We start from the raw sequence: 288,358 nt of genomic DNA, 5'->3' as shown, positions 1-288,358 counted from the left end.
TTAAATAATTAAAAAGGATAATTTATAATTAAGTAATGAAACATAATTACAAAATAAAGAATAAAAAAGATTAAATAACTAAAATAATAAAGAAAAAAATTGGTAAATAAGGAAAATAATAAAGTTGACGTCACGTGGTTTAAGCGACCATTGCCACAAACGTAAAAAATAGTGTCGTTGCCACAAAAAATAAAAAACTTTGAAAAGATCGTTGCCACAGAATCAAAACGAAACTCATTATGATTACGTCATTCCATCACGTGATACCATCACGTGGCGCTGGTGTCTTCACTTCCGGAGAAATTCAAAATGGAGGAGGCCACTCCCCTTTTCTGTGACGTCATTTCCGTAGCACGAGTACCTGCGGTTACTACTGATATGCTCTGGTGTAGGTCGAAAAGATTGACTCAAATTGGTGATACTGTACGAATACAAGTCCCTGATGTCGACCGCGGTCGTACAGATAAACCGAAATGTGTTAGCGGTTGTTGTTGGAATAGAGGACTCCGACTTCTATAAACATTCAGACGAAAATGGTACCCTCAAGCAGCTTTACACACGTAATCAATTCATAATTTGTAAAAGAAAGTTACTTTCCATAAATGAGATTTATTTTTAAGAAATGTCGCTGAGAGAAGCAGCTGCAGCTAATTCGAGAAACGGTGGGCAAGGCAATACACGTTGTCATTGCAAAAGGAAGTGTTCCACAAACAAATACAGTTGTAAAAATCAATCGCCTCTTGTGCAATTCAAAGTGCCATAAAAGTTTAAGTTGTTGCAATAAATAAGATTTGAATCACATAATTCAGTAATTTTTTATTACTATTATTTTATTTTCTCATTTAGAACGTACTGTATAATTAAGTAAGTTTTTAAACTTCTATTATTTTCCTTTCTCATTTTGAATGTACTGTGTGTTTTAAGTTCTTAAGTTCTTATTTTAAATCTCAAGTGCGTTTTTTCGCGACTGAATTACGAAGAAGAAAATATAATATTCTTATGTGTTCAACATTCACCATTAGTACATGGTGAATGTCGACATTTACCGGTGTAAGTCAGAAATAAGAGTATTTGGAAAATATTTTGGACATACACCAAGCGACAATATGAATGTTGACATTCACCGGTAAAAGTCCACATTCTCCAGATTTCGGTGTTTCACCGTAACATATATAATTTGTTTAGATGTTAAATGCACAGGGAATTTTTAGATGACTAAGTTGCACTTTGTTTCGATGTTAAAAAATATGTAAATGGCTTGATTTTTGGAATTTAAGATACAATTTTTTGTCTTACTGTATTTTAGGTGGTCTACAAAGGAAGAGAGAGGCCTTAGCGGATCAATTTAGGGCTTCACGATGGGCATTACGATGTCATCAAATCTGTCAAAGGGTTTTTCGACGGTAATCATTACTGCATGACCTGTGAAAAGAACACTCGGAACTATGAACACTCGGAAGAACATCGATGTGCCAATGCCTGTCACATATGTTTGAGGATCAACTGCTTTCCAGGCCAGCCCCAACGATGCCAGGATTGCGACCGTTTGTGCCGATCGGATGCCTATTATGCAGCACACAAAGCCATCACTGGAAACCAAGAGTTTTCCCTTTGCGATAGGGTAAGTGTTTTTTGAAAATTTATCTTAATGAACAAAGTTATTTATCATGTAATTTTCTTGAAATTGTTGTGTTTAAAAAAATTTTAATTTTTATTACAGGTATATCAGTGCAAGTCATTGAACGCAGTAAGTGCCCTAAAGAGTTGCATAGATGTGGCACCACCAAATGCCCTTCTTGTGGCCAGTTTGTCGTGACTGCTGAGCACCGTTGCTATTTGCGACGTGTTTCCCCGAAGAAGTCTGATGACAAGTTCATCTTCTTTGATTTCGAAACGGACCAGTCTTCGGGTGAAGCACCTCGTAAATTTCGCGGTGGCTCACTATGCCGACGGCACAGAGCAGGTATTTCCGGGATGCACGGCATGTCAAGATTTCTGTGCCTGGCTGTTCACCACACAGCACAAAGGCTACGCCGCCGTGGCACACAATATGAAAGGGTAAGACAAATTCCCATAGTTTGCATGATTCTTTTAAGTACGACTATTTTTCCAATGTTATTCATAATATGTTTTGCTTACGGGTTCGACGGTCAGTTCGTGATGGCCTGGCTCCTGGAGCAAGGTACAGCGCCGGAGGTGATCCCTAACGGATCCATGATCATGAGTGTAAGACATCCTAATCTGAACATTCGGGTCATAGATTCGATAAATTTTCTACCGATGGCGTTGTCCAAGCTGACGGGATGCTTCGGTCTCAGCGAGTTGAAGAAAGGATACTTCCCCCATCTCTTTAACTCGCGGGAAAATCAAAATTATGTCGGACCGCTACCGGAGAGCCATTATTACAGTCGGGATAGTATGAACACTTCAATTCGAAAAACGTTTCGGTCCTGGCATCAAGAACATAAGGAGGATGTGTTTAACTTCCAAGAAGAGATGCTGGCCTATTGCAGGTATAGTTTTTCCCTGCTTCTTGCTTTAATTTTATATTTTATGTTTCGTATTTTTTAATATTTCCTTGTATGTATTAATAGATCGGATGTGGATATTCTTCGCCACTGTTGCCTGGAGTTTCGAGCCCAGTTTTTGGATGTGGCGGGTGTGGATCCATTCCAGTAAGTCATTTTCCTAATTCTTTTATACAATAATAATAATGCTTACAGTTATGTTCTTATGGAATAATTATGTTTCGTTTCTAATGAAGTTGTTCTTTTTTCTTTTCAGATACGTGACCAATGCGTCAGCCTGTATGACAACGTGCAAGTGGCCACATTCAAGCTGTCACAATAGCCATAGTGCCCACATACGGATACGTCAACTCCATCAATTACAGCCCTGATTCGATCTGGTGGTTGGACTTTGTTGCTGATTCAGAAGGTCTACAGATTTAACGTGCTCTGAATGGCTCCGGAGAGCACAGAATCGCCAGAATCTCTGTAGACGGTTTCTGCCAAGTAACACAAACCGTCTATCAGTTTCAGGTAAGAAAATACAGGGTGTTTATAAAGTCCCGAACCAATTTTGATGTTTAATAACTCATAAAATAATGAAGATATAAACAAACTTATGGCATTTATTGATGGAATAACTTATATGTTTTTCTTTTCAGGTTTGAATATATTTACTTTTGTAAATATCGTCTGCGTGTGTGGTTAATTTCAGAAAATTTCATTCTCTGCTTATTAATTGTATTTTTCTCTCTTTTGTTTTTGGCAACTATTGCAATGTTATGTTTACTTTTGATGTGTTTGTTCCAGTATTTTGGTATGTGATGTTTTATTCGACCGGATATTAAGGGGAATGCATACACCACAAGAGAAAGCACAGATTTTATGGTGGTTCATAGAAATGAAATCCATAATGCAAACACAGAAAAATTGCAGAAGAATTTACCAAAAAGATCCTCCATCCAAAAGCTACATCTTGCGATGGAAAAAGAATTTTCTAGAAACTGGAAGTATCGCAAATAAGAAACGCTCCGGACGTCCCTGCACAAGCAATTTTGATATTGAGCGTGTCAGAGAGACATTTTTACACAATTCTAAAGGATCTGTGAGATCAGCGGCAAGAGAATTGGATATGCCAATTTCGACGGTGTACAAGGTTATTAAAAAAATTAAGACTGCATGCATACAAAGTTCAAATTGTTCAAGTTTTGGAATCGGACAATAGGCCTAGGAGGATGGCCTTTGCAACAGATATGCTAAGGTATATCTGTTGCAAAGGTTGTATCTCCTAAAGTATAGAAGATGATGCTGAATTTCTGAAGCGCATAATGTTCTCCGACGAAGCATCCTTTCAGCTTTCTGGCATTGTTAATCGCCATAATGTGCGCATATGGGGATCTGAAAACCGTCATGAATACCGTGAAGCACAAAGGGATTCCAGAAAGGTTAATGTGTGGTGCGGACTAATGCACGACTGAGTCATTGGGCCTTTCTTTTTTACAGAAAAGACGTCTCATCAGTCGTATACTTAGACATGTTGGAAAACTTCCTATTTCCACAACTAGAAGAGCTTCAGCCACATGTCGTTTTGCAACAAGAAGGCGCACCACCTCATTGGGGTACCATCGTTCGTAGTTCTTTGAATGACCATTTTACAGGAAGATGGATTGGGTGAGGAGGTCCAATTCCTTGGCCACCCAGATCACCTGATATAACGCCGCTGGACTTTTTCCTTTGGGGATATGTAAAGGACAACGTTTACAGGAGGAGAGTGTCGAACATTGATGACTTAAAAGCCATAATTACAACCGCAATAGCCTCTGTGGATGACGACATGTTTGCCGGTACCTGGCATGAAATTGAATATCGAATTGATATTCTCCGTGCGACGAAGGGGCACACGTGGAAGTTCATTAACAAGAGTCATGAAACGTTTTGAGTCTATCTAACCACTTATGTTATTACTTTTAATCTATCTTTATTATTTTATGAGTTATTAAACATCAAAATGGGTTCGGGACTTTATAAACACCCTGTATAACCATTCTTTTTCTAAGAGATTATTTCATTAGTTAAGTGCTGAATAATATTAATATATTTGTGTTTTTAGGGCTGTTTCTTTCATGGATGTAGTTCCTATTATAACGGTGATATCATTCATCCTTTGAAAGGGGTTTCCATGGCAACGTTGAGAGAGAAAACGGAAGAAACCACAAGAAAACTTCCCAGGGTTTGACAGTCATTGAAATGTGGGAGCACGAGTCTCAACGGCAGAATGAGGAAAATCTAGATCTCCAAGCTTTCCTGGATCAACACGATCTGAGGGACCGGCTCAATTATCGCGAATCATTTTTCGGAGGACGGACCAATGCCCTCAAATTGTTCTACGAGGCAGACGCAAAATATGTGGATTTTACGTCACTCTATCCATGGGTTCATACTTTTTTATTATTATTTCAAAAATGCTTGATTAAACGTTTCTGTATTTTATCTATGTTTTTTATGATGCGTTTTTTCTGACTTTTTGTTTTCATTCACAGGTGAACAAGTATTGCGTCTACCCTGTAGGACATCCGGAAATCATCACGGAAGGCTTCGGAGATATAGAAAACTACTTTGGACTCATTCAATGCCGTGTAATTCCTCTAAGTACACTGTATCTTCCTTTACTTCCATACCGATGCCGATGAAGCCGATGTTCCCACTATGCCGGACCTGTGCCTTTCTTCAACTGCAGACTCCGTGTACCCACACAGACGACGATTGAGCTCTTGTCGGGAACGGTCGGGTATCGGAGGAAGTCAAGCTGGCGAAAAAGAAAGGATACTGCGTCACACATGTAAGTACGCTCTTTAAAAATTTTTTAAATCTTCTGTCATAACCCAAATTTATTATTATTTAAAATCTTTTCTCATAACTAAAAATTTATTATTATTTAAAATCTTTTATTATAACTAAAAATTTATTATTATTTAAAAACTTTTGTCATAACTAAAATTTTATTATTATTTAAAATCTTTTGTCATAACTAAAATTTTATTTTTACTCTTTTTTCTAGATTTACGAAGTGTATCATTTCTCGGTATGTTCTACTTCCCTGTTTCGATCATACATTGATCCTTTTCCCAAGATTAAGCAGGAAAGTAGTACATGGCCTGCAAATTGTGCGACGTCGGAAGACAGATGAGTACATTCACCAGTATGAAGAAAAACAGGGCATCAGGTTGGACGCCGAAAAAATATCGAAAAACCCTGGGCGTCGACAAGTTGTCCCTGAACAGTTTCTATGGCAGGTAAGATGATTTCTTTTGTACTTAAATTTTTTTGTAAACTCTTTTAGCACGTTTTTTAATTCCTAGTGATTTATGTTGGATTTTGTTTTTTCCTCTGATGGGGTATAAACGTAAACAAAGCTCAATTGACCTATGGCCACATGGTGCCAGACTTCAATAAGATGTCGGCGGATCCTACTAAAAAAGTAAGTTTTCTTATCGATTTTATCAATCTATAAACTCAATGTATTTTGAACTGTTACTCGTGTATTTTGAGCTGTTAACTCATGACTCTTCTATTTTCAGATCAAAGATGTCTTTCTTCCCACGTCTGAGGTGATTGCTATTTGCTGGGAATCTGCGAAGGAGTTCGTGCTGCATGATGCCTCGACCAATATTTTCCTAGCGACCTTTACGACAGCTTGGGCTCGTCTCAAGCTGTTTAGTAAAATGGAGAAATTGGATCGAGACGTCCTGTATCACGATACAGATTCGATTACCTATGCCTCGAATGGTTGCAATGATCCCCCCTTGGGCAACTTTCTGGGTGAATTTACGGATGAACTGGAGGGTGATGTGATTACAACTTTCGTCTCTGGTAAGAATTTTTCTTGAATATTCAATATGTATAAAAAATATTTAATGTTTTTTCTGTTATCTTTTTCGCATGATTTCGATTGCTTCTTTCAGGAGGGCCCATGAAATATGTGTACCAGAGAGCATCTGGGAAAACTTGTTGCAAAGTTCATGGGTTTTCATTAAACTTCAGAAATTCCCAGTTGCTGAATTTGGAAACCATCTGAAGTCTGGTCTGCAGTCTTGACCAATATGAAATATCCCTCTTCACAATCCATGAAAAATCACCCGGGAAGCCAAAAGGAGAAAGGTGCTGAATAAACCTGAGACGAAAATGTACAAAATTTTGCTCGACAAACGGGTGATCCAGAAAGATTTCACTGCATTACCATTTGGTTTTTAAAAAGGACTTTGAAAAATGTATGGTATGGACAAAACATTATTATATGTAAAACGATATGTGCATCCAGAATTTGTAAATTAAAATAAATAGAAATTTGAATGATAAAAATTATGGTGTTTTTCTCTCTTTGGAAAAGATGCCATGTAAGGTAAGTTTTTCCTCTTATCATTTATAGAAAATAATTGTTATGATTATGTATATGTTAGTATAATCAAAAACATTATTTTATATGTTAACTTTATCAAAGAAAAACATAATACAAATAATCAGCCATTAACTTTTTATTATGAACATTTCATTACACTTTCAGCCATAGTTTCGAAGAGGATTTTCTTTTAGGTCATACATAGTTTTTACATGGATCAAATGCTTGTTTTTCACAAAGTCTTGAGGAAAGTTGTTAATATTGAGTACATTTTTAAACTGTTCAAAGGCAGTACGTTTTTCAGTTCTATTTTTCAACAGAAAGTTTATCAGTTGAACATGTTGGACCCAGAAACCCCATGACCTTCCACAATCAGTTCTTTTTTGTGTGTCCAGGAAATCTGCTGCTCTTTTAGGAAATCCATTATTTTCTGTGCCGTTCTTTTCTGTTTCACAGGTACTATTTCCATAATTTCCTTTTCTACATCTATCTCAGAAAGTTGTTCAGGCGCTTGCTTTTCAGACGCATTTACATGAGGAAACGTAACATACTTTTCCAGAACGTGGATGTACAATTTGGACTTTTCTTCATCGCCCATTTTCTCTTTTAAAATATTTTGTATTTGTATATCTAAATTACTCTAATGTACATCTTCAAACTGATGCATACGGTCTAGGGGTACCAGGGCGAATTTCTTGCTGTGTTCCATGGATAAGAGAGAATAAGACACTGAATGCTGCAGGAATCAGGAAAGATAAGAAACCGTCAGCTTTTTTAACCAAAAGACGCCTTTTCTAAAAAAGAGGTATTTTTTTGTCCTCTAATTTCCTTAAAGTTCTTTTAAAAGGGACGAGTCGATTCTTGACGCGTTTTGTGATGGGTACGTTTCCTTTCAGAAGATTTAAAACACATTCACAAACAGATTTGATGTGGTGATTTGGGCACTTTTTCAGTACAGCTGCTTTTGTTCGACTTTTTCCTAGAAGTTTTAGATAATCCACATCCTTCAGATGAGACATTCTGATGACAAATGAGCTCTTCTTCTTACGCACTTTCTTTTATATCGGTAGCAAATGCAGCCGCTTTGGTTAAAGCACAGCAATTAAATCGTTTTGCATGAATCGAACATGTTAAAGAACTTTTCTTTTTAAAATTTTATATCTTACGACAGTCCACATTTATTATGTCTCTATATAATAAATTTTCTAAAAATAATTTCTTTTCTAATCCTTTCACGTATATGGCAGAGTGAATAGATAACACATATTGTAAAATAATACGAAGATGAGTATAAGGTAAAACACCCTAATTCCAATTCATATGATGACGATTTCTTGTTTCCCAAGCAAAACGCTTTTGCTGAGACTGTGATAATGTTTTCCAAGGTTGTCAATTTTCTAGGATTTTTGCATGTCCTAGCGTAGCACCCAGACTGACTTTTACTTTTCTTACAAAGGAGCTTGTTCGAGTAAAACTTTAAATTCACCTTCGCCCAATAAACAAAATTCAGGTTTGCTGCGTATGAGTTTAATGTTCATATCCACCATATTCAAAAAAAGTCTTTTCTGATGAAACATATCTAAGTGAAATCGGCCAATCATATCGACCGAGGCACTCAGTTTAGACATTTCTGCTCGTTGGTTGAATCCTTCCTTCGGCTGAGTGGGGTAAAAATGACCAGTAACTGTGGTATCCTTCATGCACGGAGTAAAAAGCTATTTCTTTAATAATGTAACAATGAGTCATCCATTGAAAGCCTTCGAAATCAATCACGATGGGAGATGACATGTTAGTCATTCGACGTCTCAAACTGAAATGAACTATCGGAGCTGGTAGACATAGTATTTATCTCCAGGAAAGATGCCTGTGCAAAGGCGAAGGGTTTCACTTGTTTCAGGTCGTAAATCAATCAAAAAGTAGCTAAAAGGAGTTGAAGTAGCATCCTGAAAAATTTCTTGAAAGGCCTTTACTCTTCCAGGGAACATTTGTCTAGCTAAATGCATAACTTGACTTTTATCTTTAGGATTTTTGTATAGGACAAGGTAATGAGAATTTAAATGAATATGTCTCATCTCCTTGCCTTGGTGAAAAAGATTTTGAGCTATAAAAATGACTGAAAGGTTTCGGTGATGACTTCCCTTTGTAAAAAGTTTGTTTAAGCTAGTATCACTTGCTAATTCAGACATCAAATCGTCTATGATAATTAAAACATTTTGGAGAGTTTGCAGGTTAGATGGTAAACCTTCTTCAAAATTTACATTTTTCATGGAATTAAAAAGAGATTGATAACTTCAGGAGCAATAAATAATATTGGTCGGCATTGGATGGAACATTTTATGACCTATCAATTTCTTCACAAAAACCGTTTTACCTGAACCGGTAGGTCCGCTCAGAAAACAAGTAGAAGGATGTACGAATATGGGCAGTTCCATCTTCTGAAATGACAGAATGTTAAGAAAACACGACTTTTATACTTTACGGAAAATCTCTAAACAACCTTTTAAGTGTATTGGAAACAAAAAGAAATTATGAATTTAGTTTAAATAGGTGGAGAAAAAGTACAAAGAAATACAAGAGACAATTTTTTTAAAAATTTTAATAACTTTATTTTTTACAAATCATGTTTACACCATATCTTTTTTTTTTTTATTTTTTTTTATTTTGACAAATTGAAATATTTGGAAATCATGATTCTTTCCAGCTAAGGGTGATACAATGAGTTCCATACAGAATCCTTGACATCGTTTAATAATAAAATAAATACAATAATGTTTACGTACATTAGAAATTAAGCTCTGAAATGAAATCTTGTTCCAGCAAACACGACGATATTTCTTAACAAAGGAAGTGGTATCTTTTCAATATACTTCAGGCGGAAGTGCATAAGAGTAAAACAATTCCAGAGTCTGTTTATCTGTAATGTAGACAGCTAGCCAATGAGTTCCTTTTTCATCATGTTTATTAGTATTGAGCACCAGTGCACAGAGAAAACTTTGAATCGCAGGTATTTTGTCACAAGGGAAAACACCCACATAATATCTCAAAGAAATAGGATCTCGAGATAAGATTTGATGAATCTGTGATGAATTCATCAGTTTCCAAAGTCAAACAGAATATTTCGAGCTTTATTGATTTCTATCAAATTTTCAAATTCAGCGTACTAATAACGAAACAGTTTGTTGTAAGGAAGTCCCAAATTTTATTTCTAATCTTAAGTTGCTACGTTGAACCAGATTTAAATGAGAGCCATCACAAAGGTCACGTTAGAGGTCGAAACAAATAAGGAATATCCTTTTGAAAATTCTGATCTTGAAAGGTAAAGTCCTCTGTCGTCTGCATTCATAAATAAATTCTGGTAAGCTCGTATGAAATGATTTTTATCAAAATTAGGCTGTAGAGGATTATGAGGTATCGGTTGACCGTCCACATAAACGCCAATAAAGTTCATATTATAATGCTTGAATTCAAAAAGAGACTTTTTATAGTTTCCGTTAAAGGCATCATTATCGACACATGCCACCACAATACGATTAGGCATTTGCATTTGACCTATGAAAATATTGTCTTGAATAAAACTCATATTTCCCGTTGGAATGCAATAGGGTTTGCAGAGCATTCTATTAATGGGATATTTGGCTGTCGATTTTTCTAGGCTTTTTGCATGTCCTAGCGTAGCACCCAGACTGACTTTTACTTTTCTTACAAAGAAGCTTGTTCGAGTAAAACTTTAAATTCACCTTCGCCCAATAAACAAAATTCAGGTTTGCTGCGTATGAGTTTAATGTTCATATCCACCATATTCAAAAAAAGTCTTTTCTGATGAAACATATCTAAGTGAAATCGGCCAATCATATCGACCGAGGCACTCAGTTTAGACATTTCTGCTCGTTGGTTGAATCCTTCCTTCGGCTGAGTGTCTTGAGTATTAAAAACATTCACACGCCCTGCTGTATCTTCGAAAAACAATTCTGATGACAGTTGAGACGTTTTCGTATCAAAACCATGATTCAGTAATTTTTCTATCATGGCTCTGTAGGGATACGTGATATTACTGGTGGAAACGAGCCTTTCATTTAAAATAATATCCACTTGAGAAAACACAGAATGTGAAAAGAGATTGACAGGTCCCACTTTATTTTCAGCCGTGATTGGCTTGCCATCATTTTTTAAAATTTTCACTTTCACATAGAGTTGTGTCTGTGATAAGTCAAGGTAGTCGTCTCCGCTTCCAGAAACATTGAACTCGACAGGACTTCCTTCCGATACATTGGCTAATGGATGAAATTCAACCCACTGACCTTTTTCGATAACTGTTTGTGTGGGTGGTAACGAAAATAAATCCAATTCGGATTTTGCGCATTCTGGAGAATATTTTAACAGAAAAGCCATTACGAGTCAAAAATATCACGTCGTTGCACCTTCCTGGCTTTAGACGAAATGAAGTGTTTGGGGGGTTTTGCGCTTCCTTTTAAACCTTCCGTGACCAATCTAATCTGCTTTCTGAACTGCTTTCCTCGCTAATTTTTTGCCAACTTCTTTAGATCTGGTTTTGAGGGAGACATTAAAATTTTCCCCTGACAATACGTCGTTTGCAATTTGTGTTCCAGTCCGCAAAGCCTCTTTTACAACTGTTTTGGCTCCACTCATCAAAAAAGGCATAGCACTGCGAAACAGCTTTGCAAAAAATCCACCAACACCATAACCTTTCTGTAAAATGCTGCCTTGATAATAAGGAAATCTATTTCCAGTTTTAGCTAAATAATAATCTTCAAATTTTTTCGTGTAAAACGTATAAGGCATCCGCATGTTTGATGCTTCTAATCTTGCATACACAATCCAAATGAAATCAATTTGTAGATGAATGCTTCTTTTATAGAATTTGTCTCAGACGAAAATGCAACACAAAAAATACTTTGCCTCTTTCGAATGGTACTAAATCTCCAGAGTGAAGTCTTATGTCAATATGTATAGTCTGAAAATGCTGACGGATAACTGGCAAGTAAATAGGCCTGAGATAATGAGTGTTTATGATGTCTCCGTCATTTCCTTCTACGGTGACAGTTTTCAACAACGGAGCTTGTACATCTCCCACAATTTGAGGCTCTACGAGATCGCAATGCACACATATATGACAGGAAAAGATACTTTTAAATCGGTTACAAAAGGACTTTGCTCCAATCCTTTGTAAACACCCGGCTCTAACTCTAGAAGCTCAGCTAATCCTTCGTGAAGAATGACTTTGCAGTTTTCGTCTGTTTTAATGGTCACATTTTTCGTGACAGGATGATAACTGAATTTGATCTTATTTTTATGGGAACTTATTATTTTCATGGTTTTAATAAATCTGGTATCGTTTCATAACATCCTGGAGGCACTCTTTGACCTTCCAACTTTCCATCACCCAAATCAAATCCAAATAAATTATTGTCTTTTAGGACGTTATACCATGTGTGAGGGTAAATAAAGTCCACTCCAACTGGCTATCTAAATCAATTGGAGTAGGAAGCTGAATGGTAAATTGTGATATTTTGTTGTCTGGAAAAAAGCGCGTGGAGCTGTCACTGATCAGTGTGATAGAGAAAAGAGAAAGAGAGACATTTTCGTTCAAATGACAAATAAGCATGTACGGGCCTCTTATATCATTCTAACATCCTCCACCCAAGCATTGAAGCTTTCAGGGTACCCCTGAAATTTCAAAAAGTATTCCACATTTCCTCGATGTTTCCCCTTTTTTTAAACTTTTTTCAACGGGATAATAACAAGAGTCCGAAAAATTTTGAAATTCTTGTTTGTAAAAAGTTCCTTGTATAACTTCTCCTGCAACATCTTTCAGTTTATAGACAACAGGAATCCGTCGAATAATTTTATAGATTGTAAAAATTTCTCTTGTCCAATTTTGTTCGTATCCTTTCTCAATGAGCATTTTTCTCGGCTGATGCGTACCGTATCTCCAATCTTTAAATCTCAAGGAACAGCGTTTTCTACTAGTTGCTGACCGTACAACGTTTCCCAGATGCTTTCTTGATTTTGTAACTTAACTGCTACAGGTTCTGTCTTAATACTACGATGCCATGTATGGTTATAACTGGATATCAATTTATCTATAACATCAATATAATTTCGTGTATTCATTTCCGTAAAGTATTTTCACATTTTTGTTTTTAGAGTTCGATTAAATCGTTCTACGACAGAAGCTTAAGTTGTATTATATGTCATGAAAAAGTGAACGTTTCTCTTTTTCAAAAAATGTTGAACTTGTTTATTGGTAAACTCTTTCCCTGCATCTGTTTCTAATGATTCGGGTGTACGTTCCGAAAATATCTTTTCGAAAGTGGATTTGATGGACGCAGATGCTTTATCTTTGAGAGGAATAGCCCAAGCGTATTTGGAAAGGATATCTATACAGGTCAGTAAATATTTGTATCCAATCATTAAAAGAGGCCAGGGATTGCACATCCACTAAATCAGATTGAAATTGCTCGTTTAAACCCCTACGATGACTCTGTTCCTGCCTCAAAGGCTTGCGCAAAGTATAAGAATCCTTGGTTTGCAAACATTTCTGGATGTCTTTTGTTTTTACGCGGCCTTTTAAAGCACGATGCAAAGCAGCAACACCCCCGAAACTTGCAAGAACCTGTGGATCACGATAGGTCTGAGACAGAGCTGCGTTCAATGCAACAGTTGTTATGATCTAAGCGTACACTGATATTCATTTTGTAGGGTTTATATTTATTTTAACTAACATTTATTTTAAGTTTAAGCTATCTTTCCTGTCAAGCCTTTACTTTCCCCTAGAATTGCCAATGCCAGAGTATGTAAATTATAGTAGTACGCGCAGAGTATTTAAATTTTAGCAGAAGTAAATTGAGTTTAAATAGAAGGGAAACGAGATTGTAAGTGTGCTTCTTGAATCACGAGCGTGAAGGTTGCTAGATAGAAATTTAAGAACCGCGCGTTTCGGCCTGTGTGCCTATTTCGGCAGTTCGTTGAATCTTTCAACTTCTTAAATCAGTAAGCTTGCTGAATCTCAGCTGTATCTTAGAATGCGGTTAAGTTAGTTACGATTATAGAGCCTCGTAGGTAGTGATTTCGTTATTTATTCATCCTGTCATTTATTTTTAGTTGTACTTTTCTATTTTGTTAAACCGCCGGGTCGGCGTAGTTTGTGAGCGTCAAGTGAACGCAGCTGTATTTCTAAAGTGGAATAAAAAGGGATTTAAACACTTCTTACTAGTTAGTGTAATTTACAGTTCAAATCAGTCACTACCACTGTTGCTGACAAGCTGGGGCCTCGCAACATTATATTGGCGCCGGAACACCTTACGAACTGAGATGGCCGAAAACTGGATGGAAGCTCCTGTACAACTCCAAAAACAAGAAATGGCGAACCAGTTACAAGGATTTGAATACCTGGTCCAAACGATGAGAGCATCTATCAAGCCCAACGTCAATTTCGACGGAAAACATTCGGTGGCGATATTCTTAGAAGGCATCGAAAATCACTTCCAGTTATACCCTGTGCCTGAAAGACAAAAAGTTGCCATTGCCACGTCTGCACTAAGAGGACAGGCCTCACTATGGTGGAAGAGTACAGGGAAATTTTTATTAGGAGAATTCGGAGGCCAAACATATACCTTTGAAAATTTCAAAATATCATTACTAAAGGCCTTCCTTATAGTGAAAGACTGAGCAAAGCTAGAAGCCGAGCTGTATAGTTTTTATCAACGTAATATAGAAGAGTTGACGGACTTTATTCTGCGAAAAGTTAAGTTGACACACATGCTGTATGGAAAGAAACCTGACACGGAGATAATTGAAATAATCTTACCAAGATTGCTACCTGCTGTCCAAGATTACTTCGAAATCCGAAATCCAAGCACCTTGCAGGAACTCTTCGAGTTCGCGGTCAAGTTCGAAAACCGAAAATAGCGGAAAAATCTAGAGGGGCATAGTATTCTCAAGGTCACCGAAGGCAATCCTCAAATCAACAGACCGAAACACAAATCGCTCTTATGGGGGAAAGAGCTATCAAGCCAACTCATCGAAGCTCGAAGGTCAAGGCACAAAAAGGAAATTTGAAAACAACCGTCTGCGTACCCAGAAGACTGAAGTTGAAAGGAAAGCTTTAAACGAGTAGAGAGGCCTGTAAAAGCGAGGGTCCAGACCCCGGAAGTTTCGAAAAAACCCTCAAGAAGATACCTAAATACGGTCGTGGTAAAGAATTCACAATTACCGATTATACAAGTCCTGGTTGGCGATGTACCAGTAGAAGACCGCATTGATACAGGGGCAGAAGGTAATTTTATGAGTGATACATTTTTCAAGAAGAATTTTAATAGGTTACGATTATTTAAAAATAAAAACACAGAAATTATAGCGGCGCAAGGAAAAACCTGTCAATGTATCCGGAAATTATCATTAAAAATACAGGTAAAAGATGAGAGCCTCAAAGTATTAATTTTTGTGGTGAAAAATTTGCAGAGTCCAGTCATCTTAGGCATGGAGTTTTTAAAGGCCGCGAAAGCCAAACTAAATTTTCAGGAGAATTCGATTATGCTGGAAATGGATCGGAGGGTGGTGGAGCCTATGAAACAACCGCAGGTAGACCTTAGCCATTTCAATGACCATGAAAGCCAAGCCATCCAGCAAGTGGTGAGTACTTTTTCAAACTTGTTTTCAGAACGGCCTCGTAATTGTCAAATTGTAACGCATGATATACAACTAACTGCCGATAAACCCTGTAGGGCTAAACCCTACCGGTATGATAAACAGAACGAGCAAATTATCGAAGAACACATTCAGGAAATGCTGCACAACCAGATAATAACGCCCATAAATAGTGAGTACGCGAGTTCAGTCGTACTATGTAGGAAAAAGAATGATTTCCCTCCTTCGGATAAAAGGGCTTGGAGGTTTGCTATCAATTACAGAAAGCTTAATAGTATTACTAAGTTCCCGGTTTACCCTTTGCCGGTAACAGAGGAAATTATTAGAAAGATTAAGTCTACGAGATACATGACTACGTTGGACTTAACGTCTCCGCTAGTATCAAATAGCTATGAGACCTGAAGATATACATAAAACCGCGTTTATCACAAAATCGGGCACTTATGCATTTTTACGCATGCCCTTTGGGTTGTGTGGGGCCCCGTCAACATTCCAGAGAGCTATGGACATTGTTCTAAAGCCTCTTTAATCGACTTTAATCTATCTAGATGATATAATTATAACGAGTAGTACGTTGGAACAACATATTAAAGATTTAGAAGAGGTTTTTAAATTATTAAAAGAGGCCGGTCTTACAATTAACACATCAAAATGCAAGTTCGCGAATAAAGAACTTAAATATCTGGGTTATAAAATTTCGCAAAAGGGTATAGAAACTCAGGATTCAAAAATAAAAGCCATAAAGAATTTCCCACCTCCAAATACCGCCAAGAAACTTTCTTCTTTCCTTGGGTTGTATTCTTATTATCGGTCGTTCATAAAAGATTTCGCGAACATTGTTGAACCGTTGCTAGTAATTAAAAGAAAAAAAAGTAAGTTTACGTGGACATCAGAAGCAAATACAGCATTTGAAAGGTTAAAAGAAGCACTCATCAATGCCCCTGTTTTGAAATTCCCGGAAGGGGACGAAAACCTGGAAATTGCAGCAGATGCGTCGGACTATGCCGTAGGTGCGGTTCTCATGCAGAATGGCAATCCTTTGGCATTTTTTAGTAAAACTTTAAATTCTACGCAAAGGAATAATACAGCTATAGAGAGAGAAACATTAGCCGTATTAATGACTGTACACAAATTTCGAGTTTATTTCGGCAAAGCACCAGTAACAGTCTTTTCGGATCATGCGGCTGTTGGTAGACTTTACTCGGGGAAAAACCTAACACCCAGGTTAATAAGATGGGCTTTAAAACTTCAAGAATATAATCTAATAATTAAATATAAACCGTGTAAGGAAAACAATGTTGCTGACGCACTATCTCGAATAAAACTGGACGATGGAGGCAATGAAGTCAAATGCGCTGTGTTGACTTCAAAAATTTTAGATTCTAGAGAAACAATTATTGCTGAATTGAAAGCTGATCCTGAATTTGGAAGTATCTATGCGTAATTGAAAGACCCCGAAAGCTTTGAACACACAGATATCGATGCAATAAGAAGTAGAGCAGAAAACTATGAAATAATAGATAATTTATTGTTTTATACGAAAGCAACAAACGAAAATTTCGAATATAGACCAGTCATCCCAGCCTCGCTTCGATTAAGCATTTTGAAGGAATTACACGACGCGAAAACAGCGGGTCATTTAGGGGTCAGAAAAGGGTTCGCGAGGCGGTATATTTCCCTCAATTATATAAAATAGTAACTGCGTATGTCAGGTCCTGCAATCAATGTCAATTAATAAATGATATTAATTACAGCCCGGCTGGGTACTTAAATATCATTCGCGCTACATTTCCGAATGAAATTTTAGGCATAGAACTTCTTGGTCCTTTCCCCCAGAGTGAGTTAAATAAAAATCGTTTACTTTTAGTAATTGGAGATCATTTTTCAAAATGGACAGAAATTGTTCCACTTGAACGCGCGTCAGCCAAAACAATCGCAGATGCATTCTTACATACATACATTTTAAAATACGGTGCACCGATAAAAGTCATTAGTGATAACGGTAAACAATCCGTTAGCCAAATATTTGAAAACATTTGCACTGGACTTGGCATACGCCATATCAAAATTGTTCCGTATAGACCACAGGAAAACATCGCAGAAAGAGTTAATAAAAATACTGTAAAAATAATTCGAAGCTATGTTAGCACACATCACAAGCACTGGGATGGCTACATAAATGAATTAGCTTATGCTTTAAGAACAGCAAATCATGATACTATGGGAAAAACTCCAGCAGAATTATTTTTAGGACGTAAGTTAATTACGCCACTAGATAAATTATTCTTTGTGCAACAAAGAGAAGAAGAATTCAAACAAAAAGATATACAGAAACTTATTGATCAGGCGGTTAAAAGTTCGGATACGGCAAGAAATAGACAGAAACTTTACTATGATCGAAAACGCCGTGAAGCAGATTTTAAAGTAGGTGATAAAGTGTTAAAGCGGAAATTTTCTTTATCAAGTGCCCCAGATAATTTCACTGCAAAATTGGCTCCAAAGTTTGAAAGCCCCTATGTAATACAGGAAATCAAGAGAGTCGTATTGTACCTTAAGAACGAGAGAGGGGAAATCTGTAAAGCAAGTCCCGACCAGGTGAAAAAATATTATAATCAAAATGATTTTGAAATCCTTAAAAGTTTCTTGCAGGACTCAAGCGCAAAAGAAGTGGAAATTCCAGAATTAACGCCACCCGCTCCACCACCCAAAAAGCAGAGAACATAAGAGGAACCTAGCCCTTCTACACGTCATTCTAGGGTCCTGAAAAGAAGGAAGGAAAATGGTCACACACCAGCATTCAAGAAGTGCAGGAAATCAACGCCGCCACGTAAAGAATCTTTGGTAAATAGGAAAAGACCAGATACAACTTTCCATAGTAGAAATTCTGCGTCGAGGAAACCAATTCCAGGGCTAAATAGTCAGGAGCAAACAAGGCCGCCGTTCACGAGAAGAAAAAGACAGAAGGAGGAACGAAAAGATTGGCACCAACAGAAAAAATTCAAGCAAGAATCCAGACCGGAAGCCGCCAAGACCAGCCGTCCAGGGGCAAACGGAAAAGACAAGAACCCGAAGACTACCATCCCAAGAGGCCGGTGTACAGAGGGCGAAAAAAAAAGTCACCATGGAGGAAACTCGAAGAACCCAAAAGCGGAGGTTGACTTCCATGAATTCTACAACTTGGTATCAATTTTGCGAGAAGAGGATGTCGGAGTTCCAAGCATCGAAAAGACAAATATAAGTTAAAATCTCCTATAAAATTTTTTCTTTTGTTCTGAAATGTTATGCGTAAATACGAAGTTCTATGTGTTGACGGAAGTCAATTTGTCTCGGTTGAGACTTAGTTTTGTTTTACTTTATTTAGCTAAGGCAAAAGCATTATTTTGTTTAAGTGTAAAATCTAACAGCAAGTAGTTCCTGTTCGTCGAAAGACTGGTTCTGTTATGTTAAGCCAGAATTTGGGCCGAAAATCAAATAACTTCGTATTCTTGTATTAATGAAAAATTTAGTTTTAGTGCCGCCAGCTTGGCGAAGAAAGCGTGAAGTAAAACTTTATTTTTATCTAATTCATTTTATGGTAAATAGTAAAAATCATATGTATTAGAATTTTGTAAATATAGGTAAATACTTGAAAGTTATGTAAAAGTAGAATTTAGTCTAGAAGCATAAAATTTTAGATGCTAAAAGTAAATGCTCAAAAGAAAGTAATTCAAATTTAAGTATTAAACTGTAGATAAAATCATGCTTTAGAGCGAAAGCCTGCATATGTCTTCTTTACTTAATATGTTTCACAAACTATAATCAATCAACAAATGGATTGTATTCCTTTACTTTTATTTGATTACACTAATTATAAATAAAATGTCAGCGATGCGAAATAATTGATACAAAATAAGCGAGCCATTCTACATGGCTGTCACAAACACAATTCTATCAATCAATTATCTTGTTGCCACACATAAAGTTCAAAACTAAAGGAAGAAAAACAAAAGGAATTTACGCTGTTTGCAACAATAAAATGAAGCAAACGATACTCACATAAACATCCTGGCCCTCGTTGAAATTCCAGGGGATTTCAACAGTTGGAGCATTTTGAAACTTCTCAGTCTGTAATAAAACATAAACATAAGAATAATAATACAAAATATTATATGCGAAGCAGTTCATAGTTTTTAGTCTGATTAGGAAGAGGACACAATTTCACGACTGGTTGTTTTATGACACCATGACCAGTTTTAATACTAGCAACTCTGACTCTTTGATCTGAGCCCGGATGAACAGCAATTATTCTCCCTAACCTTCATTTAAGAGGCGGAAGGTTGTCTTCTTTGATGAGTACTAAGTCATTGACTTCTAAATTGTTTTCACTTTTTTGCCATTTAGGTCTTTGTTGAAGCTTAGACAGGTATTCTCGACTCCATCTTTACCAGAAGTGCTGAAAAATAAACTGTCTCACATGCCATCTGTCAATGTGATTGAAGGAACTATAATTTAGGTCTGGTTCAGGTATGGCAGTTGAAGACGTTCCTATTAGGAAATGACCAGGTGTGTTAATGTAGAACACACATGTAGAAATCATTTGGATCAGCCGATGTTGGACACAATGGCCTAGAGTTGAGACAAGCCTCAATCTCCGCTATCAAGGTCTGAAATTCCGGATAGGTCAGCACAGTATCACCAACAGTCCTTTTTAGATGTAATTTCATTGACTTTACTGCCGATTCCCATAGTCCACCAAAATGGTGAGATGATGGCGGGTTGAATATCCATTTTATTTCCTCTAAAGACAAAAATTTGTGAATTTCTTGATTTTGCTTACATTGCAAAAAACATTTTCTGATTTCTTTGTCTGCACCTTTAAAGTTAGTACCGCAGTCACTATAAATCTGAAATGGTTTCCCTCTTCTTGCAATAAATCGTTTCAATGCACTTAAAAATGCCTTTGTTGACAAATCTTCTGCCACTTCAAGATGTACTGCCTTGATTACAAAACACAGAAATAAGCATACGTAATATTTAAATGATTTTTGTCCACGTCCTGCACGATGTTTAATCATGAACGGTCCAGAAAAATCTATTCCAGTTCGATGAAATGGTCGCGATTGTGTTGCTCTAGATTCCGGTAGATCAGCCATTATTTGACTTGCAGTTTTAGCTCTAAGTTTGCAAAACGTGATACAAGATCTTACTACTTTTCGGATAGCAGATCTAGCAGCTATGATCCAAAATTGCTGTCTAATTAAAGATAGAAGAAGTTCCGGTGCTGCATGCAGATATTTGACATGAAAGTGTCTAATTATGATTTCTGTCAGATTGTGTTTTGAAGTTAAAAAGATTGGATATTTTTCATTTTCTGATAGTTGCGCATTTTTCAGTCTTCTTCCTACACGTAACACTTTGTTGTCATCTAAAATTGGACACAAGCTAAGGAGGTTGCTGTTTGTAGGTAAGTCCTTTCCCAACTCCAAACATTGAATTTCTTTAAAAAAATGAAATCACTGTATTATTCGGACAATACAGAAAGTTGCAGCTCGAATTTCATTACTAGATAAAAAAGACGTATTTCTTTCTAGATATGCTACTTTAGAATTCGATATGAATCTTAATATCCAAGCAAATATGCGTTGCAACTTTGGAAATGAAGATATATTTGATATAATAGCAAGTTCCTGTACAGGTTCAGAAACTAGAAATGAGACTGTTTTACGTGCATCTGGTAATGCCTCTTCATCTATAAGAATATTTTTAGACAAGGCAATCTCACTGCACTTTAATCAAGAAGGACCATTCCACCACAATTGATGAGATAATAGTGCTGCAGGAAATAACCCACGTGAAGCACAATCAGCTGGATTTTCCTTTCCATCAACATGACTCCAGTTCTCAGGTGGTAAGATGGATTGTATTTCAGAAACTCTATTGGATACGAATACTTGCCATTTTTTAGGATCTGACCTTAGCCATGACAACACGATTTGTGAATCACTCCAAGCTTGCACTAAATCAAAATTTATAACTAATGCAGCTTTTACAGACTGAATCAAGCGTGCCAATAACACTGCTGCACATAATTCCAGTCTTGGAATCGTAATAGATTTTAATGGTGCTACACGAGTTTTAGCTGTTACGAGTTTAACAACAATGTCAGAGTTATTGCAAGTTTTGATATAAATAACTGCTGCATAACCTCTTTCAGACGCATCACAAAATCTGTGAAGTTCACATCGAAAATAATCAGGTAGCAGAATTTTCCTAGGTATATTTATAGAATTCAAAAGTTTAACTTCTCTACATAGATTTCTCCAATTTCGATCAATCTCTTCTGTTACAGGATCATCCCATGATAATTGTAATTTCCGCAATTGCTGAAGGATCATTTTAGCGAGAATTACAAACGGAGCTATCCACCCCCAATGGATCGAATAGTTTTGCTACGAATGAAAAAATAATCCTTTTAGTCGGAACACTTTGATACTCTATTACACCGACATTACATTTGAATTCATCATTGTCCGGATGCCATTCCAATCCCAGAACTTTCAATGTTTTGTCTTCTATTACACGATGAATATTGTCACTATCTGTGTTTGTTAAGCCATAGGTTTTTAACAATGACGGTTCACTTGTCGACCGTTTGTGAAGCTCAAAGCCACCACTTTTTAGCAGTTGTTGCAATTCGTCTATCAATGCAATACCTTCCGAACTATCTTTTACACCAGTTAACATATCATCAACATAAAAATCTCTTAAAACTATATTCTTTGCCTTTGGAAAGTTCAATCCTTCATCAATCGCTAACTGACTCAAAACTTTGGTTGCAAGATATGGAGCAGCTGCAGTTCCATATGTAACTGTTTTCAAACGACAAACTTGTATTTGTTTATACGGGCTATCTCTCCATAATATTCTCTGAAAATTTCTATCTTTTTCATGAACCTTTATCTGTCTGTACATCATTTTAATATCAGCGGTTATTGCAATGTTTGAAGTCTAAATCTTAGTAAAATACAAATTAAGTCATATTATATTTTTGGGCCTATCATTAACGTGTCATTTAAAGAAACACCTGTGGTTGTTTTAGCCCTCGCATCGGAAACAACTCTCAATTTTGTTGTTAAGCTAGAGTCTCTCAACACGAAGTGATGTGGGATATAATAGTGTTTATTCTCTAATTCATAATCTGTGTCTGGCACTAATTCTACGTGTTCTAGTGAAAAGTACTCTTTCATAAACTGAATATACTGGTTGTAAATTTCTTTCATAGATAACAGCCTCTTCTCCAAGTATTGAAATCTTCTAAACGCCATTTCACGGGAGTCACCTAGAATATCTCTATTATGTTTGAATGGTAATGCAACTGAATAACGACCTGATGTGTCTCTAAAATGCGAGTTTTTAAAATGTTCTTCACAAAGTTCTTCTTCATTTGTTAAAGGTTGTACATTTGGAAACTTTTCTAACTCCCAGAAAGAATTTACTAACTCATCTGTGTTTGTATTCAAATGATTTACATATACTGGCTCAAAATTTGTAGATTCAAAACTTGTAGTACCCGAAATTATCCATCCCAACCTCGAATTTAGAGCAAATGGTAGATCAGAACCACGTTTGACAATTTCTCCCGTCATTAAATGCAGAAATACATTTACTCCGAATAAAATGTCAACTGGTTGTGACTTGTAAAATAATGGATCAGCTAATTGTAAATCATTGAAGTTATCGAAGATGATTGATGGCAAAGATACATAGGGAATGTTATCTGTCACCTTGTCCAGTACAAACACTGATGTTGATACACGAATATCACTTTTAAAATGAGAAGTGAATACTAAATCGACTTCCCCATTACTTATAGTATTAAATTCTCCTAGACATGATACAGAAATGGAATTATCTTCCACTCGTAATCCTAATTTCTTCACACAATCCCTTGAAATAAATGATCTCTGAGATCCAGTGTCACATAAACATCTACACTTCACAAACTGTTGCTTAGAATTTTGAACTTTTATTAAAGCAGTACACAATAAAATGTGACTGGTTTGATTACCTTTTGCATTCGAATCATAATGAAAGGCACAAATTGTGGCTGAAGCGTCCTTAGGACTCGTTAATTCATCTCTTTTACGGATAGATTACGTAGGCGGAGATATACTGTTTAACCGAGTTTTATTCTTTGAATTATTTACAATGTGCAAAATACTGTGATGCTTCTTAAAGCAATGTTGACATGTATTTAAACTCTTGCATTTTTTGAGCAAGTGCATATTAGATAAACAATTAAAACAGTAACGATTAGATTTTACAAATTCTATCCTTTGCTGAACCGATAAATTTAGAAATTTCGAACATTTGGCTAAACTATGATCTTCTTTACAATAACCACACCCCAAAGTAGCAAACAGAACATTATTCTTATTTTGAAACACAGATTTAGGTACCTTATTACTTGTTGATTTGCTATTTTGAAGTGTTCTTACATAATTTTTCAGGAATTCAATTAAAGTAGTAAGTTTTGGAATCTCATTAGATTTTAACTGACGTTCCCACCATAATTTTGTAGAAGGGTCTAATTTTTGCAAAATTAAATAAGTCATTAAAGTGTCACCAAAATTATCAATGGTTTGATTCAATACTTCTGACTAAACTTATTTTTCTTAAAGGTTATTTTTTATCGACGGACCAGCTTCACTGCTTCGTTTTTAATTATTTTATTTAGAAAAACATCATATACAAATATTTACAGTGAAGCAAAATACAATTTAATTGTGAGCTTCGGTTACAAGTAATTGCTCACGTCAGACCGGTTAGATTTCTTCTTTTAGTCTGTTGCCTCAATCGTAGGAGGCGATAATTTGGCGAGATTCGTTGGCGTAAAATGCGCCAACATCCCGCCCGGCCTTGCTATGTTCACATGCAAGAACTTAACATAAATTTAATTATGAAATACCAGTATTAAAGTTTCAGTTATTCATGTAAACAAGTATAAAATATGTATAGAAAAATATAAAATAAGTGAACAAAACATGAATACAAAATTATTGAGAAAAATAATTTTCAATATAATTACTAACAACTGAGTAACATAATTCACAACTTGCTAAACTTCAATAGGCAATACAGCTATTTTATTAATTGTCCTTTTAAAGTCCCCTGTTTTGGTACGAACCTTTACAACACGGACTTTTCCATCAGAACCGTGGTACAATGATGTTATTCGCCCTAAAAGCCAATTGTTAATTGGAAGAAAATCTTCTTTAATCAAAACAATTTGGCCGATCATCAGATCATTTTTTTCAACCATCCATTTTGATCTAGATTGTAAAGTATTCAAGTAATCAGACTTCCATCTTTTCCAAATAAGTTGTATAGTTTTTGTAGTTTTTTGCCAACGACTTAAGCGGTTTTCCTTTAAATCCGTTAAAAACGGCTCAGAAATTGCTGTTATAGGTCGCCCTATCAAGAAATGACCTGGCGTCAGAACTTCGAAACTTTCTGAATCACTAGAAAGAGGAGTAAGCGGTCGCGAATTTAATATTCCTTCTATCTGAATGACAATCGTTTCGAATTCTTCGTAAGTGAAATGAAATTTGCCAATCGTACGTTTAAGATGGTACTTCACCGATTTTATCCCAGCTTCCCAAAGTCCACCGAAGTGAGACGATTTGGGTGGAATAAAATTCCAATCTATATTTTCTTGCGAAAAATGATTAGCTAATTCTTTGTCTGGGAAATTAATGAGCTTATAAAATTTTTTCAATTTTGAATTCGCTCCAACAAAGTTAGTAGCATTGTCGGTATAAATTTTGAAACATTTGCCACGTCTACTTGTAAAACGTTTAAGTGTTGCAATTAAAGCATCGGAAGTCAAATCTGTTAATGTCTCAAGATGGATGGCTTTTGTTGCGAAACATATAAAAATACAAATATACAATTTATTCAGAATACCTTTACGTTGATTTTTAAATTTCACTAAATAAGGGCCACATAAATCAATACCTGTAATAGAAAATGGAGCTGAAACATTAACTCTTTCACTAGGCAAATTACCCATAATTTGTGAAGAAAGAGTGGGCTTACATTTAAAGCACGTTACACATTGATGTACTGTTTTGCGTGCGAGACTACGGCCACCTAAAGGCCAAAATTTCAAGCGCACTGCATTTAGCAGACCTTGTGGTCCAACATGAAATAATTTCCTGTGTAAACTTTCAAAATAAATTTTACTTAATCTTGAACCCTTAGGTAAAATAGGAGGATGTCTTTGAGAATATGGCACTGAAGCATTCTTCAGCCTTCCTCCTACACGTACTATTCCTTTGTCATCAAAAAACGGAAATAAATTCGAAATATTACTTGGCAGTTTCTTTCCTTCAAGGAGAACTCGTTGTTCATGCTTAATCAACACTTCTTCGGCTTCTCTTACCTCCTCCACTGACAGTGGTCCTGTGTTTTTTGCCTTATTCCTGCAATTGAAAATAAACCTGAAAATATAAGACAAAACATGGTTAATTTTATAACAATTGTTTGAAAGTTCTAAGAGGTCGTCCACAATAAAATGTTGAGAGCTGTCATTTAGCAGGGCTGTCTCTTTACAAGTCTCATCTTCAAAAGGAATTTTCCTTTCTCGCCGCAAAGTTTCTTTTTCGACTTGTTCGATGGTTTCAATCTCAGGAATAAATGGTTGCAAGTTCTTGAAACTGTCAGGCTGCATCAAGAATTCTGGACCTGTCCACCATCTAGAATCTGTCACCAAGGAATCAGCATTCATTCCACGTGAGAGAAGATCGGCAGGATTTTCTTTACCTTCACAGTGATGCCAAGAGTTGGGATCTGTCAAGCTGGTGATTTCGTTCACTCGGTTTGCCACAAATTGCTTCCATCGGGTTTTTGCACCCTTTATCCAAAAAAGTGCAATCTTGGAATCTGTCCAATGGTATTCAACAGAAGATCTTTGCAGATTCACGATTCTCTTTACCTTAGAACTAAGACGAGCTGCAACTAGAACACCCAATAGTTCTAATCTTGGTAAGGTTACACCGTTTAATGGAGCCACACGACTTTTTGAAGTTAGGAGTTTCACCGATATTCCACTGAGTGCCTTCACCTTCAAATATATGGCAGCGCCATATGCCTTTTTACTTGCGTCGCAAAAACTGTGTATTTCAACAGTATCTTCCTTTGATGCAGAATCATTAACCAACCTAGGTATTTTCAAATTTTCTAAGTGATGAAGTTCAGCACACCACTTCTTCCATTCCTTTTCAATTTCCTTTGGTAAAGGTTCATCCCACTGAATTTTTTCATTCCAGAGATCTTGGATGAGGCATTTAACTCGAATGGTGAAAGGCGAAATTAATCCTAAAGGATCAAATATCTTCCCTATTGCTTGAAGTAAGAAGCGTTTCGTATTTTTGTCCATAAAAAGAAATTCCAAAAGATTTTTAGTATCCATAGTTAAATAATCTTCGTGCGTCTTCCAAGAAAGTCCCAAGATTTTAGTTTGGTGTGCGCCCAAGCTGAGAGTAGCGTCTGCAGGATAGGTATCGAATTCTTCATTCTTCCATTGCTCCATTAATTCAGCATTATTGCTAATCCACTTCCTGAGGACCATTCCAGCCTCTTCCATAATTTTCTTGGCATTTTTAGATACTTCAAGTGCTTCTTCAAAATCCTCACTTCCAGAAATGAGATCATCTACATAAAAACACTGGTCTAAAATTTCAACTGTTTCGGGAAAATCTTCCTTGTATTTTTTAATATGATGTCTAATAGTAGCTGCTAACAGGAATGGGCTCGAACTGACCCCGAAATTTACTCGATTGAAACGGTAAATCTGTAAATTGGGCCTTTTATCAACACTTGGATCATCACTACTCCAAAGAAAACGAACTGCATCCTTATGTTCATCAGAGAGGCATATCTGCAGAAAAGCTTGTTTAATATCTGAACAAAATGCAATTTTGTTCAATCTGAAATTAATTAGTAAATCCAAAAGATTTGGATTTAAGTTAACCCCTGGCCACAAGCAGTCATTTAAAGAAAGTTAATTATTTTGATGACTACCCGCATCAAAGACGATCCTAGTTTTCGACGTTAAACTACTTTCTTTACGCACAGCCTGATGAGGCAAATAATATATAGGCTTATTTAAAGCATTTTCTTTTGTATCAGGATTTGCGATGCTGATTATGCCTTCTTTTAAATAATCACAAATAATTTCACGGTATTGTTGATGTAACTCAGGATCATGACCAAATCTTCTCCACAAATTCTGAAAACGCTGCCGCGCCAAGGAATAATTATCAGATAATTCTTCATAATGTTTCCTAAAAGGTAGTTGTACTACATAACGTCCATTTTTAAATTCAACGGTGTCATTAAAAATTTCCATTGCCTGATCCTTTTCATGCAAAACTGGATCATCACGAATACCAAGTCCCTCTAAATCAAAGAAAAGTTTTAAAGTATTTTGAAGAGAGTCATTTTGCACAAGAAAACAATGTCCCTGATAAGAAGGTTGTATTTCGTTAAGCTTCCCGCATGCGATCCATCCGAATTCAGACTCTTTAAACAATAAATCATCATTTATTTTATACGTATTATTTTTCAAAACCTTAAAAAATAAATCAGCACTTAGAAGGGCATGTACCTCTGAAGCTTCATAAAATGATTTATCAGCTAAATTTAAAAATTGTGGAATTTCTACTTTCAAAATATCTAACGTAGTACACGGAGTTAGTCCTGTTATCTTATTTACAATCAAGAATTCAACTGGTTCATTAAAGGTACATTCTTCATTTGAAATAAATGTACATTTAATATTTTGAATTGATCCATTAAGACCTGTAACAGGCATTTTAATTTTCTCTCTTTTTATTCCTAAGCATAGACTTATTTTATCTGTAATAACACATATATTAGATGCGCTGTCTAAAATCGCACGGATTTTTATTCTTCGATTATTGGCGTCACGGACATAAATCTCTGCAGTAGAAAAAAGTACACTTTTTCTTTTTTGTTTATTCTTGTTACTTAAAACACTCAACGCTTTCAATTCTGAGTCACCTTTTCCAGCGGCGGCATCGAGCTCACTTTTGTTTTGTCTAAGTGGCGTCACCGAGCGACAAGGAGTCTTCGAATGACCTTCATTATACATGCATATTAATTTATTGTGTTTTCCCCCGCAAGCGCATTTAAATTTCGAGAGACATTGACTTTTCTTATGATTTTGCTTTAGACATAATTCGCAGAATTTATGTGAACGAATTAATTTTAATATTTCATGAACACTTAACTTTAAGAATGTATCGCAAAGGAAAATAGGATGAAAGCTCCTACACACAACACAGTTTTTATTTTTATTTTCATTTGTCAAAAGAACCTTCGATTTATGGGAAGGAGTGGAATTCTTGTTTATATTAACCTTACTTCCGGGTGTAATATTTCTATTTATAGATAACAAAACTGATTCACGCTGTTCCAAAAATCTAATAAACTCGTCAAATGTTGGAACTACTTTCGATTTGTGAGATAATTCAAAATTTTTTCTAGATTCTTTATCTAGTTTTTGAAGAAGAATATTTATTAGAAAAACATCACATAACTTGTTCTGTTCATATTTTAATACTTTCAAAGCGCGTAAATTCTTTTGTATACAATCAATCATACTTCTGATATCTTTCGCATTTTCGGATTGAATCTTTTCAAAATTTAAAATATTCTGCACATGAATGTCAACAATCAGACGTTCATTATCATAGCGAGATTCTAAAGCATTGTACAAAGATTCAAAATTATCAAAGTTACTACCTAAATGCTTAGCATCATTAGTAAGACAAGATCTTAGATAATACAATTTCTGTGAATGACTCAGCTGAACATTATTTGTAATTAAATCATCAAATTGAGTTTTAAATGAACTAAATTCTTCATATTTTCCTGAAAATTCAGGCAAAACTAACGCTGGGATTTTAGTTTTGATTTGAAAATTTTCATCTACATTACTTTCAGTAACATTTACTGCTTTTGCAGAATTTAACTTATTGTAAGAATTAATGAGAATTTCAATTCTTACCTCCAATTTTTCCAGACGATCATCACATTGGTTTAAGTCGTCATCAATTTTGGTCAGATCATCATCTTTCATTTCACTTTGTGCGTAGCACGCACTTCGTAGTTCATCAACTTTCTTTTGAAGAGCTTGAATGTTCTTTAGTTTAACTTTAAGTTCAACTAAGTCCACATCATTATTTGCAGTTTGCACAAAAGTTTCGAATCTAGATATTTTCCCCTTTAGGGATGCTTTGCTTTTCATTAATATATCCATACCGCTGAAGTAGGCTCCAGGGTCGACGGAGCCAGATGAATACACTTATTTTTCTTAAAGGTTATTTTTTATCGACGGACCAGCTTCACTGCTTCGTTTTTAATTATTTTATTTAGAAAAACATCATATACAAATATTTACAGTGAAGCAAAATACAATTTAATTGTGAGCTTCGGTTACAAGTAATTGCTCACGTCAGACCGGTTAGATTTCTTCTTTTAGTCTGTTGCCTCAATCGTAGGAGGCGATAATTTGGCGAGATTCGTTGGCGTAAAATGCGCCAACAACTTCTAAAGAACCAATTACTTCATTAATATTGTCAACTAAATTTAAAATAGCAAATGCTGATTCATTTTGAATAGTTGGTAAGCTTAGAAAACGTTTAATTAATATGCAAAAATTTGTTCTCTCTTATTTGAATATCTTTCGTCTAACAGATTCCATGCTATTTCAAAATTACAATCCGAAATATGACTGGTTTGAATAATGCGATATGCTTCACCTTTCAACGAAGCCTTCAAATACTGCAATTTTTGAGCATTAGATAAATTTGTATTATTTCTTACACAAGCACTGAAAAGATCTTTAAAAGCTATCCATTCTGTAATATTACCACCAAAAGTCGGTAATGTTAACTTGGGTAATTTTATATTGTCAAGAACCTGTTCTGAAATTACACTATTAGAATTATTTTTACTATTTTGATTTTTTAATATTTTTTCACCTTTAAATTTCCACAAATAAATTTTATCTGTGTACTCCTGAACATTATCTATTTCGTTTTCTAATTCTTTAGTATCTGTAATTAAACTTTCGATTTCAGAATCAAACTTCCTTAACTCAGTTTCCTTTTGTGTCAATAATTCGACACATTCCTCTAGTTCTATTAAATTAATTTCATCTGCAGTTAAAATAATTTCAATTTTCTCTACATAATTAGTAACACTCCTGCGTAAGACCGCTCTTTTTGTTTTAAAAGTTATAAGTTCACTCATAATTGATCAATTCAAAAACAGAAATTGTTCTTAAATCACTTAACACTATTATTAAAATGAAATCGAATTCTATGCTGTATTACAACATTGTTCTTAAAATTGAACAACAAATTAAACGAATTTTTGTTCAAAATCCACTTACCTCACAAAGTGGAGTAATGTTTTACCAACCATATGCATATTTGCGTTGTTAGAATACGCTTAGAACAGTCACTATCTTCACTAGCGCTCCGGCTAGACTTTTGACCAACACTTTATGTTCTTTACTTAATATGTTTCACAAACTATAATCAATCAACAAATGGACTGTATTCCTTTACTTTTATTTCATTACACTAATTATAAATAAAACGTCAGCGATGCTAAATAATTGATACAAAATAAGCGAGCCATTCTACATGGCTGTCACAAACACAATTCTATCAATCAATTATCTTGTTGCCACACATAAAGTTCAAAAGTAAAGGAAGAAAAACAAAAGGAATTTACGCTGTTTGCAACAATAAAATGAAGCAAACGATACTCACATAAACAATGTCTAAAGATGAATGAGGGGGAATTTAGAATGAATATGTTTTGTAGGGTTCTCCACCTACACTTGAATTTTAAGAATGTTAAACATAGCTCATCGAGTTTCAGTATATTGGATTAAGGTGTGTCATATTTGGTCATTTGTATGCTAACAAATCATTGTGGTTAGGGGAAGTGTTGTAATACAAAAACACGAAGGTTCCCATTTCACACCACACATGGTGGAGAACCAGGGTAAAGTTAAATTCATGTTTGAATATTTGAATGAATGTGAATGTAAGCAGTTAAATAAGGAAAAGAAAAGGATCGAAAACGAAAACGTATCGAGTGTTAAGAAAGTGTAGATCATAATGAATTTCGAATATACTGATACTTATTCCTTCCAGATGCTGGAAGGAAGAGAAAAAGATTCAGTGATGAAGACCAAATTCCAGAAAGGATCCTGTAAGAAGATATGGTAATTTAACATCTACAGAATGATTATAATTGTTTTAGGAAACAGTTTGTTTTATGTAAACGGGGATCTTGAGATTTAGGTCAGAATATGGAAACTTTTTCAACAGGTCGTTTCTAGGACCTGCTTCCAAGTTTACCAAATTCTGGCAGCGGCAAATGTATGGTTTATATTTATTTTAACTAACATTTATTTTAAGCCATCTTTCCTGTCAAGCCTTTACTTTCCCCTAGAATTGCCAATGCCAGAGTATGTAAATTATAGTAGTACGCGCAGAGTATTTAAATTTTAGCAGAAGTAAATTGAGTTTAAATAGAAGGGAAACGAGATTGTAAGTGTGCTTCTTGAATCGCGAGCGTGAAGGTTGCTATATAGAAATTTAAGAACCGCGTGTTTCGGCCTGTGTGCCTATTTCGGCAGTTCGTTGAATCTTTCCACTTCTTAATCAGTACGTTTGCTGAATCTCAGCTGTATCTTAGAACGCGGTTAAGTTAGTTACGATTATAGAGCCTCGTAGGTAGTGATTTCGTTATTTATTCATCTTGTCATTTATTTTTAGTTGTACTTTTCTATTTTGTTAAACCGCCGGGTCGGCGTAGTTTGTGAGCGTCAAGTGAACGCAGCTGTATTTCTAAAGTGGAATAAAAAGGGATTTAAACTCTTCTTACGAGTTTGTGTAATTTACAGTTCAAAGCAGTCACTACCACTGTTGCTGACAAGTTGGGGCCTCGCAACATTATAATTTATATACCGGGTGATCAAAAAGTCAGTATAAATTTGAAAACTTAATAAATCACGGAATAATGTAGATAGAGAGGTAAAAATTGACACACATACTTAGAATGGCATGGGGTTTTATTAGAAAAGCAATAATCTGATCAGAAAAGCAATAATTAGCATAACAAATTAAGACAAAGCAAAGATGATGTTCTTTACAGGAAATGCTCAATATGTTCACCATCATTACTCAACAATAGCTGTAGTCGAGGAATAATGTTGTGAACAGCACTGTAAAACATGTCCGGAGTTATGGTGAGGCATTGACTTCGGATTGTGTCTTTCAGCATCCCTAGAGATGTCGGTCGATCACGATACACTTGCGACTTCAGGTAACCTCAAAGCCAATAATCGCACGGACTGAGGTCTGGGGACCTGGGAGGCCAAGCATAACGAAAGTGGCGGCTGAGCACACGATCATCACCAAACGACGCGCGCAAGAGATCTTTCACGCGTCTAGCAATATGGGGTGGAACGCCATCCTGCATAAAAATCGTACGTTTCAGCAGGTTTTTATCAGCCAGGCTGGGGACGATGCGATTCTGTAACATATCGACGTACCTCTCACCCGTCACGGTAGCAGTTACAAAACAAGAATCACGCATTTCCTCGGAAAAAAAAGGCCCGATAACAGTAGATGTGGTAAATCCAAGCCATACTTTTGAACTTTTTTTTTTTTTGGTTCTAATAAAACCCCAATGTCATTCTAAGTATGTGTGTCAATTTTTACCTCTCTATCTACATTATTCCGTGATTTATTAAGTTTTCAAATTTATACTGACTTTTTGACCACCCGGTATATTTAACTAGAACAGGGAAATAATGCCAGAGTTTCTAATAACTTGCCTATATAAAGATTCTAGAAAATAGGTCTAACACATGTACAAGACAGAAAATGGATGCTACTTAACATCTCAAAAGTTACACAAGTAATGACATATATGTTTGAGAACAACAATATGTTTGTACTAAATAGCAATTTTTAAAATTCATGTAAGTGTTAATTACAGATTGATTCTTTTAAATAAGGTCTGAACCTGGAGACAGTCATGATATCGTTGTAAAATAAAATAACATTTTATTGAGCATCATAATTATTTTACAAATATTCATAGTATTCAATACCTAAGACACCATTCCTAGTACAAAATCTAGTACTTCGTCTAGTACATGGTTTAAGCACACAAATTTTAAAAAGTCCTTGGCAATGTAGTGAGCAGGTTTCAGTAACATTAAATAGGATTCTTCACCCCAAATATTTCCGTAAAATTGTCTGGAGATGTGAACAGCACTGACTTTCAGAGCAATGGCATTCACAGTTTTGGTTTTATGTACGTGTTCTTCACAATCTATGAGCTTGGGATGTTTTAGTTCTTCTTGTTGGTTAAGAAGCTCTTCAAGCGACGTCTTTAGAATAATTTAAAGACGTGCTCTTCCCATAGAAATGTCGAAGGTTTGGGGCAGATTTTCCTCCTTAACAGGTTCGTCGGATATGCTTTCGTAGGTCTCACAAAAGCTCATGTTTTGATAAACGAGGTTGGTGACAATGTCGCTGATACGGCTAAAGTTGGTCATCAGTTCTTCCCACTGCATAGTTGTAATGCTGAGGCTACTTTTTTCCTCTTTTTGAGCAGAATGTTGTTTCAGAGTGAAGTGGGAATCCTTACACGTGACCACAAAGTTCTTGGGCAACTCCAAATTGAATGTCAGCAGGTCTTGTTCGTCCACTGTCAAGTTAGTTGCGAGAACATTCAAATACCATGCCTCTAAGTTCACTCCTCGTCTTGTCGGATAGTAAACTATACCATATTTGGCATGCTCTCGGATGTGCAGCCACGTTTCCCTTGTCCTTGCTGGGTGCCACAAAGACATTGTTTCCCATGTGAGTGAGCTCCTCTGGAAAAGCGTCTTCAGTAAAAAAGTTCTTTGCGCTAAAAGAAAAAATTAAGTCAGTTAGTATATTGACTTAATGTTTTCCTTGGTTTCATTGAAAAAATGGGGTCACATACAATATAAACTTTAACATATAAACTTTTCGCAAATACGTACTTTTTTCCTCGAAATGGGTTATTTCTTCTGCTTTTCTTTTGGCACAAGAGTCTGAACTGAATCTCTTGGAACATCATGGGTGCGAACAAGGTCTTCATGGCTCAACACTTTATCGTTCAAAGGCATAGATTCATTCTCAAATAGGTTTTCCATCTGAAAAAGTATAGGCAGATTAAGCACACATTGCAAATTCCAACTATTTTTTAAAAAGATTAAAAATCTAAAAACAGTATATTTTCAAAAAGTTACTTACTTCCGGTGCGTTGTGGTTTCGAGGCTGATCCATTCGAAGCAGTGAGGAATCAAAAATCCTTACGATAGTCGGTGGTCGAAGCAAAAGCAGGTACGTACACTCAAGGCGGCAGCAAGGAAAGAAACGCGGAATGTTTCTCAGGATAGCTTTATATTGGGAACTCTTTATTTCTTCTGAACGGTGATTGGTTAAAAGACGGTGAGGTCATGTTTCAAAGAATCAGATTAGTCCACAGAAAAGCATCCATACACCTGAGCGGAGGAATACAAAGTTGTGATACGGCAGACGCCATTTTGTAAGGCAACATGCCCAAACAAGAAATGGATGACGTCATTCCAAACACGTGGTTCAAGAGCTCCTTGCCATAAACATAAAAATCAATGTCGTTGCCACAAAAATTAAAACTTTGTAAACATTCTCGTTGCCACTAATAATAAAAGCTTTGAAAACATAAACTCGTAGAAAACGAAAATATGCCCGACGTCATTCCGTCTACGTCACTTCCGGTTGTCACGAGATCCACGATGGCGGAGACCACGCCCCTTTCCTGTGACGTCGCTTCCCTCACCCAGTTACCTGCGGGTACTACTAAACAGGGTCAACTTTTCTTCGTATTTGCAAGTTTCCTGTCAGACCATGTTCCATTAGAATGTGATGTAACAGATCACTTTCTCTTTTCAACACTTCTGAACACTGGGTACAATTTCTAAGATGAGAAGCTTCATGATGTTTCAGTTCATAATTCATCATCATCAGTATATCTTTTCGTACAGCTACTACATTTAAAAAACGTTTCATGACATTTTATGCGTCTGTTGGAACAACAAATAGTTTAAAATCCTCCGACAGATGGAGGCACCAGTCAATAACATTTTATTCTCTAAATTAGGCTTGACAATAGCACATGCTAAATTTAAAAATAAGACGTAAATAATGTATAAAAAAGATTTGGGAGTAAAATTAATATTTAAATAAAAGTATATAATTTTAAGATTTAATTCATAATTTTTATAATTTTAATACATTTTATACTTAATTATATGTATTCAGTATAAACTTATTGTGTAAGTAAGCTGTGTGAAGTAATTCTTTTGTCCTCGTTGTTGAGTAAGTAGCACATGGAACTTGAGAATTGATGCTGGTGTGTTTTTACCTTATCATGTATTTGCCAAATTAAGATGGACCTGGAATAAAATAATAAATAAAACCTGGATTAATTGAGTGCTGACTTTACAGTGAGAAAAATACACGCAACCTATGAATGTAACATACTAATAATTAGTGACTTTGGACATATAATCAATATGCCGGACGATACCACAGAAACAGGAAACCTGGTTGAGGCAAGTTCAGTGAGAATCAAAATTCCACCGTTTTGGATTGATAAACCTGAAATGTGGTTTTACCAGGTAGAAGCCCAGTTCCAGATTTGTGGTGTTAAAGCAGAGGATACGAAATTCAATTAGGGCCCACCAGCAGCCGAGCGGTAAAGTCGCTGAACACTGGTAGTTCGGTCCGAGGTTCGAATACCGCGAACGGGCTGGCTGCATGGGTGTTTTCGTGGTTTTCCCCATGTGTAACGTGTACACGAGCCAGTTTCCCTTAGAAAGTCCTCCACGAAGGCATCCCTAGGCAGATAGCCCTCGTGTGCTTTGCCATAATTAAATACACCACGAAATTGAATTACTTGGTCGCACAGTTGGAACCGCGATTCATCGAAAATATATGGGATATCATCAAAGATGGTTCTAAACAGAAATACGCAGCTGCAAAAGAAAGACTTGAATACTTTCAAGGAGAGTGAGAATAAAAGAATAAGTCGTTTAATTACTGGACTGGAATTAGGTGACATGATGCCAAGCCAGTTGTTACGAAAAATGCGTTCACTTGGGTCAAACGACATATCGGACAAAGTGCTGCACACCTTGTGGCTGGACCTTGTGGCTTGTGGCCTTGTGGCCAGAAGCTGTTAAGAACATCCTTATTATAAGTGAAGAATCGCTGGAGAAACTGGCAGAAATGGCAGATGAAATCATGGAAATGACTCCACGATCTTCAGAATAGTCCACTATTCACGCTAAGCCAGCTTGCATGGATGAGTTAATTGCGAAAATTTCTTCAGTTGAATTACAAACAGCAAGTATGAAGTCTGAGCAAAGACAGTCCCGTAGGCGTATTTTTACTTCCTCCCTAGGAAACGCAACCCGCGACTAAATTTGGCAATTTATCAGGTCTTGGCGAAATTATGACACTAAGCGCATGCGCAAAAGAAAATAACGTTGTTTGTTTATGTTTCAAATTTGTGATGGCCGCGAATATCTGAAACGAAGTGGGAAATGAATTTTATAAAATTTTATTTGATGGATATTCCTATGAAGTAGTGTCTTCCATGTGTGTCAACATGCAAGACTAAATAAGAGAGAGGCTAGTTTCAGAAATAAAGAATGTTTAGCTGCTTTGCATGTCGGAATTTAAAAAAATAATAAGTATACAAGATGTCGTGATGAGTATGTAAAAAAGAATCTGTGCATTTTGATTAAAGTTTCATTTCGGCATACACATCGATGTGATGTTGCTGAAGCGTGGAATTGCTTGCGCCCAATTGATTCGGTGAAAGAAGTGTTCATCAACTACTTTCGTGCTGATAAAATAACAATTAATAATATAATATTTTTATTCTGCTATACATCCACAGAATTCACTGTTAGTAAATACCGTCAAAATGGTGACGATAAAGGTGACGACATAGAATTGTTGTGCCTAATGGGCAATATGTTTTATTACTTTTCGTAATATTCAGTACCTCATATTTCGTACAATGAATTTTACTTAAGATATCGGCATATTTTAATTGCCCTAGTTAAGAAGGTTTGAAGGCATTTTTTGCAACAGCTGAAAGCACATTAGATTGCAATCGCTTAGAATTAATATGCTTAAGAATATTAATTCATCCATTACATTATGGAATAATGAATAAATTTATAATTTCTATATGTATATTGAAATGAGAGCTTCAGAATATAAAATTATTCAGACATGATAGAAGGAAAAATCATAATTGATTATTTAATAATAAATTAATTTAATGTTGAAGCAATTAATAACACATAGTAACTTTTGATTTAGTTAAATTCTAAATATAATCACAGACTCCTCTGATAGTAACATCAAAAACGTCTACAAAATCACTGACCAAGAGTGCACTTGGTTATGTCTGTCATTAGTTTAAACCTTGGACTCATTATAGGTGATGATATGAATTTGCCCAGCTGCATCAAACAATGACCAGGAGATAGATCCAAAGATCATCTACCCCGCTTCCGTTCCCATTAACTCTTGAAGACTTATTGTTCCATGCTATATACCAGGGCTTAATTTCTAAAACTAGAAGTGTCGGAGCCCTATGGAAGACTGTGACGAAGATAAGAAAAATTAAATAAATAATTAAAATAGCTAATAATTAGGTAATAAATGTTAATTAATTAATTAAATTAAGAAAAAGATAAAGAGAAATTTAATAAATTATTAAATTAATTTTGAATAGTTAAATAGGAAAAAAGTATCGGACCTCGTCTTATGTGAGGCATTGTCCGGAATTACAATTCCGGAATACACCTAGATGCTAAGAAGCAGCTCAGCTAATCTCCGTCTGAGTTTAAACCCTGATTATACATAAAATGTACTATTCCAAGGGACAAGTATCACTCTTTTTTTGCAGCGCACCAAGGAAAAAAGATAAAACGATCAAAGCTCCACTAAGGAGAATAGTGAAAATTCTAGAAAGAGTATGAGGGTATAGAAAGCAATTTAACTGAAAAGTGTAGCTTTGAAGATAAAGAGGGAAGAGTTCAAGACTACCTGATCGCGATGCCCTGTCGATATATTTCTAGCGCTTGGTTTCTTTCCTGATTACTTTTCCTGAACACAATGTGAGAATAAATATAAAACTTCTCGGTACAAGTGGCAGCAGTGGTCCTCCCGTTTGGTTACATCATTCAGAAAGTCTACAGCTCTGCAGAAGGAAGTCACTAGCATGGAACGTCCACGACCAGGGTGTCACTTTTAGTTCTTTCAGGAATACAAAATTTACCCGCTCTCATAAATTCATTACATAGCCTGGAGAATAAGCCTTTGACGTATAATTGGAGGCTTTTCTTTCCTCGAAATTCTCAATCTCTGTGCAAGGCTTGAGTGCGATGGAAAGACAGGCTTGCATTGAGAAGTTAGAATCGGATTTTTAAGACATGTTTTCTATTAAAATAAAATTTCTGTGTTAAAATTGTGGTTCACTTGCATAAAATAAGTGCCTGAGCCCTTTCATTTAGGGCTCCGGCTGAAATTATAATTTATCTCGAAAACTGAGAAGTATCGACGCAATTTAAGCTCTACTTATACACAAATGCCACAAAGTGAAGTGAAATTTAAATGCCACCAACCTGTACCCCTTTAATTCTGATTCTAAACTTTTCAAAATAAATACAGATTTATCATATGAATACAGTGCATCAAAACAAAAATATATATGGTACTCAATTTTTTTTTGTTTTTTTGTTCATTCTTCAAAAATCTCTTATGTGACCTCAATAATTTGAAAGAAAAAATGAAATTATATCTGAACAATGGCAAGTTCTGTATTTTTAATAGAAAGCCCACTCAATCACTAAATATTAAAAAAATATTTTTAATATTTGGAAATTTATTATTCCCAATTTATATGACTATAATAACTAAATCCTTTATGTCTCTTCTCTTTTAAAAAGGTCTTAAATTTACTCTCAGAAAGAACTTAGGATTGTAACAGAAAGCATGGATTTTCATTTTTCTAGAATGAAAAAGTGAAATTATTATTTAATATTTTTATTTAATGTAATGACTGCAAAAATGTACGCCTTAATTTTAAGAAAGTATACTGATCTAACCCAGTTTTTTCAAAATGCTTTGATCATGTATGAAAACAAATTTTTGGTTATTGAATATATTAATTTTAATATTTTATGCTAACCATAACACAATATAAACCTGAATTGCCAGTGCTGTGAGCAAACAGGCATAGAAATCATAGGAACCGTACACACTCAAGCAATGGTTAAGATAATACTAAATGATCCTCGTTCTTTCTGCAAAAAAAAAAAAAAAAAAAAAAAAAAAAAAAAAAAATTGCATATCTTACTATCAGATCTTTGACAACTTAGGATACTAAACATAATCATTACTCAAACACCTGTAATTATAATGCACTTACTGGCCTTTTAAATGCTAATTAATAATACGAGGGCCATCCAGGAAGTAGATTACGTTTCCGTCTGTGTCCGCTAGGGGCGGGGCTAGCGCGGCCATCTTGGGGTCAGAGCGTTGCGCAGCTCAGTCTGCATCTAGCCGTGCTAGTGAGAGGTTCGTGCTGTGCTCCGTTCAGATACTGTGACGGTTTGAAATGTCTGCGTTAATTGAAAATCCCGCGAGCTGCGAGGTGCGCTCAGTAATAAGGTTTCTGACTGCAAAAAACTGTAAACCGATAGAAATCTATCGGCAGCTTCGTGAAGTGTATGGGGACAACATTATCACTGAAGGTGGAGTGCGTCAGTGGGTCATAAGATTTCAAAATGGCCGAACCAATGTTCACGACGAAGATCGAAGTGGGAGACCCAGCATAGTGACCGCCGAACTTCTCGAAAAAGTCGATGCTAAAGTCCGTGAAAATCGAAATTTCACAATAACGGAACTTTCTTTGAGTTTTCCACAAATTTCGCGAAGTTTATTGCACGAAATCATCAGCGAAAAGCTTGGTTACCACAAGTTTTGTGCAAGATGGATTCCAAAAATCTTGACAGAGGACCACAAAAATCAGCGAATGGCTGCAGCGTTGAACTTTTTGGACGCTTACCATAAGGATGGTGACTCTTTACTCGATCGCATCGTTACTGGTGACGAAACATGGGTGAAACATGTGAACTGTGAAACGAAATTGCAATCAATGCAGTGGGGGCACACAAGTTCTCCCCCAAAACCCAAGAAATGCATGCAAACAATGTCGGCAAGGAAGATGATGGCGACTGTTTTTTGGGACAGAAAAGGTGTAATTTTGGTGGACTTCCTGGAAAGAGGCACTACAATAAACTCTCAAAGGTATTGCCAAACTCTCCAAAAACTCAGAAGAGCAATTCAAAACAAGCGCAGAGGAATGTTGAGCTCTAAGATCTTGTTGATTCACGACAACGCCCGGCCCCACACGGCAAATGTCACTCGTAAAGTTCTTGAATCTTTTAAGTGGGAGTTGTTTCCTCATCCGCCGTACAGTCCCGACCTGGCACCGAGCGACTTCCACCTATTCCCAGCAATGAAGAAGTGGCTGGCTATGCAGCGTTTTGATGACGACGCACAGCTGCAAGAAGAGGTAACGAAGTGGTTGAAGGCGCAGGCGGCCGAATTTTTCGACGAAGGAATTTCCAAGCTCGTACATCGCTACGATAAATGCCTTAATTTGTATGGTGACTATGTAGAAAAGTAGTATTTGAGTGTGGCTTTCATCTGTATATAATAAAATTTGTTTCCTATACTTTGTTTATTTTTTTATTCCAAAACGTAATCTACTTTCTGGATAGCCCTCGTATATATGTTATTATTTAGACTATGTATTTATTACACCATTTTATATTTTAATTTGTTTAAAAATAATTTGAAAGGTTTTTTTTTCTAATCCGAGAACCTTTTTCTATTTTAATTAATGGTAAATAGTCCTTTGATATATACCATTTTGTTTATAAAATGAAAGACTGCTTTCATTATGTATTAAAAAATCTGATTTTAATTAAAATTTGAAAATTGTTCTGTAATTATATCAGCTTGACACTATTAATTAAAATAATTGCCATCATTTTTAAACTTTAAATTTCAAGATAGTTATTTCGGCTAATTTTTGAAATATGGTAACAGGTAGTTTGGCGACATTTTGGTAAGGCGATAAAGGTTACTAGCTAGGACTTTAGCAATAATCTGAGAAGTACACAGTTCGAATCACAGAATATTTTGTCTCAGAAAAATGAGAGATCATGAGACATGTAATGTGACATTTTCCGGAAAATTCCAATCGGGATTTTAGCTAATAAGCACTTGAAACAATTTCGCTGCTAAAGTGCAGAATCGCACACTTATCTGTTTGGCGCTTTATACAAGAGTAAGAGGAATTGGATTTTTGTCAATTTTCTTTGACCTTTTAAGTGAAAATAGGTCGATGTGTGCATGGATATTGTGTATATGCAATTCTTAAAAACGCGGCAAGCAGTGGACGATTCTACACTTTCTCCCAATTTCGCACCTAATCTTCGTCATGATAAAGCACTTTTGTTCCATAAAAGTTCTAGCATAAGCGTAATTCGGCTAGCAGATTGTTGGAAAAAATGTTGAGTTAAAAAAAAAAAATGCCTTTACTTCGTGAAAACAAAATGGCGTCCAAAAAAAAAAAAAAAAAACTAGCAGGTTGCTGTAGCTGTAGTAGGTGCCAAGTTACCATATTCCAAAGATTAGCCGTTATTTCTTGTAAGAGCTTAGTGCATATTACTAGCACATAACCTAAAATATTAACAATATGCCAAACTTATGGTGTATATAATCCTTGCTGTATAATAAGAGGGAAAAAAATATTAAAAACAAGTCTTAAAATATGTTCATGCTTTTAAAATGAGATATAGTTCTTGCAAGAGAAGTAGCACATAAAATTGTCATTTTGACAATGTAATTAATATTTAAACACTACAATTGTCAAATTACTTAGCTGACACATTAGAAATAATTTTCCTTTTGCAGTAAATGCTTCTATGTTGTAAATCCTATGTCGATTAAGAATTCTCTTAACCTGTTCAATATCCATACGATTGCCATTAACTCCAATTTGCTGGCATGATAAATGCTTCTATATATTTTTGAACAATTTTCATAAAAATTAAAATTTGTAAGAAATAATTTCCAACATTTAGGATTGTGCACTGTTATAGTTTAAATGAAAAATCAACTAGGATTTGATAAAATAACATTTCTTAACAGACTTCAGAAACAAGCATGAGACATGCCTAGATATAAAATGGTTAAAAATATTTTTGCATATAATTGTTCCAATCAACAACCGAATACTTGTTCAGTTACTTGTACAAAACTTGATCACATACTTGTACAAAACTTGATCGAACTTGAACTTGTCGAATACTTGTACAAAACTTGATCACATCGTTGCTATCTTCAGCAAGTTATCACATATTTTAACACTGTTTTTTGCAGTGCCCTATAACAGAAAAAGTACCCACATTTCTAATAACAGTTTTTAAATGGAACACTATCGTTATGAGTTATAAAATATAATTTTTATGTCTTATTAGGGCAAGTTATTAAATTATAAATTATAGAATTTTTTAAAGTTTGAAAACTAACAGTCTCTTAATGAAGAAAAAGTTACAGAAATGATAATTACTTATGTCAAAGTAAGAAAAAATGTATTTATAATTTATTTAAATCTGTTATTAAAGGGATAGTAATAATCAATTACTCAAGTATATGTTAAAATCTAAAATAAACCTAACACTTATAAATGTAATAATTACTTAACATGATCTTTCAAAATATATTACCTAACTATGTTACTTCTGATTAACATTTCTTACATGATAAAATATTTCTCAGATTGAATTTTCCTTTAAAACTTAAATATATATTTTGAATATAATGCCACTCACGAATGTCCCCATATACAGTGGCTCCCAAAAGTGTTCGTACACTTGCGATTTTCATTGAAATAAGGCTCTGTCCATTAATTAAAAGTAAACTTTCTGAATGAGATTTTAATAATAAGATCTATAATCTATTCGTAACAAAACTACATGAAATATTTTTTAAATGTAGCGAAAATTTATTTTTAAGTAATTAATATTCAAAAAATGACAAACATATTATTTCACAAAAATTTTCGCACACTTCAAAAAAATCTTGACATAATAGTAAATATTTTAATTTTTCATTAAATTAATATTGAGTAGAATATCCTTTAGCATCCATAACAGCTTTTAAGCGTCTGGGAATAGATTTTACTAGTTTTTTTTTTTTTTTTTTTTTTGTAACTTGTGTATCGATGTTCATTTATTCTTTCATCACGACTGTTTTGAGTCGCTTTTCGTTTTGATGTTGTGTTTCCGTACTCTAACCTCCAGTTCTTTCCAAATTTGTTCTATGTGATTTAAATCTGGCGACTGAGTTGGCGTTTTAAAAAAGCTGTGGACAATTATAGAGACACCACAGGCGAACGTTGAGAGCCATATGCTTAGGATCGTTATCATGATTAAAAATAAAGTTGTTTCCAATACCCAAATTTTGGGCTGATAATTTTAAATTGTCTCTTAAAATATTTAAATAAAGAGAATGATTCATTATGCCATCAAGAAATACCAAATTTCTTAGTCCTGATGCTGCCATGCACTCCCACACAAGAACACCTCCACCACCATGCTTAAATGTTCCAACTAAGTTCTTAAAATGAAGTTCCTCATTTTTTCTTCTCCATAGTTATTTGACCATCGGAACCAAAAATATTAAATTTCCTTTCGTCAGCAAATGGGACATTATTCCAGTACGTTTCGGGTGTATTTATCATTGATTTTTCGAATGAAAGCTTAAGCTTTCTGTTTTTCTCACTAACAAAAAAACTTTTTACGGGCAGAACGCCCATGTAATCCAGCTTCTCTGAGAACTAGTTGAACAGTTTCAGGTGAAATTGAACTTTGCATTAAATTCTGCAGAAACTTTTACAGCATTCAAACGTATAATTTTATAAATTTTTTAATAATAAATCTCTCATCACGTTTAGTTAACTTTCTCGGTCGACATTTTATTACCTTGTTTTCAATCCGATTTTCTTCTTTAAAGCATTTTATCACATACTGCACTGTAGAATGGGATAAATTAACTAATTTAGCGATATTTCGAAGACTCAGGTGTTAGAAACACTTGTCGGCAGGCACCCGGGTTATAAAAACTACATCCTGTGTAGAACTCGTACGAAAAGGGCATATCTTTTTCTATACTAACGTGACAAAGTTCGTAATTGAGATAAAAAAGTCTAAAATAAGTAAAGGTGCAATTTTAGAGTCTTCAGATACATCAGGCGTTGAGCTAGTTCGATAGATGTCCGGCGGTGTAAATGCAGATGCTGCGTGCTAGCGTCAGAATGGCGAGAGCTGAGTTGAAGGCGTTGCCTCTGGAGGTACTTTGGTGAAGTGAGCGGAGCTGCTGGTCGTCTTTACCAATGGTGAATTTGAAAAGGAAGTGCATCTACTTGCAAGACAGGCATTGGCCGGGGGGAGGGGTTAAAGTAATAACATAATGTACAATATTATTGAATGGTGTGAGTTAATTTTGAAGTAGAGAAAAAGGATCATGGAAGGTAATCAGAGTTACTTCTATGGAATTAAATTAAGATAGATATTAAGCTGGATGAGATACAGCATAACTGAGTTAATTTACATAATTGCAAAACTTAAATGGCAGAGCTTTCTATCAGATGGCGACATATATATTTCAGAGTCTAGCAGTAGTTCTGAAATTAAATCCTAGATGGCGACACATGTGTCGCGATATAAAGCAGAGTATAATTAATTGAGAATAAGTCATTATTAGATGATAAATTGAGATTTTAAGATCAGTTACCAAGGGGATAGAGAAAACAATCACAGTTTACGTATTTAGATGTATAAGGACCGCTTTCGGTCGTTTTCTGTTGTCTCTATCCTGGTAGTTATAGTCCAGCTGTGGGATGGAGCTGTTATTCACTTTATGAATATTCCTGAAAAATTATCTTGCAATTTTCGCAAAGCAGACGTTGATTTTATCTACATTGAGTTCACGATGAATTGCATCGTTTCTAATGAACCAGTGACAATTTGCCATCTGTCTCAAAGTCATATTTTGCACTTGTTGAATTCTTTTCATAGTTGTGTCACAAAGGAAACGCCAGACTGGACAGGCATAAATGATGATGGGACGCAAAATGGATTGAAATACAAGAACTTTATTTTGAATAGACAAACTTGAGTTTCAGGCAATTAGGGGGTTGAGTAACGCTTTAACGTCCCGAAACTTGTTTAAAGTATATGTAACGTGTGGGGCCCATGTGAGTCTTTGGTCTAAAATGACACCAAGGTATTTAACTTGCTTGGCCCAGGGAATACTGATACCATACATTTTGAGGGTGATATCCAGATCCAGGTTGGTTTTGTAGGTGAAGTAAACAGCTTCTGATTTCTCCACATTCGTCTTGATTTTCCATTTTATCATCCAGGACTCTATTGCGTGGACGTGTTCTTGTAATGTTTGTACAACTGCGGCCATAGACGCGTTTTGGTGGAGGATCGCGGTATCGTCTGCGTAAAGTGCTAGTGTAGTGAGGGGGTTGTGTGGGATGTCGTTCGTATAAATTGAAAATAAAGTGGGTGAGAGCAAGCTTCCCTGTGGCAAACCCGCAAGTATTGCTTTACGTGTAGAGTGGGTATTGTTATAACGAACGACAAAGTGTCTATCGTAAAGATAGGAATTGATGATGTTTATGATGTAATCTGGGAAACCCAGAGTGATTAGTCTGTAAGTGAGGCCCTGTAACCATACACAATCAAAAGCTTTCGATATATCGAGGAAGAGAGCTCTTCTGAAATCCATCTGCAATCAACTCCGTAACTCTGTATAGTTGATGTGTGGTAGAGTGTTTCCGTCTGAATCCATACTGCTCTTGAATTAAGATGTTATTTTCCTGCAGAAAATCATGAATTCTTGCCAGGATAACAGCTTCCGCAATCTTGCTTAATGTACGATAAGAGACTTATCGGTCTGTAGGAAACAGCGCAGGTTGGATCTTTACTCGGCTTCAAAATCGGTGCTATAATTGCTGTCTTCCAATTTGTCGGGAAATGCTGAATTTTAATCATAATATTGATGATTTTCGTGAACTTGCAGAGCATCTTGGATCCCATTTCTTTTATCATTTTGTTGCTTATTTTATCCAGTCCTGGACTTTTACGATTTTTTCTCTTCTCGATATAACTACTAACTTCTGAAGGCATAATTAAGGGTGTGTTGTTTGTGTGTGTTCTTGATTGGAATTGTGTGTTGAGGGAGGAAACTAAGTGTTCTGTTTGGGGGTGAGAGATGTTGTGTGTGCGAAATTGAGAAGCATAGTTTTCTGCAATAGACTCAGCTTTCTCAAAATCAGTGTATGCGATCCCGTTGGGGCCGTTAATGGGCGGAATATTGGTGTTGCGTCTCTTAAATTTAGAAAGCGCATTCCAGATCGAATTATCATCCGCTGAGAGCGATTCTAAATGTCCGGCCCAGTCAAGTTGTGCATGTTTTTTTTTATTAGAGTCCTGACTTGCTGGTTTAGTAAAATTTTATCAGAAGGACATCTGAATTTCTGCCACTGTTTACGTGCGTGGTTCCGTCTTCTAATCAGTTCTCTGAGGTCACTGTTTTTATATCTCTTATCCTCTCTTGCAATCTTGCTGTTTTTGAGTAATGCATCATGCAGCTCTTCAGTGAAGGCGTCTAACTTATGTCTGGTTTGTACTGTGTGTGTTGGGTACTGAATGTTGTTTAGAGCTTTGGCATAACCTGTCCAGTTTGTAATAAGGGCTCTTTTGTGTGGTGTACTGTAGGTATTGGTATTAACTTCCATTATCACAGGATTGTGATCAGATGAAATTTCAGTCAAGCTTTCTATATAACTCGGCGAGTTAATATTTTTTAAAATGAAAAAGTCAATGACCGATGGTCTACCAATCCCACAGTGTGTTGGTTTCTCTGGAAATGCTAGGTTAATATTGACCGCTTGGGCAAATTGATTAATAATGCGTCCGTGTTGATTAATATCCCAGCAATTCCACTCGCGGTGGTGTGCGTTGAAATCTCCACCTATAATGACTCGATTGTTAATATTTAATAGTGTTTGCAAATCTGCCTTGACAGAATTTGTAGGTGTGTGTATAGGAAAATAGGTGGAGATAACAGTGATTGGTCGTGATGTGTTTGGAGTGAGTGTAATAGCTAGAGCTTCAATTGCTAAAAGCTGTGGTAATGGTGTGACATAATGAGAAATGGAGCGCTTGATTAAAATAAGTAGCCACCTCTTGCATTACCTCTAGGCGCATATCTGCCTACAGTTTATCTGTCCCATCTGTGCGTGACATAATTGCAGGCTCTAAAAAATTCTGAGGGCCAAGCATGTGGTCTTGTAGGAGTAGAATATCAAGGGCAAATTCGTGTAAAACCTCCTTGAGCTCGTAAGCTTTCGGGAGCAATCCATTTGCGTTCCATGTAATTATAGTTAAAGGCATACTTTGATTACACTGATACATTATGAATTTCATTAACTATTTCAAAAAATAAGAACATTTTATCAACAGGATCCGTTAATTCTCTCAGCTTAGGCATGAAAGTTTTAAATACATTATTCATTATCTTTATGTTATGAATTCCAAAAATATTATTAAATTCTGCTACATTCTTAACAAAATTTACAAATTCTGAACATTGATTTTTCTCCTGCGGAGAACTGGAATCATTATTTTCAGAAGAGATTTGCTTAACATTTTTTACATTGGAAACATATAAATTTTTCAGAGCATTACTAATATCAGTAACATTAAATTGCACATTATTCTTAACTGACTGGTTTTGTGCAGCAGTAGCCGAGCTGGGGAATTGCATATTAGATTTATCGTTAAAATTTGGAATTTGATTTTTTGTCATAGCTGCATATGAGATTCCATTTTTTACAGAACTATCTTTTTTTCTGTTGGTTACCCTTATTTTTAGGAAATTTTTCGCATCCACGATACGACGCGACATGATTTTTTTGACAGTTGCTGCATTTTGGCTCTTCAATGCGTCTCTTAGTTGGACAATCAGTTGGACTCTTAGTAGTCTTATGTTCTAATGAACATTTCACACATCTAGGCGTGAAGAAGCAGTTCTCCGAAGAATGGTGCCACTTTTGGCAATTATAGCACTGTGGCACCTGGTTCTCGGATACGTACTCCTCCACAGTCACAGCAAACAGTAGCAGATCAGTAATATGAAAAATTTGGTCAGGCATTTCATTTTTCATCACTTGCACCAGAAATAATGGCATAGGGCACGTGTTCTCCGTCTAGTCAATTGGGTAACTTTGCTTATGGCGAATCCTTTGGCTGCTAGTGCATATGCTATATCATCAGTTTTCGTAGTGTTAGATAATACTCTAAGAACTACTTTAATGGGTCGAGCATAGTTTGCATTTGTAACATAATGTTCGATCTTTTTTTCTTGAAATAATGCACTAAGCATTCTGTGATGCTCAGCTATCCGTGGTAGAATTTTTAGCAGCTCACCATTAACTTTTCCGAGAAAATTTGACTCAGCCATTAAAGCCAAATTTTTTAGAAATTCCTCATGTTTAAATTTGCCTGGGTTTACAAATAGGCGGGACAGTCTAAGACTGGGTATTTGTCGGCTGCTGCTGCATTGCCTGTTGACTGGGGGTATCATTACTAGTAATTTCAGTATTATCATCATTTAACACATTAAATTTATTATTACATTCCACATTCAAAAGTACTTTTTCTAATTTTTGAAGTTTAGCAGTTTTAGTTGGTAATTTGAAACCGTCACCATCAACTTTCTTAGAGTTACTATTAATTTTACGTTTCACCTTAGCATCACTATTTTTTCTCTTGAGAGTAAGAACATTTTGGGGGCCAATGCCTGAATTACAAGGAAGATTACACTTACTTTTTATATCTGCAGCCTGGGCCTGGAGCATATGGAGAACTTTCTGAAGAGGTTCCGTAGTCGTATCTGCATCCGTGACCGGTCGTAACTTCTGGCACTCAGTAATCGTAGTTTTGATCGCAGCGATTTTTTTTTAATTTATTTATTTAAAGAAAAAGAAATCCTCGTGCACCACAAAGTATCACACGAGACTTACAAATCGTAAGTAAAAAAGGCAAAATAGTAAGTAATATCATCAGTTTTCAACAATACAATGAAATCATAACAAGGAAAAAAAACACAAGTAAATACGAAAGTATGAAAAATGTATAAAGAAATCATTAACAGTGTTTAAAATAAAAGTCAACAAAATCATTGAAAGCTCGGTAGGCCGAAGTCGAGGATACAAAATCATAACATTTTGGCGGCCAATGTATTCCAATGAATTTTAATCTACATTTCAAAAGATTTCTTGCTTTATCAAGCAGTGGGCAATCAAAAAGCAGGTGGAAAACACTTTGCTGAACGCTAAGATTGCAATTACACAAATTGGAAGATGTCAGCTTAAATCGTTCAAGATAAACATTAAACTTACCATGTCCAGACAAAAATCGCGTAACTTTAAAATTGAGCAACAAGTCCTTACTTTTCAGTCTTTCAAAAATAGTTGGGAAGAATGTTTTTGTAACAGATCCCTTATCAGAAGAGATATAATCACAGTTCCACCGCTCAATCATTTTAGCTTTGAATGTTTTTTTTAAATAAGATTTTGGAATATTTACATCAACGTTAATATCATTTTTAGTTGCATTCTTAGTAAGCCAATCAGCTCTCTCGTTTCCATAATTACCCGAATGACTACGGACAAATGTGAAAAACACTGAAATACCCCTTTTCTCCAGATCTCCGAGAGAATGCTGTATATTGACAATAATATCATTACATAAAGAGGTATTTTTAAGAGATTCCAGGGAAGAGAGTGAATCCGTACAGATTAAGTAGATGGAACCACGTCCATTCTGGCTAATTATCCACTTGGTTGCAAAATTAATACACAGAAGCTCAGAAATATATACAGTACATTCATTTCTAATGCGAAATTGGTGACACTCAATTTCAATATCATCTTCAAAAATAACATAAGCAAAACCAACTTTATCATCAATCCTACTACCATCCGTATACAACACAAATGAGAATGAATTTACATCAGTGTCCGTACTATCCAGAATCTGTACTGGTTGTCTTACAGAAGGATGTGGTAGAACAGACAAGGACAATATCAACGATCAAAGTGAGAATTGGAGTAATTTGCAAGACTATTCTTGTAATCTATAAAGGTCAGAATAAACAAATCCAGTGGTGGAAATCCGGCAAGAGAGAAAACAGCATTGTAACTAGTAGTTCGGTTACCGCTTATAACTCGCAGCAAAATTCGTCTTTGAACTCAAAGCAGGCGTTTAGAGTTAATTTTCTTTTTTAGAGACAATCCCCAAGCTCTACATCCATATGAAATAAAGGGTACAATGCCTTGTTTATAAATAATTGCGCTAACATTCGATTTAATACCAAAACTATTACATGCAATTCGATTCAGCCCACGCTAAAGTCTCTCACATTTATTAGAAATGTAGGAAATATGCTTTTTCTTGTTAAATTTGCTGTTCAACAAAACACCTAGATATTTAACTTCATTCACCCTCTCAAGGGGATTGTCATTTAAAAGCAATTGATATCCTTCATTTGCAGTATTTTTTCTATCAATAAACATGGTCTTGGATTTTGCATGGTTAAAGTTTAACTTTAACCATGCAAAATCCAAGTTAAAGTTTAACTTTAACCATGTTAAATCTATTGACCAATGATAAATGAAATCTAAAATATCTTGGGCGAGACGAAAAGCTTTTTGCATTTCTTTTTCTTGAATACAAATCAACAAATCATCTACAAAGGCAATGACTTCACAACTGAAGAAATCAGAAAGTTTCTGTAAGAGATCATTCATAATAATAATCTAAAGCTTGGGACCGGAAACAGAACCTTGTGGACATCCTCTTTGAGGTCGACGAACACTTGAGGTGCCACCCAAAAAAAGCTCGACCGTCCTGTCTTTCAGCAAATCAGAAACAACATTAAACACATTATGAGGTATCTTCATTTCTTTTAGTAAATTAAGAATAGCAGCGATCTTGACTTCCAAATCGTTGAGAAGATTAATCCAATAGTCATTATCGTTAGTATCCAAAATATCAGCGTGCGGTAATCCAACACAGCTTTCCCTGATAGAAGGCATCTCCGAAGGGGCGCTAACATCCATCGAGAGATTCACATCGTCGTTCGATTCACTCGTCGTAGTCGGAGCGCTAGAGTCGTAGCTAGGGTTTTCAGCGCCCAGGGACAACTGAAGATTTCGCGCCCCCTACTGCTTGCCAAGGATGGAAAACATTTAATTCTAAAATGTCGTAACATCAGTTTGGCGCCCCTTGGATTCTGCGCCCGGGGACAGATGCCCCTCCTTGCCCCCCTCTAGCTACGCCCCTGTGGAGCGCTCATGATGAGCAACCTACACTCGCGAGGATCAAGGACCGAATACGATATTTCGAATTGATTTACCACTACTATGGTGAAAAATTATCGATTTTCGAATGCTGTTCGTAATTTCTTTACGATTGCGACCCATTTTTCAATAATAAATAGAATATTATGAACAATAAAAAATTAAAGCAAATGATTTTTTAAATGCCACCACAACGCAAAAATTTTTTAAAAGCGGCTAACGATAATTCTAATTTTGATTTTATCTAAAAATATTTCAGTGTACGAAGACTTTTGCGAGATAAAAAGTTTGTCTTTTTTTGATTATTAATTTCTTAAAAATAAAGTTTCGCTATATTAAAAAATATTTCATGTAATTATGTTACGAAGAGATTATAGATCTTATTATTAAAATCTCATTCAGAAAGTTTACGTTTAATCAATGGATAGAGGCCTATTTCAATGAAAATCATAAGTGTACGAACACTTTTGGGAGTCAACAAACTAGACAACGGAAGCAAAGGAAGATGAAATGAGTTAACTAAAAACTGTTAAAATGAATAAATTTTTAATTTTTATACATCCACTTGATATTTTATTAGAAACAATACGTATCTTAACAGAATTATTTAATAGGTAAATATATACAATACACGTTATAGTTACAGAGTTATTAATACTGAACTATATAGGCTAAACTAAGAATAGACATTATTAAATTAGAAATAATTATTATTTTATTGTTCACTTTCAACCAAATATAATCATTGTTAAATATCATGGTTTACTAAATCCCAAATATGTACAGAAAAGATGTAATAACACAGGTGCTGAGACATGGTACGTACAACTCCAGCATTCCATAAGCCGAAAAAAAAAAGCACTTCTACCTACATTGCTATGGTATCACATAAGCTCATGCTCAGCTGATGGAGGGTTCCCCCCCCTATATATTTAATATTTATCTTTAATGCGACCACGTTAACCATACGCAGTGCTAGTAACTGCCAATAGCTCGATACCATAGTCAAGCCATAAAAAAAAGCACCATAAGTACACTCTGTTGAAAAATGAACCGCCATTTTTCTGTATTTAATACCCCCCACTAATCACATATGAAGTTTGCTGCTTCAGCAATTATGTTTGACACATACGCAATTACATGTAAGTCGCCATTACGAAATATCGGCGATCAAGAGTAGCGTCTCGCCCTAGAATTGAAGTTGCTTCACGCATGCGCAATGACAAGCTTCGTTGGCGTTATTGGCTGCTGTCCGTTATACAGGATTGGCGATGCATCATCAGATTGGCAACTAAAGACCTGTTATTCCACTAAATATTGTCACGTTGCAGAAGTTAAGCATGAATAAGAAGCTTGAAGTTAGTTAAGGTATTACTGATTTGTTATATTTAGCGTCATTAGTATGGAAGGTAATTTTGTATGTTTGGGGTGTTCGAAGACGTATTCATTCCGACGAAATCTACAGGCGCTACATCTACAAAGGCAGAATTGCTGAAGCATTTTGAAAACGTCCATGATAAATGTCTTGTAATTCAAGATTAGCAGTTCCCTTCTTTTCAAGAATTTACTGTATGTAAAAAGGGCATTGAAACCGAAACAAAATGCAGTTTTATAGCCGAACGTGGTGCACAAAAAAGAAATTCAGATACTACTTTTTTGTGTGTCATCGTTCTGGTGTTTATACACCAGAAGGCAGTGGTATTAGACATTTAAAACTACAGGGGTTAAAAAAAAAAGGATAAACCAGCAAAGTGACATATACCCTGAGCTTAACCTTGAAGATTTTATTCTTATAATTATGAATGCAGCTCAGTATTACATGTTAGAAAAATTTGGTTAGGACTGTGTTTGTGTTGATGGGACCCATGGTTTATATAACTATGGATTTGAACTTATCACACTGTTGGTCCTCGATAACCTTCGTCAGGGGTTTCCATGTGTTTGCTCCATATGTAGCAGAAACGATCAAACAGTAATTGCCCTGTTTTTTCCGCATATTCAGAAAGCATGTGGAAACATTCAGCTTCATATATTAAGTCAGATATGGCCAATAATTTTCTTAACGGGTGGTGCCAAACCATGCCAGCTCCAAAAAAATGGCTTTTCAATAGCTGGCATGTGGAGCATGACGAACACAATTAAAAAAAGTAACTAGTAAAGAAAAACAACTGGAGGTTTATAAAATAATGCGAACTTTATTATAAGAATGGGATATTTCTGCATTTGAAAATATGTTACAAGCAGCAACCAAAACATTACTAAATGACTCTGATACAAATTCCTTTGGGCAGTATTTCATGAGTCATTATGCAAAAAATGCCACAGCATGGACATATTACAGTGTGGCATCAATACAAGCATGTATCTAGAAAGGATGCACAAGACTATAAAGTATCTCTAACTTAATGGAAAAATAGCTAAACGACTCAACAAGTCTATAACAATACTAATGAATTTTATCACAGATAAACTGATCAACAGACTAATTATTCTGAACTAACCGAATCGTATCCAGTTATTCAGAATAAAAGAGGTAGGGAGTTTATCAAGTGATTGTTCTGAAATCTATCTGGTCGAGCAAAAAGTTAATGACTGTACTAGCCAACTTATTTGTACTGAATCCAATGCATGTATTCACAAATATACTTGTACATGCGTGGATGCAAGTATAAAATGGAATATGTGCAAGCATAACCATTCCGTACGTCAGTACAGAAAAAACAAAAAATGTGATGACCATAATGATTCAGTAGGTGATTTATGTATTGATCATGATGATAACAAACTTACCGAGCAGGATATAATTTCATCATAATTAGGAAAATATGCACCTAGAACTTCCAAAACTCAAAAAGGTTCAGAATATGAATGAAAATATTTTATTTATGACATGTTCGATAAAAACTGATGCTAAGTATCGCACAATAAAAAGATTGGTCGGCACAATGCAACCGACACTGGATGCAGTCCGTGCCCAGAACGACAGCTTTTCTGAACTTGAAACTGTTGGTTCTCCTAACAAAAACATTATACTGCAAGGTGTGACAAAGAAGAAAAAAATTGATGTGCCCCAGAGGCATTTATTTTCTATAAAAAAGGGAGAAAGAAAGAAAAACACACACACACAAAAGCTTGTGTAAACTTACAAAAGAAGAACTCCAAATCACTGCCTTACAGTTACTAAATGTTGAAGAGTCGAATCATAACACAAATACAAGGCCAGTATCACAGCAACACAATCTAGAACACTAAACTTCTTGATACTACGCTATTAATATATTATTTATGCGTACAGGTAATCTATGAATACCCAGTAGATTTCATTATAGATTTATGGCCAAAAATTCCTTGCAGTAATATATAATTCCAATTTTTGTAATAACTCATAATAAATGTTAGAAAAGACCCTGCTAAAAATGCCCCGTAGAAACCCATAAAATTTTTTTACGTGGAATTGGCCTACGGGTACCCATACAGCTCTGCGGGTACCCGTAGGCCAAATCCCCGTAAAAACCCATAGAAAGAAACCCATACGCTTGTACGGGTAACCCGTAGGCCAAATACCCGTAAAAACCCATAAAAAGAAACCCGTACGGTTGTACGGGTACCCATAGGTCAAATACCCGTAAAACCCCATAAAAAGAAACCTGCACGGCTATACGGGTACCTGTAGGCCAAATACCCGTAAAAAACCTGTAAACAGAAATCCGTACGACTGTACGGATACGAGTAGGCCAAATCTCTGTAGACACCTGTAGAACTGTAGGCACTATAAACAAAATCCCAGTAAAAACCCGTAGCCAAAAATCAGAACTTTATATGCATATCCATTGGCCAAATTTCCATTAAAAAATGGATATTCCGTAGGTCTATGCCTTGTAAAAACCAGTAGACAAAAGCATGTATACCTATACAGGCACCCATACGCCAAATCCTGTAAAAACCACTGCACAAAAATCCACAGACCAATAAAGGTACCTCTTGGAAAAATCGCTGCACAAAACAGTAAACAAACACCCATAAACAGAACCAATAGCATTATACCATAGTGGAGTATCCATACATAGAATCGTACATAGAACGGGTATCCATATACAGAATCCCTATAAAAAACAATACACAAAATTAGAACTGAAAATCAAATTTCCATAAAAACATAAACCAGCAGAAGTACACAATTAGCACTGATGAAATGTACAGAACTAAATGGCGGAGAAAGCATGTAAAGTAATTTTAAATAAAATTCAATGCGAATAAATAAAAATTTTAAAATATCTAGAAGCCTACGAGCCCCTGTCCTTCTTAATGCACGTCAATATCTATAAACATATTACAAAATATTTGTATAAATTCTCTTTACAAAATTTTAAACTACCTTTATATAATTTTGAAAATAAAATGAATAGAAAGATAATAACCAAAGTCATGATTCACAACCATCGAATGATATATGTACATATATATATATATATGTAAGAAAAATAAGGAATAAGCAAAAGATTAAATTAGCAGCGTAAAATTAATTTTCCTTCTCTATTCTAAAAACAGTAATCTTTCTGCACTGCATCATTTGGAGATTAATTCATGTCATATGACTCTTACATAATTTGATGTTGTAAAAGGAACTAAAACTCAAATAGTCAATAGTAATTTTACAGCAGTATTAATTATCAAATACGAGTAAAAATGCATCGAGAACCAAAATTAACTCGGTCTGAATTAAGATTTCACCCTTAACATAACGCATTTGCTTTTTACGCTTTGGCCTAGATGGATTGCAGTCTGTCTGCTCCTTGTTTCATACTACACATTTATCAAAAATGTTAATTTTTGGAATAGGCATAAATAATGTGCCAACTTGTTTGTGGCTGCAACATGTTTGCTGAAAGAAAAGTTGAATTAAATCTACCTCGACTGCCAAATTTCTTATTCATTGTGGATTGGAGTTTCAACATCTCTAAGCCATCAAAATTCTTGCTGTTCGTTACGGATTCAGCTGCTTGTATTCGACTACAGAATCTATTATATATATATATATATACATACATATATATATATATATATATATATATATATATATATATATAGATATATAGATATATATACATATATACATATCATTTCATTTGATGGTTGCGAATCATTACTTTGACTGTATATATATATTATTGATTTCATTATAAATATATACATATAGTACTGTATCTCACTGCATATACTTGTATTTCAGTTCTTTAATTGGGAAATTAAACAATTGTATTTAATCACATCAGATTGTTTAACAATTTGATACCTAATGAGAAATGTATTGCCAAAAGATGGTACTTTCTAGCATCTGCTTAAATTTTAAGTTACCTACAATGCACTAAACCAAATTAAAAACAAAACTAGAATAAACCCAAATTTTCAGGAAGAGAAACATTATTAACAAGCAAGCAAAAAGAATATGGGACTTACAAATTAGAAACTTAACACAGAGTTCAAATTTAGCATACCTGCTATCCCCTTAAAGTTCGCTTACCACTGATAGTAACACCCTGCAGCTTATTATGACACGCATACACATAGATGTTTTGCGTGGAAGAAAGGATGAATCCTAGAATATAATGTAGTGAAGAAATAATAATAAACAAACTCTGTGTCGACCCCTTATTACAATACTTTGAATGCTACATGTATCTCTCAAAAGATAAATGAAACATGAAGATAACATATAATAAACTTAATAATACCCAAAAATATATTGTAATATTTATAAAAATATTGTAACAAATTATATTGTAACAATAAATTATATTGTAACAAAACGAATTTTAAAAAATTTACAAGTCTCAACTAATACCAATTCTCAACGCACAGTTCGGGAATTAAGGAAATATCTCATAGCGTATAAAGTTTTATTCCGTATCTCACTTTTAGTGCTATATAATCTTCCACAGACTTTATATAATAAAATCTATAACATAATGGGTATTTATACTATATGTAGTTCTTGATGTAAAAAAGATCAACTTCCGTACTGTCAAAATTCCATCTATGTGAATAAGTATGAATATACTCATATACACATAATTATACTAAATAACTAATTTAATGAAACTAAATTCCTATAAAAAATGGGGAAAGTGTAGAATTGTCCACTGCTTGGCGTGTTTTTAAGAATTGCACATACTCGGCATCCATGTACACATCGACCTATTTTCACTTAAAAGAAAACAACCCAGAATTGCACAAAAATGTCATTGCGCACTCCTTTGACTTTATCCATGTACACATCGACCTATTTTCACTTAAAAAGTTAAAGGAAAATTGACAAAAATCCAATTCTTTTTACTTTAGTAAAAAGTACCAAATAAATAAGTAGGCGATTATGCACTTTACCCGTAAAAATATATAAAAATACCATTTACCTATATATATTAATAATTTATTATTACACAAGGTTTTTCATATATCATCTCAAAGGAACATAAATTTAATTAAAGCGATGCATTATTGGAATAAATTTAGTCAGTGTTTTAGGTGTAAGTTATTTAGATTTCTATTGTAGAAAAAATACTTTAGAAAATGTATAGAAATATTATTTTGAACCATAAAAATTCTAAACAGTAAAATTTAAAGTACTGAAAAGGTAGCTAATGTTTTTGACAGTAGATTAGATAATATAAAAATACCTCATGCTGAGCATTTTCTGAAATTACAATGCCAAATGAAATTTATATAGTGCAGTATTTAGCAATAATAGCTTTTTGTAAACAAATGTAGCTATATTCGCTTAATTGTAATGACAGTAATTTTAACTGTATTTGTATAAGGCTGTACAGAAGATTTATTTATATGAGTTTTCATCCGCAGAGAATAACCGGATTCTCTGTGGAAGTGCTTCCGAAAATAATGTTTAAATATTACTCTAACTATATTTGAAAGCAATGCTATAACAGTGCCCTTATAAGACTCATGATACGAAAAGCTTTGGTTTTAATTGTCTCGTAAAAACTTCAATTACTTCTGCAAAATACATACCCACGTAAAAATTACTACACCGAAGTCAATTGATTATACAGCAAAACGTTCCTGAAACAATCAACTCCACAATTCGAGATAATGCCAGTTTCCTGTAGCCTGACAAAACTATGAGTGATTTTTTAAGTCCTGTTATTTAATTATTGTCCTGACAAATGTGCCATTATCAGAGGTGGTCATTTAAGAAAATAACCACTATATGAGGTTTCAACTTAATGTAATTTTTTTCAAATAAATAATTCACTTTTTATACTCCCAAGACTAGTACATTTAATATTACATAAATCTTATTCACAAATCTATTTCTATTTCAAAAGCAATTTATGAAAAACACATTTGAAATTTTCTTCATCAAACTAATAATAATGAAAATTAAAGTATGCATAAAAATGATTATAGTATGTGTTTTAACAAAATAGCACAAAATATTTAATGTAAAAATGTGGTTCTAGTCTTATACTTGTAAAGAAAAATAGACCAAAAAAAAAAAAAACAATGTAAAATACATACCCACGTAAAAATACTATGATCATCTAAATTTTTACATAATTTTAGCAGTGGAAAAAAAATTCCTTAAGCTTGTATGTCTTGTCTACCCCATTCAATAAGTAATAAACACATTAAATATTTCAATGTTTATTTCATTAATAAAACTTACCTTTTTTGCTCGCCAAATATAATTAGTACATTTTTTAAAACATAAAAAACATTCTATTTGCTCGGCCACATCACATTAGTCGAAAAATTGAAAATTGAATCATGCAAGATCATTTTTAAGTAAGGTATGCTCAAATTTATTAGTACATAATATTCAAATGATAAAGCAGCTACATGAACAAGCTTTAAAAAAGTATTTCTAAACTGTAATCAAAAAAATAAATTTTCCAAAATACAGTTTCAGTAGAATGCAAAAACTACATTTCTGCATCTGATCACATCTGCATCTGCACACTGATCCAAATTATCAAGTCTGAAATTATCACTTTTCAGTCTTTAAGCACATTGTTTTTCAGGATAAAAGTAAAGATGGAAAATCAATTTCACGCACAGAAACTCCATTTCACAACTAGTCAGTTATCAGCAACGTTCTCTCAAACATTAGACACGATTACACGTGCATGACTTTAGTGGTATATTCATAGTCAGTGCTGGTATTTTATTATTTATTACTAATTTCTAAACAGTAAAACATAGTAAAATTTGTAATACAGTAAATCATAGTAAATAATATATTGCATTACTACAACCACGAAGAAAATAACACCACCATCGCACAACAATAACTAGAGTGGCGCCATATTGCTTGTTTGGGAAACTTCTGAGAGTGCGGGAGGGAGCATGGGAGGGAGGGGGAAATTTTTTCCTCACGTCAGCGTTAACAGGGAGAAAAGTTTTGCAATTGTGAATGAACTTGTTCGCGTTAAAGAGATGTTGGTTGATACCGGTGTTTATTTGTAATATCAGAAATGTAAGTGCTTATGTGTGTGTATTCAGAGAACCAACTCGTAGCAAAAACCACCTCCCTAAGACGACCGCCTCTGAAAGAGACCAGTATTTCTGAAAACATAAGTATACTTTGGTATTGAATATTCCCTCTGTAAGGCGACCATTCACAAAGAAAATTCTGCAAGTGTGGCTGGTCGCCTTAGAGAGATTCATTCCGTAGATGCAATCTCCCTAAGACGACCACCTCTAAAAGATAAACGTATCTCTGAGAACGTGAGTATATACTGGTATTGAGCATCACCTCTCTAAGGCGACCACTTGCAAAATGAATTTTTATTTGCGGCTGGTCGCCTTAGAGTGACCTCGTTGTGTGTCGTGTATATGATTACTGTTATTGTTTCCGAAAAAAAATTTTTAATCAAATAAATAAGCATATTTAGTAAAAACCCTCTCTAAAACGACCACCTGCGTTTCCAGGTTACTCGGATGGTCTTAAAGAGATCCTATTTTCATTCTGTTAATTTTATTGTTTACAAGAAGTCTATTAACGTCAGATAAAAAATAGCATAAACCCATATAAACCAACAGAAGATTTATTATTATATTGATACCAGTAAGAAAACCAGTAAATGTCAATGTAAACCTATACAAACCAGTACAAAGTTCTGCCATTGAAAGAAAGAGAAATGTTGGTTGTATGGGTGTCAATTGATACGAGTAAGAAAAAGTCACAGACATCAATAGAAACCAGTAAAAGTCAGTAGAGACCATCAAAAATTCTATAGGTACCAGTAGAAAGTTTTACTGGTTTCTATGGGTCATTTTGAAACCAGTAAGAAAAACCCACAGAGACCAACAGAAGCCAGTAAAAGTCAATAGAAACCCATAAAAAGTTTTACTGGTTTCTATGGGGCATTTTTAGCAGGAGAAATAAAAGTCTATATCAAGACATCTCATCATTGTGTATTATTTTAAATTACTAATTCTTAATACTTTGACTGCTGTGTGCATTTTACGTCGTTTGGCCATGGCACCAAGATGATTTTTTTTATTATGCAATGTATATTGTGTTGAAATACTACCTACAGAAGATAAGGTGAGTTGTATAATCATGTTTCGTGCATTTTTTATTACTTGAGTATCACTGGTGATCCCTAAAGTGCTATAGACCATTATTGCAATTTATAATTTGAACTTTTGCAATTTATTATTCTTGAAATCATTATAGTGACTATGGTATTATTTAAAAATTTATCAGTATCAATATTTACTCTAATTATGTATTTTTACTATTGGTTGGTGGTCCCCAAGGCGCTGTAGCCAAGTTGAGTGCCGGCCACTGGTGACCCCTCCACAGCAATCAACGTTAATCAGCTCTTTAAATACAATACAATGATTTTCTAATTTTATTATAATAATTATTTTTGTTGGTCATAAATGTTAAAAAGAAATTAAAAAAATAAGAATAAACATTGGATTTGCTGTGAAGCTTACTGCAGTGAAATTTTAGATGAATTCTGAAGATAATATATTGCAAAGAATAAAAACATATCTACATTAATAAACTAAGTTGAATTTTCTAACTATGTGTAATTTCTTTACATCTCGTACTTCTAAAAAACTATAACATTACAAACAACCTTTATTAAGTATACAAAAGGTAAACAGAATTAATAAATTTAATACGAGTATAATATGGCAAGATATAATATAGTCATGTAAAGAAAAATATATCCTGACGGCGAAACGACCACAGTGAAATGGTGACGGCTAAAAATCCTAGACACAGAGAAACATATTAGAAAGTTTAAAGAAAGACGTTTTGTAGCGAACTTCCTCCAGTTCAGAAAATTTTTTAAGTTTTTTATCACTAGTACGAGATTTGAATTTTGTTGTACAGTAGAAGTCCAGACATTCGCAATGCTTAAGACCAGATGTTTTGAGGATTTCAGAACAGAAATAGATAAATCATAATATTAGACTATAAGTGTGAAATAAATAAGACATATTAAATACATTTAATTAAATTGTTAAAAACATTATTATAATAACAGCCATATACATTATTACATTAGTTTATTATATGCATTAAATTATTATTATATACAAATACTATATTATTAATTTATATTATTGATTACAGGAATATTTAAAAGCATTAAAGACATATACAACAAAGTCATATAAAAATGAGGGATATTAATAAATCATAATTTTTTTAACGTGTTTAAAACTTTAAGGTGCTCCAGAGTAACTTTTTTATATAAATTATATAGAGTCGGAATCTCCTGCTCTGTGACACAGCTCTGTTCTAAAAATTTTAGGTATTTATCACCATGTTCCAAACCCTCATTAAAAAATGTTTTCTAATCCCTATCAAATTCAGTATTTGTGTTGAAATTGTTTTCTTGCTGTGGCGAGTTCAAAACAGAGGCAATGATTTTATCATCGGTCATCTGATATGCCAGTGTTGGCTCATCTGAACACATGCATTCAACGATATCTTCTTGCAAAGCCTCCTCATTTACTTTCTTTCGAATATAAAAGCAATTCTCTTGCTTTAACCCTTGCTGCACTGACCCTAAAACCAGAAAATTCACTGTCATCAATCTCAGTTTCAATAAGCAAAGAAGATGGCCATACATTGCACCAGGCATTTAATAATGTTGTTTGGGAAACATAATTCCACGATTCAGCTAACAAATAAATACAGTCTTTAATGGTGATTTTTTTTTCTTAATAATGACAAAGTGAAACAGAATGGTCACTTAAAAGAATTTTTTTCAGAAACTCCGACTTATTTTTACCTCGATACAGATTGGAGGGGAAAAAATCTTCTACCGTGATGTCAATAATTTGGTATTTCCGTTATGTATCATTATTATTCAGTAAGTATTTTTTCTTTGATATTTCATTCTCTATGTTGCGCTTTCCGGAACCTATAAACTGAATGTTTACATTTTGAGAGGCAACGCGGATTTCAGGTCAGAGGATTTTAGGTATTTGACTGTATCAGAAATATATCAGTTAAGTATGATGGAAAATATAGAGAAAACATTTAAACTTATATAATAGCTGACTGTAGAAGAACGTCAGTTATATTGTTCTGATGGGTAACGTGCAGAATCGCCCACTTATTTGTTTGGTGCTTTTTACAAGAGTAAGAAGAATTGGATTTTTGTCAATTTTCTTTGACTTTTTAAGTGAAAATAGGTCGATGTGTACATGCATAAAGTCAAGGAAGTGCGCAATGCCATTTTTGTGCAATTCTGGGATGTTTTTTTAAGTGAAAATAGGTCGATGTGTACATGGATACCGAGTATGTGCAATTCTGAAAAACGCGCTAAGCAATGGGTGATTCTGCACTTTCCTCGTTCTTACATTTTTTTAGAATAAACAGCCATTTGAAAAATTAATACTGGTTTATATAATTACATAACTTATTAGTAAATAATTATAGTGGCAACCGTCTATCTAAACGGCACTTCTCAATAAGAAAGTTTCTGTGCACTTTAGAATGATTGGGAAAGAAAACACAGATTGACTGGTGCGTAAATGAAAATTTTAATGACTTCGTTCCCCTCTCGATAAATTACACAGTGAGATTTAAGGATCTGGAAACCGTAGTTTATATCAACACAATGGAAGGTGTGTGCAGTGTAATAAAAATAGATTTTTGAAAGAAATGCCATCAACAGTTCCCCAGTACGGAGAATATTTTTCATTTTTACTTTTGTGAATTTATGTGGCGACAGCAAGTATATAAATTCTAGTTCAGATAATTTTAAGCAGGTTTTGGATGCTGTGAAGGAGAATTCTGTATGCCATGTACCGAAGACACAGAAATTTCTAAATAAGGTAAGCTGATATTTCCTTTTGTATATCATTTCCATGTTTGATTTAAAATGCAGTTTGTTGAAATTATATATATATTATATATATATATATAGTTTTATTATGTTTTGGATGCAGTTTTACTTGGGAAAGCGTTGCACGTAAACAGGAATGGCACCAATTTTCAACAAGGTGGGACCCTGAAATACATTTTTCTCAACTTTCGTTATTCAAGTTGATAATAAATAAGATGATTGCTCTAGAACAGAAATTTTTCCTATTCATTTGTCTATTCTTACCATGAGTTTCATTTTTTATATGCTCAACTATCATAAATTTTCACACATCTGGAATTCAGCATTTCCGGAGCTTTTACTGTATGTTGAAGTTCACTGGCGAACTACTTGGCAATAATTTTTTGTCAAGCTAATGCCGTGAAATACAACAAGTATTTTCAAAATGACAGTGCAGAAAGAAATTCATACAAAAGCAATCAATAAGTAAAATGTTAAAAGAAAGAAACATAAGCTATGGCATAAGATCTCTCATTTGATAATTTAGATCTTGTTTATCATGTATAAAGCATGTAATACAACTGCTTCAAATTACTAGATGTATCACACATGTATCGCTCAAAATTTATAAATATTTCCACATTTGTATGGTTTGAGTCACTATAACTAGAGTTCTATGAATTTGTAGATGTACAGTGTGAAAAAGGTTCTTTACTACTTCCAACTATTGCAAAATTCTTAAAATCTCCAAAGGACTGAAATCTTATTTTGTTTCACAAGAGCACCTTGCAGAGATGATAATGATTGTAGTAAAACGTATTTGGGGTTTGTGCAAAGGCAACTTAAATTATTTAACGAAATTATTTTTATTAAGGAAAGTACAAAAGCAATTGCAACTGATATTACCAGCGAAATTGAAACGTAGAATTTTAGAATACTAGAAAATAATGAATTATTAATCCTACAAAAGTTTACATTTTATGATAGATGTTTTGCTTACATTGAGTTATGAGACAACAGTTTTGGCGGAGCTGATTCTTTTATTTGTATAAACAACAGTAAATTAACATGATCTCAAACTGAAGCTTCAGATTTAAAAAAAAAAAAATGAAAATGTCGCACATTATACAATGAACATGGATCTATTTTTTGAAGAATTAATGATTCCAAAAGCTTTTTGGTCAGCCAATTATAAAATGCATATTTATGGATGCACGTTTTCAGTCATTTCATTGAAAAATACACTTCATTGCTTAGTTCCATTCAAATAATAGAATACATTTTCAAGCATGCCAAACACATCCACACCAGTCCAAAGAGTATCCTCAATAATGAACGTGATATGGTTTGCAGAAAGAGGTAAAAGTAAGCTGCAACATTAATAGTGAACAGAAACTGCAGTGAATTTTTCGATGCCATTAAAATAACAAAGAAATTTTAAAGAAACTCCACACTAGTGAAAAATGCTACTGAATGAGATATGTTGAAACACCAGAAATTTATTTTAACTCATTGCTGTTTTTTGTTAACAACTTCTTTACCTGAAAGTAGTACCTATACTTTTTGGATTACTACTAAGGTAAGATAATGTAATCAATACGAAAAGAAAGGACCACAGTATGTTATTTTGCTGAATGAAAATGTTAAAAGATAAACTTTTATGATAAATGAGGTTAAATTAATTATATTAAACTCTCAAGAATTATTTGCCAAGATCTTTTATGATACCTATAAATATGAAGTAAAAAAAATTGTAAAATGAGGTTAATTTAATTGATTATGTCAAAGGACTGAAGAGTTATTTGCTTAGGATGAGACATGCCTTTAAGGAAAGCATGAATTAAAAGAAAAATTATGATAACGGTAAATATAAGATGGAATATCAAACAAAAATACATTTGGAAATAAATGTAAAATACAGTTAACTGATTATTGCATGTTACAAAAACCTACAACATTAATTTAAGCAACTCAAAAACATCATCAACACGAGCGCAAAAAAGATAACGTCTATTTCCCTATATGCTTTTTAAGTCCTCAGTAAATAAATTCTCATACATTTTAGCACAAAGCTCACCCAATATGGTTTTTTTTAAGTACCTAGCACATAATTGCTCGCATAATTGGGCACAAAGTGACCGAATTTCATACATTCCGCAACACTTCACTTACGAATCGCAGAAAACTGAAATTATCGCCAAGCCAAACATACATAGATGTTCTTCGGCCAAGCGACGAAGGTTATCATACTGAAAATATTTCTATTGCGCTATTGCGCATGCGTGAAGCAACTTCAATGCTAGGGCGAGACACTACTGCGATCAAGTATCACGCTAGAAATTACGACATATCATCACGATAGTTCGTCCATCTCTGCGCATGCGCTAGCCACACAATTTCGCCAAGGCCTAATAAATCGCCAAATTTAGTCGCGAGTTGCGTTTTCTAGGGAGGAAGTAAAAATACGCTTCCGGTCCCAATACTGTGGCTCACAATCAGTGGCGTAGCTAGGGTGGGGCAAGGGGGGACATCTGTCCCCGGGCGCAGCATTCAGGGGGCGCCAAATTGATGTTACGAAATTTTAGAATGAACTATTTTCCGTTCTTGGCACAGAGAAAGGGGCGCAAAAGCTTCAGTTGTCCCCGGGCGCCTAAAACCCTAGCTACGCTTCTGCTCACAATCTGCATCTGAACTGGTTTTTCGTCGAACAAGCTACAAAATTGAGATACCAGTTTCTTGAATTATCTTTTTCTTCCATCGGTTAATGTCTGAGGTCGATCTCCGGTGCCTGTAGTTTTTCATCAACCTACTTCTTCATATCCAACTGCAATGCGGAATCCTTAAAATGTGATTTTGCGCCAGCCGCTATTAAGAAATCCATACCCAAAGTTACGGACGCTTGGAGATTTTTTACGACCAAAAATACGAACATTTGCTATTCACTTTTTACTAGAACATGCAATGCTATTTTGCCTGCGGACGTGAAGCGCTTGCTTTGAACGGCAATAACTTCTGCTCAAGTGCTTGCTGAAACAATTTCCCGACAGAGAACTGCACTGAGCCTCAGTGTCTAACAATACATCCGCAGGTACATTATTCAGCAATACCTGTACTAACGGCAATGTCACAAATTTTTAACAACACTATTTAATTGAATTTCTCTTTCTTGTTTTCAGGCCCACCAGCGGCTGAGCGGTAAAGTCGCTGAATGCTGGTAGTTCTGTCCGAGGTTCGAATCCCGCGAACGGGCTGGCTGCATGGGCGTTTTCGTGGTTTTCCCCATGTGTAACGTATATACGAGCCAGTTCCCCTTAGAAAGTCCTCCACGAAGGCATCCCTCCCCTTAGGCAGATAGCCCTCGAGGCTTTGCCATAATCACACACATCTTTCTTGTTTTCACTTCTTCTCTTCACTTTGACTGGCGCCACTTGCGGTTGAATATTTTTTCTTACTTAAAATCCTTATTCCGCCTAACCTGTGGCCTTCGCTGTGGTGCGAACCTAAAAATTTGCCCATCGGCTGGCCATATCCTGCCATACTTGTCTTTTTTGCACTCTGCCCCCTTGCGAATTTCGCGCTGAGTTCAAACAGATTTTTAATTCAGGAAAATCTTATATTTGAGGGAATAACCTAGGTAAAATGGCCTGTATTATTTCTTCATCAGGCCTTTTGCCGTACAACAAATAAAAATTTTAATTTTTCGCAAGTTTAAGTCAGTCAGTTCTTGGCTGTAAACTTATATTTACTGAAAAGTTCTGCCTCCGGCTTTGCTGTGTCAGTTACAGTGGAAAACGCTTTGACGGGTGCATTCTTAAATACTTCGAATTTGTAAGTGTCACAAAATGGATGGAGACAATACAAATTTTCCAATGCATTTATGACCACCTAAAGCCTGTCTTCTTAAAGCAGCAGTTTCTATTCTGAATTTCTGAGTGTTTGGTACTGGATATAGTACAAAATGCGAATCTAACTGATCGAGAAAAATTGTTACCTAGTTATTTCCATCGAACGCCCCTGAGAGTTTTATGGCTGCCGCACAGTGTCCACAAGGAATCCAGATCACGCTATAGGACTAAATGGTGCCAGTGGGGCTTGCTACGTTGAGGGGCCAGAAGAAACGTAGGATTTTCTTAAGCCATGCTTATTGTAGATAGCAACAATGTAGAGCCTCAGTGTTTTTTGTAGCATACACTAAATGAAGGCTGTACTAGATCTAAGGGAATTATAGCTATATCTAGAACGCAAATAGAAACGTAAGAAGGGTGTAAAAGATCTTTTATTAGGAACGCAAGTAGTTGAACTGAAGGCACACATAATGCTTACGAAACCACCCAGCAATTACGGCATACACCAAAAATTCAAATTTAATTCAAAAAAAATTGTAAGAAATTCAAATTTAAACTAAATATAAGTCCTAAGTAAGACAAGGGCTACGCAGAAATACTTAACGAGCAAGTTTTGGCTCAAACCTACCCCGGTGTGAAAAGCACTGTCGGCAGAAATAATTAACGCCGCATGCAGGAACGCTATTATAAAAATTCAGCTAGCAATGTGGCCTTCAGGCGGAATACGCTCTGCGGTTTAAAAAAAATATATATATTATTTTGCCCATAAAAACGACATTTAAAGAGTAACTATCATATCAAAGGATCTAGGGCTTACAAAGAAATAAGATATAACGTATTCCTTCCGCGTTCCTAGCATGCCTTCGTGGTTCCAAAGTACCTAATGTCTCTAAAATGGCGCCCGAACTAAAAGAGTGTTAGATGATTGTTCACACCCAGGATTTGGCGATTGGGTGCCTTAAAAACCCCAGTCGCCCTTTAAAAGGGGAAGTATATAAGGTATTTCTCCCACCTTCCTAGCGTGCTTTCGTGGTTCTGCACGCAGGGCCGGTATTCCAGAGGTCCGTGGTTCGATTCCCGGCGAAGGCGATTGCACATTTTTTATCTCTCCGGCTTTTCCAAAATACCTAATGTCTCTACAGTGGCGCTCGAGCTAAATGGGTGTTGGATGATGATTCTCCTCACCCAGGATTTGGCAATTGGGTCCCCTAAAAACCCCAGTCGCTCTTAAAAAGGGGAAGTATATAAGGCACTTCTCTCGCCTTCCTAGCGTGCCTTCGGGGTGTAGTGGTTCTGCACGCTGGGCCGGTATTCCAAAGGTCCGCGGCTTGATTCACGGCGAAGGCTTTGCCAATTTTTCAATTCTCCTGCTCCCGAAAAATACCCAATGTCTCTACAAAGACAATATTAGATTTCCATGTCTAAAATATTCTTCTTCAAAAAATAATAATAATAATAAATAAATAAATAAATAAATAAATAAATGAAATAAATGTGTCCTAATAAATGGAGATGCAATTTATGACTGCGATAAATCAGATGAAAAAAAAAAATTTTTTTTGAAGCTTTTGTTTCGAAAACTATTATTTTTTTCTAAACCAAAAATTAAATATAAAATTTATGGAGAATTTTATTATCCCTCTTTCCCTCTTGCATAAAGATTCATTCAAGATCATTGAAACATAAATTTACTTTATTTAATGATGTAAAGTAGCTAATAATAAGTAAATAAAAAAAATAGATTATTCTAAAAGATATAATTTTCAAGTCTCAGACAGCGAAGCTGACGCTTCTGAGTCCCGGAAGAAATTTGATGTCATTAAATAAAAGATCACGCACGCAGTCACTCACTCACTCAAACAATCAATCAATTACTCCCTCACTCACTCGCATGCACACATACACACAAAATTTGATTTGTTTCCTTCCGATAAGGATTTATTTTCAAAACCAAGAAACCCGAGAAAAGTGCAAATAAAATGCAGTATTTGTGGCCGATATCATAAAGAATTTATAAAAGTCATCAATCAAGAAGTTTAAAACAAAAATGCAATTTTAATTGAAAACCAAGAAGTTATGGAAAAAGAATCAGGTTAGAAGTGTAGATTAAAAACATACTGGATTATAAATATATATTGAATTAAGGAAATGAATGATTATATTAGAAAAGAGGTTCTCAACCGGTGGTACGCAAAGAAGCAAAGTATTTTTAACTACTGAATTCAAAAATTAAAACCCTAACATCCTGATTGGAGTTTTTCTCTAACACTCGTAAATTTATGCGATTTGAGCTTTATTTAAGAGTGGTTGTGGTAGTAGTACTTTGTAATGGTGGCACTAAAGGTTTTCAATTTTTCTTTAGATGGTACGCGTTAGTCAAAAGTTTGAGAACCGCTGTATTAGAAGAAGTGAAATTGCTAAAAACAAACAAAAATTACAACAAACAAAAAATTATGATGCAGTAAAATGTTCAGATTTAGATGATATTTATGGTAAGACCGATAATTAAACCTGCTACCTTACGGCAAAAGCAGGGCTTATTGGAACCTTTCAACTTTATAAAACAACCCTACCGTACTCGAACTCTGTTGGAAGATTTGCCGACCTCGCCAGCAAATACCTTTATTTAAATAAAACATATACAAAACAAAAATCAAATCTTTTACAATCATTTGCTTACATATTCAAACAAATATAAAACAGTTACAAACAACAATTCATCTTGAATTTGATAAAATAAGATATTTACAATAAGATAATTTACAAAAGATTATTTGATCATTTTTAATTATATTTAACAATTATAGATTATAAATTACAGTGATTGTTCAAAAATTACATTTTCAAACATGTTCAAACAAATATAAAACAATTACAAACAACAATTCATCTTGAATTTTAAAATAATTTACAAATGATTATTTGCTCATATTTTGATTATGTTTAACAATAAATTATAATTACAGTACTTGTTCAAAAATTACATTTTCAAATTCTGGTATAAATTTCATTATTTCTATAATTCCGTTTTTAAATTTTTCTATGTGAAAAATTTTTACAATATCTTTTTCATCTTTTAAACATGGTAAAAACTTAAGCCATCTATTTCTTAATAATTCACATAAAATAACATGTTCTACATCAGCTCCATATTCTCCACATATACATTTCATAAACTTAATATGAAATCTACTGTAATATTTCGGAACATGTGCATGGTTAGTTAGAAATTGGGCCATAAACCCATTACCAATGCACCTCTTTTTATTGACCTTAAAAAATTTATAAGTATATCTACCCTTTGAATCTCTATTCCAAAAGTCTTGCCATAGATTAATTATGTTCGTCTCTAAAACATTTTTAAAGATATCTATTGAAGTAGGTAAAGATATATCAATTGTATTTTTTAATGTAGCTTTTTTAGCGCAAATGTCAGCAAATTCATTTCCTTCATGCCCTATATGTCCTTTAAGCCAATGAAGATTAATTTTTCTTTCCTTTAAATTTTCAATCAAAAGAAAATGAGTATCATACACCAACTTGGTAACAGATCTACCAGAAACTATGGCCAATAAAGCACTTTGGCTATCCGAATATATATTAACATCATTTTTAATATCTTTATATAATATCCACTCCAAGGATTTAAAAATGGCAAAAACTTCTGCCTGAAAAACAGTAGAATTATCGCTCAATCTAAACTTTTTTAAACATCCAATCTCTCCATTTGAATACGCAACAAAAGAACAACCAACTTTGCCATCAATCTTTGAGCCATCTGTGAATATCTCGTGACCTTCACGAATTGGAATCTTCTTGTCCCAAAAATAATCAGTTAATAAGGCAGGATGAACATCATTAATTAATCCACCAATCTCAATATAAGAAGCATCTGCTTGTAAATCAAAATTTTGACCATAACTTCTGCCATGTTTTAAATGAAATAAAATACTGTCTCTTTGAGCGATCAAAAAGATCGGCTCACATCCACTTAAAATAAATAAACTAGCATTGGAAACTGTCCTAAAACACTTAGTTATACTTAGCATGGCAAGTCTTTGAATTTGAATTAACATATTGTTAATTCTAGTATTATTTCTGTACCATGCGGCACATGAATACAAAATTTTTCTTTCAATTCCTCTCTTATAATAGATTTTCTTTATGTTACTATTGAGACCTTTTATTGCATATAATTTATTCAAAATAATAGAACATTGTGACTTAATCTTTTTCAAATGAGGAATAAATGTAAGTTGGTCATCAATTAAAATACCAAGATATTTTAATTCTCTAACACTCTTTAAAGAAAAACCATCAATATGTCCTCTCGGAAGAGTAATCATTCTTCCTCTTTTAGCTATTCCCATAATAGCACATTTTTTATAATCAAATTTTAATTTAACTTGTTTTGACCAATTACTAATCAGATCCAATGTTTGATCAATATCAGCATCAATAGTGTGCCTTCCACTCGCAGAAACAATAAAAATTATATCGTCCGCATAAGCTTGCACTTTTACATTTTCCTTGAAAGGTAAAACAAGCATTGAATCACATAATATGTTCCACAAAAGTGGACCAGAATTAGAACCTTGAGGACAACCTCTACTATAATATCTCTTAGAACAAATATTACCGTCTTGAAAAGAAACAAAACGATCCTAAAGATAATTTTCAAATAACTTAAATAAATTAAAAGGACATTTAAACTTCTTTAATTGGAACAAAATAAAAGGCCACCAAACACTGTTAAATGCACTCTTAACATCTAATGTGACAAGTGCAGTATGTAATTTCAATCTTTTATTTTATTTTATTTTATCCAATAAATCACAAATAGCCAAAGTAGTACTTTTACCTGCTACAAATCCATATTGAGATTGATTCAGTAATTTATTTTTATTCAAGTAAAAGTAAAGTCTATTCGTCATTAGTTTGTCTAAAATTTTTCCAGATACAGGTAATAAGCATATAGGTCTATATGAGAGGGATCCATTTTTTCTTTTCCCTCTTTATTAAATAAAACCAAAGAAGCATTTTTCCAAATCCTAGGAAATATACCAAATTTCAAACAATTATTATAAATTTTACAAATAAAACAAGGATCAATTTTTATAATTTCTTCAATTATATCCAAACATAGACCATCATAACCTGGAGCTTTTCCTTTATTCATGGAACTTACTACATTCATTATTTCTTCTTCTGTAAATTCTAAATCATTAAATTCATTTTCATAATTTTGAATATTCTGCCTTATTTCTTTATGCCATTCTAAATCATCTTCAATCATATCATCTGGAAAATGGAACTTAACCATATAATCCAATGTATCTTCTATTGAATTTGTTTCCGATCCATCATCCTTTTTTAATCGGCTCAAAGTAAGTGCAGATTTACACTTTCCCATAGTAATTTTATAAGGGATACCATAAGGTTGATCTAAATTAGTTTTCTTACATAGTTCATCCCACGATTGATTCTTAGCAAAATTAATTTCTTTCTTATAAATTCCTCTTATTTTTTTATAATTATCCTCTAAAAATCTTTTATCTTCCAAATTAAAAGCATTATGAAATTTCCTTCTTGCAATTCTGACTTTAGACCTCAAAATATCCAATTTTTTATTCCACCAAACAGAAGATCCTTTTGTTTTAAATTTCTTTTTTATTCTATTCTTTTCACAAATATTTACAACTTCATCAGTAAACCCTTCAACAATTATTTCCAAATTATTTTCATCAATTTTCATTTTATTATAATGCGATAAAAGAATAAAAACGTCTCTTTTAAAATCAATCCAATTCAAATTTTTTAATGTAAATCTCTTTCTCATCAAAGGAGAAAAATCTTGATCACCAAAATCAATTTCTATATAATTATGATCACTACAAGAAATATCTGTAATGACTTTCCAATCGATATTTAAGGAAGAGTGCGCAAGAGTAAGATCAATCCAAGAGGAACCTCTTGCTCCTTCAAAAGTAGGCGGAGAATCAGGATTATTTAAAATACAAATTCCATATGCATTTATAAATTCCAATACTTGTTTTCCTCTAATATCTTCCTCTTGATCTCCCCAGAGATCACTCTTAGCATTAAAATCTGCACCAATAACAAATTCGTTACATAGATCTTTATTCAAAATTCTTGAAATTTCATACAAACAAAGAGTCAGATCCGCTTTAGGAGAACAATAAGAGGAAATCAACAAAAAATCCTGATTTCCAAAATTAATTTTCAAAACAACCAAAATATTGGAAATCAAAATCTCAATCACCGAAACTGTTTTATCAAATATAACTATTCCTGCTAACGGAATATCGTTATCTACAAAATATTGTCTATATTGAGATGAAAAGCCTTTAACCTTATTATTAATATGATAAGGCTCTTGTACAATAGCAAATGAATAATTTTGTTCAAGAGATCTTTGTTGGAGTTGAGACACAGCGGTACGAGCATGGTGAAGATTAATTTGAACTCCTCTAAATTTCAAAAAAGAACTATTAACCATAATTTGTTCTTCTGATTAGTGGATCATATTGCCTTTTCAAACATGAACAATTTTTATCCAAGCTAGAGTGCCGCACGTCTAACCCCATTTTATACTTGTTATTTGCATTGGTACAATTTATACATATTGAATTATTTTTGCAATCCCAATGGTTGTGTCCCTTCTGTGCACAATTAGCACATATTAATTCTTTATTACATTTTTTATGAAAGTGACCAAATTCTTGACATTTGTAACATCTCACTACGTTTAAGTATTCTTTTACATTTATACGGTACCAGTTAAAATTAATTTTTCCTTAATTAAGAACATTTTTAAATTTATTAGGCTGGGTTTCTGCCACCCAATGTGCCTTATTGTTCTTTCCTTTTATTCTAAATAGTGGAATAAAACCACCATCTTCAAATACAGGATTTTGCTTAGTCACTGCTTCCTGTAATTCTTCTTTTCCAACTTCCATATCGATATTGTATAATATGATTTTCGGATTTTTCTTGATAGGAGCTCTAACTTCGACATCCTCCTTTAACAATTCATTTAATTTAATTTCTTCTTCTAATTTATCAATTTCTTTATTATTAAGACACTCAATAACTATTCCTCCATTATTTATTTTCCTAACATTTCTGATCCCTATTTTTAATTTTACGGGATCAATAGCCTCTACTACTTTCATCTTCACTTCTTCTGAAGAAACTCCTTTTACCTTCGGATAAATGAGAGCCACATGTTCTTCTTTTCTTTTAGTTTTGTCTTTCTTAGAAACAACTTTTTTCTCTATCTTCTGTTCCTTTATTATGTCTGCAAATGACTTCTCTATTGGTTTCTGAACTACTTCAAGTCTCCCTTTTAAGTTTTCAATCTCCAATGCTTGCAAAACAATAAAATTAAATAACGCTTCTTGCGCCTTAAAAACTTTTTTCCTTAAAGGAACTGTAACACGAGTTGCTTCTTCCATACTCGTTTCAATATCACTAATCAGTGATCTTGCTTCTTCTATAAGTTCACTTTGGGGAACAGTCACTGTCTGTACAAATTTATCCATTTTTTTAGTCTATTAATTGGGACCCTGGGGTTTCCCCAATTAAATATCTTCGGAGTTTGGATTTCGACCTCCTCCCTTAGGAGGAGGAGCCCTCAGACCACGACAAGGTACCAAACTCCTGGGAAGTTTTCTTATTGGCTTTCTAAAATAACTTTTCACAAATATAAAACTTTTTCAATACTTTTTCCACAATCGAGCACTAAATATAGCCAATAACTCCCCCTGAGGGGATATTTATGGTAGGTGTGCTGATAAGTGCTGGCAGAAGCCACTGGATTTTAAAAAGAATCAGGATGGAAATTAGACGCAATAAAATTTTTAGAATTGGCAATAAATAAATATCATTCTTTAAAAGGATCAATAGAATAACCTAAATAGAATAGAATAGAATAGAATTACCTAAAGAAATAAAAAATAAAAAAGCAATTATAAATTTAAAAAATAATGAAAATTATTTATCTTGTGGTCTATTTTATTTGCAGATCAGGCAGTAAAAAATAATTGTGAAATTTCAAATTATAAAAAATATGAGAATGACTTAAATTTAGAAGAAATTGATTTTCCTGTTTCTTATAAAATAATTTTTAATTTGAAAAATTGAATAATATATTTGCTACTATATATGGTTAAAAAAAAAGAAACTTTAGTATTAGCATATAGTAAAAATAAATTAAACAGACATGTAAGCTTTTTAGATATAAACGATCGTTTTGTCAAATTAAAACGATCGTTTAATGCCTAGATTATTAAGAAATGAAATGTGATGGCAACAAATATATTGGTGTGATAGATGTTTACTAAATTTACTTTAAAGGAAAAAAGTTAAAAGAACAAGAAAAAGACTGCCAAAATCTCTTTAAAATTAAAATGCTTAAAATAGGTGACTTTATTAAATTTACTCATTATAATCGTTCAATGAGAGTTTCATTTGTTAATTATGCAGATTTTGAATGTTTATTAAAAAATATGTACTTGTCAACCAAATCCTAGATTAGCTTATAAATATGAATTAATAAGATTTATAATTTACCAGAGGAAGAAATAAATAACAGATTGTATAAACAAACAAACACACACAAAACACACACACACACACATACACACACACACACACACACATATATATATATATATATATAGAGAGAGAGAGAGAGGGAGGCATAGTGTAGAAATTAACACCTGCTGAGATATTCTGGTTGGCTTTCTGTTTGCCATTTATACGAGAAAAGTGTTAACTGTACGCAAGCAAATACTCCTTGACTTAGGTAAAAGTAAAATTGGAAATTACTCAAAGCAAGTATATTGTAAATACAATCAAATACCGAAAATCCGCCGACCTGAAATCCGCGTTGCCTCTCAGAATATAAACATTCAGTTTATAGGTTCCGGAAACCGCAACATTGAGTACGAAATATCGAAGAAAAAAATACCGAATAATGACGTTATAATTACCGAATAATAATGAGTAAACTCCGTTTTGCCGCTGGCTAGTGGTGCGTCACTACAGGATGAGGTGGTGAAAATCGGCGGGGGGTGAATATAACACGGCTGTTTAGAATAGTATGGCTGTGTTCTTACGTAATTTTTAAAAGACGTTAAACACGCAGCACCATAGGGGGCTCCTAAAATATTATGATTAACGTGGGCCGCAATAATATACGTTTTAAATAATTAAGTTTTTATTTTTATTACTGTTATTTTTACCTAAAATAATAAGCATTAAATCGGTTTTCGTGCTTAAAAATTTGATATATTTTTAATGCATTTTAACAACTACTTTTCAGAGGATGCTAAGTGTTTATATACAATAGATGATTAGAATGTGTTGTGTCGCTTCAGTTCCGTCAAGTTTCTAATTAAATTTAGTTAAATCGGAATGGCAACACATCTTAGTCTCCGCGAAGAACGAAGTAAACAAAAGTTCGGTTTTCTGTCACGCGATTCGACGTGCATGTAAAATGTAAATAAATTTCATGAATAAGAATCTATAACTTCGTAATGAATAAAATATTGGTTCTATTGGAGTCAGAGAAGTGTTATTTTCCTATATTTACATACCAGACACTTCAGTGGTGTATCCCGGCATGATCGAATCCTACAATGGCTGACGAAGAGGAAACCGAAACTAAAGCAACAACTGCGTCTGTCGCCAAGGTAAGCGTTAAAGTTCCTCCTTTTTGGAAGCCAGATCCTAAAATATGGTTTATTCAACTAGAAGCACAATTTAGAAATGCAAAAATAAATGCAGATCAAACAAAATATGATTATGTTATAAGTTCCATTGAACCCGAAATTTTGTCACGGGTATCTGATATTTTGCTAAGTCGACCACAAGATAATAAATATCAGGCAATTAAAAATAGACTTATTTCATTATATTCTGATTCAGAGACTCAAAAAACCCAAAAATTACTGAGTGAATTAGAACTGGGTGACAAAAAGCCATCTCAATTGCTGTGTGAGATGCGTAATTTGGGGGGCGATAAAGTAACAGATACTTTCCTAAAAACATTGTGGCTACAAAGTTTACCCGTTAATATGCGTAGCCTTATATCTGTTAGTGGTGAAGATTTGTCAAAAGTGGCTACAATGTATGATAAGATTTGAGAATTAAACCCTGTTACTCCCCAAATAGCTGCTGCCTCATACATAACAGTGAAAACGGAAGTGATTGAAAGTTTACAAAAACAGATTAGTGAAACAAGAACGCCACAGTCGTCCCTATTGTCGTAACCGATCCAAATCAAGAGATAGGAGTTACAGTGGTAACAGATCTAGTGATATTTGTTACTATCATAAAAAATTCAAAAATTCGGTGATAAGTCATTTAAGTGTAAACAACCCTGCAACTATTCATCAAAATCACAGACAAATAGTCCGGAAAATCAGCTCCCCGTCTCTCATTGACGACGGAGGGACAAGGGGTGCAGCTGAATCGTCTTTTCATCTGCGACAAAGAATCGGTTACCCAATTTTTAATAGATACAGGGGCAGAAATTTCTGTCATTCCTCCTTTACCTGCAGATAAAAAAAAAATCTCAAAATTAGAACTCTTTGCTGCAAATGGACGATCATTCACATGGCCTTTTGTAATTGCGAAGGTAAACAAACCGATAATAGGGATGGATTTTCTTGCAAATTTTAACCTTTGGGTAGATTCTAAAAATCGCAAGTTGATTGATGGAACTCCTTGTTTTTAAAATAACAATAATAATATTCCAATTTTAAATGCCGTAAATGATCCATATAAACGTATCATTAACGATTTTCCGGATTTGTTAAAACTGAATGTAGTTAATAATAAAGTTAAAAATCCTAAAATCGAACATTATATCGAAATCAGAGGTCCGCCAGTTTTCGCTAAAGCCAAGAGACTATCAGCTGAGAAACTCAAAGCGGCTAAAAAGGAGTTTGAATTTATGCTCCAAATGGGTTTATGCAGGCCATCCAAAAGTAACTGGTCGAGCCTACTACACCTCGCTATGAAGAAATCAGATGATTGGAGACCTTGTGGAGACTATCGAACGTTAAACAACATCACGATTCCTGATAGATACCCTCTTCCGTTTTTAACAGATTGCAGTTTCATTTTAGCTGGAAAAAGAGTTTTCTCATCTATAGACCTCATTAGAGCGTACCAACAAATTCCAGTTCGCGAAGAAGATATACCGAAAACGGCCATTCTCACTCCCTTTGGCTTATTCGAGTTCCCATTAATGACGTTCGACCTACGAAATGCGGCCCAAACGTTCCAACATTTCATGAACAGTGTGTTCAATGGACTAGAATTCGTGTTTTGCTATTTGGATGATATTCTAATAGCCTCTCCAGATGAAGAAACTCATCGACAACATATAAGAGCAGTCCTCGAGAGATTAAACGAATATGGCCTGTGTATCAATGCGGCAAAGTGTAAATTTGGTCAAACAAAACTTGCATCCCTGGGATAAGAAGTGTCAGCTTAAGGACTTAAACCTCTTTCAACGAAAGTTGATGCCATTAAAAATTTCCCAGAACCAAAGTCCTTTACTAGTTTAAGACGACTTTTAGGTAGGGAGAATTTTTATCACAGATTCATACCAAATTGTGCGAAACTGCAACAACCTTTAACAACATTGCTCAGTGGTATTAAAAAGAACTGCAGAAAGAGAAATAACCTGGACGGCAGAAACAAGAAACGCCTTCCATATCTTAAAAGATGCACTTATTCATGCCACAAACTTAACTCACCCATCTGAAAAGGCTGAAATATCGCTAACAACTGATGCTTCCGATACTGCCATTGGAGCCGTTTTACATCAGATTGTAAACAATGAAAAACAACCCTTAAGTTTCTTTTCCCGAAATTTGACACCAGCACAACAAAAATATAGTGCCTACGATAGAGAACTCTTAGCCATCTATACAGCAGTGAAACATTTCAAATACATCTTAGAAGGGCGATCTTTTGCAATCTACACAGATCACAAACCACTAACATTTGCTTTCCAACAAAATTTGGAAAAAGCTTCGCCACGACAAGCTAGGCAACTGTCATATATTGGCCAGTTCTCAACCGATACCTGATTCATACAAGGGCATGAAAATACCGTTGCTGTCGCTCTCTCTCGCATAGACACCATTTCTGTACCATCTGCAATAGACTTACAAACTATAGAAGACTGCCAAGAAGATGAAGACTTGGAGATACTTAAAAACAACCCAAACTTAAATATCCTACAGATCCCTATACCGGACAGCAACAAGAAAATTTACTGTGATACTTCTACAAATTATAATTGACCATACATCCCTGCAAAGTTTCGGCAGAAAATAGTTTCTTCAATCCATAATTTATCTCATCCTGAAATAAGATCCACGATAAAATTGATAATACGACGTTTCATGTGGCCCAGTATGAATAAAGACTGCCAACTATGGACTACAGCATGTTTATCTTGCCAAAGATTTAAAGTTCACAGACATACACAGTCATCTTTGGGAGAATTCAAAGTACCTCCACACAGATTCCAGCATTTAAACATAGATCTGGTGGGTCCGCTACCTCCTTGTAAAGGATCCAAATATCTTCTAACCATCATCGATCGTTATACACGATGGATCGAAGCGGTACCGTTAGAAGATCAGTCAGCAAAATCTATTGCTAAAGCTTTGATTTATATTTGGTTTTCATGCTTTGGAATTCCGAATCGCATAACATCTGACCAAGGTCGGCAATTTGATAGCCAACTTTTTCAAGCTTTAGGAAAATATCTTGGTTTTCATACAAACACTACTACTGCGTACCATCCACAGGCAAATGGCCTGACTGAAAGACAACATCGAACTTTAAAAGCAAGTCTCAAATGTCATCTACTCGAATCAAAATCATGGCTAAAAGCATTGCCTTTCGTTCTTTTAGGCATAAGATCTGCCATCAAGGAAGACTTAGGTTGCTCATCCGCAGAACTTGTATACGGAACCCCTTTAGCATTACCTGGTAAATTCTTTTCAACAGTACCTTATATGAAACAATCTGAATTATCTCAAAACCTTCAGAAAATAATAAGAGATATGAAGCCAAGTTCTACCACCACCCATGGAAATAGAACAGTCTTTGTTTCTAAACATCTTTCCAACTGTTCTCACGTATTCCTATACAACAACATTAATAATTCGTCGCTACAGCCTGTCTATCTTGGACCGTATCCTGTAAGAGCAAGAAAGGATAAGTATTTAGATATTGAAATCAAAGGAAAATTTAAAAGAGTTTCAATAGACAGACTAAAGCCATGTTTCCTAGTGCAAGATTCTGATATTCCTTTTCAAAATTCCCATTCCAAGAAAGCGGAACTTGGGGAAACACCTGCACTCAAGAACACTGAAGAAAATCCAGAAACTCATCATGAAACCCACACTACTAGAACCGGCAGACATGTGAAGTTCCACAGTCACTTTAAAGACTATCTTCCATAATCGCTGCCACTAGGAAGGGGATGTGTAGTGTCGCTTCAGTTCCGTCAAGTTTCTAATTAAATTTAGTTTAAGCGGAATGGCAACACCTCTTAGTCTCCGCGAAGAACGAAGTAAACAAAGGTTCGGTTTTCTGAGCAAAATGCCGGACGAGAGTCGTGAATAAAATCCTTACCATTTTTCACCACACCTGAGTTTAGCGGAAGTTGTCCGTGGTGAAACGCTCTATGATATATGTAATTGCAAATTGGATGAGCTTAGGCAAATCATCCAAACTGCTGAAGCCAACGGAATTTCCGATATACCTATTCCTGGCGGATCGACGAAAACAATTTCTTACTTACGTGAACGCTACCAAATATCTGTAACTGAAGTTGAAAATGCGCGGATACAAGCTGAACTGGGACGACTGCTATATAATCTAAAAGCTAACCCTAGCGGTGACCACGAGGTGAAGCAAGTTATTCAATTTTTTCTAGAAAAGGTGAAACGACCGGAATCAAGTTTACATATATCTGAAAATGGACTTGTGATGTTCCCTACTAAACTTACACTCTCTAATGGTGCTAGCTAAGGCTGTGCGCTACTAGTACTCCTCTGCCGTATCTTCAATATTCACGACGACATGGATTATGAAGCCGCCGTACAAGCTATTCCCCTTATTAAGGAAGTTCGTGACTACCTGACTGCTGCAATTCCCCTGATTAAAAAACTCAACCCAGAGTACCTCAAATTAGTGGATTCTGGACTTGTGGAAGCCTTTAATATCCGAAATAAATTCAAAGAGGATATCACCTCGATTACAGGAAAATGCGAGACATATCTAGCAAGCTTAGACCACCCAGAAGCGTGTTTTATTTCGCAAGCGCAAAAAACCATTTCCTGCTTTCTTCTCCCTGCTCTTAAGGAAACCTGCAATGCTACGGATGCTGATAAGAAAAACGAGTTCATCACGCCGAAGAAGTTCGCGCGCCTGCAGAGCCCAGGACCTGTTTCGCAACCGGAGATAAGCAACCAATTTAATGCCCTAGCAAGTGAAGAAAACATGGATACGACTGTCGGCGATAATGCTGAAAAATCGACTCCTGCTAATAGCCTAAACAATGCCCCGCATATAATGATAACTACAAACGATGAGCACCACCAAATTCTTACGAATATTAGTGAAAACACCGAAGCAAAGTTTATCGGCAAATTCCACTTCGAATGTCTTCGTGCCATTCCTGAAACGCTCCATGACTACAACTTAATTGTGAACTTTCTAAATCAACGTTCCATTGGATTCCTTCTGGTGAAACACAAAAGTGATAGACCCATCAAAATTGTGATAAACTGATTACCCGTTAATACTGATGTCAAGCTTGCCTTATCTGTTTTGAACTTTCATGTGCATAAAATTGCACGGCTCAGAAATTTACGAACCAAAGCCCCCCTGCCAATCTTTCAAGTGCAACTGCTTCACACTCTGAATATAGACGAAGTTCAGCGACGATATTCAGCGACTCCTTCAATTTGCCGTCCAGGTAGAGAAATACAAACCGAGGTATTCCGTGTATCAATGCTATAACTGTCAGAAAATAGGACACTCATTCGAGAGCTGCAAACTCCCTCCAAAATGTATGAAATGTGGTAAAAATCACATCTCTGTGGAACTGCGGTGGCGGAAGTGACGTCAGAGGACACGTGACCGGAAGAACCGCCATTTTTAAGTGGAGTCGAGTTGTTTCAAAGTGAAAGTAGAAGTGTTTGTTTTGAAAGTGGAAGTAGAAGTGCATGGAGATTTTTAGGATTTATTTATTTTGGATGGCAACGAGGATTTGGGGGGGAACGTTTCGTTTTGAATTTTTGGCAATGACGATTTTACCTTGAACCACGTGTTTGGGGAAATATCCCTTTTTAATTATTTAAATCGAATATCTAACGATTGAATATTAATTTATTTTTAACGGTTTGATAATATTTTTATTACCGTAATTGCTTAATTATAAAAATATGTTTTATCATTCTTCTATCCGCCGCCATTTTTAATCACACGGTCTTTGTCCGCCATTTTGAATGATTCACTTAGTCTGCCATTTTGTTTTCTCCTCGTATTCCGTATTGTACAGTAACTCATGCTTGATTTTATTTTTAATGGAAGAATTATTTTTCATTTATGTTTAAAGGGGTATTTTTAAAATCTATTTATTTCTTAAAAATATGTTACTACTGGCTCCATCTAGTGTACAAAATGTTTAATAAAAGTTAACATGATCTTGAAAAAATGAAGAGGTAATAATTTTTTTTTTTTTTTTTTTTTTTTTTTTTTCAGATTCGAACTCGCTATCTTAAGGATTCATAAAAAAAGAGACTGAGGGGCACCGCATGAAAATTCCTTAAGCGATACCCCACAATCTCTTGGTTGAAAATGTTGTTAATTATGTCCATAAGGTTTTTACGTGTATCGCCATGATGGTTTTCTGAATCCGCCATTTTGAAAAAAAGCAGTGGAAAAGGAACATGACATTACACTCAAGAATGCAATTTTTAAGTTCTTTGTGACAGAATTCTTTCTTAGGGCTAACAATATATGCTGACCTTTCACATAATTTCGTCAAGGCCGTAAGCGACCAAGTTGAGGCTTGGAGAGATAGTTTTGTCCTTGTTGAAAAATATCGTTTTAAACTAACTGCTGGTGATTGGCAACAATTCCAGTTCATTATTGGATTTTACAGATAACTGAGACCCTGATACCCGAAGTTTACCGAAAATGTGTACTTTTTTCCATGATGCCTTTCGAAATCGCTGTAGCAACTTAAGGTTACCAGAATAAATTTTAGCGTTGGTGGTGTATTTAATTATGGCAAAGAACACTAAGGCTATCTGCCTAAGGGGAGGAATGCCTTCGTGGAGGACTTTCTAAGGGAGACTGGCTCGTATACACGTTACACATGGGGAAAACCACGGAAACACCCATGCAGCCAGTCCGTTCGCGGGATTCGAACCTCGGACCGAACTACCAGTGTTCAGCGACTTTACCGCTCGGCCGCTGGTGGGCAGAATAAATTTTAGAGCCAAGTGCATTGTTCAAAAGCAGCCAAGGTTTTGACAAAGAATCTCTTGTTTTAATCCAGTTGACTAGAATCTGAATTTGTTCCGAGGTGAGGTAGTGGTAGGTGAGTGTAATTCTTTCAAACTCTTAAATGATCATCAGATTTCAGCTGCAAAATGCAGATAAGCTCTGTTATTGAGCATGGAAATTTTACGGCATGCAATTATTATTTTTGGTGGTTCGGCAGATGTAACTGAAAGTTCTAATCCAAATGTTTACTTCTATTCAGTTATAGTAAGTATGTTTCATACAGATGCTCTTGAAGGGACTAATAGTTGTATGAAAGATATTAAAAGTAACCATTTAAAAATTTGTGAGGTTTGTAAGAGATATTATACTTCAAAGCAGTCTTTTTGTAATCATAAGAGTTAATGTAAAGCTTCGTCTGGTTCAGTAGAAATATCGGGTACTAAACAGTCTGATGTTGGAACAATTAATAAATGTGTTAATGATGATAAGGTTGAACTTTCTAGCAGACTTATTGGTAGTTCCCAAGTAAATTATCCGAGAACTTGTGAACTGTGTATGAAATGCTAAATTTCATTTGTAGTAAATGTCCCAAAAATTGTCAGATGTGTTAAGTTTTTCAATCATATAAAAGTTTGTAATGCCGAAAATAATTAAGATAGATATGTTCCATGTATCTTTCCTGATTGTCAGATGTCTTTTAGATTTATTAGTCAATGTAATAAACATTTAATTCATGCCCATGGCATAAATGTAGCTTTACAAGAGCATACTTTTAAACCGTTATCAGTTGTGGTTAGAAAGAGAAAGTGCTAATTCATTCAATTCATTTTAAAAATGTTGTTGGAAAAAAATTGCCATTAAGCCAGTAAAACCTATCATTATTACTGTTGTCAGTTTTACATAACACAGACTAAACCAACAAAACTGTCAAGAAAAAAATATTAAAGGCACTATACCTGTAGATATCAAATGTTCTTCAAGAATTTGAATGGGGAGCTAATCTCATTTACGTTTTTTTCTTTCAAGTCATAATCATGATTAGTGCTATTATCAGGACTTGTGCTCCTCTTTACTTGCCTTGGAAACATGAACTGTCCTGACTCGGAACAGGGAGTTTACTCAAGCTATGTTCAATAAATTGTGAAGTAGACAATACACATAGGAAGGGTATACGAAACCCTTTATTTTTCTATCTTTACAGAGATTTCCGGAACTTCGGAATACAGAGACCAACCACTTGTGGTCTGAACGTAAGAATATAAAACTACTAACTAAAACTCTAACTAAAACTAACTTTGGATTAACATACAAGTGCCAAACTTTAAGATTGGCCGTTATTTAACAAAATCCGTATGTAGTACAGAAAGCTGCTAAAACTACGATACGTTTGAAATTATCAAGAGGACTAAACCTCTGGCCTTGAAGGCAACCAGAAACCGAATAAAACTACTATGGCAAGCGGCCTGCTTCTAATAACTCTTTCCTCTCTCTTGCTTTGCCAAAAGCCACAACTTAAGTACTTGGCGTTAGCAAGACAAATTTGCATAAATAAGTTAAAGCTTTTAATTCTGGCCGGAAGTAGAAAATAAGAAGTGATAGTAAAGATTTAAAATAAAATAAACGTTAGTAAAACTTAGGATCCTTACATACTTCCCGCCAGAGTTAATTAGTTTGAAACTGAGGTCTAAAACGACCTTGTTGAAAACTTTTAGCTCTAGAATCTAATGCGAGGCCAATCTTTTACAAACATTTCTCTCTAGAAACTAGAAATTAAAAAGTCGTTTTTACATTATCAACTCCATGGACAAGTAATTTTCATCTGTACTGCATCTATAAACAGGAGTTTCTTAGTTGAAATCTGGTTCCTCCTAGAGATCTGGAAGGAAAACTAGTTTAATGAAATGTTACACAATCAAATGAATATTTATATTTCTCTTTTAAAATTCTAATTTCATTCATGACGTTATTTAATTATCTCCCGGTGCTCTCTGACATGTGTTGTAAAGAAAAACACCAAACACGAGCGTGTCTATGTACAAGTGTTCAACACTACCGCCTGCAATCAAAACACTAACGTGTTAAAATTCAACATAACAAGACCTCAGAACACACCTTATATTCATCTCTAAAGCCTGAGGTACTATTCTGAAAAGTGGCTAACGCTGAAGTGTAGCGTCAGAGAGCCTAACTACATTCATTCAACCTTTAACACATTATTCACAATAATTTGCTCTTTTTACAGTCACACCAATAAGTTAAAATTTTTGGCATTACTCTAATATTTTCACTTTTAACATATCACAGTATTTCTTAACTTTCAAGATAACAGTTCACATTGTATATAAGGACATATTAACATGCCGTTAATTTTACGCATTTTAAAACATACATTAGTAGTACATTGTTAACTTCTATTCTTTTGCAAGCAAGTGCCAATTCTTCTACATTGAAATACTACATTCCAAAAGTCTTTTCGATTAAAACTTCTTTCTTGCCAGAATCTTTTAAATAAAATTTTATACAATAATTTTTACAATTTTCTTAAGGTACCTTTCTCAAAGATTATCAATGCTTTTACAATATTCAAGTATTTACACATTCCTATTATACATTAATTTTAGTTTTACTCGCGAGTAGTTGAAAAACAATACCAAAATAGGTAACAACTCATTTCTCGCCTTTTTGGCGATAAAGGTAGGCCTCACATGAGGTAAAACTTCTTGAATTCTGCTACTTGCAGTAAGAATGAAAAATTAACTTAAGGTTTCAAAGTAACATAAAGTTTTACTTCTCTTTGTGATATTCAGACATCCTTTTTTCTGCCCAGTCCTGGAAAGTGGCGAAGACTAACGTCTGGTTTATCTTCCTTCTTGTGCGGGTTCGCCCTTCGGTTCCTTCCTCCATGAGCTTTCTTTTTATTCCATTTCGATCACCCTTGAAGACCTTCTTTTTAGCATCTGCTTGTGGTCTCGGCGGTTTGATGGCAGCTGGTTTTGGCGGAACCGGGACAACTCTCTCTCGCTGTTGCCTGGATCTCGTTGCTGGCTGTTCAAACTTTTCTTGCTTCCTTGCATCTGCAGCTGGTTTTCCTTCATCAATTCGTCGATATTTGCTGCGTAGACTCCTATCCGATGGGTAGATCTTCCGTTTTGGAGCCATGTTATAGTTGCTGCCATTTCTCCTGGCTCTCTTTGCATTAGTCGTACTTCTCCCTTCTTCATTCTGGGGGTGGTCGTGCCCTCTCTTTTCTGGTCGGTGGAACGGCTTCTTTTTCTTGTTACCTTCAATTTTCCAACGGGGGAACTTTCTCTTCAATTGCTCCTGTCTACTAATGGCTTGCCCTTGTGATTGACGTTGTTCCACCTCTGGAGATTGTGCCTGCCGTGCCGGATCCTGCAAAAGATCTTGAAATATTGGCACTTTATTACAATTATAAAATGGTTTTATCTGGTCAACTTTTGCGGTGCAGGTTTCACCATTCCTGGCTTTTAACACCACTACAGCCTGATTTACTTTTTCTACCACATATGGTCCTTCAAATCGTAGATAAAATTTGGCAGTTTTATCTTCTGGTGCTGAAGAAAGTGAATGCTTAATTTATAACACTTCATCCCCTACTTTATCAATTATTCCCCGTCGTTTCATATCATAATAGAGCTTCTGTTTTCTTTGTGCTACTTCAGTGTTCTTTTTTGCTTCTTTAATTAATTTTTCTATATCGCCCATTTTAAATTCTGGGGCTCTTTGTTGAACATAAAATAATTTATCTAACGGCGTTATAATCTTTCTGCCTAAAAATAACTCAGCAGGAGTTTTGCCCGTCGTATCATGTTTTGCGGTCCTAAGGACGAAAGCTAATTCATTGACATAGTTATCCCTGCTTTTATGAAAATTTTTAACATAACTACGGATAATTTTCACTATATTTCTATTGACCCGTTCCGCTATATTTGATTGCGGCCGATACGGGACCATTTTCAAATGACGTATGCCCAGTTTTTGGCACATGTCTTCAAATATATGACTTACAAATTGAGGACCATTATCCGATATAACTTTTAGGGGCGCCCCGTATTTTAAAATATATTTATTTAAAATAGAATCAGTAACTAATTTCGCGGAGGCTCGTTTTAAGGGAACAATTTCGGTCCACTTACTAAAATGATCAACCATAACAAGGAGATACCGACTTTTATTTAACTGACTTTTTGGGAAAGGGCCCAATAAATCGATGCCAATTATTTCATTTGGAAATTCCGATTTCATGCTATTTAGAAATCCGGCCGGGCGGAAATTAATATAATTAACTGCTTGACATGTTGGGCAGGACTGGACATACGCCCTTGTTAACTTTTGCAGCTCAGGAAAATAAACTGCTTCGCGTACGCGTTGGATGGTTTTTCGAATACCAGCATGAGAAGCTAAAGGGGAGTCGTGTAACTCCTGCAGTATATTTAATCTAAGACTAGCTGGGATAACAGGTCGAAATTCGTTGTTGGAATCCGTAGTTTTTGTATAAAATAATAGACCATCTATTAGTTAGTAATGGGCCTTATCGCCACAATATTTTGGTGGCTAAAATTTTCAGGATCCTTTAAATAATCATAAATATTTTTAAATTCAGGATCCTTACCCAGTTCGGTTATTACAGTTTCTCGGGAATTTATCGTACATGCTGTGAGTATTGCCACCTTTACAGTATTACCTTCTTCATCTATTTTTATTCTGGATAGGGCATCTGCTACGATATTTTCCTTTCCGGGGGTGTGCTTGATTACCAGATTATACTCTTGTAACTTGAGTGCCCATCTTATTAACCTTGGGGATAAGTTTTTCCCTGAGTACAATCTAGTTACCGCCGCATGATCAGAATATACTGTTATTGGCGCCCTTCCAAAATAGACTCGGAACTTTTGCGCTGCTAACAGAACTGCAAGTGCCTCTCTCTCAGTCGCGGAATAATTTCTTTGTGTTTGATTTAAAGTTCTACTAAAAAATGGCACGGGCTGCTGATTTTTCGAAAGTACAGCTCCTACCGCATAATCCGAAGCATCCGCTGAAATTTCTAAATTCTCATCGTTTTCAGGAAATTTCAAAACAGGGGCTTGCGTTAAAGCTTGCTTTAATTTTTCGAAAGCACTATTGCTTCGGCCGTCCACGAGAATCTTGCCTTTTTCCTTCTTAATTTTAACAATGGTTCAGCAATAGCTGCAAAATCTTTTATAAAGGACCTATAATATGAACAAAGTCCTAGAAAAGAAGACAGCTTCTTCGCCGTATTTGGCGGCGGATACTTTTGCACAGCGATTATTTTTGATTCGTCCGTCTCGATTCCTTTTTGAGATATTTTGTAACCTAAGTATTTTAATTCAGGGGCTGCAAATTTGCACTTTTCGACATTAACTTTTAGACCGGCCTCATTTAATAATGAAAACACCTGTCTTAAATCCTGTACATGTTGGTCCAGATTATCACTAGTAATAATGATATCGTCTAAATAGATAAATGTGGTCTTTCCTAGAACAGGCCTTAGCACAATGTCCATACATCGCTGAAATGTTGCCGGTGCCCCTGAAAGGCCAAACGGCATACGCAAGAATGCATAAGTGCCAGACTTGGTTATAAAAGCAGTCTTAGGCACATCTTCTGGTTTAACACCTATTTGAAAATAACTAGTCGTTAAGTCTAACGTAGTCATATATTTCGTAGAAGTTATGTTCCTTAAAATTTCTTCAATAATAGGTAACGGATATACCGGATATTTAGTCATGGAGTTTAATTTACGATAGTCAATTGCAAAACGCCACCTTTTCGGATGTGTTACTGGATAGTCATTATTTTTCTTACATAACACAACCGGGCTAGCATAACTACTTGAGATGGGCATTATGATCTTTTTACGTAACATATCTCGAATGTGCCACTGTATAATTTTTATCGTACCGATACGGTTTGTGGCGAACTGGCAGTGAATCTCCTGTGTCTATACTATGGTTAGTAACTTGAGTAAATCCGGGAATATCACTAAATAACGAAGCAAATTCACTTACCACTTGTCGAATTTTTTGTTGCTCTCCCTTAGGCAGGTGGTTGAGGTTTAATGTGGGTAGTTCTCTTTTTTTCTTCCAGAACTGGTTGCATGGTCAGCATAAGGGACGCTTGGTTGAAATCCAGCGTTGCTTCTGCCTCTGAAAGAAAATCTATCCCTAAAATGACATGAGCTTGTAAATTTTTTACGATAAAAAACATGAGCTTTACTTGCTCGTCCTTAATGCGAATATATAATGGTATTTTACCTATGCATTTGCATCTTTCTCCCTGCGCAGCTAACACTGTCGTATTATCCGAATTATATATTCGGTATCTACGGAAGTACTTCCTAAAAAAATCTTCTGCCACACAGGAACACTGCGCGCCTGTATCCAGGAGTGCGGTGGCTGGGATGTTGTTCACCAAAACTTCAATCTTTGGAAGAGTCAAATTTTTCACAATAACTGTATTTAACTTGAAGGAAGAGGGGTTTTCTTGGCCTTCGGATGTCCGCACCCTCCCGTCAGCAGAAATCCGTTTTAGTTTAAATTTTCTTTCTTCCTTTCCATGCCTTTCTTCTTTTTCCGCTGGACTTCAGACTTTTTTCCTGGCTTACTATTGAACTGTCGACATTCGCCGGTTGTTTTTGGATACTCAGGTTTCCTTGCCCACTGATTCGATTTGCTTCCGTAGCCGTGTTCTTGCCTTTGCTGTGGTCTTGGCGCTCCAAATTGGCTTCGTTGCTCATACTGGCGTCTTCTTTCAATGTCCGCCGTTCTTCTACTTTCAAACTGGATTGCTAGCTCAAATAACTTTTCCAGTGTAGTCGAATTCCTTAATTCAATAAAGTCTTGTACTTGGGGAAGTAACCTCGGCAAAATCACTTGGATTATCTCAGGATCCGGACGGCTTCCGTTGTCTGAACGTAAGAATATAAAACTACTAACTAAAACTAACTTTGGATTAATATACAAGTGCCTAACTTTAAGATTGGCCGTTATTTAACAAAATCCGTATGTAGTACAGAGAGCTGCTAAAACTACGATACGTTTGAAATTATCAAGAGGACTAAACCTCTGGCCTTGAAGGCAACCAGCAACCGAGTAAAACTACTATGGCAAGCGGCCTGCTTCTAATAACTCCTTCCTCTCTCTTGCTTGGCAAAAAGCCACAACTTAAGTACTTGGCGTTAGCAAGACAAATTTTCATAAATAAGTTAAAGCTTTTAATTCTAGGCGGAAGTAGAAAATAAGAAGTGATAGTAAAGGTTTAAAATAAAATTGAGAGATTTTCAATAATAATTTACAAAGTTATTTTAAAAATATCTGTTATTATATTGAATCAGAAGGGAAACATGCCAATGTAAAATTTACTTTTAAAGAAGAAAAATTAACTTTAGATTAGCAGAGTTATTAAATAAAGCTACTGATTTCAAGGGAAATCAAACATAAGTTGTTTAGCAGCAGCAAAAATAGAATTGCCGTACATGCTTAAAACTATGTCAATCTAAGTTTATCTATTATTTTAAAACTGAGTAAGTATTATTAACTTTTTAATGTTCAGTGTAAAATGCATACAGCAGTAACATTCTCGGTAAAAGTTTACAATTGGCTGCCCCTTGTTTATTGGCGATTCTTTTTTGACGCCAAGATCGGCGCCAGGAAGGCACAATTTCAAGATGGCCGCTACACAAAACGAAAATAAGAAGTCAAAGAATTGCACAAGTTCTGTGTCCATGTACACATCGATCTGTTTTTACTTTAAAAAACATCATAGAATTGCACAAACTAGACATTGCGCACTGCCTTAAATATGTCCATGTACACATCAATATATTTTCATTTAAATAAAATCGGGAAGCTGAAACAAAGTTAAAACTATCGTGGTAACTAGAAGTAAGGTTTCATCGCCAAAATTTAAAAAAAAAAAATTGTTGCTAATCGAAGGGGCACCCAATTCTACACTAGAGCCACATTCTCTTCCAAATTATAGCTATCTTTCGCACACAGATTTTTTTTAAATGCTGGTTCTTCAAATTAAAAACACTAATTTATATGTTATAAATTGCATTTTTGCAGTCAGTATCAACAAGATTACATCTCTCTTCCTGTTTTTCTTTTTTTTGATTAAAAAATTTTACTCCAGTCTTAGCTACTGCACTATTTTAATTTAACCAGCCAGTAAGATGAAATGGAATTAAGTTGCTCCTAATGTTTAGGAATAACAATGCCCACAGTATTCATCCTTTACAAAGGGAATTTTACAATATATTGTATATAATTACAATGTTTATTCTGTATAAATATGTACTATTATTGCATCATGTTCTTTTAAGGGAAATTTCATGTAAACTAAACTGCATGAATAGATAGTAATATCATATTCTTGGATACAAAAAGGTTTATAGAATGGCAATCGAAATATAATTAACAGGACTTGTATTGATTATTAAGTTGTATTTATATTGCATATACATGCAATATATGTATATACACTCGAAAGTCGTTATTCGGGACTCATCGGGATTTCGGCAATTCCGGATTATCAGTTTTTCCGGATTATAGATCATCAATTTAAATCTGGTAAGATGGCATGCAGAAATTATAAAATTAAAAATATGAAAACGTAATGCATGAAATAAAGAGCAATTATGATCTAAAGAGTATCAAAATTTACAAAAAAAAGAGCTTAATATGTATTTGTTTACTTTATTAAACATTTCTTTCAATGTAAGTTGTTTGAGTTGCTTCGTTTTATGTACTAATACTTTCTCTTTAATTCTATAAACAGACATAATTTCTTGTTCAGTTACAAAGTTCCGCTGTTCAAGTCCCTGTAGTTGCTGTGCCGAAAATGCCGACTAACTTGTCAATCGAAATTTTTTCGTTTTCACTAACCTCTCTGTCACTTCTTCATGCCTTTATCCATTTTTTGCAGCAATTCCACTTTTTGTTTGATGGACATCGAAACATACTTTCGCTTTGTAGATCCTTTGCAGCTCCAGAATCAGAAACTCTTTTTGACATAATCGAAAGTTCAAGCTTAGTTTTTATAAAATTGCTCTTAAAAGTCTGCAAAAAAATAATAAGCTGGATCGAATTAAAAGATTAAGAAACAACGCAATCTGCAACATTAACTGAAATAGATATTTAGATAATTTTAGCCTATCTTATACCGTCCGTTATACATTAAACGTGCATGCGTAAACGTATTATGCGCATGCATAAAGGTATTATATGCATGCGTAAACGCTACGCATGCTCAGAAAGTTTGTAGCTAGCTTTAAGGTCCGGATTATAGATCATTCCGGATTAAAGACTTTGTACTGTATATGTTTCTGGTGATATTTTTATTTTAATGTTTGAATTTATGCCAAGTCAGAATACATAAAGCAAAAAGTGTATATACCTGTGAGAATCTCTGTTAAAGGATTAAAATATGAAAATACAGCCTTTTTTCATTGCAATAAAAAATTTAACCAACTTAGTTGAAACTAGAAAATCTGTGATTGAGGTTGAGCTTTTATCGAAAAGTTTGTTTCATTTTTTATCATCACACCGTATGGTATAACATAATTGTTCCTTATTGTGTAAATGAAATTTTCCACAAATTTAAAAAAGTTCCTCTGGCTTTCTGAAATGAGTATTAAGGTCTTTTAAGTAAATTCAAATTTGTTAATTTTCAAAACTGATAAAAATATCCAAGAGATTTGTAAAATAATAATAATAATAATAATTTGTAATTGTCTTCCAAATCCTTCTCTTGTAAACACTTGTATGCTAAAAAATATGAAAATATTAGTTTGTATAATGTTTGAATATAATCAAATAGATATTTATTGAAATTGTTTTGTTCTAAAGAGTTTATATTCATAATGTATATTTTAGTATCTATAATCAGAATTACCTAAATCAAGCTTATGTTTGTTTGTCCCTTCATAATAAATGATGGGCAACGAAAATAAGCTTGTTTTAGTACCAGACAGATTGAAGGAAAACCAGCACCTGTATATCTAGGTGGGTACTTTTAAGTATTGCTGGGCCTTGCTAAGTACTAAGCTTCCACCCCAGATGGAATTTTGAGGAAAAGTGCTCTGAATGTGGTCAGAACGTCTCCTACCATCAACCTCTCAAGGATTTCGCCTCACCTTCTGCTTTTAGTGCTCCTTGCTAAGCAACCATTACACTTTTACATTACAACATCCATGCCTTCTTTGGGATTTGAACTCGAACCTTTTGGTATGTTGGGCAGCGTCATTAACTACTATCCTGTCTGGGTGCTACAGCATAGTGTTGCTATAATGGAAGATGTCTTGTTCTGTGAAGACATGAAAACAATCACAAAAGAAAAAGATTCCTTTCTACATGTGAAGGACTTCTTTGTGAAGTATGACTTAATGCTCTTTTGTCAATCAAAACAAAATTCAGAAATCGCTTGGATGCACATGCAGATATGAGAATTGCTATTAGCAATAAAGTGCCACAATTTAAAAAAAAATCCTATACACAGGAACAGAAATAGTTATTAATTATTGTTTCCAAAAATTTATGCAAATATTAAATTTTGTAATATTTTTTAGTTCCATGTTTCATTTTTGTTTATTATTAAAAATTGATTACATAACTGTTTTCTTTTTCCTCCCTAGAAACTTTGTTAGGGCCTGCAAGAACATAACAATTTTTTAGAACTGCAATTTTTTAGAACATGGAAAAATTTGGGAACCTGTGTCTTAGAAGATGATATTGTGAAGTTCCGTTTTGAACTAATAAAGAATACTGTATATGTACATATAAAAAAAATTTAATATCTATGTGAATATGTTTCAAACCTGTTTCTGAATATATATATATATATATATATATATATATATTTACATAATACACTTGAAAAAAGGAAGATGACTAAAGTTTTCATTTAATAAACTAAATATAGTTACATGTAGGAGTAGTGTTTGAGCCCAGTACTGGCATATGTATATATAGGAGTGAAATCATTAAGCAACTGGGAAACAAAATAATTTTACTCTTTACAACATTCAATTTTTTTCATACATCTAAAGCATTCTTAGTTATATTGCTGTCATAAAATCTGGTCTAAATTTTTGTGAAATGTAAGTTAGACAGTACATTGCTTATACCACTTGTCCATCAGGAGTTCTTATGCAACATCTGTTTTTGCAATCATTGGTTGTATGCATATATTGGAGTTTAAAAAATTATTTAAATAAACATGTAACTTCAAGTTGTGTAAGTCAGGTATAACTCTACTTAATGTAGGATTAAGACCAGGAAATAAGCTAGATAAACATGGACTGTTTATTCTATGACATTCTAACTCGATGAAAAGGAGATTATCATTTGCTGGAAAAGCAAGTCTGTGCTGTTCACTTATTTTGAGTCTTTACATGTGGAAAGATCTTGAATAATCACAATAGTGCAACTTTGTACCTGTTGCTTGTTGTGGTGTTTATACTACTGGAGTATTGGTAATTATTTCTAGATTCGATACATAAAACCCGAAAAGACAGATTGCTGTGGTTTACACCTTTTGTTTCCTTTCTACCATCCACATCAGAGCACTTTTGAACTGACAGATTTCAAGTGTCCTTAATGTGCTTAAGCATAACTGTAAGAAATAGCTTATTTGAAATTCGAATCTTGGCACAAGTGAGTCGGTTCTTCTGAACCATATTGATTAAGTTACTGCAGAGCAATGAATTGTCTAGCATTAATATTTCAGAAAGCAGAAACAGTCAATTGTTTCTGGAAACAAAAAGGGGATGCAATGTCACAAAATAAGTGAAATGTAATCACAGAAAAACGCTATGAAGTTCATTCACTATGACATAAATCAATAGTGCTATGTAATAAATCGATGAAGAATTAAGAATTTAGAGAAGACTGGGGAAAAAATACTAGACCAAATAAGAAGCAGACTATATTGCTTAAAATAAATGACTCGTAAAATTTCTGGACTGGGGTAAACATTTCATAAAATTTGGTGTTAGGAGAATTAATGTGCAATTTGAGAATACAGTCAATGCGCAGGAAAGTGCAGAAAAAACGTCTATGCATACAACATCGAATACGTAATCTTTGTTTGATCAGTCGACTTATGTGAAACCCAGTTCTTTGGAGAAGTCAAACGAGAAACAGTGCTTCAAACGAAACATTTTCAGTTCAGTATCAAAAAATCTCGCTAGCTCGGTGGGACGCAGTTTTCAACGAAACATGTTTCCGCTAGGAACCCTTCAATAATACACTGTTGGCCATTAAAATAGCAACACCATGAAGTAAAGCAGTTTTGGGGTTTACAGAGGTGCGAAATAGTAGAAACAGCTACCACCCCTGGCAGCTAAAACGAACGGCTCTTACCCGGTTAGGCATGAAGTTGAACTGGGATTGAATGATAGAAACGGGCAACTCGCTCCATGCTGCTTCAAGTCTATGCCACACTTCATCATCATTAGCTGGGGAGGGGTGGCAGGACAGTCTCTCAGCAACCTATGACCAGATGTTTCCAATGGGTGACAGATCTGGAGACTGTGCTGGCCAGGGCAGCAATCGAATACTTTGTGTATCGAGGAAGGTCAGAACATGACATGCGACATGTGATCTCGCATTATCTTGTTGGAAGATAACGTTTGGCAGGCCTGGAAGGTAAGGCACAAGAAATGTACCGATCTGCGTTCAAATTACCGTCGATCCGAAGTAGAGGTGTGCATGTCATGTACCCAGAGGCTGCCCAATTCATCACACCAAGTGCAAGGTCCCTATGCCGATATCGAATGCAAGCAAGCGATGTGCGGTCTCCTCGCAGCCTCCAGACACGTATACGGCCATCAGAATTATTGCACGCTGAACAGGGACTTGTCTGAAAGATGACATTGTAACATTCTTTTATCCAGCTTTGTCGTTCGGTGCACCAGAATCATCGTCTCTCTCTATGCTGCATTTTCAAGGGAAGCCAAAGTAGCGGTCGTCGTGCTGATAGTTCACTCTGCTGCAGGGCTTAATTTCTAAAATTAGAAGTGCCGGAGCCCTATAAGACCGCCAGTAAAGAGCAATAAGAGTAAATAAATAAATAAAATGACTATTAAACTCATTAATAATTTTAAATTTAAACAGTTAATTATGATCAAATTAATTAATAGCTATTTAATTAAAGTTTACAGATTTTATTCAATTAATAATTATTATATAATTAATTATAATTTAATTGATAATTATTAGATAATTAATTATTATTTATTGAAATAATTAAAACTAAATTTAATGTAAAGCGACAAATTAAAATGTCATAAGCGATTTTTAATATAATTTTATTGCTAAAATAAAATTTTCGAGTTAAAATTTCTATGGAAATTGTTATTCAGTTACATAAAAGAATTGCCGCAGCCTTCTTATTTAGGGCTCCGGTGCACTCCGGCTAGAATTGTAATTTATCTTAAAAATTGAGAAGTATTGGAGCTGGGCTCCGGTACAATTTAAGCACTGCTCTGCTGCAAACGTCGATGCACCGTACGAGCGGATACTGGGCGTACATCAAACATACCCATTTCCTAACTAATGGTTCGTTATGTGTCTGTGCGGTTTTTTTTTCAAGGCTAACCTCACAATATATCTGTCCTCTCGAGTGTTAGTCAGGAGACGGCGTTGAGATCCTGCATCCCGTTCAGTATGACCCTCAGCAACCCATTGATTATATATTCGCATGACAGTGATTGGATGTCGACCAGTGCGACGGGCGACATCACGGAACAATAATCCACACTCTCTATGGGAAACAATCCTGCCTCTATCAAATTCCGACTCTTGCTGGTAAGAATTTCGTCTTAATATTTGAGGCATAACACGATATTCTGAAAAAGCTCTGGCCGTACAAAGCGCGTTCCGAATGAGAAATCCACTATACAACTTTTTTTATGCAATACTTTAGATATCTTCTCCCTCCTGCATGCGCTTAAATTCTAATCATTTGCATACCAAACCTCTTCTTCCTTTCACGTGCTTTTTTAACGTTCGTCACATCATTCCTTTCTGGTGTTGCAATTTTAATGGCTAGCAGTTTAGGTGAGGACAAGCTCGTTTCCCGAAAAAAGCAGTGTGCTTATATAAGCCTTCTCTTGTCTTACTTAAAACTGCCTGAGCAAGGTTTATTCAGTTAAAACCCTTAGCCTGTCGAGTGGTTTGCTGCGAATCCCTTTAAAACTGTCGCTAGTTTTGAACCGAACTTCCCGTAAAATGTCGCGAAAATAACCCTAAACCTCTGAAAATTGTCAAGCAGTTCTTTTGTTATTTCCCATCCCTCCCAGAATTTTACTTCAATGATTCCGCTAAGTGAGATTGATTACTAGATATTGTTCGGTAGATGTGAGCTCTAAGAAAATTGCAAAAGGCAATTCTCTTAGATATTGTTCGGTAGATGTGAGCTCTCCGTGATGACCGTCTTAATGCCCCAGGGTACAGCTGCGAAATTTAAAAGTTTCCTTCTTGCGCGTAAGCTAATAGACCCACGGCTACGAAATTTGGTACATAGGTACATCTACACAAGAGCCAGTGCACTTCGAAGCGATTTTTTCGAAATCGAATTTTTTTTATTTTATGTTTTGTGACGAAATCGCGTCATTTTGAAACACAATGAGCTATAGGAAAGCGAGATTTTACTCTACACACTCCATTTTCACATTGTCATGAAACGTAGGCACTTAGCTATTTTACGAACTTAAAATAAATTTCGTGTTTCAATAAATCGATTAAATACGAATTTATTTAACAAAGGGAGCTTAACACTTTTTCAATGGGACTTTTTCTACAAAAAGTTTATTTTTAAAAATGTACAGTTTTTTTTTCTTTGATTTTTGGACACGTTAAACTTTCATCCTTGCGAATGCTTTTACAAAAAGTATTTTGGAAAAATGATAATATTTCGTATTTTTAAAAGATTTTTTAAATGAAGCTTCCGATTACACTTCTCACATCTTTAAAAATGTGATTTTGGCAACAATTTTCCTGTCTTATTGTTGTTGATAGATTTTTGATAAAATCGCATCATTTTGAATAGTTTCATTCTTTTAGAAATATGGGTTTGGCAACAATTTTTCATCGTATTTCTTATATCACTGTTTTTAAGAGATTGGCATATTTCATTGTCATTTTTATATAAATATAATACATTTTTATTGATTTTTTTTATAATGTTGTTCTGCAGAGTAAAATTCTGCGCGGAATTTTATGTTTAGTTGCTTTTATGTTATTTTTTGCTTATTTCCCTGTTTATAAGATATTGAAAAGTTTTGCATGATTTTTTTTTCTTCAACGGAAAGTTCGTTAATTTTTTCATTAGGATAATTAATATTTGTATTAAGAGATATAGCTTATTTCATTGCAATTTTTTTCCCTTGAAAATATAAGATAAAATATCATTAATTATACTTTGCTTTTCAGAATTTTTTGTTTTTTGCATTCCTTTATTTTATTTATTGCTCATTTCACTGTTTTTAAGATATTGAAAAGTTTTGACTGATTTTTTTTTTAGGAAACAAAGTTTTTAACCTCCTTTATACCATTTGAGTTCTTAAGATTTTGCAAAGGGAAGCTGGTTAATTTATTTATTAGGATAATTAATATTTGTATTAAGGGATATCGCTTTTTTAATTGTAATTTTGTTATACGTTTGTTATACGTTTTATTTTGTTTGTAATTTTGTTATAATTTTGTTATACGTTTTATAATTGTTTGTTATACTTCATAATAACTTTTTTTATGAAGTTGTTCTGCAGAGTAAAATTCTACGCAGTTTTTCAATTTAACTTTTGGTGTTCCATTCAGCCATTTTTCCGGTACATTTAAAAGCCAGACGAAGGCTCTCAGCGAAGCTGCTAGTTTTCAAATAAATTGGTTTTAAAATTTACCCAGTTAAATTTTTAATTATTACGCATTTTTAACCTAAGTAACCTAAATCTGTATGTCACTGATTATCACCGGAATTTCAATGCAGACTGATCAAACTGCTATCACTAAAATTCTGTTCTGACAAATATCTGATGCAACTTTCATTCCTTCTGAGATATTGCTGAAACATTTCGTAATATTTCCGATTTTCTTTATTTTTGTCATTAATTAAAAATCTTTAAAACTTTCAGCATTTTCCTATCTTCTTCAACTGCATGCTAATAATAATTATTTTAAATAATTTTTTTGCCTTAATTATTACGTAGTTTTAAGAGTAATAAACGAAACATTTGAGTGTTTTTTAAGGGTGATAATATTAATATTAAATTTGCATTTTACTTTTTTATATATATTCAAGATATTCAGAAAGGGAATTATAACTTGAAACCGTATTCAGTGTTGTGATGACTTCGTGGTTTAATAAGGCACCATTTAGCAAGACGAAACAAACATTTATTAAATATATAATTCAAAGCGTAATATAATAGTTACTCAGAGCAGTACGTCGCTCCTACCGCATAGTACAATCTACTACCTTCCTCTTCCGAGGCTAACATGGAACTCCTAATAAATACATTAACCCTTTTCGGAGAAGAGCTACCTGCGCCAAGCATGCTCTGTCGATCGCCAAACAGTCGCCAGATATCACACCCCCGTCGTAAGATTGTTGTTGATATTATTTACAAATCAATCAGCAATCTGGAAACTAAAATCTAGCAACTGCTTGCGATCAACGTGAAAAAGAAAAAAAAACTACATATACTTGTATACATTCTATCCTAATTTTCAAATCTCAGTTACTATAGACATTTGCAATATACCTACAATTGCACCTCAATTTACTGCATAAACATATATATACATAAATAAATATAACCAACACATTTTTGTATATAAACATAGATAACTCATTTTTAACTTCACTTGTTCCGAACCTTATTATTATTGTAACAATTTATCAATTCTTAATTCAAAGAAACCAAGTTGATATTTTCTTTTACAAACATGTTAAAATATACCCTAGTATTATTCCAATGATGACAGTAAAATTATTAAGTTTCTTATATATATATATATATATATATATATATATATAATTATATTCTTAACATTCTTTTTAATTAATGATGCTGCAGCATTATTTAAATCCTTGGGAGACAATATCTAAATTTACCACTTACCTCGAATATTTGTTACCCAATAATTTTTCTATTTCAAATTACATAAACATCTTATTTGCACAAATTTGTAAAATGATTATGAAAAGCAAAGAAAACTATCTAATCATTAACTATACAAAATGTTCGTGAAGATGAACAGTAAATTAATGTTCAAAGTCCACAAAGGGGAAGTCTGGATAATGCATCCGCGTTTGACAGTTTTTTTCCAGGGCAATGTTCTATTTCGAGATTATATTTCTGCAAAGCTAAGGCCCATCGTTGTAATTTGGATGATTGCGGAGCATTTCTTACTATAAAGGCTAGAGGATTATGATCAGTCACAATTTTCACTGATGAACCGAATATCCAAGGTTCAAACTTCTTCAATGCCCATACTATAGCATAAGCTTCACGCTGTATAGTCGGCCAACTCTGTTGAGGTTTCGATAATTTCTTGCTCGCGTAGCAGATGGGAAATTGCTTCTCTCCCCTTTGCTGTGATAAACATGCACCTATTCCGATTTGGGATGCATCAGAATGAATGACAAACGGATCCTGCAGTGTTGGGGTGATCAGCTCCTTTGACATCGCTAATGTGTTGACTCATGAATGTGTTGAAATGTTGACTCGTGAATTTCTTTCAATTCGAGTATTTCCGGTTGTTTATTTTTCGTGAGTTCTGTGAGTGGGTAGGCGATCTCTGCATACCCTGGGATATAATCACGATAATAATTACATAATCCTAACAGACTTTTAAGATCTCTTTTCGTTTTCGGCGTTTCCAGCTTCTTGATTGCCTCTATTTTCTCGGGATCTGGTTGATGTTTTCCTGATCCAATAATGTGTCCTAAATATTTAATTTGAGGTTTTGCAAACGAACATTTCTTCGAATTGATAGTAAATCCAAGTGACTCTAATTTGGTGAAAACTTTATCCAGATGTTGGAGATGAGTGTCGAAATCCGTGGAAAATATAGCTATGTCATCAATATAGGCTCTTGAAAATTGTTGAAATTCTTTCAGCGCGTTATTCATTACTCTCTGAAAAGTTGCTGCTGCGTTCCTTAATCCAAAGGGTAGCACTTTAAACTGATATTGACCTCGATGAGTTTTGAAGGATATGTACTCTTTACTTTGTTCATCCATGGGAATTGCCCAATATCCTTTCAGCAAATCCAAAGTTATTATGACGTTGGCTCTTCCTATACTGTACATTAAATCAATGGCATTTTGCATAGGAAAGTCATCTGGCTTCGTCACTGCATTCAAAGCTCGATAATCTAAGCACAATCTGATATCTCCATTTTTTCGCTTACACAAACTACTGGATGAGCTATATCTGCATTACTTTCTTCTATTAGTCCCGATTTCAATAATTCTTCTACTTCTTCATCGACCTTGGGTTTCAATGCTTCAGGAATCCTATAAATGTAAGGTTTCTTCCTCTCCATATTGGGTATTAATCTAATTTTATGAGCTTCAACTTTAGCTATTTTCAGCTTTCCGGTGAATAGTGATCGGTGTTTGTTGATAAGAGCTATCAATTTTCTTCTCTGCTGCGGATTCAAATTTTCTAAATTCAGATTTGCATCTATTTTAAAATCTTCCAGGGGGGTCGAGAGATCTTTTCCTGGCAAAGTTATAATTTCTCCAAATTCTTCTTCATTTTCAAATATCACTCCAACTGCATTGACACTAGCTTGGAATTTTCTAATTTTATTTGCATGAACATGTTTGATCTTTCCATCAGGTAGTTTTACTTTATAGGAATGAGGTGGGCAATGATTTACGATTTCTCCTGGACCAGTCCATCGTATATAGAGTTTGTTATTTGAATCTCGTATGAGTAAATAAACTTGTTCTCCGATTTTGAAATTTTTTGGTATTGATCTCCGATTAAAGTAGTCAGCATATTTTTGTTGTTTATCACTTGCAATTAAATTGGCTTGTTCGGCTGCTTGTTCTAACCTTATTTTTAAAAGCTGTAAGTAATCCACTGCCGATTCACTTAGATTAGGTGGTATAGGTATTTCTCCTGACCATGAAGACTTCAGTACTGCTAAAGGACCTCTTGGTTGTCTTCCATACATCAGCTGAAATGGTGAGACACCCGTGGTGCAGTGTGGTACTTCTCTGTATGCAAAGAGCAGGTATGGGATGTGCTTATCCCAATTCGAAGGATCAGTCCTGATGACATGATGTAACATTTGCTTGAAGGACTTGTTCCATCTTTCTACTAATCCATTTGAAGCACTGTAAGCAGGTGTAGAGAACCTAGTCTTTTCTGGAATTCTTTAGTTAATTTTGAAACAAAGTTACTTCCGTTGTCACTAGCTATTGTATTAGGGATTCCTGTTCTCATGAAAATCTCCAAAAGCACGTCGCAAGTGGCTTTTGCTGTCAAACTTCTCAGTGGAATGGCTTCTGGCCATCGGGAATGTTGATCTACCAGACATAACACATATTTATGTTTCCTAGCAGAGAGAGGTTCAATATGTCCAATAACGTCGATGTTAACTGTTTCGAAAGGTAATCCTGGCCTTCTGACCGGTGTGATGGGAATCTTGTCAGATCGCTTTTCTGGACTTTTCAACTGACAATCTTTGCACGTTTTACAAAAGGTTTCGACATCTTGTGCTAATCCAGGCCAATAAAATGAATATCGTATTCGCTCCTTTGTTTTTCTTATTCCAAGATGTGCACCGAAAATGGAACTATTTGCTAATTCTAACACTTGTGCTCTTCTACTAAGTGGAAGCACTAACTGAAAAACAGTCTGTCCTAATATTTCTTTTTGGTGATGTAAAAGATGCTCAATAAATAAATAATTTCCTTTTTTTATTGCTAGCTTCCATGCTTCTCTCAGCGAGGGACAGTTAACTTGCTCTTCGCGTAGGCGTTCAGCAGACGATAAGTCTGTGTTTACATAAGCACTCGCCTTCTCCCTTTCCTCCTCTTCGTTTTTCTCCTCCATAAGCGTTAGCGGGGGGGAATCGACGCTGTCGTTTGACTGTGCATTGGCGAATAAAGTTTGTAAGTTTTCGCTTCCGTAATTATTTCTTTCTGCGTTTGGTTCTTCTGACGCAGGATTAATTAACAGTTCGTATATTTCTGGAGTTATTAGGCAAGGCACATTTAGCTTATCAGTCACTGCAATTAATGTATCCACAAAATTAAATATATTGCTTCCATGATCTTTATGGTAAATAGGTATACGGCAAACTTTTGCTTCAATTGGTTGTCCGAAAGCAGGTGTTAGCAATATTTTACCTCCTTCTCTCTCCTCTAAATTTGGAATGAGCGATGAATGTACGATCGTTATCTGCGTTCCAGAGTCTACGATAGCTTCGACTTTCTCAGAGTTAATAAAAATATCTACTTTTTGCAGTGCTTAAACGATGCGTTCTGCGAATTCGGATCGTAGATGGGATGAGTCTACTTTAGCTACGATGGCTTCTTCTTTTGATGTTCTGTTTGAATTTTTTTGAGTTTTGGAATCATCCTTTCCCTTCTTATTTACTGCAGTTCCGTTCTTTCTTCTTTTGTCTGCGCAATCTCTTGCGATGTGTTGATAATTTCCACAAATATAACATTCTTTTCTTCTCGCGTGAGATCTTTCGTGTTTTGGATATTCTTTTCTCATGGGTGGTGGAATATATTTGTCGTGTGCACATGTTGTATCCAGGAATCTCGGTGATCGCTTAATTCCATTTCGAACTTCGTCGAAAGATTTTCCTTTGGCCGTGAAATAAATATCACATTCTGTAGCTAATTCTTGAGGCTTCAGCCATTTATTTCCTTGGCGTATTGTGACGTGTGCAACTGTTTCTTCATCTAATGCTTGGAATAATTTATCGGAAATAATTAGCTCCTTGAGTGTTTCGAAATCCTTTACTTCTCTTGACTTGCAGTAATAGTCCCATGTAGCTGTTAGTCTTGAAGCGAACTGGATAGGCGTTTCGCCGGAATAACGTTTAGTTCTTCTGAAGTTTTCTAAACAGGTTTGAGGAGTAGGTTGATATTCCTTCAGAACAAGAGTTTTCACTTTTTCGTAATTTTGCAGATCTTCCTCCTTTATATAAACAAGAACATTTGAAGCTTTTTATCGAATTATTTTCAATAATATTTCTGATTTGTATTCTTCGGGAACCTTCTTGTGCTTAAATGCTCTTTCGATAGAATCGAAAAATATATTCCATTCTTCTGCTCTCTTCGGTACTGGTATAGTCAGTGTTTCAACTCCTTTGATCAACTTGTCCAGGAAAATTTCGGTTTCTCGTTCTGTGTTTTGGATTAAAGGTGTTGGACTTCTACTTCCTTCATTTTGAGTTGCTCGAATCTTCGCTAGTTCTATTCCGTGTTCTCTTTCTGTTCTTATTCTTTCTTCTTCCATTTGCATTCTTTCCATTTCTTCTTTTCTTTTTCTATTCTCCACTGTAATAATCAGAATTTCTTTCACGAAATCAGCATCTTCGATGTATTCCTTGCTATTCTGGAGTTTGTGTTTCAGTTCTACCAGCTTCAAATCTGGGGATGCTTCTTCGCCAATTTCCAATAGAACTGTTACTAAATCCTCTTTCTTTGCGTTTTTGGACATTTTCTTCTATTTTCCTTTAGAATCAAGCCTTTCAAACTCTCGATTAAATAATTCTCATACTTTTACTCCCTTTTGCAAATGCACACTTCTTTCGTTAGTTAGGCTTAACTTTACGCCTCTTCCGTTTTCAACGCTCTAAGATTCTAACCTCTCCGGTTTCCTCGAAAGAGAGCGTGTTGTGATGACTTCGTGGTTTAATAAGGCACCATTTAGCAACATGAAACAAACATTTATTAAATATATAATTCAAAGCATAATATAATAGTTACTCAGAGCAGTACGTCGCTCCTACCGCATAGTACAATCTACTACCTTCCTCTTCCGAGGCTAACATGCAACTCCTAATAAATACATTAACCCTTTTCGGAGAAGAGCTACCTGCGCCAAGTATGCTCTGTTGATCGCCAAACAGTCGCCAGATATCACAAGTGTATCATAAATTTATTGATTCAAATTAAAAATTCTTGCTTTCCTGTCCAAGAAACGCTAGTAAACTTTATCTGAAATAGGAAAGATGAGACATAGTAATAACAAATAAAGCAATTAATTTGAAAGTCAAAGACAAAAATCAGCGTTATATTTTCAAATTTTCACAGGACCAGTTTCTATGGTTTTATCGAACCATCATTCTCAGCTGAACAAGCGCAAATGAACGAGATAAGATATAATGAAAATTAGATTGTGAAAATTTGAAAATATAACGCTGATTTTTGTTGTTTGACTTCCAATTTAATGTTTGTTCGGCTTGTTATTGTATCTTAATTAAACAAAGCAATGTTGTTACTTATTAGCTTACAATATAATTTATTCAATATGGTATTTTTGTAAAGAAAGAGTGTTGCTGTACATTTGGTAAAGTATAAATAATCATTGCATTTAATAATTATAAAAGTTATTAATTATTTAATAATTAATCATAAGAATATGAATAATTAAATATATTTTCGGAGATATATTTTCCGGCGATATTTTTTTTCAAGGGATCCCAGCATATATTTTTGAAGCATTATGCTCTAAATAAATGTCTTGTTTGAACATAGCATTTATTGTTGACAAATCTCCAACCAAAGGAAATACCTTACTAAGGAGGATATTCAAACAAAAATTTTTATTAGAATAAATATTTTCGTTATTTTAATACTACTAATAATATACAAACATTAGGTTAAGTTCACTATAGTTGAGTGAATAAGATTGCTGGATGTTTGTAGTTTGTTGTTGGCAGCTGAACAGTTTAGCTGCTTGTGGTCTTTATGATTTTCCCGATGCGTAACGTGAATTCAAGCCAATTTTATTTAGAAAATTACCCACGAAGGTGTTCTCTTAAAGCAGATAACCCATGACTTCTTAAAAACTGTAAAATATAATCTGTGGATATTTTCCGTTATACGATAACACGAAGAAAATAATTTCCTATACGAAACATATGATCAGCGCTGTTATTGCCCGCCGTTTAATTAAATGCACCCATCTTATCCCTTACAATTAATTTTCCTTTTTCAAAGAAAGTTTGATTTCAGTAAAATGTACTATTTACAATGTGCCATTTTATTTTGCTCGTTTTTTTATGCAAATATTCAAATTCAGATAGATATTGCGTAAGTTCAGAAAGCCAACTAGTCTCCAAGTGGTAAGATAGCTGAGCACCGGTAAATTCTAGCGGCTGCATGGGAGGTTTAGGGGTTTTCCATAAGTACAATTGATTGTGAATTAACAGTTTTTTTCGCACAAAAAAAAATCTACCATGAAGTCTTCCTTTCCCTTAGACAAATAGGTCCTGTTTACTTTATCATAATCCAAAATCTTAAGCGTAAAAATCTTTTATCATAGCCGATGATGACGATAAAATATTTTCTATCTGATGTGTCAAGTTAGCATAATTGTATATTTCTAACGAAAATTGTTTGGCTCATGTTACCCTATAATGAAAAAAAGATTCAAATCGGTTTTTAGCTTAAACAGTATTTTCTTTATTAATTATATCACGAATTTTATCAATAGTATTCTTAGTATTAATTGCAGGCATGTATTCAAGAATATAATATACACAAAGCTGTGTCTAATGATTACGGATAATTTTTATATAAAATTTTATAGTATAAAAATTTAGGTTCATAGGTCAGCCATATTTGAAAGAGTACTTGTGTTTTATAAGAAAAGAGAGAGAGAAATTTAAGAATAAAAAAATTTACCACGAAGTAATATAAAAATGCAGTACAACACAAAAGAGTATAATACTATTTCATGTTTTGTGGACATACTTGAAGACAGAAACATGTTTCAGCTGTATTCGATCATCAGAGAAAAACTTTTCATATGAAGCTATTTTTATCAAATCTTTCACTATACAAGTAATAAAAATGCAGTATAGGAATTTCTTTTCTTAATACCCAACCGAAGAGCTGAGGGGACGTACAATGATTAACATACAATGGGGGTCTTGAATTATTTTGCTTTACATGCAGTTTCCTTATATATGTAAAACAAAATTAACTTTCACCCATTCCAAGATTTCAAGAACTCACAGAGAGAGAGAAATATCGATAACAAATTTTATTGCTGTCTGACTGATTGCTTCGGGAACAATAAGTCTTCCAACTCAAGTTTCTAGCTATTCAAATACGAACGCTTCTCAGCAAAGCCATTTGGACCGCATCTGCTTGGTTAAAGAAAACCTTTTGGGGGTAAAATCATCCACTTCATCGAGTTTTTCAAAGTAGTCAATGGTCCTGTTACTACCTGTTGACAGAGAGAAATTTCTTAGAAACTTTTGTTCGAAAAAAACGAGTTTTATATTTTTAAGAATTTCCAGTCTGACAGCAAGATTTTGTTACTTTTCATATGTAGATGAAAAGAAACTAATTTGTTTTTAATAAAGAAGAAAAAATTAATAAGCTTATTTAAATTTTTTACACAGCACCGAGTAAGGAGACGAAATTTAATTTTCTTCATAAATATATTTCTCAGACAATACTTTAGTGTATTTCCAGTTACGAGAATAGCGCGTTAGTGCATGCATTTCCAAATCAGATTTATTTAATTAATATATATGGATATGCCGAACAAGCACACTTTCGCACACAGAAACTGTATATTAGTACATATATAAAAATGAAATAAAATTTGAAAACAAGCAATTTAAAAACTATTGAAAAATTATTGAAAAATTATTAAAATTTTTTTACCTCATTTTTTTTCGTTATATACATTTACTTCAGTTTTTTATATGCATTTACTTAATTTTATCTTCTTATATGCATTTACTTAATTTTATTTTGTTATATGCATCTGCTAGTCTATTTGAAAAATTTTTAGATTTTTTGAGTATGGCAAAGGAAACGAGATCTATCAGCCGAAGGCAATGAATGTCTCCATGGACGACTTTCTAAGTCAAACGTACTCATGTTTATGTTCCACATCGGGAAAATCACAAAATTCAGCCATGCAACCAGTTCGTTTGTTTGGGTTCGAATACGAGTCGAAATAGCGATAATCAGAAATCTTAGCCAGGAGGCCATTGATTGGGTTTGACAGATTTGGAAACCTAATAAATAGTATTTAATAAATATAATATTATTAAACGAATCGGATTTATATAAACCAAAAAAAAATTCTCATATCGAACACAACTAAATCTCGATATAACTTACACTAATAAACTGATGTGTTATAACACTGATAAATTCAAATATTAAACGGAATATACATTAATTCTACATAGATAATTTTTTGTAATATATTTCGCTGGGAATGTCTGGCCGCAAAATCCTGATTATATATACCCTTTTTTTAAGGTTATCACATATCTGAGGGTTTGACTTTTACCTCAAAACACAAAGAATCCACAAAATTCAGTAAAATTAATAACTTTATTTCCCTGTTGAAAATTCTCTAGATCTTTTCAAATATAAAAGCATACGCGCCAAGCAGTTTGCTTTAAATAAATATATCCAGGAACGAGAAGATGCGCTTTTGACAGCAACTTGTTTCGAAAATCGAAAATTTTTCTAAATGCAAGAAATTTGTCGATTAAATTAATTTTTCATTAAACAAAAAACAAAATACAATCGCATATTATTAAAAGAATTTTATTGATAATTCAGATTCTGAAAACAAGAACATTGTTGTTATAAAAAACAAAGAAAAAATAAACAACATATTTCATTCAACGGGGGCCAACTTTGGCGCATGCACTTTTCAACATAAAAATATTTGAAGCAAGTTATGGATAAAGGTTTATTTGATTATGGGAAAGTACTCGATGGTTATTTGCCTAAGGTGAAGGATGGCTTCGTTCGAGGACTGCCTAACGGAAATTGGCTTTAATACATGTTTCACATATGGAAAACTAAGAATATCATCCTGGCAACCAGCCCGTTTGCCGGGATTCGAACCCCGGACAGAACCACCAGTTGTTCCGTTAGACTCCGCTCAGTCGCTGGGGGGCTGTCCGATAACGGAAAAGTTCAAAATTTCATATTAGAGGAAAAGTGGTAGCATAGTATAATTCGAAGTTTTAGTAATGTGAAGAGATTTCAAGAATGTTTAATTATTTCATTTAGCTTATGACAAACTAAATAAAATAATTAAACATTCTTGAAATCGCTTCTCTTAACATTCTGGTAGTTTGACCTGCATTCAAACCCCCGTGAACAAGCTGATTGCAAGGGGGTTTTTAGGGTTTTAACTTTTTGTAGTGCGAGATTGTTTCTCTTAGAAAATCTGTCACGAAAGCATACCGCCTCTTAGACAGATCGCCTTCACGTGCTTAATAATCTAAGAAGCCAAACCAAACACAACCCGAGCGAGGACTCGTAGTCAAGGCACGTCATCATGAAAAGCTAACTGAAATTGGCTCATATTCACATTAAACATGGGCAGCAAAAATTCGCGAAAACTGGTATGCAGGCAATCCATTCGTCAGGATTTCAACCCGGATCAAACTATTAGTAATCAACGATTTTACCGCTACCTCGTTGGCGGCTTTTTGTAGTATCTATAAGAAAAGTAATCGCAAAGACACAATCATTGCGTACAAACGGATGAATTAAGTTCGGAATTTAAAGAATAACTTTCATTCGTGCTGTTGCTGTTAGCATTGACATTTGGACAGATGTTAATGTATTTTAAATTCTTTTAATGTAATTAATTTAATTCTTTAAATAATTGATCTTCTGACTGTAATTTTTTGTGCGGAGTATATCTAACCCTTCCGTACACTAACTGTTTTAATTAATTTACACTTCATTAATTTTAAGAGATTTTATATCGATAGATTTCTTTCCAAAAATGTTTCAAGGAATACATACTTTTTCTTTAGATTTTAAAACATTTTGGATTTAAAATCTTAATAATAAAATTTTTAAAACAAATGTTTCGAGAAATTCCTTCTGCGTATTCATTTATTCCATTTAGTTGAAGTTTCGAGTAGAATATCTTCCTTTCACTTTCAACATTCATACAATTTTTATATGTCAGTTCGCCATTTCTACGAAGCACAGAGCCACACATACGAGTACAAAACTCAGGCATGCTGAAAGCACAGTTTTAACATTTACGAATGTAAAAAGAATATACCATTATAATAACGCGCATTTGAAATACGAGGGCAAACAAGAAAGCTGTTTGCAACATTTTATATTTTTTCCTGACGAATCAGAAATTGTAATCATTTTTCAATACAAAAATAAAATATTTGATTATAGTATAACATATAGGCATAAAGGCGTCCTCCGTTACAATTCTTATTTTTTCTTGTTTCTACTAAAATTCGGCAATGTACTATAACAACGTCGGATCCTGAAGTACCACAAGGCAAACAGTTGTAAAACGATTTATCTTCTTTCGCAAACTTTTAGTCGGCACACAGACAATACATACCTGCTGTCTGACAATGATACTTCCCTCTAAGGACTTTTTCTTAAAGTGCTCTTTTCAAAGAGACTTCACACCCTATTAAGACCTTTGTGTCAACTGACAGCCACCTGCTGAAAGTAGGGGAAGGAAGACCAGATCGCGTCGTCTAAACACGTCTTAAGCAATCTTCGCGAAATTCGGGCTTCGTGTATACACGTCTTAAGCATTTTTCGTGCGATTTGAAATTCGTGTAAAGACGTCTTAAGCATTTTTGAAGGAAATTCCTAAAACGTTTAAACACGTCTTAAGCAGTTAAAGGGTTAAGCCTATCGACTAACGTGTCAACGTTTTATAACTTTGACTACCTATTTCACAGTGTTGTTCGCATTAGCTAATGAGAATGTATCCGAATACTCAATATAATCCAAATGAATAAATTCGACAGTGACTGCATTACCATTTTCATGGGAACGGACTGATCTTACTGATGCATTGTCTGACCTAAGAACCAGAATTCTGAGAAGAGTGTAATACAGTTAGAACTATATTGTTACTAAGCATTACAATAAAGGCATTCAGAATCACCAAAAGGACAGACGCAGAGCTAGAATGGCAGTTTCTGGGAAGGATCGTGGGATAGCAAGAGTTACTGCAAATTAGTTGAAAGCTTCTACCATTCAGCATCACTTACCTACATACTCTAGACGTGTAGTTTTAAAAAACAGTGTTGTAAGGAAAGGTGGTTTGAATTTTCTGCGTCTGTTGCAATATCCATAACTCCTAGGCATTGAGAGCAGAACAGAACACTGGAGACGAACTCCTGCCATGGATTAACTTTCAGGAAAAATCCTCAGATCTCCAGGAGACCATTCAAGCGGACGTAACTTCCGCGGTCTCCTCCGGCCTTTATATATATAACATTGGACGAAAGATAACGCTCAGTCAATAAAAGTTCCAACTGGGTACCAGTCCGACTGCAACGATTATATTTAATGTGTTGTTCCATCTACTAAGTCCAGCAGAGGACCGAAGAGCCAATGACCCAATGAAAACGCCTCATATCTAACCATGTTGCGACCTATAGTCAATAGGCAGACAAGACAGTACCACATGGTCCCTGCAGGTCCTGAATGGTGCCATATGGTCCTGAACCATCCTCTGAATGAACGGAGGTTCTAGTCCTGTAAAGACTGATTATACGTGGCCGAAACTGCCTATGTACAGCTGTACAGACAGTAGCTTCCCGATTTTCCGACGTCGATCGCCGGAGAGGGGGCATTGAGAGCAACGTTTATTCTGGCGTTGCGGCTGATAATTTTCGAATGTATCAGGTTAGAACTGGATCATGTTCTGCGATGAATTATGATTTTCGTTAGCTTGAGATTCATAAGTGGAAGAAGATTGGCTTACCTTAATTCAGCATAGAAGTCCCAGTGAGCTGTGTACCCTTTGTCAACGTAAAACAACCATACCTCTGTATATACTGGCATTATTATCTAAGCAGCCAAATTCTATAATAACCAAATTTTTTACTGATCTTTCGCAGCACTTTAAGAGCCCAATGATTTATGGACAAGATCCTGCCAACTTCTGTATTGCCAAAACTATAGCATTCGTCAGCGATCATCCTTGAGCAAGATAATAGCCAGCTGCATGCGGCCAACGCCTCCATGGAATGTCTGTTTAATATTACAACCTCTCTTTTGCTTGCCAGATCTTCAGTTTTTTCTCAAAAGTGATATGCATGAGGCGTATTAGGACGACAGTTACAACCATTTGACAACGCGCATAAACCTGATCAACAATTAAAAATTCCTATCAGCAAGTTTGGAAGTTATGTTTCAATTTTGTTTCTGAAAGTGCTGATAGGATTGAAACGAAAGAATTGGGTTGGCACGGAAACTATTTGTGTTCCGAAATATGCTCTTCAGCCAAGATGAGATCAATTATGCACGGTGACTATCGTTCTCTTGAAAGTTAACATTAGCATCTGGTGAAATAGCATTCATAAAGGAGTGTATGCAGGGCCAATGGTAGGTTCTTTGCCGCACGGTGCAGTCTTTACTGTCTTAACTTCTGCCACCCAGTGCCTCCCTAAATTCTTAAAAATTTGTCTTCCCTAAGTGCTACCGCCCGGTACGCCTGCACAGGCTCCGACCCTGGTCCTGAGTGAATCTGATCGGCAGCGATATTGTGGTAAGCTGTAGTGCTAATAGCTGTTTTCAGACTTATCAATGAAAACACTGTACTGCAAGGAGATATTTCCAAGAGCATAATTTCATTGCCGTCAGTGAATAGTTGTCTTTTTTACAGTTGTCTTTTTTTAAATCGTCAGGAGTTCACTTTTAGGGCTCTTGGGCCATGTTTATCAGTACCTCTCCGTGGGTCCTTCGTCGACGTAGGGAAGAGGCGGCAATGCATGAGTTGTCTGCTCTGCTTATGCGGTTAATCGGACCTGACCTCCCCATGCTGCTCACTTATTCTGTGCATACGTTGGGAGTGGAATATGGAGAAAATTAGCGGCTTTCACAGGACTAGAACCACCGTTCTGTTCAGTGCGCGCTCAGGCGCGGTAGGGATTCGTAATGATACTACCAAGGTCTGACTCGGGCTGAGTGATCGCTAAGTAGTTTTTAGACACCCTTTGGTGTCACAGCATTCAATACTGTATGGCTTATTGTCGGGTCCGAACTATTTTAATCTTTATGGCATGGTAGGCCGCCAGATTCGGGCAATACAACATATCGCAGATATGGAGCGACAACTGATGAATTCTTGGCAGAATGTGTCGCAGGATGACATTAGGAACCTCTACCACTCCTTGCCTCGACGAATTCAAGCATGCATTGCCGCCAGAGGCGGTTCGACCAACTACTAACTTGAACACTCAATGGGTGATTGTGAGCCATGAACAGGTACTATAAACTTGACCTTTTAATCAGTCTATTATCTGTGTACGAGTTATACATATATTCAATTTCATCAAAAACAACCACTTCCTTCATGGTGCTTCGATTTTTTGCAAAAGAGTGTAGTTTGTGTTCCGAAGTGTGCACTTCAATCAATTTGAGACCAATCATGCATGTTTCATTTCTGTATTCTCATTCATTCTGTATTCTCATTCATTTTGAGCCTACCAGCGGCCGAGCGGTAAAGTTGCTGAACACTGGTAGTTCGGTCCGAGGTTCGAATCCCGCGAACGGGCTGGCTGCATGGGTGTTTTCGTGGTTTTCCCTATGTGTAACGTGTATACGAGCCAGTTTCCCTTAGAAAGTCCTCCACGAAGGCATCCCTCCCCTTAGGCAGATAGCCCTAGTGTGCTTTGCCATAATTAAATACACACTGTATTCTCATTCCTCTTGCATGTTTCACGATGATCATATAATTTTTCTAAATGCACACAGAGCTGATGGTTAAAGTACTCTGCTTTTGGGCGTTAAAATTGCTACACCTCCATATATGGATACGTCCATCATGATGGCTGACGCAGAACCGAGTTTCATCATGATGCTGAAGCAGAACCTCTAAAAAGAGGATGTGGTGGCACTCTTGTGTCCAATATCGTCGTTCGTCAATCTACTGGTACGTACGCCTGTCTCTGCTGCGTCATCAATTGAAAACTGCAATAACGGTCGCAGACCTAATAGTTAGTGGTGCTGCAGACTTCATAGCGCGGTCTGTGCAGACACTTGTCGTCCTGAACATGAGGAGCCAAATTCCTGACTCAGGGTACGTGAAGTGATTGTACAATCCCGCAAAAGCCGAGACGATATGGCTGTCCTCTGGGCGCTAGTGGACTGATAAACCCTCCAATTCTGGAGCAGTCGAATTCTGACAGCTGCTGGTAGGAGTTTTTTGTTTATAATATGTAGGCGTAATATGAATTGTTTATGATATAGTCATAGGTGTAATACTCAAACGACCTATGTTCAGTTGCGATTTCTAAATGAAAATCGCGGTGTGACTTTACATTTATATACAATGCAGATGCTATTCATACCTGCTTTGTGTGCATGCGCTAGAATGCTGATCATTAACTACTTGCACATCCCACCATGTAGTACTTTAGGCAAATTTGACATTTGTTGCATGCCGCCGTCATGGTATAGCAAGTTTAGCAGCTAGCAGTATAATACTAATTTCAAGGAAGAAAGCAAAATATGACAGTAGGGACTCAAACAGGTGGGAAATATAGTCCTCAAATATGTACTTTGTAGGTTATGTAATCATCAGATCCTGACTAAGGCAAGGGCATACGGGGCAGTTGCCCCAGGTCCCCACATCACAGAAGGGCCCCTAATCGACTAGAAAGTTTATTACTATAAAAATTTAAATATATGCAAAAAGTTCGCGTGTTCATTACTGAAGCAGTAAAGCATAGGAGGGTCCCCAAAAAGTTTTTGGTCCAGTTCCCATTTAGGCTAAGTCGGGCACTGGCAATCATAATTCTTCTTATATCATTGCTTCTCATTTCAGTTTGACAACAGTTTGCATTTTTTTCTGAAGTCATATACGGCACATTATATAAGTATTAGGACCAAGCAAAGGAAACAGTGTGATTTAATTAATGCCAAGGTGATCAAGAGTTACATAGCACTAATAATTTACTATTAAAATTTAGAGGTATCAAAAGAGATAGCATTGATCAAGGAAACCAAGCTGCAGTGTTTTCATATGCTAGCATCCTTAAACCAAGAATTGTGTTCTTTCATAATAAATAATGCTGTATGATACATGATATCTCTAAATATTTATTACAAATATTACTGTTATGTGTAAAAAATTTGAATATTGACAAAACACTGCCTTCGAAACACTTAAATTACATACTAAGGTAGATTATGTTTCATTTAACTTAAAGTGTGTAAGGAACATCTGTCTAAGGGAAGGGATGCTTTTGTGGAGGATTTTTGAGATTCAGGCTTGTATTCATGTTACAATGTTTTAGTTGCTTGTCAGGACGAAAAGGGGAAGTTCACTTTTTACCGAAAACTTCTACATATTTGTTAACATTCCAGGTTTCAATCGATTAGAATCTCCTGAGAAGTTAGAACAACTTCTATGAATTTAGGATAAATAGGAAACAAATAGGAGGAAAAAATAGTACCCTTTGCAAGAAGTTCAACTTACTCAAGATTTTGAATTTTGAGTAAATTGAAAATTTGATTGAAATTTTGATTAAAGCACCCAAGGAAATTTGACTTATTAAGAAAAGTTAGTATCCATTTTTGATAAAACTTTTAAGGTATTTCTCCGACTTTCTTGGCATGCCTTCATGATGTAATGGTCTACACACTGGGCGCGTATTCCAGAGGTCCGTGGTTGGATTCCTGGCGAGAGCATTGCTCATTTTTCATGTCTCCTGTTTTAAAATAACTTAATGCCTCTACAAACTCATCAGGGAAAGAGGAATTTAAATTATCACAAATTTTGAATTATCAAAGTTCTGTTTGATTTATTAAGAAAAGTTAGTATCCATTTTTAAAACAATTCATCAGGTAAAGAGATATCTAAATTTAAATTATCACAAATTTTGAATCATCAAAGTTCTATTGCCTTTTCAAACTATTAGATATTAGAAATAGTATTAGTAAGTCTGAATACTATTATCAGAAGCTTTATGCTAACAGGAATAATTTTTTACTGCCATAACTTCATATCAGTGAAATCTCCCATCTGTTAGGTACAATTTTATCTTTATTTCCAACATTAGCAATGAGATTCATTACATTAAAAACCAGATTTTTTTATTTTAAAAAAAGTTAAAATTTTCCATAATTTTTAAATATTAAATCTGAGAACTTTTTTCATGAGATGATGCATTGACAAATTATGTATGGATAAAAAATTCAGGATGTTTATTTCATTAACACATCATGATAGGTTTTTTTCCCCATCCTTGAGAAACTAAATAAAAATTCCATATTATACATTTCTGAAATGTGAAAAAATGTAATAATATATTCTATTGGATTAAAATTATAAATTTTTATGAAACATATTTCTGAAAACCTTTTAAGCATCATGCATATAGTTTATGTGAGAGAACAGAAGCAAATAATGAGTAGTGAAATAGCAATAAATAAATATCTACACAGTGAAATCTCTGCAAGATGGGCATCCATGGCTCTTATCTTTCATGGAATGCATCATCTTATAGAGGGATATTTAAAGTTTAATATTTAAAAACGAATTCTGTAAAGTTTGATTTATGATCTTAGAAACATTACTCATTTTCAGGAAGTGGTTGCCCCAATGATTTCACTGTAACTGTTAAAAATGATCAATAATTATAAATAAGTAAGCAGTAAAATCAAAACTTCTGCACATTTCACAAACCACTGCATTTAATAATTGTTATTTACAACTTATGTTAGCACACAGTGATAAAATAGCACATATACATATATAAATAGTAAACTATTACATAAGTTATATTAGATGTAATGAAATCTCCCTAAGATGACCATATATGATTCCTGATGATTTTTCAATATCTGTTCCTTTTAATACCTTTTAGATTGCTCAAACAAGAGAGTAACTATTACTAATGCCCAATACTAAAGCTTATTTATGTTCTCAGAATTACTAACTTTCAGAAGTTTCCATAATTGTTTTAATAAAGATTTTGTACAATAATAAAATTTCATATGTGTTATATGTTAACTTTTGTTATACTTATTAAGTAATGTACAGATCATAATTAAATTGCCAGATTAATTTTTCAAACTGCAGATTGGTATTTTTGCTTTCATTGAAAACATCAAAATGTATGTACGTGTAAAATTTGAATTTGTTTGGCAAGGTGAAATTCCAATAGTATGTGGATTTGTGCCTTTATGCAAACAAAAACAAGCTCTTATGATATAAGTCAGTTGCATTTAAGAAATATATAACTTACAATCGTTACACAAAATACAATAAATATCAAACATCTTTAATATGACTCATCCTCGCCATTTTAGGTCAATATTATTTCTTACTGCTGGATAGAAATTTCTATTAAAATTTTATATGCTGGATATGAAGGTTTATATATTCAGGAAAAAACATAACTATTGATTTGACCATTTGTCATTTTTTATGGAAATTTTTTTCTATGTAATTTTATTCCCTAGTACTGTTTTGTTTTTAAAACAGTATTTTATACCTTTATTATAAATAAAATTACAAAATAATCATATTTATCACAATACGGTTTATTTTAAATACTTTTTTTTATTATTACTTATTTTTATTTTTTGCCTTTTAGGGGTTTCATTCTGTGCATCAGAATATATAAGTGAATAGTAAAAACTGATGTTGAGAGGATGAAGGATAATTGAATTTCTGTTAAATTATATTTAACAGTACATATCTAAAAAATATAATTTAATACAGATCTCCACTTTGCAAAAGAACAGCATTGCTATAAAATCTTTAATAAGACAAAATGGTAAAAAGTAATGAAGCAGCTAAGGTGAATTTATACAGAAAAACTAACCTTTATTAAAGGATATTATATAGAATCTTTTTTTTTTTTTTTTTTTAAAGAAAAGGACAGCTATTAAATCATCATTGGCATTTATTTCTGTATAGTTAGCTTCTGTGCTTGTGTTTCATAAAATGAGTTAATGTCTGAAATGTTGGCTCATACCTGATACTCTGAAGAAACTTATGGAAATGATTCACCATGAAAATTTTATCACAAATGAAATCATGAATGCTTAGGAATACGCATAGCTAAAATGTCTTACAACTAGTCCGAAGACAGTATGAGAATTATAATAATCTGCCTGGGGAAAATCTTAAAGCTGATAATGTAACCAAAGTCTTAGGTAAGGTTTTCAGTGTCCAGCTGAAGTTTTGCACCCCCTTTTGTTTGCTAACAACGGAAAATATTTAATTTTAAAATTTCGTAACATCAGTTTGGCTCCCCCTGGATAAGGACAGATGCCCCCATCCAGGGGCCAAGGAACAGATGTCCTCCCTCACTCCCCTCTAGCTATGCCCCAGGAGGTAACAATGAAAAGAATGCGACATGTGAACCACCATGCATTAATTAAATTAAGGTGACCAATTGTCCTCCTTTGGTAGGCTCTATTCTTCTTCAAGAAGTGTCCTCCCAACTGTCTTCCTTTTCAATATTTTACAACTAATCTGTTTATCTCTGTATTAGTTAAAGATGCTGCTTTGAAATGTTACACGTCAATCGTCATGTGATGGTGCAGTTCGAAAAAACATGATTATAAAATGCACAGACAGCACATTCGGGGCATATCAAAACATCACGCAGCCACACTTGTCTTGCACCCTCACACTTTTGCGCACCTTACTTTGTTTATTTTAATGAGTCTATAATATTATAGTTCGCATTTACATCTGATGCAAATACGAATTTCCTTTCACTGTATAATTATTATACTCTGAGTATAATAATTGTGACAATATACTTGCAGAAGACTTGAAAAATGCAGCATTTGTAACAGTTTTATCTGAGGCATCGAATCATAATGAAACAAAATTGTATCCAATACTAGTAAGATATTATAATGTTAACAAGGGCACCCACATAAAAATTTTTAATTTAGAGTCTATTGTGGGCGAAACTGTTGAAATTTTGGTGAACCATCTATACAGAGTAATAAATGAAAACAATTTGAAATATAAAAGTTGTTGCACTAACAACAGATAATACAAATACAAATTTTGGTGTGAGAAGATGCAAAAGGTGTAAATAATGTCTATGAAAAATTACCAGACTTACTCTAAAAGAAAACACTAGGCATAGGTTGTAATACACATATTTTGTCAAATGCAATAAACACGGCATCATCTGCCATGCCAATTGATGTAAAAGTAATAATAAAAACAATTTATTTGTATTTTAGTCGTTTCACGGTTCATGTGACTGCTTTAAAAAAATTTTGTGAAAACGCAAATGTCCTGCTTTGTTCGCTTTTTGTCCTCTTTTTCATCGTAAAAAGAAAAGGGTCACCTTCATTAAATGATTTTGTTATAATATTAATGTTGTCCTTTTTTACAATCATATCAATTTCTTAAGAAATAAAACATAAATAAAATAAACAATCATATGATGAATACATAGATTATGTAGATAGAAGTATATGTATATGTGTAAAAAAAAAAAATGAGTCCATTGGAAACTGTAAAGGATATGGCAGTGAAAATGTAAAGTGAGTTGTGAAATATCTGGTTGTGCAAGATATAGGAGACAGGTTGAAGACCACTTATTAATATCTAATTATTTGAATCTATAAGATCACTATGTCTATAATTTAGGTGCCCAAATGGGTCAAAAAGTTAAAAATTTGTTATACTTTGACTAATGTTTAGAATAATATACCTAGCTGTTAAGATTGATATCTGCAGATACTTCCTTGTTTTTCCTGTTACATCATAATTGGTCCTACTTTTCTGCAGGCATTATATAAAATAAATGTTGCACCATACTTCTGCTTTCCAACTTTCTTCATAAAAGTGAAAAGATATAAAAAAGAACAACTTTTTAACCAGAAACAATAAATTTTACATAAGCTGCAATAACAAGTGTAGTTAAATGTAGTAATAAGCAATAAAATCTGTATCCAAAATTATCTAATATTCTCGCATTCAAAATTCTTTAATTTTCAGTCATCTAAATTTTCTCAGTAAACTGCCGATCACGCTCTAATTTGTAAATAAAGATAAAACAATTGATATCTAAGATACTACTTAACAGTCTTACTTTTATTTTCAAAGAAAATATATCTGTACTTTTTGCAAATATACAGTTTTACGATTGTAAGGACAAATATTGTAGAAATCAACACTGAGTCTCTGCATTGACGAACTCTGACATAATTGTGCATTATATACATAAAAAAATTCTGTTAACATGAAAATATGCATGTGGCCAAGTTCTTTTACATATACAATTCTTTTGACCTAAATATTTATTTTTGATTCATTTCAAAGGTTGCAATCATAAAAACTTCACATTCATTACATAATATATAAAAACAAATATTTGAGAAAATGAATAATAATTGCCTTCCTTAAATCTTTTAGAGAAATGTGTTTTTAATACAATGTCAGGTTTCTTTTCATAATACAGTGGACATATTCAACAAAGAATTAACAGAGCGTAATGTTCGGAAAAAACTTGCTTAGCAAAACAATCCATTATACAGTTTTTATAATATTTCAAAGATTACTCCACTTGACAATAAAAACGTAATATAATAAAACGTATCTTTCCATTAATTCAATAATAAATAAGTATCTCTCCATTAAATAGATAATAAAATGTAACACAGATTTAAATCTGATTTCATAAATTTCATGCATTTTAAAAACTACTGTACACTCCAAATATTATATACATATATGCCAGAAATGTATATTTGTTTATATACGAAGAAATAATACATAAGTAAAATCACATATCTAATGCATTTTTTTAGCAGACTGATTAGTTTTAATGCACGGATATGTATAACGATAATCATAAGTCCTTGCTACTATACTATAACACTAAAGAGAAGAGAAAAGTATTTTTGTAATATTTTGTAAAAACTTCCCCAAACCCATTCACATAGCAATTACAACATACGTAAAAGTATGATAACAAAAAATAACCAGTATGGTGATATATAGCCAATTACAATAACCCTTCATTCGTCAATAGCACTTGTGTGTCGAGATTACTTGCCCTGATGCAAGGCCAACTAGATATCTACAGGCCTGCTCCAATCTGATAATCACATGATCTGACGTCATAATCTTAGGCTTTCAATTTTGTAAGTTGAGCTTGCTTCGCCGTAGGACTAGTGCTAGTGAGATAATTGTTTACATGTGTGTTTTCTTCTGAAAAATTTTGTATTTTACCGGAAAGTAAAATATTATATTGTGAATTCGAATTTATAAGAAAAAGTGTGTTTTAGAATGCCAAGAAAGTGTAGTGTACCTAAATGCCGATCAAATTACGATAGCACTACTGAACATGTGTCCACTTTCAAATTTCCTTCGGATCCTGTACTCTCTCAGAAATGGATAAAAAATATTAATCGCAAAGATTTTGTAGCTGGCAAACACAGTAGTGTATGCATTAAGCATTTCGAAGAAGAATTTATCGTTCGAGAAGATAAAGCTGTTCGTGATGATGGGACGGTATTAGTAGTTCCTAGAACTATTCCAGCTTTAAAAAAAGATGCTTATCCAACGATTTTTCAAAACCAGCCATCTTATTTATCGAAGAAACTTCCCACAAAAAGAGAAACACTGGAAGAAAGAGAAGCAGAAATTGATATTCGTTGTGATAAACAATTTGAACAGTGGAAAAAGAATGATATTATTAGCGATTTTGAAAACCTAATAAATGGTTTTGCAAAAAAAATAGATCTTCCCTCTTCATGGATATTCATTACCAAAGGTAAGATCTTTTGGCTATCGAAATTAGAATTTTTAAACTGTCCAAAAGTGTTTGTATCTTTAAAAATATTGGAAGATTTAAATGTAAGAGTTTTTTTCAATGAAAATGAAATTCCCATTGAAAAGTTCAAATGGATATTTGGAGAAGAAAAGCTATGTGATAAATGGTCTAAACTTGAGACAATGATTAGCCATTTGGATGGTTTTTCTGCTTCTGATATTCATGATGACTGCAATTTAAATTTAGATAAAATATCAAAACTACTGTTGAAATGTGCAGAAACAGAAAATAACCCACATTCTGAGAAATTTAAGTTTTTGTATGAACAGATTCAATTAATGCAAATGAAACAGCCTTCGTATAGTGCAGAATTCCTTGCCTGGTCTTGTTATATATTTTATTGTAATCCAAACAGCTACAATATTATACGTAACAGTAAGTATTTTATATTGCCTCATCTGTCATACTTAAGGAAGTTATCCCTGAAAATTGGCCGAGCAGATTCTGGATTGCAAACAAGTCACTGGATGTATTTGAAAACAAATGTGAAATTTTAAATGATTCTGAAAAAATTGTCAATTTATTATTAGATGAGATATATATAAAACCACAAGTTTCGTATAAAAGTGGTCGTGTTTTAGGTTTTTCGGATAATTCGCAGATGGAGGCCACAACTCTGCAAACATTTATGATAAGCTCTATATTATCAAAAAACAGAGATATTGTAGCAATGTTTCCCGTAAAAAACTTATCATCACATCAATTATTAATATTTACAAAACAAGTAATTGACCATGTACAGTCTTGTGGCTATCGAATTATAACTCTAATATCAGACAATAATAGAATTAACAGAAATATGTTCGAAATGCTTTGTGGTGGTGCATTAAAATCCTCATTTACAAACCCTACCATGCATAATCTTCCTATATTTATATTATTTGATACAGTTCATTTATTGAAATCTATACGAAACAACTGGTTCAATCAGAAAGATTCAAACCAAACATTTTTTATACCGTCATTTGAAAACTCAAATATTGTTTACAATTCCAGTGTTCTACATTTAAAAAAATTGTATGAAATAGAAAAAAATGATAATATTAAAATGGCTCTAACTTTATCAAGAAAAGTTTTATTTCCGTCTTCTATAGAGAAGCAGAATGTAAGTACTGCTATTAAACTTTTTGATGAAAAGACTTTAGTTGCTCTGCAAATTGAATCACAGAATAATAGAACTGGGTATGGAAAAGATGTCTTAGAAACTAAACATTTTATTGATATAATTTTAAAGTGGGGAAAAATTGTGAATGTTAAACACTCTAAAAAGGCCTTACAGTTTCGAGATGTATTTATGCAGCCTATAAGGACACCAGAAGATAAAAGCTGAGAATATTTATCACAGTTTTGTTCGTGGCTTATATCATGGAACGATTTTTGCCCAACAACAAAAAACTGTAAGTCACAAATTGGGAAACTGTCAAAAAAAAACCAAGTTGCTCTTCTCCATACAACAGCAACATTGAATGAACTTTCAAAGTATTTGTTAAAAGAATTTAAATTACCTTTTATTCTTTTAGGAAAATTTCAGACAGATAACCTTGAGGGACGTTTCGGCCAATTTCGACAAATGAGTGGCTGTAATTATAATGTATCCTTACAGCAAATTATAGAGTCGGAAAGAAAACTAAAATTATGTAGTTTGCTTAAAATGCAGTCTTCTGAGAAAGGTTCATTTATTTTACAACATTTTTCTTGTAATGATATTGAAGATTTTTAATGATTATCAACTTATTGATAAGGAATTTGTTGATGTTTTGCATCAATCCAATGATGTTAATGTTACAGAAAAAGATGTAATGTGTCTAATTTACATTTCTGGATATGTTTGTAGATCTGTATTGAAGCATATAAATTGTAATCTTTGCAGGAAAAAATTAATTCTTGACAAAGAATTAATAGTTGAATATTGTGAAGATTTTGCATACTTAGCTGCTATTGATCGAGGTGGTTTATTTTGGCCAACAGAATTTGTGCTTTTCATTAATACCTCTGCATTTAAAATATTTTCAATCCTAATATCTGAAATGTATGAGAAATTATATATTTCATCAAAAAATCAACGTTCTATATTAATAAGTCTCATCACAGAGAAAGTTGAAAACAGGATTATTTGGGATGATAGTATTTGTGAGTGTGGCAAATCATTGCATGATTTGTTGAAAAGTTGTGCCACATGCATTTCCAATATATTGCTGAATAATTACTGTAAGGTTAAAAATATCAATTTAAAGGAAACCAATGACCAAAAAAGAAAAATGAGTAAATTAAATAATTCTGGAATTTAGGTGAATTTTTTACGTAATTTTAAAGTTAAATAATTAGTATTTGCAAACTGTGCATAATTGAGCCATGGATATATATATGAAATTACCTGATCGCGAAAAAGTATATACCCTTTCCAAAGATGAACATTTCCACGTATAAAATAAATAAAATATACAATAAAGAGAAAGATATGGCTTCAATTAGATAAGCTTTAAGATAAACAAATTGTAGATCATGATTTAAAAGTAATTTTTACCAAAACTAAAGCAGAAGAAAAGACGAGCGAGAACAATGAAAAAAGATTATGTAGTATGATGTATGAAATGATAGAAGAACTAAGTTCAATGGAGGCTCATGAAGTCTGGAAATTAGTTGAAAGATCCATCAATAAGAAAATTACAATGTTTACAAAAACTACAAAATAAAATTTTTGATGTAAAAACTGCATATTTAAATGGATACTTGAATAAACCAATTTACATGGAACAACCACCTGGATTTAAATCAGATTCAGACTGCCAAGCATTAATAGATTGGATAAAAAACCAAAACAAAGTAGTAGTTCAAGGCACATTAATCGAAATCCTTTGCCGTAAGCCAAAACAACTGGCTAAATCATGTTTATTTTTGTAGACCTCAAATCAGGGGCTACAATGATAAGCCTGTTTTGGCATTCATATTTCAAAAATTTGAATGGCAAACTTCTTGTTGATGTGAATTAATGATGTTTAACTTAATAATTAATATCTTATAACATTGTAATGATTTGCTGGATTTTTCATTGTTTAATACTGCATGCATCTTTTACTATTTGTCTATTATTAAATAAATTTACAGTGTATATTTAATCAGATGTTCTTTCATAAGAATATTTTATAGCATGCTATGGTGCTCATTGGGGCAGATTGCATAGTTATGATCTCACTTTATTTTCAGGGAATTTTATAATATATTTTTGGATATGCTACAAGATTTCTCGGCTAATCTTTGGAATATGGTAACAGGTAGTTTGGCGACATTTTGGTAAGGCGATAAAGGTTACTAGCTAGGACTTTAGCAGTGTACGTGGATAAAGCCAAGAGTGTGCGCAATGCCATTTTTGTGCAATTCTGGTATGTTTTTTTAAGTGAAAATAGGCCGACGTGTACATGGATACCGTGCATGTGAAATTCTTAAAAACGCGGCAAGCAGTGGGCGATTCTGCACTTTCTCCCAATTTCGCACCTAATCTTCGTCATGATTAAGCACTTTTGTTCCATAAAAGTTCTAATATAAGCGTAATTAAATGTTGAGTAAAAAAAAAAAAAAACATGCCTTTACTTCGAGAAAACAAAATGGTATCCAAAACAAAACTAGTAGGTTGCTGTAGCAGGGTTGGTCGCCAAAGTTTCGCCAAAAATTCGCCAAGTTACCATAATCCATAGATTAACCGATTTCTCGTATAATGTTCATGCTTTAAAACATCTTTAAAATAAAACTTTTTTTCTCATATACCGTCAAAAGTCGTTAATCCGGACTCGTCGGGACTTCGGCGATTCCGGATTATCGATTTTTCCGGATTATAGATCATCAGTTTAAATCTTAAAAGATGGCATGCAGGAATTCTAAAATTAAAAATATGAAACCTTAATTTATGAAATAAAGAACAATTATAATCTAAAGGGTATCAAAATTTACAAAAAAAAAGCTTAATATGTATTTGTTTACTTTATTAAACATTTCTTTCAATGCAAGTTGTTTTAAGTTGCTTCGTTTTATGTGATAATACTATCTCTTTAATTCTATAAACAGACACAATTTCTTGTTCAGTTACAAAGTTCCGCTGTTCAAGTCCCGTTAATTGTTGTGTCGAGAATACCGACTAACTTGTCAATCGAAATTTTTTCGTTTTCACTAACCTCTCTGTCACATTCTTCATGTCTTTATCCATTTTTTGCAGCAATTTCACTTTTTGTTTGATGGACCTCGAAACATACTTTCGTTTTGTACGATCCTTTGGGAGCTCCAGAATCGGAAATTCTATTTGACATAATCGAAAGTTCAAGTTTACTTTTATAAAATTGCTCTTACAGTCTGCAAAAAATAATAATCCGGATCCAATCCGAAGATTAAGGAACAACGCAATCATCAACATTAACTGAAATAGATAATTAGATAATTTTAAATTATGCCGTCCGTTATACATAAAACGTGCACGCAAAAACGTATTTTGCGCTTGCGCACACGCATATGCAGAGTGGTAAAAGGTCTTACGCGCACGCGTAAACGCCTATGCGCATGCGCAGAAAGTTTTTAGCTTTGAGGTCCGGATTATAGATCATTCTGGATTATGGGTGTCCGAATTAACGACTTTTGACTGTATTTCCCAAAATGTTCACTTGTACGTTTATAATTAAAAAGTACCGGTACTTACGTATTATCACAACCAGGTCAAAATTCGCATAAATTGCGAAATTTGGCAACCCTACGTGTTATACGTAGTTTTGTAAAAAGAGCATGTGGAGATTCACAAAATTTTCCTGCATTTTCGTGCAAATTTTTGTAATTTATGAGAAAATAGCAGTGTACATGGATAAAGTGAAGAGTGTGCGCAATGCCATTTTTGTGCAATTTTGGGATGTTTTTTAAGTAAAAATAAGTCGACGTGTATATGGTTATGGCGAATACGGTTTTTAATCAGTGCTAAAAGCAATAGCCAAAAGATTTTCGTCGAAAAAATAATTCTGCAACTTATTCAAATTCGAAACCGGAAGGGTTTAATTGCTATTTTATATTTTAAAAGAAAATAATATAAAAAACTGTATTAAAAAATTATCTGTAATTAATAAATGCACATTTTCTTTCTATTCATACTTTTTTACTCAAACTTACAAATAGCGTCAAAACTTACGAATAGCATCAACCTGGTTGCGATAATACGTAAGTACCAATGTACCTTAAGATATTAGATTGAATGTTGAAAGGTCCTTATGAGAAAGAAAAAAAAATTGGCTTTTGCTTCAATAGGGTTGCATGTAAAATCATAAATGTAAATCAAAATTCTATTAAAATTAATATGTTTATGAATTTTGTTATGAAATATCACATATCTTTTTAATATTTAAGCAGTATAAATCAATCTAATAAATTTAAGCAATACAAATTAATGTAGTAGTATGTGGTGTACAAAGAGTTTAAATATTTTTAAAAGAAAAAAAAAAGAAGAATGTCTAAATTAATTGAATACTAAGCATCTGTAAACTATATCCATGTTGGCATATAGAATGATATAGATGATATATTGTAATATCAGTCAGTCGTAGAAACTTATTCAAGTTTGAAGTTTATTTTTGTGGACCTCACATCAGAGTCTACAATAATAATGTTCCATTATTAATATTTAAAAAATTCAAATGACAACTTATTGCAGATGTGAAATGATAATTTCAACTGGCTAATCAGTATCTTATACTATCGTAATGACTCAGGATTTTTCATTGCTTAATATTGTGATTTTTAATGAGATGTATTAAGAGTGTATTTTTATCAGATTTTCTTTCATACGAATTTTTTGGAGCATGATATGATGCTCATTGGGATTGATTGCATAGTTATGATCTTGCTTTTTTTAAGAGAATTTGAAATATATTTTTGAATATTCTGTGTAATGTTTTTGCTATAAAACATCTTTAGAATGAACCTTTTTTTCAATATGTAGACTAAACTTCAGATATACTTTTAATATATTAATGTATTAATAAGATTTATGTATTTCACTTAATGTCCACATGTGTATTTATTATTAAAAAGCATCTTAGGATCTCTGATTGAATCTTGAAAAATCTTTATGGGAATGAAGAAAAGAAAGAGTTCATTTTGCTTCAATATCATTGCACCGAAAAATAATTATAAAGCAATATATTATTATATTAGAATTAATGAATTGATATTAATTTTATTATGAAATACTACATATGTTTGTTTAGTATTCAACAGTATAAATCAGTCTTCATAATTTAAGCAATATAAAATCATCTGAGAGCCTTAACATATTTTTTCTTTTTATTACAAAATGAAAACATCTTATGTTTAGTTCATTACATATGTTATATTTTCATTGATATTAACATACCGTATAATTTTTATAAATAATTTTGTGTCCATTTTATTTCTGTATAAAAGTTCAGATATGTTTCAGTTTATTTAAATCAGATCTGCTATATTTACAATATCACTCGAATCTTATTTTTATTTTCTGTTTGATAAATCGGTAAAACGGTATTTAGTATTTAAATATCCATCATTACGATGTAACATAGTACGTTATTATTCCTAAAATTCGAAATATTAGTTGTAAAAATTAATTTAACTTGACTTGAGTTTGAAATAAAACGCTGCGTACTACATAAATGAATCAGTCGGCTGCGTCTACCGGGGAACGATCGCCTTCGATTGTGACGTCACAAATCGGTGGAGCAGGCCTGTAGATATCTAGTTGGCCTTGCCTGAGGCCGGTACATATCCGGGTAAACCTCCTTCGTCGGGTCTCAGATATCAGACAGATTCTTCATTATTTAGGATCGAATAATGGCAACATGATATTTTGCATATATAAATGCAACAGAGAATGCAACAGCGTGTTCACAGATTTTAAGACTACTTTTTTTTGCGTGAGTAGGAAATTTTGTACCAAGAATGGCTAAACGATCTTTTGATGAAGTAAGTGGAATTTTTTGTGCACTTGTATTTTTAATTTATTAATCAATTTAATTCCTAATTAATAAACAGAGTAATTCTTCTTTTGCGCAGTTTAAAAAAAATCAAGACTCTATTGATTATGAAGATTACTTGAGCGATAGCGAGGTAAATTTAAAATAATATTGTTGCGTGCGTACGGGTTCGTTACGAAATGAATGCACAAGTCCGATGAAAAATGAACAAAAATTTATTATTATCACAACAAAAATGCTTAAATTTTCTCAAATTATCATGCAGTATTACAATATCTCACAGTAGTTTTCTTTTTAACTACTCAAATGTCCAATAGAACGTAATTCAAAACAGCTAAAGAACGCTAATCCGCGAATTCGCTACAATCAACAAGAGCAGTTTTCTAAACAACAACAAACTAAGCAACTACAACAAACTGAGATGTTTTCCTCCTTTTATAAGATTTTAAAATCACGCGCTAGAATTTTCCAGTACTTTCTCGAAATCAAAAAGAGATATTTATTTATTTAATGCACGCGCTCTTGTATTTTTAATTTTCCGGCTTAGCTTTCTTCTTTTAATATTCGTCACGCGCTGCACTGCGCGGGAAATAAAACCAATTAATTTATAATTGAACTAACATTAGCTTTTTAAATACCAAATTCGTAACACTGCCCCCTTCCCAAGGACTGCACGTCCCGGGCAGTACAATCCCTGGACAAGAAGCTAAACTTACAACTGTGGCATAAATGCATTAATAAGCATTACATTACAATAATAAACAACATGAACAATAAATGCAATAAATAAAACAAATCAAATACTAAATACAAATCAAATACTAAATACACATTTAGAAGCAAAAAGGACCATGGTCTTACACTATTTACAATTATTTACATTACGTACTATGGCCATAGTAATGAGCTAACCTGTCGTAATGAACGACTTTAGGTTTAGAGTTCGAAGACTTACAAATCCGAACCACGACGTCATTCAGCCTGTTTAGAACTGTACGGGCCATCCCAAGGTGACTGTAATTTCGGACAAAGTCCTTTCCGTCGAGTCGGATTCCACAACCACACCTTGTCTCCTTCGTGGAATTGATGTTCAGTAGCTCTTATGTCGTATCGGGTCTTCATCTTCTCCGTCGCTAAGTTGACTCGCTCTCGTGCAAAGTTGTGCATCACTTCAAACCGGGCATGGAGATCTTGAATATATTCCTCAGACGATGAAGGAGCATCCGGAGGGCGGCCAAACAATAGATCACAAGGCAGACGAAGGTCACGACCGAAGAGCATCTGTGATGGAGAATAGCCGGTAGTCTCGTGGACAGCACTGCGGTAAGCCAGTAAAAAGAGTGGTAATTTCTTGTCCCAGTCCTGTTGTTTTCTGGAAACCACTAATGAGAGGTTATTAAGGATGGTTCGATTGAACCTTTCTACCATGCCGTCCGACTGGGAATGTAATGGCGTCGTTTGAGTTTTGTCAATGCCGAGTAGTTTGCATAGTTCTTTGATTACTGCCGAGGCAAAATTCCTTCCCTGATCGGAATGTAACTGAAGAGGCACTCCGAACCTGGAAATCCAGTGCTGTATCATTACCTCAGCTACTGTGACAGCCTCTTGATCAGGAATAGGATAAGCTTCAGGCCACTTGGTGAAGTAATCAATGACAACGGGTATGTATTTGTTGCCATCAGCAGTTCGTGGCAGAGGTCCCAAGATGTCAAAGGCGATACGTTCAAACGGCGCACCTACGTTGTAACGTTGCAGCTTGCCTCGGCTGCGTTTCCTCGGTCCTTTCCGACCTGCACAGGCATCGCAAGATCGGCACCACTTTTGCACGTCATCCTTTGCATTATTCCAGTAAAAGCGCTCACGAACTCTCTGTAAGGTCTTCATAATTCCAAAGTGACCTCCTGTAGGGCTGTTATGTAGTTCTTTAAGGACATACGTAATCCGGGATCTTGGAAGTATCAGTTGCCATCAGAACGTCTTCCCATCATCCGATTCGAATTTCCGGTATAAGACGCCGTTTCGAATGTGAAGTGAATCCCAGAGTGCCCAATACTGTTTGGTTGTAGGACTACAGATAGAAATGTCCTGCCAGGTAGGTTTTCTGGTTGATGACTCCATTAAATCAATTATGGGTTTAATGTCGCGGTCTTCCAGCTGGTCTTTCCTGACTTCATCATCATTCCACGGTTCTCGATCAGCCGATGTTGATGTTGTAATTTGTCTTGCGACCGGAGTCAGCAGCTCGTATTTCGCTTCCACCCTGGAACAATATCGGCAGCTTTCTTGGCAAGGTCTTCTAGACAGGGCGTCGGCGTTTCCGTGTGATGATCCCTTACGATGAAGGATAGTGATGTCATATTCTTGGAGTCTCTGTATCCACCTGGCTATTTGACCCTCAGGATTCTTGAAATTTAAAAGCCAGGTCAATGATGCATGATCGGTGCGGAGCAGGAATTTTCTGCCGTATAGATAGTGATGGAACTGTTCTACAGCTTTGACTATGGCGAGCAACTCTTTCCTGGTGACACAATAATTCCCCTCCTGTTTAGACAGGCACTTGCTCCAGTACGCCACTACACGTTCTTGGCCGTCTATTTCTTGGGACAAAACAGCACCGACACTTTCATTGCTCGCGTCGGTGTCGAGAATAAATGGTCGGTCAAGCTGAGGATACGTCAGGATTGGTGCAGATGTTAAAGCGTCCTTTAAGTTGTTAAATGCATCCTCACACTCTTTTGTCCACAAGAATCTTTGCTTGCTCTCTGTCAGCTTGTGAAGGGGTCTTGCGATGGAAGAAAAGTCCTTCACGAATCTCCTATAGTAGGTGCAAAGCCCTAGGAAGCTTCTCAGCTGATGGACATTTTCGGGACGTTTCCAGGATTTAACCGCTGATACCTTTTCAGGATCCGTGCGCACACCTTCTGCAGAGATGACATGTCCCAGGTAAGTCACTTCCTTTCGGAACAATTTGCATTTAGCGGGACTCAGCTTCAGATTCGCTTCTTTCAGTTTCTGAAGCACCTTCCTAAGATTTTCTAAATGTTCTTCAAAACTCTTTCCGACGATGATGATGTCGTCCAGGTATATCAGGCAGGCTTCGTAGGAAAGGCCTTTCAAAACAGTCTCCATAAGACGTTCGAATGTTGCCGGCGCATTACACAGTCCAAACGGCATCACCTTGAATTGCCAAAGGCCTTGTCCCGTAGTAAATGCCGTCTTTTCTCGGTCTTCAGCCTGTATTTCTACCTGCCAATACCCACTCTTTAAATCAAGTGTTGAGAACCACTTGCTTCCAGAAAGAGTGTCTAGAATGTCGTCAATTCTAGGAAGAGGGTAACTGTCTTTCTTCGTAACCTCATTCAACCGGCGATAGTCGACGCAAAATCTTGTTGAGCCGTCTTTCTTTCTGACTAGGACGATGGGAGATGCCCATGGACTTACTGAAGGCTCGATGACATCGCCTTCTTCCATATCTTTTAACAGTTTTCGCACCTCTTCCTGTTTAGCAAACGGTAGACGTCTTGGATGTTGCTTGATCGGGGGATGATCGCCGGTATCTATTCTATGTTGTGTCAAACTAGTTCGACCCACGTCAGAAGACGAGAGGGAGAAAACAACTTGAAGATCTTTAATGACGCGATCGGCAGCATTCCTCTCTTTATCGTTTAATTGCGCATTCTGCAATAACTCCGATGTAATGCTCTCTGAGGACACGGACTCTTGGATGTTACTCTTTCTTTCAATGCTGGTTACTGGAGTACATGCTGCAACCACTTCACCTTTCTTAATAATTCTCCCCTTCTCAGTTACATTGGCGACTCTCACCGGGATAACCGTTCTGGATAGGTCGACGAGTGTTGAGGCTACTAGTACTCGTTTTGGGCTATTACAGTTATTGGGATATTCTATGATGCCGTAGCGGAAATTTCTGTTTTCGGCAATGGATCCAGGAAGTAAAATTTCTGTTCTTGCTGGTATTGTGATATTGTCTTGTGCTATGATTTTATGAACAGATTTAACTTCTTCATCATTAACTCCAAATAACGCTATGTCCTCAAATGTAGAATGCAATTCGTTATTTTTAAAGTCCAAGGAAAAATTGTATTTCCTTAGAAAGTCCAATCCGAGTATGCAAGAATCAGTGATCTCTGCTACATATGCCATGTGATGGTAAGCGGAATTTCCAAACGTGATGTTAATATTTGCTTTTCCATCGATGTCGATCTTCTCACCGGACACAGTCTGTAGGGTAACGCAGGGCGGCGTCCATATAAGTTTGCTTCCCAGTTGTTCAGCCAAATCTTTCGGATGATGGTAACGTAATAAGAACCATATCACCAATCTTCAGGTCTTGTTGTAACGTGCACCACTTGGGTCTCTGCTGCAATCTAGATAAATACTCACTGCTCCATCGATTCCAGAAATGTTGAAATAACCTTTGCACGTTCCTCCAACGGTCACTGCAGCTCATGGTTTCTTGAATTTGGTTAGATTCTGGAATAGCGCTTAAAGCCGCTCCGGTTAAAAAGTGTCCTGGTGTTATCGCCTCCAAGTCGCTACAATCACTTGAAGCTGGTACCAAAGGCCTAGAATTAAGACAGGATTCAATTTGGGTTATTAATGTCAAAAATTCCTCGTATGTTAAAATAAGTGTTCCTAAACATCTTTTTAAGTGATGTTTCATAGACTTGATACCCGCTTCCCAAAGCCCTCCAAAATGAGGGGCAGAGGGAGGATTAAACAACCATTTAATATTTTCTGAAGAACTATAACCCTGTAGCTGTTCATCACGTTGAACAATAGAAAAGGCTTTCCTTAATTCTTTATTAGCTCCTATAAAATTCGTTGCACAATCACTGTGAATTTCACACGGTTTGCCTCTACGAGCTATAAACCGCTTAAGTGTCGCGAGGAATGATTTTGTTGAAAGATCTCCAACTAATTCTAAGTGTATTGCTCTTGTAGTAAAACAAATAAATAGACATACGTAACACTTAAAGATTTTGACTCCTCTACCCGGACGATATTTTACGTTAAATGGTCCTGCTAAATCAATCCCTACACGAGAAAAAGCTCTACTTTGAGCAACTCTTGAAGCGGGTAAATCTGCCATTAGCTGAGTTGCAGTTTGCGCTCTAACTCTACGGCAGATAACACATTGGTTTATACACTTTCTTATAATATCTCTAGCATTCACAATCCAAAATCTATGTCGTATGACAGAAGTGAGTAGCTGCGTACCTGCGTGAAGATACGTGTCATGATAATGCTTAATAATTAAACGCGTAATATTGTGATTCTTAGGTAAAATCATAGGATGTTTCTGATTATTTGAAACTGTAGAGTTTCTGAGCCTTCCGCCTACACGCATTACTCCCGCGGAATCCAAGAAAGGACTTAAAGACAGTAATTTACTTGATGTCTTCAAGGGTTTACCAGAGTCTAAACAGAATAATTCTTCTGGAAATTCGGCTCTTTGCACAATCCTAACAATCACAGAAGTAACTTCACAGAATTCTTCAGTAGATAAATAACCCTTTATACGCTCTGTAGGTAACTTACTACAATTATTTCTGAATCTTAAACACCACGCTAACACTCGACATAATTTTAACCATGATGAAATTCTTGAAAACACACTAGGCTCTTCAAATTTGGAAATATTTGAACTGAAACTCTTTTTTAATTCCTTCAACATAACCTCACCCTCTAATTCTACACTTGAATTTTGCTGTACATGAATTACGGATTCGTTTAACCACTGCGGTCCCTTCATCCATAACTCACATTGTAGGAATTCTGATGGAATAAAACCTCTGGTCCCACAGTCTGCAGGATTTTCTTTCCCAGCAACATAATTCCATTGAATACCTGGAACAGCTTCCTGGATTTTTGCAAATCGATTTGCCACAAAAGGTAGCCAACGGCGAGGTTAGGACGAAACCCATGCCAACGTAACCCGCGAGTCGGTCCATGCGTAAATATTGTTAATAGGCAGTTCTATGCATGATAATACTGCATGTAAGAGGTTGGTTAAAAGTAACGCAGCACACAACTCTAGTCTCGGAAGAGACTGGGTTTTTAAGGGCGCTACTCTGGTTTTTGATGTCAGAAGGCTGACTTTGACTGACGAATCAAGGTCGATTGTACGGAGATAGATGACTGCACAATAAGCCTTTTCTGAAGCGTCGCAGAAAGCATGGATATCTATCACTACTGCCTTCGGACTCAAGACATACCTCGGAAATTGTAAGCTTGAAAGTAAGAGCAATTCTAGATAGAAACGCTTCCATTTCCTACTTATTCTCTTATCAACGAGTTCATCCCAACCCAGCTGTAAGTTCCATAACTCTTGTAATAATATTTTCGCGTATATTACTGTTGGCGCTAACCATCCCATTGGATCAAAGATTTTGGCTACTTCTGATAAAATAGTCCTCTTAGTAAACTCTTTATGACTTATGCATACCGAAAAATGAAACGTATCACTAGAGTTGTTCCAATTAATTCCCAATACTTTTACTTTATTGTCACTGTTTATTTCAAGAGAAATACTGGATTCTCGTAAGCACTCGGGAATATTCTCTAAAATAGCTGAACTGTTTGAAATCCACTTCCTTAAGCGAAATCCACCCCTTTTAATCATTTCATTCAACTGCTGAACTAGAACATTCGCTTCCTCTTCACTTTGTGCCTCTGAAAGCAAATCATCAACATAAAAATCACGAAGGGCAATTTTTGATGCTAAAGGAAATCTCACTTGTTCATCTAATGCAAGTTGTTTCATTACTCTAGTAGACAAATATGGCGCACAGGCAGTCCCATATGTAACTGTCACTAATCTAAATGTACTCAAGGACTCACTAGGACTATCCCTCCAAAGCATTCGTTGCCAATTTGTATCTTCTGGGTGGACACGAATTTGTCTGAACATCTTCTCTACATCGGCACATACTGCAATTTTGTGAGTTCTAAACCGTAGGAGAATTGGAAATAGCTCTTGCTGAACTCTTGGCCCAACCATCAAAATATCATTCAATGAAAGACCCGATGTCATTTTAGCTGAAGCATCGAAAACAACTCTCAGTTTAGTCGTAGTACTTGATTCCTTTAATACGGCATGATGAGGCATGTAATACGTTGAGTCAATAAGAATTTCTCCCTCAGGCACTCCCTCCATATGTCTCAGCTCAAGGTATTCCCTCATGAAATCCTTATACTGTTCATATATCTGAGGCCTTTTTAGAAGTGAATTTTCTAAAGATTGGAATCTACGCATAGCTAATTGTCTGGAATCTCCAAGCTGAGAAGGCGGAGAGTGAAACGGTAATTTCACAGTATATACCCCACTTTCCTCTCTCGTATATGTAGATTTGAAATAATCTTCACATGCTCTCTCCGATTTAGTAAGCATGTCAAACGTAGGTACAGCATCCAATTTCCAAAAGTCAGACAGCATCTGATCAGTTTCCACTTGTATATTATAAACATAGATAGTAGGATTAATTTCTGTTGAATTATTCACACTACCTGAAATAATCCATCCTAGTTCAGAACGAGAAGCTACCGGTTTACCTTCTTCGCATTTAATTATTTCTCCCTTTAAAAGAAGTAAGGCAATATCTACGCCTAAAAGTATATCAACAGGCCCACTTTTGTAAAATGTTGGTTCTGCTAACATTAAATCATTATATTCCTCAACGTACTTCTTATCCAATGTAAAATGCGGCAAAGTTCCAATAATTCTATTGATGATAAATACTGGTGTTTTAAATGACACTTTCGCCGGAAAATGCGGAACGAAGTTTATTTCCGTAATTCCATTAGTTTTCGTATCCAAAGACCCTAAACATGAAATAAAAACTTTGGCATTTCTTCTTGCTAACCCTAGTCTTTGTACACAATCTTCTGAAATCAGGCTTGCTTGACTGCCAGGGTCAAGGAGGGCTCTACACAATTGGTATTCACCCGATGAATCTAACACTTTAATAACAGCCGTACATAATAAAACTTCACTCTGAAAATTAAAGTCTGAAACACAAGATTTAATTACTGGACTAGAACTTGCGATATTCTCCCCTGACCCAGCCGATTGAGCACGAGGTTCTGGGCCAGGGAAAAATCGCTTAGCCGTCACTGATAATTCATTCGAACTGTTCATAACTCCTTTACGTGCCTTTGGTTCATTTTGAACTCTTTCGAAATGCAGTAGTGTGTGATGATTTTTAAAGCACTTTTTACATTTATGTGTACTTCTACACTCGAAAGCTTTATGATTTGAAACCAAACAATTAAAACAAACATTATTTCTCTTGACAAAATTAACGCGTTCCTGAACATTCAGCTTTAAAAACTTATTACATTTAAAAACTGAATGACCGGCTTTACAATACGTACACTGCGCGCGAATCTCTGAAGCCAATGAAGTTAATTTGTCTTTTGTAACTTGTTTTTTAACACCTTGTGGTTTACCTGCTTGCAAGGTTCTGGCATGAGATTTCAAGAACTCTAGCAGATTATTACGTGTTGGTATTTCCTCACTCTTTAATGTTCTTTCCCACCATCCTCTCGTCGAAGAATCCAATTTAAACTGTACTATTAACATTAAAATAGTATCCGCGAATTGCTCCACTTTGAATCCTAGATTTTCAAACGAACATACACACTCTCTTACAGTGTCTACTAACGCTAATATCTGACTAGGAATTTCAGATTGTAAATTTGATAAATACAAGATTTTCTTTAATAACGATGAAAGTAATTCTCTCTTATGTGAAAATCTTTGACACAATAAATGCCACGCTATTTCGAAATTTCTGTCACAAATAGTTAAAGCTTGAACAATCCGCAAAGCACCTCCTTTTAAAGAACCCTTTAAATATTGTAGCTTTTGTGCACCTGATAAACGGTCATTATCCACTATCGCCGTTTTAAATAAATCAGAAAATGATAACCATTCTTCAGTACTGCCACTAAATACAGGAAGAGTTAGCTTAGGTAAGCGTATACTCGCTATTTCACAAGATTTAGTTTCCACACTAATGTCTTTAACATTCTTAACTCTGGTTAGCATTAAAATTAACTCATCAACAGTATCTTGTATGACCTGTTGTTCTTCTATAAATACATCAATATCTTTTTCTTCACACACTACAAATATGTTACTAAAAATATCCGAAAGTTCGGTCATTAAATCATTTAATCTAGATTTAAAAAGTTCTAACTGATCAACATCAGCAGAATCGTAAGTCACTGTAATTTTCTCTTTCAGTTTACTTAACTTAGCTTTAGCTACACGCTTTTTAGTCTTAAGCGTTGTAAATTCCATTATCTAATAAAAAAGATAAAAAAACACACCGACTCACCAAATTTACTGCGACTCCGTAGCTGACGGACCATAAAACATATACGTTCCGTTGTTTAAAAATAGTGGACTGTAAATTGACTTGATATTACTTCAGTATGGAACCCAAAAAACCTCAGAATCATAACGTTGACCGAAACTTCTTTATTGACTTTCAAAGTAAGTTAGTTGAGGAACGGCGAAGACCACACTGCCAACTCCGAACTCAGTAGCGGCTTACCAACACAAACTCAGAAGAACCTCTGCCTAGTTGAAACTCCAGTAATTCACAGCAACCACAAAGCTCTAAACGCGAGCTAAAAAAAAAAAAAACAAATTTGCGTCTGCGCCGCTCCTCGGTACAAAGAAAGAAATACAATTTGCATAACATCGAACAGAGGTAATTATCACCTTTTCTCAAGTAGTTAATTTTTTCCTAAAATATATTATATAGATTTCGACACATTATACTTTTTTTTTTTCAAACTTACTTTATTCAAATTAGGATATTTCAAATGATTTTGCTGTAGAAAATACACTAAATGCAGGAAATAATATGGCTGAAGATTCTTCAAGGAACGCTTCAGTAAGTCTGTCCTCACTAACTTTTCTTCTAGTATGTCTAAATTTCATTGCAAATAAAAAAACCAATGAAATGCTGCAGAAAATTCATACTGAATGTAAATTTTATCCTTAGTTAAACCTGTCGTATATTTTGACGGAAGCAAGAAGAAAAACGAATCGTCACTTTAATGCTACAGAGGTCACTTACCAAGCTAGGATAAATCATTCACAACTTCCAGAACCCTTAAATCACGGGTTGTTGAGAGAAGAAATGATTTTTTTTGGAAGCTTTACTAAGCGCAGTAATACAAGAAGCGGCACAAAACTTAAATAATGATGATTTAATTAGGTAAATCAATTACATATATCGCAATGAGAAATAAATTTGATCTTCTTTTTAGTATGTTTATTATTATTATTATTATTATTATTATTATTTGGTAGAATTTGCATGCACAGCGATTATTTGAACCGACCCATTTCAACATACTTGGTTCCCATCAGAGACTTGACAGTTGAATTAATTTTTTCCTCCATAATGAAAGTGTTACAGGTAAAAATGTACTTTAACTAAATAATTATATTCTTTATTAAATTAGTTACTTTAGTAAATACTAATATTGCTTTATTTTTGCACTGAAGAATCTAAGAAATTATTATTTTTTAGATTAAGATTTATTTTATTATTTGCATACTAACTTTCATAAAAATCTTTCTGTTCTAGTTAACGATCTTAATTCCAATCCAAATTTGCCTTCGGCTTTTAAAGAAATTATGTTTTAGTTCTGGTTTCACCAACAGATGGCGCCACTTGCTCATTCTTGTCCAGGCTTTCTTATCTTATCTAATCATTATTTCCTATCTGGTTCATTTGCAGTTTTGCAGCTGAAGATGGTGGTTCGGTAAAACCATCGAAACTAGTCCTGTGAAAATTTTGTAAATATAACGCTGATTTTTGTTGTTTGACTTCTGAATTAATATACTAGAATATTAGAAGATTTATCACCTATCAGTTTAAGTAAAATTTCAGACTTAAACTCATTTGGTACGTTCTTATGCTCAAAAGCTCTTTCTATTGAATCAAAAAAATAAGTTCCATGCTTCACCCTTTTTAGGTACAGAAATCGATAATGCCTGTACACCTTTCAAAAGCTTGTCTAATGAAAGTGTATTTTCTACGTTATTTCTAGATTCGTTGCTACTTTCGATTTTCATTAAACACAGTTTCACAATTTCTTCATACATTTTCCTTTCTTCAACCATAGTATTAAAAAATTCAAAAACAAAATCTTTATCTTTCAAATATTCTTTAGAATTTAAAAGCTTATCTTTTAATTCTACAACTTTTAAACTAGAATCGGCTTCTTCACCGAGTTCCTTCAACACTGAAATCAAATCACTTTTAACTACTCCCTTAAACATATTTATAAGAAATTTTCCTTAAAATTACAACAAAAATTTCTCACCTTTTCTCAAAATATAGTCACCTTCGTTCGCTCTGGTTCTCGAAAGAGAGCATGCTGTAATGGCTTCACGGATGAATAAGGCACCATTAAAAGAAAAAACGAAACAAACATTTATTAAAATTAACATTCAAAGAATAATAGTAAACTCGGAGCAATACCTCGCTCCTACAATATACGGAAATCTACCACTGGCTCTGGCGGGCTTACCGCAGATTGGCTTACCACAGCCAACGTTATTCTGATTGGCTTATCGCAGCCAGATACATGACAATCTTTTTGCTTCCTCTTAGTTTATTTTTATAACAAAGGTATAATATTAAAAAAATCTTTAGTATGATTACATGTATATTCAAAACTACTTTGCAGAAAAAGTCATATGAAATTAATATTTCAAAGCTTCAAATTATTTCTAAAGAGATTTATTAATTTAAATCCATGTTATATAAAATGAAGACCACATTTAAGATAATTCTGAATTTGCGTAACTTTATGAAACCTTAAATTTTTGATGAAGTTATTAGCCGCATTGTAAAAAGGAGCTTTTCAAAAAATGAGGTGATTTGTTTCCATCCTCAAATTTTGACCACTATGTCTGCTCCATCTATTTCTTAACTCCATGCTCTAAAGACATAATGGGAATCCCTGTTAAGTTGAGCTACAGCTCTTTTCCATGCCAAAAAGTGGAAAACATGGTATTGGGTAGTCGTAATATTTTGTCTGTCAATGTATATTAATGGCACTAATATCATCAGTATACTATCTATAGGTGCACTTTAAAAAGACATTATAAAAGAAGTTTTTAATAAAACTTCATTCTCTGATAAAGAGGAAAAGACTGCAAATTAGGGCTGCGCTTAGACTCTCGCAATACAACCACTAAATAGTATTTTAAATTCATTGTAAGTACTTGTCATATGTAAGCACTTTTTATACAAATTGTCACATGTAAGTACTTAGTAAGTATAAAATAAAAATTTTCTTAATCATTGAGCATTTTTTAAAAATTTTGAAGTGGAAATCTTAGGAAAGTATGTGGACAGCCAATGGCCTAGGAATGGCTGTGTTGTAGATTGAAAAGGAGTACTATTTGGTGTTGACAGGTAAAAAATTGATTTGCAAATGGATGCCATATTTCAGCATGGTCCAAATCTTTGTTACCTAACAGGAAATCAAATTTTAGTATATGAAAGTGAGGGCCAGAAGCACTAAAGGAACCAAAGAAACAAACAAATTACTTATAATGCACTAGAGGATAGGTTTAATATATAACTTTATTTTACAGTTGAGAAATCAAGATCATCGGCACTGCTTTTCTGATACAAGTCTATCAACGTCAACTGCAACTTCAATAAGGCAGAGTCTCAGCCTCAACTCAAGTGACACACTTTCAATGTGATTTCTCATTTTTAATTTATCTGAGAGCAGAAAAAGCACTTTCACACACATTTATACTGCCAAATAGCGATAACTTTTGCAGACAGAACTTAAGCAGTTTGGGGAAACGTTCTTTTAAAATCAGTTTCCAGAAATTTTTACGAACATCACACATCTACTAGAATGGGTCTGTCTGACGATCACAAATTTCCATTTGAAGGTCATGAGACACATCACCCACTTCAGTCTCCATAGAGTGCAAGTTTTGATTTTAGGGAGTTAAAATTCTGGAACACTTTCTTGATATCTGTTACTATTTCATGAAACATACTAAAATTTGCATCATTTTGTACTTCTTTCAGTTGATGAAAAGAGGGAAAGCGTGTTTTTGTATTATATTCGAGTTTTTTGCAGAAGCCCTCATTGCATCCATAAAGCTAAGAGATATTTTGTTTTCCGCCTTCTAGCTTCATGTTTAAGCTGCCCTCTCGGTCTAGTGGTTAGAGAATCTGACTGCTATAGTGATGGGCCCGGGTTCGAATCCCTAAAGGCATGGCTGTAACTGTCCGTCCCTTCATAGGAAGCGACGGTGGCCACCTATTTAGGTGCTTTCAAAATGATGGCCGCCACTTCTGGCCCTTGTAGTGGTGCATGGCTAATGGCTATTAAATAAAGCGAAAAAAAGTTTCATGTTTAAAGCATTTAGATGAGATTTTAATATCTGTTAGGAAAGCAAGTGTTTTTAAAAAGTGGACTTTCTTCCAGTTTTTTTTTTTTTTTTTTTTTTTTTTATACTCACGCCCAATGTTTTCTTCTTTGAGAAAAGCAAGAATTTTATTCTTGAACCCCAAAAAATTGTTGCAGGCGATTTTCAGCACTAAGCTAGGGTATTTCACAGAAAAGTGAAACTGCACCATACTCAGTTTCCAAATTGTCCAGCAATGCAATAAATGCTCTGCATCTCTGGGCTTGATTGCCTTCCCTTATAAACCCTTAGCGCTCCGGACGTTTTTGTACCACTGCCTACCAGCAACACCGACAAATTTTTGCAGCGGAATGCAGCATCCAGAATATCTGCACAAATCTCTTTCTTGTAAATATTTTACTAAAGAAAGGGATGTGACTATTCTCCTTAACTGACCAATAATCCTGCATATTCGCCAGGGGTATCGTACCCTTATTGATAATAACTCCAATAAAAGCCCAAAACTCATCCTCCTCTACCGCATGCCACGTTTTCCAAATAGAATTACTAGATATTTCCTTATTCTTTAGAACATATTCTGCGTAATTGTTGGTTTCTTTTATAATTTCATTTACCAGTTCGTTTGTGAAAAATAATTTGAAATATTGTGTCGGCTGTACAATATTTGTAGGGATTTATAGTCCAATGACCTTTGGCGATACACTAAAATGTATTCTATCCGGAATATCTAATTCTTCCGTGACATTGCGTCTCTTCTGGCAATTCTTCGATTTCAATAACTACCATTTGTCGTCTCTTTGGTAGTGTAATTTCGGAACCACTACTTGATGTGTCAGAATTATAATCGACATTGTCTTCCACAATATCTTCTAACAATGAAAAATCAAACACATCTTCACTATCACTCAACTCTATATTCGCATCACAATAATTATTTTTCTGCATGTATCATAAAACGGGTCAAATAATGTTTCAATCGTAACAGTAGCGAGACTGAGCACGTTTTAAGTACAGATAACAATTGCCAACGCTGACGATTCTGTAACATCTTAAGCCTAATCATGCTAAAAACACTGGGCTCTACAGCAGAGCCTACGGAGTTATAGAACAAATAACGGACGGCTTAGTAGCAGAGCCTATGAAGTTATGGAACAAATAATGGATGGCTCCATAGCAGAACTAAGAGTTAAAATTACAGTATTTACAACAGTTTTCTGCCTCAAGGTGCTTTATGATTTTTCCACAAACAGTGTTCTGATGGATAATGAAGTGGAAAAATAATGTATGCCGTTTTCTATATACAGACCTACTAATGCAGTTCTATGACTAAACGTTGCTTTAGCTCTATCTGTTGCAATGCCATAGCACTTGCCGAAACCTTTATATAGAAATGATATTATCCAGTGTATTGAATATGTCAATCAATACTGTTGATGCTGGTTTCAAATGATTTTAATTCCAAGACTTCTTCAGTGATTTCAAATTCTTTTATTGTTCTGACAAAGGTAAGGAAATGGCTGAATTCAGCTACATCTGTGCTGCTAGAGAGTAAACATTCTTCCAAAATACTCTGAAACTTCACTGCCCGATTCATTAATTCTTCTACTTAATGTCTGATGAGACAAGGGCACTTTAAAAATATTAGTCATATTATTATCTCAAAATGAAGATGACATTTTTACAGCACATCTTTTAATGAGCTTACCATTCCTAAAAGATTTTTTTGCTTTTAGCTAACTCTATACACACCTTATTGTCTTCAAACCAGCATTGTTTTATGATTGCAAGATATTCTTCTGTCTAGTTATTTCACCTTCAAATCATTAAACACACAATTCCTTCCCTGGTATTGCTCACATTGTGATTTAAGCAAGCTGGTACAGCGTCTATTCACATTACATTTAAGTGCTTCGAAAGTTAAATCTGTCAGACCTTCAAAACATGCAAGTTTCGAGAAAAATGATTTTTTATAATGTTAAAAAAAATAACTTGCCTGCCACTTAGCCTGAATCGTTGTTTCTCATCTTAAACATGTTGGTTTCTTAGTTCTGCCATTTTACTTAGCAATGAATCAAAGCGATAATAGAAGCATGCATGCCATGGGATTATAATTGTCAAAGTGTGAAGGTTATTATTTAGGTAGCCATTATAAGAGAAATAAAGATTATAAGGTGCTGCCATCTGATAAGAAGTGTTGCCGATATCAATGGCTTTCTGCTAAATCAGCTTTTTTGTATGCCCTGCAGCATAGTGGGAATAAATTAACACTTAGCATTGGTGACTCTGTTCTGTCGGCAATAATGCTGATAGCATTTCCTGAAATTTTACTGAACACTGCCAGCTAGTTAGCATCCTAATGACTGTTTAGCACAAATATGATTTATTGTTTATTTTTATTTAAAGCAGTTTCCAAATGTTAAATATTTTTATCTGATGAGGGCATTTGTCAACAAAAATAAATAGTGGGCTGCGGGTTGGACAGTACGGCCATATTTGATTAGTTGTTGAACTGTGCACAAAACAGACAATCATTCTGTTTTGCTAGATTTTAAATACTGGCAAGTTGTGACAACAAGTTACGTAATGATAAGTTGGACTGTGCATTCGTTTTAAAAAGATGGTATAGCAGAGTACCACAAACTTGACTCTCAATACCTCGACAACTTGTTAGGAACTTTAAGCTATCTCTAGGTCAAACAGAGCAAATATTACACATAGTATATATAATCATTATTTATGTGTATGTCTGTCTTGTTCTGTTCAAAGATTTGGGTGTTCTTTTCTGTAATTATTGCCATTTTCGCATTGTGCCATTAATTCCTAGAACTGCCTAACAAATTTCAAGATATGGTGTAATACTTGGCAACGCTGCTTGCTTCTTTCAAGGACATGAACAAAGTCAGGTAGCAGCTGGCCCACACTCCTTTCAATTGTTGCAAAAGTTAGGAGACATGTCTGTAGTTTTGTGACTGCAACTTATTGCAAACTAAACTCGCACCAGTTCACTGTGGGTATTGTCCCTCGTTCATGTCCAGGCATACAAGTGTTAACATATTTTTAATATTCTGTGCAGTGAAAATGTTGTTCAGTTATGTTGTTTGTCACATTAGTTTGCTCGAAAGAAAACAAACTAATGTGACAATGAAAATGAAAATAGATGCCTTAAAGAGACTGGACAAAAGGGAAAGTGTAAACAAAATTAAAATGGATTTAGATGTTGGACCATACTTTAATAAGGTGGGAAAAGAAGAGTTCCGAGATTGAGTCTTGGTGTGTAAAAAGAGCATGTAGGGACATAAAAAAACATAACTGACATAGAAAAATCAAGATCAATTTAAATGTATGCTGTACTTTTCCATGTCCAATATTGTGCTACAAATGTGTAGAGTAATGTACAGTTAAATATTAAAGAGTTTTAAAAACCCACCCCTTATTCTGTAAAACTGGACATTCTCTCAGTCCACATTATATGTCTAGTTTCTGAGACTCTACTGTATTATATTATATAGTAATGGGATGTAACCTTGGCCGAAACATTGTTCAGCCAGAAAGACACATTGGGAGTTGCCCTTTCAACAACAAAAAGCCTCCTAGCAATTTCTAAACATAAAATTTTTTTAACATTAATCTCATTATAATTAACTCCCAAGCAATCAATCCCGAGCTTTGAGTAACTAGGTTATATAACAAAATATAATAAACTAAAAAACATGAATGGTGAGAATCATCTCACCTTAACTTCAACCATGAGGTTAGTTATTTAAGAAAAATACAGAGACAGAAGTATGAATGAGGCTTTAGTTTATTTAAGTATTTTATTTGCATTAATATTGTTGCATCATTACATTATGTGGAACTGAAGGGAAAAAGGTGCTATCAGTTTTAAAAACTAAGTAGATATTGCCTGTTTCACACTTTTGTAAGAGTATTGATCACTTTGTTACATTTGGTCATTTAATATTAATAGTGCTAATGGCAACAAAAACTGATTTTTTTTAGTGTTCATTCGTATCTTATATCCATTTTACTTTTATAACTGTTAGCCCAACTTGCCATAACTTCATGGAGATTTTACAATTTTTTTTTAACTGTAGAGATAAAAAGGATTACACTGGATCATTTAGATTATGGCAAAGCATATAAGGGCTGTCTACATAATAGGATAGGGATGCTTTCATGGAGGACCTTGGGAAACTGAGTCACATTTATGTTACATATGAGGAACATCATGAAAACTCTCATGCAAGCAGCTTGTTTGCTGGGATTTGAAGCCAGGGAAAACTATATCAGTGTTCAGCTATCTTATCACTGAGTCAGATGGATAGGAATTAAATCTAGGGTGATAAAAATTTGTTTTTCAATTTTTTATGGTAACTTGTTCAATGACAGAAAATCAATTCAATGACGGTGCTGTTTGAGTTCTTTATGTCTCTACAAGATCTGCAGATGATATAAAAGTTAATCTTCAATTTATCAATGACAGTAAGTGATTTGATAAAGTGGAGTAAAATTTTTTAGACAATATTTTTACTGTTTGCCTTTAAGCCTTGCTCTTGAGAGAAGTTCTGATGGATTTAATTAAATTCCATTTGATGAAAATGTATGTAGGATAATCATAACTATTGCTCATTTTAAGTATGAAATGGCGAATAATACTGCTAACACTTAGAATGAAGCAAGACTTAATATATTATACAGCGAGACTAAATTTAGGGCCATACTTCATATTACACAGGTGTAAAATATCAATCATATTCGAATTACCTTTGATAACAAGACTGTGAATGAAATTCTTTAAGTGCCCACAATCACTTTACATTTAATACTTATACCAGTTTTCTTATTAGGAACTGGAAATAAATCTGTATAAATTAAGAAAAACACAAAATTTGATTACAATAATAAGTAGCTGCTTTGGAAGACTGGTAGTCTACATTAAATGTGATCCATGAAACTTTAGTGTTATTTTGTGAAAAGACATAACAGAGAATTTAATCTTCCATTTTAACAAAAATGCAAGTTTTTTTATAGTTTTGTAAAAATAAAGATGGTTTAAATAATTATATATTGAAAGAAAAATGATTTCAGGACGCATTGCTGATGAGTATTATTCCTAAATCTCACCAAATATTGTAAATGCAGAATTGCTTATTAGTATTATGGCATATGCTTTTCATTTTGCTAACATTATAATATTTCAGAAACTTAAGCATAAGGCACTACACACCACTAAATATTTTTCTGAATGCTTAGGATTAACACATTCTCTTCACAGGTTCAATATTCTGAGCTGCTGGAACCAATAATATTATTCTTTAGCATTAAAGCCAATAAATAACTGCAAGTAGAGAACCAGCATGATATACAATGAGAATTGATCTGCACAAACCTTCAAAACTGCAACAAGAAAATTTAGAACTTGACTGAGAGACAACATGGCAAGCTAAGAAATAACTAGTAAGGAAGCATTAGGCCTGCCAGAGCTTTTACTGAAAAATATAGGAAGTTATCTGAATATGGCAAAACTACAAGGGTTATCTTACTAAGAAGATGGACTTTTGATGGAAACTGTCTCATATTCACTTTATACATGAAGAAAACCAACAATGCAGGGAATCTGTTCGCCTATGCAATTTGAATATGGCAAAACCATGAGGGATATCTGCCTAGGAGGAAGGATACCTTCATGGAGGCAGAAATATGGAACTTCATATTTAATTTACTTCAGTAACTTTGTAGAGTCATTCGGATTTCTTTGAAGTAGGAGACCTGAAGAATGAATGATGCCCCCGATGGGACGGACTTGAACCTGGACATCTCGAATACGCACCAAATGTGCCATCGCTACACCATGAAGACATGCAGAAAGGAGGGAGAAAATACCCCTATACTACCCCCTCTAAAAAGCAACTGGGGACCAGAGGACTCGATTTCCAAATCCTGCCAGTGAAGAACCTGTATCCACCACCTCCCAGTTTGGGCACCACTAAGTTGTTTCTTCCTGTGCCTTTGCAGAAACTCAAACCTGAACCTCTTGAATACAGGCTGTGCGTGCCAGTAATACAACACAAACGTATGCAGAAAGAAGGGAGAAAATATCTCATAGCTTAAACAAGATAAGTTCCTGCTGCTTTACAAAATGAGTATTTTCAACAACAGGAATTTCTGATTCAGAAAAAAACCATACAAAAAGCTAGAATTTTTATTTCGAGATTCTTATTCCAGAGCTTTATAAAACTATACATAATATTCAATACAAATTTTATTTTATGAAATCCCTAAACTCAAATTATGTGGGAAGTTACGCTTAGTTACACAATCTTTTTAATAGTAAGCAGCCATTCCCTTTCCCTTCAAAAATAAGCAAACTCAAATCATAGTAAAAATTTTATTTTTGTAACTTGTGAAAAACATAGTTTTTATGAACAATTAATTACAAATGTATTTAAATGAAGACACAAAGTATTAAAAAAGTGACATGTGCAGCAGTGATTACAGTGAACATATAAATATATTAGATTGGCCATTGCAAGCTCATTGTAGTGGACCCTGGAAGGGAAAAAGAAAAAAATTAAAAAGGGAAAAGTAAGAAATAAACTGCATAAAAATTACCAAAATGGAAAATTGCAAGTCTTTGTAGTATTTTCATGTGAAACATTTATTTCTGAAGAATATTAAAGAAAAAAAAAAAAAAAAAAAAAAACAGGTTAATGCAAATACTTTTAAACAATTATTTGATCCCAGGAAAGTAAACTAGGCTACATGCCAGATAAGAGGACCTTCATAAAGATCTTTCTAATAGATATCAGCCCATATTGATACTAAAGGACAAAACCATGAAAATCACATGGAATCAGCATATATAATTATAGGGAACAGAACAAGGTTAAGTGGCAGTGCTCTATAGCTAGTTGCATTGTCAAATATTAGCTTTAAAAGTATGTTTTTGAAAGTATACAGTACAAAGTCCGAAATCCGGAATGATCTAAAATTCTAACCTCAAAGTCAGAAACTTTTTTTTTCGTATGCTTTACACATGCGCGTTTGATTTTTCCAGGGCTGTGGAGTCGGAGTCGGGTAGATTTTGGGATAAAAGGAGTTGGAGTTGCAAAAAAACATGTCGACCCCAACTCCAGTTTTTACTGAACAGTTTGAATTTGAAATGAAATTAAAGTGAACTGAAAAAAAAAAAATTAATGACAAACTGAGTTAATATTTTTATTTATAAACTATATACATTAATAAATAGTTATTTTCTATTTTACTGACATATCAGTAAATAAATATAAGGGAGAAAGATGGACGTGGTATTTGCTATTATTAATTAAACTCATTTATTTAGTTACTAATCTCATTGGTGAATTTAAGTAAGTAGCAAGAACTCCCAAAATTGATGCTATTCATTAGGAAGCGAGCAGGAAAAGGAGAAACGCAATGGAGAAGTACATATTTGATGATATAGTGGTTGTTAGGATTAAGAACTTTTTCAGAAGATGTAAATAATCATAATATTTCACCAACAGAAAGACTGGAATGATCTTGCAGAACTGAAAACCCTTCTTTCAACATAACTGTATATAGCCATAAAAAAGCTACAATCTGAAGAATTAACAGAAGACGAGAATGTTGGAAGATGTAGATAACCCTAATGTTTCACTAACAGAAAGACTGTGGAATGATTTTGCAAAATTGGAAACTCTTCTTTCTATACCGTATATAGCCACCAAAAAGCTACAATCTGAAAAATTAACGAGAGGCAAGACTGGAAGAATGTGATGTTTGTTCTTTCTGAAATGGAAGGTTTATTGCAGAAGGAATCCTTTCTTCAATGAAGAAAAGAGAAACCAGTTCGCTAGACAATAAGATCGTGCTGGGTTCAATATATGTAGATCCAAATTGCCAAATTGTGTTGGATGACAAACAAATTAAAAAGGCAAAGAAAGCCATCTATGAACTTTCATTAAGAATGAAATTATTCTCAGAACAACTGGAGTATTCAAATCAGGACAGTCAAACTGCAGATATTGTAACTGAGTCTCTATCATCGTCTCGATACAAACAAGATTTATACACGGCCTTTGAAGAAATAGATAAATATGATTGCTCTTGCAAGACAGCTCTTTCAGAACTTATAAAAATCTATCTTGAAAAGTTAAGGAAGTAGCTCTAACAGTAAGAGCTCCTCTTCCTACTCAAGTCAGTGTGGAAAGACTCTTCTCAGATCTGAAGTTTATCAAATCGGATCTATGGTCTTCTAACAAAGATCTTGCCGAAGTTTTACTATTTCTTAGCAATTACTATTGCCAATTTTTCCATTTTATAATAAATGCTAATATAAAAAATTTGCTATGCATCAATTTTTTCTGTAGCATCTATTACTTTTATATTAAAAAAATAAGCTGTACCCATGTGTATATGGGATACCACTTCCGAATCTTTGGGCCATTACACTTTGCCCTCTATCAAATTCATTAATAACGAAAGAGAAATGAATTCGATGGGAGCAGCCTTTCCCATCACTGGCAAGTAAGGGCAAAAATGATTCCTTATTTTCTCCAGCAGCAGTTAAATACCATTCCTACTTAATAACATATCTTCCACATCATCCAGATGACTTCACTGAAGAATGTCGATATGGTCATGTTTTGGCTCGTCAGTGCAAATCGAAGGAGACTATGTATTGAATGTATGAAATCTGGTCATAAAATTAATCCAAAGCAGATATACATGAGTTCACAGAAAAATGTTTATTCCAATTTTAATACAAACATTATTCCATGCCACACTGACAGAATTACAAACTACTTTATTTATTGAATAAATTAAGTTTTTATGTTGACTTAGTTTTAAGAGAAGAATTTAAAACTATTACATTTTATTTTTAATAATATTCATGCAATATATTTCAAATGAAAAAATTCTGAGTAATTCTAAGCCACTTATGTTATTCTTTCTATGAATATATGCCAAATACTAGCTCATAATGCACATGAAAGTATCACATAAAATGAACTCACCACTGGGTTTATATTCAAGCCCAATGTGGCCTGAATAATGTTGCTCAAGAAGGTTAAACACATCTTTATAATTGATTTCTCCTTTATGGCTTGGTTCCTGTCTCCCTGGGGCTTGGGAGACTTGAATGTAATCTAAAAATTTATGATACATTAAAAATGTACAAAATAATCTTTTATTCAAAACAACAGACAAAATTTTAAAATATAAAAGCAGTGCTTCTAACATTTATAATCACACTGAAAACTTTCAGACTTTGAAGTGTTTTCATAAATGAATGACACTTTAGCGATGATAAATGAATGAAAGAAAAATGGTACTTAATTATTTTAAATCACACTACAAAAAAGAAATCAGAGAAACATTTGAGAACACTCATCAAATATCAGTCAATGTAATCAAAAGTAAGTCTCAGTAAATTTTCAATTTAATGAACAGTAGTGAAAATCTAGCCATGACTGACATCAATGCCTTTATTTAGACTGAAAATCATTCACAAACTGCCAAAAATGGGCACTGTATCATTTTTAATTACACATTTCTCGCATGTACATTTTATACTTCTTAATAGTTTTGAGTTGTTGCACTCAGTGTCTCAATCATATAAAAATACTTTACCCTGCAATATAAGGATGTCCATGAAATGAAGCTACAATGTACACTGCTCGACATTGAAAATGCAACACCAAGAAGAAATTTATGCAAATTTGAGAGTAGACGCACGTCACTGAGTTATGCGAATGATGCGAAATGCACAGCTCTCCGACGCACGTGAAGTAAGATATAAGGGAAGGAACGTGCAAATTGGGCAATATTCATGTCGTTATTTCTGCCAGACGAATTATCGAAGAAAGTTGGTTTTTGTCCCGGACGATACATGTCCCGGAGAGAATGTCAGGCTGACGTCAACAAAGGCACTTCCAGCCAGATAGACGATTTTACGAGGGGTATGGTGATCGGACTGAAAAGGGTGGGTTGGTCCTTACGGCAAATCGCAGCTGATACCCACATGGATGCGAGCACGGTGCATCGGCTATGGCAAACATGGTTGGAACAAGGAAATGTGGAAAAAAGGAGGGGATACAGGTGCAGCCAGAGTGACATCAGCATGCCTGGATCGACGCATTCGCTGACAAGCTGTGGCAGTCCCACAAGTCACTTGTACCACGATTCTGCAGCATGTGCAAGATAGCCTGGATGTTCCCATGTCGACCAGAACCATTTCCTGTGCATTGGTCGAACGTGGCCTGCACTCATGGCATCCGTTAAGAAGACTGCCATTGACCCCACAGCATAGACACCAACGTTTAGAATGGTGCCAGACTGAAGCAATGTGGATGACAGAATGGCAAAACCTCGTGTTCTCAGATGAGTCACGCTTCTGTTTATCCAGTGACAGTCGCCACATACATGTGTGGCGTCGACGTGGAGACAGATCTAATCGGGCAGTAACTGTGGAACGCCCCACCACACGACAACGTGGCATAACGGTTTGGGGCGCTATCGCCTACGATTCCAGGTCACCTCTAGTTTGTATTCAGGGCACTATGACAGCCCAACGATACTTGGATAATGTACTGCGGCCGGTGGCAATCTCCTACCTTCAGGGGCGGCCTAATGCAATTTTTCAGCAGGATAACGCCCGACCACACAGTGCTCACATCTGCCAACATGCTCTGCAAGGTATACAGATGCTTCCCTGGCCACAGTACTATCCTGACCTGTCACCAATCGAATTGTGTGGGATGTAATTGGGCTACATTTGCAGACTCTGCCCCTGCCTCGTTCAGAAGATGAACTGTGGCAAACGGTTGAAAGGGAATGGAGAGCCATTCCTCAGGACACCATCCTCACTCTTATTGACTCTATGCCTAGATGTGTTTTTTTGTGCATCACTGTCCGCGGTGGTTCTACATCCTACTGAGCCGACGCCGTTCTCGCTCCGTATTCTGACTATCATTTTGAAATAAAGATCACTTATGGCTGCTTGCTGTCTCTGTCTTTTTTCCAAACTGCGTCACTTTCTGACCACTCCTTGGTGTTGCATTTTAAGTGTCGAGCAGTGTAATTTAATCAAAATAATATGCAGAGAGACATGAATGGCCTGTAAAAGAATTTGTTTATCCACTGGCGAAAGCACTTCCTCTGGCACAATGCCTAGTAGTATGCTATATAAAAAGTGAGGCATAAATTTTTGATATACATTCAAAAGTCGTTAATCCGGACTTCGCCGAATCCGGATTATCGATTTTTCCGGATTATAGATCATCAGTTTAAATCTCGTAAGATGGCATGCAGAAATTATAAAATTAAAAATATGAAACCGTAATTTATGAAATAAAGAACAATTATGATCTAAAGGGTATCAAAATTTACAAGAAAAAAAGCTTAATATTTATTTGTTTACTTTATTAAACATTTCTTTCAATGTAAGTTGTTTAAGTTGCTTCGTTTTATGTGATAATACTTTCTCTTTAATTCTATAAACAGACATAATTTCTTGTTCAGTTACAAAGTTCCGCTGTTCAAGTCCTATAATTGCTGTGTCGAGAATACCGACTAATTTGTCAAATGAAATTTTTTCGTTTTCAATAACCTCTGTGTCACTTTCTTCACTATCGGAAGCGAATTATAATGACGAGGAATTTTATTTAAATCATATCAAAGACGGAGTACATCGAGATGAAATACTACATTTAGTAAGGAATTATAAGCCAAATAAAACAAAAACATCTGCCCTGAAGATAAGGATAGTGCTGACAGATCAACTTCCAATTCATTGCGCGCCACGGCGTTTCCCCCCCCCTCCCCGCCGCAGAGCAGCGTGAAATTGATAAACAAATTTCAGAATGGTTAGAGAAACAAAGGATATGCCTTTATCCATTTTTTGCAGCAATTCCACTTTTTGTTTAATGGACTTCGAAACATACTTTTGCTTTGTAGATCCTTTACATATTAGTAAATGTATATCGGAAATTCTATTTGACATAATCGAAAGTTCAAGCTTACTTTTATAACATTGCCCTAACAGTCTGCAAAAAATAATAAGCTGGATCCAATTCTAAGATTAAGGAGCAACGCAATCTGCAACGTTAACTGAATTAGATAATTTTAGCTTAGCTTATACCGTCTGTTATACATTAAACGCGTATGCTTAAACGAATTATGCGCATGCGCACACGCATATTCGCAGCCGTAAAGGTCTTATGCCTATGCGTAAATGCCTATGCGCATGTGTCAACATGACGCATGCGCAGAAAGTTTGTAGCTTTGAGGTCCAGATTATAGATCATTCTGGATTATGGGTGTCCAAATTAACGACTTTTGACTGTATTTAGTTTAGATGCATAAATAATAATTCATACTTTAAGGCAAGGAAAGAAACAGGATGCTTAGTGAGGACCATTCTTTCACAGCCTGGTGAATTCTCAAAGATGAATCTAGCCACAACCACTTTAAGAATTAATAGCAAAAACGTTTGGCAGTTCATACACATGGAAACCATCTTAATAGAACTGAGATATAAATGCCAACCAAAAAAAGAAAAAAAAAAAAATTCTTCATCATTCATTGATTACTCGCAAGCATGAGTGATCTAAAGACATAATCCTGCAATGGTTGGGTGGTTGGTTGGTTGACTTTGTTAGAACTTTTCATAGTATAGTGGATGCTGTTGTGGCGAAAGAATTTTTCTGTGCGTTTACATTATGGAACTGTAGGTTTGCCGTTGCGATGTGTCTGTATTACTGTGATATATTTTGGTGTTTTCATTAAATATAAACGAAAGACATCATCATGTATTTTTGTATACCAAATCAAGATCAAAATTACCACTGATGCAAACTTGTCGAAACAAAAATAGCATTCGTACAAGAATCTTCAAGTGTTATACTCGCTTTTTGAATTTCGCATTCGTATCGTTAGTCGCTTCGTAATATGTGGCGCATCCGTCGGGAAACACTGTATGGTGGAGTGAGTAAATAGTTTAGTTGAAAATTTGTTTGAATAGAATATTTTGTAATTGTTGAAGTAGTAAAGTTGTTTGATGTGGTTGACCTTGTTTGATAAAAATTTACAACTTTCGTTTTCACATTTACTGAATGTTGGCATTGATATTTGGAAGTTTGAATGTATTTGCACGTAAGAAAATGTTGTGTTTTCTTAGAATTAGAATTTGCTGTTCATGCTTGAAGTGCGATTTGTTGTTGAAAATTACAGTTTGTTTTCTTAAAATTCTAGAATTAGAATTTATTGTTAAAGTATTTGAGGGGTAAAATTTGCTACTAGAAACTGTGAAAATGGCTAAACTGTTAAAACTTTGAACTAAGCGTGACACACATCGTGAACAAACTTTAAAGTTAGTTAAAAATATAAACAAATATTTGAATGAATCGCATATCGACGTAGATGTGATTAATATTTAGAACAGCTGAATAGTAAAATTGAAATTATTAACATACTAAATAGTAACACTGATGAATTGTTGAAAGAACAAGAAATTAAGAATGAAATTAACAAAGTAGATGAATATAACGAAAAAATAATACCAGTTAAAGTCAAGTTGCAAAACAAAATCAATTGGAATAGTTCCATATTAGTCAGGTGAACAAACAGTAAATCCAGAAAATGTTCACGTAGAAAATAAAACTTTGCATTTAGAAAACAGAACTAAACACCCTAAACTCGCTTCCTCGATTCTATGTTGAGCCTTCAGAATATTTAGATTTTTGGAATCAATTTGAGAATTCTATGCATAATAATTCTAATTTAACTGACGTTGACAAATTTTGCTATTTAAAGTCATTATTAGGTGGTAAAGCCCTAGCTTAGAATTAAAGGATTCTCAATTACTCCAGAGAATTATGAACAGGCTGTTAAATTAATTTCTGAAACATTTGGTCAAAGAGACATTTTAATAAATGCTCACTTGTCAAATTTATTAAATCTGGCACCTGTAAAAAATGCTTCTAACATTCAGGCTCTTCGGAACCTTTATTTTGAAGACCAAACTCAAATTAGATGTTTAGAGGAATTAAATGTCAAATCGGAAACATACACAACAATACTGACTAACATATTAAAAAATTAAAAATATAATATTAAAAATATTAAAAAATAGTAGAATTGAATCTTGAATTTTCTAAGCAAATTATAAATAATTATGATTTACAGGAATTAATGAAGTTTTTACATAATGCTATCAGTGCAAGAGAAAAAGCATTCCGTATTAATTCTAATAATGTATCATCATATAATAATTTTCGTTCTAACCAACATAAACAAAAAAATTTTCGAAACCAGAAATGAAACTTCCCTTCGAGTTGTAATAATCAACATGCATCAGTAACAGAATTTATGGTGCAAACTTCCCAAGTTTGTTTATTCTGCGGTCAAGGTCATTGTAAGACTGAATGTGAAAACATGACTGTACAACAAAAAAAGGGATAAGTTACTTAAGGAAAGGAGATGTCTGTTGTGTTGTAACATAAAGTGTTTTGTGAAAAAATGTAATGCTAAACGGTGTTCATTCTGCTCAGATAGACATGCCACAGCTATTTGTTTTAAAATTTGAAAATTCTAGCAAGTGTAAAGCTAATTCAAAACCGGAAGAAGAAAACCCAAAGGAAATGGAAATTCAGCCTGCTATTTCGAATTCAGTTGTAAATGATAGGAATGTGAATTTATTAAAGTGTGTTAGGACAGAAATTGTTGGTCTTAAATCGTCAGGTATAGTTATTGCAATGATCAATAACGGTACTGAAAAGAGTTTTATTAAAAGAAACATATCTATGAAGTTGGGATTAAAATGTCTAGGGTCAGAAACATTAAAGATTTATTCATTTGGAGCAAAGGCTCCTTGGTTGCAAACATGTCGCAGAGTTGAAGTGAGATTACAAAATATTTTAGATGGAAATGAAGTTGTAATACAGGCGTTGGAAACAGATTAAATTTCGAGGGCTGCGATTAATTTGCCGAATAAGAGTACAAGACCTGAAATGGAAGCCAAGGGATTAACTTTAATGTGGGGATATAATCAAGCATCAGATGATAATCAAATTTCCTTGTTAATAGGTATAGATTTTTATTGGAATTTTTTATTGGAATTGGTTTTGAAAGGTTAAATACGTCTTTGGTAGCTGTAAACACAAAACTTGGATGGTCCTTGCAAGAAAATTGTGGTGATATGAGTAAAACAGCTGCTGTAAACTTAGTTTTGAGTGATCAAAGCACTGTGTCAGCCGAACTCGGGCGTTTCTAGGAAATGGAAAGTTTAGGTATTGAAAACGAGGAGTGCAGTGTTTGACTTTAGTGGAACAGGTGATACTTGATGAATTTAATAATTCTGTTGGGTTCGTAAATGGAAGGTATTGTGTAAAGTTGCCGTGGAAACCAGGTATGCAGGAGAAATTAGCAAATAATACAGAAAGGCTCGGAAACGTTTCGATGGTCTGGTTAAGAGATTTAGAAATCATACAATTTTTCTGAGGATTATAAAAAGGTGCTTGATGATTATCGTAAGGAAGGTATCACTGAGAATTTGTCGTCAGATATTGAAGTGTCATATTCTGAGCAATCATTCTACTTACCCCACTATGCAGTTATTTGTGAGGACAAATCTACTAGTCGACTTCGAATTGTGTTTGATGGTTCTTCTCATGAAGGAGGAGAGCTTTCGATTAATGACAGTTTATTTAAAGGACTAAACTTGTATCCAAATCTATTTGAAATGATTTTAAAGTTTCAACAAAATACAATCACCTTCACAGCCAATATAAAGCAAGCGTATCTACAAATTTTGATCGATCTTAGTGATAGAAAATTTACTATATGCTTCTGGACTGATGATATCAATTCTAATTCATATCAAGAAATGAACTTTAGTAGAGTTTTATTTGGACTAAGACCAAGTCCATATTTATTAGCTGCAACTCTGAAATACGATTTTGATAAATGTAAACAAGAATTTCCCGGTACTTGCAAATTACTGTCAGAATAGTTTTTATGTCGACGACTTGATGGGAGGTGAAGAAGACTTGCAAGCGGCTTTGAAGATTACGACTGAAAGCGTAGAAATTCTCAAAAGAGGTAGCATGATATTACAAAAATGGAAAACTAATTCCATGGAACTGCGTAAGCTGTGGAAAGATGCAGGGTTTGACATCGATGAGGAAAAGAGCTCAAGTACGGGACTTGACTCACCATCCAACGTGTTGGGTCTAGTTTGGGATCCAGATGCGGATAGCATATCCTTCACCGTGAAAGAATTATCAATGTTTATCAAGAACAGAACTGCTTCAAAAAGGTTTATTCTTCGAGTGGTGGGTCACATTTATGATCCTATCGGATTTCTTGGACCTTTCATTATAAAGCTGAAGTGCATTCTACAAGAACTATGGAGTCATGACATGGCCTGGGATGACAAACTGCCATCATCACTGGATCACAAGTGGCAGTTGTGGTGCAGTGAAGTCGAACACTTAGAAGATCTCCAGATTCCTAGATGTTATTTTTCAAATTTGAAATGTAAATTTATTTCATTTGAAATTCATTCTTTTTCAGATTCATCTCTTTTAGCCTATGGAACTGTGTTGCATTTAAGAGGTATATCTGAAGATGGAAGGATAAGTATTACTTTTATTTGTTCTAAAAGTCGTGTAGCTCCTTTGAAAGGTCTTACATTACGAAGACTGGAATTAATGGCAATGTTATTGTCTGCAAGATTAGTCCATCAAGTAAGTAAATGTCTTAAATTTAATACTTCTAATTATTTTTGGACCAACTCGATGATTACATTATGTTGGATTAAGGGACAAGCTAGTAAATACAAAACTTTCATAAAAAATAGAAGAAATTCAATCTTTATCAGATACGAATAATTGGTCTCATTGACATGGTAAGGATAACCCTGCAGATATCTTGGTCCAGAGGAATTTCTGCAGCAAATTTAGCTACAAACCAGCTTTGGTGGCCTGGTCCACCGTGGCTAAGCCGATCACCTGAATACTGGCCAACTGAAAGAGAGAACTTAAAATCTACGGACGTAGACTTAAAGCTAAAAAAAGAATGTGAAAGTACAGTGAAAAATAAGTGTTTGGTAGAAAATTTGAAATTTATTTTAGATCTAAGCAAATATAGTTGTTTGTTAAAAGTTCTAAGAGTAACTGCACTAGTGAAAAGGTTTGTTAATAAACTTCAAAAATGACAAACGATTGCAGGTCCCCTCACAGCAGAACTTCCAAAATGCTGAAATAGACTGGATAAAACATGAGCAAAACATTGAGTTCAACTTATAATTACAGAACCTTAAAAATGGCAAGTCGATTCCTAAAAACTCTCCACTTTCAAATTTAGCCCCATTTCTTGACAGTTGTGGTGTATTGTGCATAAAAGGAAGATTAGAAGAAGGAGCATTTACAAAGGATGAAGCTCACCCTATGCTTCTTCCTAAGCAGTCTAAATTTACAGAGTTAATTATTATTCAAGAACATAATAAAATTTTTCATGGGCGAGTTACATTTACGCTAGCCAAAATTAGGTCTAGATTTTGGATTCCACGAGGTAGACAATTTATAAAAAGAGTATTAGGTAACTACCTAATTTGTCGAAAGTATAAGTTGAAATCAGCTAAACAAATAACTAATCAACTACCTAAATGTAGAATTACTGAAAACCCTCCTTTTACTGTAACTGGTATAGATTTCACTGGCCCACTTCTAATAAAATCAGGAAAGGATATGCCTCAAAAGGCTTATATAACATTATTTACATGCAGTGTGACTAGAGCTGTACACATAAAATTAATCACAAATATATCAACAAAAACTTTTATTTTGTCATTAAAGAGATTTTTAGCTTTAGCTAGGAAAGGAAATTGTAAAGTTATCATTTCCGACAATGCTAAGAGCTTCTTTAGAGCCACTATTGAAATTCTCAAAGAATTTGCAAAAATTATAATAGATTCAAAATTGAAAGATTTCATATCAATAAACAGCATAACTTGGCAATATATTGCACCTCACATGCCTTGGTGGGGTGGTTTTTATGAAAGGCTTATGAAAAGCATCAAAGATCCTTTGAGAAAGATTCTCAGAAGGGCTCTTCTTAACTTTGAGGAAATGATGACTATTTTATCAGAAATTTAGTTCTAAATCATAGACCTCTTACTTATGTCCACAATGAAATAAAAGAGCCACAAGCTCTCACACCTGCCCATTTCTTGTTTCCAGGGCAAGAAAACGTTTCTTATCCTGTACATTTCGCCAACCCTTTCAGGAATGAACCATTGAACAGGCAGACTCTGACTAGGAGAAAACTGTATCAAACTAACCTTTTGAAACAAATTTGGAAAAAGTGGAAGGAGAATTATCTCCTCGAATTACGGTCTGCGCATACTTTTCTATATCCATCTCCTGAAAGGAATTTTAAAAAGGGTGCAGTTATATTGCTGGAGGGGTCAACGAAATCAAAATTTTTATAGCCTATTGGAATTATAGAAGTTTATAAAGGTAGGGATGAATATGTGCATTTCTGTTTGATTCGTACTTCTCAAGGACTTTATCGAACACCCGTCCAATTGATCTAACCTTTTGAAGTTTAAAAATATATATAATATATGTTTGTGTTATGTAGCGTATTAATTTGCAATGTAGTTTTCAAAATTGATTTGTGATCATATCTACATATATTATTGATGTGTACACTTAACAGAGCACAGGTGGAGTGTGTTAGAACTTTTCATAGCATAGAGGGCTCTGTTACACCGAAAGAATTTTTCTGTGTGTTTACATTATGTAACTGTAGATTTGACCTTGCGATGTGTCTGTATTACTGTGATATATTTTGGTGTTTTCATTAAATATAAACAAAAGATATCGTCATGTATTTTTGTATACCAAATCAAGATCAAAATTACCACTGATGCAAACTTGTCGAAAAAAATAGCATTCGTACAAGAATCGTCAAGTGTTATACTCGCTTTTCGAACTTAGCCTTCATATCGTTAATCGCTTCGTAATAACTTTTAATGGAACAAAACCTTGAAGGTTATTATGTGGCAGACGAATGGTGAATAAAATTAAAAATACACAAACACACTGTATCAGATAAATTGTTGAAATGAAGCTGTAATTCTGATGAAGGCGTGGAGAAATGAATTTGAGAAATGCTCTAACAACAGGTAGAGCAGGATAAAAGGAAAAAAACTTCAAATCATATGGAAACAGAGATGTCTTTTAAAAATCTTGTGAGGTTGATGCGAGGGTTTCCTCCAATGAGATCTGTTAACACTCTTAGACTTAAAATGATATTCAGGTTTCTGACTAAAAGCAAGACAGCAGGTTAAAATGCGATTGACTGAAATGGGAACGTTGCAAATAGGCTCATTATCTCCTTTCAAGAGATACTGATGTGTCAGTCTGCAGTCACCAATTCGTAGGCGAGTCAGCAGTACATCCTCCTTTCGATTCCCTCTCGACTCCCAATACTCCAAACTGGGTTTTACCTGCCTTAATTTGTTCAGAGAGTTCTGCTATTCTGCTTAGAGATAAAGATTAAGGAATTCAAAATAGCAAACATTTCTGCAGTAAAGACAGATGCAGCCTTATGAAGTTTACTACTCTTGATTTCTTTATCACAAACAAAAGCTGCCTTGATATGACCATGATTCTTTGAGCCATCAGTAAAAATTGCTTTATAGTTAGAATGACTGCTTCTATGCTCTACGGAAATTTGTTGATATTGGACATCATTAGTAAGAGAACATTCACTTCCTGTCAGCGAGCAATACCGAAAAAATTAAAGCTTTTGGGATGCAGATCTTTTAGGTTGAATTCTTTAATCAGTGAGTGAATGTGAAGATCACTAGGTGGGATACATGAAGGACGTGCTTGGTAGATACGCCAGTACTGATCATATGTCATGAAACTGACAGGATGTTCGGCTTGTGACATTACTTTATATAATGAAGATCAATGGACAGTCCAGAGATGATTCAAAACAGATGACATATAAACTTTGGACTGGAGATGTTCTGAAAGCTCCAAAGCAAATTTGTAGCGCTTGGTGATAGACTGGATCTAATTTCAGTAGCACAGAAGGTCTTGCTGATCCATAGATAACACAGCCATAGTCAAGTTTGGAACGGATTAAAGCTGTACAAATGCAAAGCATAGAACAATGTTCTTCTCCCCATGAAGTATTGGCCAGGACTTCCAGTATGTTAAGAGCTTTAGCCCAATTTTTTTTTTTTTTTAGATTTAAGATATGCAGAAGGAAAGTGAGCTTTCTGTGAAATATAAATCCTAAGAAATTTTGCTTCTGGTTCAATGCGGATCAAAGAGCCGTCAAGATGCAGCTCTGGATCAGGATGTATATTTCTTTCGTGACAGAAATGCACGCAGACAGTCTTCTGGCTAGAAAATTTTAAACCATTATTGTTGGACCACTTCATGATTCTGTTTAGAGGAATTTGTAGCTGTCTCTCAATGTATATCATATATTGACCGTGATAATAGATCATCAAATCATTAACATACAGAGAACCATGCACGGCGGGAGGAAGTTCTTTTCAAATGGAATTAATTTTTAGGCTGAAAAGAGTAATACTGAGCACTGAACCTTGGGATACACCTTCTTGTTGTACAAAGACTTGAGAAAGCAACGAACCAATCTTAATTTGGAAAGCGTGGTCCTTCAGAAAGTTTTGAATGAAGATGAGTAAATTACCTCGCAACCCAGTGATGTAAAGGTCATGAAGAGTTCCATGCTGCCAAGTTCTATTGTACGCCTTATCCATGTCAAAGAAGACTGAAACCAAATGATTTCTTTTCACAAATGGATTGCGTACTGCAGTTTCTAAAAACAGGACATTGTCAAATGAAGATCTTCCTTTACGGAAACCACTTTGGTAAGGCAATAGGCAATAATTAGTCTCCAAATAGTAGGGAGACGGTGATTTACAATTTTTTCCAAGATCTTGCAAAGGCAGCTAGTGAGTGCGATGAGGCGGTAATTTAAAGGATTTTTCGGGTCCTTGCCGGGTTTTGCTATACGGATTACAAAGGCCCTGCACCAGGCAGTTAGAAAAATTTGTTCCTTACATATCTTACAGCGAGAAGGACCACTAGAGATTCATAGTACAGATGCTTTATCATCAAATAACTTATGCCATCAGGACCAGGGCAGGTCGTATCAGTGCGAGATATTACGCTTCTTAATTCAAACATGGTAAGATCTTTATTATAAGATTCTGTATTAGGATGGGCAAAGTCGATTTAAGTCCTTTCCAAGCGCATCTTTGTGGACAGAAACTCTTTTGAGTAATTGCTACTGCCAGATACAGCAGCAAATGTATCACCTAAAGCATCGGCTATTTCTTCTCTAGTGCTTATCATCTTTCCATCTTTTTCTAGAACAGTAAAGGAATAATCATTATATAGTCAAGAGGGTTTGCGGACTCATTCCCAAACCTGTTTGCTAGACATAGAGGAGGTAATAGTGGACACGTAGGCTGCACATGATTTTCTCTGACTTTGCCACCTCACTTTTTGCATTCGCCTTAGCTATTTTAAAGGCCAGAAGATTTACCAGTGTTGGATATGGGGAAAAAATATGCCATGCTTTCTTTTGCTCTCTCGAAGTTTCATGACATTCACTGTTCCACCAGGGTTTAGGAAACTTTGTTGAGGACTTTGGAATACAGAGTTCAGCTGCTTGTACAATAGTATCGGAGATCATTTTTACTGCTGCATTAATGTCCACATCGTTAACCATTTCTTCAGTCAGTGCAGCACAAGATGCAAAAAGATCCCAATCAGTTTTATCATAAAGTATGTGTGCTTATCTTGAGATCACTGACTTTCCTGTAATATTTACAATCACTGGGAAATGGTCACTATCATTGAGATTCTCCCCTACACTGAAACAGTAAAGGTAGTAGAGACGGAGAACAAAGAACCAGATCAACTGCATGAAATGTTCTAGTCGGCTGATGAAAGTACGTGTATTCTCCATTATTAAGGAGACAAATAGAATGAATGATCTTCCATTAATTGTTCGATCTGCCGGCCCCTTGAATTAGTGTCCCTACTTCCCTATAAGGTACTACGTGCAATTAAGTCACCTAAAAGCAGAAAAGGTTCTGGGAGCTGCTCTATTACTCTGTAAAACTCTCACTGATCTACATGCTCATGTGGGAGTAAATAAATAGTGAATACTGAAATTCAAAAACGTAAATTAATCTGAATGTTAGCTTGAAGGGAGGACGTCAAATGGAGAGCAGTGTATGGGTGATTGTGGGAGGTGATAAATAAGGCCCACACCACCACAGGCATGATCGCCAGATGGGTTGTCCCTTCTTACTGTGGTGTATCTCTGTATCTTAGCATGTCTCCTTGGTTTTAACAAGGTCTCCTAAACTGCAAAGCAGGCAGGTTGATAGATGTTGATTACATCCTTGATATTATCCAGATTTTGATAGAAACCCCGGCAATTCCACGAATTAAATGTGCCCATTATGGATGCTTGTTTTCGCGTTTTTCTTTTTTTACTTTCGATACAAAAGGTGTTTCAGAAGGGATTACCCTTGTTCAACATCCATTTCGTCTGAGTCGTCTAGGATTTTTGCTTATTTTTCTCCTTGATAACATATCTATGTTTGTTCTGTTGGGCAACCTGTTTTTCTTTTGACGGAGTCACCGGCGTACTACTTTCAGGAGTCCCCCCCCCTGATTTTTGGTTTCTAGGATCTTATGTTATTGCTAGTTCTGTTTTCTGTGTGATTATTGTGGTTTGTGTTGATACTGATCTGAATGATTTTGTTGCGGGTGTATAAGATTTATTAGGTCTTGGCTGATTAAAGAGAACAAGTCTTTTGGCTTCTGCAAATGATACCTTTTGTGTAACTTTAATGTATTGAATTTGTTTTTCTGTCTGCCATTTTGGACATGATGTTGGAAAAGATGGAGGCTCGCCTGTACAATTTATACATAAAGAGGCAGCAGAGCAGCCTTCACTGGCATGCCTACGATGGAACATTAAGCACACGTGAGGCTACCGGGACAAGAGGTCTTTCCACGTCCAAAGTGCTGACATTGGAAGCAAGGCATTGGATTCGGTATATATAGCCTGAGTGAACAGTTTAGGTGTCCGGCTTTGATGTTTTTAGGCAGGTTAGGAGACTTGAAAGTAAGTATGACCTGTTTAGTGGGAATGAGTTGACCGTCTTTCTGTATTTTGATCGAGTACTACACACATTTTGATCTGCCAACTCTTTAACTAATTCCTGTTCAGTTACTGATAGTAAGTCTATTTCAGAGATTCCTCCTTGGGATGAGTTCAGAGTGTTATGTGGTTTAACTTCAACATTTGCTTGTCCTAATTTAGTTAGTTTCAAAAGACTATTAGACTGCTTTCTGAACACAGTTTCTATCAAAAGGTCTCCGGATTGAAGTCTTTTAATATTTTTCAGTTTTCCTACAGAAGTCAAAATGTGTTTGTTGGGTTGTTTATTAAAAAGGGTAACATTTTTTTTTCAATTCTTCAGAGCTGGTTATAATTAAGAAACCTGGACAAAATACGTCTGATACAGTGCTTTCTATGTCACTTAGTCTTTTGGTCACAATCGGAGTATCGGGTACATTGTTGGAGCAGGAAGGTATCATAGCATTCATATTTAAATGGAAAAAGATTTTGGTCCAACTGCTCCACCCACCATGAAACCCAACAAGGGGCCACAGATTCCTACACAGGGCTAGCCAGACAAACTGAAGTCCCACAGTCGGCTTCCTCAAAAGCAGGACAAGGACTAGTGACCAGCCGATTGACACCCGTGAGGACGACAAACCCATTAGCCGCTGGTAATGCGTTGATGCAACGGTCAAAATAAATGCATATATAAATATAACTACTTAAGATGTTTTATACCAGCAGATGACTTTGTGTAGGGAATATTATGTAGATTATTTCTGTAAAAAAAAATTTGCCTTCAACAATCATTTTGTTTATAATAATTAATCTCATATTCTAAGCAAAATTTTCGACCAAGTATTTTTGCTGAAAATATTTAACAAAAGAATCGCCGTCTTAATGAGTGATCTATTTTTAGTCAAAGTCACCATTTATTAGAACATTACATCAATCAGATGTTTATATTTGCGTTGGGAAGGTAGGGAAACAGGTGTTGTTCTGGTGCAACGTCAGCAGGAAACGGGTAATCAATCTCCTTTTTCACTCATTCCTTTGGATGTTCTGGCTGCTTTAAAAATGCCTAGAACGAGGTACCTTACATTAGAAGAAGCCCATCAAAGATTTTTTGATGAAGAAACAGGTGATGATAATGTTAATAATGACCAGAATGAAACTGATGTTGTTGTTCCCCCAGAAATTGCAGAAGCTAGTGATGAAGAAGGGAATGACAATGTTTTAAATAGTGATAATGATATTTTACCAAATGATACTACTGGGTAAGTTAAAATTCACGTAAGAAGTAAGTTTCAGCCTTTTAAAAGCAGTTGTATTCATACTAAAAAGTTTAAAGAGCAGATGACTGAAAAATTGAAGTGGAATAAAAAAGGAACTGTCAGTTATGTCTTAGGAAGAACATAAAGAGATAGAAGAGAAACTATAAAAGAGAAAATACAAGATAAAACTAGTGCACAGATTTTTTATTTTCTTTTTGGTTTAGACATTTACCCTTTTCTCATTGAACAGACAAATATATACGCTCAGCAAAAAAATTGCTCAGAATTTACTGCATCTGAAGCCTGAATTTATTGCATCTGAAGCCTATATGAGAAGATTTATTGGAATACAGTCAAAAGTCGTTAATCCGGACTCGTTGGGACTTCGGCGATTCCGGATTATCGATTTTCCCGGATTATAGATCATCAGTTTTAATCTCGTAAGATGGCATGCAGAAATTCTAAAATTAAAAATATGAAACCGTAATTTATGAAATAAAGAACAATTATGATCTAAATTCTAAATCTCACTTCAGAGATTGAAATAAATGCAAGGCAGCAAATATCATTGTCTCTACAAGCGCATAAAAAAATTTAGAATAAATATTAGGAATATAACTTCATTACTGAATTGCCAGTTAGATGAAACTAATGAAACTCAAAATATGTTTTTGAGAGAAACTGAAAAGAATTTTTTCAAATTTTTTCATATAAAACTTTTAAAAATGCTTTTATATTGCAATTTTAATGTACCGGTTTTCAGAAGCAGGAGTTTGACAGTAAATGTATTACCTAAAAAACAAAGAAAATTTAAACTAATACATAAAGACAAGTCAAATTTCAAAACATAAAAAAAACCTATCTGTAAAATGACTATACTGGTTCTCAATTACCGTATTTGACGGCATATAAGACGCACCCTTATTTAGACAGCCACACGCAAGCAATAAAAGTTTCAATAGCGTGGTTTCTTTTAGTTCTCACGTTTCGTAAAACCCAAATAAACAATTATCGAATGCAATTACCTTCACGTATAAGACTGTGTGCTTCACGTATAAGACGCAGGTAACTTTTTTGAGACCAAATTTAGGAAAAAAAGTGCGTCTTATATGCCGTCAAATATGGTAACACTTTCTTTGAAAATGTATTATAACATGTTGCATTGCTCACATTTTTCTCATTATTTATTGGAATTTTATTACGTGTGGAAACATGTTTGAAAATGTGAACTGCACAATTAGTCTTTTGAAATGGAAAGAGGTTTTACAAAGCTATCAGTGAATTTATCATCTATCCATCAGTTTTGAAGTGTTTTGCTCTCTATCTCTGTCTTGAGAACTTACAATTCAAAATCATCACCAGTTATATAGCTACGTGTGATTACACATACTTGTAACAAACATTAGCTGAAACACCTTTCAGAGTAATGCATCAGTAACATAAAGGATACGTAACAGATATAAGAAATCACTGATTAGTCACTTAATTTATGGACATCATGACTTATCATAGTAATAAAATATTTTGATACTTACTAATAGATAAAAAGATAATGATACTAACGAATAGATAAAAGATTCAAAGAGAAAATACTCATTCCTTTCATCAAACCAACAAAGAACTCAGGTATATTTAAAAGAATTCAGGTATATTTAAAAAACAAAGGGTTTTCGGCTTTTTCAAATGACTTCTGTTTATATGGGGAGGGGGGGGGGGTAACCCACTTTTCAAAACTTGGCACTAGCTTCCTCTACATGTGTTTTTCTCTCATTTTAAAAATGAATTTAGCGTTTTAGGTTAACTTTCTGAAGCCGGCTGGTACAGCAGTTGTACCAGGAAAATGACCTTCCTTAACGCCGGCTCTGGCACAACTGTTGTACCACCCATTCCCTCCCTATTTTAGAGAATCACCTATTTGTAGATCTCAGAGTGATCCATTGTCACTGCTCAGAATAGCCGCTGGCTACGCATTATTTCCCTCTTCTTATCAGTTTGGCTACATTTTGGAAAAAACGCAAAATTCGTCTCGTGCCTATATACTTGAAAATCAAATAGAGGCCATCTCTAATTTTTTTAGTACTGACTTTGCTATGATTAAAACGTCAGCGATTTTGCATGCTGTTTAAGCTTACCAGATTTAATGCTTTTTAATCATAGCAAATAAGAATAGATTAATTTTTTAGATTTAATGCCCCTCTAGAAAATAGCTAAAACTGCTTTTATTGTTTACTTTTTTTATACTTATGAATAATAAGATTTTATTTTGACATTTTTTTGGAGAGCATAAAAGCCTTAAGAACTGTTAACTCTTTCAAAGTGCTTCTATTATATAGGCAATTTTGTCTGATTTATCAAGAGATAAATAAGAGACAACTGAATGCATAATAGTTTTTGTGATTTTCATTCATTCAATGATTGCTTTCAATGATTTTCATTGATTGTAAATTAAATAAAATCAATTTATCTTTAAACACTCTTTTAGGATGAGATCTGCCAAAAAGTGTTTAAATATCAGTAAAGCTCACGTTACTTCTAAATGGAATCAAAACATCAGTTACATTGTATAAAATTTCGGCCAGTTTTATTTGCTGAAATTCTTATACTCCTCAAGAGATAAAGGAAATTCAGACAAGTTAATAAAAAAAAAAAAATCTTTAGAAAGGCTTGTAATTTTGTCTCTGTAATAAGGTGTATGTCAACTTACTATTAAATGTATAGGAATTAGGATTGGATTACGGAAAAGCATGCGAACGCTATCTGCTTAAGGGGATGGATGTTTTTGTGTAAACCTTTTTTAAGAGGAAATTGCTCGCATTTACGTTCCTGGTGGAAAACTCTACATATAATCAACCCGTTCTTCGGGTTTGATTGGATTATTTTTGTTCGCTTACTGAATTACATCAAAGCACACATCAATTACCTGTATAAGGGGAGGGATGCCTTCGCGGAGGACTTTCTAAGGGAAGCTGGCTTGCATTTACGTTACACAAAAACCATGAATTCAACCCTTTAGCCTGGATTCAAACCCGAAAGAGCTACAAGTTTCAGCCACCTTTACCGCTCTACTGAAGGGACCGTAAAAAAAACTGATAAAGAAAAAGCATTGAAATAACCGGTTTAATTTACTAACCTATATTTCTCAATCGACAGTACATAAATTACGCATATGAGGGGATTATTTGTGAATAAATAAACTGTATTGCACTTTTCTCCACTATTTCATATTACGATGGAAATATTGCATTTCAAAGTTATTTCTCATGAATTAATTTTGCTCCATTCATGATTTTTTATATTTTCAAAGAGAAAATTTCACACTTTAAATAAAAAAAATACATGAGAAGATACTTTTTCCAAAATTCGGCGTAAACGGTTTTCTTAATTTTGCTTTGAAAATATTCCAGGGTAAACGTTTTCATTACTGGAAGAAATATGAAAAACAAATTTACTACGTTGTAAGTGTCAACACCCAGTATGTCCTTATTGTTTTGAAAACGTGAAAGATTACTCTTTCTAAAACAAATTAGAAAATATATTATGTGCAAATAGAATATTCGTTGAAAATGAAAGACTTCAACCTTTGGATGTAATGATGGTTTTAGATGAAATTTCTATCTATGAAAAGAAATTGACGTATAATTAATTCTTCATGAACATTTAAAACTGTTCTGAAAAATACTTTTGATGATTGCATGTATAAGTCACGGATTTTTTTTCTCTGCTAACATAAACAAAAGCCAATTTTACAAAGAAAAATTCTCGTTAAAGATATACCTCCTTTGCCTGATAGTCCAATGTAATATTTGTTAAAGTTAAGTGATGAAACGTAACCAATGTATCTCGGATTTTCTTTTTTATATTATAATAACAAAATTATCGAAAAAAAAACAGATTTAAATCTCTGTTATTGTTATGTAAAGCTTTATTATTGCTGTAAGTTCATCTCAAAATCTAATTGTTTTGAATCTCATTCTAATCATCTAATGGTAATAAATATTATTATTATTTCATTAAATTAGTCATTACCATTATTTTGTTAATGAAAATATGTTATTAAAAATCACATTCCAGCCTGCAGACTTACAAAGCTAGTTCGTATTTATTATATTTTGTAAAATTTTGTTCTCGTTTACTAATTTCTAATACGAAAATACAAAATATAAATGAAAAGTGAAAACAAAGTTAAAAAATTCACAAATTATTCACGAGATTGATCAGAAATAGTGAGTGAAATATAAACATTGCATACATTTTGTTCTAAATAAATAGTGCACTGGATATTCATCCAGTACAGCATAATTATTTATGCTCTATTCATTTAGAACTTCATTTAAATGAAAGCAAAATAACCATAAAAAAAAAACCAAATCTAGCAACCCATCTACTATGGGACAGCATCCGACAAACATGTAAATTTTAATGCATCTATGGAGGGGTACTATCGACTTTTCTCATTGAGAAATTGTCAAAAAGGGGGCAAAACTGTTTCGGATCGCGCTGGTCTGAAGGCTATATTATGAGAATTTCGGTCCGGTTTTAGAAGGTTAAAACGCTAAAGCCACTTTTAAACATTAGTAAAATAGGAGCTTCTGCAGACAAACTATGTGCTTCGTCAGATGCCAGTCAATCCTAAGAAGTACAACAACTGTGCAGGAAACAATAAATGATAGGAACTTTTATTCAACCATTCATTTTAGCCTTATTTGACAAAACAGATACAGCCTTGGTGAAAGCTCCATTTATTAATTTTTAAATGAGGTTTTAGTGAATAAACACAGAACATTTTATTTCATTCTTAAATTTTTCACCCTAAGCTAATGCCAAAATTCTCACAGGAATAATTTTTTTTTAATATACAACTTCTGTTGGTTTGCAGGTCAAAAATAGCAGTTAATGTTTAGCTAATAAGTCCAATATTCTTAAGAATCCTTAACATCAATTTTAAGAAATCTACTAATCAAGCCTACTACTTGCATGTGTGGATAATAAGAATGCTGATGATTTGCAGTTAATTCCGAATTCTTCTCATTACCATTTTTATCAATATGATATAAAAAATTACATTTTCATAAAGTTTGGGAATTCAAAACAATAAATGAAATAATTTATGCAGGTTTCTAAACACAGCAAGATAACAGTCACAACATTCTTTTTTGAAAGATCTTACCTGAATATTGTAGGTAACCGACAAGTCCATCAACAGTACCTGTTAACATTTTTAAGTGGTATATGTCCTAAAAGATAAAAAATAATTAGCATGTTGTCTAAAATATTACACAATATGTCTTTCAGAGGAGAAAAAAAAAAGATAAACAATTATTAACATATTTTTTATATAAATTCTTTAGAAATTTTTATGTTCAAACACTGAATATATTTATATGTAGGAGTACCCTACTTAGTCAAAAGCTAAAAATGGATTCAATAATTTAATTAAGGAAAACCACATGATGGTTATTTGTTTAAATTGCATTCCATCCACGACAAAGAATCTCCACAGAACAGAATTGAGAATCTTGTTCCCTTCACCCCTCCACTTCAAGAAACTTTGGATTGATAAATTTTAAAAGGAGACAGCACCAATTTAGCATTTTTTAATTTATAGTGAAATTTGTGGTTGCAATTACATTTTAACTAGTTGTTTCATATTTACCAAACAGAAATTGAAAGAAAAAAGTCACTTCTAAATTGCTTGTTTAAATAAAATTTGGCACACTTCTGTTATCGGGACTGAATTTGAAAATGCATGCACGTATGCACATGTGTAGGTACGTACAAGTACTTACATATATATGCATGAAAACATACACTTCTGAAACTTGTCACAATAGCAGAAGAGTATATAAAATTTTAAATTATTAAAAATCTGATTTACAAAACGTACAATTATTAAATATTGAAAATTTTCCCATTTAGCGTGTGTGTGCATTCCTTAAAAAATACTACCTGAAACTGAGCATGGAATTTATGATGTTTATTTTTTAAATCAAATAAAGAAAATTTTGCTGTCATACATAGTGAAAATATTAGAACAATTTAATAATTCCTTATATTATTTTTTTAAATAACATAAATGTTAATTCCATGAAGTTTTATCAAAAATATAATAATAAACATGCAAAAATCAAATGAAATCTCTATCTCAATTAAAAAAAGGAATTTTAAAACAAATAGTAATAAAAAATTAATATAAAGAAAATTATACAATTGTCATCTTCCTCACTTTAACACCTTTACGATCGAATAATCAAGAAAACAGTAAAAGGGTGCTTTTTTTAATTCAAGAACATCATTTAAAAATATGTGTTATGAAAAATTTATGTATTCATTTTTAATTTTTGGAATTCTTTAGCTTGAAATAAAGAAAATTTAACGTTCCGAAAAAATCTACAATCAGCATTATTGTGCCAAAATACTGGTTTACCAGTAAGTAGAGAAAAATAAAAAGTATGTACTTTAAACATTAAAACAGAATTTTAGGAAATTTATGCATAATACATATAATTTTTTCTTGCATGAAATATTTCAAAGCATGAGATGCAAAGTCCAACGTCAAAATCTGGAGAGTAGTAACAAATTTGCTTCCTACAGCTCTCATTATTTACATCTCTTCTCAAACAACAAACTTTGCATTCTCTTGATGGTTGCCTTTTCTTATCAAATGGCATTTTTTTAGACAAATACCTTTAAGTGAAATGGTAAGAACTATCCCCAAAGTTTAGCCAGCCTCTTTTTGGAATGGTGTCTGATGATGAATATGTTCCAGTAAGTCCATGTACTAAAGACAAACAAAACAGCAAATATAATTTTTCCCACTTTGTTTTTTTGTAAATAAGACCACAATTCAAAATATTTTGATCTAACAGAAGAAAAAATATTTTCTTACAGGATTTCTTTCTCCTTTTTCAAGCAATAAAGTGATCTACAATATTTATACTTTTCTCATAATCTGTTACTACTGTAGGCATTTTCCCCCAACTTTGCCATGGCACTGTACATCTACCATGTAATTTGTAAGGACATTTCATAAAAAAACATTGTTAAATCTTTCTTATCTTACCATTTCATGACAAGAATTTTAACTCCACAAAAAACACCAGTTTCACCTTTTGTGATTTTTTTTTCTTCCAGTTCTTGGGGCATTTCTTTTCGATTTGATTTTACAGATGCATAAGTACCTATCTGAAATTTTAGAAGTCTGCCTGCCAATCTTGGTGAGGTATAAAAGCTGAAAGTTATCGTATGATATCCTTGTTTTAGCAGTGGTTTGATGGGTGATATAACTTGAATTGATTTGCACAAATCTTTATAATTTCAGATAAAAAATTATACTTTTTCTGGTATATATAATTTGTTGAAAACATATATAATACTAATTCAGAAATCAAACAACAAAAATCAGCGTTATATTTACAAAATTTTCACAGGACTAGTTTCGATGGTTTTACCGAACCACCATCTTCAGCTGCAAAACCGCAAATGAACAAGATAGGAAATAATATGAATTTTAATGATTAGAATTAAAATGATTAGATCATCTAATCATTATTTTCTATCTTGTTCATTTGCAGTTTTGCAGCTGAAGATGGTGGTTCGGTAAAACCATCGAAACTAGTCCTGTGAAAATTTTGTAAATATAACGCTGATTTTTGTTGTTTGACTTCTGAATTAGTATTTATTCAGCGTGTTATTGTGTCTTAACATATATAATACTGGACTTCTTTTACGCATATATTGTTACCATCCCAAACGACCTTTAAAGAACATTAAGTGTTTTATCAGTTAGAATATCACATTCAGGAGTTACAGCTTTTCGAACAGTTCATTCAGGTGCTCTAATACAGGCTAAATTTTGTGCACATTGGGATCGGGATGTGTGTTAGAATCAAAAGTTTAATTACCTAGTGTAGAAACTTGTGCATCTTGTAAAATATATTACAAGGCATCATGCTATCAGAAAAGCTGTTGGAACTAAATATTTTTTGCTCCAGCAGATTTTATTGTCTTCTTTTTAAGTACCTTGTAAGGTAACTATAATAAATGTCAGAATTTCTCCTTTCGTGACAAATATCAAAGGTGTCCTACTCTTGGACAGTCAAAATCCTGGAGATTTCTGACATTGTTCTGTATATCTGTTACTCTCCAAAACAATCAAACTCACTAAATTGTCTTTTACAAAATATAAGATACCAGAATTTGGATCAAAACTTACATTAACCTTTGCTGTTCCCCAAAAGTAAAAATGTGGGAGCCCGTGGTCTACTAAAGATTATAATTTTAGTCCACACTTGTTCAGGCAACAGTAGACTTCCATCATTATTGTTCTCAGATTCACTCTCTAAACTTTCATAGAAATCGGCTATTTCATCAGAATGATTCTCAGATCAATTTATAATAAAACTAGAATTTGTCACTTTCTGACTGACTCCATGATGCAAACAACATTAAAATACATGTGTTATCACAGAACACAAACTACATGAATTCAAAAGCCTAAACTGAGCAAAACATTGTGAAATACGTATTTATTTGCCCAGTGTTGACATTTAGTTTAAAATTAATCATCTCCAATTACATTAAAGTCTGGTACTGCCATCTGCTATGTAAAATAAGAAATAGTGCAGACACTAGATTTATTAAAATTGAATTTTTATGCAATTAAAATCTGATTTTGTGTCTGAAAACTATTTATATTTGAAAAATTAAAATAATACAGAAATAAACATAAATATAATTGTTTTACTTGAGTTATTCATGTGCAATTATTTGCATTATGATTATGTTGGATGCTGTACATTATCGAGAAAAATGTAAGGGGTTGTAATAAGGTCGCATAGAGGTTCTTTGTCTAGGATGAATGATTTCAGAATGCATTGACAGCTCTTTTAGATCAGTGGTGAAATCCTGTGCAAAGAGATGCCTTTGTTAATGATTCCAGTTGCAGCCTCGAAGGTCACTTCAATGGACATAGAGATAAAAGAAGTCTTTTGATCAGGGTCAGGAAATAAACACTTTTGTTATGTACGAATGAAGGAATCTTTCCCCTCCGGGAGTTCAGTGCAAGTAAACAGAGTGAGATATAATACATGATTTCCTGAAAAGAGGGGGACAACTTTTCCTGCTGGAGCTATAGGCATGTTGGCTCGCTAGAACTATCTCTCCTTGTGTATAATGCAATAGAGCATTTTTCCTGGTAACGAAATTCTGAAATTATGGGATTAAATATATCAAAGTCCCATACTGTCAAGAATTGCAATTGTTAATGTTTTTATTTTATTAAAATTCAGGTATTCTTATAACTTAAGTTAGAAGTTCATTTCAACCCTGTATTACAACCTGGGGTTTGTGTAGCGGTTTCGGCCACTACATCACAGGGTTGATGAACATTCTTTTAAATGGGTCAATACAAGAAAAAATTTGGAAATCCTTGATCTAGATCAGGTGTCATGGCATGCAGTACAATTCTCAGCGACACTCTACACCAATCTACAAAGTTATCACATAGAGATATATCCTCTTAAATGTTCACTAAAGAGGGAAAGACTGATATTCCCACTTTTTAAGACTCTTGGACGAATGAATAAATATTCGTATACAAAAAAAATTGCATTCACAAAAATTTATGTGTTGCAAATTAAGTATACAAAGGCATTTCTCAAACTATACATTAGCTCCCACTTCAGAATTTCGATGAGAAATTCGAAGTTATAAAAACAGCTGTTTCTGGATATAAGAAACAAGTTACATTTTTGTAAACAATCAGAACCAAACCTAAAGTGACAAATGTAGTTTCATAACTGCTCACTGTGTAGTTGCCAAATGTGAAACTTTCACAGATGGTGAATATATTAAGGGACACATTTTTAAATAGTGTTGAACTATTGTTCAGCGATATACCAAATCTACAAACACTACTACTCCCTAAATTAAAGAAATATCGGTTTCTGCGCAAACCACTGAAAGACAAATAACTGAAATAGCAGAAAGTGTAACAACAAATCAGAATTCTGGATTATAAGAAACTGTTGCATTTAGCTTTGTTCTCAATGAAAATAATGAAAAGAATGATTTTGTGCACCTTTGTTTTGCTATTATGTTGTAATTGTATGTTGTTTATTTTAATAATTATGTCTACAAGACACATAATATACATACAATTTTAATTTTTTATTTATAAGTGATGGAATAATTATATTTTTTGTTTATTTTATATTAATAAGTACCTTTAAATGATGAATAATTAATCTCTTCATATAATAAAAGAAAGAGTCTGTCTTTCATTTGTGCTGCGCATAAGCTAATAGACAAAATTTGGTATATATAAGTGCATTTAGACAAGAGCCAGTGCACCTCGAAGCAATTTTTTTCAAAATTCGAATCAGATTTTTTAAAATTTCATCTTTTCGATTTTATCGCATCATTTTGGATAGTTTCATTCTTTTAGAAATGTGGCAACAGTTTTTCATTCAACTGTATACTGGACTGCTGACTGTTGAAAATCAGCACTGTTGTCACTTGGAAAAACGAGGGCGATAATTCTGAGCAGTTTTTAAATTTAATGTTTCTCTTGGATACTGGACGTTTGTTGAGAGAAGGGAACAGGAAGTTAGTTAGTTTATTTATTAGGATAATTAATATTTGTTTTAAGGGATATTGCTTATTTCATTGTAATTTTGTTGTATGTATTACATTTTTTAATTTGTGGGTTTTTTTTTTTTTTTTTTTTTTTTTTTTTTTTTTGTTTTTTGTTTTGTTTTTTTGGATGAAGTTGTTCTGCGAAGTAATATTGTGTGCAGTTTTTAAATTTAACGTTTGGTGTTCCCTTCAGGCATTTTCCCGGTACACTTAAAAGCCAGACGAAGGCTGGCCATGTAGCTGATAGTACTTAATAAAACTCTGAATCTCTATTCTTGACCTCTATTCCCTAACTCTGCATGCATTGCTGCGGGAATCGAAATGTTTCAAATATTTCCAACTGTGCACCCTGAATCATATTGGTAGTTAGGTTTGGAGCACCACAGCTACAAGGTTGCTGACTCCTGATTTATATTATTTAAACAAACAGTAAAATAAAATATAACATTATTCTAGCCAGTAAAAGCTGTTCAAATACAATTCATAACGAACTGCCTAAACAGCCTTTACAGAGGGTTAAAAATACCACATATATTTATTTCTGAAATACAAGTATATTTCAAGTGCTGGAAATATGTCATGTAATCCAAAATGGCTCAGCCATCACTCACTTGGATAAACAGGATTCTAGTAATCCATTATTTCAGATCTAATATACAAATAGTAAATGAAGAATTTAAAAAGTTATACTATACCAACAGAAGCTTTACATGAGGTGACTGAACTTCTTCTAAAATTTGCACAGCTTGGAAGAAAGAGAAAAAATGTACATTGAAGGCCCATACAAATTGTTTAAAAGGTTGAAGTTAAACTGAGAACAAAATAAAATTACCTGTTTCAAAACTGTTAAGAAAATAATTTTCTTTCACAGCAGGACTTATTGGTTCAATAAGTCCTGTCAAACAATACTATAATGGAAAAATTACACAATGATCATTAACTTTTGAAAAAAATACATATACTGAATAAACGCACATCATACACATTAATAAACAATGCAATAAATTACATTAAATATTTTTTTTGAAATTTACATGCAGGCAAAGATAAATAAAAGTAAAATATAACTTGGATATATATATAGATATACTTAGAAAATTTAATGTTTAAGAAGGTTAGGTTATTTATTATGATAAATGTTCAATGTTATAATAATAATCTATTTTTTGAGTTATATTTTGTGATTTCTAAGCTGTGTCATTCTATAAACATTCTTTGAATATTAAATTGTATCAATTCAAGTTTTATCTCACAAATAGTGTCAGGTCTTTCAATGTGGTTTTCTTTCACTACTGTACTTCTCCAAGGGGAAATTGAGTGAATGCAAAAATTTTCAGTGTCCTTCTCCCAAAGGAAGTTTTGTTCCACTTCTCTACATAAGCAGTAATCTTCATCCTGATAACACTTTTCTTTCCTTCTGATATTCTTAACCCCTTCGCGCCGACTGTAACGTCTACGTGCCAGCAATGAACACACTCACTTCCCAGCCGACACACAGGCGTGCCAGAGCATTTTCCCGTTCAGTCCCGACTGTCACGTATTTGTGCCAGTGTCCTGGAACGTTTTAAAAACTATAATTTCTGCCACAAGATGGCACTGTATGTCCATATGGTTTCAGATACATGTACATTAGACCTTCTACTCGAAATGAGAGAAGCATGACTCACATACACGTGTTTTTGATTTTATAAACAAAATGTGGTAGTTGTTTATTATAAGTAGAGAAGTTTTATTTTCGCTAAAGTGTTGGGTATTTCGGTTTGCAGTTCAGTTTTTAGAAAATAATTAGATCTTGTTAGACGTGAATTCTTTCTGTTTTTACCGTTGCAATGTCAAAGCGTCGAAAATGTTTAACAGAGCATGAAATAGCAGAAATGATGCAAAATATTTCAGATATTGATTCTGAAATTCTGATATTTATTCTGAAAGACATTTTCCAAAACTTTGTTCAGAAGAGACTGATAAGAAAATGAGACGACGATGCTTCGCTTGTTCACATTCCCGGAAAAATTCTCCAAAACGGCAAATGAGTTATTACGAGTGCAAAGAATGTAACATAGGACTGTGTGTAGATCCCTGTTTTCAAATTTTTCATACGAAAAGAGAATTTTAAGTAATATATTTAGTTTTCAGAAGTATAATGTTAAAAGTCATAAAATGGTGAGTAATGAAAATAAAACGTGTAAAATATGCATTTAAACAAGAAATAAGGTAATTAAAGTATATATAAAAATATCTATAAAGTATAAGCCGTTTAAATACTCCATAAAGCATTATTAAACAATACTTCGGAAATTTCATGGATTTAGCAATAAGCAAATTAATACCAAAAAAGCCCCCGGCCCTGGACAGACGCTCGCCTAAGACACTGCCGGCTTCCGCGGTAAGCGCGCGCTTGCGCTACCCGACGCAAAGGGGTTAAAAGTAATGCGCTATTTGCTTTCAATGTATTTATCAATATTTTAAGTTTCGATCACTGAGCCGTATATGATACATACCAGATATGCTGAAAAGCTTCTCTTCATTGAATATTCAAATTTCAAGCCTAATTTTTTTTAATTATACATTCAGATATTAAAGTCATTTAAAAAGTATTTTTAAAAGCTTGTGGGAGATGAATTATTTAAGATTTCACTAAAGCTTCAGAAGAGAAAAATCAATCTCTCCTTTCTTAACCCTCTAAGTGGATAGAATATTTTTTATAATATCTGTAAGAATGTATATATATGTGCATATTAAAATATGTCAAAAATTAAAGCAATATATCAAAAGAAAACAAATCCAGGTATGAAATACCAAGAGAATTTTTACATTAAAATCAGAAAAATAATTTGTTCTCATAGCAGTTTTGGGAAATTTTTGCTTTCTGAACGAAAGCCCTGGCCGCTCAGAGGGTTAAACTGGAAGAGCATTTCTTTAAATTCACAAGTTTTAATAATTAATAAAAGCATACATTTAACAAACACAAACAGGAAAGAAATAACAAGAGCAAATATAATTAAAAACATTTTAAAACAATGAAAATTAATCATTTTGACCAAAACCAAATGTTAACTCTCCTTCCCATGGCCAAAATTTGCCACCAACAGAATAAAAATTAAACTTTCATTAAATGATTCCTGGATTGAATCTGTAGCATGCAAAATTGAATTAGTTAGTACTGAAACAAGAGTTTATAATCTTTAATATAACAAAATGAGCTGTAAAGCTATTCTTATGTCGGTACAATTATCCAATATAAGATAAAATAAGTGATCCCAATGTAGCTGTTAATGAATTGTACATTTATCTAGGATTGCATTATTTAATTAGGTAAACACATTGATTACACAATGGTGGTCAGGCCTGTAGTAGTCCCAATTATACACTGCTCTCCAAAAGTTAAGACACAGCATATTTTCTGTGTCTAATTTGAGAATGAAGCAACATAGAAACAAGAAATTTACATGATATATTCACTAAACAGTTCTTTAATGAATGTGACATAGAATGTTTCTGAAGTTCAACACAAACATGAATTACAACAAAAAATGAACACTTGGCAGAGAAATCCAGTCTTGGAGAAACAGTATATCACAGTTTTTTGAGGAAAAATGGGTTGGTAACATTACAAAAATGGGTTCTAATATGGAATGTGTCCAGCCCTAGCTGCAATACATTGGCAGCACTGATGTTCCATGCTGTTAATTAAGTTGTTGGTCAGTGAAATGGGAAGCAACAACCAGACATATAATAATCCTTGTTCAAACTCATCAAACGACCTTGTAGGAGGACTTAACCACTTCAGGACGAGTGCACAAAGATCGATGCACAGCCATGGGACCGAATTCCTGGAAATGGAACGTCACCGCTGGCCACGCATTTTTAGCAGTTAAGCCTACTTTTACAAACAAATTCATATAAGATCATTTTAATATAATGACCTCGAATTTTGACATTATGTACTTATCATACTAATTATTAATGTGTATTAATATAAAGATATCACATTAATAGGAATAAATAAAACATGCAAAATAATAAATTTATAACTATAAGCATGAAAACAAATACTATACACATTAAAACAAAATTACAAATACGGAATGTAAAAGAAATTTGAGCATTATCTGTAGGTAATTAAATTCCAATTTAATAATTCTGCTGTGTGTGGAATAATTCAAAATGAGAATCGACACACAGGACAATGATGGCTTTTTTCGCTGAGCAAGTAACGTGCATCACATATTGAGAAAGCTGATATCTTTCTCCTTCTCTAATAATGCCACAAAATTACTTTTTAATTATAATTTAGGAAAGTCTATGTTAAGTTTTAAAATAAATATAGAAAAGAACAACTGGTCTGAGTTTATCCATCACGAAAGCTCGCTGACGTTACACCAGCTAGATGTGTTTTCCCACATTCTCCTAAAAAAGGGGGGGTTGGATACATTTCCCCCACAATCTAATAACAAAAAATGCAAACATTAAACACGAAGACAACAAAAAACAAAATTCCTAACGAAATAAACATACCCATTTCCCTTTACCTTAAACAGCTGATTCCCATATTGTTTACATCAATAAATCTGTCAAAACCAGAAGCACAGAACAGAAAGTGATGCCGATACATGAAAGTGAAAAGCCATATGATCGTTCCATGTTCCTTAAATTGTTCCGTTTTCAAGTTACATACATGCGATGTTAAGCCAAAGAGATTGATCGGAGCTCTTCACTTATACGCAACGCTAAGCTGGTAAGAGTGGAATCATTGCATCATTACATTACACTGGTCCTGAATGGATTAAAGCAGCAATCTGTCTCCCAAGGTACTCCTAAAGATGCCTGATAGGATTCAGGTCTGGGGATTGAGCTGGCCATTCCATCCGCTCCTTATTGTGACTCACAAGATATTCTTCAGCAACCCGAGCTTGGTGCAAAGAAAATGCAGGGCCAACAGCAGCACAACAAATGGATGGACATATTGATCAAGGATCTTGTCTTGATATCTCAGACTGGTCAAAGTTCCTCCACGGAACACATGAAGGTCAGTGTGACCACCAAGAGATCCCAGCCCAAATCATTATTCCACCATCTCTGTAACTATGCCTTTCCTCAATGTGGGATTGGTTGTATCTATTGGGTCTTTTCCTTCAGATCAGCTGATGACCTGAATCACTCTCCAATGTGAACCTGGACTCATCTGTGAAGAGAACAGGTGCCCATTGTTGATTGGCCCAGGAGACATGTTCTCTTGCCCAACATAAATGGACACCTCTGTGTCCCTAGTTTAAAGACACACAAACAACTGGTCGTCTTGCATACAGACCTGTATTGTGCAGCCATCTGCACACTGTAGAAGCTGAGATTCTTGTTTCTGTTGCCACTATATGATCTGCCATAAGCTTAGGCATAGTAATGTATTTCTCATTCGAGCCGAAAGAGCTAAATGATGGTCCACAGGTGTTGTAACTCTATGTCTGTCTGGAATACGTCTGCTAGACACAGCATCCTCAGATTCACACTGACTCCATAGTCAGTGAACCACACTACAAGAGACATTGGGATGTCTAGCAGCATCAGCTTGTGACAACCCCATTTCCATCCGTCTGCTTGCCCGTCACCTCAACGAATCAGGCAAACGACTTCTGGATATTGTCCACGAAAGTGTAATAACAACTGAAGATCAACACTTGTGAACAAAAATTACAATTTTTGCATTTTTTTCTCCAACTACTCCTATATAAATATTCACTTCGATAAAATAAAAGCAGTAGCTATTTTTTTTTTTTTTTTTTTTTTTGCATATATTTTCTTAAAATTCGTTACTGTCATGCATATGAACTGTGAATTTAAATGTTACCGACATTTTTGTAATTGTGAGCTTTGAAAAACCTACTGATCCTTAACTTTTGGAGGGCAGAGTAGTTCATGTAGGTCATAAAAAGCAACTAAAATGAGCAACCTAGCATTTGGGGATACAGCTAGGCACTCATCTCCAGGTAGATTATAAATATAGAGAACTGACCTATTATACGAGGGATTTGGTCTAGGGTTCACATCTTTTTCCACAAAATGTTTTACTATGTTGCGTCTAAGGAACAAGAAAACAAGTTGCTCTCTTGAAAATAACATGGGAACCAAAGATATGTAAGTTAGATATTGGAATATTTTGCCCTAATAAGGAAGTAAGGCCAAGGCCTTTTTAGGAACTTGAGCAGATGAATCTGTGTAAAATGATCTTATTCTCAATCAGTAAATACAAAAGGGCTATTGGAAAAGAAAAGTCATTCTATGCTATATAGTTACCACACTGGATTTATTGTTAGCAAAAGAATAAATAGCTTTATTTTAGATTCCAAGTCAGTTAAGTCCCATTATGATTGGAATGCGTTATACACAGAAATTTGCAGAAGTGGTATTAAACTTATTTTGGGTAATTTCAAAGCTAAAATTGGGAAGGAAAAGGAATTTTCACCCATTATTGAAAAACAGTTGCATATTGCTAACAGTCATGACATTAGACTAGTTAAATTTAATGACTTATGGCAGATGTTACACAACATGATAGTCACTAGCGTTCAAAGTTTAACATAAATATGAACAGAAACTAATTTGAAGGTCACCTAATGAAAATACTTTTAACTAAACTGATTATGCATTAACTGATACTAGGCATTTTCCCAACTTTTTGGATGCTAAGTGTTTCAGAAGTGCCAGTGATTCTGATCAGGATGATTTAGCCGAGCAAAAATTAAGATCAAAATTACACAATATTAAAAGTACCGAGAAAAAATGTCTTCCTACATTTAAATGCACCATTTTAATGTTTTAGGGATAAAATATAAATAAGTAGAAAAATAAAATCACCACATTTTGAGTAGATATTAATTCACTTGAGAGCCTGGAACGGAAATGGCTGCAATTAAAATACTGATAACCTGTTAGCACATGCGCTGGGATAAAATCCACCCCATGTGTAGTCTTTTCTTGTACCTTTACACTCCAAAGTTAGGAACGGGTCGTCCAGAAGAATTTTTCGCATGGCCTTAGGATTTTGTGTTTTCGCGGAAGGAATGTGAAATGGGATTGTAGCTACTCCACGTATAGGCTAACATTTCATTTCTAGAGAGACTTCCATTGAGATGAGTACATACGAGAGAGAGAACAGCAACAACTGCAGGATGTTCTCGCTAGTGTCGAAACTGATAGTGAAATTGAAGATTCCGATTCTGAGTGTGATAATATTCTGAAAGTGCTCAAGAAAGTGATTCTGAACAGGAATCTGATGACTCTCATGATTTAGGAGCACATCTTCTTTGACATCAGATGATTCTTATCTGGGAAAAGATAGAACAAAATGGAGTAAAATATTGCCCCTTAAAAACATTCAGACACGACTGCACAGTATAGTGACACATTTACCTGGTGTCTAGAAAAGTCTTAGAAATTTGAAAAAGTCAGCTGAGTGTTTATTGCAAGTTTTTGATGATGAAATAATGGAAGATTCAGTAACATCAACAAATATTTACATTTCATCAATAAGAAACAAATTCTCTAGAGAATGTGATGGCAAGACACAAACATGGCTGAAGTGAAGGTGCTGCTTGGACTATTATACTATGCTGGGGTGCTGAGAGCAGCACATCTAAACACAAAAGATTTGTGGTCAACTGACAGAAGAGGAATAACTATTTTTCAAATAACAGTTTCCATTAACCGATTCACTTCCTTTTGAGGTTTATTAGGTTTGATGAAAAAAATTCATGAGCACAGCAAAGGATGACAGATAGACTAGCACCTATTACAAATGTTTCAAAAAAAATATTATTAAAACATACAAAAAAATATATTCTCTATTTGAATATTGCACAGATGAAAAATTAAAGCCCTTTTCAAGGAAAGTATGAACTCAGACAATACATAAAATGTAAGCAGACAAGATATGGAATAAAAATTTTTCCTTTGCACGATACATAACTACGGAAATTGGTATATGAGCATTCCCTTGGCCAATGACTTTTTGAAAAAGCACAAACTGGCATGTGTTGGAACACTTCAAAAAGTGTGAAATTCTACAAGAATTTCTGACAAATTAAAAAGGCCTCTGGACTCACCTTTTGGGTTTAGAGCTACAGAATCAACCCTTACATTATATGTTCCAAAAAAAGAGTAAATCGCTTCTTATTCTATCATCCATGCATGAGAATAATATCTTTCTTATAATAATATAAAAAAGGTAAAAACATTTCAAAACGTGTCGAAAATTTGCGATGTATACATTTAAACAATTACATACAATGATTCATTGTCAAAAGAGCAGCTCAAGCCCGAAATGATAACTTTTTACAACTCTACAAAAGGTGGTGTAGATACTGTAGATGAGTTATGTGGAACTTACTTTATTTCAAGAAAATGCCACCATTGGCCTCTAATGGTATTTTTCGGTTTAATGAATATTGCAGGTATAAATACTTTTATTATTCATCAATCAAATAGTGACGAAGTAATATGAACCAAAGAGCTTTCTAAAAGATTTAGCATTACAATTTGTAAAAGAACATCTCCTAATAAAAGCTGCAATTCCATCTATCTTGAAAGAACTCAAAATTGGTGTAAAAGGATTGGCAGGAATAGAAGATGCAGAAGACCTTCAACCTAAGAAATTCCAAAGACAGGCTTCAGGACACTGTGGTATGTGCCTCAGAAGAGATGATCACAAAACCTCTGTATCTTGTAAAAACTCCAACAAATTGGTTTGTAAAATACATGTTGTAACACTATGCAAGGATTGTTCAAAATGAGATAATTTGAATAATTAAACTCAGGTAGGTCTGGTGAATGATTGGAGAATGCCTACCTCAGCATGCCACACCTATAGGGTAGACCAGATGAACTTTGGATACATGTGGAGGCTGCCATTTCCTAACAACTTGTCCAAAGTCTATTTCACTCAATGCCACAGCATGTAGCAGTTACTGACTAACATGGAAATAATACTCATTACTGATTTTTCTTATCTTTTATGACCTTAAGGAAGGTTTAATTGGGTGTTTCAAATTAAATGGGACAAAAAGCATACATATGAATGCAGTAATTACTTTAGTTTGCTAAATAAAATTTACAGTGAAACTACAGCTATTCAAGTTTCTATAGATGACCTATGGGTGCCTCTCCAGTGACATAGCAAATATGTATGTCGTATTACAATTCCTGCCGCACTCGCGATAGAATATCCTTTGTTCATGATTCAAGCAATTTGGTTATTTGCTACTTCCATTGCTGAAAGTCCTGGAGAAATGGAGGCATGAATACTTTGTCTTTAACAAAACCATACAGGAAGAAATTGCAAGTGGTTAGATCTAGGGCTCTCGGTGTCCAACATAGCAATGGCATACCATTTGACCCAACTTGATCAATCCAACGAAGGGAGATAATCAGCTGCTGGCTGAAGTTTTTATGTCAATGTGGTAAAGCACCATCTTGCAGCAGAATGAAGACGGGAACCACTTCCTCTACCTAAGGGAACAACCACTCTGACAGCACATCTTGGTAAATCCACCTGTTACTAGATTTTTCCATGAAGAAAAAGAACACCATTTCCAACATTTGTCTAAAAACAAATGTTAGAAATGGTGTGGAAAATGTTCACTTTTCGAGAATTACGCTCATGTTCCATTACATTATGTGGAATTCCCGTGCCCCAAAATCGTAAATTACGGTAATTACCTTCGCCAGAAACATGAAAAGAAGCTTTATCCTTAAGCAGAAGTCTGTTTCTGAAACCATCTATGCTCCAACATAGCTTGCAAATTCTCATGAAAAGTTTTATGCAATAATCTGTCAAATCAATCATGACAAATGCCACACCGAGCTGCATATCTTTCAAGAAGGTTCTGCAACTGTTTGGAGATATATGGATGAGGTATTGAAATCTCAATTTATTTGTTTAGGGGTGCTATAAAACTGGTCCAATACAACCAGTTTTGCTAATGGATGACAGTGTTCAGCCTCATCAAACATATGCGGTATCAGAATATTTGCAAACAGAACACAACTCTGAAGGGCTTAGCCACCTTATTCGTCTGACTTGAACCTGATTTATGATGTTGTAGGTAGAATGCATCAGGGCACAAAATTCTTCCCCAGACTCTCCAGGAGCTGAGGATGCACTTTTAGAAGAGTGATGTGCAATTCCACAACACCTGATCAACACTCTGGTGGTAATTTCAATATTTTGCAAATAATCAACTGCCGAACATTAGAATTTATGTTAATTAATGCTTTTTTTAAGAAATTTCTGTTAATTAGTTTTCATTAAGTATCAGTTACTTTATTTCTCATTATTGATTAATTTTGATAACCAGTATAAAATATTTTATACACCGAAGGTATGTATTATTTATTTAAAAAATTAGCTTGCATGAAACAATAAAATATTTAATTAGCATTTCTGTAACTTCATTCTTTATTTTCCAGCAGAATTTCAGTATTCATATTATAACTAGTCATCATTGAAGCATTTTAACACCAAAATTACCATCAAAATTAAAACTAGAAGGCTACAAAATATCCCTTTTAAAAAATACTTTTAAATGTAATAAATAAATATTTTTTATAATGGTATTCATAAATGTCAAGAGGTTGAGAAACATAAATTTATAAGAAAAATATAATACAGTACAAAGTCCGTAATCCGTACTAGTCGGGACTTCAGCGATTCCAGATTAGGGTTTTTTTCGGATTATAGATAATCAATTTAAATCTGGTAAGATGGCATGCAGAAATTATACAATTAAAAATATGAAACCGTAATTTCTGAAATAAAGAGCAATTACAATCTAAATGGTATCAAAATTTACAAGTAAAAAAAGCTTAATATTTATTTGTTTACTTTATTAAACATTTCTTTTAATGTAAGTTGTTTAAGTTGCTTTGTTTTTTGTGCTAATATTTTCTCTTTAACTCCATAAGCAGACATAATTTCTTGTTCAGTTACAAAGTTCCACTGTTCAAGTCCTGTAATTGCTGTGTCGAGAATACCAACCAACTTGTCAATCGAAATTTTTTCGTTTTCAATAACCTCTCTGTCACTTTCTTCACTATAGGAAGCGGTATTTTCTGGATCTAGAACCATACTACAGATTTCGCCGTCCGTTAATTGATTGATGATTGGGGCACTGTCGTCACAATGGAAAACTTCTGTTATATTATCTTCATTTATTACTGCTTCTCCACATTTCTTTACAAAATCCAATAAGTGGAAAATTTCATTTTTAGTTTGTGATGTCTGAAAACCTTCAAATTTGAGCTCATCGTCCTCACCATGAAATACGGTAGCTGGCCATAAGTTATGCCAAGCATTTTTTAACGTATCTGGAGACACATCCTCTCAATATGCATACGCGCGCGCATTAACACACATGCGTAAAGCATGCCAAAAAAAACAGTTTGTAGCTTTGAGGTCTGGATTATAGATCGTTCCAGATAATGGACGTCCGGATTACGGACTTTGTACTGCATTACACATACTAGTACATCACAAATTAAGACTATACAGTACAAAGTCTGAAATTCAGACATACAATATTGGGACTGATATAAATATTCTCCCATCCAAAAAATAAATTAAAATTTCTCCCTCATAATGTACTCAGACTTAAGAATATAAATACTCAACTAAAGAAAGCAGGTGTGAGATAAACATACTTTTACTGAGATTCTTGCATGTCACTTTCAAACAATTGCTGGCTAGGGAATGGTATGAAGGCCAATGGCAATACATTATACTGATGTTGACCATATTCACACTTCTGGGGGAACACCTGACCATTTCCTACTTGACCTAACAATAAGTTAAGCCATAGTGCAACCATGCCTATATAGCATATTACTAGATTTGAACTCATGACCTAAAAATCTACAAATTTCTGAAATCTGGAATTGCCAAAGTCCCGGTAATCCGAACCTTGGTCTTAGTACTAAATTTGCTCATCATTCACATTTTCTCTCTACCCTTTTCTTTATTGTATATTCAGTATCTGTTTTCTTATGAGTTTATTTAGACATTTTAATAAACAAAATTACAAAATTATGACTATACAAAATATAAAACTATCCCACAGTAAAATATTTTTGTAACATTTTTTATTCAAATTACAAAACTTTAAGGAAAAGAACAAAATTTTAAAACAAAATATTTTTGTACAAAATTTCAGAAGGGGAAAGACAAGTACAAAACAAAGAAATAAAGCAAATGATTTACTTCTTCCAACATTTCAGCTGCAATTCTTAAATTTGTCACATATGTTCTTGTAAAATCATCATTCGTAAAATTCTTGCTGGTTAAACCAGCAAGAATATGAACTCTGTAATCAAAAAGCATCACATTAAATAAAATCTTGTATTCAAAATCTGTAAATTAAACAGAATTGCATTAAATGTATGCAAATTAAAAGCACTTTTATCATGTATGAAAAACAAAAAATAATGTATTTAAGCCCTCGAATTTACATACATTAAACTTAAAATATAAGCCACAGTACTTAAGACCTGCAATTTTTATTCCAGTTTCATCTCAGTTTATACCATTTTACTGAAACAAAATCACACCACTTCAGGAGATATCAGTTGATTTCTCACAAAGATGAGATTAATTTCTTTCAATGTACAATAAATATCAGCCAAATCACTCGAAAAGGCTTTGCAAAAAATTTTTTCTGAAAGCGATTTTACCAAAATGACATTTAAATATATTATTTGCACCAAAAGTTAAAAGAACTGCCAGTCAAAGAACTGCTACACCACAAAGAAAACGAATTCACAAATATATTATAACAGAAGGAACATTTCTGGTAATTTTGAGATATAGAACATGCAGAAAACAGAACTTCAAGCATCTGCTTCTATCAGCAATATAAGCTGTTAAATTGCTGGACACAATCTGCATGGTATTCTGGGATATTGTATGCCATATGATTTCAATTTTCTGCCAGAATTATACTACCTAGCAGATGTTTTGCCAATCTCGCTGCAACAAATAACAAGGTGTTTCTATGAGAACAAGCCAGATAAGGCTGAATCCAAACACACTGAAGAAACATTGGACATTGTGGCAACATGCAGTTTCACAAGAGAGATAAGAGTGAATTTCAAGTAGGTTCAATAATAATCAGATTCCTCGATTGCCTGTTTGCTCTTCATGCCTTAAATAATCCCTAGCAGAACTTGGAAATAGTCCAAAAGATTTTAACATGCATGACTAACAACTTAAATTAACTCTTTCACATCGAAGTCGCCCCAAACGCCCAAACATTCAGACATCGGCTGGACGCCCGAAACGCCTGAATAATTTCCTACCCAGTGCTTTCCCCCATCACGTTACTGCATTACTCATTGCTTTCAGGTGTTGTTAAATCACATGTCAATCATTCTTTTGAAGCTACTAAAAGTAGCTTCCTTGTTTCCTTTGTTTCTTTCTTTCCTTTGTTTACTGTCAGTGTTTAGCTTTTGATGCCCGAAGTTGCAATCCCGTCCCAAGGTGGAACTTCACACAGTGTCAAAGCGTCGAAGAAAGAAGTTCTTGCTTTACTTAAGTAAGGCTATTGTTAGCGCTGTAGTATTCAACTTGTCATGGGGGAAGGAAAAGCATTCCAGGAGAAATTCTTAGATACGGGCGTTTTCAATGTTTGGGGAATTAAGATTTTGCCCTCTCTCGATGCGAAAGAGTTAAGGAATTCAGTATACCCTGGATTGGTGCCTTTTTACACCACGATAAGAATGAGCTCACAGATAAAATCACGAAAGAAAACAGCATAAACAATTATGCTTGTCAGCTTGATATTAAATGACCAAATTTGTAACTAAAATCATTTGTAAAGAATATCTTCACAAAGCTACTGTCAAATTGGCCATAATTCTACTTTCCAAGGATGAAGAGCATTACCCCAAGAACTGACACAAACCATATAACAATAAATTCTATATATGTAGAGGCTCTTTCCCTACATATCTCTATGAGGTACATTATAGCCTCCAGAAATTTATTTTAATGTGGGAAAAAGGCAATTCTAACAAATATAATCATTCCAGGTTCCACTAACATCACAATTCACTATAAATGCTTATATGATAAAAGCATTCATAAAACATGTCTTGAAAAGAAAGCAACTGCAAAGGAAAATAACATGATGATGTATGTTTCATTGAGCTGAGAAACTTCCTTCCATACTATAAAAGGAAACAGGAACTGAAAAATATGTGACAAATTCCTGAAACATGTTAAATGCTGTAAATCCTATACGTGTTCGCCCACCAGCGGCCGAGCAGTCAAGACCCTTGAACATTGGTAGTTCGGTCCGAGGTTCGAATCAAACGAGCAGGCTGGCTGCATGGGTGTTTTTGTAGTTTCCCCCATTTCCGGTAGAAAGTCCTCCACAATGACATCCCTCCCTTTAGAGAGATAGCCCTTGCGTGCTTTGCCGTAATTGAATAATCCAATCCTACACGTGTTCAATGAATTACAGACTTCATACTATTATTAAGAAGAATTTTAGACAGATTTAAGGAAAAGTTAGGCAGTTCGGCACCACCACATCTCTGCGGCAAATACTCAACCTTCCAGAGCTTGAAATAACCAAGCCTCCCCTTTTGCTCTACAAAACACCCTCACAGAATGTCTTCAAATCTCACACAGCACAAAAAAAAGAGTCATCGAAAGTTGCAGAATTAGTCCATAAAAGTGAAGTACAGTTTATATTTCATACAATGATTTAATAGTATGATACATTCTAGAGTGTTCTTGCACTTTCAAGAATTTTTTAGAAAAAGAAATTTCACAAAAATTTGCAGGAGATTGCAGGCATTCACCACAGATATAGTACAAGGCTCAGTCACTTTGCCAAAGTGAAACTAGATTAGTTCCATATAGAATGAATGTGAAAGATAGTTAAGGAGTGAGATTTGGATTATGTTTCAGTTGAATGAAGTTAGAGTTCTGTGCCTGTTGAGGTAATCAAAATGTAAATTAGTTTGTATAGTAATTTTTTTAATTTTCTAATCCTGTTTTTAGCTATTCATTCATAACTCACTAATTAAAACTATCAAAGTTAACATTTTGAAAGTTAACATTTTGTGAAAAAAAAAAAAAAAGTTATTCCTCTCATGCTGCAAAAAGCGACAACACATTTTTTGAGAATTTCTATTTAGTACACAGTGAAAACTATAATTACAGATAAGAAAATATATAATACGACACAGACCTGTAGTAAATAAACATAAAAAATCCGAAAAGATATGACGCAATTATGCATTTTTCTTTTGCGCAAGCTATAATTTATATTACCGTGTATGTCTGAAAATAAGACAATCCATGCAGTAGACGAAACTGCATTTCTGAAAATTTACTCAAAATTCAAAATCTGAATATAAGCTAAAATGCAATTCAAAATCCTGTAACATTCAAGCTTGTCACCATGAGGGCAAAAATGTTCTCAAGCTAGTAAAATGCATGGAATATTTTGCAAACAAACTACTTTAACCCTCTAAGCGGCAATATTTTTTGTGATATCTATAAGAATTAATATATATACATACGTGCATATTAAAATATGTCAGAGAAATTAAGGCAATATATCAAAAGTACACAAATCCAGGTAGGAAATACCAAGAAGAGTTTTTACATTAAAATCAAAAAAATAATTTGTTCTCATAGTTGTTTTGGGAAATTTGTGCTTTCTTGGCGAAAACCCTAGATACTCAGAGGGTTAAACTAAATTGCCATATCTCATCAATGATAGTTTTTACCTCTGGGAAACTTACCTGAAGCTAGCACATTTCCCCCATTATCCTTTATACAATCTGCGGTATTTATGCTAATTTTATTTCCTTTATTTTTTGTCTGAAAGATAAGTAGCAAGAAATATTCTATCAGCATGACCACTTAGCATTTCTTTGTAAACGAAAAACTAGTTAGAGAGTGGAGGAAAAAAGTCTTGAATTAGCAAAGATGCCAAAGTAACACAAAAGGCAGTGTTGTCGTTTTCCATTAGCCGGCCACAAATGTTGCCAAGATCAGACTTCTCATTCCGATGACTATCAACAAACTAACAATATAAACAATTTCGAAAATAAAACACCTCATTTTCACAAAATGAATAATTCATTTCATTTAAGATCAATTTCTTTTTCATAAACTTAAGAAATGTAAAGCGGGATATTTGGCAATTTATCACTTACGCCCGGCTAACCCAAAAAGTACCTACGCTTTTTGCAAGATTGATGGATCTGTTACGGTTAAAGAAATAAATCTGGCTATTATTAATAATAACCACATTTTTTGGTAAATGTGATAAATAATGAACATTAATCACATTATCTGGTTATTATTAATAATTGCCTATTGAAACTTCAACTCTAACATAATTTTTATGTGCTTATGTACTGTGAAAATAAATATATCATTGTAGAATTAGCAGACTTAATTAAGGTTTACCTGAAATTTGGATTTCTACTTATGTTTTAGTTTTAAATAATAGCTTTGAAAGTTCAATTTTTTATATATCGTCATATCTATTGAGGAATGATAATTTTTGAAAACTTGAGTTCAAAAATTTTAATATTATTTCCATAAATTGTATAAAATTTGAAACAGCTCATGGATTGATTCTATGCATTTACTTAAGTAGAACATATTACAGCAAAGCTCAATATAAAATTAAACATCCATATTAGAGTGTTTTCCACCACATTCGGATTTTTTTTACCCCAAAGGGAATGTCACAATAACAAATTAGTTATTTTGGCAGGATGAGCTACTGTAACATTTGGAGTTACAAAGTGTTTTTGATTTTTTTGCATTTGCAGCAGCTTGAGTAGTATTTGCTTCTACAATTGTAACACTTAAATCCTTGACCACCTAGGTGGGAATGCTAACAAAACAAGGAAATTCTCTGAAACTTATTTCATTTGCCGAACCTTCTTTCATTGAAATAAATGCTTCCTTGCAGACAGTAAAATCATTCTTTGCGTACAGTTGTTTTAAAATTCTATGTTCTGCACCAAGTTTACATAAGTTTTCATTTTCCTTAGAAATTGTGACAGCTATAACATTCCAGCTGTCAACCTCACCTCTATCTATCTCTGGTATTCTTATCCACATGTTTTCTCCTACATTCGCTGTCGAAAATTTTAACTTTGAAAGACGCAACACTTTTTCCGTTTGTTTATATGATGACTGCTTAGCAGAAAGTTGAGCTTTTTGAATATTCTCTGAGATTCCATGCAGTGCAAGAGAAGTCTCTTTTGTCTTCGCATGTCCATGTTGTCTTCGCAGTCTTTCAGTTCAACATCAACGAAACTGCTGTTTTTTTTTCTTTCCATCATCAGTATTTTCTTTTTCAGTAACATGTTATTCCCATTCAATTCTGCCAAAACACTAATTTCTATTTTCAACTAAATTTGCTACAGTTGTTACCTCCAAGTCTTCAAAAGAATGGCCCAGTTGCACTTCTATATTGCCATTATTCATTGCACCTGTATTCTCATCACCAGTTGAGATTGCTGCCCGATGTTGGGTGTTATTACCAGACTGGTTTCTTAATACAATGAAATCTTCTTCACTTGCCATTCCTGTCAAGGTATTGTTTCCCAAATACGTTCTTAAACTTACTTTTGGTTTCAAGCCAAACATAACTTCATATAGACTGTGATCTGCTCTAGAGTGATGTACTCTGTTTTTCATGAATTGAATGAATTTTATTCCATCTGACCACATGGTTGTACTGTTTGTTTCAAGCCAAGTGGATAATATCATTTGAATGTCTTGGTTTGCTCTTTTAACTAAGTCTTATGACTATGTCTTGGCTTTCCCATGAATAATTTTGACTTCATTCCACAAACTTCTTCAATAATTTTATACTTGTCATTTTGCAAGATGCATTAAATATCATAAACATATTCAATAGGCGATAAACAATCCCTCCGGCTCATTTTGTTTTTAATGCTCTTAACTGAATAAATTTCATTACATTGTCTTGATAAACCATTATAAACTAAAAAGTCTCCATCCGCTTGTTATTGCATGTCAATGAGGTCTTAACATATCAAATTAAATTCACTGCTTTTAACTGGCTTAACAATTTAAAGATAAACTCATTTGGAAGCCATCCTGTGTTACCCTCCAGACTGTGTCTGGTGATAAAATCGACATAGATGGGAAGTTAAACGTGGACATCACGCTTGGAAACGCCACGTATCATCACATGGCATTATGTGGCAGATATTACAGATCCTTGTATACTAGGATTGGACTTTTCCAGGAAATACAATTTTTCCTTGAACTTCAAAACCAACAAACTGCTTTCAGCATCTGAGGACATGACTATCCATCATCAGAAGAGATCCTCACCTGGAATGTCGATGCCTTGTCTGAAAGACCCTGCTCAGAAAGGTGCCGAAATCATACCAGGGTGGAAGAGAAACACCAGACTACCGGCTTTCTCCATCCCAGATGCTCATCGGTTGTGACCTTCATCTGCCTTGTGATCTTCTGTTTGGTCGCCCTCCGGATGCACCTTCATCGCCTGAGGAAAACATCTAAGACCTCCAGGCACAGTTTGAAGTGATGCACCTTGCCTTTTCTTGCAACACTTTGTTTCTTTTGATACAGTCCAGAAAGATTCAAATAAATAATCACCATTTCACTTGTAATATTCTTATATTTGACCTTCTCTCATCATTCTGTTTCGCCTTCCTTGGCCGATTCCAATATGAATCTCGTGGATTATTTGAAAATTCTCATCCACAAAAGTATAATAAAGAATCGGACCTTTTTTCTTCTGCACTGGAACAATGAGTTTCTCAACACTATCAATATTAATAATATCATAGCTTGATACTCGTTGATAGTCTTCTCTGCTTTCCTTAACTTTTGCAATAAACGTATTATACTGTTCTCTTGTAAATAACTGATGGTTTTTTCCGTTTTGAGCATGTACAAATGATAGTTATAACATGAGTTCTGAATCATCTTCCATTTCACTTAAATTACTCTAAAATTTGTGAAAATCTTAAAAGAACATTGCACATGCCAAAAACTGACTAAGAAACTTACGTCAAACTGGCAATTGTATAAAAAAGAATCAAAACTGTCACGCATGAGGTATTTGCATAACAAATGAACAACGCACATAAAGTGCGGGCATCTACATCCAAAGTTAACAAGCAAATGATATTGTCTAGCTTGTTTGTGCAGAAATTAGCACTACTATTACTGTAATGAAGAAAAATATTAGCTTGTACCTTTTCTTTATCATACTATACATGATAAATTTTAGACACCTGAAGCCATATTTTTTAGTTGAAGGTGAATTTTCTATAAAAACTTAATGGCTGTTATGGTTTAAAATTTTTCATTTTAAGAGAGAAAATGCATCCTACACAGCATAAAAGATTTTAACCATCAAAACTTTATTAAAATGATACAGAATTGCTAAGCTGCCTTAATTTACTTTTTTACATTTGTAAAACCAGTTGCCATTTACAAATTACAAAATTCCAAAGTGGTACACATATAGGGTTTGTCCAGATAGTTGTAAGACTGGATATTTAAGGAAAAAAAAATATTCACAATTTTGACCCATCAACTTAACAGATTTTATCTCTTCTGCATCAACATAGCATTTCCAGCGACTCTGCCAATCATTGAAGGTTTCCTGGAATGCAGAAACTGAAATGCTCTTCAGCTTCCTCATTACGGACTCATGATTGGCCTAGATCGAGCTATGCTGCCATACTTTTGTGACCCTTTTCAATTAGGGGAAGAGGAAGAAGTCTGAAGGAGTGACATCTGGGCTGTAGGGAGGCTGGGGAAGCCGTGTGATGCTATTCTTTCTTTAACTGGAAAGGTCACGAAAGAAAACCACCATGGCTTGGTCTAGCCCATTCAAGAGGCCGTAACGGGAAGTTGAACAGCATCTCACGAAGTCTTCAATGATTGGGAGAGTTGCTGGAAATGCTGTGTTGAATGCAGAAAGGGCATATTTTGAAAACTATTAAGACAATGTGTTCAAAATTGTGAATATTTTTTTTTAATTCAGTCCTATTACTTTCAATACAGACCCTGTACAATCAATCTCAAAATGCAAAATTTGTCAAATGTAAGCAGATGTTATAAGCATGCAGAGAAGCATACAAATTTAAAGCAATTTAAAGCAAGAATGGCATGCGATTTCTTTCATTCAAGAAACATAAACATTCCAGCAGATGGCTCACTGGAACAAGATAAATTCAATGCCAGTCTCATTTAAAACTCACAATTTTCCAATATATTCAATAAGTTGAATTCGGCTTAAATTTAAGTAACTTTAAAATTATACTGCAAAAGTATATTTACCGGTGGCATCCAAGCCCATAAGCATATTCAATTGCTCTTTTGAGGTTAATTTGAAAATCAAATTCTCGGCCTGGTATACAAGCCAATCCAAATTCACCTTCTTCACCTATGAAAATAAGCATATTCATAATAACTCCTACAGTTTTATAAAGGACAACTAAACATAAAAGAAAATTATACACATAAGCTAAAATTATGAAATGCACATTATGATGAAAATTAAGTTTTCCTGGGCTAACTAGATTGCCTTTTCATGATGCAGTGACTATTTCTGATATAAAAAGGACTCTCTTTTCTTTCATAGATTCTCTTACGAGACTATACAAGGAATACTCAGTCCATCAGGCCTCTACTAGCGATCAATTCAGATATATGGAAAGAACTGCTAAGAATTAACAGCTGAATGTCAGTTTTAATTCAAGTATCCATCCAATGTGTTATCCTTAAAGTGACATAAAAGAACCTTGGTTAGTTGGGATAAAAATTACTTTTATGGCAAAACTGCTTTTTTTTTTTTTTTTTTTACTATTACATTCTCATTTTTTAGCCTTTGAAAAATAAGTTGCTGGTGGTCTGGATGTTTAGACATTAAATCATTCCAGATACTGGATGTTAAGATTTCGGACTTTGTACAGTAAAATTATACGAGTGACTCAGTCTCAAAATGAACATGCAATGCAAAATTTCATGCACAAACATTTTTTTTTGTTAAAAATTATTGATTAGTTCAATGATAAAAATCAAGCAAATCCATTTTTCCACCTAACCTTTCAATTTGAGGAATGAATTCATATTTGAGAAAAAGCTTGGAAAATTAGTTATGCTTTCCCTGGAACTTGGAGAACTAGTTTACACTGACAAAATTTATTATCAACAAACCCTATACTGTATTTGATGGCATATAAGACGCACTTTTTTTCCTAAATTTGGTCTCAAAAAAGTTACCTGCGTCTTATACGTGAAGGACACAGGTTAACTTTCAATACTGAATGCTATTTTTAGCCTGGATAAAGATAACACACATAACTTTTTTTACATCTGCCATAATTATTTTGCACATGCATGAAATATCTGTTGCCAAAAAGTGCCAAAGCTCGAAGCTGATGTCGAAGTTCGAACAGGTTCGACGGTCACATTACGTCTATGGAGCCTTTCCTTCTTTACATAGACTTTCTTTGACTCAGCCAACACACGTGTCAGTATCGGTGCTACTCTGCATAAACGTGTCAGTATCGGTGCTTAAAACTATTTGTTTTAAAAAATACCCTGAAAAATATGACTACAGGAAACAAGAGATTAAGCTATACAATTCAGTATAAACTAGGAGTGTTAAACTACGCCAAAGTGGAAACAAAGCAGCAGCAAGGCATTTTGGTCCACCACCTACCGAAAAAATGATACGTACTTGGCGACTGCAGGAAGATCAACTGAAAACTGCTAAAAAACAAAAACATAACCTTTGATGCCCAGCTCCATCTTGGCCTGAACTCGAAAATGCCGTAAAAATGTGGGTGATAGATAAGAGGAAATCTGGGATAAGTGTTTCAACCAAAATGATAATCAATGAGGCCAAAGGATTTGCAGAAAAACATGGGAATCAGAACTTTTCAGGGTCTGAGGGCTGGTGCTACAGGTTCATGAAAAGGCAAAGCTTATCAATGCACACAAAAACAACTATTGCACAGAAAATGCCAGCAGATTATGAAGAAAAAATACTAGCATTTCAGAGGTTTGTTATGAATGCACGAAAGAAAACTTCTTTTGAGCTCGGTCAAATAGGAAATATGGATGAAATTCCACTCACATTTGATGTACCATCAACATGTCTGTGAGTATTAAAGGGTATAAATCAATAACCATAAAAACCACAGGTCATGAAAAAACCCGATATATGGTAGTTCTAACATGTTGTGCTGGTGGCACAAAACTACTGCCGTGTTTCATATTCAAAAGAAAAACTCATCCGAAAGAAAAACTTCTAACAGGTGCAATTGTTCATGTTCATCCGAAAGGCTGGATGGACGAAGCTGGAATGAAACTGTGGTTACAGAACAAATGGGCGAGGCGACCTGGTGGACTCTTAAGAAAACCCTCTCTTTTGGTTTAGGATCAGTTTAGCACCCATAGAACTGAAACCATAAAGAATAAGGTGAGAGAATTAAAACCCAGATAGCTGTCATTCCTGGTGGACTGACTAGCCAATTGCAGCCTTTAGATGTACTGGTGAATAAGCCATTTAAGGAAAAAGTGTGAGAACGATGGAACAAGTGGATAGGAGAGCCACATCACACCTTCACATCCTCAGGTAGAATGAAGCAGCCCTCTATTTCACAAGTGTGAGAGTGGGTAAAAAGATCTTGGGAGGACGTAAAGGCTGGAGTAATTGATAAGTCCTTTAAGAAGTGCGGAATAAGTAATGCTCTTGACGGAACAGAAGACGACGCATTATTCGAAGAAGGTGATACTAGCGATGACGGAAACAGTAGTGATGACGATATTCTCGTTTTCGATGATGATGATAGTGAAAAGGATTTTTATGGTTTTGAAAATGATTAAAGTGTAATTTCATGATAGGCAACGCTTTCCTTGAATCTGTGTTTTTTGTTGTTTCTGCTTTATTTTGTATTATGTTTGATTGCTTGCCGTTCATTCATTTATTCATTATTGAAATTTACATATCATGTTCAAAATAGCTTGCCGTTTGTTAATTTTTCTTAATAAAAATAAGTTTGGTAATTGCATTCAATGATTGTTTATTTGGCTTTTATGAAACACGAGAACTAAAAGAAACCACATTTTATGTTATTGTGGTACCGCGCTCTCACGAGGACTATTGAATCTTTTTCCTTGTGTGTGGCCTTCTAAATAAGGGTGCGTCTTATATGCCATCAAATACGGTACTTTGATTAACATGAAGAAAATTTAGAAATTTATATCTTGTATGAAATTTGGCAAGACCTTATATGTGGCAATTTTTCTCACTTTGAGATCAGTATAGTAATATAAAGTTAGTGAAAACAAAATTATTATCTTGGTGACATTTCCAAACCTTTTTAAACATTAGATCATTATAATTTTTTTAATTTATGAATGTCTTTGGATAAACTTTACAATTCAATCACTCTAGACACACAATTAGCATATTTCTTTCAGTAGTTTAAATCACAACCAAGCTATTTAAAAAAGTAATTTGACCCTTTGCATAATTTAATTTTTCTACAGTTTTTATGTCATCAAAATTATGAATATTCTGAGACACTAACTACTTTTTTTTTTGTAGTTATTCAAAATGCTTTCCCTTTGTAAGGTTGCTTCATTTTTAAATACTGTGACCAGTATTATAGTATCAGCTTTTATATTAGTAATAATTGACAAAACCTAAAAATGCTTCCTTTAATTTATTAAAAAAAACCATAAATTATATGGATGATAATACTTTTGTTTTACCCTGGCATCTTACAACCACAATCACTTGTCAGATGAAAGGTAGAGAATCAAATAATGAAAATGTATACATGAAAATAGAATTTTCTCTAAGTAATACAGATGAAGGAATAGATATGAAAAATAAGAATTTTAAATGAGAAACATCCTCTTTTTATCTGTCAACAAAAAAAAAAAAATTCCGCCTTTATTTGTTTGATGGACAAAACATGTACATACTTCTGGTGTTGATGATGGATAAAAGACATTCAAACTTCTGGTATTTTCAAGAGTAATATACAAAGTGAAAATAAATTCAATTATTAACTAATGTTAAACATGTAAAAATCTTGCAAGCCACAATTCTTGAAACTACCGCATGGGAGCTCTTTTGTGCTAGTGATATAGAATTCTAACTCTTTCAAACTTGCGAGCTTTGACTGGCTCTCGAGATCACTACACAGTAGCACTTTATTCATGCCAGCAATGAGATGTGCCGCATCAGAAAATCAGCAAGAAGTGCACATCACATACTATATTTTACATCACAACTTCTCTCTTGCCTCAGAGTCTCTTTTGGCAGATGCCATTGGGAGGAGAAAGACTGTTATATAATGCTCCCAGTACGAATCTCGTTTCTGTGTATGAAATAAAATAAATTTTTACAATAAATGCTGCTACATTCAAATACAGAATTCTGATCAACCAATACAACCTTTAAAAATTATGCATTAATAAACCATTTTATACTTAGCAATGATAAAAAAATTATTTCAATGCATTAATATTTTTATATACAAGTGATACAAATAAATATGTTGTCAGTATGAAGGATTAAACCGAGTTGATATGTTTGTCACTTAATAGCAGATTCATAATTTTTTACTGAAAGTCAGCCACCCTTCATACCATTGTGTAATGCATGCCATTTTTATCATATTTGAAAAACTTATCTGTTAAGAAAAATCCTAAAAAATTTTCATTAATAAATTATTAGCTTTTTTTTAACTTAGGCATTTTTGCCCTTACTTACATTACCCATATCCATCTTAACATGTTTACAAGTGAAACTCTCTTAGCTCGAGCTCCTTTCCCAACTTTTTAGCTTACATTTAATCTCATGATACACCAATTAAAAATCAAATAGCCATTGTTTTTCCAGCATTTTTTTTTTTTTTTTCTGTATTTACTTATTACACAAAACAACATTAAACTTCCGTCAATAGTCACCGGTCTGTCTGGCATAATTAAAATCTGCAAATTTTAGTAACTACATAAATTTTGAGAAGTTTTAAACAACAGTGATTCAATGGATCAAAATCATTACATTAAAAATACAGAAATTATTTTATAGTTTTGAATCACTTGCTATTCATACATCTGGAAAGGGGTGCACTTTGACCCAAGATGAGCTCGAGGCCACCAAACAGAGTAACACAACCCTCCAAAAATATCTACCACTATCTGCCGACCAAAGCCAGGGTACAGCTCGTCAGAATCATTCGGGTGTTTATTGAAAAATTAAAACAAGGTTACATAAAATACAAAAGACATGGTAGAAATGGCGTATGACATTGAACTGAGTACAAGGCATGTATGTACACAGACATGCACGCAGGCATGCACCATTTAAAATTCTGAATGCCACTTAAAGAAAAGATTACATGCACAAGCAAACAAAAGAGCGAAAAATGACATGTCTCACCAGCTTTTTAAATTGAAAAACTTTTACAGGGTTCATAAACATTTCCTTACATGAAAGTTAAGGACTTTTAAGGACCATCAAAGAAAAAATTAAGGACCTATCAGCAAACAAACAAACAAACAAACAACAAAAAAAAAAAAAAACGAATAGAATAAAGCAATTATCCATTTATGAAACTAACAGAAGTGTGTATTATGCACTATTATTAAATTCAATTTAATACTTAACATAAAACAATTTTAAAAATTACACTAACTCCCTACAAGTTATGAAGTAGATAACATTAAATTAAGAACATAATTTCTTAAAAAACATGTATAAGTGTATTTTACACTAATAACAGCCACAGCTATTTTAGAGATTTACATGATTATTATTTAACTTACTTGATATGTATTTAAACACAGTCAACTACTATTACAATTGCAATGTAAGAATATTTTGCAGATTAAAATAACAGATTTGTAAACATACAATTTATTTCTTTGGTTTTTTGAAAGATACTAAAATAATAAACTATACAATAAAAGATACAAAACATTTATACTTCTTTAAAATCTGAAATTTTTTCACAGATATTTTAACATCTAATTTATTTATGTCTATTTCCTTTTCTTTAACTATTCTTCTAAGTTCATTTGCTTTGATAAACAAATCAATGTTCCTGCTGGTCTCGGCTTCATCTGCTAAAAGCATCTATCGAAGCTGCTGCTGATCTCATTTCTTTATTAATTTCGATATTAAGAATACCTCCAGAAAATTTTATGTAATCAAATACTGTGCATTGAGAAATGTATGATGAGTCACTTAAATTTTCAATTTTAATTGCTTTATTTACAGAGAAGCCCCTTTCCACAGAGGCCTGTCCATGTGACAAGATAGGAATCATTTTCACTATTTTCCATACTTTAGAATAGTGAAAATCATGAAAATAAGAAGTGAGAAATGTGTCAAGAGATAGATTTTGAGGATCAAAAGAAGAAAATTCATGTAAATTTGTCTTAATTACTTTGTCTAGAATCTCTCCAAACTGCAGCAGAATTTCATCACAATTATCTTGTAAAACACGTTTATTTCGCATTAATACCGTTAGATTTATTTTCATTTTGTTCTGGGCTTTTTCTGGACTTTTAGCCATCAACTGTGGGTCTATACAAGATACATTTCGAATAAGAGAATAATTTATTGGAGATTTAGCCATTAAGTGTTGTACCATTGTTAAGACACATTGTTGACCTTGTTTCAATGCAAAGCTTGCAGCTTGTGAAATGTCCTTCTTGCGGCATTTTTCATTCATTAACTGCTCAAATAAGCTTTACTTTTATCATTATAACAATTTGGATCATTAAATTAAATTTATAAAGATTTTCTGCTTTAGTTATTTTTGAATATTCTAGTTTCAAAATTTTAAAGTGCTAAAAGTAATCATTTACAAGTTTTAAGATATCTTCAGCAAAAAAGGGAATAAGTGGTTTATCGCTTTGATAATATTCAAGGAAAGGCAAAAAATTTAATTTTATAAGAAATGTTTTATCCTTAGTTGCCTCCAAAATATTTGAGATGGATTTCAATGATTTTTTTTTTTTTAAACTGCCCCATTTCAACTTTTATAATGTATAGTAGCAAGTCATCCCATATTTCAATGGCTCTTTCAACTGCTGGGACATTTTGCAACCATCAGTAAAAGCAGAACTTCACAGCAGAAAATTTTAATTAAAACATTATTTCTTTATCTATCAGATGATGGAGCAAAGATAAAAATTCTGCAATAATTGGTTTTATTGTTAAACAAAAATGTATGAATTTTTCTTACGCATTATATTTTAACATTTAAAAAATGTACTACATCGATAAAAAATTGCGACATCACGAAATATTCTAGGCAAGCATTCCTGCAGAGATTCCATTACATTGCTAAAATTGCCATAAGAATGCGATATTGGCAATACCATGAACACGTTTTCTCCATGTAGCAACCATTCCACTTATCGGTCATTTTCTTTTAATTTATTAATCTTCCGTTTCTTTTATTTTTTCTTTATCATTTCAACACTGACTTTTTATTCAGGATTTAGCTTTTATTTTAATTTCTAGTTATAAATAGGTGAAATTAGCTTAATAACAAAAGATAATTTCAATCATTATCACAATGAAATTTTATATCGACCAACTATTTGGATAACTGATGTGATATTAAAATTCAATAACATTCTTCTGAAAGCAGTACTCTTTCTATAAAAATACTTGGTAAAATTCTAGTACGGTGCAGCCTTGGCGCAATTTTGAAAATTATTGCCAACACCAAAATTACCCGTTTAACTAGCCATCGTATATGTCCCGTTTAATGCTCATCATAAAGTCGCCAAAAATAGCCAAATCCCTTATGCAACAGATACCTTGCGCATAGGATTAAACCAAATACTTAATTGTCTATTGAAGCTTCAAAACGTATTTCCGAACTTCACTTTTTTTTGGCTAGCATTACCGAATTTGCCCTTGGCGACCTAAAATCGAAATGGAGCCAACAGATTTCCCGCGAGATCGATAGCAGACCCTCTGCAGAAATAAACTCATAATCCCGATATCCCATACAATATATGTGGGAAAAAAAAAAACTCCGTAGAAAGTGATCAAAAATTAATTTATGGCTTACTTCAAACAAACACAGAAATTAATCTAAGCAAAACCGTATAAAAACAAATTGAAATGATAAAACAAAACTTAGCTTTCATGTGAATTTTCAGTGCTGACTCTCCCATTCTAGAAATTTCAATTTGTTTCAGACAAAGACCACATTTAGCTTTATAAGGATTGTGATCCATCAATATCCACTCTTTGTAGTCTGCTTGATGAAGCCACAGTTTATTGAAAATGCACTTTCCAGGCATCTCGTTCCTATTGGCGTCGGAGGGGTTGTGGCCTTCCAGGTTGGAATTTTTCTAATTTTGGCAAATATTTTCAGAATCCCCTCCCCCCTTTTTTTTTCCTCGAGCACCTTCATCATCACTTTCGTCTCTTAAAGAACTTCCGGCTTCCCGCTTTCATCACAATCTACCTAAATTTATGGATAACACCTGTTTCGAAAGACTGAGTAAATAGCCAATCAGACAACCAATACTTTTGTCCTAGGGTAGCTAACTGTTTTTTATCGTTTGCAATGCAAATCCGCCAACAGATTGGTTAAGAGCCGTGTAATTTTAATTCCATATTCATGAGAAATCGCAATTCACACTTAGAATGGCAATCATTAAATGTCAAATGAGCAAAATTAAGGACCGTTTATTCATTTTGACCAAAATTAAGGACTTTTAAGGACCAAAAATCATTTTTGAAAAAAATTAAGGAATTTTAAGGACCGTACGAACCCTGTTTTAACAAATTATCTTTATGAGTCATACATATAATCGAAGTACCAGTTTACAATATGCAACCGATGCACCAGGAAAATGCGAGAGAGAGGGGGAAAAAACTTCGGAAACTGAGGGACAATAGTCACCCTGCAATTACATCAAAGCTTTTTAAAAAAAAATAAGAAAAAGGTCCGATAACTGAGAGGTGATAAGGTCCCTATAATAGCCACCAGGTAACTGCTATGAAGTAAAACAAGTAAGCCTCGATAGCTAAGGAACAAGTCACTATAATAGTCATAATTAAGTTACTACTTCAAAGCAAATATATAAATAACTCAATAACCACCATAACTGAGAGATGAAATTATCCCTAGAACATGTAACCCCGAGATGAACTACTATGTGACAAAAGCCAAATTTGATAAAAATGCCATGACTCGAAAAATGAGTGTTTACAACCCTAGAATAGGTCACCATCAGGATCACTACATCACGATCATTGATACACTGTGTGTAAAAATGGCAATTATACCAAAACCACTGCTTCGAAACTGAGTAACAGAGTCCTCAAAAAACACCAAAAGTGTTCTAAATCTTAGCTTATAAAAAAAAAGTCATCATGTTGAAGTAAATGAACTATTCCCGGTACATCTTGTAAAGTATAAGTTAGAGAACAGACATGTAGCAATAGGGCCGTAAAAAACCATGATAGAGCAAAACAGTTAAAAATAGAAAAGGAACAGAGTGAAAACTGAAAAGAAAACTAAAATTTTATGAGAGAACATTCCCCCTATTACTTAATCTTTTAAAAGGCAAATATTAATTAAAAATAAAAACAAAAAAGATCAAACCCATTGAAAATTAAAAATTGTACACTAAAATCATGCGAAATTAATTTAAAATGCGATAATAATAGTAAAAGAACAATTTGGATAAGGTTCGGAGAACAGCCTTAACGGAGAAACGGCATATTATGGTACACCACGTTATGGTTGTCATCCAGGACAGCGTGATACTTTTTCCCTGCTAAGGGATTATCCGTAGCAGCAGATCGGGATACGTATTCGGGAAATATTATGTTTGCTTATCAAGCAAAGAGTATTAAATTAGAAATAGCACATAATTGAATAAATTATTGATAATATATATAAAAATAAGTGTCTTGCACCTGTAAATATTTGTTTAATGCTTTATTTTCTGTTTTCATTTGCTTTGTTATGCTTCCCTGTACTCATCGATGTTCAAATATGGTTTATTCTATAGCTTTTTAGTATTTATGTGCATTGATTGCAAGTAATCTATAAACATTTTCTTGTACTTTCTTTCTTGCAATGTGTGCTTTCATATCGTAGTGCAATAAGATAAGTCAATGTGTGCTTTCATATCATATTCATAGTTATGTACAGTAATCTGAATTCAGAGGAACTTTAAATTTGCCTGTAGAGTGGCAGCTTTACTTCACAGTTGCTACAAATATCTGGCTTAAACAGACCTAAGTTCCCAGACTAAATATATTTGCAGTATATTTGTTCTGGGACATTTGTAGCCTCAGTCTTTTATTTAGTTTATAGCACATTTAATATTTTTAGTATTTATTGTACAAATTAGAAATAATAATAACTTTTTAGAAATATGTATGCGATAAATTTGTGTGCTGTTAGCCATGGTAATGCTTTTAAGTCTTAATTGTTCAAAATTCGACAAAATGCAATTTCATTTTTTAATTGCAGTAAAAATATAAAAATTTCATTAAACCTGCTAGAAGGATATATATTTTGTAGCATTTAAACACATATTTAGTTACATGCATTATGTAATGGAAAGAGTAATTTACATTAAACATTTCCTCATCTTAATAGTATTTTTTATATATATATAATGCATTATGAACTGAGAAGTCTCAATAAATTAATATTTCCTGGTGTCATAAAATAATACTGTATGCAGTTAATAAAAGTGGGTTTAAATGCTATAAGAATAAACTAAAAATAGTTTGTTTCATTTTTTATTTTAATTATCATAAATATAAATCATCTCCAACTTATGGAATGTGATAGTGAAAATTTTGCAGTATTTCTTTCATGATTTATTTAATTTAATTAAGTAAACTGAAGTCCTTGGTAATTTGTTTATGATTACAGCAAGATATTTGAGAATTATTATAAATGAATTGTACAAATAGATAATGCAAACTTCATGCATTACAATGACAGTGGATCTTGTTTATGAAACAAAGATTGATTCTACAGCAGACCTTGTCAGCCAATTAGCATCACTGCTGCAGAGACTTGCTGAATAGCTTTCAAAGTATATGCCAATCACTTCTTTGTCATTGTGATGCATGTATTGCAGTTAGTAACATTTCATCTGAACAATTCTGATAAATATCAAGCATTATTTCTTGTAAATATCTATGATTAAAATGGCATTTTATTCTCTATGTTCTTTGCACTTAATATGTTTCTGTATTCATGTTTCACATTCCACAATACATTGTATTGCGAAAATTATTACTTAAGCCATGCTATATTATACGTTAGAGGGTTGACTATAGAGGCAAATAAAAATTAAATTTTATGTATATTAGGAATAGTATTTATGTGATAGTTGAATATAGAGTTCATGTCATAAGTCATATAAATAACTACCTATCAAAATGTTTTGTAATGAAATTTATTATCCCCCTTTTTACCAAATAAAAACAAAATGAGGCATTTAACACCTGTAAGCTATGTAAATAATGCATAGAAAATCTGCAAGGCATGTAAATAATGAAACAAATAAAATCTGTTACTCATGTAAGAGCAATACAGTTATTCAACTAATATGTTTAACAATAATATTGATTCTAGATTAGCTAATTGCCCCCTTCTTGAAAAAAACATATAATGCATAGGACATTTTAGAGAATTACAGCTAAACTCAAATTACATACTTTTTAATTTACTTATTTAGTAATAGTTTGACTTATTTTATTGTGATTTTTATTTTAATTTGATTTGGCTTGGTCTGCATGATTTGTTTATGGCAAAGTATGTGAGAGCTATTTGCATAAGCAGAAGCATGCTTTCATAGAGGACTTTCTAAAAGACATTCACTCGCATCCTCATTACACATGCAGCCAATCTGTTTACCTAGAATTGAAGTCAGGTCAAACTACCAGGTTTGAGCAACTTTACTGCTCAAGCACTGGTGGGCACATTTTTGTTATGATGGAATAAATTTTTGCATTGTATTTTTACATTTTTCTTTGAACAGTTATGGACTTATTTTCTGTTTTTAAGCTGTGATATTGAGACTAATGTGGTGTCATTTCGCAAATGACTTGTATTCATACCTGTGACCCCAATAATACTTGTGTAATTAAAAACTGGCTCACTGCTTATTATGCATAGTATTCAGTTTAAAAGTGTACCCTTCATAAAAATCATAATTGTACACATTCATAAGACATACCCAGTATATATCATACATTCAAGTTTCAGCCTCAGAAGGCAAGCGAGTGATGTTGTTCCATTTGGAAAGATTGATTGGAAGGAGCCTGTGCGTGAATACTTCATAACAAGATAGATACTTCATTTACTGAAGAAGACTACTGAATTATATAGATACTGAAACTATCAAGATACTTCATTTACTGAAGAATACTACTGAATTATATAGATATTGAAACTATTAAAGTGGTAGTACAAGAATTGGATCAGAGTATGGAATCATTAATCAAGGGATACTATGTAATCTGTCGACAAATCTATTCCATAGATTGATCTTTGCATAAATTCACCTTTGAAAACTGCCAAAAATATTTAACAAAAAAAAGGGAAGAACTCTTAATGTTATGCATTGAAAGGAATGGGTTTTTACTTCTATAGTAGGCTACACTCCCTGACAATAGATAAATTAAGTACACAAAGTAATGAAATCTTGCATCTTAAAAGGAAACCAGATACTTTTGCTGATAGTAATGAAGAAAATCTAAAGGTTTTCTAAAATTGCCAGAAGAAAACTTCCAAAAAATGCTACTATATATGTAACTAGTAAAAAAAGGTTGTCATCTTGATTCATCTAAACCCCGAGATAGCAGTCAGCCTTCTACAGGTAACCCAGATAATCCTAATAGTCAAACAGAATTTTTCACCTCAACCTAGTTCAGTTTTGTGTATCAAATCTGAGAGAAGGCGTGAATGCAATATTCTTTCTGGCATGTGGGCATTTGAATTCTGCTGAAGCAAAAGTTTCCTAGAGCAGACGGTGATAGAAAAAGATAAATACAAGACCACTGGCTAAGGAGTTGCACTTTATTTTGCATACACAATCTTATGCTTTCAAATATATTTTCATTTCAGAGCACGTTTGCCAAAATGGGACCGTCATTTATTATTTAATTATCATTTATTATTTTAAAACATTGTATTTATTACAGAATTTCAAAATTTTAGTGATCAGTTTATTAATTAAACTTACTTAATTTTTACAAAAGTAATTATTGAGATATCTCAGGCTATTATAAATCTCAGTATATCATAAATTTTAAGGTATGTATATATCTGAAACTGTTAATAAGAAATTAGGCACATTCACATTATGTAAGTAAATTCATTTCATAAACTTGGTATATTTTTAATATATTAGAGGTATTTTGAACTGTGGGTCATAATTGGTTTGGTTTAGTTGATTACTGCAAAGCAAACTAGGGTTCTCTTTCTAAGGGGAGGATGCCTTCATGGAGGACTTTCTCGGGGAAACTAGCTCATATACATGCTACAGGTAGGGAAAACCATGAAAACACCCATGCAGCCAACCCAATTCTTTTGAAATCGAATAGGAACTGCCTGTATTCAGTGATTTTTTACCACTCAGCCAATGGTTACCTGTGCGTTATAACACGTGCTGTCATTTACACTGAGTAAAATAAATTCTGCTTTATCATAATTGATGACACTTTTGTATGTCTTGCATTAAACTCTCATTTAAAATTCTTTTACCGTAAATGCAAAATTCAAGGAGGAGAAAAAACTATTCAGAATACCAAGAGTAGTAAATTACAAATTACAATGTTATATAGAGAAGGGAATGAAATTATAAAATAAAATCCGTTATAGATAGAACCATTGTACAGTATAGATTATCTTGTATAAATAAAGCAACAAGAAGAAGAAAGTTCACATGGCTTTCAACTTTACATGTCAGTATTGAAAAACATTCTACAAAAGAATGAGAAGTTTTACACTGAATATTGACCATGTGGTTTAATGTTTTATTAATCATAAGCATGTGCATTTCAAGTGCTATCTGCCTAGAACAAGATGCTTCTTAGCACCAAAACCATGGCAGCAGTTCAATTGAAAGCATCCTTAAATCTTCCATAGATTTAAAGATGAAATTATATAACTTTTTCTAAAATTACTTACATGCACAGTATGTAAAATTTAAAACAATTTAAAGCCTTACTTTCAGATTTATAGGCATCTTTACGAAGAACAGCAAAAGAGGTTAATATGATTGTCCTATCAATGCAAAACTGAAGTGTTATAGGAAATAAGAAAAATATTGTAAATAATCTTTATTACAAAAAGAAGATAGAATTTATATAGCTAAGTGCTGCCGTGCTATAAAGTATTTTTCATAAACAGCTGAAGGACACTGAAAAAAAGATCTATCTTAATATGGGAGAAATTGCACTTGTGTCGCTGGTATTTAATGAATAATAAGAGGAAAGTTAAGCATTTAGGTAGTGAAGGAATTATTTAATGAAGGAAAAACCAATTCATTAAGCATAATTCTAACATTATTTTGATAACATTTATGAAATCAGCCTGTGAAAATGCTCTATTCTAGCTATAAGATATATAGCAGTATATGTAAGATTTTATTAGAAAGACACACAAATAAAGGCCATTATTGGTTTTCGTGGTTTCCCCATGCATAACGTAAATATGAGCTAGTTTATCTAAAGAAGTCCTCCATGAAAGCATTGTTCGTCTTAAGCAGATACCAGCCAGTTTCCCTTAGAAAGTCCTCCACGAAGACACCTCTCCTCTTAGGCAGATAGCCATAGTGTGCTTTGCCATAATTAAATACACCACACTTAAGCAGATACCCTTGTAAACATGGCCATATTCAATTAATTTAACCTACAATTTCAGTTGCATTTCTGTAACATATAAAACGACACACCAAAAAGGAGTTGTCCGAATGAGATGAAAATCTGTAGATGGATTGAAAACGAAACTAGTATGACAGGAATTTAATTTTTTATTTAGGAAATACAACTACAAAAGCAAAATAAATAATGCAATGGCCCACCTTTAGTCTAATGCAAGCTGTAATCCAGTTAGGCATTGACTCGTAGAGTTGACAGATGTGCTCCTGGAGAATTCCTTGGCATATACTTTCAAACCAGCAAGTTAGATCGGCGCCATCGAGGGAGGGTCGGACATGACTCCTCAGAGCCCAAACATGCTCAGTTGGGGAGAGATCTGGCGATCGTGCCGGCCAGGGAAGTGTTGGAGACGCACGAAAACAATTAGTAGAAAGGCATGCCGTGTGCGTCCGAGCATTACCCTGATGAAATGTAAGCCCAGAGATCCGCGAAAAGGAAGGGCAAAAATAAAGCGCTAGAATCTCATCGAAGTGCTGCCGTGCTATAAGGGTGCCACACCAAACGAGGTCGGCTGTCAAATGAAATGGCACCCCATACCATAACTCCTGATTGTCTCATTCACAGTATCCAGATGAGTATGCATTGCTGTTCTGAACGTCTCCAGACATGTCTTCGCTAGTCGTCGGAACCCAGGTCGAATACCTCCGGCACCGCTGCAAACATGCTTAACGGTGTGCAATGACTATGGGTAGCCGGCACAATGCCTTCTGTGACTTCAGCCCCCGTTCCCAGAGTCTCATTATCACTTGTTATTGCACTGATGTTCCGGCTACACATCGGATTAAAGCATCAGAGGCTGAGGTTGTGAGCGTGTTCGGACAATCACTTTGCCCTTGCGTTCTGCCATCGCTTTTGCTCGACCGTTACATTCTTGATGCTCTCTACAACCATGGTTCACACATTCCTGTCAATGTCATAGAATGCTCGCATAGGTCGAATCCAAATATCTAGCTATCCTGCGGCCACCCTCATTCCTTTATTCTTAAATAGTGACATCTGCTCAAACTTTTGACGAGCCCGTCTACGAGGTGTTGGTACAGTCCACCTAGATCGATGGACCCATACTCGCATGGAAGTTATGCATTATCAGTGGAATATCTTCCGTTTTATGTACCATCCGTCCATAGCTTAGTTGGCAGAGCAGTGGAGAGTAGAGGTGTTGACACCGCTATCCATTTCATCTGGATGCTTTGCTGGAGCTCCATAGCTTGTCAATCATTGAACACTAAATGTTAATCATTTCCATATTTTGTCGTAAGGTATAGCCATACGCAATTTCTACCTATTTGGATAACTTCTCAATGAGTTGATTTCTATGTTATAGGCTGTATGTATACCTGTATGTACGTACGATAGATTTCAATTTATTTGCAACAGTACTTATTTGTCAGCTGATAACATTACGCTACTGCCTATTAAAATTGCCACATCATGAAGGCGACATGTAATAAATGTCAAATTTGCATGAACCCCAAGTACTACATCCTGGATATAAGAACAATTAGCATTCCAGCACATGCGCGCAAAGCATGTATAAGTAATACCATCTGCATTGCCTATAAATGGGGGGGGGGGAAATTGAACAACGGGCTTTTCATTCAGAAATCGTATTTAAGCATTAGTTGCTCGGATTAAGATTATATTACGCCCCCTATAAAAAGAAGAAACTCTTACTAGTATGCGTTGGAATTCAACCACGGCAAAATCGTGGACTTTTTGGACTATGATTCATTCTTCCGCAACACTGCTGTCCGTGTTGGGTGGGATTACATGACTGTAAGGTGAATATGAGATCAATGGGTCCATATTGAACACCATGCAAAATCTCCGCAGCCTTGGGGCTTTAAAACCCGAGAGAAGGTTGCGGGCAGTGAGATGAAGTCTGCAGCACCATGGACAGTCAGCACGGTGACCACTGTTGCTGCTTCCCATGACGCTACAACAGAAACAGATGCACCTACAGTGGACGTCATCGACGACACTGGGCACAGGAGTGCACCATGTCATGATTCAGACGAAACCCATTCTGCGTACAGCATGATACGAACGCATTCGTGTGCGGAGGCACAGAGAAGAATGACGTTGCCAACTTGCATTCGTGAAAATCACATGAGCCCAGCACCTGTCGTGCTGGTATGAGGTGCCATTCCGCCTTCATCTTGGTTATGTCTTGTTCCCATAACCAGTAATGTGGGCAAACGTCTTTACATTTGATGTGATAATGACCGTGGCTGTGCCGTCTTCAAGGCCTGCGTGACGCCATCTTTTAACAAGATGATACACGACCTTATGTTGCCTGTGCTCTCCTGAAGTTCCTTGAGACAGACTGTGTTAAAGTGTTGTCCTGATCAGCCCATTCTCTAAATCTCTCACTCATCTTATCATGGATTGTCAGGAGATTGCCATTCCATCACTGACCAGAAAATAGAACTAAAGCTGCATGGAATGAAGTACCTGTATCAGCTTAGTTCAATTAGATGTTCAACCGGATTACAGATGTTACTGGCTGCCAGATGTGTCAGCTTTGTGTACTGAATTCCGCATGTTATGAAAGCCAAACCACTTGTTAATTTAATCATATCTCCCTCTCATTATATTAATAAATACGATAAATATGATTCTGTTATTTGCTTTTCTTCCTGATATAGAAATTTTAATGACCAGCGCCGTATTTGTTATCTTCTTATGAATCTGTACTACAATCTAATTTTTTGAACTGTCGATATTTGCATCTTTATATCAGAATCTATCTCATATTCAAGTCCAGTTCTGTTAAGTGCGCAGTGCGTGCATGCAAAAAGGCCACCAGATCCCTAGTTCGACCTATAGTGTATTTTAAGGAATAAAATCCAAACACTTGGTTATGTATGAATTTGGTGTTTCTATGCTGTTGGTATGTATAGGGCTGCCCAGGCGGTATGATGGTTAATGACGCTGAATGCCGTAGTAAAGGGTCTGGGTTCGAATCCCAAAGAAGGCGTAGCTATTGGTAAACTTATAATATCTTCACATTATAAGCCACCATGTGCATGGATGTTTGCCAGCTTATAATGTGAAGCTATTATAAATTTACAATCATCCATGCTTTCTTCATGCGTGAAGCAAGGGAGCACTCAAAATACAAGGCCAGCCGAAATTCTCCCGAGAAGCTGATAGTAGAGGAATAAAAGTTGGGAGACCCTCGGAACACCCGCAGAGCCATCTTTCATTAAAAACTGAGATGCAGTTTACTAGTTAACAAGACTCAGCAATACATAATGTACTTTCGGGAATGGACGGGTGCTTACCAATTAACTTAACCTACAACTGCCTTTTCCAGTTGGGATGTTATGAATGAAACTTCTATATGATAGAATATGTGAAAAGATTTATTTCCATAAAATTAAAGAGTGTTTTTAAACTTAATAGTCCTCAAATAATATTAAAAATGATTATTAACGGAAACATAGTGAGATATACCTAAATTTATTTACAACCTCTCCTGTATTCCCGAAAATTCTTATAAATGCTGTTAGTACAGGAAGTTTTCAAAGCTAAAAATTAAGAGCAACATAAATAAACGTACAGTGGGGGGGGGGGAATCCCGCATCATCCACATGATCCCATATGGTCGGGAATTTATCATTTTCGATTTAGACTTTTAGTTATGATACAGTCCACGAAATAAAATTGTTGTTGTTGTAGTGTTGTCTTTAGTATAGAGTCTAACCAGCGACCTCAAAACATTGGTCAACATCGAGCCTGAGCTAATTAGAATAAAAAATGGCTAATGAAGACATAACCACGTTGAACAGAAAACATGGTGGCATCAAAGCTCAAATTAGGAAATTAAAGTCGTCTGTCAGTGGAAAAAGTGATGATTTTGGTTTCGAACAAATAGAAGTATTGCAAGAAAAAGTGCACAAGTTAAATAAACAAATTGATGAACTTCGCTTGGATTATTACAAAGTGTGCAAAGATGATGAAATATCAGACATCGAAGCTACTTTTGAAGAAATCGAGATGGATATTACCAATGTTCAGGTAAGCCTGAAATGTCTTTATACTTCATTATGTAGTAAGAATGCAAATAATAGTTTCCCAGAAACAAGAAGTAATTCATTGAATTATAAATTGCCTGAAATAACATTACCTAACTTTTCTGGCAATTTCGAAGACTGGAATTTATTTAAAAACCAATTTGTAGCTTTAATTTCATCTAATAGACAATTAACAGATTCTCAGAAATTGTTTTATTTACAATCTTGTTTAATTGGTGATGCAAAGCAGATACAAACAATAGATGATACATTTTCTTCCTTATTTAAGGCACTTGAAGAAAGATATGATAAGAGAATGGTTGTAAATTCTCATATCAATGAATTACTTTCTATTGAAAAAAATAGTTCATGAAAATCCTAAAGATTTACGATCATTAATTGATAAAGTTCAGAAACATTTAAGAGCATTAAAAGTTATGGAATTAAATATGGATAAATTAAGCGAAGCTTTGCTGATTAATATTATTCTTAATAAAATAGATAAAGAATCGTGTAAGCAATTTGAAATGTCATTAAATAGTAATGATTTATGTGAATGGGATTCTTTCATGACATCTCTTCAAAAGCAATGCCAGATGTTAGAAAATATGCCAAACAAAACTGTATTTGCAAAAACAAAACATTCCTCCAAATAAGGTTCGATCGTTAGTGACAAAAACGAATAATAAATTTATGTATTTGGTTTGCAAAGATAATCACGCAATTTTTAAATGTGAAACATTTCTAGCATTTAATCCAATGGAACGATACAAAATGATTAAAAAGCTTTCTTTGTGCATTAATTGTTTACATTCAAATCATAAAGTAGCTTCCTGTCAGTTTAGACACTTTTGCTCGGTTTGCAAATTAAAACATAATTCACTTCTTCATCAGAATGACGGATCCATGTCGTCTGCAACAAGTGGGGGGAAAGCAAAGTGAAACTACGCCCTTCCCAGAGAACCGCAAAAATGAGGCTGTTTTGAATAGCAATAAATCAACAGATAAAGCCTTATTGGCGTGTCTTTTTTCAAAAAATAAAACTGTTCTCCTTTCAACTGTGATTGTTTGGGTTAGAAATATTTATGGCCAATTCGTTAAAGCAAGGGCAATTCTTGACTCAGGCTCGATGTCAAATTTTGTTACAAATGAATTCTGCGAGCGTGCAAATTTAAAAAAGGAAAGAATAAATATTCCCGTTTCTAGTTTAAATGGGCAAATTTCAAACATTAAATCTCATACTTTTGCTTCTATTTTTAATGGAAATAATTTGTTCTCTGCTTCATTAAATTTTTTAGTTGTAAATAAAATCACAGATTTAGTACCTTCTACAAAATTAAATATTGAAAATATAGATATTCCTAATACATCAAGTTTGGCTGATCCAGAATTTGCAACTCCATCTAGCATAGATCTGCTTTTAGGAGCAGAAATATTTTATGACATTTTTATTAATGGCCAATTTAAATCTTCTACAAAATCACTCGTTTTCAGAAATTCTGTGTTTGGTTATATAGCTACTGGTTCTTTGAAAACATCTTTTGAAAACTGCCAGAATTATTGTGGACTTCTCGGTAATGTTGATAATATTGATAGATTGATAGAAAAATTTTGGTTAGTGGAAAATATTGGTGAAGAAAAGCCAATTCTTAGCCAAGAAGAAGAATTATGTGAACAACATTTCAAAGACACTTACAGAAGAAATGAAGATGGCAGATTTATCGTAAAAATGCCTATGAAAGACGAACAATTAGGAGATTCAAAGCACTTAGCCAACATTAGATTCAATCAATTAGTTAAAACGTTTTAGCAAAAACGCTACATTGCAACATTTATATCAAGATTTCATAACAGAATATGAAAATTTGGACAATATGGAAAGGGTCGATAATTCAAAACCGGAACTTTAATATTACCTTCCCCATCATGGAGTATATAGACCAGAGAAGTCAAGTACAAAATTAAGAGTTGTGTTTAATGCTAGTGCCCTAAGCTCAAATGGCTTAAGTTTGAATGATTTACTTTTAGCGGGAGCAGTCCAAGAAGATACTTTTGATATTCTTGTGAGATTTAGAAAACATCAAGTTGCAGTTATTGCGGATATACAAAAAATGTACCGGCAAATTTTGGTTGATGAATCCCAAAGAGACTTACTTCGAATCTTATGGAAGAGAAACCTTAGCGACTCACCTGTGACATATAGACTCAAAACGGTGACTTATGGTACTAAAAGTGCTCCATTTTTAGCCATTAGATGCATCAAGCAAGTTGCATATGATGAAATGCATAAATATCCTGAAGCTGCCAAAGCTGTCTTGTCAGACTGTTATGTTGATGATGTCATCTCTGGTTCATCAAACTTAGCAAGGGAATTGAAAAATCAGTTTATACAGCTTTTTCATAGTTGTGGAACGACTTTGCACAAATGGAACTCTAATTCTCCTGAACTGTTGGATAGCCCTTCTACAAGCTCTGAGCTTTCATTCTCCTCCAAAAGTGATAATGTGGTTAAAGCTTTACGCATTACATTGAATTCTCAGAAGGATGAATTCAGCTTTAAAGTCTCAATCGAGGAGAAATCATCATATACTAAAAGAGACATTTTATCGACAATTGCCAGACTTTATGATCCTTTAGGACTGATTGATCCGGTAATCACCAAAGCCAAGATATTTTTACAGAAATTATGGGTTCAAAAACTGAGTTGGGATGAACCACTTTTTGCAACTATTGCTCATGAATGGCAACAGATAGTTTCAAATTTAAAGGCTGTTGAGAACATAAAAATTAATTGTTGCATCCTCTCCAATCATCCAAGCAATATTTCACTCACTGGATATGCAGATGCTTCGGAAGCCGCTTATGGTGCAGTTGTCTACTTGATCTGTGTCGATGAAGATCACAGCTCGTCATCTCATCTATTAGCCAGCAAATCTCGTGTGGCTCCATTGAAAACTTTATCTATTCCAAGATTGGAACTTTGTGCATGTTTGTTATTGGCTCATCTGATTTTGAAAGTTAGCAACTTTTCACTCACTGGATATGCAGATGCTTCGGAAGCTGCTTATGGTGCAGTTGTCTACTTGATCTGTGTCGATGAAGATCACAGCTCGTCATCTCATCTATTAGCCAGCAAATCTCGTGTGGCTCCATTGAAAACTTTATCTATTCCAAGATTGGAACTTTGTGCATGTTTGTTATTGGCTCATCTGATTTTGAAAGTTAGCAACTTTTTGAAGATGCATTTAGATGACATCATTCTGTGCATTGATTCAACAATAGCACTGTCATGGTTAAAGACTTCTCATCTTTTGAAGACCTTTGTTGCAAATAGAGTCTCCAAAATCCAAAGACTAGTAGAGCCACGACAATGGAAACATGTATCATCAGCAAATAATCTGGCAGATCTGATTTCTCGTGGTGCTTATCCTCATGAACTTGTGACATCTTCCTTGCGGTGGAATGGTCCTGAACAGAATGAACTTAGTGATGCTTCTTTATTTGAACTTGACAAGACTCTCATAGATTCTCCTGCTTATCAGGATGAACTTAAAAAACCTTTAGACGTTAATTTGAACTGCAATTTAAACTTGTTTTGGAATACCTTTTTTGAATTAACAAATAATTATGTTAAACTAATTAGAATTTTAAGTCTTATTTTCAGGTTTCTGTCCAATCTGAAAGGTCCAATGAAGAAAACAGGCCCCATTAGTAGCACTGAATATCAAGATGCAGAAATGCACTTGATAAAAATGGTTCAGGTAATAGAATTTGCAGAGGAGATTAAATCACTTCAAGATCAGAGAGTAATCAAAAGTCAGGTAAAAACTTTAAATCCATTTTTAGATGGAAAAGATATATTATGTGTGGGCAGTCGCTTAACTCATGCCACAATTAATTATGATTCTAAACATCAAATTTTATTGCCAAAAAATCATAAGCTTACCAAGCTAATATTTATTCATTATCATTTAAAAAATTTTCATGCTGGTACTCAAGCATTATTACATTTTGTTAGGGAAAGGTTTTGGCCTATTGGTGGCAAGGACTTAGCTAGAAAAACAGTTCACGACTGCTTAATTTGTTTTCGTCATAAACCTATCATTTCAGATCAATTAATGCCCGATTTACCTCCTGAACGTGTAAATCCAAATCTAACCTTTCATAACACAGGGATAGATTTTGAAGGCCCTTTTCTAATCAAATATAGAAATCAAAGGAAAGGTAGTTTACATAAAGTTTATATAGCAATCTTTGTTTGCTTAGTTACAAAGATATTTGACTTAACATCTGAAGCTTTTATTGCATGTTTAAAACAATTTTTTTCTCATAGAGGTAAAAGCTCATGTTTGTTTAGTGACAGGATTGACAGGATTTTGCTAATGTTTTTGTAGGAGCTCACAAAGAGTTATTGCTTCTTTAGTTACTGTCCCTGATGAAATTTTGGGTAAGTATTTGGCATCGGAAAATATCTCTTGGAAATTTATTCCTCCTCGTGCCCCCAATTTTGGTGGAATTTGGGAGGCGGGAATCAAGTCTTTCAAATTTCATCTTAAAAGAACTATTTCCGATGCTAAACTAAACTATGAAGAATTTTTAAGCGTAATTGATCAAATTGAAGGAATACTAAATTCGAGACCTCTTTCTCCTTTATCGTCTGAACCTTCAGATTATGAACCCTTGACGGCAGGTCACTTTTTAATAGGCAGACCCATAAACTCAATTGTAGAACCTCAAATTTTAGACTTGTCAGAAAGCAGATTGTCAAGATGGCAAAAATTAACTAAAATGATACAGATTATATGGAAACGATGGATAACTGACTATCTTAATCACTTGCAACAATGAAAGAAATGGTATTTTTCAAAGGACAATATAAAGAAAAATACAATGGTTATTATTAAAGAGGATCAGTTACCTCCATTTAAATGGTTACTAGGAAGAATTGTTCAGACAATTTCTGGTAAAGATGGTAAGATATGAGTAGCAGTCATTAACACAAAGTTTGGTCCAATTAAAAGGCCAATATCAAAAATTTGTTTATTGCCTATTGAGGATAACTTCAAGGATTAATTTCTGTTGTTAATAAAATATACATTGTTCTTTATTATACTTATAGTTTGGTAATTTTGATGAAAAATGTCAATATTTTTACTGTTTGAAATGTTCATATATATAACTATCGAAAAAATTTGCAAATGTTCAAACTTTATAGAATTTTCTGAATTGTTTATTTCATTCTGTAAATGATTTACTAACTTTAAGTCTTTATCATTACAAAAAAAAAAAAAAAAAAAAATGAATAGCTGAATTGTTAGCATTTGATATTGAATTGTATACTTAGATTTAGTTTGCATATCATAGATATTGCAACGTGGGGCGGTATGTTGCCTCCTACGCGGCAATATAAGTTATGTACAGCGCATTGTTTCTGCCCAACTTCAAAGTTATGTACAGCGCATTGTTTCTGCGCAATTTTAGTTAGTTAAGATTCAAACTCCTAGCGTAGCATACATGTTTTGATCCCGTATGGTCGGGAATTAATCATTTTCGATTTAGACTTTTAGTTATGATACAGTCCACGAAATAAAATTGTTGTTGTTGTAACGTTGTCTTTAGTATAGAGTCTAACCAGCGACCTCAAAACAAAAATAATATTGCCTGGTTAAGTTTCGAATTACAAAACATCACCAGCATTATGTAGGCAGACATTACTAGAAATGTGTATGTAGGAAGTCACTTGACATGGATTAATAGAGGAATGATGCAGTCCAGAGAGGTTTATTATAAGCAGTTACTATTTTTAGTACAGAAACTGAAAATACCTAAATTAAAATTATGAGTTAAGGGCAAAACAAATTTAAATTAGAATCTTGATTTATATAGTTTTTATCTATCAATCTCTAGATATACACTTAACAATATACAAAAAAACATTCAAAAATTAATATTCTATTTTCTGAGGTATTTTTTAAATACATATGTGGAAAAAGACTTTAATATCTATAGTTCAGATTTCAGACACAAACTGTTTGCCTAAAGAGATTTGGATTTATTAAGTTATGGAAAAGTATGCTAGTGTATATTCCTTGATGGAATAATGCTGTTAAGGAGGGCTTTCTGACGGAAACTGTCTTGTACTCATGTTATGCAAGGGAGAATCTATGAAAACATGCATGCAGCCAATCTGCTCCCTGGGAATTGAACTTGGACTGAACTATCAGTGCTCAGCTGTCTCACTTGCTGGGCTGTGAAGGAAAAAAGATGCCTTCATGGATACCTTTCTATGAAGAACTGCCTCTGTTCATGTTATATATAGGGAAAACCACGGAAGCATCCATGGAGCGAATTTGTTCACCATAATTTGAAGTTTGTCTAACTATCAATGTTCAGCAGTCTTACCCACCAGATTCCATGGTAGGCTGTATATATTACAGATACAGTTGTTAATCACATGGATTTTATGCCATCTCAGTGCGTTCCCTATGTTCCATTCCTTTCCAGTGTGTATGATTTCAAACATGAAAAAGCAAGATTCCAATATGCAAGTAATAAAAAAATTTTAATACATAGCACTAATGCTGTTATATGAGAAAATAAAGTAAAGATTATACAAAATTCCGAAAAAAAATTCATATGGCAGTAAACTATGTAACACCACATTTCACAAGTGACAATGTATTGTTTTCAGAGATTATGTATTCTTTAAAGAATCTACCTGGTAATAAAAATTTTTTCAATTTGTGTGAAAACTGTCACTAAATTTAGTTTGGTAATGACACAAGATTTTCAATGTATTTTGATAATATTAAAGTACTTTGTTGTTCTGCATGTGATAAGATACAAAATCAAAATTTTCATGTTATGTCTGAAAGCATGATACACACATACAGGCAATAGTTAAAAGAGGCAAATTAGTTTTAATTCTTAAAAAAAAAAAAAAAAAAAAAAAAAAGTGATAATTCCTTATTAATACCATAGACTTGAGCCACAGTTATATGGCAAAACTGTTGTTAATAGATTTTTTTTTTTTACTTTTTGTTAATAGATATTTAGATTAGATTATTTATATTGCACAGCACATGAGGGTTATCTGCAGAAGGGGCGGTACTTTTGTGGAGAACTTTCTTAAGGTGAGCTGGCTTGTATTACGTTAAACATGTTCAAAACCACAAAAACTCTTATGCAGCCAGCCCATTTACAAGGATTTGAAGCATCCATATTTAGGGATTTCGCCACTGGTGGATGTTTGTTTATAGTATGGAAGACACAAACATCTACAGAATTCAGGTATGCTTTAGATTTTAGTCTCTATAGGGGTATACTGATAATCAGGGTTAGGTCAGATTAATTTATTTAAAGCAAAACACATGAGAATATCTGCTCAAGGAGACATAACTTCGTGGAGGACTTTCTAGAGGAAACTGGTTTGTATTTATGTTTCATATGGAAAGCCATCCAAACACTCATGCAGCCTGCTCATTGGGATTTGAACACGAGTCAAACTAACAATATTCAGCTTTCTTATTCACTTGGTCGCTGGTGGGCTACTTAGAAAAACTACAAGAAGTTAGGTATGAAATGTCAAAATTTGTATTTCAGCTTTTTAGCAGAATTTGTATTTTTATCTCATACTCTTGCAGGGCAGTGATATTTTTTAATAAAGACTAATCAAAACTATATCAATGTCCCTTTTTCAACTGACCATTTCTGTTAAAATATTTTACTTACTTGAGCATTTTTAAAAATTTTAATTGATGACTATTTAATTATAGAGATATAAAATATAAAAGGAACTGCCATCTTATTCATTTAAACTTTTATATAATAAATTATGAAAAGCAAAATAACATGATTTCTTAAACAATTCAAAATTAATTTTTAAGATGGTTTTAATATATAAATACCAAAGGAAGATACATTAGACAAAATTATTTCTTTCACAGTTGGAAAAAAAAGTTTTTTAATTTTATATTTTATTCATAGAATTGAATTGATAAACAATTCATTTTATTCATAGAATTGAATTGATAAACAATTTAATTGCATTAAACTGTCACATATCTGTAACTTGATAAAAGTTTAGCACAAATTCAGTATGTATTTTAAAGTACTTCACATTTTCTGTTTCCTTCAGATTTAAAAAAAAAAAAAACTGTGTTAAAAATGTGTAAGTTTATATTTAATACAGTAGATAATAAACTGAAACCATAAAAACAAAACATTCAAAAATGCAACATATTTTTTTCTTTAAATAACAACAAATTAAAATTGTTAAATAATATAAGGCTATTTCACAAAATACTTTATATGCGAATGTACTGTACATCATTAACATGCATTAGTGACATCTGCCACATTCAAAACATCAGATAGCCTCCAATATTTTAAATCGTGTCCATTATAACGGTACCAACATCATTATACTTAGAAAATAGAGCTGGTTAATTTTAACACCATTAAATGCTACAATGTATTACATGTTACAAATATAGATTACTGATTTATTACCATGATTGTTATTAGTGATACTTTGATCCAGTATTTATGGTGTCACATACACTGAATGTATACTCATAATTAAACAAGTTAATAATCATTACTGAATATCCAGTAATATAATTTCATCACTGTATATAACAGGTAACAACTGCTAATGCTTAATTGAAACTTTCTAAATATTTTATGAAATTTATCTCCATTAGCTAAAATATTTTTCAAAATATACTTTACTTGACAAAACATTCACTTCCCAGTGGCAAAAAAATTAACATACATACATATTAATAATCCTTAGAAAAACCCTTTTAACCAGGTAGTAGTATATATTTCATAGCAGCCATCCTTTGAATGCTTTTGTGAGGTAAACATTCAACTTGATTTGAAAAATATGTTACTTTTTAAAAAATTTTCTTTCCTCTCCTTGATATCTCTTGATATATCTTCTACAACAGGGATTTTCAACCAAGGGGCATCAGAGGGAAAAACATGGTCAGCCTTTTATTTATATGTTAAGTATTTAGTTTTAGTTCATGAATATCAAAATTTACGTTTGTTCAAGTTTTGGCACTTATCAACATTTTCTACACTTTTGTTGTTTAATTTATAAAACAAGTTGAAAGATAGTCTGAATCTAAATAAATGTGTTTCGGCCACCAGAGCTCTCTGCCTGTCTGTGAGATATTATTTCGCAATGCGCAGATTATATGCGTAGCTCGCATTTTGTTTCTTGCATTATTAAAACTGCTCATTGTAACTCTGTTGCTTTACTTTTGTGCTGTGTTGTGTTCGAAAGTTCAAACCGCCGAATAAAGGTTAATTTTACAGTCCACTCGCAGTGATGTATTCTTAGGTTTATTAATTTAAAGTTAAGATACCGCTTCGCTACATTATTTGGTCGTCCTACGTTGGAGCTTCGAGAAAAACCCGTGCTTGTGAATAAGAATTCTACGTATCCGTAATGGAGTTAATAATGCAATTTCGGTTTAGAATTCTCAAGAGTTACGGAATGGATACAGTGTTCGAGGTGAGTGAAATAATTAACATATTTTAATTGCATTTGAGATTTCCTTATTGCTACTATTTTTGTGATTAAAGTATTAGTAAAATCGTGAATTTAGAATATTTTCAAAATGTCAGATATAGAAAAAAAGCGAAAGAAAATTTTGAAAACGCAGTTAACGAAATTTATTGAGAGAATAGATTTTGATAGCTTAGATAATGCTGAAGCTGAATTAATCTTAGAAAAATGTAAAATCTTTAAGGAAGATTTTAAATCTCTATTTAGAGAAATTTATACAAATTGTGATGATGAAAAAATAGACACTTTCGTTGAGGAAGAACAGTCGATTTTAGAGAAAATTGAGGAGGTTCACTTAAAAATTATTCATAAGTTAAAGATTTACAAGGTGGTAAATGCAAATGGCTATAAACCTGTCGTACCTGAATCAATCTCTGAAAGTTTAAAGTTACCGAAATTATCTTTACCCACATTTAGCGGAAATTTAACTGAATGGATAACATTTAAAAGATTTATTTAACGCTAGTGTTCGCAACAATCCAAATGTTTCTGGAGCTCAAAAATTACAATATTTAAAGAGTTCTTTGAAAAATGATGCTTATCGCATTATTCAGTCAATTCCCATAGCTGATCAAAATTTCAGTACTGCTTGGAATTTACTAGAAGAGATTTTCTAATAAGAGAGAACAGATATTTGCTTTTATTAAAAGAATTCTTAACGTTTCACAAATACAAAATGAATCTGCATCCTCGATATTAAGTTTAGTAGATAACGTAAACGAAATAACTCGCTCATTGGAAATATTAGATCAAAGGATAGATAATTTTAGTGATACTTTGTTGTTGTATATTATTTTGCAAAAACTTGACGTTTCGACAAAGTTGTGGTGGGAGCGTCAATTAAAAAAAGACGAAATACCAAAGTTGAATGACTTGATAGAATTTTTGAAGAATTACGCTAGAACATTACAGAACAGTAAACCTTTAATTAGTAAAACGCATAAATCAGATAAACCAGTGTATAATAGGGTTACTTCTCTGATTACTAATTCTACCTGCTTATTTTGTAAAGAAGATCATTTTTTATACAGGTGTTCTAATTTTTTAAATTTACCAGTGCAAAAACGAATAGAGTTTGTTAAGACTAATAAACTTTGTTTTAATTGCTTGTCTAATGTCCATAAAGTTAAAATGTGTAAGAGTGCAAACACCTGCAAGCATTGTTTTAAGCATCATCATAGCATTTTGCATTTAGAAAATAATTTCAAACCAAAGAATGGCTCTAGATTCCCTTCACCGGAAGCACAAGCGTTTGTTCCGAAATCGCAAATTAAACCAGAAAACAACTTGAGTGAGGTTTCTCCAACTGTTTGTGCAAACAACTATGAAAATCAACATTTTGGTGCTCATGCTAATGGTAAACGTAGTCATGTACTTTTGTGTACTGCTTTAATTAAGGTTCAAAACTCAAACCAGGAATTCATAAATTGTAGATGTTTACTAGATTCAGGTAGTGAAAAATCATTCATTCGTCGGAAAACAGCTATCAATTTAGGATTGAGCATAAAGGATTCGAAGATATTAGTGTCATGCTTAGGTACTTTCAATACAACTACTACTGGAGAAGTTGAGTTGTTGTTTACACCTCATTTTAATACTAATTACAGAATTTCAACGTCCGCTTACATAATAGACAAAATTACAGGAAACATTCCAAGTGTAACATTGCCTTTGAATTTATACGAAAGTTTCAAAGATTTAACTTTAGCAGATCCTACATTTCATGAATTGGGAGAAATTGATATTTTACTTGGAGTTAATGCATTCTTTACTTTAATAAATGGCGAGGTAATTAAAAGGAGCAAAAATCTTCCATTTGCATGTTGTTCTAAGTTAGGATGGATAATTGCTGGAACTACACATTTTGAATTCCCAAACCGTAAGCAGGTTTCTGTCAATACGCTAAACGTAAACACGGAGGAATTAGTTAAATCATTTTGGGATTTGGAACAAATTCCCACATCGAAACCTTTAACTAAAGAGGAAAGATTGTGTGAAAATCATTTCGTAGAAAATTACGTGCATAGTGAAAAGGGTCGTTACTCAGTAAAACTGCCATTCAAGCCTAAAAGAAATGAGTTGGGTAATTCCAGACCGTCAGCCTTTCGCAACTTTCTTAGTCTGGAACAAAAATTAATAAAAACTCCTGAAGTATATCAACAGTATAAAGACTTCATGTCCGAATATTTATCACTTGGAGACATGGAAGAATTATCCGATGATAATCCAGATAAAGTAAATTCTCATTATTATATACCTCATCATCACGTGCCAAAAGAATCAAGTCTTACCACAAAACCACGCGTCGTTTTCAATGCTAGTGCCAAAACTACATCAGGGATATTGCTTAATGACACGCTAATGAATGGTCCCAAGGTGCAAGACGACTTATTTACTATTCTTTTGAGGTTTAGATGCTATCCCATAGCCATTACTAGCGACTTATTGAAAATGTATCGACAAGTTCAAATTCACGATGAAGATCGCGATTTCCAAAAAATATTTTGGAGAGATGATCCATCGAAGCCGATTAAAACTTACAGGTTGTGCACAGTTACATACGGCACTACTTCCGCTTCATACCTGGCTACTCGCGTACTCAAACAACTAACAATTGATGAAGGAACTAAATTCCCAAAGGCAGCTGAAATAATATTACACAATTGTTATATTGATGATGTCCTATTTGGTTCAGACACAGTAGAAGACGCAGTAGAGTTAATTTCACAACAGAGTGAACTTTTACAAAAAGGTGGCTTTCAATTGCATAAATGGTGTACAAATGATCGTTCGATGTTGGAAACTGCTTTGAGTGCTCGGAAATCAAATTCTTCATGTACAGTATTTGATACTAAATCAATAAAATTATTGGGTTTGGAGTGGTATCCAACGCAAGACGAGTTTACTTGCCACTTTGGAAATCTCGAAAACAGAGAGTGTTCTACTAAAAGAAAAATTTTATCTTCTATTTCGAAAATCTTTGATCCACTTGGTTGGTTAGCACCTTTTATAGTTGCAGCAAAAATCTTGCTTCAAGACATATGGAAATTACAAATCTCGTGGGATGATCCCTTGCCAGATGAAATCAATCAAAGATGGAAAATCTATTGTGAAGCCACAGTGATTTATTTAAAGTCTTCAAATCATTCTTCAATTTCGGTGCAGCTACTAACATCAAAAACTCGCGTAGCTCCCCTGAAAGTAATCTCTACTCCTCGTTTAGAACTCTGCTCTGCAGTTCTATTAGTGCATTTGGTTCAAGCTGTGCAGAATTCATTGCAAATTCATGTTGACAGTATTTACGCATGGAATGATTCATTGATAGTTTTGTCCTGGATACAATCAGAACCAACACGCTGGCAAACCTTCGTAGCCAACCGCATTTCAGAAATTCAATCGGTCTTACATTCATCGCATAGGAATCACATAAAAGGAAAGGAGAATCCAGCTGATTGCGCATCAAGAGGTCTTTTGCCTTCAGAGCTTTCTACTCATGACCTGTGGTGGACAGGTCCTCAGTGGCTTAATTCAAATAATATTCCGTTCTCTATCAACTTACCATTTTCAGAAGAGTCTTTAAGGGAACAACGGAAAAATATTTCTTGTTCAAATGGAACAGTCGCTTCGCAAATTCCAGTCCTTAATGAAGTTTCATCATTTTTGAAACTTAAAAGAATCATCGCATGGTGTTTTCGGTTTGCGAATAATTCAGCTAAATCTACCGCAACGAGGATTAAGGGTTACCTTAAAACCGAAGAATTGCAATACGTTAGAAATGCAATTGTTAGAGTAGTTCAAATGGATGTGTTTTTTAATGAATATAATCTTCTGAAAAAGAATCAACCGTTAAACTCAAATAGTAAGATCCTTTCTTTGAACCCGTTTATCGATAAGAATGGACTTATACGCGTTGGAGGAAGATTAAGACAATCCAACATCGCGCAGGACAGAAAATATCCTATTTTGTTGCCCAAGAAACATCACATAACACAGATTATAGTGAATCATTTTCATGAATCCCATCTTCATGCAGGCCCCCTGCTATTGCTATCAGTAATTAGAAGAGAATATTGGATAATCCATGCTAGGTCAGTTGTAAGACAACAGATTTGGAAATGTGTGAAATGTCATCATGTACGAGCTAAAACATCTACTCAGATAATGTCTGATTTACCATCATCTAGAGTCGTTCCGTCAAAAGTTTTCTCCAAAGTTGGAATTGACTACGCCGGGCCATTTCAAGTGAAGCCCAGGCAAGGTCGAGGAGTAAAACCAATGAAATGCTACATTTGTGTATTCGTGTGTTTTACTACAAGAGCTATACATATTGAATTAGTAGGTAATCTTACATCAGAATCATTTATTGCCGCTTTAAAGCGCTTTGTGTCTCGAAGAGGAAAACCAGGAAGTTTTTCCTAGCTCAGATAATATTGTGCGTATCGTGAAGATCAAAACTGCTAACGGAGTTTTCAAAAGGCCAATTCACAAACTTAGTGTTTTACCTATCAATGGTTAAGTGTTTTTCCCTAAAAGCATTATAACTTTGTACTTTGCTTTAACTATAATTAAGTTCCTGAATTGTATCAAGGCTTCTGTGCATCTGTTTTGAGAACAATTTAGTTTCATTGCATAATTTCATAGTACGTTTTCTTGTGAATATTTTAATGATACATTTTTGCATAATTTAATATTGTTATGATAATTTCATTTTGTAAAAGCTATTTAGTTTGAAACGATGTTTCAACGCCAAGCGGAATGTTTCGGCCACCAGAGCTCTCTGCCTGTCTGTGAGATATTATTTCGCAATGCACAGATTGTATGCGTACCTCACATTTTGTTTCTTGCATTCTTAAAACCGCTCATTGTAACTCTGACGCTTTACTTTTGTGCTGTGTTGCGTTCGAAAGTTCAAACCGCCGAATAAAGGTTAATTTTACAGTCCACTTGCAGTGATGTATTCTTAGGTTTATTAATTTAAAGTTAAGATACCGCTTCGCTACAAAATGTATATGCATTTTTCAAGAGTTGGAGACGGTGGAAGGATTTTCTAGGAATGGCGAAAGAGATGCATGGGGCAGAATAGGTTGTTTTATTATTTTTAACACATCTATGTTATAGTATTTATTATAATTAAAACCCTGCCTTTCAGACACTTTTATAATTGATGAATCAAATTAATATCCTTTTAATCTTCATTCAAAAACACATTACCATCATAAATATTCATCTAAAATGTGTACATTGGAAGTATTTTCGTGATTTTTGTGAAAGGGAAGGCCATAAAGTACTGTACTTCCTTTGTATTCTCAGATTAGTCATGCTACTGTAACATTTATGTTCTCAAAACCTGTACACTGTATTATCATTTTCCAGGTTACAACTTTAGTTTGACTAAAAAGAAAAATAAATTCACAAATGTTTTATTGTGCAGAACTTATAAGTTCAGAAAATGTTGAGTAGATACTAAAAATTAAGAAGAGTTGAAAACAGTAAAAATCATACTATGCTACCAACTCCAGAAACCACCTGTTGGTGTTTAATGATCTTTTGCACATGTTGGTTCATAAAGACTGGACAAGTTTCACAAAGATTTAAGAATATTTGCATAGGCAGTTATATTCCTGTATTAGCTAATTCTGTTTCAAAGTCATCAGACATCATGTCAGTAAGAACTGCATGTTACAATTCAGAAATATTTAAGAAACACAATTAAGTGTTTATCATGTTTCAAAATTAGCAAAGCTTTTCAATAAAAAAGAAATATTTTAAATAAATTGCCAAGGGTTTATTATTTCAACAATAATGCTTACTTACACGAATAAAGAAATAGCGGTACTGTTCTGTTATTGGGATCGAGTTCAGAAATGTACGTAAGCATTTATGTATGCATGTATGTGTTCATTGTATGCATAAGTACAAATATATGTGTGCATACAAATACACATATTAGCACATACATACCAATACTTGTTCATACATTTCTGAATACAGTCCCTTGATAATAGAACAGTACCAAAATAACTGTTACTGCTTTTGCTCCGTATCTGAGGAAGCATATTCCTTGGATGTACGAATTGTAAACTTTTCTATACTTTACTTTTTACAGCTAATAAATAAAGCTTTTCCTTCAGATTTTCAATTTTTTTTTTTTTCAGTTATAATTAAAAACAGATTTTAATAGCAGTAAACTGAAAATAAGAGAAGCGACATACTGCTGTTTACAATAATGTAAAAATAAAGCAGTAATTTGAAAATACACAACTATGGATTTTTACTTGACTCATAATCTATACAATCTCCTCATGGTAATGGTAAAAAGCATGGAAAAAAAAAAAAAAAAAAAAACGAGGGGAATGAGACTGTAAGCTGTCAAACTATTGGGGTTATAGAAAAGTATAATTAGTTTTTTGCTATTGCGTGGGCCTTCAGCCCACTTCAGGATCAATATAGGGATCAGACCTCACTACTGCATCACATGACAACTAATTCATTGGAAATTTGGATCATAGATATGTTTTGTACTTCCTAACGCAAATCACAGTACAGATATTTATAGGGCATTCAGTACGATTTCAGGTAAATTATGAATGCAGGTGCTACCAGGATAAAAAACATTTATCTTTTCTGCTACGCTGATGACCACTACACATTTCAAGAGTAATATCAACATGGCAGTTACAGATATGGCACTGTTTGACTTATCAGAGATTAGCAAATATCAGAGATAAGTAAAAACAAACTTGCTAATCTGAGATTAGCAAGTTTGTTTTTACTTATCAGAGATTAGCAAATAAGGCATAGTTTGAAATTATTATACACACGATGTGATTTCAAAAAATTTAATTAGTAATTATTAAAAAGACACACAAATTCTCTTTCAAATGACAATTATGTTTCAAAAGAAAAACAACGTGAGTTGCTTATTATGTGAGTAAATTATGAATTCCGAGTCTCAGTTTGGCCACGCTTGATCTGTACATAAAGTATATGGCATACAATTATAAAAAAATAACTTCTAAGAAACAGTATATTCTTAATTTGTTTCAAGAATATGTTCTGAAAATTATTCAGATTTTTGAAGTTTTCAAAAAACAACACTTTTTCACTTTCATACAATATATAAACTGCTATTTCAGTGTCAATGAAGTATCAGACTTTCAATACTCAGCTACATAAATTTCTATCCATAAAAATTGTTTTCTTACTTTTTCATCAGCAACTAATAACAGATTTTATTTTAGATATAAAAAATGCACTCAGATATATATGTTCTGCTTTACCACTCAGAAATAATACTTAAGTGAATTTTATGGCATGGGCTATACTTTCACATCATTTTGAGTTTATTAACTTTCTTTAGAATATGGTCACTTTTATCTGGTTGCATGTGTAGTCTCCCTTTTTTTGCTTATTATCTCTGTCTTTAAAATATAATGAACTCGCATTCTCTACATTGATTACATATTCTTTATGAAAATGAATATTTAGACAAAATAATGCATAAGACAATTCACATTATATAACATTACAGAACTGATTCTAGAATGGCTACTATGTGGAAGGCTATCAAATACTGCATTTTTAAAGTAAATAACAGAAGCATATTTCTATCATAGTTATATGAGAACTGAATAATATAAGATTATAGTATAGTTAGTTTTATAGATTATATTATAGTATAGTATAGCTATTTGAATCAAAAGGTAAGGTATACCTATGATATTCTACAAGTTATAAGCGAAATAAGTTATGGTAAGCAGAAAAAAACCAGCAAAACCTATTTTGTTAAATTAAAAAAAAACTATAATGAATTCAGTAAAATTTACATTGCGTTATTAAGTAGTAAGTTCATGTACAACAATTATATACTAATTTGGAAACCATTGTTCTATGGGAACAATAAGAAAAAACAATGAAATTTAACATTAGGCCAACGCAGTTATCCAAGAAAGACCCTGCCATACTTCAAAGTTATAATAATGATTTAGACAAGTGGCAACCACACTGAGAAACTGGGAAGAAGAGTGGTACAAGATAGCGTCATCTGAAAACTAGAATATTTTCTAATATAAAACCATTCAATGAAAGAACTATGTTGGCGATGGATTGGAGTGCACACCCCGCCAAAGTGGCAAATGCTTCAAATTCAAAATGCTCTTAAAACTCGTATAATAAAGTAGATTCAATGTAAAAAACATACTACGAATTGACATATAATCATAATAAACTGTTCTTAAGAGCATAAATGACTGTAAATTAGAAACAATTATAAACATATTAAAATAAAGAAATTATTATAGCGCCACTATCCTCGCCAACATTAAAAATCAAAAATGACTTAAATTCATTAAAAACACTTCAAATTTGAGAAAAACTTAGCAAAATTCAATAGAAACAATTTATTTTAAAGAAATGTACTGCCAAATGATTAATTAATGCATTAAAAAATCAATAACCAGATGTAAAGAAAACACCGTAATCACCAACAGCGCAGTGTTGGCATTGTTCGATACAAAATTCAACACACTGTGAAGTGCATTTCCAATCATAACTTTAGATTGAGTAGACGGATTGTAGTAATTTTGGTACCGATTGAAAGAGTATAAAATTTGCTACAAAAAGTTGGTGTATGACTTTACCGAAAAATATTGGAAACAGGTTGAAAAATGGAGTTGAAGACCGCGCACTGTGAAAAAATTATTGCACATATATTAAAGCATAACTCTTGAATGAATTGACAGATTTTAAAAAGACTGGTACCATTGTAATCTGAATTAAATACACTAAAAAAAAGTTGTTGTGGAACTTGTTTGGCAAGTCGAAAAAGTCTGTCAAAGTTAAACCATCATGACTTTCAATTGTAAAAGGAAGAAACACACTCATAACAGAAACACTTTATCCATGCGAAACTTCACAGATGATGAATATTCACGTTCCGGAAATCATGAAACACACATCTGCACTAGAATTATATCTTGTACGAGTAAATCTTCATAGTAAACAAGAACAATAGCGATGACACACCAAAAACTTGAAGCCGTTGACTGACACTGCAAATCACAAAAATTGAAATTCCTTTCCTTCAAAATGTAAAAATTACCTAGCTGCACATTCTGTCATTTAAATTTTGGCAATGTTAAGTTGAAAAAGAACATCTTGCAAACATTTTCCTCCATGACGTATCAACAGGAAGTAATGGCGTCGTTGAAAAAGTGATGATACCCACGAAGAGCAAAAAGAGGCATTGCTGTTGTTTATCTCATCACTAGAAAATGGGGATTGTTGGAAATTAATCCTTGAAGCTTTAAATACAATTAATTTACATAAATTACAGGTTTTAAACAGTGAAAATATTGCAAATCGATCAACTTTGAGAGACCCAGAGGGACACGTCAAAGTGGTGGCGATAAGAAAGTCCAAAATACTCTTTGTGTGGATTTACGTCATATAAATAAATATTTGATTCTATTACAGACCTGACATACATTTATTTCATCTGCAGTATGTTAGATCACTTGATTGTCAAAAAACAAATGAAAACTCAAATTTTAAAAGTATACTTGTTAACAACAAATATATTTACACCTGGAGCTGCTGTGAATGAGAACGATGAAGGTGAATGAGCCATCCTGTCACAATGGATACCAATGTTACACTGAAGCAAAACAGTTGTCATGAATTTTCTTCACCAGACAGTATCAATTTCTAAATTATTATCTAAACTTTGCTTATCTCCATTAACTAATCAGTCATTATCAATATCATGATAAATGAATATACTGTAATATATAACATCAAAACAAACATTATATGATAGACACATACAATTTAAGGAATGAAAAAAGAATACTGCTGTCAACTTATCTTATGCCGAGAAATGCAGACTTGCAGTGGTGATAGAATGAACATATATACATGCAGCGTTGTTCAGTTCACAGGAAATACATTGAAAATTGTCTAGTTAACAGACTAATACTTCCATGTGAAATCATAATTTAAGATTAAGTGATTTAATTAAGGTGAGTGTAATAAGTGATTAATGAGAAAAGACTTTTTAACCCTCCTGAGACTAATGGGATGACACATCCTATGGCAGATTTCATTTTTAGTATTGAAAGGGTTAAGTGCTTCATTTAGCATAAAGGTCAGACTCCAATGAACACAATTATCAATTTTCTACCAAAGACATCTAGTACACTGCATTACAGGCATTTGCTGCAGGCAGGGCAGCTGTAATGCTTTATTCGAAGTAGGCATTGCTTGGGGGTGGCAAAAATTAGCATGTAGACCACATATACAGCATATTTTACACTAACTGCTATTTCGCAGAAATGCCTTAGTGATCAGTTATAAATTGACAGGCAAGAATTAATTTACAGGCATTTGCTGCAGGCAGGACAGCTGTAATGCTTTATTCGAAGTAGGCATTGCTTGGGGGTGGCAAAAATTAGCATGTAGACCACATATACAGCATATTTTACACTAACTGCTATCTCGCAGAAATGCCTTAGTGATCAGTTATAAATTGACAGGCAAGAATTTATTTATTTCTCCTTTAAAAAACAGAAATACAAAGCTTTGTTACACCTAAGAACAAGTTGAATGATATAACAACCAACCCAAATTAGCATCACATATGGAACACCATGCTTAGTATTGTGAAGTTGCACAGGTAGTTTTATTTCCCATAAATTCAACTGACTACAGGCTTGATATGTAATGAAACCCCATTATAATGAACTTCAAGGGACCAGAAGTTTGGTATGCTATATTTGATCCAATCGGAAAAAGGATTATTTCACAAAAACACGTAAAAATTAAACGACAAATAAAAAAAAAAAAAAAATCTGATTAACATTGTCACATCTACCAAAAGAAGTGAATAATAAATTGAATTTCAAAAAATCTTATTAAGATTAAATTATAATTATCATTATGCACAATAAATCTGTTAGGCATTTTCCAGTTTTACCATAAATTAGTAATTTTACATAATTAATAACTTAGCATAAATATCAATGTTCTGATCTTTGATTCAAATTTCCTCTTTATAACTATGAATAATTATTTTACCCATCACAATATAAAACACTAAAATTGAACAACGAAAGTTGATTTACTTTTTACCTCTGAGAATAAAAATAATCTATAATTTCTGCTACTGTAATAAAGATTACAGGAAAATTTTATCCATGGTTGCAAAGATTCAATAATCTTTATAAAGAATACTCTTATGTCTTGCAAAATACTTATCAAAAGCATCAATACTTCTGATAAATCTTTTGCATACATTTTGCAAATATTTGATAAGAATGCAAAACCCTTAAAGGACAAGAGAGCATTTATACTCAAGCAAAATAACCTGATAAGGGTTAAAATTAAATTTCCTAAAAGGCAAATCAACTCTATAGCTCCAAGTTCATTAGTCACTACTACTACTTTCCATGAATAGCAAAAATAATATTTACATATTGTCCTATCCATAGTGAAAGTCTGCAGAGATACTGCCAAATTTATGCCGATTGTTCCTGCAGAATTCTGAGCTGAACTTCTATCTGCAATTCTTTCAATAAAACAGTCATGAATCAGTGCACTGCCCATCAAACAGCCACTGCTGCGGATGTATTAGACGTGCTTCATTTTTGTGTTTCATAAAAAAGCTTTCATTAATTTCTATTATTTTGTTAGGCTCTCTAATTTTACCATAACTACTATGTCAAATGCCATGACTGCCAATTTCCAGCACGTGATTGTTCCAGTCTATTAAGCTTCTGACAGTCATTCTTTTTCCCATTCAGCAGATACTAATTATGTTTGATGGGATAACATGTTAGTACCACAAAATTTTCATCATAGCATGAGCTTTAGCATAGCAAAGAACACATTCATGTTCTCTGGTTTAATGGTCACTAGCACCATATGGTTGCATAAGATATGCTTATTGTGTCTTCATTCTCACAGAATTGAGTTCACACATGTTTCCTCTGTTTAGAACAGAGAGAAAAGTGGGAGTGAAGACAATAGAAAAATAATGAAAAGTTCCTTTATAGATAGGATGTGGATCCTAACAACCTAAATGTGGATGATTAGCACTTTTTCATTTAAATTTGCAAAAGTTTTAAAAAAAATATGAAAAACACAAAGTTTCATTCAAAGATATCTGTAGTTTGTTACATCCAATTTTCAGACATTTTCAGTTCGCTACAGCAGCATAAAACAGGAAACTGGATGAACCAAAATGTTCATTCATTATATCCAGTATTGACTGTAAAAACATTCATGTTGATTCAAATAATATACTGTGCAACTATATTTCTTCGCTGAGCAGGTAAAGTTCTGAGAAACACAGTTATATTTTTGCAAGTTTGAAAACACGAAATCTTAAGGTATCTACATTCTGAAGTACAAAGCTCTTTTGCTCTTTTCTTTTTTTGCACATATCAATTAACATATTGAAAAAGCAAACTGCTTAAAACACCTATCACATTTGAGATATTTTATTCTTCCGAACCATATTATTGTTATTAAAATGTTCCACACAGGATCTGTATCTCGAAGATAAATCTTAAAAGTTTCACAGACAGAATATGGCAGTTACACAAGATCCCATTCAAAGAAGTATTGATGCTTTTGATAAGTGATCAAATTTTATTGCCAAAAATGTTTGATTGTAGATATGACAGCCATTGTATTTTACTTCTAATACAATAGAATATACTTTTCAAATTTGATGGCAGATTTTCAACACAAAAACGTTTATGCTAAATATAATTCAATCTTTTGCTGGTGGCTGTCCAAATATGTGTCAGATGCAGAGAAAGCACACAAGAAGAGGAATGCCAAATACATGTCAAGGGAAGAAAGGAAAACTTACATATTACCCAGTCGACTGCAAAAGTTGGCTGCTGTTAAACCATATAAGATAGTTAAGACCTAGCAAAAGTCGTGCCTGTCATTTCTGCGGAATTCTGAAGGAATTGATAACTATTTAGCAAACAATCAGAATTCAACTAGCTTTGTATTTGTGTTTCATAAAGAGGCTTTCGTCCACTTCTGCTCTTTGCTAGGCCTTCTGATGTTACCAGAAGCTCTACATAGAATGCTATGAGTACATATTTCCCACAAGTGACTGGTCTAAACAATTATTGTCTTGTCATCCATATTTAGCTGACTATTACTGTATCCATTAATACTTGCTTTCTTTTATGGTAGAATCCCAGAAATTAAAATAAACCACTGCTTGCTGTTCTGTAGATGGTAGGTACCAATTTTAATCTTTTTCAAAATGAAAAAAAAAAAAAAAAAAAAAATACAGCAGTCAAGAGTTAACATATCCTTGCTCATAAAAACAAAAGGAGACACGAAAATCACTCAGGGTCACATGAAAGAAAGATGGTATAAGTCTGTTGACTTATTCATAACTGGAATTAAATCGAGCTATATAAGGACAAATATCCTAGATAATAACAGCCATATATATTGTTTTAAAACTATAAAATCAGTTTTTTAAGAATACATGGCATTTCTTGCCCACTGCAATAGATATAATTCTCACTTCTTAAAGTCCAGAAAAATAAAAATTTTTTCTTCTATTTTATATATACAGTCAAAAGTCTTTAATCCGGACTCGTCGGGACTTCAGCGATTCCGGTGCCTTGGTTCCGGTTCGCGGGATGGCTGTTCCTGAATAAAGTTCCTTGGTGCCTGTCCGCGGGATGATTGTTCCGGAATGAGTTCCTTGGTTCATATCCATAAGATCCAGAATAAAGTTCCTTGGTTCCACAGGCTACCATATGAGTGACTGCTGTGGGCCGCATCCATGTTCTTCAATAAAGGTGGCAATTAAAATACGTGAGCGGCGATTCCTTGTGCAAACGGAGTTAGGCCGGTTTTAAGTGTTTTCAAGAACTTGATTTAAATTTTCAGGTGATTTTCTTGACCATTGATTATGGACTTATTGAATGTGAAGCCAGCTTTATTTTTAAGCCGCATAATTACTGTTTAGGACATTTTGTTTGTATAGAATGCCAGTGTTTTGGAGACCAGGTAAAAATATTATTTGATGAATGATGGTTATATTATATTTTTCCTAAGACTCTGATATTGTTGAAATTTATTTTCTGTGTTTTTATTCTTTATTATATTGTTAATAAATTGGTTAAGTTCAAAATCTTTTATTGTCTGCACACATATCTCAGGGAGCTTTTATTGCTACTACTGCTAAATGTTTAATTTCTTTAAACTTTGCTTTAGCATCATGTTTACTTTATTAAACATTTCTTTCGACGCGCGCATGCGTAAAGCATATATTACGCATAGTCGAAATTAGAAAATTGCAACCAGAAAACTATTTGATGTGTATTCGTGATATTTATAATGACGAGGAATTTGATTTAAGTCATATCAAAGACGGAGTACATCGAGATGAAATACTACATTTAGTAAGGAATTATAAGCCGAATAAAATAAAAACATCTGCCCTGAAGATAAGGATAGTGCTAACAGATCAACTTCCAGTTCATTGCGCGCCGCGATTGTCAAATGTTGTTACAGAGAATAAAGTAGAAAATACAGTAATTTTGGAAAATACTGTTGTGCGTTTACCTAAGATTCTGTTACCGACATTTTCAGGAGAAATGCATTCTTAGCTTTCCTTTAAGGATATTTTTAAAGCGAGTATTGATCAAAACCCAAATTTATCAGATGCTGTAAAATTGCAGTACAGTCAAAAGTCGTTAATTCGGACACCCATAATCTGGAACTCACAAAGCTACAAACTTTCTGCGCATGCGTCACATTGACGCATGCGCGTAAGACCTTAACGGCTGAAAATTTGCGTGTGCGCAAAATACGTTTACGAATTCGCGTTTAATGTATAACGGACGGTATAAGCTAAGCTAAAATTATCTAATTATCTATTTCAGTTAATGTTGCAGATTGCGTTGTTCCTTAATCTTCGAATTGGATCCGGTTTACTATTTTTTGCAGACTGTTAGAGCAATTTTATAAAAGTAAGCTTGAACTTTCGATTATGTCAAATAGAATTTCCGATATATATTTACTAATATGTAAAGGATCTACAAAGTGAAAGTATGTTTCAGAGTCCATTAAACAAAAAGTGGAATTGCTTCAAAAAATGGATAAAGGCATGTCCTTTGTTTATCTAAACTTTAACGTTTGTTTATCTAAACTTTGTTTATGTTTAACGCCGTGGCGCGCAATGAATTGGAAGTTGATCTGTCAGCACTATCCTTATCTTCAGGGCAGATTTTTTATTTTATTTGGCTTATAATTGCTTACTAAATGTAGTATTTCGTCTCGATGTACTCCGTCTTTGATATGATTTAAATCAAATGCCTCGTCATTATAATTCGCTTCCGATAGCGAAGAAAGTGACAGAGGTTATTGAAAACGAAAAAATTTCGATTGACAAATTAGTCGGTATTCTTGACATAGCAATTATAGGACTTGAACAGCAGAACTTTGTAACTGAACAAGAAATTATGTCTTGTTTATAGAATTAAAGAGAATGTATCATCACATAAAAAACGAAGCAACTTAAACAACTTACATTAAAAGAAATGTTTAATAAAGTAAACAAATAAATATTAAGTTTCTTTTTTTTTTTTTTTTGTAAATTTTGATAACCTTTAGATCCTAATTGTTCTTTATTTCGTAAATTATGGTTTCATACTTTTAATTTTATAATTTCTGCATGCCATTTTACCAGATTTAAACTGATGATCTATAATCCGGAAAAATCGATAATCCGGAATCGCCAAAGTCCCGACTAGTCTGGATTAACAACTTTTGACTGTATTTGAAATCAGCACTGAAAGGAGATGCCTTCAGAATTATCCAAATGATAGCTATAATGGATAATAATTATAAGTTAGCGTGGTCTCTCCTTGAAGAAAGATATGCAAACCCTAGAGAACAAGTGTATGCTCAAAAGATTTACGAGTATTCCAGTTATTCAAAACGAATCAGCTTCTGCGATTCTAAATTTAATTGATGCTACAAGTGAAGTTAAAAGATTGTTAGAATGTTTAGAACAAAAGTTAGATGGAGTTTCATCTGCTATATTTGCCTTTATTCTTGGTCAGAAACTTGATCAGAATACGAAGTTATAGTGGGAAAGGAATTTAAAGAAAGAAAAAATACCAAATATCACAGAGTTATTAGAATTTTCAAAGGATCACGCGAGGACATTAAACGTTTCTAGAATATCAGTAATGTCTAGACGAAGTCAACCAAAGGTTTCTTCAATGGTTTCATGTGTGAATGAGAAACGTGAATTTATTTGTAAACTGTGTAATGTGGAACATAAATTATTTAAATGTCTTAAATTTCAAAAATTCAGCTTAAAGGATAGAGTTGAGTATGTTAAAAAGCACAACTTATGTTTCTGCCATTTTGGAAATCATGGAGTGAGAAGTTGCCCTTCAAATTACTCTTGTAGGCTATGCAGAAAAAAACACAATTCGTTACTGTGTTATGAGCATGAAAAAGTTTCGATTTCCCAAAATAGAGACAGTTACGAAATCGCGTTTCTGTCGGATCAAAAGTCAGACGCCAGTTCGTCTACGGAAGTAGCGAAACTGAACGCTTACGCAGAGCCATTCATAAATAAGGATAACGAGTGTTTTATGACAGCTAATATAAATAAAAATTGTAATGCAGTTAATAGAGTCCTACTATCGACAGCGATTGATTATGTTAAGGGAAATGAAGGAGAAATATTTCCAGCCAGAAATTTGCTTTACAGTGGAAGTATGATTCATCTTTGTTCATCGGAATTAGCTGAAAAGCTTCATTTGCAAAGAGAAAATGTAAACGTATTAGTAGGATGTTTATCTGGGGCTTCAATAACAGTGAAATCAAAAATGAATGTGGTTATTTTAAATAGAGAAAACACATACAGTCGTAAACTAGAGTTTTTCATAATTCCAAAAATTACTCATTTGATGCCTTCTAGACAAATTGATGTCTGTAATACAGGGTTATTCAAAAAGAAAGAGCAGATTTCAAACATTAATATCTTCCACACTACAAAGGATAGAAACATGATTCTAACGTTAATGGATAGAGAAAAGTTTACAATTATGGTATGCAGTCAATGCATGCATTCAATAACTGCAGTTTGTATGGCTTCATGTGCAGACGATGTTTTAGAACTCGCCATACCGTTGGTTGAGGAATTTTTAAGTTCTTTGCTTGCTCGCAACGTGGATTTCTTTCGGCTCCTTTCGTAAAGTGTATGAATACGCTCGACATTCTCATTCGATGTGTGTAGACGTCCCGTGCTTTTCCCTTTGCAGATGCAACCATCTTCTATGAATTTTCGATGCCACTCATAAATTTGCTTATGACGTGGTGGTTGTTTATTAAATTGACGGCAAAATGCTCACTGAACTGCAACAATGGACTCTAGTTTTGCTGATTGTAGAACACAAAAAGACTTCTGCTGTGGTGTCGCCGCCATTTCACTACAGACTACCAACCGACAAATAATACCAGAACAAACAACAGCGCCAATGCAGTCATGATTGGAACTTTTACCCATACTGAATTTTACACTTTTCTCTATCCATTAATGTTAGAATCATGTTTCTATCTTTTGTAGTTTGGAAGAAATACATGTTTTGCAATCTGCTCTTTCTTTTTGAATAAATTAATTTGGTATATTGTTAGTCTGTCTTGGAAGAAAAGTTGGGAACATTTAGGCGACAATTTTGGTGTCGTAGAAAAAAGAATAAAGATCCTGATGAGGAAAATGCAGCATGATAACGCATTATACCTAAAATATGGAGAAACTTTAGAAGAGTACCTAAATCAAGGGACAATAGAAAGAGTATTAGATTTTATGAAACCAGTAAACAAGCCAGTTTTTTATATGCCACATGAGGCAGTTTATAGAGAAGAAAGCATTACGACAAAAATGCGTATGTATTTGATGCGAGCTCACATGAAATTGGCAGTCTGTCCCTAAATGATTGTTTGTGGCCTGGTATTAACTTGAATCAAAACACATTTCACTTGCTGATACATTTTAGACTTAATAGAGTTGCAATCTTACGAGATATCAAAAAGGTATTTTTACAGATCGTGCTAGCTGAGAAAGATCAAGATGCAGTTAGATTTTTATTTGTTAAGAATATTGATACACCTTTGCAGAATATCGAGGATCAGTTAGAGATGCATAGATTTAAGCGCGTGCTCTTTGGTCTTAATTCCAGTCCCTTTTTGTTAGCGGCAACTATAAAGCTGCATATTCAAAAGTATAGGCATGTGTATCCCGATACCTTTCAAATACTTGATACATGTATGTATGTTGATGATCTTGTTACAATAGCAGATGATGTAGCAGAAGCCTTAAAAATTTCAAGGGAAGCAAAGGAAATTATGAGTGGAGCTGGGATGAATCTACGCAAATGGGTGTCGAATGATTATCATTTAGTTAAGAAATGGGAAGCAGAACATTGTAACATTCATCCGCTAAGCTCAAATGAAAAGATACTCAAAGTATTAGGAATTCAATGGAACATTCAGGAAGATAGTTTGAGTATAGAGACTTCTTGTTTGACTGAAATTTCGAGGAGAAAGAAAAGTACCAAACGCTTCAACCTCCAAACAGCTGGAAAAATATATGATCCTCTTGGCCTCATCTCACCATTTACTGTTAGAATAAAACTTTTACTACAAAAGCTATGGTTACGTAAATTACCCTGGGATGCTGAGCTTCTTTCTGATTTGAACGACGAGTGGTCTCAGTGGTGCAGCGAGCTTTCAGAACTTAATAACATTAGTGTTCCAAGATTTGTTTTGGATTCGTATGATGAAAATATAGAGATCCATGTTTTTTCTGACGCAAGCCGAAAGTCGTATGGTGCAGCGGTTCACATAAAAGGACAGAATCGAGAAAAAATTTCTGTGAATTTGCTGGCTTCCAAGAGCAGAGTTTCACCTGTCAAAAAAGTTTCCTTGCCTCGACTTGAATTGCTGGGTACACTGATTGCTGCAAGATTAGGAATGGAAGTTAAAAAAGTTCTAGTTTGTAAAGGTTCATCTAATAACTTTTTCTGGAGTGATTCTAAAGTCCCACTGTATTGGAATAAAGGATCAAGCAGAAGATGCAAGTCTTTTGTTCAAAATTGCATTGACGAGATTCAGAAGTTGACTAATCCAGATTCATGGTTTTATTGTTCAACCAAGGACAATTCAGTCGATATTCTAACACGTGGAGTTAGTGCCTCTTCTCTAGTGAACAATTCTAAGTGGTGGACTTGTGCAGAATTTCTGACAGAGCCGCATCTTCCCTACAAGTGTTTACAACCAACAGTTCCAGAGGTTGAGAACCTAACAACAAGTGAAAGGGAATCCTTTGTGCAAGAAAGCAAAAGTTCTAGTAACATTAATGACATTTCTGAGAGAACTATATTGATTGACATGAATGCTAACATTTTAGATGAACTCTTGAACATTAGTAACAATTATTATAAAATTATTAATGTTTTTTCTTATATTTTTAGGTTTATTTGTAATTGCAGGAAAGGTGGATCAAGAAGAGTAGGCCCTCTTCAACTAGAAGAGGTAAGAATAGCTGAGGAAACACTTATTAAGCATGGGCAGAGGATTCTATTTTGTAAAAAAGACATAGCAGGTAACTTAAAAAATTTAAATCCCTTTGTTGATCGTAAAGGAATAATTCGTGTTGGTGGCTGTCTTGAAAAACCTTCTTTACCATTTTCTCAGAAATATCCTGCAATCCTACCAAAAAATTCTAAGTGCGATTTATTTTTCTAGTGTGCACAGCAGATTATTACATGTTGGCCCTTAAAGATTATTGAGTGCAGTAAGTTTAAAATTTTGGCCAGAGATTTGGCACGAAAAACAGTACTTCTATGTGTGACATGCTTTAAATGCAAACCGATTTTGTCTTCACAGATTATGGGTAACTAATCATATGAGAGAGTTAATAGATCACCCCCATTCAGTGTTTCAGGTTTGGATCTATGCGGTCCCTTTTATGTAACTTACAAGCAACAGAGAATGGATATGCTAAATAAAATTTATATTTGTGTATATATGTTTTGTGACACGAGCTTTTCATCTTGAGCCTTTGTCAGATTTAACTTCTAGTGCTTTAATTGCCACTCTTAAGCGTTTCATGGCCAGATGTGGCAAATGTGTGAAAATATTCACTGATACCGCCCCTAATTTTGTAGGAGCAAATTCTCTGTTGAAAAAATTCTACAATGTAATTAATTTTCCTGATAAAACTTTGGCCTCATATTTTACGTCCGAAAGAATAGACTCGAACTTTATACCTCCCAAGTCCACTCATTTCGGAGGGCTATGAGAAGCTGGTGTAAAGTTCGTAAAGCATCACTTAAAGAGAACGATAGGAAACTTGCATTTTACATATGAGGAGTTTGAAACTATAATTGCGCAGGTAGAGGGAATACTAAATCCGAGATCTCTTACACCTATTTCCAATGATTCTGATTGTTATGACGTTTTGACCCCAGGTCATTTCTTAATAGGGAGATCAATACATATGATTCCGGAGCCATTGATAATAGACATAAATGAAAATTGGTTAAGCCGGTGGCAGAGAACAATGGAAGTAGTTCAGATTATTTGTAAGAAATGGTCAAATGACTATTTAGGAACTCTGCAACAGAGAAACAAGTGGATGATAGAGAAGGACAATATTTCTGTTGGTACTATGGTACTCGTCAAGGAGGATTATCTGCCAGTTTGCAAATGGATATTAGGCCGGGTTATTAAAGTCTATCATGGATCTGACAATAAAGTAAGAACTGTTAAAATCAAAACAAAATCAGAATTAAAAAGAGCGATCACAAAGATCGTCGTTCTTTCTGTAGAAAACTGAAATGATATTTTTGAATATGTATTGTATTTTTTCTAGTATTGTAGTAGCTGTAGTTATAATATTATGTTGTTTATAAGTATATTAACCTTTTCCCAATGGCACACCTTTCTTTAAGACGCTCGTGCGGGATGGAAGGGAATCGAAGGCAGTCACTGTACAGAATGGAGGTTTTGCATGGCTAAGCCTAATTTTATAAAAAAAATTCAGAAAAAAATAAGTTTCACTTCTAGCCTCGTAATTTTTGGTATCCTTTTAGATTACTACTTGAGCTCTTATATATGTTAAAATTAGCACTTAATAACGTTTTGTTCTTTATTTTACATGAAAATATACTTAAAAATTTCCTTATCTTGTAAAATAATTTTCAGAAGCGCTATTCAAATTATTCCAAAGTTTTAATTGATAAAATCTATCAATACAGTCTAAAATTAATAAAACAACACAATAAAGCCTACTTACCGTAAGAAGTAACAAAACTTAAAATGAAGACTGTGTGTGGTAAATCTCGAAGCACGGAGAAGTATCACTTTCTAACTCTTAGAAAAAGTATTGCTTTTTAAATCTTTAGAAAAAGAATCATCACTCTCATCTGCGTTAGTAAATGGTTGATTAACCATACGAGGGTATTCTTCCTCTGATAAATAGCGCCTTCGGGCCATAATAAACTAGAGGTGAGACCGAAATAAAAAGAGAAAATCTGAAGTCAATGCAAAACTGACTGGGCTGTATAGTAACCCTAAAAGGCCATATATACTAGAGAAAAAAATAGAATTAAAAAAGGAATTGGATCTAAATCAGACACGTGAATATTTATATTAGCACGCGGCATTTTAAAGAGCCCACCTCTGTTTACGCTTTCACTCCCCCACACCCTCGCATCAGTTGATGAGTAAAATACCAAAGTCAGACAGAATATATCAAACTCAAGGTCAGGAACCTAAAACTGTGTTCATTTCAAAAGTAATGGACATAGAATGCCATCTAGTGGCCTCGAGAAAAACGTTCCAGCTTAAAATACGTATACGTGTTACCGTGAAAGACCGAAATTAGAGAATGTCGACTTTCACCGGAGAATGTCAACATTCACCAAATACGTCGGTGAAAGATCGAATATTTCTTTACATTCTTGTACATTCGGACCTCACCAGTGTATGTCGACAATCACAGATATGCTCTGGTGTAGGTCGAAAAGAGAGGAGTATATGTACCCGCTGCCATTCCAAAGGGAAGTGTTCCACAAATAAATGCAGTTGTAAAAGCAAGGGCCTCTTGTGCAATTCAAAGTGTCATAATAGTTTAAGTTGTTGCAATAAGATTTGAATCACATAATTTGGTAAGTTTATAACTTCTATCATTTTCCTTTCTCATTTTGAATGTACTGTGTGTTTTATGTTCTTAAGTTCTTATTCTGAGTCTCAAGTGCGTTTTTTCGTGAATGAATTATGGAGAAGGAAATATAATATTCTTATATGTTCAACATTCACCATTAGTACATGGTGAATGTCGACATTCACCGATTAAGTCAGAAATAAGAGTATTTGGAAAATATTTCGGACATACACCAAGCGACTATGTGAATGTTGACATTCACCAGTGAAAGTCGACATTCTCCAGATTTCGGTGTTTCACTGTAACATACACATCACCCGTCCTCTGAATGCAGTCTCTAGCGATGCGTGGATGGGACACCCAGCTGTAAGAGACGTTCTTAGGGAATGCGTATATGGGACGCCCGTCTTAAAAGAGTTAATTTTGTTTTAAGAATGTTTGTATAATTTCTTGAAATTTTGTAATTTCAATCCGGGGGAGTGTTAAGTCCTTTTGAAACCAGATGGTGCTGCCACTGTTACTGTTTACGAAAAGGATATTAATTACTTTTGAGTTTAATTCAAAGGCGAAGCAGAGAGTGATTGTGGAAGCCTGAGTGTCTTTTACAAATTAGTAAAATAAAGATAACGATATATTACAGAGTAGTTTGTTAATTAGTTTAATTAAGAGTTACAGTCCATTTAGAATTTAGCCGAAACATATGTTATGTTTTGAGGGAATACTTTTTGAATTGGCATTGCAAAATGTAAAAAATTAGAGATTTTTGAGATCGAAAGGATGGCTAAGTGAAAACATAATTACATTTTTTAAAGTTCAGGAATTATAAAAGAATGTAAGCTTTCACTTATATAAATTGTAGAAAATAAAAATTTAATGACATAATTAAGCACTTAAGAATGCAGGAAAAAAGTTATTTAACCCCTCATAGCCATGAGTTTTTAATGGTCTCTTGTAATTCTATGACTAGTAACAGGATACCATTCTTAAAAATGAATCTGCAGTGTATCTGCCACCAAATTATATGTGAAACTTGTAGTGGTTATTTATATTACAAAATAATATAATATAACTAAAATGCCTTTTTTGTTTCTGCACAAGTTTAAATTCTTAACAACTACTAGAAAACTGCCTACTATAACTAAAGAAAATCAAACTTCATTTAAAAACAAATGTTTTCAGCGATGCTGCACAATGCTATGCTTTGGCAAAATCTGACCAAGATACTAATTCACTTGTCTGTGAACACTGGGTTAATGCATGAACAGCACAAAAGGATATTAATCAGACATTGGGCTCACTCAAATATCTTTAAATGCTTACACACTAAATGTCAAAAAAGGACATCTAAAGAAAAATCCAACAAACAAGGAAACTTGGATCCATTGCCTTCGCTAAGAATTTGTTCTATATCACAATGAGAAAGACCCATATAGACATAGGAAATTACAGACATGGAGGTAAGAATAAAAGAAGATGCCATCATCCCTGCACTACACCTGAAGCAGTGCTGCTGAGCTTTGGTAGCCTAAGGGGATATATTTTGTTCCCATTCAGAGCACGTTACTTTGACAGTGGTTTGGTAGTACTTTCACACATGACAGTCCCACACAAATCTCAAAATGCAGGGCACTTCCTTATAGAAGAAACATTTACTGTTGGATGTGTAATAGCAATTTGTATAGCTTAGCGACATTTTTGCCAAAATCACATTTTGGTTACTTTTCAATAATTTGCTACAGCAATTTTGACTATGAATTTGTTTTATAAAGTTTTCTAATATACTTTAAAAAATATTATTAATAATTTAGTAACTATGCATCAGTTGTATACAAAACTTATTTCATGGTTAGTGATTAACAGAGTTGTAAGGAAAAAAATACTTCCTTACATAAAAAATATTTTATTTAGCCAACATGTTTAATTGATGATTAAATGCAATAGAAAATTATGATAGAAAACTCTTTGTTATTCAATACATATATTGTTGAATGAAACATAATCAATTTTATATTTCTTAATGTATTCCCTATTTTTTTTTTTTTTTTTTTTTTTTTTTTTTAATGCACAAGACTCAGTAGTGGTCTGCTACTTTTAAAACGGTTTCAAGACATAAAAGAATCATTATTAATATTATAATCGGTATATCAATACATTTCATACATTTGTTACCTTTTCCTTTACCATGCAACATGTAAATTTCAGGCATTTGTTAAAATATTTGTAATTAGGCACATAGGTTAAGTTTTTTAAATAGGGTAAAGCATGCAAGGGCTATCTGCCTTTGGGGAGGGATGCCTTCATGGAGGAATTTCAAAGGAAAACTGACTTTGAGTATGTATTAAAAATAATGCATATAATTTTCATTCAATTTATACATAAAAAACTGATACAGTACAAAGTCTGAGATCCAGACTCGGTGGGATTTCCGCGATTCTGGATCATCAGTTTAAGTAGTAATATGTAATGTAGAAATTATAAAATTTAAAATGTGAAATAATGAAGCATTTATCATCAAAATCATAAATGCTTTAAAATTACAAAAAAAAAAGTGCATCAAAATTACAAAAAAAAGTGCATCAAAATTTACAAAAATGACAAAAAAAAAAAAAAAAGGTTAATATTTATTTGCTTACTTTACTTAACATTTCTTTCAATGTAAGTTGTTTAAGTTGCTTCATTTTTTTGGTGATAATTCTTTCCCTTTAATTATGTAGCAAGACATAATTTCTTGTTCAGTTATACATATTTGGCTTTGTATCATGAGATTGGCGACTAAAGACAAGTTGTTCCACTAAATTTTATCTTCCTTCTATCACGCTCCAAGCAATTAAGCCTGAATTGTTATTTGTTTAGTTATTTATTATACTTATGTCTATTTCTTGCACATGCTTTAGGCTTATCCGAGTCCTGAATAAATAAATTCCCACATATACTTAAGGCTTATTGAGGGCCGGTGCTAGATATCTTACCGCCTGATGCAGTCTCTATGTGTCCTAAATTCTGCTACCAAGCGTCTCCCTTTGTATTCCCTAAATTATACTGCCTGGTGTGGCCATATAATCTCGGGCGCTAGTTCTGGACTTAGGTGAATAAGAAATCAGTTATGCTTAATTCAAATAGCACTAAATGTAATCTTTTAGCCTATGAGTATCACTAGGAAAATCTCTTTTTACAGCATATGAAGAGAAATTTTTGTTAAATATTTCCTCATCAATATTTCTTAGTGCATTCAACTTAAATCTGTAGTCATCGCAAAGCTAAATGTCAGGCATCGCTACATGAGTCATTACACAAGTTTTCATGTGTTGATAAACATGCGGTGATGAAAGTAAAATAAAATAAATAATAATTTGGCAGATTGACATCGGGGATATAAAATATTAGTAGGTGTAAAATCAACGATGTATCTATATAGAATGTTTTGGTTTGACTTTTGTTTCTTTTTGTTTCTTATTGGTATATATGGATTATGTATAGTTCTTTTATAGTTTCTTTTTATTGATATGCATATTCGTGTAGGAGAAGTTTCTGTAGACAAGGATTTCTAAAATACATTGGTTTCTAGATTTATTATTTTATAAAAAATTAATTTTTAAAAAATTTAATTTTTTAAGAAAAAGTTTAATTCTTGACTTTACTTGCTTGTTACTCAAAAGACTTTCCTTTTTGAACTTTAATTCTTAAATGTTAATACTTAAATGTTAATTTCTAAGGGTACAACTTTATTGGAATTACTTTTGGTTTTGACTTTTACCCTTGCCTGCATGAATGACGAAACACGAATTGAATGATTGGAGAGTTAGGTTTGGAGGCAACTTCCCCTTGATAAGTCTGTCTCCTGCCTACTCTACGGTCATTCACATATGCATTTTTTAAAAAAATTGCTTAATTTAATTTTAATTTATTAAATTAGATTTATTTTCATGGATAGATTTTGCACTTGATTTGCTTATGCTTCTGAATTTAAATGATATTGTAGATTAGTTCGAGAATTAAATCTTTTACATGTTTGCACATTTTTTAAAATTATTTTAAATTATTTTGGCTTTTTTTTTTTTTTTTTTTTTTTTGAATTTAATTTTTTTTTTAACTTTTATACGTATTTGTTAAGAATTTAAATTTGTTTAAATTTAAATTTCATTCCTTGCAGCAATGGCGCAAAGAATATTTGATTAAATATGTATTTAAATTTATTTTTTTTAATTAAATTCAATTTATTCTTATGAAATGTTTTGGTTTGAGATGTATACCAAACAGATACGGATTGGAGACAAATTCTTGATCATACAAATTTAAGCTAAAATGATTGTTTCTTCAATAAGGAGGTATTCTAATTAGTGCCAAAGTGAAATTACAAATCAGGACTCTCCACGTGTTTTATTGTGCACGGGGGTGTGAATGAAACGTGCATGCATGAAGTGGTTAAAAAAAAAAAAGGTTGTTGGTGGCTTTGAGGTCCAGATTTTAGATCATTCCGGACATTGGACGTCCGGATCTCGGACTCTGCACTGTTTATGCTAAATTATTTTACTCGAAAAATATAATGAAGGTGAGAAATTAAAAATTTTCACATGCCGAAAATCACAAAATATTAAATATACATGTGTATTGATGCAAATCCTCGCAAAAAGCATGCACCTGCCTTTAACAAAATATGTAAATATTTATTAAATTATTTACAAATGTATTTGGAAATGAGAAATGAAGGATTTATTCATTCATAAACTTCTGTGAATGCTACCGTGACCATTGACCATGGCTTTGAAACAGGCATGCAATCAACTGAAGAAATCTGTTTATTGAATATGTCTAAATTTATAATAATTTTATAAATAATATCTAAATACATTTAATGGTAAACATAAATTGAAATTTTTTTGACAAACATATTTATAAAAGTATTTAAGAAAGAACTGCTCATACTGGAAAACATTCTACTGAAAGGTGTAACATACAGTCTATGAGATACATACTTAACACTCTGTTGCAGTATTTGATCTGCTAGGCACAGCTCGAACACTTTTACTTGCCCTGCCTACTTCAAACATCATTACTCCTTCTCCAACCACTTACTTTTCCATCTTCTAGTGCCATTGGCAGTCACAAGGTCAGTCAGTGAATATATTTCTTCATAGCACCCGATTAAGTTGCAATTTGATAAGTAAGTTTCTGCAACTTTTTAATATTGTATCACATTCTTTGGTTAGCAATTTTGTATAATAAAATATTTTATGATTATCTACAAAACTGAGTATGTTTTAGGGCTCTGGCTTTTCAAGCACATGGTGCCTCTTCATGTCATGAATTGTAAAAGGTTATTTTAATTTAATAATTTAAAATATTGCTTATTACAAAATTTGTCAAAGATATTTTCATAACGACATTATAAATACAGTCAAAAGTCGTTAATCCGGACTCGTCGGGACTTCGGCGATTCCGGATTATCGATTTTTCCGGATTATAGATCATCAGTTTAAATCTCGTAAGATGGCATGCAGAAATTCTAAAATTAAAAATATGAAACCGTAATTTTTGAAATAAAGAATAATTATGATCTAAAATGTATCAAAATTTACACACACACACACAAAAAAAAGCTTAATATTTATTTGTTTACTTTATTAAACATTTCTTTCAATGTAAGTTGTTTAAGTTGCTTCGTTTTATGTGATAATACTTTCTCTTTAATTCTATAAACAGACATAATTTCTTGTTCAGTTACAAAGTTCCGCTGTTCAAGTCCCGTTAATTGCTGTGCCGAGAATACCGACTAACTTGTCAATCGAAATTTTTTCGTTTTCACTAACCTCTCTGTCACATTCTTCATGTCTTTATCCATTTTTTGGAGCAATTCCACTTTTTGTTTGTTGGACATCGAAACATACTTTCATTTTGTAGATCCTTTGGGAAGTTCCAGCATCGGAAATTCTATTTGACATAATCGAAATTTCAAGTTTACTTTTATAAAATTGCTCTTACAGTCTGCAAAAAATAATAAGCAGGATCCAATTCGAAGATTAAGGAACAACGCAATCATTAACATTAACTGAAATAGATAATTAGATAATTTTAGCTTACACCGTCCGTTATACATTAAACGCGCAGGCGAAAACGTATTCTGCACTTGCGCACACGCATATGCGCAGTAGTCCAGGTCTTACACGCACGCGTAAAACGCCTGTGCGCATGTGCCAACGCGGCGCATGCGCAGAAAGTTTTTAGCTTTGAGGTCCGGATTATAGATCATTCCAGATTATGGGTGTCCGAATTAACGACTTTTGACTGTAGTTGTTTGATTCAGGCCTCAAAATGTCAAAAAAATTTTTTTGATTTGAGAAACCCTCAAGACCTTGAAGAAATTCACTATTTATTGGAGGCATCACATTAAGAAAATCAGGATGTCAAAGATGAAGATTTTGACATCAAAAGCTACGGTGATCAGAAGATGGTGTAGAGCAGGGTTTCTAAAAACTTTTTGGTGTGGGGACCCCATTACAATTGTGCAAATCCGACACACACGCGAGTGAAACTGTCAGTTTCCTCACTTGTACTGTAATATACTATTGCAGCTTTAGGACATCAACTTCATTTTTAAAGTAAAATGAACGTTTCCATGATAAAAAAAATGCATTGAAACGTTTTTCATTTTTTATTATCTTATTTTTGTCTTTTTTCAGATATATTATGCAAAAGTATTTGGTAATTGTAAAATTATTATCATAAGAAATTTCAAAATTGCTAAAATTTTTGGCGACCCACAGTTTAAGAAACTCTGGTGTAGGGGAACGTGAAGAGGGATCAGAGACAGAACAAGAGGGAAGCAAAGAAGACTACATTGAAGAAAATACTGACTTTTATAATTTGGAACAAAGCCAGATCACAACACTCCAGTAATTTTGGCTTCAGTAGTGATGGTAATGTTTTGGTGTCTCGTGTTCAAAGAAAAAATAAAACTATCTTTCTTGCATCATCACTGTATGATGACGAAGTTATTGATCTTTCTATTGTGAAAAACAGAAACCAGAGATGATCAGATTCTACTATGAAACCGAGTTAAGAGTAAATAGTGTAGACAAAATGTGTGGTTCGTATAATGATCCTCAGAATGTAAAACGGTGGCCCATGGTAATCATTTTTACAACATTAAACACTTCACTCAATTCTCAGATCATACATGTAGGTAATGGGTACACAGCTCTTAATGGTTGTTTATAAAACAACTGTCTAATGAACTTGTGTTTGGACAACTTGCTCAATGAAGTCTGAAGTTTATTGGGATGCTATTACACTTACAAAAAAAAAATTACAGAGATATGCTCCCAACCAAGAAAAACATCCTCAAAATTACAATGAGCCACAGATACCTCCAAAAAGGCACAAATGTGAAGCACACGATTTGGAGACTTGTAAGAGAAAATTGAGCTAATATGAGTGCAAAAAGTGTCACACAGCAACCTGCCTCTAATAAGCTGTTTCCATGTGTCCTCTGTGACATAAGAGAGAAGTAGAAGGACAGATATCTCCTAATGAATCAGATGAACAAGAGATTATACTTATGTTCTAGTTTTAGTTAAATTTAAATCTATAATTAGTCTTGTGCAACTTTATAAAAGATATTTCGCAAAATCTGTTTAATATAAGTAGTTTCCTTTTAAGACTATGAAAATTGTTTTATTGTTCCTTAAGTACTTGTATAACTTGTAGAAGTTTAATAATAATGGATAGCATTTGACTTTTGTAAGAAAAAACCTTTTATGTATAAAAAAAGTTAAGTAAATCAAGAAGTGCCTCTCAGGCTGAATGTGCCCAAATGTCTTCTGAAACACATTGCATCGGATGGAGTGTTAAGAAATAAAGTAGAATTTTTAGAATGTTTCGCTGAAATCAAGGTTAAAAAAAAATATTGATAAGTATTAAAAGAAGTATTTCCTTACATTTTATAATAACTCAGCTATAAGTTTTAAATAATATTAACAAACCACCTTTTTTTTAAATCCCTTTCAGAGATATTCAGAGTTTCAGTAGCAATATTTAACGCATTTCATTATTAAAATAAAAGGTGCTCTAATTTGAAATGAACTGAACAAAGCATTAATTATAGAGTGACTATGGTTTTTGATTTAAAAGATGCCTCAGAAGCTGAAAATTCTCTCGTATTTCAGAAAGAAGCTCTGTAAATAGAATAGATATAACGTGTAATTTTAATAATACAGTAAATTTTGACTTGAATTTTTGTAATCATTAAATGAATAAAATCAAATTACCATGAAATTTCTTTCTAATGTAATTAGTGAAAACATTTTGTTCAAATTAAAACTATTCTGGGAAAAGTATAGCATTCAATTCTGTTCAGAAAGAAATGTTGTTTAAAAATGTTTCCCATACTTAGAACTCTTTTTCCCATACTTAGAACTTTAGAGAAATATTGTAGGCAAAGAAAAATACCGTCAAAAGTCGTTAATTCGGACACCCATAATCTGGAATGATCTATAATCCGGACCTCAAAGCTAAAAACTTTCTGTACATGCGCACAGGCGTTTTACGCGTGCGCGTAAGACCTTGATTACTGCGCATATGCGTGTGCGCAAGTGCAGAATACGTTTTCGCCTGCGCGTTTAATGTATAACGGACGGTGTAAGCTAAAATTATCTAATTATATATTTCAGTTAATGTTAATGATTGCGTTGTTCCTTAAACTTCGAATTGGATCCCGCTTATTATTTTTTGCAGACTGTAAGAGCAATTTTATAAAAGTAAACTTGAACTTTCGATTATGTTAAATAGAATTTCCGATGCTGGAACTTCCAAAGGATCTACAAAACGAAAGTATGTTTCGATGTCCAACAAACAAAAAGTGGAATTGCTGCAAAAAATGGATAAAGACATGAAGAATGTGACAGAGAGGTTAGTGAAAACGAAAAAATTTCGATTGACAAGTTAGTCGGTATTCTCGGCACAGCAATTAACGGGACTTGAACAGCGGAACTTTGTAACTGAACAAGAAATTATGTCTGTTTATAGAATTAAAGAGAAAGTATTATCACATAAAACGAAGCAACTTAAACAACTTACATTGAAAGAAATGTTTAATAAAGTAAACAAATAAATATTAAGCTTTTTTTGTGTGTGTGTGTGTGTAAATTTTGATACATTTTAGATCATAATTATTCTTTATTTCAAAAATTACGGTTTCATATTTTTAATTTTAGAATTTCTGCATGCCATCTTACGAGATTTAAACTGATGATCTATAATCCGGAAAAATCGATAATCCGGAATCGCCGAAGTCCCGACGAGTCCGGATTAACGACTTTTGACTGTATATATATCTTTATACTTAATGTAATTTAAAAATATTTTCCTTCAGTTTTGTCAAAACCTTAATGGCAAGTCACTGAATGTCTTGATCACCAAGAGGACTGTATCATTGCTTCAAGGAAGGTAAAAATCAATTCGTGCCTCTCCTGCATTTCCTACCTCTATGATTACAGACAAGTTATTTTTATTTATTTTTATGAGGAAAACTAAACGCAAAATGTTGCTGCAATTCTTCTATACTATGGGATTAAAGGATACAATCTCCGATACAAAATTGTTGATTGATAGTTCACTTTGAAGGAAAGGATAACATGTAAGCACTGGATTTTCATCTCCTTACACATGTACAAACATATCCACAAACTCTTCTGATAAGTAGTATAATGTAAAAGGTACTTTTCCATTTTGCCAGCACAGGCGATTAAATCGCCAAAAATGGTACAACCGAAGCTAAACGGAATATCCTCGCTGGTAACCTTATACGACTCATTTTCAAAACAACTCGCATTTATTCTTATCAGATTAACTGTTTCTTTTAATACTGGCATACAATTACATAGAATTTTTACCCAGATAGTTCAATTTTATGCCCTAAGGCCATTCGCGGTAATTAGTCAATTAGGATGCAATCACATTGCTCATCCAAAGGCGAAAATATAGAAAATGCAAAGTCGAGGGTTAAACTCATCAGTTCTAATGAGAATGCACTAGCGAAGTAAAGCACTGCGGTTTTACATAATTTCTGAGTAAGCTATTCATACAAATTGAAATAATTCTTGCATTTAAATTTGTATTCCAAATTAATATTTAACTTGAAATTAATGTATATAAGTACTGAGAGAATTAGATTTTTGTAGCGTAGTTTACGTGAGATGAGATCACTTGGGATCACATGATATGAAACGGCGAATCAGGATGTTGTACCATGAAAGCATCTAGTAAATTCTTAAATTAAGGTCTTTTTACAAATTTATCGGCTTTATTTATTGTCTTTTTACAAAATTTTAAACGATATTAAAATTTTTATGCCTTCAAAATAAAAAGTTCTTAAAACTAACATTTGTTAACATTTTATATGTGTACACTGTGTGTTGCCGCCAATAAAGTATGCTTGGCGAGATTTGCGCTGGTGAAATGGAAAAGTACCATGTAAAATTATACATAATTTTTGCTTTGCACCATTTTCATTAAGAAGATTTAAGTAACAACCTTCTAAATTTTTTAAAGGGTGGCTTTTCTATAGTCATGTGAGAAAGTAAAGATGACCGCTAACTTCGAAGGGAAGAGTTGATTTGAATGAGACTAAAACAATCATTGAAGTACATATTTTTCATAGCTATGCAGTAACTTGCTAGTGACATAGTTATGAATGTATTGTTTATAAGTTACAGTCAATAGTCGTTAATCCAGACTCGTCGAGACTTCGGCAATTCCGGATTATAGATCATCAGTTTAAATCTGGTAAGATGGCATGCAGAAATTATAAAATTAAAAATATGAAACCGTAATTTATGAAATAAAGAACAATTATGGTCTAAAATGTATCAAAATTTACAAAAAAAAAAAAAGCTTAATATTTATTTGTTTACTTTATTAAACATTTCTTTCAATGTAAGTTGTTTAAGTTGCTTCGTTTTATGTGATAATACTTTCTCTTTAATTCTATAAAAAGACATAATTTCTTGTTCAGTTACTAAGTTCTGCTGTTCAAGTCCTATAATTGCTGTGTCGAGAATACTGACTAATTTGTCAATCAAAATTTTTTTCGTTTTCAATAACCTCTGTGTCACTTTCGTTACTATCAGAAGCAAATTATAATGATGAGGAATTTGATTTAAATCATATCAAAGACGGAATACATCGAGATGAAATACTACATCTAGTAAGGAATTATACGTCAAATAAAATGAAAACATCTGCCCTGATGATACGGATAGTGCTGACAGATCAACTTCCAATTCACTGTACGCCGCCGCAAGGGGGGGGGACATCTGTCTCTGGATGTAGCATCCAAGGGGCGCATAATTGATGCTGCGAAATTTTTTAATGAAATGTTTTTCATTCTTGGCACACAGAAAGGGGTGCAAATTCTTTCGTTGTCACCGGGCACTGGAAACTCTAGCTACTTTCCTGGAATTAAGTTCAATTTCAATCTAACTTCAGTTATTTTCATGGGCCCACCAGTGATCGACCGGTAAAGCCGCTCAACACTGGTAGTTTGGCCTGAGGCTCGAATTCTGGGAACGGTCTGGCCACATGGGCGTTTTCACGGTTTTCCCCATGTATAACATGTACAAGAGCCAATATGGTTAATCTTCGGATTATGGTAACTTGGCGATTTTTTGATGACCAACCCTGCTACAGCAACCTGCTAGTTTTGTTTTGGACGCCATTTTGTTTTTACGAAGTAAAGGCTTTTTTTTTTTTTTTTTTTTTTTTTTTTTTAACTCAACATTTTTTTTTTCAACAATCTGCTAGGCGAATTACGCTTATGCTAGAACTTTTATGGAACAAAAGTGCTTAATCATGACGAAAATTAGGTGCGAAATTGGGAGAAAGTGCAGGATCGCCCACTGCTTGCTGCATTTTTAAGAATTGCACATACACGGTATTATCCATGTACACGTCAACCTATTTTCACTTAAAACAAATCCCAGAGTTGCACAAAAATGGCATTGCGCACACTCTTGACTTTATCCATGTACACTGCTAAAGTCCTAGCTATTAACATTTATTGCCTTACCAAAATGTCGCCAAACTACCTGTTACCATATTCCAAAGACTAGCCGCCAATTTGCCTTAGAAAGTCCTCCACAAAGGTATACTCCACCTTAGCTAGCCCTCGAGGTTTTGCCATAATCACATAAACCAAACTATATGAAAAACTTTCTTTTCGAATGACAATTTGATTTTTTGCTAAGGAAATTATGAATACTTAAAGCATCAATGTTTATTTTCCGAATAGAGAATTTCCCAGCAATATACAAATTATAAATAAAACATGATTTTAAAATTGGTTATAAGAAAGAACGCAATGAATCATTCAAATTTTGTGGTCCTAAATTATTATTTAAAAAAGTATTTGATTAAAAGGAATATTTGAATTAAAAATTGCAATAAAATCACAATCAACATGCTGCCCATGCATTCAGCAAATCTGAAAGGTAATAATGTTAAATTTACCTGGGGGAGAATTAATTAGCACTACATTAATTCCACTTTTATTTTTCAAATCCTTCACTTGTTCTAGCGGCATAATGTACGGATTAAGTACTTCCACAGAATCAAATCCGCTTTTTCTTGCAGCGTCAAATCTTTCTTGGAAGGGAAGCTCGTTATACATGGTGCTAATGTTAGCAACAAATTTAAGTTTTTTGAAATGTTCCATCAGCTGTACAGTAGTCATAATTATCGGTTCTTTGCAAGTATCTCAATGAATAATAACGCCAAAGAACACGCCTACGTAACAAGCGTCTAACCCCTCAGTTGCTAGTTTCCAAAGCTGGAGTAAACCAGGACTTAAAAGAGAAGGGCTAGCTGATAGAGCTTTTTTCCCTCAGACAGGCAGCGGGGACTGATGACGTAGCATGATGACACTGAGCTCGGAGATGCAACTGACAATATAAGAAATTAGCGTTTTAAATCTGAAGAACGAGCGTTTAAAATGAATTGTGTGTGAAAGATAGCTATAATTTAGAAGAGACAATGTTACTACAGTATGCATTTTACACTGAACATTAAAAAAATTTAATAGTACTTACTCAATTTTAAAATAAAAAATAAAATGCGCTACTCTTAGCATAATGTTCCTTTTTTTTTTTTTAATTTGCAGGGAATTTTTTTTTCTTTAAGTGCCTGTTTATTTCTAATCATTCCTTATCTGCATCTTATTCCTTTCCTTATCATGTTAATTAAGAGAATTGTACTACTGCTTCTAAGATAACTATAATAACAGCTATTTAAAATTAATCAAAAAAACAACCTTAAATTGGCATAGATTTCAAAATTTCTGCTAATCTAAGTTTTAGTTTCAGCCTAATTGTAAATTTTACATTGGCATATTTTTCTCCGGATTCAATATAATAACATATATTTTTAAAATAATTTTGTAACTTAGGCTTACATCAATATTACATTTAAGGAAATGCATTAAGATTGTTATCTTAATTTAGACAAAATAACTTTACTCACAGTACCTAAAAATATTATTTAATTTTTCAGAAGTGGGAGTTAAGGAGGCAGGTTTTTCTTATGCCAATTACTTTAATGTTATACTATTATATTTTATCTAGAATGCTAAGCTAGCACAAAAATCATTCCGAGGTGGGACAGCGTTCGAGATACACGTCTTATCGCTTCGCTCTCCGTTTCCTTGCGTTGCTACCACCCCCGCTACTGTACCGAGTTCATCGACCTCACCTCACGGGCTCTGGGTTGTTTCTTCTTTGGCTTTCGCCTCGCAAAAGCGTCGCCTTAACTGCACTGCTGCACTCTTCGCTGGATAAAACAGGTCGTATTTTATTCTTTCTTCTGATTTTCTTTATTCACCGTGCTGATAAGGGTACCTTCGGGTACGGCCTTTAGTAAGGCCTTTTCCCAACTTATTTGCCTCACATGATTAATCAATATGACACAACAAACATAACTGTAACTAAGAATAACATAAACATGGAAAATTCACCTCCAAACTCAGAAAATCCTCACATGAGACATCTCAATGATGAACCCAACGATCTCCAAATATTAAGTCACAAAATTACTTTATCCAATGACGTCGAAACTACCAGATCCTTGGTGGAAGATATCCAAGATATCCGTAAAGACCCAAATGTGATTATGTCCGCTAGTGATCAAAAAGAACTAAACTTTCTCCTTGTAAAAGCCATCAATCAACTGCGTATGCAGGAAAACGAGATGGCCAATGCAAAAATAAACGAATTACAAACCTCTAACGAAAAGCTCACTAAACAATTTGAAGAGATCAAAAACTTCTGCGACATACTTCAATCCACTAGTGGTTTCAAAGAACAAAGAAAAAGAAAATTGCGCCATAGACAAACGTATTCTGACTCCAATGAGGAGCCATCCTTCAAAACCAGCAATCGATATAAACAATTAGAGAACCAAATAGACGACATGCATTTGGACAACGAAGATGTATCAACCACTCAGCTCACTACCACCCCAAAAGACCAACCAAACAAAAGTGACACCATTCCCCCAAATAGAAAACCAAACTCCAGCCCCAAAACAAGCAGAATTGATAAAGTGCCAATTATTGTCGTAGATGACGTACCAAAAGCGGATGAATTCTTAAAAAACTTAAACAAGCAAACCGGAAAAGAGATAACTGGCACCTTAAAAGGACGCCGCCTTGAAATACAGCCTGCAGACTCTGACTCACATCGATTCATTCGCAAAATAGTCGAAGAAACAAAGCTTAAAGCCCACACCTACTTATTGCCCGAAGATAAAGTTTTAAAAGTCATAATAAGTGGCTTACCCATCACCACAGATCCCCAAACCATCACTCAAGAACTTCTTGACAAAGGATTTAAGGTTAACGTTATTACACTATTAAGAAACAGAAAAGAAAATAAACCAATGCCGCTTTTCTTAGTACATATACCAAAATCAGAAGAAAATAAGGAAATATTCAAAATCAAACGCATAGGTTATATGAACGTAACAATAGAATCATTACGCAAGAAACCTGGCCCTCCACAATGCAATAGTTGCCAGGGATTTTTTCACAGTTCCCTGCTTTGCACCAGAGACTGGATATGCGTCCGTTGCGGAGGCAATCACAAACCTATAGACTGCACCCGTAGCCGCGACCAGCCAGCCATATGTTATCACTGCAGAGGTCCTCACCCAGCCAACTTCTCAAATTGCCCGGCCAGACCAAAAAACAAACAAGTTCAGTTCCAACCCAGTCCTTCACCAGCAACCAATCCCTGGACTAACAGAAGACAAGACTTTCCTCCGCTGACATCAAACAGTAACGAAAATATCGCTCAAACCTCCATTCAAAACGAAATTCTAAGAGAAGAAACTACCAGCACCGCAGAATCCTCCCTGTCTGACCTCTTTGACTTCTCTTCGCTAAAAACAATCTGGACAATAGTGATACAAGGACTCAAAAACATTAAAACCAAGAAATCATCTCTTGATAAAATAATCGCAGTAGTCGAAATCATTGAAAAAATAGGAAATCATCTTTAATGCTAATAAATTCAAGAACAGATGCAACATAAAAATCCTCTCTTGGAACGCTAACGGTCTTTACCATAAAAAAGATGAATTATCCAACCTCATTATTGAAATTGAACCTGACGTAATACTCATACAAGACTCACCTTAAACCAGCACTCAAAGTACTTTATGCTAATTATAACACCTACCGTACGGATCGTGAGACAGGAAGAGGCGGTGGCATCATCACATTTGTTAAAAGGAGCATAAAACACGCTCAAATTCCTAATCCCAGCACCACTTTCGAAAGTAACACAATAGAAATTGTAATAGAACATAAAAAATTCAAAATTTCGAATATATACATCCCACCAAATAATAATCCCAGCGCACAAGCATTGATTCACCTCCTTAATTCTAATACTTCTACCATTGTCGGAGGGGACTTCAACGCCAAACACCCCTGCTGGAACCGAGGCCCTGCTAACAAAAAAGGAAATGACATATTTAAACTCATTTAATCAAATAATTATAACATTCATGCTCCAGACGAGCCCACCCATTACGAGTACAATAGCGCCACCACAATTGACTTCTTCATCTCAAATAACATTACTAACAGATGCAATATCTCTGTAATTTCAGCCCTGTCTTCCGACCACAACCCCATTGTATTTGAAATCCCCATTAATAAATACCTCCCCTCACTTGACAGAAGTATAGGAGTTACAAATTGGATCAAATACTCTGAAATTCTGAATAACTCCATACAAGGTAACCCATGCATCAACAATACAGAAGATTTAGAACACAAAGTCACAAAATTTACCAACAGCATCAATTCTGTTTTAAAGGAAGCCACCAATACTTTTTATGTGAACAAGCCTTTCCTTTCCCTGCCTGCCGATATAAGAAATAGGATTAAAGAGAAAAACCGGATCCGTAAAAGATGGCAAACCACCAGGGATCCACAACTCAAACACGAACTAACCTCTATGCAAAAAGAAATCAACAGAAGAATCAAGAACTTCAAAAACCAAAAATGGACCAATTTCCTCAATAACCTAGCTATAGAGGACAATTCCCTATTTGATATTTCCCGCAAATTAAAGAAACCTTATAAACCTATTCCACCTATCCATGGACCTAGTGGAACTTCATATACAGAAGAAGATAAAGCTAAATCTTTTGCGGACTATATGGAAGATACATTCACTCTTAATCCCACTCCGTACGACAATAACCATATTGAACGGGTCAACCAGGTGGTCAATAACTTCCTTAATACCCCTGCTCCGTACAACTTCACTTTCCTGACTACCCCCAACAATCGTTGCCAACACCATCAGCGCCTTACAAACGAAGAAAGCCCCAGGGCATGATGGCATCTCGACCAAAGCACTGAAGCATCTTCCGATCAACGCTCTTACCTGCCTAACTAAGATAATCAACAACATTATCAAATTCGCTCATTTTCCTAACTCATGGAAGCAAGCTATAATAATTGTTTTTGCTAAACCGCAACAAAATCCAACTCTTCCACAGAACTATCGCCCTATCAGTTTACTTAGCCACCTGTCTAAAGTTACTGAGAAAATCCTACTTTTCCATATCCAAAAAATTCACTCTTCCATGAATTTTCTCCCAGAAGAACAATTTGGTTTTCGTAATCATCATAACACTTGCCACCAACTTCTTAGAGTTATCAACATTATCACTGAAGGCTACAACTGCAAGCTTCCGACCGGTGCTATATTTCTCGATATCGCGAAATCTTTTGACAGGGTATGGCATCTAGGCCTTATTTACAAACTAATCACTCTTAATTTTCCAGATCATTTTTCGCTTAAAAGCCTCTTTTCTCAGAAACAGAACATTCAGAATCAAAATCGGTACTGCTTACTCTACCACCAGAGTAATAAATGCTGGTGTCCCACAGGTGTCGGCACTTTCGCCGTACCTTTTTAATATTTATACACAAGACATCCCTAAAGACCTTTCTGTTCATCTTGCACACTTTGCCGATGACACCGCCATACTTACTAAAGCCTGCACAGTTATCGCCGTAAGAAACCAACTCCAAAACTATCGCATCAAACTGAAAAAATGGCTCACCCTTTGGAGGATTAAAATTAACACTGATAAAACTAAGGCAATTATTTTCCGTAAAGAAAACATGAAATACTATCCTCCACCCCCTGAAATATTTGACGAAGAAATAGACTGGATTAATGAAACCAAATACCTTGGAGTCACCCTTGACCAAAATCTTACCTTCAGAACCCATTTCCGATCCATAGTACAAAAATTTAAAATCACCACAGCTACTATGCGACCTCTTCTTGGTAGAAAAAGCAACTTATCTACTACAAACAAATTAATTCTATATCGCTCCATACTGAGCCCAGCTCTTCATTATGCAGCACCGATCTGGGGACATTCAGCTAAAACCAATATAAAACAATTACAAATTCTACAAAATAAAATTCTACGAGAAATTATCAATGCTCCTTGGTATATTCCCAACATCTATATTCACAGAGACCTTCGAATCGAACTTATTCAAGAGTATATTAAACGATTAGCGGTCAACTTCTTTTATTCAGTACAAACCCACAGTAATAGCCTTATTAGCACTCTCAGACACTCCCCACGTCCCAGAGAAAAACATCGCTACCCTTGTGACGTTCTTCTCACATAAGAATTACAACCTTAATTGACTCATTCACGCCAAACTGACTCTGCGGTTTTACCACTCGCGGCTACATCTTATAACATGGAGGTAGGAAGTAAGATGGAGTTGCCCTAAACAAGTTTCTCCCGTACCCTGCTCTGAAGCACCGCCGATCCCTACGTGGTGACCAAAACATTGGGTCATTTACCATTGAGTTCAATGGGATTTGATGCTTTCGGATGTGAATATTTTGTAATTACGTCGTAAATATACATATAAATGTATATATTTTCTTTTTCTACAACACTTCAGAGTCCTAAGTATATGAAAACAACATATTTTTAAACAACATTTCATTCTGAACGGACTTAAATGCTATACTTTTCACAGGACAGTTTTCTCAGAATGGTTTAATTTGAATGAAATATTTTCACAAGTTTTCGTTAATTACATTAGAAAAAAAAATTAAGGTAATTCGATTTTATTCGGTTAAGGTACAAAAAAATTAAGACCAAAGTTTATTGTATTATTAATATTAAAATTATTCATTATTTCTTTTCTATTTATAGAGCTTCTTCCTAAAATACTTTCTTAAATATGACATGATTTTTTGGCTTCTGAGGCATCTTTTAAATCGAAAAATGTTAAGTCAATTTATAATTAATGCTCTATTCAGTTCATTTTAAATTAGAGAATTATTAGGAATTAGCGAAATACTTTAAATAGTACTTGACTTTCTCTGAACATTTCTGAAAGGGAATAAAATAAGTTTTTTTTTTTTTTAAAGTATTATTTAAAACTTGTAACTGAGTTATAAAATGTAAGGGGAATAATTCTTTTAATTATATTTATCAGATTTTTTTTTTACCCTTCATTTCAACAATACATATTCCAAAAGCATTTGCTTTACAATACCTTTTACCAGATTGCTTTCCAATACGAACAATTCTTGCTTAAATAGTTTTATAACGTATTTGTCAACAGGATTTCAATTTATGTTTACAATTCAATATTAAGTTTATTATATATTTAGATAACATTTATAATCATTATAAATTAGATACATTTAATAATTAGATTTCTTCACAGTACTTTCACAGTTGTTTATAAGTGAATAAATTCTTCATTTCAAATACATTTATAAATAATTTAATGAATATTTATGTATTCTGTCAAAGGCAGATACATGCTTTTTGCAATAATATGCAACAATAATATATGGATGTGAAAAAAATTTGTTTTATTTAAAACATTTTGGCGTTTGGAAAATAAAATAAAAGTAGCGAATACTCTATCAAGGGTATCGAAAGACGTATACAATTTTAAATGTACCGTAAGGTATTTTTCATTCTTTTAAGCATAACATTTTTCTTAAAATCTATATTTTTGTAGTTCAACAGCTTAGAATTTTATAAAACAAATTCATAATCAAAATCGCGCTGTTGTTAGTTATCGAAAAATAACCAAGATGGGATTTTTGCGTAAATGTCACTAAACTATACAAATTGTTATTATCCATCGCACTATGAATGTTTCTTTCATGCGAAAGTGTCCCTTTTTCGATTTGTATGGAACTGTCGTGTGTCGAAATACTATCAGAACCATGTCAAGCGAGCTTCTGAATGTAAACAAAGAACACCCCATCTGGTGACCCAAGACAAAGAATTTGTAAGGGAGAAGAAATAAATATTCGACAACACAGCAACGCCAAGCGGACACCCGGTCTGGCTTGGTCTGTGTATAGCTACTAGAGATACCTTTATAGTAGCCTTAGGTCTGTGTATATCCAAAAGGCAACCTTTACGGTCGCCGTTCTTTCGGATGGCCCAGACTTTCCTTTCCCCATCGATGACGAATAGCTGATAGCTTTGCGCTTTGTAATCGATTACGAAGCTTCGATACTTTGTTTACGTTTTATGTGGAATTGTGGTAAGATTGTATGTGGAAAATCTTGCGGAATTGATAAGGACCGCTCTTCATATTTAATTTTTTTTTCTTGCTGTATACGAGAGTGGACGCAATATGAATAAATCTCTATGCTACAGTCAGTTATTTCCATTATTCGAATTAATTCATCTTGAGAACTTTAAAAGTCTTAATAAACAAAAACTTACTCATATTGCTGATACAAAAGTATTGATATGCTTTGTTCAATTCTCTTGTTAATAAAAAACAGCAGTTTTGCATGTAATGACAGTAAAAAATAGTGAAAATTTATATATGTCTGTATTGTTGCCTAAGTAGTAATAATGCATGATTATAAAATAAAAATTAGAATCTACTGAAGTAATAATTACATATGTTGGAACACAAGAAAAGAATCTGAATTTTTATTTATTTTAGTGACCCGTATTTTTTTTTTTAATTATGTTCACAGAGTTCTTTTTTAAGTTTCCTCCAAACAGCAGAGATGCGTGACCTAAATTTTGTACTGAACAACACAAAATTATGTTCAAAGAAAAATTAATAAATTCTGCATTGCCTACGATTGCTAGTTAAAAAAAAATCATGTTTTCCATTTCTCCACATCGAAAAATTATACTGGGGGGGGAGACACCACTTCATTTGGCATTTGATGTTTTATATCAATAAAAATCCCATGGTTTTAAAGATTGATTCTAATTTTAATCCTTCTTCATTGTTAGCTTTTAAGGAAATTTGCTTCTTATTTGCATTTTAGTCTCTTTCTGTCAATAGTGGTATTAAGTATTTGGTTTTTATCATTTAACCATACTCTCCAGTTTCTTTCTGTTGCTTTTCTTTCCTTACACCCAGTGTGCATGCCGTGCTGAATGCATTATTTCAGATTCAAAATGTATAGACAGAAAACTGTACCAGGACGACAAAAGTGGTCCTTGGTATTTATGTATTTATATTTAAATGTGTATTTATATATGGTATTTATGTATTTATATTTAAATGTATAATGTATTTAACAACATTGGCATCAATTATCCCCTCCCTAAGACCACTTCCGTAGAAATATTTTTATAGCAGCTGCGTCTGACTGTCTTACATATGGTTCACTGTATTTTGTGATTTAAAATTTATTAGCTCGTTATAATACTGATGCAATTTAAAGTTTTTTCTTAGTTAGTTCAAACAACCCATGTTATGGATCAAAAAGTAGTATCTTATGATTATTAGTCATATTATTAAAAATTTCAAAATGGCTTTTGGAAATTTTCTTCCTTACGCAATGATTTGTAGTTTGGCAAAAAATCTTTCACAAGTTGGTCTTACTATGGGCAAGTATTGAATTTTGTTTCCGAAACGATAACCAGTAATTTTGTTTAGAGTTAAAAATCATTTCTATGGTATATGTAAATCTTTTTAGTTTTTAATATATTTCAAAAGTTCCTTTTCTTATGCCATAAGGCATGTGTAAAATAAGCTTATTTCCTTGTATTATTATTATTAAACCATTCAGAAGAAGCCTTTCTGATAATTAATCACTGAAACTTACGCCGTACCTTTCTGTTAATTAAAAAATAATTTTGGATAATAAAATAAATGTATTAGAAAAGTATTATATTATTAAAATATTTTTTAAAATATATTAAATTAATGTATTAGAAATCTCTGTAAAGCAAGCTTTCGTTCTTCAACTACACGTCCATTTCCGATACCCAAAGGCTAATTCCATCATAATAACTTATCTTTTACCCGGTCATTATTCAGTGAAACCTTTCTATTTGAAAATTCTGTGATCATCCTTTGTAATAAAGGCCCAAGATACAACCTCCACCACCTGCGAAATGCATGGCTTTTTTTTTGTACAGGATCTCTGTGGCTGTTACTGGAAGGCACTAAATAGTATGTTCAAGCACTAAATAGGCTTCCTTATTCTCTGTTTGTTATTTAGTGTGTGATATACTTTTGTGTATGTGTATTTAATAGTGTGTATACAATTAATAATTTTGGTAAAATTGAAAACTCCGACATTTATCCAAATTGTCTTAAACTTAATAAAACTAATAATTCACAAAATAGCATAGACTTTCTAGATCTTCAAATCATTAACTACAAAAAAATTTTACTTTTTGACAAAACAAGAAACTTCAATTTCAATACTAACAAATTAATAAATTGGAACTCCAACATATCCAAAAAAGTAATTAACAATACTATAATTAATCAAATACAACGAATTAAAACTATATGCACAGATACAATAGACTTACAACGCGAAATTTTGATCCTTATCAAAATTCTCAAAAATAATCTAATTCCCTTTCAATTTATCAACCATTGCCTTAAAAGAGCAGGCGTTAAATACTCACTCTAAATCATTTAACTGATAGGGATATGATAATTTATTCCTAAACCTGAGAAGGCGGTATAAGTTGGATGACTGTCAGTTGAAAGATTTGTATATAGTGTAATTACTCAATTGTATATATTGTAAAAAGCTAATTGTCTTCAGACATATACTGTTACTATACTGTTACTAAAAAAATGGGCCTATTTCCTGCCTTTAGACTGTCTACTAGCTCTTGGATAGCGAAAATGCCTTTTTCCTTCCTTAAATTCTTAATCATTGCGACACGACAATTAGCCAGAAATTAATTAATTTCCATTCACTAGTATTTTTAAAAAAATCTTAACAGACGGTCTCTCTCAGATAAGAACTCCACAAAATACATCCCTCAAGAATTCCATGTCCCACCCACTACCATAAATTTCTTCACCCAAGTCTTACCGACTGATATAATTCAAAGCCCCTACTGCCGCTAAGAATTTTCGGACACCCTACACTTCTGAGTCAGACACGAAGAGAACACACTGCCAACTCCCCCACTAGAAAGAATGTAAGTTACTTAATACCTTTCTGGCCCTTATATCTTCATGTACATTCACTGATCTTATTTATATTATTTTCTATTTTATTTTTATATTATTTTTATGTTCTCTTTGATTTGTTTTTGCAAAGTTTGCATTATTTATCTTTTTTATAATCTTCTATGTTTATTTCAACTTTACTTTGATTTCGATTTCATAATGACAATTTCCAATGTTTAATTTCTACAAATAATATAGTACTCAAATACATAAAGATGATAGTGTCGGGGACGATTACTCGAGTTTTACAAGATTTCTCTACAGTAATTGATTTTTACTCCAAATTGAATTGACTAAAATGCTTCATGAGAATCAGTTCTTTGAGTAACAACTATTCGCAGAAATATTTGGCCTGACTAGAATTGCAGGTTTGGCTTTAACTTATAACTCGAGTAAAGACGAAACACTTTCATATTTACGTATTTCTATCAATTATTGATCATTGAACGGGAGTTAGTTTGTTCCCCTTGAAAAGTCAACTAATTTCCGATCAATGACAATAATTACATGTTTTAATTTTTACTTTTACAATTGTAATATTATTCTTCATGATGATTTAACTCCAGTCCCCGTTAAAACATTATTAACATTTTGCTTTCAAATTACTTTAAAACATCTTTCAAAATATAACTTACCAGTATGGATGCACACTTTTAAAATAATTCTACTTTAATTAAACTTAGGAGATAATATAATCAATTAATCAATACTGTTTAGGAAATAAATTATTATTAACTAACTTTGCAGCAATTGCGCAAGTAATAATAACTTGTATTCGCACTAAATGGATTTAAGTTCATACAACACTTGATATACTAAATAGCAGCTATTAGCGCTATTTATCTCTTACCTAATGTACCCACTTTATATATTATATCCAACCTTTTTAAGTTTTAAAGTTCTTATATAAAAACTTTACTGTATTGAAGGTTAGCAGCCTCCTTACTTTTATATCTTGCTAGTTTAACTCATATTGAAATCACTAAATGTCATTCCACTAGATGACAAACTTGAAAATTTAACGCCATGCCTGCTACAGGTAAACCCAAAAAACAATTTCTATGAAAAACATTTAACTGTATTTACATGATTACATGCGGTACTTGACATATTAAATATATAGGACAGACTAAAAACAATCTTAACTTTCGAATCAATAACCATAGAGCTCAAATAAAAAAATTCAACGCACAAAAAAATAACATTAAAATAAGTACACCATCACAACTTAATACAGCAGAATTAGAACACTTTAAACACCATGACTTCAACTCTATTCAACTTCAGATACTAGATATAATACCCAATCACAAAACACGAATTTTTCAGGAATCTCTCTATATACTAAAACAACGTTCACTTTATCCATATGGACTTAACACTTATATACATAGTCATAGAGATACTTCTAAGAAGTCTATTTTCAGCCAATTTAAACTCTACAGCATCAAAACGCAGAGAGGAAAAAGAGGAAGCAAAATAAAAAATAATGCGAGATTTTTATCCACTTTGGATACACTTGCATTGAAAAAACAATTGAAATGTTTTTTTTGACTCAGACTGTTTTCCCAAGAAACTTCTCAACTGGTTACACTCCTGTACTAATAAATTCCTTATCAAACTAAAAAAATTCATTCAAGAAAGCTACGACGACATACAAATCATTAAAGACATGATTCCTGATTTTAGTCTTTTCAGACTTTCTAATAGTCTCACTCAACGCAAAATTTATTTTAAAGTCAATTTTCTGCATCCGTAGTTTGACAATATTCATTTCTCAAGAATCATCAGAGATTGTAAAGATTACTTCCCCGCAGTTGACACTATACCAATGATTGCATTTAAATATCAAAGGACCTTAAGCAACTTGCTTACTAACCACCATGAAATAGATGAAACTGCAGAATGACATTGTAAGACACCAATTTACAGCAATTACGTAGATTCTCATCACCAGCACATAATTACTGGCAACCTGAATATCATACAAAACCATCAACTAAAAACACTAATGAGTTATGGTACAAAATTTAGACCAGTCAGAAACATGACTACAAATTACTGTTACAAGACTTTCGGAAACAACATCAACGAATTTATAGTTAAAGCAAGCTATCAACTGAATTTTCCCATAGATACCTTCTTAAAATGGAAAGCTAAAATTCTTCAACGCATATCCACAGAAATCAGTCACCTCAAATTTAAAAGTACACTGAACTGGTCGCAACTTACATCTGATATTAGTAAATTAAAACAGCTTTTTACTATTACAAAAATAGACAAAGCAACTAATAACTTTAGCATTATATGAAAACAATTCTACACTGAGATTATTCATAAAGAACTTCTCAACGCAACTACTTATCAATCAGCCAACCTTACAGAAACATCTATAATAAACAGGATTAAAACTTTTCATAAGAAACTCAATATTACTTTCAATGCAAACTACAACAGATTTACTAATCTTTATGCGATTCCCAAATTCCATAAAACACCATTAAAATTTAGATTTATAGCTAATGGAACTAATAATTACAAGAAAAATATAGACTATTATTTTTCAATTCAACTTAATAAAATCTGTAAATTTATTTTCAATGATTGTAACACTAATCATAACTATTGCTGGATCATTCATAATAACACTCCTGTCATTAATACCATTCATACCATTAACATCCAAAACATTAACTGCTATGATTTTGAAAACTTATATACCTCACTTCCTCTAGAAGAAATCTATACCAGTCTACTTGATCTACCAAAACTTTTCCCTAATATACTCAATATCATGACTCTTGACAAATGGAAAACCTACCTAAAATGCACACTTTTTCATAACTACATCAAGTTTCAAAATCAACTTTTTAAACAAGTCAGAGGATTGCCAATGGGCTTACATTCCAGCACCTCGATCTGTAATATCTTTTTATTTGTCAAAGAATTTAACTTCCAAAAAAATCTACAACCACAAGAGTTAAATTACTACAAACACACCTACAGATTTATTGATGACCTTATTACAATTAATAATTTTGGTAAAATTGAAAACTCCGACATTTATCCGAATTGTCTTAAACTTAATAAAACTAATAATTCACAAAATAGCATAGACTTTCTAGATCTTCAAATCATTAACTACAAAAAAATTTTACTTTTTGACAAAACAAGAAACTTCAATTTCAATACTAACAAATTAATAAATTGGAACTCCAACATATCCAAAAAAGTAATTAACAATATTATAATTAATCAAATACAACGAATTAAAACTATATGCACAGATACAATAGATTTACAACGCGAAAATTTGATCCTTATCAAAATTCTCAAAAATAATCTAATTCCCTTTCAATTTATCAACCATTGCCTTAAAAGAGCAGGCGTTAAATACTCACTCTAAATCATTTAACTGATAGGGATATCATAATTTATTCCTAAACCTGAGAAGGTGGTATAAGTTGGATGACTGTCAGTTGAAAGATTTGTATATAGTGTAATTACTCAATTGTATATATTGTAAAAAGCTAATTGTCTTCAGACATATACTGTTACTATACTGTTACTAAAAAAATGGGCCTATTTCCTGCCTTTAGACTGTCTACTAGCTCTTGGATAGCGAAAATGCCTTTTTCCTTTCTTAAATTCTTAATCATTGCGACACGACAATTAGCCAGAAATTAATTAATTTCCATCCACTAGTATTTTTAAAAAAATCTTAACAGACGGTCTCTCTCAGATAAGAACTCCACAAAATACATCCCTCAAGAATTCCAAGTCCCACCCACTACCATAAATTTCTTCACCCAAGTCTTACCGACTGATATAATTCAAAGCCCCTACTGCCGCTAAGAATTTTCGGACACCCTACACTTCTGAGTCAGACACGAAGAGAACACACTGCCAACTCCCCCACTAGAAAGAATGTAAGTTACTTAATACCTTTCTGGCCTTTATATCTTCATGTACATTCACTGATCTTATTTATATTATTTTCTATTTTATTTTTATATTATTTTTATGTTCTCTTTGATTTGTTTTTGCAAAGTTTGCATTATTTATCTTTTTTATAATCTTCTATGTTTATTTCAACTTTACTTTGATTTCGATTTCATAATGACAATTTCCAATGTTTAATTTCTACAAATAATATAGTACTCAAATACATAAAGATGATAGTGTCGGGGACGATTACTCGAGTTTTACAAGATTTCTCTACAGTAATTAATTTTTACTCCAAATTGAATTGACTAAAATGCTTCATGAGAATCAGTTCTTTGAGTAACAACTATTCGCGGAAATATTTGGCCTGACTAGAATTGCCGGTTTGGCTTTAACTTATAACTCGAGTAAAGACGAAACACTTTCATATTTACGTATTTCTATCAATTATTGATCATTGAACGGGAGTTAGTTTGTTCCCCTTGAAAAGTCAACTAATTTCCGATCAATGACAATAATTACATGTTTTAATTTTTACTTTTACAATTGTAATATTATTCTTCATGATGATTTAACTCCAGTCCCCGTTAAAACATTATTAACATTTTGCTTTCAAATTACTTTAAAACATCTTTCAAAATATAACTTACCAGTATGGATGCACACTTTTAAAATAATTCTACTTTAATTAAACTTAGGAGATAATATAATCAATTAATCAATACTGTTTAGGAAATAAATTATTATTAACTAACTTTGCAGCAATTGCGCAAGTAATAATAACTTGTATTCGCACTAAATGGATTTAAGTTCATACAACACTTGATATACTAAATAGCAGCTATTAGCGCTATTTATCTCTTACCTAATGTACCCACTTTATATATTATCTCCAACCTTTTTAAGTTTTAAAGTTCTTATACAAAAACTTTACTGTATTGAAGGTTAGCAGCCTCCTTACTTTTATATCTTGCTAGTTTAACTCATATTGAAATCACTAAATGTCATTCCACTAGATGACAAACTTGAAAATTTAACGCCATGCCTGCTACAGGTAAACCCAAAAAACAATTTCTATGAAAAACATTTAACTGTATTTACATGATTACATGCGGTACTTGACATATTAAATATATAGGACAGACTAAAAACAATCTTAACTTTCGAACCAATAACCATAGAGCTCAAATCAAAAAATTCAACGCACAAAAAAATAACATTAAAATAAGTACACCATCACAACTTAATACAGCAGAATTAGAACACTTTAAACACCATGACTTCAACTCTATTCAACTTCAGATACTAGATATAATTCCCAATCACAAAACACGAATTTTTCAGGAATCTCTCTATATACTAAAACAACGTTCACTTTATCCATATGGACTTAACACTTATATACATAGTCATAGAGATACTTCTAAGAAGTCTATTTTCAGCCAATTTAAACTCTACAGCATCAAAACGCAGAGAGGAAAAAGAGGAAGCAAAATAAAAAATAATGCGAGATTTTTATCCACTTTGGATACACTTGCATTGAAAAAACAATTGAAATGTTTTTTTGACTCAGACTGTTTTCCCAAGAAACTTCTCAACTGGTTACACTCCTGTACTAATAAATTCCTTATCAAACTAAAAAAATTCATTCAAGAAAGCTACGACGACATACAAATCATTAAAGACATGATTCCTGATTTTAGTCTTTTCAGACTCTCTAATAGTCTCACTCAACGCAAAATTTATTTTAAAGTCAAATTTCTGCATCCGTAGTTTGACAATATTCATTTCTCAAGAATCATCAGAGATTGTAAAGATTACTTCCCCGCAGTTGACACTATACCAATGATTGCATTTAAATATCAAAGGACCTTAAGCAACTTGCTTACTAACCACCATGAAATAGATGAAACTGCAGAATGACATTGTAAGACACCAATTTACAGCAATTACGTAGATTCTCATCACCAGCACATAATTACTGGCAACCTGAATATCATACAAAACCATCAACTAAAAACACTAATGAGTTATGGTACAAAATTTAGACCAGTCAGAAACATGACTACAAATTACTGTTACAAGACTTTCGAAAACAACATCAACGAATTTATAGTTAAAGCAAGCTATCAACTGAATTTTCCCATAGATACCTTCTTAAAATGGAAAGCTAAAATTCTTCAACGCATATCCACAGAAATCAGTCACCTCAAATTTAAAAGTACACTGAACTGGTCGCAACTTACATCTGATATTAGTAAATTAAAACAGCTTTTTACTATTACAAAAATAGACAAAGCAACTAATAACTTTAGCATTATATGAAAACAATTCTACACTGAGATTATTCATAAAGAACTTCTCAACGCAACTACTTATCAATCAGCCAACCTTACAGAAACATCTATAATAAACAGGATTAAAACTTTTCATAAGAAACTCAATATTACTTTCAATGCAAACTACAACAGATTTACTAATCTTTATGCGATTCCCAAATTCCATAAAACACCATTAAAATTTAGATTTATAGCTAATGGAACTAATAATTACAAGAAAAATATAGACTATTATTTTTCAATTCAACTTAATAAAATCTGTAAATTTATTTTCAATGATTGTAACACTAATCATAACTATTGCTGGATCATTCATAATAACACTCCTGTCATTAATACCATTCATACCATTAACATCCAAAACATTAACTGCTATGATTTTGAAAACTTATATACCTCACTTCCTCTAGAAGAAATCTATACCACTCTACTTGATCTACCAAAACTTTTCCCTAATATACTCAATATCATGACTCTTGACAAATGGAAAACCTACCTAAAATGCACACTTTTTCATAACTACATCAAGTCTCAAAATCAACTTTTTAAACAAGTCAGAGGATTGCCAATGGGCTTACATTCCAGCACCTCGATCTGTAATATCTTTTTATTTGTCAAAGAATTTAACTTCCAAAAAAATCTACAACCACAAGAGTTAAATTACTACAAACACACCTACAGATTTATTGATGACCTTATTACAATTAATAATTTTGGTAAAATTGAAAACTCCGACATTTATCCGAATTGTCTTAAACTTAATAAAACTAATAATTCACAAAATAGCATAGACTTTCTAGATCTTCAAATCATTAACTACAAAAAAATTTTACTTTTTGACAAAACAAGAAACTTCAATTTCAATACTAACAAATTAATAAATTGGAACTCCAACATATCCAAAAAAGTAATTAACAATATTATAATTAATCAAATACAACGAATTAAAACTATATGCACAGATACAATAGATTTACAACGCGAAAATTTGATCCTTATCAAAATTCTCAAAAATAATCTAATTCCCTTTCAATTTATCAACCATTGCCTTAAAAGAGCAGGCGTTAAATACTCACTCTAAATCATTTAACTGATAGGGATATCATAATTTATTCCTAAACCTGAGAAGGTGGTATAAGTTGGATGACTGTCAGTTGAAAGATTTGTATATAGTGTAATTACTCAATTGTATATATTGTAAAAAGCTAATTGTCTTCAGACATATACTGTTACTATACTGTTACTAAAAAAATGGGCCTATTTCCTGCCTTTAGACTGTCTACTAGCTCTTGGATAGCGAAAATGCCTTTTTCCTTTCTTAAATTCTTAATCATTGCGACACGACAATTAGCCAGAAATTAATTAATTTCCATCCACTAGTATTTTTAAAAAAATCTTAACAGACGGTCTCTCTCAGATAAGAACTCCACAAAATACATCCCTCAAGAATTCCAAGTCCCACCCACTACCATAAATTTCTTCACCCAAGTCTTACCGACTGATATAATTCAAAGCCCCTACTGCCGCTAAGAATTTTCGGACACCCTACACTTCTGAGTCAGACACGAAGAGAACACACTGCCAACTCCCCCACTAGAAAGAATGTAAGTTACTTAATACCTTTCTGGCCTTTATATCTTCATGTACATTCACTGATCTTATTTATATTATTTTCTATTTTATTTTTATATTATTTTTATGTTCTCTTTGATTTGTTTTTGCAAAGTTTGCATTATTTATCTTTTTTATAATCTTCTATGTTTATTTCAACTTTACTTTGATTTCGATTTCATAATGACAATTTCCAATGTTTAATTTCTACAAATAATATAGTACTCAAATACATAAAGATGATAGTGTCGGGGACGATTACTCGAGTTTTACAAGATTTCTCTACAGTAATTAATTTTTACTCCAAATTGAATTGACTAAAATGCTTCATGAGAATCAGTTCTTTGAGTAACAACTATTCGCGGAAATATTTGGCCTGACTAGAATTGCCGGTTTGGCTTTAACTTATAACTCGAGTAAAGACGAAACACTTTCATATTTACGTATTTCTATCAATTATTGATCATTGAACGGGAGTTAGTTTGTTCCCCTTGAAAAGTCAACTAATTTCCGATCAATGACAATAATTACATGTTTTAATTTTTACTTTTACAATTGTAATATTATTCTTCATGATGATTTAACTCCAGTCCCCGTTAAAACATTATTAACATTTTGCTTTCAAATTACTTTAAAACATCTTTCAAAATATAACTTACCAGTATGGATGCACACTTTTAAAATAATTCTACTTTAATTAAACTTAGGAGATAATATAATCAATTAATCAATACTGTTTAGGAAATAAATTATTATTAACTAACTTTGCAGCAATTGCGCAAGTAATAATAACTTGTATTCGCACTAAATGGATTTAAGTTCATACAACACTTGATATACTAAATAGCAGCTATTAGCGCTATTTATCTCTTACCTAATGTACCCACTTTATATATTATCTCCAACCTTTTTAAGTTTTAAAGTTCTTATACAAAAACTTTACTGTATTGAAGGTTAGCAGCCTCCTTACTTTTATATCTTGCTGGTTTAACTCATATTGAAATCACTAAATGTCATTCCACTAGATGACAAACTTGAAAATTTAACGCCATGCCTGCTACAGGTAAACCCAAAAAACAATTTCTATGAAAAACATTTAACTGTATTTACATGATTACATGCGGTACTTGACATATTAAATATATAGGACAGACTAAAAACAATCTTAACTTTCGAACCAATAACCATAGAGCTCAAATCAAAAAATTCAACGCACAAAAAAATAACATTAAAATAAGTACACCATCACAACTTAATACAGCAGAATTAGAACACTTTAAACACCATGACTTCAACTCTATTCAACTTCAGATACTAGATATAATACCCAATCACAAAACACGAATTTTTCAGGAATCTCTCTATATACTAAAACAACGTTCACTTTATCCATATGGACTTAACACTTATATACATAGTCATAGAGATACTTCTAAGAAGTCTATTTTCAGCCAATTTAAACTCTACAGCATCAAAACGCAGAGAGGAAAAAGAGGAAGCAAAATAAAAAATAATGCGAGATTTTTATCCACTTTGGATACACTTGCATTGAAAAAACAATTGAAATGTTTTTTTTGACTCAGACTGTTTTCCCAAGAAACTTCTCAACTGGTTACACTCCTGTACTAATAAATTCCTTATCAAACTAAAAAAATTCATTCAAGAAAGCTACGACGACATACAAATCATTAAAGACATGATTCCTGATTTTAGTCTTTTCAGACTTTCTAATAGTCTCACTCAACGCAAAATTTATTTTAAAGTCAATTTTCTGCATCCGTAGTTTGACAATATTCATTTCTCAAGAATCATCAGAGATTGTAAAGATTACTTCCCCGCAGTTGACACTATACCAATGATTGCATTTAAATATCAAAGGACCTTAAGCAACTTGCTTACTAACCACCATGAAATAGATGAAACTGCAGAATGACATTGTAAGACACCAATTTACAGCAATTACGTAGATTCTCATCACCAGCACATAATTACTGGCAACCTGAATATCATACAAAACCATCAACTAAAAACACTAATGAGTTATGGTACAAAATTTAGACCAGTCAGAAACATGACTACAAATTACTGTTACAAGACTTTCGGAAACAACATCAACGAATTTATAGTTAAAGCAAGCTATCAACTGAATTTTCCCATAGATACCTTCTTAAAATGGAAAGCTAAAATTCTTCAACGCATATCCACAGAAATCAGTCACCTCAAATTTAAAAGTACACTGAACTGGTCGCAACTTACATCTGATATTAGTAAATTAAAACAGCTTTTTACTATTACAAAAATAGACAAAGCAACTAATAACTTTAGCATTATATGAAAACAATTCTACACTGAGATTATTCATAAAGAACTTCTCAACGCAACTACTTATCAATCAGCCAACCTTACAGAAACATCTATAATAAACAGGATTAAAACTTTTCATAAGAAACTCAATATTACTTTCAATGCAAACTACAACAGATTTACTAATCTTTATGCGATTCCCAAATTCCATAAAACACCATTAAAATTTAGATTTATAGCTAATGGAACTAATAATTACAAGAAAAATATAGACTATTATTTTTCAATTCAACTTAATAAAATCTGTAAATTTATTTTCAATGATTGTAACACTAATCATAACTATTGCTGGATCATTCATAATAACACTCCTGTCATTAATACCATTCATACCATTAACATCCAAAACATTAACTGCTATGATTTTGAAAACTTATATACCTCACTTCCTCTAGAAGAAATCTATACCAGTCTACTTGATCTACCAAAACTTTTCCCTAATATACTCAATATCATGACTCTTGACAAATGGAAAACCTACCTAAAATGCACACTTTTTCATAACTACATCAAGTTTCAAAATCAACTTTTTAAACAAGTCAGAGGATTGCCAATGGGCTTACATTCCAGCACCTCGATCTGTAATATCTTTTTATTTGTCAAAGAATTTAACTTCCAAAAAAATCTACAACCACAAGAGTTAAATTACTACAAACACACCTACAGATTTATTGATGACCTTATTACAATTAATAATTTTGGTAAAATTGAAAACTCCGACATTTATCCGAATTGTCTTAAACTTAATAAAACTAATAATTCACAAAATAGCATAGACTTTCTAGATCTTCAAATCATTAACTACAAAAAAATTTTACTTTTTGACAAAACAAGAAACTTCAATTTCAATACTAACAAATTAATAAATTGGAACTCCAACATATCCAAAAAAGTAATTAACAATATTATAATTAATCAAATACAACGAATTAAAACTATATGCACAGATACAATAGATTTACAACGCGAAAATTTGATCCTTATCAAAATTCTCAAAAATAATCTAATTCCCTTTCAATTTATCAACCATTGCCTTAAAAGAGCAGGCGTTAAATACTCACTCTAAATCATTTAACTGATAGGGATATCATAATTTATTCCTAAACCTGAGAAGGTGGTATAAGTTGGATGACTGTCAGTTGAAAGATTTGTATATAGTGTAATTACTCAATTGTATATATTGTAAAAAGCTAATTGTCTTCAGACATATACTGTTACTATACTGTTACTAAAAAAATGGGCCTATTTCCTGCCTTTAGACTGTCTACTAGCTCTTGGATAGCGAAAATGCCTTTTTCCTTTCTTAAATTCTTAATCATTGCGACACGACAATTAGCCAGAAATTAATTAATTTCCATCCACTAGTATTTTTAAAAAAATCTTAACAGACGGTCTCTCTCAGATAAGAACTCCACAAAATACATCCCTCAAGAATTCCAAGTCCCACCCACTACCATAAATTTCTTCACCCAAGTCTTACCGACTGATATAATTCAAAGCCCCTACTGCCGCTAAGAATTTTCGGACACCCTACACTTCTGAGTCAGACACGAAGAGAACACACTGCCAACTCCCCCACTAGAAAGAATGTAAGTTACTTAATACCTTTCTGGCCTTTATATCTTCATGTACATTCACTGATCTTATTTATATTATTTTCTATTTTATTTTTATGTTCTCTTTGATTTGTTTTTGCAAAGTTTGCATTATTTATCTTTTTTATAATCTTCTATGTTTATTTCAACTTTACTTTGATTTCGATTTCATAATGACAATTTCCAATGTTTAATTTCTACAAATAATATAGTACTCAAATACATAAAGATGATAGTGTCGGGGACGATTACTCGAGTTTTACAAGATTTCTCTACAGTAATTAATTTTTACTCCAAATTGAATTGACTAAAATGCTTCATGAGAATCAGTTCTTTGAGTAACAACTATTCGCGGAAATATTTGGCCTGACTAGAATTGCCGGTTTGGCTTTAACTTATAACTCGAGTAAAGACGAAACACTTTCATATTTACGTATTTCTATCAATTATTGATCATTGAACGGGAGTTAGTTTGTTCCCCTTGAAAAGTCAACTAATTTCCGATCAATGACAATAATTACATGTTTTAATTTTTACTTTTACAATTGTAATATTATTCTTCATGATGATTTAACTCCAGTCCCCGTTAAAACATTATTAACATTTTGCTTTCAAATTACTTTAAAACATCTTTCAAAATATAACTTACCAGTATGGATGCACACTTTTAAAATAATTCTACTTTAATTAAACTTAGGAGATAATATAATCAATTAATCAATACTGTTTAGGAAATAAATTATTATTAACTAACTTTGCAGCAATTGCGCAAGTAATAATAACTTGTATTCGCACTAAATGGATTTAAGTTCATACAACACTTGATATACTAAATAGCAGCTATTAGCGCTATTTATCTCTTACCTAATGTACCCACTTTATATATTATCTCCAACCTTTTTAAGTTTTAAAGTTCTTATACAAAAACTTTACTGTATTGAAGGTTAGCAGCCTCCTTACTTTTATATCTTGCTAGTTTAACTCATATTGAAATCACTAAATGTCATTCCACTAGATGACAAACTTGAAAATTTAACGCCATGCCTGCTACAGGTAAACCCAAAAAACAATTTCTATGAAAAACATTTAACTGTATTTACATGATTACATGCGGTACTTGACATATTAAATATATAGGACAGACTAAAAACAATCTTAACTTTCGAACCAATAACCATAGAGCTCAAATCAAAAAATTCAACGCACAAAAAAATAACATTAAAATAAGTACACCATCACAACTTAATACAGCAGAATTAGAACACTTTAAACACCATGACTTCAACTCTATTCAACTTCAGATACTAGATATAATACCCAATCACAAAACACGAATTTTTCAGGAATCTCTCTATATACTAAAACAACGTTCACTTTATCCATATGGACTTAACACTTATATACATAGTCATAGAGATACTTCTAAGAAGTCTATTTTCAGCCAATTTAAACTCTACAGCATCAAAACGCAGAGAGGAAAAAGAGGAAGCAAAATAAAAAATAATGCGAGATTTTTATCCACTTTGGATACACTTGCATTGAAAAAACAATTGAAATGTTTTTTTGACTCAGACTGTTTTCCCAAGAAACTTCTCAACTGGTTACACTCCTGTACTAAAAAAATTCATTCAAGAAAGCTACGACGACATACAAATCATTAAAGACATGATTCCTGATTTTAGTCTTTTCAGACTCTCTAATAGTCTCACTCAACGCAAAATTTATTTTAAAGTCAATTTTCTGCATCCGTAGTTTGACAATATTCATTTCTCAAGAATCATCAGAGATTGTAAAGATTACTTCCCCGCAGTTGACACTATACCAATGATTGCATTTAAATATCAAAGGACCTTAAGCAACTTGCTTACTAACCACCATGAAATAGATGAAACTGCAGAATGACATTGTAAGACACCAATTTACAGGAATTACGTAGATTCTCATCACCAGCACATAATTACTGGCAACCTGAATGTCATACAAAACCATCAACTAAAAACACTAATGAGTTATGGTACAAAATTTAGACCAGTCAGAAACATGACTACAAATTACTGTTACAAGACTTTCGAAAACAACATCAACGAATTTATAGTTAAAGCAAGCTATCAACTGAATTTTCCCATAGATACCTTCTTAAAATGGAAAGCTAAAATTCTTCAACGCATATCCACAGAAATCAGTCACCTCAAATTTAAAAGTACACTGAACTGGTCGCAACTTACATCTGATATTAGTAAATTAAAACAGCTTTTTACTACTACAAAAATAGACAAAGCAACTAATAACTTTAGCATTATATGAAAACAATTCTACACTGAGATTATTCATAAAGAACTTCTCAACGCAACTACTTATCAATCAGCCAACCTTACAGAAACATCTATAATAAACTGGATTAAAACTTTTCATAAGAAACTCAATATTACTTTCAATGCAAACTACAACAGATTTACTAATCTTTATGCGATTCCCAAATTCCATAAAACACCATTAAAATTTAGATTTATAGCTAATGGAACTAATAATTACAAGAAAAATATAGACTATTATTTTTCAATTCAACTTAATAAAATCTGTAAATTTATTTTCAATGATTGTAACACTAATCATAACTATTGCTGGATCATTCATAATAACACTCCTGTCATTAATACCATTCATACCATTAACATCCAAAACATTAACTGCTATCATTTTGAAAACTTATATACCTCACTTCCTCTAGAAGAAATCTATACCAGTCTACTTGATCTACCAAAACTTTTCCCTAATATACTCAATATCATGACTCTTGACAAATGGAAAACCTACCTAAAATGCACACTTTTTCATAACTACATCAAGTTTCAAAATCAACTTTTTAAACAAGTCAGAGGATTGCCAATGGGCTTACATTCCAGCACCTCGATCTGTAATATCTTTTTATTTGTCAAAGAATTTAACTTCCAAAAAAATCTACAACCACAAGAGTTAAATTACTACAAACACACCTACAGATTTATT

The 288,358-nt window shown here is 33.7% G+C and overlaps 2 protein-coding genes across 2 annotated transcripts; one reads left to right on the top strand and one right to left on the bottom strand.

Moving 5' to 3' along the window:
* Positions 1-1,726: 1,726 nt before the first annotated feature.
* LOC118183813 (uncharacterized) lies at positions 1,727-6,808 on the top strand. The gene is made up of 8 exons (XM_085807491.1): positions 1,727-2,675; positions 2,785-3,041; positions 4,618-4,940; positions 5,048-5,346; positions 5,566-5,800; positions 5,921-5,985; positions 6,086-6,377; positions 6,470-6,808. The coding sequence occupies exons 5-8, from the start codon at positions 5,794-5,796 to the stop codon at positions 6,580-6,582; spliced, it is 477 nt and encodes a 158-aa protein (XP_085663617.1). The 5' UTR covers positions 1,727-2,675; positions 2,785-3,041; positions 4,618-4,940; positions 5,048-5,346; positions 5,566-5,793; the 3' UTR covers positions 6,583-6,808.
* Positions 6,809-150,896: 144,088 nt separating this feature from the next.
* On the bottom strand, positions 150,897-263,298 carry Gip (hydroxypyruvate isomerase-like protein Gip). The gene is made up of 8 exons (XM_085806958.1): positions 262,971-263,298; positions 200,002-200,107; positions 191,875-191,977; positions 180,463-180,538; positions 180,326-180,375; positions 174,163-174,229; positions 153,540-153,671; positions 150,897-151,071 (listed from the first exon to the last, which is right to left on the bottom strand). Exons 1-8 carry the CDS (start codon positions 263,191-263,193, stop codon positions 151,037-151,039), a joined length of 792 nt encoding a protein of 263 aa, XP_085663084.1. The 5' UTR covers positions 263,194-263,298; the 3' UTR covers positions 150,897-151,036.
* Positions 263,299-288,358: the final 25,060 nt, after the last annotated feature.

This window comes from Stegodyphus dumicola, chromosome X1, assembly GCF_044657685.1.
Source record: "Stegodyphus dumicola isolate Sdum_Otavi_A_Nest chromosome X1, ASM4465768v1".
In the NCBI taxonomy this organism is placed as follows: Eukaryota; Metazoa; Arthropoda; class Arachnida; order Araneae; family Eresidae; genus Stegodyphus; species Stegodyphus dumicola.
Note: the sequence above shows the minus strand (reverse complement) of the source record. Positions and strands in the feature narration are given on the sequence as shown.

What these genes read in the sequence shown, in the direction of transcription:
- Gip (XM_085806958.1), bottom strand. Translation starts at nt 263,193, where the DNA reads ATGACTACTGTACAGCTGATGGAACATTTCAAAAAACTTAAATTTGTT. An exon ending in GCTAATTAATTCTCCCCCAG is followed by an intron (nt 200,108 to 262,970) that starts GTAAATTTAACA and finishes TTATTTTCATAG; the next exon opens with GTGAAGAAGGTGAATTTGGA. An exon ending in CGGTTACCTACAATATTCAG is followed by an intron (nt 153,672 to 174,162) that starts GTAAGATCTTTC and finishes ATAAATTTTTAG; the next exon opens with ATTACATTCAAGTCTCCCAA.
- LOC118183813 (XM_085807491.1), top strand. An exon ending in CGGCGGATCCTACTAAAAAA is followed by an intron (nt 5,986 to 6,085) that starts GTAAGTTTTCTT and finishes TTCTATTTTCAG; the next exon opens with ATCAAAGATGTCTTTCTTCC. An exon ending in GATTACAACTTTCGTCTCTG is followed by an intron (nt 6,378 to 6,469) that starts GTAAGAATTTTT and finishes TGCTTCTTTCAG; the next exon opens with GAGGGCCCATGAAATATGTG.